Source organism: Parasteatoda tepidariorum, chromosome 7 (genome assembly GCF_043381705.1).
Source record: "Parasteatoda tepidariorum isolate YZ-2023 chromosome 7, CAS_Ptep_4.0, whole genome shotgun sequence".
Classification (NCBI taxonomy): Eukaryota; Metazoa; Arthropoda; class Arachnida; order Araneae; family Theridiidae; genus Parasteatoda; species Parasteatoda tepidariorum.
In genome coordinates this window covers 75049664-75261852 of record NC_092210.1, presented here as the reverse complement: position 1 = coordinate 75261852, position 212189 = coordinate 75049664, and the positions used below count along the sequence as shown (strand labels likewise).

The 212189-nt window shown below is 29.4% G+C and overlaps 5 protein-coding genes across 9 annotated transcripts in view; 2 read left to right on the top strand and 3 right to left on the bottom strand.

Annotated features, from left to right (window-relative positions):
- LOC107452212 (rRNA methyltransferase 1, mitochondrial) overlaps window positions 1-14274 on the bottom strand; it is a 20119-nt gene extending 5845 nt beyond the window's left edge. The window contains exons 1-6 of one of the 2 annotated variants that reach the window (XM_043039340.2): window positions 13785-14274; window positions 9562-9814; window positions 7441-7496; window positions 7290-7344; window positions 3834-3913; window positions 802-895 (exon numbers count right to left, since the gene is read on the bottom strand). In XM_043039340.2, coding sequence (XP_042895274.1) covers window positions 802-895; window positions 3834-3913; window positions 7290-7344; window positions 7441-7496; window positions 9562-9814; window positions 13785-14059 — 813 coding nt within the window. In that variant the 5' untranslated portion in view covers window positions 14060-14274. The remainder of the gene's footprint in view (window positions 1-801; window positions 896-3833; window positions 3914-7289; window positions 7345-7440; window positions 7497-9561; window positions 9815-13784) is intronic. The other variant, XM_043039341.2, reaches the window with a different exon arrangement.
- A 22433-nt stretch (window positions 14275-36707) lies between these two features.
- LOC107452211 (mediator complex subunit skuld) lies at window positions 36708-95290 on the top strand. The gene is made up of 27 exons (XM_043039343.2): window positions 36708-37028; window positions 44654-44918; window positions 62311-62398; window positions 63196-63276; window positions 64201-64346; window positions 64572-64754; window positions 66111-66513; window positions 67416-68046; window positions 69866-70194; window positions 73153-73366; window positions 73442-73702; window positions 74493-74583; window positions 74718-74890; window positions 74975-75201; window positions 76388-77226; window positions 80163-80324; window positions 81432-81529; window positions 82490-82799; window positions 84843-84995; window positions 86437-86681; window positions 87984-88175; window positions 91101-91330; window positions 91935-92355; window positions 93576-93830; window positions 93922-94086; window positions 94216-94334; window positions 95021-95290. Exons 1-27 carry the CDS (start codon window positions 36960-36962, stop codon window positions 95151-95153), a joined length of 6483 nt encoding a protein of 2160 aa, XP_042895277.1. The 5' UTR covers window positions 36708-36959; the 3' UTR covers window positions 95154-95290.
- Window positions 95291-109069: 13779 nt separating this feature from the next.
- On the bottom strand, window positions 109070-118412 carry LOC107452218 (sesquipedalian-2). 2 transcript variants are annotated; one of them, XM_016068558.2, is made up of 2 exons: window positions 118284-118412; window positions 109070-110156 (listed from the first exon to the last, which is right to left on the bottom strand). In XM_016068558.2, exon 2 carries the CDS (start codon window positions 110131-110133, stop codon window positions 109360-109362), a length of 774 nt encoding a protein of 257 aa, XP_015924044.1. In that variant the 5' UTR covers window positions 110134-110156; window positions 118284-118412; the 3' UTR covers window positions 109070-109359. The 2 variants fall into 2 exon arrangements, with proteins under 2 accessions (XP_015924044.1, XP_015924043.1); XM_016068557.3 differs by having other exon boundaries at window positions 118239-118371.
- A 6-nt stretch (window positions 118413-118418) lies between these two features.
- On the top strand, window positions 118419-155374 carry LOC107452217 (putative phospholipase B-like 2). 2 transcript variants are annotated; one of them, XM_043039344.2, is made up of 12 exons: window positions 118419-118592; window positions 122601-122786; window positions 130538-130784; window positions 133193-133287; window positions 136900-137114; window positions 138832-138926; window positions 143824-143981; window positions 148748-148840; window positions 150155-150226; window positions 152259-152411; window positions 153977-154136; window positions 155137-155374. In XM_043039344.2, exons 2-12 carry the CDS (start codon window positions 122611-122613, stop codon window positions 155305-155307), a joined length of 1635 nt encoding a protein of 544 aa, XP_042895278.1. In that variant the 5' UTR covers window positions 118419-118592; window positions 122601-122610; the 3' UTR covers window positions 155308-155374. The 2 variants fall into 2 exon arrangements, with proteins under 2 accessions (XP_042895278.1, XP_042895279.1); XM_043039345.2 differs by lacking the exon at window positions 118419-118592 and adding an exon at window positions 122481-122526.
- Window positions 155375-160170: 4796 nt separating this feature from the next.
- LOC107453119 (tyrosine-protein kinase transmembrane receptor Ror) overlaps window positions 160171-212189 on the bottom strand; it is an 89932-nt gene continuing 37913 nt past the window's right edge. For both annotated transcript variants that reach the window (XM_043039347.2, XM_071183647.1), the window contains exons 2-9: window positions 197703-197840; window positions 190113-190222; window positions 182807-183044; window positions 179690-179839; window positions 178979-179091; window positions 174708-174881; window positions 167253-167411; window positions 160171-160443 (exon numbers count right to left, since the gene is read on the bottom strand). In XM_043039347.2, coding sequence (XP_042895281.2) covers window positions 160297-160443; window positions 167253-167411; window positions 174708-174881; window positions 178979-179091; window positions 179690-179839; window positions 182807-183044; window positions 190113-190222; window positions 197703-197840 — 1229 coding nt within the window. In that variant the 3' untranslated portion in view covers window positions 160171-160296. The remainder of the gene's footprint in view (window positions 160444-167252; window positions 167412-174707; window positions 174882-178978; window positions 179092-179689; window positions 179840-182806; window positions 183045-190112; window positions 190223-197702; window positions 197841-212189) is intronic.

The window sequence follows — 212189 nt, the reverse complement described above, 5'->3', positions numbered from 1 at the left end:
AATTTTTTAGCTTGCAATTTATTTAGAAAAAGTAGTGTCCGGTTTGTAGAGATAAAAAACAACGTTTCAGGACCAAAATGACTGTCCGCGTCCGGTTACGGGAGTGTCCGCTTTGCGGAGAATGTACGTAATGGTTTATTCATAGAAGATTCCCGGGGAATTAAAAATATGTCCGTATTGAGAGGCGTCCGTTTTGCAGGAGTGTCCATAACAGGAGGTTTCACTGTATATAGTTTCTTCAGATTCAAGTTACTTTGAAAATCGACTGTATTAAGTTTGTTGCAAAAAAAAATTAAAAAAAGAAAGAAAACTTGTTCATCTATGAACTATCAAAAGGATATGTTTTTACCAAAAGAGTTATTTTTTAATAATTAATTGTTTTCAAAAAATAAAGTATTTTAAAAATTGATGTTTTAACTTCTTTTCACACAAATTAAAACTATAATTCATAGGAAATTACAGATATTTTTTTAGTTGAAAATTTTGATACTTAAAAATAAGTTTTGGTGGAAATGAAATTGCAAACAAATTTCATACATGCCTTTTATTATTATTATTTTTTTTTAATTCAACCATTTAATACTAGACACACAGTGAAAAACACTAGAACCAAAACATTAACAATTGCAATTTTCAATTAGTCTCCTAACTTAGACTTTCACAGTTTATCAGAATATCAATACATTCAAAAATATCTCTGTGATATCTAAATCTAAGTTTAAAATATATATCTGAGTCTGTGTTTTAGTCTTATTACTAAAACAATAAAAAACACTAAAAAGCAAGAATACTTTAAATTACCTTGATAAAATATTCAAGATTTTCAATTTGATAAATATCCATAATTTCCAAAGCTCCAGAGCTAGCTTTACTGACTGTTGGAGACATTTTGCAACTGCCAAAAAATAGTTATTATTAATAAATTATGATCTTAGTTAAGAAAATAATTTAGTTTTTAATATATTTAAAGTTGTGAAGCATAACGAAGAAGAACTTCAAACATTGAAAATCCTACCCCCCTAGAATTATATTTCATTAATATTATCATTAAAAAAATAAGACTACTCAGTTTCAAACCTTTTCCAACTTACACTTAAAAGAAAATTTGCAATATTTTTCAACTGTAATATTTTTTTTGTCAATGGCTTTTCTCTTATTACCAAACTTTAACATTGCACTTTTATTAAATACTTCAATGTTTTCTCTTATTATTAAACTTTAAAACAATATATTGAAGGAAAAAAAAGCAAAAAAATAATTCATGAATTAAAAGAGCCATCTTAATTGTTAATTCAAAACGAAATAAAAAAAAAAGATGCAAATACCACACGCTTTAATTTGAATATAAATGGCCAAAGAGAATTAACATTACCTAAAATGAGATCATGGAAAATTACAACCAGTTAGTTGTATCATTAAAAAAAATATTTACAAGTAGAATAAAATCAAAAGTAGTTTAAATTGGAATGAATATCAAATGAAATGAGCTGATTTGTGTATGATTCTGTAGAAATTCTTGTTCTATTATTAATAACGTAAAATTAATATTTTTTCATCCCTACCACCAAACATCGGGCTAAGATCTAATGTATCTGAAAAGAGAAGCACGTCTTTGACTGTATTCACTTCTTTTTCTAATCACTTCTTAGCTGAGTGGTTAACTTCAAGAAGCTGAGCTGGCTTAGACTGGAATCAGGAGAAAAAGCATCATGCATGTAAAAATTAATCCTAAGCTCAATAATGAGGTAAGCTACATTCAGGGTGGTCACTAAAGTTTACGATTCTCTCGACAAAATATATCGAGAGAACATTTAAGTATTATTTTTAAGGGGCCCCTTAGAAAATGAATCTTTAATGATCTCTTTAGATTTATATTTAAACTTCATCCTTAAAAACTATCAACTTAAAATAAATTTTCTGTCAGTGGAAAAAAGGAGATCAATGTCTTCACAAGACAATGGTGCCCACATATTCACATAGATTGTTCCACATATATTTCAAATTACAGCATCAATCTATATTAGAAGTTTATGACCTATACAAGATGATGTCATTTATGGTACTTTTAATATGAGCATCAATATTCTAGGCACTAAATAATTTCACAGTCAACTTAGAACTGCAGTGACTCAGATACAGTGCTCGACTCCCAATGAGGTGACCCAGACGCAGCGATTCCCAGTCAACATTAATTGTGCTCCTGGCTTGCATCGACTACAGTGCTGATGTAAAATATCCTGAGTGGTAGAAGGAATCATGGGTAAGAATTCCCTTGCCGTCAGGTTGAAAATATTTTTTTTGTGTTTTCCATGTAACACAAATGAAGGCTAGTTCTTCCATTCCACTGATTAGACTCCAGTGGAATCTAATCAGTCCATTCCACGAATTGATCCAAGTGTTTCCTTCTTTTCTGGATAAGGTTCAAAATTTTGAAGACTACTGAGTTAAATATTGATAATCTTGAACCCAAGTCCCCCATTTAACGCCAATTATAATAAATAACTAAATCAGTCAAATTAGAATTACAGTAGAGCCCCGGTTTTACTTTTTCTGTCGGAATAGCATTAGAAAAAAGCACGAAGCAGGATAATGTAGAAATGAGGTAAAAAAATATAAGATTATTTTTCAAAAATTAACATTTACGAGATGAACTACTAGAAAAAATGTGTCATCTTTAAATATTTTTTGTTTTTAGATACAATCATAAAAATATCTTTCTCAATGCTTACTATTGTTTGTAAATTTGCTTTATGGTTTACAACTGCATATGTTTCAAAGTTTACATGTTTTCAAATTCTCGATCAGTTGTCTGATATTTTTTGCACCTATTTATCGTTTTTAACCCCATCATCAGGAATGCATTAAATTAGATAAAGAAAGAAAAAGTAATGGGATGTGGTTAGCATCATTGACTTCAGACATAGACTTCAAAAATAGCCTTCTTATTTAAAAACAGATTTTTTGGAGAGAAAAAATTAAAACATAGAGGAAAAAGAGTAATATTTTTATCATATAAGTATAGACATAATATAAAAATTTTTATTTTAAAATAAATTATAACATACAGTAAAAAAAACCTTAATGTACATAGAAGTTAAAAACCACTTAAATATTGTATTTAATAACATAAATGCAGATTAAATACTTCCTTCAATTAAGGAAAATTTATAGGGTTTAAAATGAGTTAAATGAAGACAAATATATAATAGTTCAAAATAAGGTACAACATTTAATTAACAATATTTGGTATGGTTGTTAACATAGTACTAGAGCTACACTAATGATCTACTAAAAAGGATTTTGGATTCATCCTCAATGATGATCTGAAAACTAATGAAAAATATACAATCTGCTTTAGGATAATTATATTTAGTAAATTATATTTAGGATAATTATATTTTAAGAATACTGAATATTAGACAGATTAAGAATAAAGCACTCTTTATACTACAAAAACTGTGAACAAAATGACAAACAGACAAAACCTAAAAATTTGTGTTTTCACCTTTTCTTCAATTTAACGTGTCATACATAATTCCATTTTCTTTTTTAAAAAAAAATAAGAATTTTAAAAATCATGTGGGAATCCATAGAAATAATTGGCAAAAAAGTGACTGATAGAACAACATGGATTTATGAAGAAACTGTGAGAATGAAACAGATCAAAAAGTGGAAATCAGTGTTACTCATAGTGGAAATGAAAGTTAATAAAAAATATCAGAATTTTAGAGACCTGCAGAAATTCAAAGTAATGTCTACTGAAAAAACATAGTTGTTGCTCTTTCATAAGCTTCACAAAAAGAATAATGCTTAATAAAATAATTTAAACATACCTATTTCCTCTGACAGTAAAAATATTTTTTACACCAAAGTAATATGCAGATCTGATAATAGCACCTACATTCATTGGATCCTAGAAAAAGTAAAACACTTAATAAAGATGCATAGTAGCTCTAGTACGCCTGCCCAATGCTCGGATGCCATTTACCCATTTGCCATCAGTGCATTTCCTCGACAACAGATTGACAAATACATTTGATCAAAACAACCAATACTTTATTAAAAATACTAATATTATGATAAATACAAATACTGTAGTGAATATAAATTAAGTAATAAATTTAAACAATATAATAAACATAAATAAATCTTATAAAAAAATGTAAACAATATTATATAAATGACAACGTCAAAAAATAAGAAGGAGAAACTAGTATGATGATCGATCAAAATATATTTATGAAAATAAGTCTCCCCAAAGTTACTACTAATAATAACCTTTTACTTTTGCATCAAAGAGTAGATGTATAAAGATGTAAATACCATCCTTCACAACTGATTTTTCTTACACAAATGAATTTTTAGAGCAAATGAGTTGTATAGAAAACAGAGTCTGGCAAACGATCAGTTTATATAGTTTAACAAACTATAAGATTTACAATAATTTCAATACAAACACATTTAGCTACCTTACATTCAAATGTCCTTTGTTTTCTTCTAGGTTTCATTTGAAGAATTCCATAAAAGAAAAAAAATCCTCAAAGAGTTGCCAAAGTGATATGCTCATTGTTCAATGTTCACAGATAAAGTTTCTTTAATTAAAAAAAAATCAGTTAATCTTTTAAAATAAATAATTTACCCATAACTGCAAAAATTAAGGAAAATACTGATTTTTATTTACACCATTAGCTTCAATTTTATTTTTAATAACAAGATAAAACAAACATTTAGACAATAGATGTTAAAAAAAAAATCACATATTTGCAATATTTATTTTCATGCGGAGACAAGAACAAAGGCCCAGTTTGCCAAGTGCATTGGAAAGTAAGCCTGTAAAATGTCTTTGTATGAGTATAAGTAATAGAAAATGTGTCACAAATTGTGCCTTTTTGCTGCTTTCAGGTTCTATATTCCTTTTTCCAGAACCAATATCCCACTGTTTTCAAATTCTTTTTTTTTTTAAATTTAAATTTTCTTTACTCTTTCACAGAAATTTTTTTCAAGAATAATATTTTTTATTTCTTGTATAAGTAAGTCCTTAGGGCACTCTCATATTGCGCTTTGGTTTAAATTCGCGCATTTAAACTCAGCAGTACCAAATCACCTGACAATGCAAAATATTGACAGGTTCAGTTAAAAATGGCCTCACTTTGCTGTACTTAGATTTTACTAATTATATATTTCAGGCATATGTTAAATAAACTAGATACATTTGATATTTCTTCCAATACTGGCCAGGTTTCTGCTAAATGCATCAGCATGCAAAAGAAATTAAGATTGGCACTTATTTAGTCAGCATATAGGAGGAATCATATAGTCTCCTATTTTTGATGGCTTAAAGATTGATTCTTCCAAGTTACAAGCATAATTGAATCTTTCATAAACAATTCATGATAGTTTTGATCATGTTGATCAAAGTTGAAAGCATATGAATTAAAGTCAGTGAATAAAGTTAGAAAGTGCCAAACTGTTATACATGATTGAATTTTGTATTTTTGATCAACAGATACAGCAACTACTAATTGGTATAATCAATTCACAACAACAGTTTACAAAACTGTGAGACTTTACCAACTTAGTCACTCTCCTCAACAGAACTTGGTGGATAATTTGAAATTCTGCCATAAATGCCCCTCGTAATGACCTGCAATTACTTTGATCTCTTATAAAATACAAGTTTGTCCATCCTGTCATATCCGAGTGTAGAATTAGTGTTTTTGCAAAATCCCTAAGGGAATCTATCTTCGGCTGGATCTTTGGACTAACAAAGTTCCACTAGAGAATGAGTCGCCAAACTTCTTTGATCATAGACCCCTATATAATTTTTAGAAATCTCCATCGACCCCCATAAAAGTAATTCTCTGTTAATTAAAATAAAACTCTATTAGATACTGTGTTTGTAATTTTTTTTATGATTTTAAACATTTATTAAAGTAATAGTACATTGTGTAACAATAGTTTCATGAAAAATATATTAATGTTGAAATTTAATTACTTTAATATTTATTAAATAATAAGAAATTATAAATAAGTATAAATAATAAGTAAAGTAACTACGGATTTATTGCTTCTTACTCAATGAGATGGGTGTGCCTGGTGTTTTATTTTCAAGGTTTGCTATATTGGGTTCAAAATTGGCCAATTTTAATCTTAAATCCCCCCGAAATTCCACATTTAATTTATTTCTGACTTAGTTAAGATTGAATTTACTTGACTGAAACCGGCTTCAACCATATAGGAACTTGGAAATGGTATCATAAATGGCTGAGCTATTTCGTAAAGTTTTACAAATAGACCACTTTGGCGACCTCTGCACTAGAGGAATGGAAAGCTTTAAAAACCAGTTTAACAGACGCTTTATTTAAATTATAAAGTAGAAATGTAATGCTTTTTAATAAACTCAAATTTAAAAATAAAAAAAATCTCACTGCTGATACACTTATTACTTATCTATCTAGAGCAGATTCTTAGTTTTTATTTTCTATACTAGAACTTGATTCAACATTTTTACCAGAAGAGGTTTCAGAATAAACGGATTACGCATCTTATACCATATTTATTATAAAGTTGCAGGCATTAAATGTCAATAACTATGCAAAATAAGGAATTAAACTGCATAGACAAAATGCAAAAAACAGAGAAATCAGCAAAAACCATCAAAATTTATTTAAACTTAAATAGAGTGCAATTGTATAAATTAAATTGAAAATGAAGATTAAAGACTCTGTATTCATTTAAAATATCATACAAAATTTTAATATTAATATTTAATCAGAAAATATATTATTTTAATTTTACTCATTACAAGTTTTTTTTTTTTTTTTTTACAGAATTCCTATTTTTATAATATATTTGTTCAACTGGTGGACAACCTAAATGTCATTTAAATTGCATTAAATTTTGTTTATAATACTTTTTTTTAGCATTTTGGCCAAAAATAACATAGGGGTAAGTAACTTTTGCGGAATTTTAAAAAACACAGGGCGTTTCAGTGTACCCTAATATATACACATACACAAACAAGTGCTTTAAAAAATGCAAAATTTTTAAGAATCTGAACCTATATTTTAAGAGTCATTCATCATAAAATAGGAATGAAAAGTAGCAACTGCTTTTTGCTCTTTTGTAAAATTTCATAATCTAATTAAATGCCAACAAGAATTATTTAGACCTATCATAAACTTAAGCTTTTGACAAAAATCTATAAATTTCCCTCAAGGCATCTTTTTTGCTAAAAACTTCTATCCTAAGATTTGTATGAGATAGGGTAAGCAAAAAAATTTACTAACCAAAATGTCCTCTAAAACAAGCCACACAGGAAATTCACTAGGTGCTACTTCAGATCTATAAGGAAAAAAATAAATTTCAGTATTAAGAAAATTTCACATATACTTAAATTTTAAACTAAGCTTTATGTAAATCATTCATAGGTAAACTTACTCAGTTTCTTTCCACTCGAGCAATTGTATATGTTCAGCATCAAGACAGACACCCAACATAAAAAGAAAAATTCTATTATAAAAATACAATTAAAATTTGTATTCACCATTATATGGATCCTAAATAATTCCCCCAAAAATATTTTATGCAAAATAATGAGAAAAAAAAATACAACAAAAGGAAAAATGAAAAAATACATGCATCTTCCATTCAAGAAAAGTTACACTCAAACACTGAGTTTGCTAGAACTTTATTTTCATAGTTTTGTTTTCCCTATTCTCTTTTTGCCCAGTTTCCATCGGTTATCTGATTTTATTTAGAGAATTGGAAATGTACTGCAAAAGTATAATCAAAGAGAATGTCTCAATAATTTTACCAGTAAAGACTTGAAAATTGACGTTATTGAAAAAGGAACTACAATTCACTCACTGTATGTATACCTCTTATGACAGTTTTGCAAAGAGGACATTTTTGATTTGCCTGTACACCGCTTGGGCACTGTATTTTCTTACTCCAATCTACTAATTTTCCTGCATTTTTCAAATGTTTACTTTGAAAAAGTAGAGCAAAAGCAGTTTATATTTATATATATATATAGCTATTAGTCCTTTTTATAGCTATTAGTATATTTAAATATTTCAAATGGATAACTATTATATTTTTTCCCTTTACCTCATACCAATAATGTAGGTGAGTTCAATAATGACTAAACTTATTTATGTATAAAAAGTAATATTTATTTATGATTTTGTAAACAAATGTTGTTATTCGGCTGATTTTTTTGGCCAAGTATTCGGTACTTGGCCAAATCACTACGCGTTACATCAATAGTTCTGAATTCTGGTATAGAAAATCATTTCTAGATCTCAAAAGAGTAATTATATTGGTATCAACATGTCAGCATTGTACAAGATATAGTGTTTATTATAATGTTAACACAAAAAGAAATACCTTTTCCTTTTAGAAATTTATGATTAAAAATTATACAATACAGAAAGAAATTTATCAATCATCAAGCCATCAAGTGTTTCGACTCAAGGCTTGCTTTAGTTCTGTAGGTGAAATAGGAGAGAGCTGTGTTCACTAAATTAATTCTACATTCACTAGTCCTTCTTATTCAGAGCTACCATATAAAATTGAAGACTATTCCACTCAATAGTTTTTTCAATGTACTGACACAAATGTCATTGAATTAACTTCCTACACTAAGTCTTGGTTATCTCTTATATTTAGAGAACAAAATGAAGAGGAAATTTTTTTTTTCTTGATTGTAGTTAAATTGGCACTTGTTAGAAGATTTTAATTTTTTATTAGTCCACAAAAGAAAAATATGTTTAGTAAAAACATTTGTCTAATGTGGATAGAATAATAGACATGATGTCCCAAATACAAGGTGGAGCCTATAGTTTTAACGGCAATGGGCAAATCAAAACATCTTTACTGAATTTTCAAATTTTTGCCACAAAATCCACTGCAATTTTGACGCAAAAAGTCATAAAAGTATTAATGTAAATTATTACAAACTAAAAAATAGATAACATGAAAAAACTATTATGGTCAAAAATCATTAAAATAAATTATTATAACCATACCTTAATAACTCTTTTAAATCATAACAACTACAATTGTAAAGATATAAAAAAAATTAAATAACGTAAAATATCACAAACAGTTCTAATTTTAAAATTTCATCAACTTGAATGAACTCATAATAAAAGAAAGAGAGTTTTGGGATCTGTAGGTGATCAGCCATTTGGCCACCCGCTAGACACAGCCCTAATGGCAAATTAGTTAGATTGATTGAATTTTAAATTGGAAGAATTTGTAACCTTTTATATTTGAAAATTCCTATATATTGCAGTAAAATTTTCACATTCTCATAGTTTTAACTAATTTTTAGTATTATTATCTTTGTTTTCTTCTTTTTTCATATATATCTGTGACATTTATATCTGTACCATTTTCTCTCTGCAGAATATTTCACAGCAAGAAATAGGAAAATAAAATTATTTTGCTTCATTCAAACAGGAAAACATAGGCATAGATCTAGATAAAATTAGTAGAGGCAAAATGCAATGGAATCATGCAAATCAAAATACATAATCAACAGTAGAAGCTTACTTGGTGAACAGCACCTGGTACTAGATATCTTAAATCTTTAGAAATAACATTTTTTATATCTATTTTAAGAGATCTTGCCATCTTTATTATCTCTGTTCTATGTGAAACACATTCACTGTTGTTTTCTTCAATTTTATTGTCTGTTACAAATAACTGATTGAACTTTCTTTTATTTTTCAGTAGGGCTAAATATACTGGATGTACACCAAAGAGTAATTCTCCTCTATATTCTAAAGATGTGCTTTTTCGTAACCTAAAGAACAGAATTTTTTTTAAATAAATAGTTTAAAAAAGCCTAAAAACTAAAAATACAATAAAAATTGAAGAAAAAAAAATAAATACATAATTGATGAAAATTTCAAAAAGCATACACAAAAAATAGAAAGAAAAAATTGTTTCGGTAAGTCCATTTTTCCTTCATTGTATTCCTGCTGACCATTTTCTATCAATTAATTTTTAGCTCTCTAGAAAGAAGAGGCTAATTCTTCCCAAAATATGTAACTTTTTTATGTTTTAATGAATAGTGTTTTAATAAATATTCACAATGAAAAATAGAATTTTGAGTGCATTGAAAATAAATTGAGGATTTAAGTTAAACAATATCTTATCTTTATTGATAAATCATAAATTTAATATCTAGAGCGTAATTAAAAACATTCTATTTGGGGCAAAAGCAACCATTAATGGCATTAACAGACCAAAACGAAATCTAAATGTTAATCAAGCAGCAACAATGTCACTCCCAGACAGTAGCATATCTAGCTTCTCAGAGGCTTCAGGTTAAGCACACATGTGGGGTCCCCTCAATACCTGAAAATCTGATACTTTTATTAGGGAAGTAATGTATATTCAGCCCTTTAACCGAATATTTGAAATATTATTTAGAAATTTTTTTTTTCTAATTTTGTTTGGGAGAAATTTAATAAAGAATAAAACAAATTTTTTACCACATGTTATTAGAAATAGTTTTTGCACATATTTGTTAAGTTCTAAACGTTGTTAATTTATGTTTCGAAAAACGCATGGAAAAGCGAAATTTGAAGAATTGAAACTGGAATACTTTATTCTGAACCATGAGTTTCTTACTGCTGATTTTTTTCATGTTTTAATTATATTCAGGCACGTCCATTTCATCCTTTTTTCTTAAGACTTCATATTTTAAAAATTGAGAACTTTTTGTTTTGTTTCACGTTTGTTTGTTTTTCTGTTTTAACTAATGTGTCGAATGTTAATGAAGCATTTCTAAGACTTTATTCTTTAAATGTCACTTTTTTCTTGTATAATAAAACAGATAAATAGTAACATAGAATACTATGATTCTCAATGTTAAAGCTACAATTCTGAACTAAGAACAATTTCTTTTCTGTTTCTCTTTTGATTTTTTTATTGACTTTTATTTTTATCATCGTTTTTATTATGATAGCACTTTTTAAAGAGCTTTTCTAGTGAACATCATTCTTTTATGGTCACTTTTTTCATTGTGAAAAAGTCAAATTAAAATTTTTAGAGTTGAATCTATCATTTCAAAATTAAGAACGAATTTTGTTTCGGTTTCTATCTAGCTTTTTCTTTTTCAAAAAACTTATGTTTTTCTAACAATGCAGCCAACCAGGTGGTGAGCGTGCCTGACTGCGGAGCCAACGGTTGCGGGTTCGAATCCCGCTCAGGGTATGGATGTTTCTCTCTCTGTTCTATGTCCTTTCTTCTGTGTGAATGTGACCCATGAACGGGTCTGTGGTTGTGTGACGTGAGCGACGCTGCTCCACTGCTTTGGATTGGCCATAGGTGCTCACTGGGTAACAAGAAGAAAGTAGCAGTTCTGGCATTTCTGAGGCCAATGGGAAATAGACCTAAGTGCCCGTTGTTAACAAAAAGAAAAAAATAATGATACAACAATTAAGAGCACGCTATACAACAGGAGAAACTTTTTGACACTAATTAAATTTCACCTTATGACATTAATTATATTTCCTTACTAATTTTAATTTTTTTTTTAAAAAAAAGAAAGAAAAAGTGAGTTTAGGAAAATCTAGATTAAGCCATTAAGTTTCTGTTGCATACATGCTTTTTTTTTTTTCAAAATATCAAAATGCAAACTAACTATTGGAAGAGAACTTCTAAATTGCATAATCCTAATTTATTGTATCATAATTTATTTTCATTTTGATATTTTAAAAATTTCTTCCAAGTATTTAAAATTTCATGGCTTACTCAAGGTTTAATGGAACTTATTTTTTCTATACTTTCAATTTTAAATTAGTTATGGAGGTGAAAAAGAATTTACAATGAAAAGTTTTCCTGATGGTATAGCGTCCTCTTAAGAGGGTCTCTATTATACTTCAATCTTCACTTTTTTCCTAAAAATACTGTGTTTGAAAAAGTGAAGCATTTTTCTATAACAAATCTGCTTAAATAAGTCACTGCGCTTGAATATGAATTTGAGAAGAAACAAAAAGTATTGTTATTGGCGGAATAAATGTTTCGTTAAACAAGATTTTGCCTAGGTACTGAAAATTAAATTTTAGATTAGCGAAACTCCAAGAAAATGTTATTGCAATATAATTATTGATTCGTGGAAGTCCGCGAATCAATAGTCCTCAGATTTGCAGAAGAATCATTGCAATAATACTTATTTTAGAGGGACCATGGTAATTCCTGATCAAAAAAAGCAAGTATTTGATAAAAAACTACTCAAGGCAGAAATTTAACTTTTGGCAAAAGTTAAACGACTTATGAGAAGAGTGATGTGTGACCCTTTTTTTTTCCTGAAATTATAACTGTATTTTAAATTTTGAGTGATCGAGGTAATTGTTCCGGTTCATTTCTGGTGTAATTACTGATCATCTTGTTCCTTTAAGCTTTTTTAAAATGACTTCATACAACATTAATTCACAAATCAAACATTAGATCGAATAGAAAAATTCAGAAAATACAATAAAGCTGCAGGTAAGATGGTTTTGGGTTTCTTTCCTTTGATTCTTTATGAGTTAAAGGAAATTACTATCTTTTCATATTCCTTAGGCAGATAATACACTCTCATATTCCGCAAGGATATAAGAAACAGTTTCCACAAGTCAGTTAATGAATTTTTAAACTTTATTAATGGAGAGTGTGTAAAGGGCATTTCAAAAGCCATAACACAGGCACCTGGACAAAATTTACTGCAAATTCTTAAAAAACAAAACATATATTTTTTCATTTTTTGTAGAAATTTTGAAGACACATCTTCAAAATTGTAGTTTTTATATAAATCTAAAAGCATTTTATAACCAATTTTCTTTTAAGAAATTGATTTTAAAAAATGACATTTTTGTGTCATTTTATGATTTTTGTGGGATTTTAGACCAGGCCCCGAGATAATTGTCCTTGTCTTCATCTCCCTTTTGAATATGGCCTTGTCTAGTAGCAATAGCTCCAACACTTGAATTTTCAGTTCCTTGAAATAACTTCAATAAGTTTTGATTTTAGATTATCTTTTTTACCATATATTACCTTTTTCAAATTAAAAATTTTTTCCTATATACTTCAGTTATCTGATAAGCTTGGAAATTATAATTTAAAAAATCAGCAAATATCAAATCAAAATGCATGCAAAGTCAGCTAATATAGAAATGATACCTTCAGAACTTTGTTTGTCTATAGTTGGAGAAACAAAACAAAATTACAAAAAATAAATTTTACGGTGATTACAGTATATAAATAGGAACTATATCTAAAAACAATTTAAATTTTATGTTTATTATTTATTTTTGATTGTCCTTATAATTAGAAATGACTATGATCAAAAATCACCCAGCTTATAGGGGAAGATATGCTACAGTGCAACTAATTTTAATGTTTACAAAAGCTGTGAAACAATTAATCAAATGGTTACACTGTATTTTGATAATATACAAAGAAAGTAATATAAAATATCTATTAAAATAAGGAGGAGGAACTATGTAAAATGAGCATTTTAAGGAACCCATATTTGAAATTACAAGCACAATAAACAGTTTCAAACAAAAATGTTTTATTTTATAAACTAATCAGCAAAATACGATAGAGTAAATGTAACTTGCACTTCAGTAATATGTTTTAGGATATCTGCCAAGATTTTAAGTTTTATTAAAATTTCAATTATGGAATAAAATCCTATTATTTGTAGCAGCCTCTTTTACAGTTCATAGTTACTTTTATTATGAAATAAAAATTTTAAAATTTGAAAATTTAAGAACTGTAACCTATTTGAGTCAACTCTATTATTTTCACAGTGATCTTCTAAAACTTTATTCTTATTCTTCTTTCTTTTCTGTCCTAAAACAACGTCAGACGAAATTATTCTATTAGAAGAATCTTCATTTACATTTTCAAAAGCTTTTTTAAAATTATTTCTGTATGCAAATTCATTTTTGAACTTTGAAGGCTTTCGGTGAACTCTTCGAGAGAAAACAATTCTCCAAAAAGGTTTAAAAGGAAACTGACACAGCCTAAAATTCCAATAAGTAACCAAAGACATTATTCTGCAGGAATAAGAAGAAAATTTTAATCTTTAACTTCTTATTAATATTCAGAAAACTATCTTTAATGATCACCACTTGCAGAACTCTAAGAAATATATTTTAACAATAAATTTGAAAAGTAATTATTGGTGAAAATACTTGTATTTTCTGAATAATTGGTGTAATGATAAAAAGGAAGATTGAAATGTTCATAAACAAAGACATGCTTCTTTGTTTATTAGAGCACATGGAGCTATTATTTCTGTATCATAAAAGATTTTTTAATTATCGTCTGCATTGGCCGAGAGATAAAAATTTGCCCGGAGATTCAGATAAAGGCGTATTCTTACTGTATTAGTATTACAAGTTTTATCAGTGCATGCGATTAGGTTGCACCAATCAAAATTTCGATTGATATATGAGATCGTTCCCACTGTAAGCACTTCCGAACGTCACAGGGAGAAAGGAGGGACTCGATTAGTGAATTTTTCACTGGAGAATATATTCTACCAATCAGATTCTAATTTTACCTCAACAGTGTGACAGTGTTCTGTCGCAAGGGAATCACATGTTGTGAGAATGGCCCCAATTTCTTGGACTGGTAAAAGATTCGCGATCGCAACACTCGAATACGCCATATCTGGGAGAGTTGTTGTAGTTCATTTACGTCGCACTAGAGCTGCACAATGGGCAACTGGAAACGGTCTGGGAAACATCCCTGATGATGATCCGAAGACATGCCATCACAATTTTGATCCTCTGCAGAGGGGATGACACCCCCGCTTCGGTAGCCCAACGACCTGCACGCGAAGTCAAGCACTTTACGGTAGAACAGTTTAACGATGACCAATGCCGTTCACACTCGTTCCCTACGCAGGCTAATCCAAGTTGTCAGCTATCTCTCTTTTCTCTCCTTCTCGGCATAAATGTATGGGAATGTATCACGATGTTTACTCCTCTTATCATATTTTTCGCTCTAAGATTGACAAAAATACATTTTGAAATTTCTATGCTGACTAGTTTAAGCACTATGTTAGAGGCAGTTTTGAGTTCCATATAGCTTCAAGTTTTAAAAATTTTATCGGTTTGAAAATCGAGAGATAAAGTATCGTGCCTCCTCCTATGACTATCCACTCGCTAATGAAAGCATGCCTAGTGGTGTCACACACAGGTAAAGAGTTCTTCTATGTGCCACCTCTATCCTATTCGATCTCAAATAAGGGTAATTTATGGCAATGTATTTAAAATGAAAAAACACTAAACGAATACTTCCCACTCAGGAAGCTTACAAAATAATTAAATCGATAAGTCCAAAATCCAGTCCTCTCCTCTTTTTTAAAAAAAAATTGCAATTCTTGCGGTAAAAGAATTGCGGGAAAAATAAAAGAATTGCGAAAAATTGAGATTAGATTTAGTTTACATAGTTAGGGTTAGGAAATAAAATAATTCATGTCCTCCTACTTAGTACATTATATTTTGCGCAGTGAAATCTCCATTTAGTTCGAAAACATGTCTTTTCCTGGACATGATCTGTTCTCGGAATAAACTTGGGAATATATCCCCAGCCAGATTACTGCCATTGTCACTTATGAAATAGTTCGCTGAAGCTAACAATTAGATGTTTAATTTAAGTTTGTTTTTTGCTGATGCTTTTTATCCCACAGAGGGTAGTTCTTTAGATAATTCTTCAGAAGGTACTTCGGTTCGTTAGATGATTTATGCAAATATGTAAAGAGGGATAAAAGTAATTATGAACTTTAATCATAAGGGAAGTGGCTGCAAATAATATGATGCTTGTTTTCAAAAGCTGATGACTTAGGCATTTTAAGAAAAATATGTTATCAAAATGCTCCTACGGAAAAGCAAGAAAGGAGAAACAACATTTTCAGGTGTCACATTATAGTAATTTTGTTTATGAAAACATTACACCCGGTGAAGTTGAAATGCTTCCTTTCAGTTGTGGTTTTATTTTATTTTATAACCGTCATTCAACAGCCGACCCAATTATTGGGTTTACGACTTCTAATGTTCAACTGCGTAGCCTTGTAATTTTGAACTCAATCCAGAAGACAAGGGAACTCTTATATCAAGTATTGGGTGAAATTTTGTCTTCGCGGAGGACTATTTAATGGAACTAACCTGCATTTGCGTTGCATGGAGAGGAAGACCACGAGAACCACCCACGGTTAGCCTGATGGCAAGGGGACTTCTAACCCATAATCCGTCTACCACTGAGGATATTTCACGTCAGCACTGTGGTCGGTGCAAGCCGGATGCGGAATTCGTATCGACTGGGATTCGAATCCGGTTCACTTCATTGGAAGGCGAACGCTCTATCCCCTGAGCCATCGCTGCTCTCAGTTATGGTTTATGTAAATTAATATTCACTTTATACAAAAAAAGTACCCACAGAGTAACAACATATCCAGTTAAGGAAGCATGTTTTGGAAAAGTGCCATAAAATGACACGAAAATTGCAGGCATCAAAAACTTTTTGCTATGTAACCCATATGAGTTTTAGTCTATGTATGAAGAAATTTGTAAAAGGCCAGCACAGATACCTGTAGTTATAATCAAAAAGTTTTCTGAATCTACACAAATATCTATAAATATGTTTTCTAAGAGTTGAATGAAGTCTTTATCAGTGCCATTCCTGGCGGGTATGCAGCGAATGCCCCGCACGCAAGCGCCCAATTTAAAAGGCGCCAAATTCAACTATTCGAAGTATAAGTATAGTATATAGGGGCGCACAAAATTATTCTTGCACGCAGGCGTTCGCCACCCCAGGAACGGTACTGGTCTTTATTTCAATTCTAAATGGCAAATTATCAATATTTTCGTTTGTTAAAAAGAATGTAAAGAATTCGTTTTAAGTTTTGTCTGAATAATGGCCATCTCCAAGTTCCAATTAATTTTTAAATTAAAAAAAGTGATGCTATGGAACAATTGCAATAGAATATTTGGTAACCAGACATACTTTAATATCAAAAAATAAGAAAGACTCTATATAACAAGCTGATACTTAACTATTCAGATTTTTGTCTCTTCTGCAAAATTAGTTTTGTTGGAGATGACTGAATTTCGAATTCATAGATTCAATTAATATTTCATTAATTTTAGAAAACCAAGTGAACGTTGCAAACTTCTATCAAAATCTTTACTCAAACCTTTATTCATTAAAAAAAAAAACTTTATCTGTATATATTAAAGGCAAAACTTTAATTAAAGCTTGATTTAGTTTTTTAAAGTTCGAAAAATTAAAATGTTTCATTTCAGTTTTTTAAAAGACGTAATTAGGAGTAATTAGCCGAATACTGAAAGTAATGCTAAATAACACGTTTTTAATAAAATAGAAGTCTCAAATTTGGACGGCAAGGACATTCTAATCAATGCTCCGTCTACCTCTGTGGATATTTTGCACCAACATTGCTGTCGGTGCGAGCTGCGAGTTGAATTTGAATAGCTGGGATTCAAACCTGGGTCACCTCTCGAAACAGAATTTATTGTCATATTATCGCCAAATATAAATTGTCATCAGTAAAAATGCATTTTTTTTTTACATTTTATAACCGTCGCTGAACAGTCGACCCAATTTTTTGGGTTTACGACTATGTTTAACTCCGTAGCCTTGTAATTTTGAACCGAATCCAGAAGACAAGAGAACTCCTGGCTCAAGTATCAGAAGAAATTTGCCTCCGAGGAGAGCTTTTTGATTGAACTAAAGTGCATTTAAGTTACTTTGAGAGGAAGACCGCCTGAACCTCCCACGGTTACCCTGGCAGCAAAAGCACTCTAACCCATGATACGTCTATCACAGAGGATATTTCACATCAGTACTGTGGTCGGTGCAATCAGGATGCGGATTCATTTCGACCAGCCATCGCTTTGGATTCGAACCCGGTTCACCTCATTGGAAGGCGAACGCTCTATCCCCTGATCCATCGCAGCTCTGTTGAAGAAATGTCTGATGAAATGAAATACACCCCACCCGGTTTTTTCACTCTTTTCAGTTCGCTTCTCTCGCTCATTTTATTTTATTTTATATACCGCCGTTGAACAGCCGACCCGATTTCGGGTTTACGACTAGTAATGTTCAACTCCGTAAGCTTGTAATTTTGAACCAATCCAGAAGACAAGGAAACTCCTGGATCAGTATTCCCAGAGGTATTGATTTGTTACGGGAACATGGAGGACTTTGGGACTCGACAGATTTAACGTGCATCAGTCACCATTTACTACACGGGTCTCTCGCTCATCTTTCGCTCATTTCACCTAATCGACCCTCAATGAACGAATAACCGATTAAGTAATAGAAAAATTAAGATACTGGAATGGATTGATATTCGTTCCTTACGCACTAATTTAAAACTTGTAAATTGGAGAACCTTAAAAATTCAGCTATCCAATACTCCCTATGATAATCCATTTTTTTACTTTCTAAATGAATTTAACTGCTCATTACCTCATTCATGTTTCATTAACTGATTGGACTTCAAAAGAGAAAAAGTTATTTTTGAGATTATTGAAATGAACTTCTTTGGAGAAAGCTTAAAAAAGCTTTAAATTAAATAATTTTGAAACTAATTCGAATTTTTAAGAAAAATATCAATTTTGTTTTTATTTTTGTTATTTGACATAAAAGTATATAGCTGCTAAAATTTTTTAATGCAGTTAGTACTTCGTTTACAATAAAGAAATAAATTAAAAAAAAAAAAAAAAAAACTATTTCAATACTTCAAAAATTTATTTGAAATTTAAAGAAAAGGAGATGTAATTCTTATCTTGGGAAAATAAGAATATGTGGCTGCAATAATTCATAATTTCTGTTGTTGTTGTTGTCGTATTCCATTAAGGCAAAAGTGTTGAGTTTCTTCTTGTTTTCCAGTGGCGCCATCTATGGTATGTAGTTTGATTTTTGACACGCGCATACGTTACAGACCGTTTATAGTGCGGATTCATTCAACATCTATTCATTCATCCACAGATCGTAATTTTGGCCTGAATCAAAGAACGATCAATCTCCAATTCAATACCTCAAAAGGAATAGTTTGTTGCGGGAACATGGAGGACTTTGTGGCCTGATAGATTTAACTCGCACCAGTCACCATTTACTACACAGGGAGTTTTCGGCCGGCGGGGATTGCACTCACGACCTTTTGGACATGGGCCCAACACCCTACCAACCAGGTTATAAGTTGTGGAATCAGACATGTAAACGTACTTTGTCTGAATAACTTTTTTACAGCGGATTTAGATTCTTGACCCTAAAATTATCGGGATCCGTAATTTTTAAAATAAGGTCCCAATAGTTAAACCAGGAGAGCGGCAAAATTTTGGACCCCTTAATCTCAATTTCATTTTTTCTTTATTTCAGGCTCTCTGCAAATACTTGATCGGATCAAAAAAGTTTTTCTTTTAATCATAAAACTCTTTTATCCCCAGATGATTTAATCTAAAAACTAAATTTTTAAGATTATTATTATTATTTAATTTAATAATGATCATAAAAATTTAAATGACGAAATACAATATATAAATAAAATGGAACGAATAGTTTCTGATTAATGAATTTTGAAACGAAGTCTTATTTTTAAATTTTATATCTCTTATTCCATTAGAATTTTATATTTGTCATTTAAAATTGCATAGATAAATATAATTGCACAGATTTTGAAAAAATAATGTTTTTCTTTCTCACTTAGAAACTAATTTTTAACTTCACACTGCCAAAAATTTTTAATATTTAATGTCCATTTACCATATAATTTTACGGATAGCATCCGCTTTTCACACTAAACGGTAAAGTATCGCAAATTTAAGTTACTGTAGATTACAAGAGTGTTTTTATGGTCAGAGTCCGTTTATACACAGAAGAGCCATTACATTATGACCACCCTCCATCTATAACAATGGGCTCGTCCAGGTTTTCAAGGTTTCTCGCCCAGTAACAACGTTTTCATGGGGCACATTAGAACCCATAATCCTCATAGAGCAATCCCTGACGTCTGTAAGCTACTTGAGCATAGTTGCAGACCAGGTTCGCCCATTCATAGCAACAGTTTTTCCTGCGTGGGATGGTGTTTACCAAAAGGATAATGCACCATGCCATAAGTGTCGAATCGTCGAGGAACATTATAGTGACTTTCATGTCATGTCTTGGCCCCCAAATTCACCTGATCTTAATCCAATAGAGCATTTATGGTCCTACTTGAAAAACCAAATTCGTGCTGCCACGCTACCCCCTCGCAATGTGAGGGAATTTCAGGACCAGTTGGTAAGTGCTTGGTAAGTGCTTGCTTGGTACCAGATACCTCAGACTACCTATCAGCACCTTGTGGAATCAATGCCACGGCGGATGCTAGCAGTTTTGAGGGCTAAAGGTGGTCTTACATGTTATTAGCAGGGTGGTCATGATGTAATGGCTCTTCGGTGTATATGCATGATGTTTAAATCTACAACAAAGTCATTTAATCACTGTCGATTTCCTTCAAATAAAATCTTGATTTTTCTAAGTTATAATAATGATTACTATAGCTACCTGCTTTCTGCCCACCACATAAAAATTGCTACGCGATATTATATGATTTGATTTGTGAACCAATCTCACTTCGCTCATGTGACTTAATATTAAATCTTAATTAGTAAGGTAATCAATAAAAATATCAATGTGTGTGTGTGTGTGTTTTCTTTCTATTAAGTACTGAATTGAGTACAACCAATGGAAGGAAATGAAAATAATTTTCACAAATTCACATTGATCACACGCTACAGAAATTAACTTAAAAAAGGCAGACATTTAGCAAAAGAAATTATTGAAAAGACTTCAGTACAACAGAAATATTTGCATATGTGACGCTGAAATTAGAAAAAGTTGTTAAACAAAAGCTCTTATTAAACATTCAAATTACTTTTTGAAAACTCAGTAATAGATACTGGGATTCGGAGCTGTCACAGTAAGGCTGTCAAATGACTTGACACTTGAGCTTTACCGTCTTTCATATTTGTTACATCAGGGCATTTTTTTACTATAAGTAAATAGCACTACTAATTATTTTTAAATTTAAGCATTATAATAATAATATAAGCTAATAATTATTAAATTTAAGCATTATTTGTAATTGAACATTAATTTTGAGGGTTTTTTTAATATTTATTTTTTTCCAATGGCAGGCACTGAACTTCATTCGTTTCGCCTTAGGAGATGCCAGAGTTATTACTCATTTCGCGTTACCCAGTGGGCACCTGTGAACCAAAGTCACGGAGGCGAGTAACATTGCCCACGACACACTACCACAAACCCGTTTATAGGGTGGGCCACATTCATACATCACACACAACAGAGGACAACACAAGAGAGAGAAACANGGAATATTTTTCTAGCCAAATTTATTTCATCATCAATTTTTTCCACCCCAGTTTGTTCAATCTTTTAATCAAAATTTATATAATAACCTGTAGATTGATTGAACTAAAAATATGATTTTTTTTTTTTCATTTGGAATATTTTTCTAGCCAAATTTATTTCATCATCAATTTTTTCCACCCCAGTTTGCTCAATCTTTAATTCAAAATTTATATAATAACCAGTAGATTGATTGAACTAAAAAGATGAATTTTTTTTTTTTTTTGGTTTTTTTTTTGGAGGAAGCGGGTATTTTTTAAAAGCATTTTCGATGGGGTTATTGTTTTAATCATGCATATAACATCTTTATTATATATTTTTAAAAAATGTAGTTTTCAAAGAAATGTAACTTTCTACGCAACAAATCCTTATTTCTCCGGAATGCAGTTTTACAGAGCCTCCTTTTAAAGAAGGCGAAATTGATAAATTTTTCATACAATCCGGGTTAAACAGTTCAATTATGGTAGAAGAATTAAATTCCTTAGTACCAGTTTGCAAAGAATTGGAAAGTAACGACAACATTGATGACGTTGGAAGAAAAAGTTTTGTTCTGAATACAATGAAGAGGGAGAGTTCGAAGCAAAATAGAGAAAACTGTGGATCTTGAAAAGTTTTATTATAACCACTTCATTTAATAAACCAATTATCTTGCTTTTCCATTTCTTTTATTATTATTATTTTTTTTATTTTTATTTTGTCAACTGCTAGCAACATTGAATATGACAAACTAATCAGCGGAAAGGACACCATATGAGGTTAAACTTATAAAACAGTTTCCGTCATGCTTTAGAATTAGTTTCCTCAGAGATAAACGGAAAAAAAGCACTGCCTAAGATTGCCCTATAAAGAAAAATAAAGGATCAGAAAAAACAATAACAAAAATCGCGCTGCCAAAACTGAGCCTGAATTAATTAAATATTATTTTGATTAATTAAATCTTGATGAATTCAAAAAATATTATTTTAAAATAAATTAATATACAAATATTAGCTTGAAGTTAGTGGGACAGAATTTTTCGCATTTATGCTTTTTAATACTTTTACTTCATATTCTTTTGTAAGATTTGAACATTTTCTAATGCCAATAATTACACAGATGGAATTTTGATATTATCGCATGAAAGAAATTCTCCTTAAAGTGATATTAAAAAAAAAAAAAATAAAAAATCTACATATTTTAATGAAATATTTCATCATTTTTGTAAACATTTTCATCTTATCACACGAATTAAACCTGGAGAGAGTACTGTTATTTCATACGTAATATAGGATAATATAATATCAAATGGAGATATATATTTTTAAAAAAAATATATAAAACTTTAAGAATTCTCTTCCGCACACTTCAAGTTAATACTTGTACATAAATTATCGTTTGAAAAATACCTAGTTACATTTGAGTAATTGTTTAATTACATTAAATTATGGCCTAAAGTCCTCAATCGAATTGATTGCTGAAAGGCTCAGTTTTGCATGGCAATCTTAAAGGAATTCTTTTTTTTTTCTTCCTGTGATTCTTTTTTACAATGTTAATTTTGTGTTCTAAAAATAATGTCTTATAAAACATTTCCAGTCCTGACTAGAGACGTTTTCACGCCCCGGGCGATACTGAAAACTGCATCCTTAATTCCATTTTGGAATAGGGGAATCTGAATTAAAAAAATTAAAAAATAATAACTTATTTTTTCCCCTTGAATTGTCTCGGTGTTGTAGTCATAACGCTACATAAAATTACCTTTTATATTTTAAATTAGAATATTTCTACCAAAAATTATGCGATCTTTATCAACCCTAAATAAATGGTTTAAGAAACATATGAAGAAAATACGTAACAATTAACGATTTCTAGGTTAAAACAGAAAGTCGTTAGTTTAATTAAAGAGAATATCGCCTTAAGTATTCTCAAGTAAATATCTATCATAATGAAATAATTCCAAGAAACTGAAGTGGCCAAATTAAAAACTTCATTCGCTTTAAAAATATATTAATAGCAAATAACAATCGACTTATTTCAGGCACCCATTTCCAAGACTTGCCAGGTGTGAAAGAGAATAAACAAAAGTGATTTGAAATAAAATACGTAAAGTTGCCAAGGAACAATGGAAAAAAAGAAGGTTAGAAACGAAACTTGAAAATCAAGAACGAAAAAAGATGAAAAACAGAACAAGAAAAACCACAGTGACCGAGAGGGGCAAATCATGGTAAAATTCGACTCAGGTAAAGTCGACTTATTTCAAGCGCTTTAAAAATTGGAGCCCATTTCCAAGACTTACTAGGTGTGAAAGAGAATAAACAAAATTGATTTGAAATAAAATACGTAAAGTTGCCAACGAACAATGGAAAAATAAAGGTTAGAAGCAAAACTTGAAAAACCACGATAGACGAGAAAGAAAAAAGATGAAAAACAGAGCAATAAAAACCACAGTGGTCGAGAGGGGCGAATCAGGGTAAAATGCATTTCCACGAGCTATGAATAGTTTGTGAGGAACTAATATCGTTAACAAGGAATTATTTCCACCCCAATCACAAAAGCTCATCTTGATGCCCTGGAATCTTGTTGTATTCATATGAATGCTAGTTCCCTTGTTAACCACATGAATTCGCGTGGAAATGCATTTTACCCTGATTTGCCCCTCTCGGCCACTGTGGTTTTTATTGCTCTGTTTTTCATCTTTTTCTCTCGCGGCTACTGTGATGGTTTTTCTAGTTTTGTTTCTAATCTTTACTTTTTCCATTTTTTGTAGGCAATTTTACGTTTTTTTACATCATAATACTTAATTTCCTTCTCATTCACGTATGCTAAGGCAAGTCTTGATAGTTGGGCTCCTACTTGCTCTAGAACCATGTCGACTGTCATTTGCCATTCATATATTTCTGAAGCGAATGAAGTTTTTAATTAGGTGAAATGCATTATAGTTACTTTTAATGGGCATAACCTTTTGTGATGTACAAATATATAAGAGCAAACATTAAAAATTATTTTTTTTTAAACAGTTTTTTAGACTTTTCAAAACCGTTTGCCACTGCAGTTTCATTTTAGATAGAAATTATTGCCAAAGTATTTAGTTTCTCTTGTATCATTGTAGACCCTTAATAGGTCTTTATAGCTTTTAACCCCTTCTTTCTCGCTCACGTGAAAATGACGGGGTGAATTTTCGCCCTCTATTTCTTGCTCCCGTGATATTGACGGGCTGGAGTGATCAGTAGTAACGCGCCAATAAGAATAAAACTAATTCATTTCTTTTGCCCGGAAAACATTTTATTTCTCATTTTACACACCAGATGACAGTACCAGGATATTTGTAAGGCAATTGCAGATAGTTAGTTTATTTTAAACTAGATGTCAGCAATTATCAAATACGTAATACAAATACAAAAGCGAAAAGAAAATAGGCGCTTTTATGACCGTTTTCTTGAAAATTAACCGATCGTTAAGGGGTTAATTTGCTAAAAGAACGTTTACCAATCGCGACAGATAGTGAGATTGATAACAAAATTCTTAAACTTATCCACGAACTTGAAAATGTATCTCATAAGTTGTTTTTATGAATAAACATTATGAGACCAATTTTAGATATATTATCTTCCTATTTATTTCCTATAATAGTGCATGCTTCAATAATATTTTAAATGTATTCTTTTTTCAATATATATGCTATTTTGTTTTTTTAAAAAATGTGTTATTAAATTAAAAAATTGTTGTCGTTGACTGCCGTAATACAATTCATATGTTAATAAACATTTTTATTCATTTAAAGCAGTGTTTCTTAACCTTTTTGATATAATGGACCCCTTTTAAAATTTTTTAAGAAGTCACGGACCACCCCCCTGGGAAAAAATAATTGTAAAAAACATCAATTATTAGATAACATTTAATTTTATTATTTTAATAGTATACAAAATTTTTAAAATTAAAAATTTTTAATGTGAAGATTGCTGCTGCTNTTTCCGGTTTTCTGATTTCCGGATAACGGGTTCTGTACTGTATTTCTGAAGCGAATGAAGTTTTCAATTAGGTGAAATCCATTATAGTTACTTTTAAGGAGCATAACCTTTTGTGATGTACAAATATATAAGCGCAAACATTAAAAAAAAAATTTTTTTTCAAACAGTTTTTTAGACTTTTCAAAACCATTTGCCACTGCAGTTTCATTTTAGATAGAAATTATTGCCAAAATATTTAGTTTTTCTTGTATCATTGTAGACCCTTAATAGGTCTTTATAGCTTTTAACCCCTTCCTTCTCGCTCACGTGAATAAGACGGGGTGAATTTTCGCCCTCTATTTCTCGCTCCCGTGATATTGACGGGCTGGAGTGATCAGTAGTAACACGCCAATAAGAATAAAACTAATTCTTTCTTTTGCCCGGAAAACATTTCATTTCTCATTTTACACACCAGATGGCAGTACCAGGATATTTGTAAAACAATTGCAGATAGTTAGTTTATTTTAAACTAGATGTCAGCAATAATCAAATACGTAATAACAAATAAAAAAGCGAAAAAAAATAGCCGCTTTTATGACCGTTTTCTTGAAAATTAACCGGTTAATTTGGTAAAAGAACGTTTACCAATCGCGACAGATAGTGAGATTGATAACAAAATTCTTAAACTTATCCACGAATTTGAAAATGTATCTCGTAAGTTGTTTTTATGAATAAACATTATGAGACCAATTTTAGATGTATTATCTTCCTATTTATTTCTTATAATAGTGCATGCTTCAATAATATTTTCAATGTATTCTTTTTTCAATATATGCTATTTTGTTTTTTTAAAAAATGTGTTTTTAATTTAAAAAATTGTTGTCGTTGACTGCCGTAATACAATTCATATGTTAATAAGCATTTTTATACATTTAAAGCATTATGCTGGAATCTCGACCATTTACTAAAATGCCTAGCCAATAAAAACTCACCAATAAGCTACACACCAAATTGCTAATACAACTTTCACTAATCCACCTGTAATAAAATGTTTTATGAAATGCATACTATCTTTAAAATAACCATTTTAAATGAACTTAAAATGGTCTCGTAAAAAATACATTTAAGAAAAAAAATTGACTGTCGTTGTTGTAATAGGAAAATATCGCTATCAAGTAATTTTTGGAAAAGATAAGGTATCCTCTACAAAGACTAACATAAGTTCACAAAACTATATATAAAACTAAATAAATAAATAAACTACAAATTACGACAGTAATAATAGTTTAGATAAATCAGATGAATTACGAAGTTATCGATCCTGCTGTTATCAAATATTCGACGAAACAGAGTCACGGCAGTGGTCTGTACGTAAAAACATAGTTCCCAGTAGAACACAGTCAAACATCACTGGCTGTTGTCAGTGAGCGGGTAGGTGACCACTTTGATCAGCCTGCCTAGGGACTGAGATTTCGCAGTATTGGTCCTCGTTAACTTATTCTACAGTGAAAAACGGGACTTCGTACGCAAGTTGTAGGGTTACCAAAGCAGGGAAGCCATCACCTCTGCAGAGAATCAAATTTGTGATGGCACATGTCTTCGAATTTCCCTGTTCGTCGCCAATAGCCCATTGTGCAGCTCTAGTGTGATTTCATAAAGTACTACTACTTGTTGAGAAAAAGAAATTCGACTTAAGTTTTCCAGAAAATCTTTCAATGTATATCGAAGGACCAAAATCTGTAAAATATTTTGAGAATGATGCGATTTTTCTCGTCGTTAAGATAGAATTCACCAAGATAATTGTAATTATCTAATCTTTACTAATTATCTTGAAAATTAACCTTTCCATCTTGTTTCTAAATAACCCCCTCTAAAAAAATCCGTTGAAATTTGGATGCAAACTTAAATTAAAATTGCATTTTGAGACGAAATAGGAGTATTTTCGGGATAAAATATTAAAGTTTATATCAATTCTCATTATATTAAGAGAGCACACATTCATGTATGTACAGTGCATTAAAAAATTAAATAAATAAATAAGTTAATTAATTAAGAATTAAAAAAAAACAACTTTGAATAACTTTTGATTTAATGATCGGATTTCAACGTACTAGGACTCTTAATGGTACGAAGGGGTGATCTTAAATATGCTAAATAGTTAGTGTGCAGATGATATTTTAGGTTACGAAATCAGACACATAGGCACAGACTATTACATGGAGCACTTTTAACCATAAAGTAAGTTAATCTAAGAATCTATGATTAAAAATAAAAAAAAACTATCAATATACTTTTCATACAAACACTCTTAATAAAAAAGGAGGAATTGCAATTTCGTGAACATTAAATCTACGTCTTGTTCGGCGCTCCCATAACCTCACATTCCGGGCGATTGTATTTTCCATGTGAAAATATGAATAAAAGCCAGAATCAGAGATTATTGGCTAAGTCCGTAAAAAAATATTTAAGGCTTAAATTACGAATCCCCCGTAATTTTACATGGCTGCAAATATTGGATTGGACTGTAAAGTAAACAGCATTGCTCATTACCACACACCATATTACCATAACCGTGCCGTTGGTCTCGAAGCTTTGGCGAATCGATGTCGAATTTAATTTTATAGGCGGTGTTCATTCTTTTACTAGAAATCTTTAACGTAGCAATTGTCAATGAACAATGCTGCTTATTTTACCGGCTAATCCTATTTTTGCAACAATTTAAAAATGCGGGTGGTTCGTAACTTAAGGTTCAAATATTTTAGCCAGGAAGATTTAAAGCCCGGAATCTCTGTTGCCGGCCTTAATCCGTATTTTGACTTGGAATGTTTTTACAGTGCAAACTAAAGCGTGACTGCGTGAAAATTTTTTGACAGTGCAAATTATATAGTTTTTAGTCTGGACTTCTTGTGGGAATTTGGAATTAACAGGGGCACTCAACATCCCCTCATGGTTACATCACCCCTCAAATTTCAAAATTTCACCCTCCATTTCAGCAAATAACAAAAATACATAAAAAATTTCATTTAAAAAACCATCAATTTTTTAAACTATATCTGTTCTATCTCAATGAGATTCACCGTAGCGATGTTTTGTAAAGCATAGATTTCAGAACACAATATTAACACTTTAAGAACGAATCATGGGATTTAAAAAATAAAAGAGTTTCTTTAAGATCGCAATGCAAAACCGAGCCAATTCAACAACGAATTCGATTCAGGCGTTGAGCCATAAATTAAGGTTAAAACATTTATTCAAATGAAACTAGGCATTTTTAAAAGGTTAATTTTTGTACAAGTATTAATTTGAAGAGTAAAAAAGGAATTCTTAAAATTTGTGTGATAAGTTAAATTTTTTTACAAAAATGATAAAACATTTCAATGGGATATGCTGTTTTTTAAAAAACAAAATATCACTTGCTTAAAAAAAATTATTTTTATATGATAATATCAAAATGCGTGTAATTATTGGAAATAGAAATTTTTTTAAGCTGATAAAAGGATATGAAGTATAAGTTTCGAAAAATATTAAATGTGAAAAAGTATGTTCCACTAACTTCAAACTAATATTTGTATACTGATTGATTTTAGAATAATATTTATTTAATTCAACAAGATTTAATTAATCATAATAATATTTAATTAATCCAGGCTCAGTTTTTACGGCGCGATTTCTTTCTTGTGGTTTTTTCCGATGCTTTAATTTCCTTTGTTATTTGTAGGGCAATTCTTCCAGGGCTTTTTTTCGTTTATCTTTGAGAAAACTTATTCTAAAGCATGACGGGAACTATTTCGTTAGTTTAACTTCGAATAGTGTCCTTTCCGCTGATTAATTTGTAACAGTTAATGTTGCTAGCAATTGAAAAAATCAAATAAATAAATAAATAAACAAATACATAAATCGAAAAACAAGAGAATTGGTTTATTAAGTGATGTGGTTATATAAAACTTTGGAGAATCCACAGGTTTCTCCCTCTTCATTGTATTCGGAACAAACTTTTTCTTCCTTCCTTTTAAGATCTTTTACGTCATCAATATTGGCGTTACTTTCCAATTCTTTGCAAACTGGTACTAAGGAATTTAAATATTCTACCATAATTGAATTGTTTAGCCAAAATTTATCACCTTCTTTGAAAGGACTGCAGTCCGGAGAAATAAAGATTTGCTGCGTAAAAACAATTACTCCCACTGTCCAAAACAAATTCGTGTTTTTAGTTCAACCAATCCACTCATTATAAAAATTTGCTTTTCTTATTATGTAAATTTTAAGTAAAATATATAAACAACCTGGGTGGAAAAAATTTATGATAAAATAAATTTGCCTGGAAAAATATCCCCCCTTCCCTCCAAATATTGAAAAAAACCTTAAATAATTAAAATTTCCTTGATTCTAATTAATCGTTTCAATTAATACAAAATTGTATAAAATGTTTGAAAAAAAAAAGTCCCCACTCACATATATTAAAAAATGACCCCTTCCTTATACAATGAAAAATTGTCCTGAAATCTAATTTACAGCTTTTAAACTACAAAATAGTATAAAATATTTGGAAAAAAAACTCTAAAATTTATATTTTTAAAACGAATTTTTTAAACAAATGTTTAAGAAGCATTTTGATATGATTGATTTTGATATAATTGATTATTTTAAATTAAGGCTTAATATTCTTTTAACATCGTAATTCAGTAAAGCGGAAATTATTAGCAACAGGTAAAAGATATCTTGCAATCGTGAAAGCTTTCATGGATGAAGATGCGCAACACGTTTAATTAATTTTAAATTTTGAATAAGTTTAAATAGTTTTTTCCGTTTTCTGTTTTTTCAGTTTTTTTTTATGTAAGGTAAACATTAATCGTAGTAAAATTACGTTTTATTGCAGTCACTTTCTCTTTTATTTGAAGATAAAAAGAGAAAAATCCTGGCCATTTTTTTTAAATGTTGAATTAGTTTTGGAAGTATTATCTTACAAAGTTTGTTTTACCTGTCTTTTTGATGAAATCCATTTATATAATTCCAAAAGCTTAGCAAAAAAAAAAAAAAAAAACATAAANAAAAAAAAAAAAAAAAAAAAAAAAAAAAAAAAAAACTATTTTTTTTTTTTTAAATTTGGTTCTGTTCCGTAGTTCATTTACATCGCACTAGAGTTGCACAATGGACTATTGGCGACGATCTGGGAAGCATCCCTGAGGAAGATCCGAAGACATGCCATCACAATTTTGATCCCCTACAGCGGGGATGGCACCCCCGCTTTGGTAGCCCGACGACCTGCACGCGAAGTCGAGCACACGGTGGAACAGTTTAATGAGGACCCATACCGCACACCCTCGGTCCCTACGCAGACTGATCCAAGCGGTCACCCACCCGCACACTGACCGCAGCCAGTGATGCTTGACTTCGGTGATCTGCTGGGAACCGTGGCTTAAAGATCAGCCCACAGCGGGACTTGTCCAATTTATAAGATAACATGGCGATATCAATAAAACAAGGAAACAAATTTTAATCAGTGGACTTGTTAATATTTATGTAAATAAATAAAGATTTTTAAATTTTTTCTCTTGATTGTTCTGTAGATGTGTTTTTAATGTGATCTTCTGCGTGCTAACAAAATGCTTATTATTTCACTAGAGAGTAAAAGCGAAATCTCGCGGTTTAAAGCACGGCGTGAAATTTCTGTTCTAAAGCTACTAGCCATAGAAAAATTTCGCTCGCCTCTGTTATCACGAATAATTGAACAATTTACGAATATTTGAACGAATATTTGAACAATATATGAACAATTTTTAAAATGTTAACAGATATAGACTAATGATAGTTTTGGGGAACAGAACCATAAAAGAATGCAAAAACTGAAAAGTTGAATCATACTTTATGCAAAATAAAAAAAAAATAATAATATTAACTCTATTATATCCATACATAGAGATTCTAAAATGTCACAGTCTTCAAAGAGTGTCTGTATACTATCTTTAGTCTACTGTGACGTCCTGGCTTAGTTATGGTAGTTTGTTTCAAAATATAACATTTAACTAGACAGAATTTATTCGCCAATCCTTAATATTCGATCACCAATTTCGTGCTAGAGAAAGGAAATTTCACGTCCTGGCTTAAAGTATAAAATTCAATCACATAAGCAATATTAGTAGCTAAACTTTTAAGGAAATTTACTAGTTTTAAATTCAGAGCTGCGGTGGCTCTGAGGATAGTGCGTTCTCCTCCCAATAAGGTAACCCAGGTTCGAATCCCAGGGGTGGATGATTGATATTAATTCTACTCCTGGCCCGCACCAACCACAATGCTGACGTAAAATATCTTTAGTGGTAGATGGATCATGGGTCAGAATCTTCTTGCCGTCGTACTAACCATGGGAGGTTTTCGTTGTTTTCCTCTCCATGTAATGGATACAGGTTAGTTCAATAAAAAAGCACTCCACGAAGGCTAGTTTATTCAATGCTTGATCCAGGAGTTTCGTTTTTGTGTGGGTTGGGTTCAAAATTACACGGCTACGGAGTTGAATATTGATAGTCGTAAACTCGGAATTGGCACGGCTATTCAATGCCGGTTATGAAATAAAAGTTGAAGACACAAATGAAAGGAACCAATATCAATTCACACCAATATCTTTTTTTTTTTTTTTGCCGCTTTATTGGAAATTCATTCCACTATGGGTCGTGCAGGGGAAGTGAGCCAACGAAGTGATCTGAAAAAGACTGCACAAACAATACTTGAGGTTGGTTTGCGAAAGCAAGCAGGGCTGTGTGCAAAGTTTTTGCTAATTTAAAATTATTAATATCTGTACATTTTTGTATTAATTTAAAATTTAAAGCAAAAAAATACAGACTCTAAAAACACCAAAATGGTACTTTCTCTGCAGTAAAAGTAGAAATAAAAATATATTTATTTTAAATGTTTCGGATGTTTTAAAAACTTTTTGAGCATTTCTTTTTCTTACACTCCCTCAATTCCGCTGCTAACTCTGTTCACATAATCAACCAATTCTAGTATTTTCTGAATTTGACACACACCGTTCCCTACTTCAACGACGCCCATGTAAGGTAAGGGGTAGGAGTACGGATATAGGAGTCCAAATTTAAAATTTAAGTACGCCATGGGTAAGTACAATTCCAAAATATACGAATGCCGCATTTGCAGATTTAAAAAAATGTAACTCTGAAAAAAATTGCAGCAGTTCTAATACTTTTTGTGAAAATAAGCCTTGGTGTCGTTGACGCTTATTCCAATTTTAACAGCGTTTAAAATTATAATTGAATTTAATTAAAAACCAGTTTTCACGAATTTAATATCCGTAGCAACCAGATATTAATGTAATTTTTTTTTAAAGAATTAAAGTTACTAAACTTTTGGAGATTAAATGACACCGTGAATAATTGGAATAGACAAAAATAATTGGAATAGATCAATTTCTTTTTTCCTTAACTGAGTTATGTGCTTTTGAAAATATGACATTCCCAAGTTGTGGAATTGGCTGTAACTTTGTCTGAATCTTTACAGTAGCTTAAAAATTGCAATTGGATACTTGCAAGTGACTTACTTCATCGGGAGTAAATTGCAACATTTGTCGATTCAGAATCCAATCAGGTTCGACATACGCGCATGACGTCGCTTACAGGTATCAGGTATCCAATTAAATCTGATTTAAAACACATGGATGGGTCTAATCAAGTATTCTTCTTTTCAAGTTGCAAGTACCCAATTGAAATAAAATAAAAATAAAAAATGTAAATTGAGTACTTTTTTCGTTTTAGGTCAGCTTCTTTCTATACGCATAATTTTAAAAACATTTCCAAATAATTTGTAGGGTCTTAGACAATAAAATTTAAAAAAAAAAAAAAAAATTCTATTAAATTCTTTCAATTGCAGTTTGCCAGTCAATAGAAACAGGGAATGTGCTTTGCGATTTGTCTCAATAGTTATTGCCAACTTAAATAAATCGTGGTTTTGATGCCATGTAACATGTGCGTAGATTATTTTGAATTAAATATTGGCAATCGAAATGGGCTGCAGGTGGCGTAGAGCAGAACTCTTTTCCTATGGCAACACTTCACATGCTTTCCCCATTAGCGTGTGGAAAGTCATAGAGGAAGGAAGTACGTTAGTTTCTCTCTTGATTTTCATATAGATTAAAATCTTTTAACTTGAAAAACTACATGGAACTGAAAACTACATTAAACATAGTTCTAAAGAAAAGTATCATGGAAATTTTAAAAAATATTTTTATTAAATAAAAAGGAAAAATATTAAGAAAGGGGAAAATATCGTAGTACATTCCTATATAACTGAAAAGAGGAGGATAGGGAAGGGAGAAGGGCTAAAGGCATGAAACCGGTCTCTCCCCAGATGGCGTATTCGAGTGTTGCGATCGCGAATATGCGTATAGAGGTATCTAAGCTGACGTCACTTCACTTATCTGCCCACTGGAAATCCATCAATGATGAATCAGTAACTGATACAACCAATAGGGATACGCTTCTACTAGGATCGGAATACGAATCGCCCAATAGGAACAGTGCAAACGGAAATGGATTGAAGGATAGAGGAACATTGATCTAGTTCAACCTCTGGATTGGACATCTTCATATTATTCAAAATTCAATATAAAGGTTGATTATATAAAATTAAATATATATACATAGATTATTTAAAACTAAATAAATATACAAATAGATTATTTAAAATTATTCGTTTTGATTTTCAAGTTTGACCCAAACGTACGTAATGCTCTAGAGTTTCAAGAAAAAAAGCCTCTAGCTTGTTTTATAACTTAATAGTTAATTTACTAACTTTGAACAACAACTTTAGTAAATACGATTGCAAGAATTTTCTTCCGACATTTTAAAATCTTTAAGCGAGGAAGACACAAAAATGCTATCAAAATCAGTATGGAATCTGAATCTCTAGCGTTGAATAAGGATTGAAAAACATCATAACTGCTTTGATTGCCTGATGAAAATTAGAAGCAGTTCAAGTCCCCTTTCACTGTCTCCCTCGTCTATCTTACAGGTTCGATGTTTTCAGTCCCGCCTTACGCAGTAGTAATTCATCGTATTTCCTTTTAATACTTATTTAAATATTAATTTTCGACCCTTATTCTTTGTACTTTTTCGGCTTCATATTTAACAATGATACATTAAGGATGATGATTTATTGAAGAAAATCCTCATTCTTTCTAAATTTAGTCAATTCATTTTTTTATATTCTTGTCTACAACACAGTGGCAAATCCAGCGGCCCCCCCCTCCGAAAAAAAAAATTTTTTTTTAATGGTTTACAGAAGAAATAAAATATTTTAGAAATTATTTAAGGGGGCATATGCCAAAGTTTCTAAAAAACGCATTACATTCATTATTTAAAAATTTTGAATACTTGAATTATTTTTCTATTGTTCATTATCAAAAAAATAAATGAGAAGGCTAGCATTAGAAACCCCAGTTTTTTATTTTTTTTAATTAAAAAGTTTTTTTTTTGTAAAAAAATTAATTGTAGGGGGGATCTGTGTCTATGACTCCCCCAAGAAAAATTTCTGGATCCGCCCCTGCTACAGTATTATCTTGAGGAACTTTGAATAAATTTTTCTTAAATAAAAAAAAATAAAAAAAACTTTTTCAAATTATGTCTATAATTTACATTTTGTTATCAAGCAATGTCCATAGTTTATCAACATTTGCCAAATTGACCAATCCTCCTTTGCATCCAGAATCTTTCATTTTAAACCAACATGCCCAGATTAAAATATGTTGACTATATTAACGCAGAATACGAAGCGCGATAAAGTGAACAGATGGAACATTTTGGCTAGGAAGAGAACAGAAGGATAAAATATACTAAAGAAGATCTTGGCTCACAAAGGGCTGTCGAGGCGGTAAAAAAGAAGAAGAAGAAGTTTAATAAAATCTAGGGAAGTGATGAACTTTTTGTTTATCGAAACCTTTTCTTGAACGCATTTAAAGCGTCTGCTATAATTGTGACTTCAAACCAAATAACAAGTAGAAATATTTCATTTAAATTTCAATTTTGTCTTCCTTGGCTAAAGTTTAAGAAAAGAGGATAAAAGATATAGTTTTCTTTTTTGTTTGCATCAAGTTATTGAATTGGGAAAAATAACAAAAAAAAAAAAAAAAAAATTAACTAAGCTATTGTGTCATTTATGGCGATTAAGAAAACTATTTTATTTATGCATTAAAAAGGGGGTGAGGGTGAGATAGTTCATTTAATATGAAGTGGAAAAACATGAATATACGTACACTATTTTTTCCTTTTGCTCTTCACTAAAATAGTTACTTAACAAACCAGAATCACTAACTTTTCGAGTTTGGTGCAATTATTTAATCACCTCGAATTATTATATTAAAACGCTATCGGAATCATTTTATTAAATCACTTCGTTAAATTTTATTTATCCATAAAAATGGAAAATTGGATAATGTTTTACGGTACCCTTATAAGACTTATAGTGAAGTTAGGTTCCTCTTCGTAAAATACCTATAAAAAAATAAATACGACAAAATAAATTAATAAACTTGAATGCCACTAAGTTTTAGTAGTTAAATGGATGTTTATCAACAAAAAAATAAATAATACAAAAAAAAGAAAAGAAAAGAAAAAAGAACAATATTCAAAATAGAAATTGAAATCTAAATTCAAGACAATTGAAATGTCAATGATTGTCGTCCGTTTATTTATTTATTTATTTTTGCCTCATTTTGCTATATTTGATGCGCTTGCTCTTGTCGCAATAATGATATTTTTTTGTTGTTATTTTAATGTTCAAAATTAACAATTATTGTGTTTTTAAATATCTTGCTATGCATTTTATTTAATTATTTTAATAAATAACTTTAATGAATATACAGAACAAAAAAGTTTAAAAAAAATAAAGAAAGAACTGAAATAAAATCGTTTTTTTTGTAATTTTTTAAAAGATTACTTGAACCGACTGTAATTTTTTTCAGCGGTAACGGAAAAAAAAAAAAAATCATTGATCAAGTTTGATATTAATTTATGTATAAATGATTTATTTTAATTTATGAAACTAATATTTAATTAATTTCTCGAAATTTTTAACGTCATTAAAAAACTTAAGACATTAAGAAAAAAAAATATTTAATCAACATAGAAATAAAAGAAGTTTTTGTTAAAATAAGTTCCGTTTATGTAAAATAATTCTCTTTAAATAAATTCTAACGAGTAACAAATGTGCTCTGATTCATTTCATTCAAAAATTTGAAAAAGAAATATAATTCATTTTAAAATTGCATCACCTATCTAGTGAAAGGGGTGTCCCTGGGATAATACACTACTTATTCAGTGTCATCAATGTATATAATCTGCTTGGATTATCATGATTTACCAAAAATTTGAGAACAGACATAAAACGTAGTGACCTTCGACACGTGATATCTGTTATCCAATCACAATCGCTGTCACTTAGCGCCTTGTTGTTTCCACTCCGCCATAGTAGAGACTGCCATCTTCCAAGTATTTTTCTTACCTAGACCAAGTTTTGTGGACTGATGGCGGTAGAAATTACTTAATAAAGTTCGATTTTAGTCCATAGGACTTAAATGATCATGGAGACACCATGACGCACCCTAATTTTGTAACAAATGGCGCCAGCCTTGAAGACTGCCATACTAATTTCTTCGCATTGGTAAGTACACTATATACTGTCGTAGTCATAGCTTAATGAATAAGAGAGGGCGAAAGACCTTTACAGCCGTAGGCATTTTAAACGCCGAACCATAGTAGTATATACAGCTGCCGCTTTTAACGGTGCTAATATTTTAGTATAAAAATTATAACAACATTTAAACAACTGCAGGGTCTTAAAAATAACTGATATGTAATAAATCATCTATCTTCCTTCTAAGTCATTAACGATGTAAATATTAGTTATAAACACACTATCAACATTTAAATGCTTGTTTGTTTGTTTTCATTCCATGCTATTCTTAAGAAATGACAACTATTTAACTGACATTCAAATATGTTAGAAACATTTTACGAAAATTTCAATGTTTATATTTTTTATACACCTTTAGACAATTTTGTTACAGATGACCTGTTTTGCTGATATTATTACTCAACGTAAGAAGAGTAGTTGAATCTCTTTTTAGGGCATTGCCACTCATTGGTTGACGTTTTAATAACTTTATTTCATTTAAAAATTCTATTTGATTTATTTACTTAATTTAAAATAAGCAAACAGATCTTCACTTTTTATGCCGATCTTGTTTATGTTCAACCAATACATGTGATTTTCACTTTCTATTTAATTTTTATTTGACAGGTCGCTTCAAACATTACTGATCGCTAAAAATGATATATTTTTTAAAAATTCGAAATTGAAATATGTTTTTGAAAGTTGTTTTGCACCCTTGTCTGCCATTCAATTTTTTGTTTTTCTCCATTAATTAAAATAATTATCCATTAGACAAGCACCGAATTAAGTGAAGATATCCTTTGTTAGGTAATGTTTACGTTATGACCTTTTAATTTACGATTTTAAGTTTAAATTGCAATTTGGCATGATGCCCAGGTTGATAATAGATAAACATGTTTGTTCAATTATTATTGTAAGATTACAAAAAGCATGCTCTGACAATGTGTTTGATAATAAATAAAAACAATATTTTGATACATTATATTTTTTAAATTTCATGTTAATTAAATGGATATGTTATAAAACATTAAAATTTTCATGTGATTCAATTATGTAGCTATTACACATTAACTAAATTATTCTCGATAATTCCTTTAAAGTTTTGAGACACTGAGGATGTTCAGTTAATTTAAAATTCTCCAAACATATCTTTTGTTATTTATTTTTAATCATTCTTTTCAGTTATAAAATTATGTCTATAACTTCAATTTATAAGAGTCAATTTATTTAGATGTATCTAATCTTCTCTAGAATTTTTACTTCACATTTTGGAACAAAATATTAAAATTTTTTGTTTTTAAGTATTGAAATTTGTATAAAAACATGTTTTAAATTATCTACTGACATTTTTTTTGAAAAGTCACTCAATTTATAATGCTTATCCAATATAAGTAATAATTGTTTGAATTGTGTCAAAACAATATATTATATAAATTACTATAGAAATTTCTAGAAAGTGACATAAATTCAAAATGTTTGTTTTTATAAATTATGTATTAATAAACTTTCAATTGTATTTATATGTAGAAAAAATATTTTATAAATTACTACAGAAATTTCTGGAATGTGACACATTCAAAAATGCTTTTTTTTATAAATTATAAAAATAAGCATTTTGAATTTTTAGTTATTTTATAAAAATAACATAGTATATAAATTAAAATTATAGTATGTATGGTACCTATTAATTTAAAAGATTTAATATCTAATTGTCAGACTTCTTTCTAATTGACAATATCTAATTGTCAGACATCTTTCAATGTTGAAATAAGTGACAAAGCTTTTTTATGTTAATGTTCCCATTTCGATTATATTGGTTCTATAAAATTTTACTCTTTTTGAGTTGTTTTTTTCCTAAAGAGAGTAGAATGTTAGTAAAATCATATATATATATATGAAGGTATTGATTATAGTTTGAGGGTATTGATTATATTTTTTTTTTGACGTTAAGCATGTCTAGTTCTGGCCACAAAGTACATGCTTCGAGTATGCTCCCTTCTATGACTTTGATTTTCTTGTACGACTATCAGACTGTCATTAAGTCTTTGTTACTTTATTTAGCTCAGATTCTGATCTTTGAAATCTTTTCCTTTTGTTTGACACATACTAAATGTCATATTAAGCCACATCATACTTAATGTTTTATCTAACTTGTCTTTTAAAAGTTAGATTGTCTTTTTGTCTAATTTTTTTTTTATATCTCACTTATCATTGAAATTTGAAGGCACAAAACAAAGAAATTTTTTTTTAATTTGAAGTAAAATAAAATTGTGATATTTTGCCTTCTCTTATTCATTACCATGATGTTTTTAGAATGTAACAATTAGAAAATGGCTCATAAAAATATAAAGAAACCCATATACAGTTGAAGATCTGTACAATGTAATTCTATAAACTGCAATTCACCATAAACATTAACTTTTATGGGTGTAAATAATGAAAATCGCAGCTAAACATTTTTGTATCTAAGCAAGAAGAATGAACTTTTTATATTTGTTTAATTATTTAGGAAAGCTGGTCCTTAAAGATATTTTGGGAAATGTATTCTTCTAAATATATAAATTATATAAGAGAGTACAATTTCAAAAGCTAAGCAAACCAAAATTGATAAATTTGTTAAATTAGTTCTAATGCTCTGAAAAACTAATTTTTTTTGTTGTTGTAAATAATTATTACTTTACTCCATGTTTTTAGTGTTTGTATCAAAAAATTATTTAAAGCATTTTATGATCTGTTCCAGATTAATATTGTTGCCACATGTAGTTTGTAAGTTTAAAGATGTGTGATATGATATTTATATAACATTAAATTCTAAACAATGCAAAACCTCACGCTTCAAGGTTTGCATTATAAAGATATACTATTGCACTACATTTTGTAATCTTGTGTAGCATTAAAAAATAGTTATTTTATATATATACCAGGCAGATTTATTATCTAACTGGAAGTAGTTGAATTTTTTAAAACTAGATGTCAGCACATGTCATGTAGTTTTCTTTATTTGAAAGGTAGTTGCCTTCTCTTATGACAATTATCTTGAAATTCATGCAATAGTTAATTTATTTAATATTGATTTTTTTCAAATTTTGTTATAAACAATATTTAAGCATTAACTTTAAGCAAGGATGTATTTGTTATGTTATTAATTATTTTAAAATAATTCAATTTGACATTTCGGTTGACTTTTACAATTTAGTCCTTATGCTATTACCAAAAAGTTTTAGTGCAACTAAATGTTTCTTAATTAGGAGTATAAATGTATATTTTCTTTCATTACTCAAACATTCAATAAATAAACTATTTAATTTAAATAATTTCTTAAATAAATATACGAGTATATATTTTATCTACTTGTGATGATATTTCGCTGAATCAAATGCATTTATCAACCCATTTGTGTCAAGACCTTTAAAAAGACAGTTACTTTTTTTAAAAAAGGAAAAGCTTTAGCTCAAAGGGCTTATTCAGATTAATTTTGCTGAAACAAGGTAGCTTTGCATAGCAATTAAATAGTATAAAAGTTTATAACTGGATTTAAATGTGATAAATTTATTTTTCAAAGTGGTTGGTATGGTAACAGCAAAAAAAATTCACTTGGTCTAAACAAATATGTACTACCACTTTTTTAAGATTGTAGTTTCTCATATTTAGACCACTTTTTGCAAAATGCATAAATTTATGAATGACAAAGAGTGTACCCCCAATGTCAACACTGCAGGTATGCGTTCTTGCTGTGAGAGACCAAGATAAAAAAAAATGCCATTGAGAGCATGGTTGTAACTGGTTTACTATTGAGATATATATTAAGTGCAGGGTTGATAAAAGTCAGATTTTTTTCAATTCATTTTTTTGAAAAGTTAAATCTAATATTTTGAAAAAAAAAATTATTTTATTAAAAATTATTAATAAATATTTTCAATTTTAAATACAATTAATGAAAAATTTAAGTAATTGACCAATATCATTATTAACTACCACGAAGGTAACTAAAATAAACAAATGTAAAATTTAATTATTTATTTTATTTTCACTTTTAGTATTACCATATAAATTGTTATAAATAAGCATGTGAACCTTGCACTAATATTTATATTTAATTAACGATAGCTTAACATGGACTATAAGAAAAGGCACTTCAAGTTTATCGATATACAGTTTTATTTATTTTTTTAAAAAGTAAATAAATAGGAGATACTTTGTGCTACATATTAATTAAACTAATCAACATGAATAAAGCACAAATAATGGTATGAAAATGGACATATTATAACTATAGTTTTGGTTTCATAAACATGGAGGAAGATTTTGTTATTAGAACCAAAGTTTTGCTAGTATGTCCAATTTTGTGCTGTTATTTGCGCTTTACTCATGGCTGTTTTTGCAGTGCCATAAGAATATTATTATTATTCTTTTTTTAAGATTGAGAAATATAGAAATTCTATCAGCATTAAAATGTTTTAAAAATTTTGTTTACAATCTAAGAATTGTTAGGATTTTCATTGCTATCATATTTTTTAAGAAACCCATATTGAAAAGCTGCTTTTTACAGATGTAAACTTATAAACTAAATTGCACTAAACTTTCACTAATTGCAAAAAACTTAAAATTGAAAGAATTTTAAGTTTTTTTAATGTCATTTCCAAAGTACTGGAGTTCACTAGACTCCAAGTAGAAATGTAATTTTGCTAAAAGATACTTTTAAAATTCCAACAGTATATTTAAAAATTTTTTTTTGAAACAATGATAATAAAATGATTAAATAATAAATTTCATTTTAAAATGTTACATAAATTTTTAATTTTTTTTCTTAATTGCTTCAAATCAATTTTTGTTGTTAAAATCAGCTGATTTAAACTAATGAAGGTGACCAAAAGTTTAAACATTTGTAGTACATAGAAGTTTGGTAAATTAATATCTTTTCATCTCCTTTTTTCCCATAAATTAATATCTTTCCATCTCCTTTTTTCCCATAAATTTATATCTTTCCGTCTCCTTTCCTAGTTTCTGGAGCAATTGTTTGCTCTGAATTAAATGACGCAAAACTATTTATCCTATCTACTTGAATTATATATCATTCAATTCAGTATAAAAAATTAAAAAATACTAATTCGTGTCAAAAATACTTTATATCTGAAAACACAACATTTGAATTATTTGTTTCGTTGACTCATGTACATGTATATTCTCACTTCTTTAAATAGCAATATCAGATTCATAAATTGGTATAAGTACAAATTTGTACATAAAATCTTTGTCTTCTATACTAATTGTATTAGCTCAATCATCTCTGGATTGGTCGCATTCAATTCTGCTTGAAAAAATACATCGGAAACAATGCCTGAACTGTCTGTTGAGAAAAAATTATATTTTCTCGCCAAGTTACCAGCATTTCTTAAAAAAAGGGGGGAAAGTGTATAAATTAGCATGTGTTGGCAAAATTTTATTAAAGACCTGAAAATAATTGTAAATTGAGTAAGTTTAAAAATTAGATTTTTTTTAAATTCTCTTTTCAGTAATGATTTAGGCTTATTTTCTTAATACATTTTAAAATGCTTGTGATAATGTTTTTTACTAATCAGCTAATGTTAATCCGAGATGAAAATAATCTGCAAATGATAAACTGCAAGGCCCAGTGTTACGCTGGAGGAATTCTACTGCTGAGCTGGCAATTCGATAAAATCAAGGAAATGTTATTTATTTTATTACTATTTTTTATTACTATTTTTTTTTAATATTTATGGCTACTCTGAATGATGACCAATAGAAAACAAATCTGCATGGTTTTTCGGTCCCCCCCCCCCAAATTTGAACACTTTTACTTTTAATAACTTTCACGGATGCTGTCTATCTGGTACTAATGAATGTTTACAATGATCCAGAAATCTGTTAGTTTATAGATCCATGGCAGAGGTATGTCTAAGGTTTTAGTAACTCTGGTGACAAGCAAAAGTTATTAGTTGCATTTTCAAATTTTTTGTGATAGTAAACATAACATGATACATACAACATAAAGTCTAATTACTACTCTCCTCTAAACATAAAATTTTCAATGCTAAGGAAGCGAGGCTAATTACAAATACATATGTACAGTATAATGTTCTTTTAAATATATTTTTCTTAAATTGTAAAAGTTAAAATAATATTTATTACAAATTATTATACTTTATTAAAAAGTGAATTGAATTGAATGAACTTATTGTTTGAACGAATATTTGACGGATTAGATGATCGCTCAGTTTGTTATCTAGCACAGCCATATAATATTAAAAATAAGTCGAAAATGTTATATAACCAGGTTTGGCAGAATAATAAATAAAAATATGGATTTATTTGATTTAAATCAGATTTTTAAATTTTTTTTTTTGCAATTACCAAAGCCTTTGTTAATATGTAGTATTAATTATATTATTTAAAAATGTTCTCGCTAAAACAGTTAATATTTCTTTATATTGTTAAAATTATTTAATTCTTTTAAACTAATCAGTTAATAATCAAAATCATAGTTGTTTTTTTCAATATTCTGATATTTTAAAGACTAGATGGAAATTCATCAATTAAATATCCTATGCAGAGCAAATTAGTTTAAATCCATAAGCGTTACTAAAAAGTATTTTAAGTTACTCTGGATGAAACTAGTCCTTTATTATTATTACTTATACTAATTACATGTTAAATAAGTTTTAAAGGTGCATCTATTTTTAATAAACTTAAAACTAAATGGATATAAATTATTTTACTTACAGCTAATGTAAAATTTTAATTTGAAAGTTTCATGCCACTATTGTCCACTTTTAGCTTTTCTTTTTTTTTTATTTTTCATTTTTAGAGTATTTTAAAATATAATTTATGTACATTCTCTTTTCACTATTTCTCTGTATAAAATCTTCTTTAAAAAATCACTCCTAAAAGAATGCATTTATATTTCTAAGAATTATTTTAGACTTAATTTAATTATTTAAAAAAAAAATATTTGGTTTAAATTAGTTATTTTTGTAAAAATAATCTGTTGATTCAAGTTAATGATTTTTTTTTTAAATTGAGTCATTTGAATTGTGATTTTAATCATAATTTTAATAATGTAAAGCCTGGAAATAATGCATGTTGGTAGTTCTTGGTTAGAAATTTCTTTAAACGGATTAAGCCATTTTTTTCTTCTAAAAGCTATGCATTATACCTAACTAGGGCATAGTAATTAACTGTTAATTTTTAAAAGTCGTGTTCATTGAGACCTTCTTTATCCAAGTTTTAGAGAAAAATTGAATGTTGGTTAATATCACTGATCAATTGTTGGTTAATATCACTGATCAATTGTTGATTAAGATCACTGATCAATTGTTGGTTAATATCACTGATCAACTGTTGATTAAGATCACTGATCAACAGTTTTTTAATATCATTGATCAACTGGTGGTTTGTTTCATTCACTTAAGTTTTGAGTGAGATAAAAATATTACTAATTACTGCTGGTTAATATTTAAATTGTAAATTATATTTTAAGCAGAACAATTCAACAAAATGAATGAAATAATTAATTAAAAAAATTTGTAATTTTAATGTTTAGTTTGATTGCTGCCTATTGTTATTATTTTTTAAAGAGAGTTTTTTTCTTCTAGGCTGACCTTTGTGGAATAAAATGGCGACGTTATTATGCTGAAAGTGCATTATGTTACGAGCCTTTAGATGACCCAGTGCTATCTTGTTTTAGCAAGTGTTTAGCTGCTGACATTCTTTGTGTTTGGAGGAGAGTAGCATCACAAGGTCAAGAACAACATCGCCACAATCAAGATGCTAACCAACTTAACTATAAAAAGGAACTGTGGGTGTTTTGGTATGGTGAAGAACCAGATCTTACTGGGATGGTCACCACAGAACTTACTGGTCAGTAACTTTTGCTCACAAATTGGGAAAAGTAGGGTAAAACCGGGTAGCTAAGATTCGGAGGCCTGTTGAAGCTAATTCGACCTTTGCGAACTGTCAGATTTAATCAAAATATTCATTTTTTAGTTTATACAATGTATCATTCATGAAAAGTCATAAATGTACAACTTTTTTTTTATAAATGATTGTAACAATATTACCATACTAGTGGGTTATAAACCAAGTATGCTTATTAACTCTATGGGAAATTTAGAAATACTAAAATTTCACTGAAAAAGTAGCAGGCATTTTTATTTTATATGACAATTCAAGAAAATTATGTATGTAATTTATATGTGATGTTGTTGAGGCTGTACTCAAGGAGGGGGTGCAGTTGTCCCAGGAGTGCTGTATACAGGACCAACATTTCTTGCAAAAAATTTAGTGTTTATTAATAAGTTTTTTTTTAAAGAAAAAGTGGATAGAATTTCTTTATATAAAAGTTATGATTTTGAATGAAGGGTCTTCAAAAGTTCTGCAAAATATGAAAATGAGGTTTTTTGTGCTTTGAGGCCGATAAATTCCAGGGGCCCATAAAAACCTTGTTTCGGCTTTGTGTATAGTTATCTTCTGCTGCTGCACTGCACTTTTGTGGGCCCAGCATAGTCTCACATCAAGGAGAGGTACTTGGTCTTACACCAAGAGCAAAGATTATTGAAACTTAACATAAGAGTGTTATTGTTTGACTAAATATTTATTGCTTGTAAATGTATAAATCTTTAGTTAACTTATATTAAGCTAGACTAAAATAATTTTTGTAACTGTAATGACCAATAATGACTAGTTTAAAAACAAAAAAAAAAGCATTAAGAGAGCTGACATAGTAAAGACAGAGGCCTAAACAGATGCTGTGAATTAATCAACATAAACATGCCAATATGATAGGTCTTTCTTCTTAACTAGTAAAGTGTAACTCAGTTTGTTTGCTAAAATACAGAGCTAATTTCATCAACAGACATAATCAAGGCACACAAGTCTTACCCCACCTTATCCTACTCTCTTCTAGATATTAAAAAAAATTTTTTTCTTCTTAAAATTTTAAATTTTACTTACACCAATAATTTTTTAAGCACCCCCTAAAAGTCTGCAACAACGCTAATGTTGATCTAACATGGAATGGAGATATGTATTGCCCCTTCAAGTCGTTAGCTTTTCAAGTATTGCCATAGAAAAAATCGTATGGCATCAGTCAGATCTGCTGTATAAAGTCTTCAGTCTTAGCCACTTAATGTATATATTTTATTTTCAAGGATATGGTTGTTCAAACCTTGACTTATGGATGAATAGTATAAAGTTAGAGTTATATGCAGTCTTTTTTATCACCAAATAGGCTAGCTCTGTTTGTTGACATGCTTATGTAACAAACAGAGCTAGCTTGTATGCATTATGTAATGAGATTTTCAATTATTCTTAAATTGTGTAATTCAAAAAAAGGAAGAAAAAACGTTCATGCGAACCATCAGTCTTTTGATGGAGATTGATGTCCCAGGCCACAATCGATCACCCTTTTTTCAACAATAGCACAAGTCGTTTGGTGCATGCTACTCATGTAACTAGCTTTACATACAAATTTTTTAAAATAAAATATTTTCTAGTTTTATAAGAGTTTGTTTTTTCAAAATTAAATTTAAATACATTAAAATTTATTCAGTTAAATCTTATTTCTTGGAAATGCACATTCACTGGATAGCATGTAACTACAAACCTTCATTTTGAAATGCATTTCTATGTTAATATGCCTTTATATTAATAATTTAAAATATAAATTATTTATTATATTGAATTTTTTTAAGGTGGTTCTAAAATTAAGATATTTTAATTAATGCTTACTTTATTTAAAAAGAATTCTATATTTACCCTTAAAATGACCAAGCTTACTGACTACTCAGTTTGTTATTATATTTCATAAAAAAATAATTTTTTAAAGACTTATTTAGTGCCAAAAAATTTATCCAGTAAATTTGTTCATTAGTGCAATAATGTTTAAAATTATTTTTAAATTAGTGTACTTGTAATTGATCATTTATTGTTTTTAGAAGTGTAGTCTACCCTGCCTTTTGCAGAGATAATGCACAGTCCTTGCTTTTTTCGTAAAAATGTTGCCCACTCCCTCATTTTTTTAAAAAATAAATAAATAAAATATACCCTTAGTTATTTTAACAATTTTTTTCCTATAGCAGAAACCAGAAGCTTCAAATTATGATATTTACTGCAAATCATTTATACTGTTAGACCTAATAATCGTTCAAGTAATTTTGTTTAAATAGTTTTTATAAGATTTAACAGCTAAATCATTTTTCTTCTCAACTGAAGTTGCCGTTATTTTAAACATAAACACCCTGCTCTTTTTATCTCTAGATATCTTATACGCGACTTTTAAGTAAAGTTATATTTCACATTTATTTCTAGTTTTTTTATTTTTGTAATATTGATTAGCATTAAAACGGTTTGCATTTTAGTGTTTGTGTATTTCTAACATTATTACGTTAGTTATTTACGTTAAAAAGTGAAACTTCAAATCGTAATATAGCCACTGAGCACACAGTATATTTTTACTGGAAGTAAAAAAGCGTATTTTTCATGAAACGGCATTTCCTCTCTAGTTATGCCATGCACTCATATCCCCTTCACCTTTCACCTCTTCCGGAATAGAAGTTCGGGGGCCCTGCACCTCCTTTTCTACTTTTTCTCTCATACCTGCTTTCCCGCGGATGACGGACCTTGTAGAATGTGAAGGACAAGAAATCCTCTACTCACCTGTGCGCGCATTATAGCCCAAAATTCTCTTCCACTGTCTATTTTATTTTGTTGTTGTTAATTTGATTCGCTTATGCAGAAAAGGGTAGTAGACTCTCATGTTTGTGTACTGGCCTCACTCGGAAGGTTTTTTATTTTATTTGTTGATGAAAGCTTTATCTTAGTTTTTGTTTCCTTTCACTTTCTTCCCATGTATTGTTTTCTGTTCTTGGATTTTTAATTTTCATTATAATATTGGATAGGCTTTTATTTGCAGTTGAAATTTCAAGCTAATGAAGTGCCTTTTTAATGAAAGTGACTTCTTATTTCTGTCATTTCTATTTTGCGTAAAAAAATTAAAAAACACTCCTTTATTTTACATTTTTTTTAAAGATTAGAAATTAGCTGCAGATTGATGAACAAATAAATGTTATTGAAAAAATTGCTTTTGGAATTTAAGAAATTTCTGAAAAACATAATCGTTTGTTTTTGGAATTTTATCTTTTTCATGAAAATGGTTTTTTGCTGTTTCAAAATTCTTTATGTTAAAGAATTTTTTTTTTGTGGAAACGCTATTGTTTTCAGATGTTTATATGCTACAAATATTTATGAAATGTACCTAGACGAATGTTTAAGGGAGAAAAACAAAACATTTTGAATTTAGGACTTTTGAAAAATTAGTTGACTTTTTCCGGAATTATTATTTTTAGTAAATGAACAAAAAAAAAACGCCCGTAATATTTGTAGACACTTATAAATTTTTAGGCATTGAACAAACAAATTTATATGATAAAAAATTTCAATAAAATTTTTGTTTTCAGAATTTTATTTTTATAAGGAATTATTTTATTCTTTTTAACGAATTATTCCATTTTTTAATTATTTATTTAGAATTATTTTTATATGGAATTATTTTATTCTTTTTAACGAATTATTCCATTTTTGAATTATTTATTTAGAATTATTTTATTTTTATAAGGAATTATTTTATTGTTTTTAACGAATTATTCCATTCTTGATGTATCAAAATTAAATATTTTCAGTCGCAGTTATATCATGGGTGCAAGTCTTCCGTCCCCAGGACGGATTTCCGTCTTTCGAAAATGTCCGTGGATGGAAGTAAGACGGAAACAAGACTGACTCGAAGACGGAAATCGGATTTTTTTTTCTTCTGTCCTTAAAAATATTTGTTAGGTCTACGTTATTGGTCTACTTTCTTATCTCCTGTTGTTATTTTATCAAAAGACAGATGAATAAATATTTTTTGTACAGTATTTAAACTTGATGTATTATGGTAAAGCTTTCTTAGATAGCTTGCATATGTCGAGGGGGTATTGCGTATGTTAGGTATTTCAGTCAAAAAAAATTTTCAGTCTTTGCCTTTTTTCCAACTTGCACCCATGAGTTATATTTTCTTCTTAATTAGAATGTTACTTAATAACAACTAATACTCCATGTAAAGACAGTTTCTATTATAAATCATTTTTAAAAGTAACGCACTCATTGTTTCCCTAATATTGTGAAACAGAAGTTGTATCGTTCCTTCAACAATTGCCTGGTTTCCACAGAACCGAGTGATAGCCGAAATAAATCACTGTAAAAAATCAGGTTCCAATCCCTCCTCTCCTTTCTTTCCTCCTGCCTTTTTTAATACTGTCCCCGCCCCTCCCGACGATGCGCCCGGGGCCGTTGAACCGATTCGCATGGTTTCCTCCCTTGCCTTTTGCTAAACAGAAGATACAATCGCTTTTCTCCTAAAGTTATGCTGTACAGTGAGCGGCCACAACAATTTAGGGGGTGATGGGCTGTTTCGGACCCTTTGGACTGTATTTGGACAGGTTATCTGCCTCCTTGAGCGTTATCAGCCAGAGACTTGCTACTCGAATTATTGGATTTTCTTAGAGCCCTTTGAGGTTTTAGTTGAAGTATTTTTTTTGGCATTTTTCGTTTTTGAATTTCGCATAATTTCACTGTCTTAAGCCTTGCCGTTCGAAATGAATTTCATGAAGCAATAAGTTAATTTTTGATTTATGTTGAATACTTTCTTTACTCTTCGAAAGAGTCGGGCTTATATGAGAATTTATGATTATTTACAAAAAGCTTTTGGATTTTTAGTATCAATTTGCTTTATTTAAAACAGTTTTTAGATACCGAATCTAATATAAATATAATTTAATGTAGAGGTATACAGAGTATTGGTATATAAAAATAAAGTCAAAGTGGTGAGGGGGTTTCTTCTAGTTGGGCCACTCTAGGCGTGAAGGCCATTCCTCTGTACCCAATTGAAACTAAGTGAAATTGGAACGAAGTTCGTCTTCTATCGCACGGTACGGTGCTCAGCTTCACTTGTGCGAACAGAAGCAGTAAAATCTTTTTTACATGAAGTATACGGACTCAATGGAGTTGACTGGACCTGTAGAACTATAAGATGAATAGCAACATAAAAATAACATTGATTATTTCAATAACGACATGATTTAACTCGTTTTAAAAACTATCAGAATATGGAATTCTATCTAATTTTGAGCATTTTTGCGAGACCTCATGATTTCATCTTAAATTTGCTTGCATTAATTTATTTTACATAGGTATTTTTGTGGAAACTCGAATTCTACGTAAATATTTAAAAATTGCAGATTTATGATTTGCAATCAAACTCACAATTGTAAAAAATGTGAGAAAGCATATATTGTTTTTCAATTTGGTGATATTAAAAAAAAATTACATAATTAAGAACTTATTTATTAAAATATTATTTTTTAAAAAAGGAGCAGGCTTAGATTTTATTTAAAGAAAAAATATAATTTTGTTATAACCGTGGTTTGAACCATCCAACCCTGTAAGAAACCAATGTATACATATAATAGAAAAGTAAGGGTACCGTTTAATCAAATATTTTCGTTAGCGAAATCTAATAAAATGCCATAGAATTTGGATGATCGAGTCTTAATATATTTTTTATTAAATTATAAAATTTTAAATGTTTATTTTTTTACACACAAAAATGCCCCCTTCTGACTTTCTAGATATACAGCTAAGTTCCGTCTTTCTAATGTTAAGTATATATTTAATAGTTAAATGTTAAGTATATATTTAATAGTTAAATGTTAAATATATATTGAATAGTTTTTGTAAGTACTTGTATTTAAACAAATATAAAATTAAATAAGTATAATTAATGTATTTATTGATTGTAAAAAAGCAAATCATTTTATATGCAACTAATGCATATTTGAAATTCATACGCATTTATTTCCTTTTTCTAACCTCTCTTTAATGTCTGAATGAAACTTCCATTTTCAATAAAATTAGACTTAAAAATAATATTACTATTTTAAGAATATACATATGTAAATTTAATACTAGATAATATATTTTCAACTTAAATTAGGATTTTTTTTAATCAAATGATTGAAATTCTAGCCAATCCTAGTAAAAACTTAAAAAGGCGATACCAGTTAAAACCCTGTTTCAGCGATATAAGTAGTTACACTATTGTTTCAAAAGTAAGAGTGCGCTATGTTTGGTGTACCAAACCAGGTTATATACACTGAATCAAAGGTGCGCATTTAAACTTGATATATATTTATTTTAAAAATAAAATAAAAATTAAAATTTGTGTTTTTTTTTTTTAATTTTATGAACTATATTTTTACTAATCATAATTCGATATACTTCAATGATATTTAATGTTTTAAAATAAAAATGTGCTGTAATTTATTTTCTAGTTTTGCATTACTTAGAGATAATTTAGTATAAATTAATATGTACCCTACTTTTATTTAAAATCTTTAAACATATTGTTGTAAAGCATTTTCAGCATATTTAAAACATATATTCGAAAAAATTAAGAGTTATCTTAAATGAGTTACAAAAACAGGTGGTTTATAAAATTTTTCACAAAAATAGTCATCATAATTGAAATTTTGAATTGGCCTTTGGCTAAATTTTCAATTAAATAAATTATTTTTTTTATTAAGTCCACACTTACTTAATAGCCCTGTTATTATTTGGCAGCGCAAAAATTTTTTTTTTATTGAATTTTACGTGTAAACTTTTTCTTTTTTAATTTGTGGAATGAACTCATTATTGGGTCTGAAATTGCTTGATATTGTCCGCTAATTGGTTTTGGAAAAATATAGATGCTGCTGAAATACAAGAATTCTAAATGCTATCTTGACTGTTATCACATTGCGAGAGCGAAAGAGGTAAAGGGGAAAAGAAGTTGCGTAATCTTCAGAGCGTGTAAAATGGTGTTGTAGTCTACATGAAAAGAAAAAGTAAAAATTATTCGGAGCGCCTGTTGACGTTGTAGCTCCACTTCTTTGTCTCAAATTTTCCCCCTTTTTGGAGTTTAAAAATAATCAAGAGGAGGCGCGCTTGCTTCGCTTCGCTTTCTCTGCAGTGCTTCGCTTCCTCTCTCTAGCGTATTGATTGAGTCCTCTGACTTTTCCGCCTTCTCTTTTTCGGCCCTCTTCTCTCTCTCTCTCAACACACTGGAACGAGGTTGGAAAAGACTGCAGGATTAGCCATTTGGGTAGGGTGACCGCAGTTTCTCCTCCCTACCTACACCTTTATATCACCTCTCTCTCTCTCTCTCACTGCCACTTGCTGCTACTATTATATAGAAACGAATTCTAGTATTGTTTAGTCGATCGTGTCACTGTTATTCCCCTTATGATTCCTTTAATGGGACTTTAATATTTATAGTCACCCTATTTTTTTCATTTTCGAAATGAAAGCTTCAGAAAAAGGGATCCAGAGGCACTAACTATTGCTCTAAAGATACTGAATGAAACTGACGGAAATTGTTGAGGATTTTAGTTTAGATGCCACTTCACAGTTGGGAGTTATATGAATACCGAATCCCCATTTATTAAATCACTTTTTAATAGTTTGGAATATTTTTAGTTTCGTTTTATTTATTAGAATGGTTTTTATGAAACTTTGCCAAATGGCTTTATTTATTTATTTATTTTTAATTCGAAATTATAATTGTATTGTTTAGTCGATCGTGTCACTGTTATTCCCCATATGATTCCTTTAATGGGACTTTAATATTTATAGTCACCCTATTTTTTTCATTTTCGAAATGAAAGCTTCAGAAAAAGCGATCCAGAGGCATTAACTATTGCTCTAAAGATATTGAATGAAACTGACGGAAATTGTTGAGGATTTTAGGTTAGATGCCACTTCACAGTTGGGAGTTATATGAATACCGAATCCCCATTTATTAAGTCGCTTTTTAATAGTTTGGAATATTTTTAGTTTCGTTTTATTTATTAGAATGGATTTTATGAAACTTTGCCAAATGGCTTTTAAGCTTTATCTTTTTTTAAATTCGAAACTATAATAGTATTGTTTGTTTGGTAAAGTTTAAGGTTTGAAAAATACTCAATAACCTTAAAAACTGAAATTTGTAATTGTCGTAAAATAAATTTAAATTAATAAATAAAACCAAATGTACCAAAATATCAATTGACTTAATGGAATAGAAAATTGATATCTGTATTTAGAATAGGGTAGCTTCATAACTTAACATGGGAGACGGGGAAGTTGAGGATAAGCCGTTGGTGGAACCCTTCACATGGGAGACGGGGGAAGTTGAGGAACCCTTCCACCAAGTTCTCTCACGGCCACATCGGTAATTCAAAATTTGAATGATAGGGAAAAAATGAGCATAGATGAGCCAAGAATAAACTATGAACTTTCAAATGCGGGGAACCAAATTCCCCTCCCCCCCTACCGAAAAAAAATCACATATTTTTTTTTTCTGCAGACGACCTATTAGTTGTTTGAAAATGTATGTTACATAAACATCAGGTCTTAGGTCACTTGTCTGTTTTGGTGCTGTTCACGATGAATTGCGCAATTCATTCCGGTAATTTAGGTTCTTAAAAAAAAAAATGAGTGTAACTTCCCCTTGTATTAAATATAAACACGGTTTTTGAAATTGAATCGCGATATGATTGAGATAACTTAAAAATCATGTGGTTTAGTAAACAAAATAAAAATCGATTTGGAATTATGAGCCATTGTGTAATTAATTCTTTAATTAAGGCATGTTCATTTTATTCGCAATCTGGGATATAATTTTTTTTTCTGGAACTACTTCAATTCCAAATCGATTTCAGCTATTTGAAATGAATTTTTGTCATAAAAATAAAAATTTCGTAAGTATTTTTATATAGCCAAAAAAGGTTTGTCGTAACTGATGTAACTCTAGTCCGTCTAGTTTATATAATAATAAATATTCTACTTTAAAAAAAAAAAAAACTAAATTATTTATTAAAAATTAAATTTGAGCTTGAACTTTCAAACAATGTCGCTTCGTGAATATTGTTTATTAGAGGTTTAATGCACATTTTCCTTCTTTATTTTGCAACTCCTCTTTTTTTTCTTTTTTGCGCTATTTCTCATATTCTACAGACATTAGTTGCCAACTTTTTGCATTTTCCACCAGACTACTGGATTTTGCCACTTTCTTCTGGTTTAATGAAGCATTTATCTAGTTATTGTATGTTTGGAAAAATTACTATCGAAATCATTTTTTCGCGGTTAATTCCTAGCTTCAGTATTTAAAAATGAACTACTGCTAAATATTGCAGTGAACATCAGTGTAGTAATCTAATTGAAGTCTTTTATTAAAAAACTTAAATTTTTCATTCAGAACATCCTACTTTTAAATTGATTATAACTATTTCAAATGGATCCAATATTTATTACTATTTAATTACGGGTGAACTTTATATTATCGAATTTTATATTATTAAAAATCTATTGGATTTTTACTTTACCACGTTGAAAGTTATGCACGTATATTGAGCTATTAAATATTGGAAAAAAATTCTGAAACAAAGTTAATGAAATTGATTTTACCAATAAACCGAAATGAAGCGTGAAAAAGATAACGTGTTGTATACGTGTATTGTATGTATATCAGATCAGATATTTTGTAAGCGTGTATGTATATCATTTACGATAACCATTCGAATGAAAATTTTCCTTCAAATATTCAAAATTTGATGTAAGGCGCGAATCTAATGAGCAGATAAATAAACTTACAGTTTATTGAGTAGCATCGGGAATCTCGTGCTCTCTAATAGTATTTCAGTACTTAAAAATCTTTTCGATATAAATTCTATTCTTTCATTTATTTTTTAAACGCCCCAAAAAGCTGAAAAATATTAGTTTGATATAGTTTGACATAATTATTCATTTTTGCCAAAGTACTTTCCTTGAAACTTGGATTTTAAAATCTAAGCACAATGTTACCTTCTTCAAATATGCCATTAAAAAAATGATTTACTTTCTCTTTTTTTAAGGACAGAAAATTATTAAAATTGTTTCACTATATGCCCTTCAAATGAAAACCTACCTTACAAAATTCGTTTTGTCTCTCGAGAAAAGTTTTTAATTGTGTGTGTATATATAAGCGGTTTTTTAAAATATAAAACTGCGTGAAAAAAATTCTTTCACGTAATGCGCCATGTTATAGTTTCGCTACAACAACATAACTTTAAGATCATTGAAAACAAATAGTTTTTTTTCGCACATGCTTTGGAGTTGAAAAGCGCGAAAGAGAAGTTGAAGAATTTGAATGGGATAAATAAAAAGAAGTAGGCAAACAATAAATGTTTGGGGGGATGGCTATTTAATCTAGCACACGTGAGAGTTGTCTAACTACCTGAACCTGAACGAGTTCCGGTGTGTATTGCGATTTTCTGGCAACCCTTGAGTTCTTCTACTTGGCAGCAGCGAGTGCCGTGGTTAGACCATTCTAAAACGGGGCGGGAAGGTGCTTTTTTCAGATGACATACATTTATTCCATGTCTAGGTTACTTTCTTTTAAAAAAAATAAACCTCTCCCTCTGAGTGAGAACTTACTGTAAAAGTTGTTTATTGTATCTAAATCTGAGCAATATCCCGATTTTTATTTGATGGTAGAAAAGATTCATTTTCAATTTAAGGAAATCGTTTGACGGAGTTTTAAGTGGTTGCCACAGTAACAAATAAGAACTTTAAAGAATGATTTAATAATTGTTTTAACTGAAAGGTTCTACAAGAATTGTTTCCCTTTTGATTGATTGTTAAAAAATTTGTCAAAATAATTTTTTTATCTTTCATATACGAAACTTCATGCAGTTTAAATTAACTTGAATATTTTTGCATAACTTTCAGGTATTTTTTTTTTTTTTTTCGTTTTTAGTTACAGAATTTTTTGAGTTATATGGAAACAAATTGAATGTAAATTCTAAACGCTTATTACTTAATTTAAAAGTGTAAAAAATGGAACAGTTTTTCATTGTGCATAGTTTGCCTTCGTGATTATGTTAAGGATATCCTTTGCAATGGAACATTTCTTTCAATTTTAGTTCAATTTAGTTTCAAATTCAGTACAAATTCAAATTAGTTTAAGTTCTGTATTATTACTTCCTATTATTGTTTATATATATATATATATATATATATATATATAATAAGATTGCAGTATACTTTTTTGGCCGAAATTTATTTTATAAATAATTTTATCTGAAAATGTAATTTATATATGTATAAATAACTTCTTATTTAATATATTTAGCTTCCTATTTAATATAATTAGCTTTTTATTTAATATATGTATAAAAATAACCAAAAATTATTTAAAGAATTTTGAGAGGCATATTTGTGTTAGCCATCAATTGTTACCAAAACTAAATCAAGTCCATGACACCAGCAACTCTGAGCATATCAATCACGTATAGCGGTTGCCACAAGGAAATATGCTCTAGATTCTAGAAGATCAAGGCATATGGTCTGGATATATCATAACATACCATAACATGAGCCTGCTTGTAGCCTAACAAGCAGGCTCATAATGGTATATTTGTACTTATTTTAACTGATTCTCTTTAAAGATTGTTTTTAATTATTCTCCTTTAAATAATTATTAATGAATACTTTAGTAATTTAAATAAAGATATTTCGAATATTTATTCAATATTGTTTTTGTTTGAAATTTTCTTAAGCTTAACATCGAGATATAATGTCAGACTGGGAAATATTTTCTTCTATTTTTTTTCTCGATAATATATCCCGTGTTAAGTTATTATGAATCAAAAATGGTCTTAAATTGTCTACGTGTTTTGATTAGTAACTTTCGCTGCAATGGCTAGTTCTTCATAGTTTCCCTCTTAAAAAGGTGATCTTCTAATTACTGTCGTGTAATCAATATATTTCTAAATTGTAAAACAAATCGAAGCTCTTAATTGTGAAGCCTTCCTGCCTTTCAGTCAAGGTCTACTTGAAGGCTTAGTTCACAAGATGGCCTTGACCAGTGAGCGGGGTATAAGGTTATCTGAACCTCCGTTTTGGGTTGAAATAGATCGAGAATGTTATCATAATTTACTAGCAGCTGAGTTACAAAATTTATTTCGTCAATAAAATTTTTTGAAAAATTCGTAAAAATGCACATTTTTTTTCCTAATTTTTTTTGGAAAAAAAGGGAAAAAATATTTTTAATCCGAACTTAAGTTTTTAAATTTTTTTTTCTCAGTAAGATAATTTATTTTAATGATATATAAACTTTTATTATTAATGTGGTCCTTCATAAGTAATGTGCAGTCTGAATCTGAAGTTATAATTAGCTGGAAGTTCTTATGGCGTCTGTTTTGCCACACTCTGTCGTCACTATAACAGCCAATCATAGTTAATTATTATTTAACAATTCATAATTTGCATTTCTCCATGTTCCTAGGATTAAAAAAAAAAAGGCAGGGTGCTTCCTCACAGAAAAGGACACTTGAGTTTTGAAAGGGCACGCACTTACCACTGCTAAAATTTATCAATGTATAATATTATGTAATAACTGTATTTGATCCTCAAGTTTTAAATTACCCAATTATACTATTTTATGTGTATATTTCATAAAATAATTCTCACCCATTATCAAACTAAGAGAAAAATTTTGAGAAATAGTTTAAGGCAAACTAAAAGACAATCTCTGTGTATAAATTTTCTTAAAAAAAAGTTAAATAAGAAAAAAAAGGATCAATTAAAAATTTTAAAACGTTTTTTTAAACTTAAAATTATGAGAAAATAACCGATTAAATGTGCAATTAAAAAAAAAAGATATTGATGTAAAAAAAATAATGTTAAGATTTAAAATGAAGCAATGAAATTAAAGTTAAATAAATTGCAATAATTAAATAAATCAGAAGTGGACTTAAAACAGGTGGTTAACAAAACTTTTTCCTGAAAAAATGAAATAAAAAAGCGATGTTTATAAGGAATGGCGGCTCTTCGAAAAACGTTTGGGGAGAAGTCTGGCATTATTTATATTGTAGTTCATATTTTTAATTATTTACAAAAAGTAAAAATTATTTAAAGTTTTTTTTCTTCTTTCAATTTAATGCTTTCAAACGGGGCATTTTGATAAAAGTAAGCTTCATTTTCGGTTAAAAAAAATATTGCAACTAACGCATGTAGACATTTGAAATGATTATTCAAAATAATTAGGAGTTATTGCTATTCTAACAAACGAATTATCAATTAAATTACGCGAGCAACGTTTTGCAGCTACTCATATTGAACAAAAAACTTCGATTACTTGCACAGTTGGAGTATAATTTTGAGTAAGCAATTCTTTTGTTTGTTAAAAAATATAATTAAAATTCATCTAAGTTAATTTTATCTTATAAAAAACAGTTTCTCATTTTTTCCCCCTCGTCAATAATTTTTTCTAATGTGTTACCATATGCATGGACGACAAGTTTTAAATATTGTTTGGAAAGTTGCGCTTATTATTTTTTTATTCTGCGATCAAATTCTAATAAGTTATTTTTTTTTATTAATTCGAATAAAAAAAAAACTTATTCGAAGAGCTTTTAATTCAACGCGGTCATAAATATCCGATGAATTTCTGTAAGCATACTTAAATGAAAATCTCAATTGTATTTTAAACGTTTTCCCCTTTCCCGTCTGTAGGACTATTAGCTCCTTTTGTCCTATCGAACCATATGCTTAAGCGCAATGTGCGTGGAGTTTCACTACTTTACGATACGTGTAGCGCTGAGTGTCAATCTCTTGCCAAGCCTCTTTCCTATTGATCGGATGCTTGGCCTTGCTTTCGTTATCTATCGCAATACTCTACCCCCTTCTCCCCGTGTCTCTCTCCGTGGTACTATTTTCATTTTGTGGAGTCGCGGAACTTCTGTTGAGCTCTATTAAGAAAACCCAGTTTATACAAGGTTCATTGTAACTAATGGTAGTGTTCTTTCTTTAGATCCCATGTTGGTCATCTTTCCATCCTATAAAAAATCGATAATGTGGTTATATTCACAGCTTTTCCTTCCGCTTTAAAATCATTTTTTTCTTCTTTTTGACCTAATCGTTTGCACATAGCGATTAGAAATTGGAAAGATACCTTTTAATTTACCATTTAACGGGTATAATCGAGTAAATAAAATATCGATCACAGCTTCAGTAAATAAATATTAAATCATTTTTTTCTTCTTTTTTACCCAATCGTTTGCACATAGCAATTGGAAATTGCAAAGATACCTTTTAATTGGGTATAATATTAAAAAAAACACAACTACTTCCACTTAGTAGGAATAACATTTACCATGACGCAATGCTAAATTCTATGCCACTATCCACATAAATGCCACTATCCACATAAATCAATTATTAATCAAAAATCGAATATCAATTACTTTTCTTTATAATGCAATAAAATCTGGCGAGCAGCTATTTAAACGATCAAACACTTCGTTTGTTTATTTGTGGCTTGAAGTTAGGCTCGCAGAAAATGTCGTTCATGGGTTAAATTTAGTAGGAATAACGCAACCTGTGACGTAGGCTATAGTATACCCAATTAACTCTTTAACGGATATAATAGAGTAAATAAAATATCGATCATAGCTTCAGTAAACAAATATTAAAATTAAATATGAAGGTTTTATTAGAATGGCGGTCCAACTGTGCTATTGATCATTTTTAGATTCAGGGTCTTAAAGTTTAATAAGTGTATTGTTTTCCGATTTTTTTTTCCTTCTGATTTTTAACTTGTTCTTGCATGAACATAACAGTAAGGTTAACTTTTTTTTTTTAAAGAGTTTGGTTACACTATTATTTAAGTAAGGCCTTCATATATTCTTAGGTTTTCAGACCTGTATTTTAATAATATTCTATCGAAGCTTATCCAGTTACAGAAATAAACAAATTTGTTGAAAGAGTAAAATCTAATGCGGATAAATTAGATTATTTGTGAAAGAAGGAAACGCGCTTAAATTATATTAACTGCACTCAGTAAATTCTCATTTTACTCACAAGACAACAAATTAAAAAAGGTGCTTATTTTTTATCTTTCATTTTTTTTTATGTCAAAGAAATCAGTGTAGCTTAAATTCCTTTTTATGAAAATGTCAAATCATCTGGACTTATGAAAACTGACTAAAGTCTGTTATAACGAATGTTTAGTTGATCTAGGAAATTTACCCTTAAATCTAAGGGTGATCCGACGATGAACTAATTAAAATAGACTCACTAGCAATTCATAAGAGGCAACTAAATTTTGTATTAAAGCTTTTAAAGTGAGCCATTGTTTTTCTATTCATCACAGACATGGTAAAATTTGCAATGAGGTGGCGTTTCAAAACCCGTTTTTGCTTTGACTATTTTCACGGGTTCGCTTTCCAACTTTGATACCACCTGTTACAGGGGATAGACATTTGCAGCTGCATTCATCCTCCCGCCCTGCACGCATTTCCTCACTATTATCGACTATTAAAATGTTGACTTTATTTAAGAGATGTAAAACGATACTTATGCAATCCGAAGCTAGGAGTCTCGTTTACAATTGCGAAAAATTTGTTTCAATAGATTTATGCAGCGTAATATCGGATTTATGTTCTTTTAACTTTCTCCTCTTTTTTTTCGTTCAAAAATTCTATACGTCTATCCAAATAATTCCAGATTTTATTAATAATTATTTTCAGTATACGCAGCAGATAAAGTTTTTAACACACCACTAATTCAGATTTTAGATTTTAAATTCAGCACTGACTTGTTCTGCAGTATCTTATCATTTTTTGTTCAACATTTTATAAGAAATTGTTTAGATTGGGTTCGCGTGGAGGATGACATACTACTTTCATTTTTTTCCTTAGTTAAATATCATTGACAAATAATTACCTAAATTTTCCGAAATTTTTGCGCCCAGATGTTTTTTTAAATGACACTTAACATTTATAAAATTGTTTTGTATTTTTCTTACTTATATAGCTTTAAAAATATTTAATAAAATTAAAAAAATTTTTTAGAGCTATTTAAAATAATTTAAAATTTTTTTTCTTAAAAATTTGAAAAACATTTGTTGAAAACTTAACAATATATAAGTAATTATAGTTCTATACTGCACACGTGTGAAAAAAAATCTGATTTGAATGTCTTAAAAAATTAAAAAAATTAAAGTAATTTCGTAAGTAGTTTTTGTGCCATTTTTTGAAGGAAAAAAAAACCCAATGATGAGAGGTTTTCTACAATTATTTTGTATCATGAGACAAAATTAAATAACAAATAATCTTCTTCTTGGGCACTACAGCCTATGACAGGCCAAGCCCGTCCCAATAAGTTTTTGCCATCTTTATCTATTATGTGCCATGGCCTTCCAGTTAGTTATTCCTATTATCTTTAGGTCCCTCTCAACTGCGTCCAGCCACTGAGGATGACCCCTTTTTCTTGTACCTTCTGGTTTAAAAAAAGTTACCTTTTTTGAAGGGTTTTGGTCTTCAGATCTATAAAGCTGTCCCAGCTATCGAATGCGATTAGCCTTAATAACATGAACCATGTCTGGTTGTTTATATTTTTATATAACTCAAGGGTATGCCATTTGTTCATATATTGCACCAAAAATTCTTCTAAGTATCCCTCTCAGATATCGGCAATTTGTTTTCCTCTTTTTTTATTAAGAGTCCAGTTATATTTTAACAGATAATCCACTCCTAAATAAATGGAGGCTCCACTGTATAACAATTTTTGATAAAATGAAGCTCGATAAAAATGTGGAACTCTGCATTACGAATTCGTCGAAACCTTAATTAAAGTGTTGAAAAGTAATTGATTTTTTTAAAAATGGAGATAAATCATATGTTTATACATCAGCCGACATTATAAACAAACAGGTGGATTGCTTTCCCACATTAAAATTTAAAGATATAGCCACGAGTATAATTTTGTTTTGTTATGAACTTAATCAACCTTTGTCATGAACTAACCCTCACATGGAACCTTTAATCAAAAGCTGTTAATAGTCAAAAATTGTTAAACGTTATTAACATACCTTATCCGTGGATTGGGTTGGTTCCACAGATGTTGTTGGTTATAATAATTGGAGTATTAATAGTTTAAAATTTGTAGCTTTTAATTTAATGTATGTTCTTGTTCTTTAATTCTTTTTCCATCTAGATGATAATTTAATATTTTAAGGAAGTTTAATTTGTTTAAAATGAAAGTTTTACAATTTTTAAATAAAAAGTGAAGTGTTAGCATTTTTTGTTGTTGTATATAAACCAATTCTTAATGTGTTATACTACTTTTTTGTTGTTATTCATGTTGAACCTATGTTTTTTAGCGGATCCTGAGCAAGGATCGTGGGAAAGTGGATTGTCCTATGAATGCAGAACTCTCCTCTTCAAATCATTGCACAACTTAATTGAGAGGTAAATAGTTTTGAAATCTTAAATAATTGCTTTAAATTAGTAAACTTGATTAAGGGAGCTCTTGAAAGCTCTTATTCCAAGTAAAATAAGAAAGTCACAGTTTGAGTACTTTAAACAAAGCTTTAATTTTAAACTGTGTGTACTATTTCCTATAAAGTATCGTCTTCACTTTAAAGTGGACAAAATAGCTTAAATATTTAAAAAATATCATTAGACTATATTTTTTAATTGCACTTTTGCAAAATTCTTCTAAGAGGAAAATCATTAAAATTATTGAATAATAGTTAATTTTTACTTTTTTATGAACACAAGTTTCAATTGCTTATCAGTTGTCAACCTCTATTATTCAAGAAAATTATGAACATATTCAAGACATTAATTTAATTAATTTCATAATCACTTATTAAGAATTAAGATTTTAATGTCAATTTTAAACTGAAAATATTTGAGCCAATTTAAATTTGTATTTAGTTATTAGTGTCATGTGAATTTTGTTCATTCTATTTTATAAAATTAACTGAATTTTTTTTATTTCTTGCATGTTTACCTTTCCTCCTTTTGTTTTATTCCTCATTTTTCTTCACCATTTTATTTTGAATCTTAAGATCTTTAAAAAAAGAAAAAAAGAGAAAAGGTTGATTTGGTTATATTATCTAGACCGTTGCACTTGTCATAAAAACTAAAAAAATCATTAATGCATAAATCTTGTATTAGTTTAGGTTTATGATTGGTGAGAGAAGTTTTTCTCCAAACTTTTACTGGTTTGAGATTTTAAATAATTTTTTTTTTGTTTATAGGAGTTTACTATCTAGAGGTTTCGCTAGAGTTGGAAGATGGTTTATTCAGCCTCATGATGGAATTGACAAGAATACAAGAAGGTAGTATTACACTTAGCTCATTTTTGCTCATTTGTCATTGATTATAGTTACTATTTGCTTCACTGTTACATAAAGAAAAATTAAATGATTGTTAAAAATTATCTAATTTTTTTCACTGTTTTTAATGTTTTTAAATCCAGTGAAATCTGTTCATCGATAGGTGAGTTCTTTAGAACTAATCTTGGAGTTTCCTTGTCTTCTGGATTGGTTCAAAATTGCAAGGCTACGGTGTTGAACATTGGTAGTCGTAAACCCAAAATTGGGTCAGCTGTTCAACGCCGGTTATAAAATAAAATTAAAATAAATGGATTGATTACTTCTTCAAACGTAAACTCTGTTGACAAAATTGTAGTGATATTTCCTTGCTATTAATTCCATTGAATAACATGGGGTGAACTGATTTCTTTATTACTTGAAATTTGCCAGTTTTAAGTTTAGAAAAAGAAAAAAAAATTACTGTTGACCACTAAGAAGATAAAAAATTAAGAATTAGCTTTTATTTTGAATCTAAGTGATATATTTCTGAATTCTTTCTAAAACCTTGTCTTTTAAATATCATAGAAGTTTTAGGACTAAAATAATAAACAGTTTCAGTTAAGAAAATTAGCTATTTTAATTGCAATTTTCTTTCTTTATTTAGATATGAATTAAAATAAATAAATTCCAATGTAAACTTTAAAATAGCCAATTAAAACTGTTAGTATAATCATCAATTTGCAAAACTTTTCAAATTTCACTCTGGAAATCTCAGAAAATTTAGTTTTGTGTGAAGAGTGGCGTCTACTCCTTATTTAATATTAAGTGAGATCTTCATCTTGATTTAAAACCAATGTGTTTTAATCAAATTTAGATTGTATCAAGAATAGTTAATTTTTCTATATTGTTGAGATTTTGTTAATCTAATTTCTATTTTTGATGTTTCAGCCCACAACTTTCTTTTGCATTCAATTTTTTTATACATGGAGAGAGTACTGTTTGCGCTAGTGTAGACGTCAGACAACGAATAACTGTTTGTGAACTAACACGTCAGCATTTATCTTTAGCACAAGGAAATTCTAATGGTCTTAAAGGTAACACTTTTGCACATTTCAAGCAATATAAAAACTATGTTAATCTACTAGTTCATTTTACATATTGTTCATTTTTTAATGTTTCAATTCTATAAAATAATTTAGATCAGCTCATTCGAATATGATTAATTTCTTAAAACTTTTTATATTTATGTTAACTAAATAATTATGTGAGTTTTTAAATAAATTCGCTTTGTGAATTTTGGTTCTTTTCTTCTCTTCTAGTCATACTATGTCCTTACGGGATATCAGGCACACTGACTGGACAAACCTATAAAGATTCCGATTTAAGTACACAAAGGATATTAAGTGAATGGCACCATTTTTACCCTGTACGTTCCAGAAATACAAAAGATTTGTTAGCTGATGATGATCACCATATCATGTCTGTTGTAGAAGTTTTAGTTTGTAAGTCTTAAATTTCATTTTCTTTTACAAATTTTCTTTGTGTCTGCTTTGCAAATTGATTTTTAGTTGAACATTTTATTTAGTAGAAATATTTACCCCTTACTACAGTCTATTCTACTTTATTTAGAGCATCTCCCATTATATACATTAGGTCTAATTAGCTATTAAATAGATGAAATATTTAACATCTATCAGAACTTCTAAACTTACTGTTAATTTCAATAATATGTCCAAAATTAACTTAACGATCAATCTTTCTTGATTTTTATTTAACCTAAAGGGCAAATAAATATCTTTTTTAGTTAAAATGTTTTTCTTTTTCATCTTTATTCTAACTTAGTACTAGTTCAAACACTGCAGCAGTTTACAGAACTGATTATCAAAAAGAGAAGTTAACAAGTTGAAAAGTCTAAACAAAAATTAAATGCATGTTAACCTATTTGCAGTTATATTTAATGTGCATTTTCAATTATATTTTAATGAAATAAAGCTGCAAAATATGTAGTTTTTTCCTTTATTTTCATAATTAAAATATTTAAATTTTTTTTTTTTTACAGAAAGCAATTTTGTCAATGTTTTAATGTATTTCTTATTATGAAATTTATATTTGTATTGTTTATGTATAGGTACTTTTAGTATAGGAATCTTGTAACTCGTTTGTTTTCTTATAGACTATAGGGGACCTTGTTTCAGTCATTTCAGGTGAATATGGGGAAATTGGCTTTTTTCGCAATCATAAGTCTTTTAATATCTTTTGTAATTATAGTATTGTTAAATATTTTGGATTGGGGACCATCCATAATTTTTCCAATAAAGATAGAAATTTTATTGAGTTCGTTAAATTATCCTTCTACTGGATGAATTAATTATTGTAATTATTTATACTGCCTAATTTATAGTTCCAAAGTCTTCACGAATTTTTGAATACTTTTATAAAAAAACTTTCTTATTGTGAACTGAAATCGTTTACGATAAAAATTAGTTTGTTCAAAAAATGTGTCCTGATAATCATTGTATACATTATTCAAAACGATTTTAATCCAACTAACATTTAAGTAATTAAATTTTTAAAATGGTGAACTTAATGTTGGTTGAATGGTTTTTCTGTAAAGTTTATGAGAAATGATTCCAAATGAAAGTTGAATAAGTAATGGCATTTTAAAACACCTAACAGATAAGTGAAATTATTAAATAATTTGATAAAAATATCTTATTTTATGTTTAATTTGCAATTTTGAAAAGATATTTCTGAAGGTTTTCCTTTTATTGCTGCACAAAGTTAAACTTTTTTTAAAATTGGAATTGCTGTGGCATGTTGTATGTTATGAGTAATAATTTTCTAATATTTTTTTCCAGGTGGTACTAAAATGCGCTACCCATCAAGTTACATAGTTGTTTCTGAAATGGATGAAAATGTTGCCATTAGCCAGAACTCTAATTTTTCTTCTTATAACAGCAACACATCTTCCACCTTTTGTGCTTCCCAACAAAAGGCTTCCTTATTCACAGGTGTACTTACACCCCCTACATCTCCTTGTGATCCTTCCCTCTCGGTTAACTCTCATTACAGAATAGGCTCCAATAGTGATATAATCAGTGAGCATGGGTCCTCCTACACTAGCATATGGAAAATTAAAGAAGCAACGTGGCAGGACAGCACTCTGCAAGGAAGAAGGCAGCAAACTGCTGAAAGTGGCGATCAAGCTGGTGCATGGGACTTCAGTGATCCCTCATCTTTAGTCAAGTGTAATTGCTCAAGGTATTCTGCTATGTTAAACTGTATTTCTTTTAATGAAATCGCTCCGTCTTTGCTGTTCTTATTTTCACTCACATTCGGATTAAAAGTCAGAATTTGAACATGGGTATCAATCTTAATATTTTTTAAAGATGAAATGAAATGCTTGATTGTTTTAGTTATTACTTTCTTTATTTTTTGAATTCTGTCTATGCATGTAATGAAATAATTATTAACATTTAAAACAATATTGTTCAATTTTTCTTATTTACTATTTGATTTTTAATCTGTATTGGATTTTTCTTGACACTATTAATTGTTGCTTTTTTTTTCTTCTCTTTTTTTAATAATTAATGAAAAGTAAGTTATTTAGAAATAAAAATATTTCAAAGAAAATTGGGTATTAAAAGTAAGTTAATAAATAAAATAAAAAAGATTAAACAACATTGAACATTTTGTTTCATGAACTTTACTCTGTAAAACTCTCCTATTGTGTTTTTGTATGAAACATTTCTCATGTTTTATCATTAAATTAGTTTATGTTGCACGGAAGCAAGTAATGTAATTCAGTAATATTTAAAGGTTTCAGGATTTATTTAAATTATAAATGTTTTAAAGTGCCATCTTGACTTGTTGATAAGACATGGTCACTTCTGATTATAATTATTATATTATTGTTAATCTGCTGTCTAAATTGCAGCATTTTAAAATTTTTTTAAGTACACACATTTTAAATGCCGTAACTTGAAAAATGTTTTAAAACTGTAACAACCAGTTCTTCAAATTAGATAAACCTTTTTTGAAAATATAATATAATTATTTTCCCCTTGAATTAATTAAAATTCTATTGTGTACCTGGAGATAGTCTAAATTAATTGCTCTTATATTGGTATTTTCTTAAATTTTTATTTCATTCTTATTACTAGGTGTAAAACTACAGTGAAGCAAGAAAACACGAACAGTATAAAAGTACCTACAAGTACAAGTTCTTCAAGTACAACTGTGACCGCAAATCCTGTTGTATCTGTCGATAGTCCAAATAGTGCTTCGAACACTAATAGTTCTGCTAATACTACTCGTAAAGTGGATAAAACAGAAAAACTTAAAGCACAGACACGATTTAGGACTTCAATACCTTTCCATAAACGTAGTGCTTATTCAGACTCTTCATCAGAAGTTGATAGTTACTCTTCATCTTCTGCGTATGTCCTGCCTCCTGGGACAGGAACTTCACTGCCAGCTACTGGCTGTACAAACTTTCAGTTTAAAGGACTTAACCAGTCCTTACGCTCCTCCACTCCAAGCGGCCTTCCTCAATTGCACACTTCAGTTGTTCAGCCTTCATTATTGGGATCTCCGCACCCTGGTACTCCTCTGACAGACAGTACGAACTCTCAATCAACTGAACCTGCAATGCCGACGTTGTCTCCGCATCCTCCTTCCATAAAGGAAGAGGAGACAGCTCCTCATGAATCTCAGGACCAAACATTAGTTACTCAAAGTCCATCAACCATACCTGAACCTAACACCAACAAAGAGAAAACTTCAACAGATTTGGTAAATCCCTTTCTTTTTTCACAATTTGATTCTCATTTTGTATTAATACAACTTTCTATATGAATCACATATTTTTGATAGAAGTGGCCAGTGTTCAAGGCTATTTTTTAAGTGCATTACTACAGTGCAATAATGAAATCAATGTCACAAAAAATTCAAAGTTGAGAATTCGATACATTTGGCATCTGTCAATTATTATGTCTACATATTACAAATTTTTTTTCATTAGCTGTCTAAAATTCTATTTTAGCATTGATAGTATTAGCAAGAAAAAAGAGCCAACTTTTTTTAAAAAATTATTGAGAAGCACTTATGTTTTTTTCAATTGCATTACAGATAAGACCATATTCGACTATATGTCTATTAAATTAAAAGCTATTTAAAAGTATGTTTGAATGATAAACTGTTATTAGTCAATATTGGGGAACATTATTTTCAAGTGTTTGTGAAAGTAAGTTTTACTGTATATTAATTTGAATGTATGTAATGAAGACTTGCCAACTTCCGAGGATGAATATTCCAAGTGGTAGTGAAAAGAAAATTCAAATATATTTAAAGATAAAAATTTCATTGATTTGCTATGGCTCAAATATATTTAGCTTAAACAACAATAATAATATATATAATAGTGTCTATAAAAAATAATATATAAAAATAAGTAAGTATAGTTATATATATATCTGTGTGTGATTTATTTATTTATGTGTAGTGCATACCTATATAATATCTGCGAACGCCGTTCGTTGAAAAGTTGTCCCCATCATGGAAATTTTTTTAATGCTACTAAGGATGAAGAAAAAAATTCACCTCTTCAAGGAAAGTTTGTGTCTTACAAATTCCCAAGAAAAAAAAAGATTAATTTTTTCTCTTTTTTCCTACCAATACAAACGTAATTTGAAATTACATTAATATGATTTCAAATTACACACCTGGATACCTATTTACACAATTTAAGATGGTGCATTGTGTTTCATTATAAATATCACTTTTTGTATTCATGCGATTTTAAAATAAAACATCAAGATTCATATTCACCTGATTTTTGAAATCAAACATGGATAATAGTATCCACGCGATTTTAAAATCAAACATTCACGTGATTTAAAATTCACTCATTGAGATTCGTATTCGCACAATTTAAATAAATGAATGAGATTGATATTTTTATTAAAATGTTGATAACATTCTGTGGATAAGTGCTTCTTACATCACTTTTTTCTTACTCGAATTTCAGGTATTTTTTCAATTATTTAAAAAGCGTTTTTGCAAATAAAATTTTAGAATTTCTATTTTCTGGTTTTCTACTAAATTCATCCCTGTGGTATGAATCAATATAGAGTTCTATAAAAATTAAGGATTTTTTAAAAAATCTAATTTTTTAACAAATTTTACCAAAATGTGATGACAAAGAAATAATTTAAATTAGTTAGTTACGAGAGTTAATCAATGCTTGCAGAAAGTTTTTTTTAATTGAGGTTTTGTTTTCACAGAAAGTTTTTCATTTTATCTAAGTCTGGTGTAGTGGTGATCAAAATCGTTTGAAATAAATATAAAAATTCCATAATTAAAATAAATTTATAAATTTTATTAGCTATCTCTATTTTTAAGCAAACACAAAGTTGAAATCATACCAACTATTTTTTCTCCTTGTGTTGTTTCTGTAAGGTTCCATTGAATATTAAGTTCATACCACAATATTGTAAACTGAGGAAAGACACATATTGCAGCCATGTCTTATTACAACTAGTTAAAGGTTTACTCAAGGTCACGATTTGTGTAACACTGCTAGTTCTTAGAACTAATTTTCTTTTATTTTTAGGTATCTTCTCCTTTTCAAACTATTCCTGTTGAAAATATTAAAACTGAAGTGGAATCTCCTAACCCTCAAACAAACTGTAGCAATACTGCTAATAATACTTCTAGCAATAATTTTGTTGCCACTTCAAATGAAGAGGCAAAACCACCAGTTTCTATCACCACCGCCAGTACCTCTGTTCCACCGACTGCTGCCTCTGCAACACAATCATCTCTTCCTATGCAAGGGTTAAAAAGACCTGCCTTGGTGATGTGTAGCCGGGACGATCCTCGGGATGAACTAGTAATGGATGGTCTACTCTATGACTATTCATTCTTAAACAGTTCTGTTTGGTAAATGCAATTTACTATTCGAAATTCAATTATAATGATTCCTACTAATATTTGTTTTAAAAATCTGAATTTTAGCATTTTACCATTGATTACAACTTCTTGTGTGTTTTTTATGTGAAGTAGGTTAAATTAATCCTAAACAATGTTATAGCTTTTTCTTAATTTTCCTTTCTTAGTGTTTTGTGTTGTATAGCTTCTTATACGAGAATTGTAAAAAATATCTCATATATAACCATCAAAAGAACCTGCCCTTAGGACTTCAAATTTTTAGTCACTAAAATAGCAAAATATTAAAAGTATGAGCCCAATTTCAAAAGTCTTAACCAAAGGGAAATTTTGAAATTTTTCATGATTAATTTTTTTCCATAAAGAACTTAAACCAAAAAAATATGGATACTTGAAGTTTAAACTATTTTATAAAATGCAAACATATTTTGCAAAAATTGATAAGCCATATGCAGATTTGAAATTTGCAGGTCGTAATAGTATATTTAAAATATCGGCTCTTCAAAAATGATGTGAAAATGGAGAACAAAATGATTAATAACTTTAAAAAAAAAAAAAAGGCAAATGACCTGAAATTAAGACGGAATAATCACCGCTTCAGGAAGTAATCATTTAAATTCAGAATTCTGGATATTGTACTAAATATATTGCATTTTAAAAAAATCATGTGGAAATCGCTGAAAAATTGATAAATATTTAGTATTTTCCGAAAATCGATCAGAAAATCACTTGAATTTACAAGACTCTTTTTGTCAGAAAGTGATAACTCATACTGGAATTCAAGTGTCATAACAACATCATATTAAAATTATCAAACTTTCAGAAACCATGTAAAAATGCCCACAAACGTGCTAACGAACTGATCGGTTGGCTTATTAAAATGTGTTAAAACTGTTCCTTTGCTGCATAATTCTTACAAAACATCTGTATTTTTTCAGTTTCTAAGTCATATTGCATTAATTAATTTTTTAGATGAGTGGGAAAAAGTAAAAGCTCTAAAACTCAAAATTCACACTCACACAGCTTGAAAGGGCATTAGTCAACCTTTTTTTAGCTACACAAGTTATGTAACACCAGGAGTGTAGGTAAAGTGTAGTGAGCAAAAGCCGAGAAACATTGCTGTGTGCTTGAAGCAAAATTAAGTGTTAAAAAAATCATGTGGAAATCACTGAAAAATTGATAAATATTTAGTATTTTTCGAAAATTGATCAGAAAATCATGAGGCACAGAAGCAAAAATAAGATTGCATGACGTAAAATATTGGGATACAAAATCTAGTGTTATTTGACTTTAGCACTATATATGGCGGCAAAGTGCTCCAAGTGAAATCACCGCTCTTAGACTGGCAAGCGTTCATGGGCGCCGACCGGAAGCAGAAATACAATTATATTACGCCTTTGAATCGGGAAAGGAGGAAAATAGCTATCAGGGTTATTTTGCATGTAAAATTAATGTATTTGAGAATTGTCTGGAGTACATAGGAATTTTTGGAAATTCCGTGGTAGTAATCGGCTATGAAATCGTTTTCCTATAATTTCTCCAAACCACAATTTGCTTGGCTGAATTTATGATTTTATTACATTTGGTGAGATGGTGAATAGTTAGCCCGAGCCCTGATTATAAAAATTAAGTATGATTTAAAAAAAGAAGAATCTTAAGTGGAGTGCTAACATTTTCTTATCATTATGTTACACATAGCAAATATGTTGAAATTTTATCGTTTACAATAAAGGAACTGTTATAGGTTAAGGGTGATTATAGCTAAAAGTTACAATTCCTAAAGGCTTTTTTTTTTTTTTTTTTTTTTTTTTTTTTTTTTTTTTTTNTTTTGAAGCAACAAAAAAAAAACCCCTACTTCTGAGTGACCTAATATTCCATCTAAGTGATCATGAAATAGTGAGAATTTTTTTTGCTAATTGTTGTGAGTCATTGCTTAAATTATTACGATTGTCTTTTTGAAACAAATTAAAAGTAAACATTACAATAATGAGCATTTAATGAAAAGTTTTATTTTTTGTTAATTTTTTGCTTTTGGAAGAATTTACGTTTAATATCTTTTGACTTGAGCTTACTTATATTAAGAAAACATAGTAATTATTAATTGTAATGTATTATGAATAATGTCAATATTAAAAGTAACTCATGAAAAGTAAATAATGATAAATTTATTTTCTTTTTTTTCTGGGGAGTGCACTTCCTGATGCCTGTGTCATAGTTTCTAATTATAGTTGTCAATGCCATTTTTATTTCTCTACCGAATCACTTAACAGACCCCAAATGTGGATTCTATTGTGTGATTTGATTCTATTTCTAATGAAGCAATTTTCTCTTAAACATTTTTAATGGTCATCACAACACCCAAGAAAAGTTGTATTTTGTTAATAAATGTGTTAATAAATTTAAAAAAATAGAATAACATTACATTGACTTAAGTTTTAAATTGTAGTTAAACTTGTACTGCTGTTAAGAACATGGTGGTGATCTGCACATGTTTGTATGTTACATCGTCTGTGTTGAGTCATTCAATAAAGAAACATTTTTCACTGAAGTATAAAGAAAGTAAAAATATTGTTAAAGAATAATACATGAAGAGGGCTAATCTTAAAGGGCATTGACATATTAGCTATTATGTTTGTTGGATATTTAAAAATCTTATAAAATTGCTAAGTGTAAGCTAAGTAAGAATTTAAATTTAATTTATTTTAATGAGATTTTAGGATGTAAAAAAGGAAGGAGAACACTAAAAAAAGAGACTAACAACCATTAAATTATAAGTTTTTAGTAATAACTAGTAAGAATTAACTTTTAAGTTGTAATAATTAAAGTACAATTTTAATTTTTTTTGGAGGGGGGGGGGAAATATCTTTATTTTAAGGAATTTTCTACAATTATGGTATTTCTTTTATTTAGTTATAAATTTTTAATGACATATGATTGTTTGTAATTTTTTAGGGAAAACATGGGTGGCAAGCGACGGAAATATCCTCTACACATAACAGACTTGATGGATATTACTGAAACTATTAATTCTTTTTCAAATACTAGAGATGGAATAAGTCCAATGCAAATCGATGAAAATTTATTAATGAAGCAAAAAGATCCATATGAATTTAATGACGAATTTGATGAAGATAGCCCGTCATCTAATTTTCGTTTGAAGATGGAAGTAAGGAATTGCTTCTTCATTTATATCAAATATTGAGATTTAGACAGAAAAAATTAAAACAATGTTTATTTTTAGGAGGATGAATTAAAGAAAGAACCTGGTTTGCCGATGACTCCTGAATCTCAAGCTTTTACCCCAGTTCAGAGCATATCTGCTCCCTTGACTCCTATCCAAGATATTAAACCACCTTCAAACAGAGAACAGCCTGTACCTTCACCACAGACTCCTCGCAATCAAGGTTCCAATTTCATTAATGAAAAAGACTTGCAGGTTTCTGAAAAAGATCTGGACAATATATTTGAAACCACTTCTTCAATCGACAGTGTTGATGACTTGGTAATTACATGTCCCATCAATAATTCTTAGTAGTTATGGGGGTAACATTAGAAATATTTTAAAAGGAACTTATTTTATAATAATGTTAACTTTGCAATGACTTAGAAAAAAAGTCATCAGAATTTAGTCTTGAATTCACTATAACAAAGCAACTTGTAAAAAAAAAATGTTTTTTTCATATGCTGCAAAAGAATGTCGATTTTTTTTTGGGAATTTTTAAGTAGCTCGTGAAAGTTACTAGTCTTTATTTTTGATAATTTTTAGCAAGATACTTAAAATATAACTTTCAAGATATTTAAAATTGTCAAGGTTTACAGTGAAATTTCTCATTCTTCCTCCAGCAATTTTTTTTAATTTTATTCTTTTTTGTCTTATACATTTTTCCTTTTTTTTTCCTTCCTGTTTAAAACAAATTTTTTGCTGTTCTTATTTATGAATGAAGATGTTTATTTAAGCAAGTTATAATTAAATAATTACATATAAATGAAATTTTTTTGCTGAAATGATAAAAATCATGATTATTTAAACTATTAATACCTTTACTCCATTATGTGTTATATCTATTAAATTTGATTTGTTTCATTAGTTCAATTTTTCTTATGCATAAGCATGTAATTTACATTTACTAAACTTTTTTTTAAGTAGCTATGGATCATCTGCAGTTGAATCTGAATGTTAATGTTTCTAATAAGTTTAAATAAGTGTTTTTCATTAAACTCGTTAAATAATTATGTATCATTTAATGATTATTTTTGCTGCATGAATTGATATTTGCATTAATAATATTTAGGCTCCGTCAACCCCAACATCCTGTAAATTAGCCGGAACACCTGAAGATCCATATTCTGGAAAGTGCAAAAATTCTGGCATTGGAATTTTAGGTATGATGAAATTTCCTAATTTCTTTTTTGGTGTTTTTTTTTCTTCTTGTTTTGGGAAATTTTAAAATAGTTCTTAATCAAATTTTGAATGCTGTTTTATTAATAAGGATCGCGTTTTTAAAACTTATCAATAGGTGTGAATGAACTTGCCCGCATGTTTCCTACTCCACCATCTAACACTGCTCCATCACCATCTGGTGTGCAATGTGGAACCGACCTTTCAACACTAGACAGTACTGATTGTTACCGTGATCGTACTGAGAATTATTTGGAGGGCGGATGCAGTCCATATTATGAACCTGTCAAAGTAGGTTTTGTTTATTGTTTCCCTTATTCGAATTTAGCACCTCTCTTAACATTTGAACTAAAATTGTTTGAATTGTGTGCCTAGGATTGGTCTTTTGTTTACAAGCTACCTGTACAGTACAAGTTTATTGGTTCTAAAAGATATGCTTCCTTAACTACCTTGCCAAGCCAGTTGCAACCACTTACCTTAACATCAGATCACATTTACAAACCTTCTTGGACGCACACTGTGTCATCTGCTCCTCTTCCTGCCAACACAACTTTGTCTAATTCACAAGTTAGTCATCCTGATCGACTTGCGACGAATTCCAAGTTAGTATATTTATGCTTCTCTTTGCATTTATTTATTTTGCTCATTCTAATCGTATTTGTTAGGAGGACACAACATTTTTCAGAAAAGGTCCGTAGGGGGGAGGGGGAATTTGTTTTGAGAGGCAGCAATAGATTAATGTTAGTGTCTAATTTAATTATTCCTTGATGCAATTTTTCATAATACTTGAAAGCATTTGAAGTCTTATTTATTTTAGCTTCTTTAATTAAATTATAGCTGGCTCTCAACTTTTTATCTGGAGAAAAAAATTTTTTTTGAACTTAATATAAATAATTAATATCTTTCATTTTTATAAAATTTCTTAATTATTTAATTGAAATTTTTTTTTTTTAAACAGTTTGGTTGCTGTTTATTTCTGAAAGATTTGGATCTGTTTTCACTTAGAGTGTGTCTATATTTTGAAATTTTCAATTTAAGTTTGTTTTTAAGTAGATAAAAGTAAGTTTGTGAAACAAAAAATTTTCTTTTGCCTACGTTGTAGTTTTTTTAGCTTAAGGGCCTGAAATGACCATTCAAAGGCTGCAATTAGTGCTGTTGCAGGCTGTGTACTTCCAATATTAGTACGCATATAATATTTTATTATAAAAAGGTTACTAGTATTATACACGCTAATTTTTGCTATAGTAACCACTAAATATTCTTTTTTTATTTTTTGTTTTGTCTGCAAAACAACTAGTACATGAATTAATAGTTTTATTATAGTAATTTTATAATAGTTTTACTATATAGTCTATGAATTATTGTTAATCATTTCACTTTTTTTTATATATATATTTATATTTATTGTTCTTATACTGTTTGTTTCTGCTTATTATTTAGAACTGTATAAAAGTATTTAAATAGAAAAATAAGTTAAAAATATTATAAATAGTGATATAACTGATTTATGGATTCATGATTTTTTCCCCTCATTTTTATATAATTGACCAAAAAAAAAAAATATCTGATTATAAGTTTGAACAATTTTTATGGATTAAAGTAATTTTTAGTAGGTTTTATTACTTGAAATTGAGGGTTTATTATTTNATAAATATATATACCTTTTGCTCTTGAACCTTTATAACACCTAAGTTTTTTTGTATCTCTTTAAACTTTTGATATGCCTATGAATTATTGTATGCTGTTAAATTTTATTATGTGTTAATTCTTTTTTCTTCTCCAATTTAGTTCTCAATATCCTATGATCCCAGGAAGTGATGGTGAAAGACTTGTGCCGCCCATGTTTGCCGTGGAATCTTCTTTAGATCAACGAACTTTACAAACAATGAATTATGAACTGCAAAGCCCAGCATCCAGTGCCTCATCTTACATGAACAAACACTTAAATTCTGTGGACAGCAGTGGCACAGCTTCCTCCATTCCAGAGGCGCACAGTCTGTTAGTGAACCTTGTTTTAGCAGATTCAATGCTCAATCTCTTTAAAGATCACAATTTTGCTAGCTGTACATTATGTGTGTGCAACATGAACACTAAAGGTGCTGACGCTGGCATCAATCTGCCAAGTAGTCTAATACCATCTGGAACTGATGAACCACAGTATAAGTGCACATGTGGTTTCAGTGCAGTTATCAACAGACACCAAAGTCATCGCTCGGGTATTTTCTACGAGGATGAACTCGATATTACGGGTCACCGGTATGACACATTTATGTGCCGGAAAAGTCTCTCTCTAGTAGAAAGCTCAACGCCTAAAAAACCAGAGTTGGGCCAGACTTTAGAAGATGAAACAAGCGCTCAAGTGGACCATGTTCCGCACACAGTTGTGGATCTCATAAAAGTGCAGTGCTCACATATATACTCAACATTTTCATTATTTCATAAAGCCGAACAATATCGCAATATTGATTGGTTTAGTACTCATTACAACGCTCTCGAAATATCAGATGGCTGTGAAGTATGCTTTTTTGCATTAGACACAGGCCGGCAAGCTGTAGACAATATGAATAACAACAAAATGGATGAAAACTTGAAGTCTTCCTGCCTTCATAAGTGGCCTTATTTTGCTGGTAAGTTTGGGGATTTTACTCTTGTATAATATTTACTCTTGAAATTTTTGTGTTTCCCTGAAAGGATGTTAAACTATTTCAGGCATGAAATTCGTTCTCAGTGCTAAACATTTCTACTTTTTTTTCTTTTCTTATTTTGTTACAACAGGATTATGACAAATGAATTACCAGATTTTAAATATTTATATTTTCTATTTTGTATTATTCATGTGCCCCAGCCATTGAAGATAAAAAGAAAAGTATAATTTTTTGTATAAGAGCCCTATAATCTTATTTCAATCAAATTTGTTATTAACATTTCTTTATATAAATATAATTGAGCATTTTTCGAATATTTTATTTCTCACCTGTTCATCTATTTGTTAAATGATACATATGTTATCTGTTAATCATAAAAATCCTGCTGTAATTTATTATATAGCATTAAATGTGATACTTTTCCTCCTCCATGAAACCACAGCATTAAAATAAAAATATTTTTAGTTAATGAATTTGCTATACAGAAAATACTATTATTAAGTAATTGTGTTTCAAACACGTTCTTTTAATTTTTATATTTTACAAGTTTTTCCTCTTTTTTTTTTACAATCAAATTTTTTTTTTTTTAACTTGAACATGATTATTATATGTTGTAGTTTATATATATAGCAAAAAAAATAAATAAATAAAAACTCAAAAGTATTCATTATTTTGTAGATTATAAATATTATATTGCTCTTGTAGCAGGCATGTGATTCTTCCTCTAATTTGCAGATTTCTACGAATATCAAGACCGTTCCCAGACTCCCGCTAATCAGTTATTTATATTCGGACAAAAATTTCTCGGGTTTCATCTAATCAAAAATGGAAATTTCGTTATGTTTGTAAAATCTCGCTTACGAGATAGTAACTTTGAGAAGCAGGGACTGAAAAAAAAATCAATAAGAACTTCAGCTAAAATATTGAGGCTNAAACACGTTCTTTTAATTTTTATATTTTACAAGTTTTTCCTCTTTTTTTTTTACAATCACATTATTTTTTTTTTAACTTGAACATGATTATTATGTGTTGTAGTTATATATATAGCAAAAAAAAAAAAATTTAAAAAACTCAAAAGTATTAATTATTTTGTAGATTATAAATACAGTGAATTCGCGATAACTCGAATCTGATAGGACTGACGAAAAACTTCGACATATCGGAAGTTCGACTTACCGTTAGTTTCGATTACAAATCTTCTAAATGCTTACAATATTTAAGATCATTTTTCTGATAAGCCATTTACGATAAGACTGTTCGAAGCACTTTATGATACCCTGGTCCATCGGCTGCAACTTTGCTGTTGTGTCTGGTGAGAGAAACTGCAAGTTTACTGCTTTCAAATTAGGTAGATCAATATGCGTTGTGCATTTATCCATAAAGAGTATCACTTTTCTTTTTTTAGCGAAGAATTTCCGATCCAATTTTCTTACATAGTCTTCAAATAAAACTGATGTCATCCAAAACTTTTTGTTAGACTTGTAATCCAAAGGATACGTTTTTACATTCTTGAAGCATCGGGGATTTCGGTATTTTCCGATAACAGCTAAGGGCAATTTCTCAGTCCCAAGCGCATTTCTTCCAACTAGGACAGTCAAATTGAAGATAAAAGGGTCGGGACCTCATAAAAATATCGAGTTATAGTAATATTCGAGTTATCGTACTTCGAGTTATAGCGAATTGACTGTATTATATTGCTCTTGTAGCAGGCATGTGATTCTTCCTCTAATTTGCAGATTTCTATGAATATCAAGACCGTTCCCAGACTCCCGCTAATCAGTTATTTATATTCGGACAAAAATTTCTCGGGTTTCATCTAATCAAAAATGGAAATTTCGTTATGTTTGTAAAATCTCGCTTACGAGATAGTAACTTTGAGAAGCAGGGACTGAAAAAAAAATCAATAAGAACTTCAGCTAAAATATTGAGGCTGACAGCAAAGTATAAAATGGATAATCTGAAAAGTAATTCCGAAACGGGAAACATTAAAAAGATTGTTCGCTAGAAAAAAATAAAGTTTTTTTTTCCTTTTTATTTCTTTAAAAGTTTTAATGAGTAGCAATTTTGTTGCTAAATTCAATTTGTAAACAAAGAATTATTTAATCGATGTAATATATTTTCCCCCTTTTTTATTTGGCTACAATTAGTACATGGTTTATATTATAACATGGAAATTTCAAATCACACATTTCAGTAATTACTTTTTAACACGCTCTATACCACTGTAAATCCTTGTTTTTTTATTGTTTCGTTTTGTTTTTTCAGTTAATGCAATTAATTTTCTCACAGTTTTTAAAATTCCAATATTATTATGGCATGCTAAAGTTAAATCGCACATATTGAGCTATTACTTTTGACATGCTCGATTTGGACTTAATCCGTTCAAAGTTTCAATCCCTTTTTTCTAGCCCATCTAGTTCATTATTACATGAAAAATTTGAGACTCTTATTTTGAAGTGACAAAAATTTTGTGTTGTGCTTAAGTAGGAGGTATTTTTGTCAAAATAGCGCATAAACGAGTAAAAGTTATAAATTTTTTTCTACATCCCCTGTCAGGTCTGCGGGAATAGCTCTCTCATAAGGGTGAAACTCGCATTAAAGGGAGCGGGTATAAATGAGAGATCACTGCAAATGAATTTTATCACACCTAATAAAAATACATTGCTGATATTTAAAAGGTTATCTATTTTTGAATAAAGTGTATCTATTTTATGGTTATGTATGTACAAATGGTTGTTATACAACATATGATTTCCCAGTCCTACATATTGGTTATATTTTCACAAAACTCATGTAACTTTTAACTCGAGGGGTTAAAATTTATTACATCCAGCTTTGCCAAAGTCTAGACAAGCTGAAATCAAATAATTATTGTTCAAAAATTTTAGGCGATTAAAAATATTTGTATCATATTTTAGCTAAAGTGCCAGTCAGCAATTTGGACGTTGTCCATTTATTACGATCTCTGCAACCTGTTCTCCAAGATGCAGTGCAACAAAAACGTCAGAGAATGTGGGAAGTCACATATCCAGTTCTAGGGCCATTGACGTGGAGGCAGTTCCACAGACTAGCCGGCAGAGGTAGATTTTGTTCTGTTAATTGGTTTTCTTCGTTACTAAGCATGCTAATATGTCACATCAGAAACTATATTTTTCACAAAAAATAACTAATATTTCAAAAGCAAATTACATTAGTTTCTTCCATCCCAATTGAAGAAAGTCTTTTTAAAAAAGGGAAATATAAAATATTAAAACAATTATTTTAAACAGTTTATAATTATAATCTAGTTTAATTAATAGTTTTCACTTCCAAGCTATTTGATTCATTATGCTATATTTCTTTCATTATTCCAGGTATTAAGACAAAATTTATACCTAAAATCACTAAGATGTGAAAAGTTTAACCAGTTCAGAGAAATATTAAGAGTTTTATGATGTTTCTAATAGTAATTAATTAAACACAAATTGTAATTCTTTCTGTACAAAATCATAACCCTGTATGAAGTTGTTTTAAAAAGTAAAGTGTGCAGTAAACTAAAACTTATGTAAGCACAATAATTTATCTAGAAAAAGTTGGCTGATTTTATTTTGGAATAAAAGTATAACATAAAACCCATTTAAAAATAAATAAATCCACCTGTTATGTAGATTTTAAGATTCTGCATAAAACTAAAATAAAAGAATCGAAAAACAGTTATTATTTTTTTTAAAAAAAAAATATATTTGAAAAAGTCAACTTTTCTGTGCTACATTAAATTTAGTTTCTTCCATTTCTTCTGAATCAAGACAAATTACATTCTAATAAATTAATTTTAAAACAATTTATGTATTTGATGAATAAAGGAATTATTAATTAAAGTATTGAAAACTCAAATAAAAGGATTAAATCTGATGAACTGTAGTTTAAAAGGAGGGAGAATAACAATTGAACAGTTTGTTAGTTGTTCCACATTTTTATGTTTAGTAGTAGTTGTATCACGAGAATCAAAATGTAAGTTCTTCGATAAAAATTTATTGATGATGATTTCCTTTTAAATATTTCCTTTACAAAACGCTCAACTATTTACTATTTTTGTAAAGTTTATTTTCAAATAATATAATTGCTTTTAAAAGCAAGAAAGAGACTGATATGTCGTTTAATCTCCATTTAGAATTTTTATCCATGCTAAATTTTTTTCTTTTAACTAGGTACTGAAGATCAATGTGAACCTCAACCAATTCCTTCATTACTTGTAGGATATGACAAAGATTGGTTAGCTCTATCACCTTTTGCCTTACGATATTGGGTAATAATTTTAAGTATTGTTTTATTTAATTAAAATTAATGTGTTATTTAGTTGCTATCTATTTTCACTTTTTTTATGTAAAATTTACTATCTAATATTCCAGCGTTACGTATTGTATATTTTCATTTTATAGCATAGGTAAAATCATTCTGTATAAATGTGTTAAAGCAGGGGTCTGTCTAGGTTTTTCTAAAAGGTACCTATTTTGTGAAAATTTAGACATAAATTGTGAAAAATTAAAAATTATATTGAAAAAATCAACACAAAAACATGGTAAAAATATAGATTTATTGTTTCTTAAGGGATACAAAAATAAAATTTTAAGAAAAAGTATTTTGTGAAACTACCGTTTTTCTTAAAGTTGAATTTGTGAAACTACCGTTTTTCTTAAAATTAAATTTATGAATGTACCGCTAAAGGGTAGTAAATTCGGCCTGGACAGACCCCTGGTTAAAGGAATATTAAATTGACTAAATTTTAATGCTTATAATTATTTAAAAGAAAAAAAAAATTGCAGGAAAATAATTGCATTTAGCTAAAACAAGTAAACATGTTAGTTTAGTAAAGTTTCCATGATAACATAATAAATTTCCATGGTTATTTTCTCAGTAGCTATTATGAAAATATTCAAATTAGCTTATTAGCAAAATATGTGTTAAATAACATAAAATTAATCTTTCTCTTTCGTAACTGCTTTATGCATGTTAATAATGCATGCAAATAGCATTTTGTGTCAAAATTATTTTGTAAAATGTATCAGATGTATGTTTAGTGCTGTTTAGAAACAAATACGTTAAATAATTTGTAATATTTTGAACTTAAGAATATAAAAATTAGATCATATAACTAGTGAAAGAAAGAATTAATTCTACTTAATTTTTTCTTTTTTAAAGTAAAGGTATATAAAACTACATTATTTTAGATACTATGCTTTTACTGACATTTAGTAATCTATTTTAGGACAAGCTGCTTTTAGAACCATATACTAATAGTCGAGATATTGCATATGTTGTTGTTGCTCCAGATAATGACTGTGTTCTAACACCTATTAAAAAGTACTTCAAAGAACTTAGTACTGTATATGAACTCTGTCGATTAGGAAGACACTGTCCTATTACAAAAGTATTGCGAGATGGTATTATGCGTGTTGGTAAAAGTACTGCTAAAAAGCTAGCTGAAGAACCCATCGATGATTGGTTTAATCTTATTGGAGATGGACCAATCGCTAGTAGATTGAAGCTATATGCCCAAGCTTGCCGATATCATTTAGGTGTGTATAAGTATAAATTATAAAATTTTACATCAATATTTTTTCTTCTTGAAATAGAAACTGAAAAGGAATAATAATTATATTGCCTTATTCTATACTTACTCATAACCTTTTTGACTACTTGGCAATTATTTTTTCTTTGCTTTACAAACAAGATTTAAAACCACCCTGATAATTACTATGCAATTGCTGTATTATTTTCCCCTAGATTTATAAATTAAACTCAATATGGTCTATGATAATGCATTGGGTGATTATACATTCCTTTTCCTAAATTTCTATATCTCTATTTGTTAATTTTATGAAATCTTGTCTCCAAATTGTGTTTGTTTAACGGTACTTTATTATTTACTCCTATTAATTACAATTAGATTTTAATTAATAGCACTATGAGCTGATAATAAATCTTGTAATGTGATGTTGCATAAATAAGAAACTTTTGATGAAATATAAAGCAGGTGCAACTGAATAATATACTTGAACCTCAATCAATTGTTCCTGCGTCTTTCGTTTTCCTGTGTGTATCGTCTTGTTCTGGCGGTACCGTCACAAATGCTATTATTACAATGGTAATAATGCCAGTTTAGATAGTTTTTGAAACTAACGAATTCTTGCATCTATCATTCAGAAATTTTACTACTGATATTTAACAAAAATGTTGAAGTTAGTTCGCTTTAAAAAGAGAAACAGTAACTCTTGATGCTAAATATGAAGCAGAAAAGAAAAAAAAGAAGAAATGATTTGTTGCAGTTTGTGTAAAATGCCTCAGACAGCACATTTGATGTTTATGCATCAGTTAGTGAAAATGTGTGTTGTTGTTGGTTCAAGAAACAATTGCAAAAACTGGAGAAGAGCAAAGTGACACTGAATGCGTCTTAAAAAAATGAGCCACATTCTGTATTCGTGCAAGCGTGCAGAAAATGAACAATAATCTGTTACAAATGTCTAAAATTTGTTTTTGCTCTGAGAAGAAAAAAGCATTTTCTAAAAATTATAAGAATAGTAAGTATTTTGCAGTAAGTAAGTATTTTACTTAAAGGTGTTTTTTTGTTTGCAGAATAAGTATTTTTGCATTACATTCATAATTTTTTCAATTAAAATTTTTTTGTATTTTACTAAGCTTGTAAAGATTTAAGCTTGGTAAGATTTTTAAGACTATTTATTACCTGTTTCTTACTTTTCATATTACACTTAATATCTTACGTTGATCTGCATTAATTATTTTCTTATATGAATCGTTCGCAATGAACGGTCTCATGAGAAACAATTGATCGAGGTCCTACTGTGATAAAATGTACTTTTATTATAGAGTATTAACCTGTGCTTAATTCTCCATTAAAGAACCATGCTTGACAAAGCCTAACTTGTTTCATTTTATAAGATGTTTGAAATTCCTTATAGTGTGCTTTAATCGCTATTAGTTTGAATAAAAATTATGTAAATGTATAAATTAAAAACAAAATGTACAGTAAGAAATTAAAAGTCTTATAAAAAATGAATTTGAATTCAATTAGTTTCTTGATACTTCTTAAATAATGCTAACTCAAAACACATTGCAAAAAGTGTTACAATTTTTCACTTTATTAACTTAAGTATACTTTCGCTATCTCAAACTTTTATATCATATCTTTAAAGCCTTGTTATATCAAAAAAATATTTTTGCCCTTGGCATTACATATCTACCTAATATTAATTTGAATTCTTATGTCAAAGATTTTTTTCTCAAAACCTTGCTGTGTCAAACATTTTTCTAAATAAAAAAGAATTTTTTTCAGAAAAATCACAATGTAAGTTTATTGTTTATCAATTCTTTTCTATTTATTGCATAATCATTTTTGTCTTACTTTTAAAAATTAAATTATCATTGCTGTATTTAGACTTTTTTTCTGGGTGTTTGTGGCTGTCTAGAATTTGTCAAATATTTGAGCTTAGCATATTAACCATTTAGGTACTTAACATTGAAATAAAATTGTTTCTAAGAATATCTGTAATGAGTGTTCCTTAATTTGAATTATTTAATAATGTTTTAATAATTTTTTTTAGCCCCCCATTTATCTCAGCAACCACTTGATAGCAGTTTGCTGGATAGCCCACCTATTTTAAAACCTCCTGAAAAACCTTTATCAGTTTCTTCCCCAAGAGCACCAGGAAATGAAAATCCAGACAAGGATCAAGCATTGAGGCCACCTGAAGCTGGTATTTATTTTTTCAACCTTTGTTCTGCACTAAAGAAACTTTTTTTTTTTTTTTAAAGAAACATAAAAGGTTTTTTTAAATTTTTTTTTAATTTTTTATTGAAGAGCAAAAATAGAAAGAAAAACTTTCATTATTTTCTCAAATTTTTAAATTACATATTTAATTTTTTAAATAAAAATTATACTTTGTCCATGTTTTTTAGAATAATCCACCATTGTTGTGACTTTGGTGATAATGAAAAAAGTGTATGTTTTTATTCCATAAATGAATTGCTGTTTATTTTTATGTCCATTAGAATGTTGTAAATTGGTTCTTTCTAGAATCCAAATTTCTTTTTTTTTTCTTCCTTTTTTTTATTTTTAATATTTTAGAATTTTTTATTTATAAAAAAGTTTCAGAAACATACATTAAACGTTTTCCTTTGAAATATTCCTATTTAGCTGTAAGGCTTAAGGAAAAGATGACATCTAACTTAGTGTGATAAAACAAAATAGGTTATTTAAAAAAACCCACATAATTTGTTAAAAATTTTTAAAAAAAAAATAACATTGTATTTCTATATTATCATTCAACAATTCTTCGTTTAATAGTGTATTTTTTAAAGCATAAATTCTTATATACATAACTAACATAATTACTTTTTATAATATAATTGTAATTTGTAGCACCTGCCAAAATAAAGTTGTACTAATAAAGCACCTGCCAAAATAAAGTTCTATATTATCATTCAACAATTCTTTGTTCAATTATGTAATTTTTAAAGCATAAATTCTTATATACATAACTAACAAAATTACTTTTTATAATATAATTGTAATTTGTAGCACCTGCCAAAATAAAGTTGTACATGCCAACAATAAAAATTGCCTCAGATAAGGAAATAAACTATCAAAGATTCTAGTTAAAGTTCTGAACTATAAAATAAAATTAAACATAATAAAAAATACTTGCAAAGGTTCTTACATAAAGAGATGAGGTTTAATACAATGCAGATCTGCATCACTATACATTTATGGGCTCAGACAATTTGAAAATTGGTAAAGGTGAATGTGACAAAATTTTTAATGCTAAAAGATTGAATACTAATGAATAAAATGTGATGCAGGCATGCTTAAGAAAGATACTGTATCATTGCTAGAAATAAAAACAACTCTTGTGAAATAAATCTTAATTTATATTAAATATTTAAATATTTCATTGCATTGATCAGCTTAAAAGAGATACTGCATCATCACTAGAAATAAAAATGTCTCTTTTGTATTAAATCAAAGTGATATTCTCAACAGTAAAAGTTATATATTTATTTGTTGCCCTAGCAAGAAAATTTTGCCTAAGAATTCTTGAAAATATTTTTATTTTTAATTTAACATTATTTTTTCTAACTTTTTTTCTCTTTATATTTTTATAAATGCTAATAAAAAATGTATATTTATTGTACTAGATTCAAAAGTAGATGCTAATGCTGCCACTGAACAACCTTCTGTTCCTTCTACTCCTGTTACTGAATCAGCAGATACTGAAGATAGTCAGCAGACACCAACTGTAGTTATATATCTTGTTGATCCTTTCACTCATGGTTCAGCAGATGCCGACGTTTATCGTCTAGCTAGTCTTGGACTTCTCAGGTCTTATACTCACATGTTGCAGTTTCTGCCTGAACCTATGAAAAATAATGTTCACTTACAGGTATGACTCTTTTTTATTAAAATTTATATATTTATATATAATATGCATGCCAAAGATCTTGCCTCCTGAGCAGCCTTAATTATTAATAATTGTAATAAAATTGTACACAAAAATCTTGAAGAAAAAGTTGCTCTGCTAGGAAGTTATTGACTTTAAAAACTTAACTTTTTTACTAATCACTCTTCTTTTATTTACTTATGACAAACCTAAACTTGATTGTAAACATTTTGTTTTACAAGTTTTGCTTTTGGCCGGAGCTCAGTGTCTGCAGTTAAAAGTAATTTTTCAAGAGTTAATACACATGAAATTGGTGAGGGAAAAAAAAATTGGAAGCTAAAGAATTGTGTTTTCCAAAACTAATTATACTTACATTTTATTAATCTGATTTTGTATTAGTATCGTTTGCACCGAAATTTGCTTTCTGATTAATAGCAAAATATAATTTTTGAGGTAAAAGAAAATTTTTATTTTTCTGTTCTTTCTCTTTTAGAAAAAGAAAAAAAAAGCAATTATAAACATATTGCCTTTTATTTAGAATTGTTCAAATTTAGTTATAAATGTTCAACTTTAGTTACACTTCACACCTTTATTTATTTACTTTATCTGCATTTAGTAAAAAATTAGTTATGCGTGTGTGAGATATTAATGTAATTATTAAACACGGAAGCAGGATATCTAATGTTCTAAAACTAGACTGTAATTATAAACAATCTGCAGGGATTTTCAAGAATAAACAACACCCCAAAAGTCAAATTATTACTGTTTTTTTTAATGATTTATTTTATTTTGCAGAAGGAAAGGAACCTTAATTAAATATTGAATTGTCTATAAATGCTTCCATTATGTAACATTAACTTATTGCAGGGACAAAAACATAAATAATTTTGCTACAAAAATAAGTTTTTCTGTGGAGACTACCATGGTTTGAGACATACACTTTTTAGCACTTTGTTTTTACTAAATATGATCTAAATTCATTATATTTTACAATTGCAACTTTATGTTATTTATATTAATTGCTGTTGTATTTTCTAATTTTTGTGGCATGTTGTTCAAAAAATGTTGTGAATCACTATTTCTATTTTTTTTATTTCTATTATTTATCCATTTAATTAGAAAATTCTTTTATGCAACAGAGATGCAATTTCGTTCTTGAAAGTTAAAATGTAATTATAAACATCAGGGAAATTTATGTAAACCTTACAATAGAAATTCGTTCCAGTTTGTATTCAGTTAAAAATCCTGAAGTTTACTGTTTTTCTTTTGATTTTAATGTGACAATAATTTGAAATTACTTTCCAGGTTATAACTTTGGATTCAATACTTAGTCTTGGTCACATGGAGAGTAATGAACGTCGCAAAGATCAACTAAAAGCTCTAGCCTTTTCTGTATTTTCTCAATGCCATCAGATGTTTATGCATCAAACTATTGCAAAATCCCTCACAGGATTTGGTCCAGCTGCAGCTCAAGACATGTTTATGAAAAGCAGAGACGTTAGTCAATTCAACTATTTTTTAATATAATTGAACAGTATTTTTGTACTATTTGTTATCAATCTGTTATCATAAGTGTTTTTTTAAAAAAATTTATATTATCTCCAGGGCTCGAAAAAACTCAGAAATTTTACCCTTCCCCGAGGACGGCTTGTCCAACAACCAACGTTGAAACTAACCCGTAGCTTCTAAATAAATAAAAATATAATTTTCTCTTATTTACTAATAGTAATCTAGTATTTCTTTCATGAAATAATTTAATGACAAAGGTCAAGTTATCTGGAATGTCAATTTATCCAAGGGTACAGCGTTTTTTAAAATAATCAAATATGATGTTTGCCAGTTCCACAATCAAGCCAATGATTTTTAGAGGTTTCTGCACAGAAATCTGAAGGGGGTTTTCCATTTAGGTGTTCATAATTGCTTCTAAGGCTTCTTGTGTAAGAACAGTACGTAATGTGTTTTTTTTTAAGTTCATTGCTGAAAAGCCTATTTTAACCGCTGCAGTACTCCCAGACAGAAAAAACATCAATTCCACCATGCGCTGTATGTTGCTGTATTGTGGGTCATTTTGCTGCATTAGGTCTTTATAAATAGCTTGGGCTAGGATGGCTAAAGTTTTCTGGTGTTTAACGATGTTATGTATCTTAAATGTTAATGACACCCATTAAAATTTAAGATATATTTCAACAAAAATTGAAAATGTATCACGAACATTAACGGGAAAAGGGCCGCCTGAACGGACGTCGGATTCGAGAAATTCGTTGTCCGCGGGGAATTTTTGACCGCCGAGGACGGGTGGTTTTTCGAGCCCTGATTATCTCTCTTGTTCTATAGAACGATTAAATAAAACAGCTCATTTCTTTATCAAAAGGCCAGTTTCAGAAGTATGTTTATTGGCCAAGCTTTATTTGCTAACCCAAACCCTTTCTCATTTAAAACAATTCAAAATTGATAGACTTTTTATACATGTTTTTATTTTCCTATTATATTACAAGATTGGCTAAATTAAACACTTCAGCTTTTGTTTCTGTATCAAAAGACTTGTTGCAGAACTCTGTTAATGTCTTCAGCTCTCGTAGTTTACCCTCATTTATTTATTTTAACTATCATGACATGTTTGTGCAAGAAGATTGACTTTAATTTATTATCTTGTTTAAGACATCAGATTTAGTCATCTTGGTTTTTGTTTTCAATAGCAAAAGACCAGTTGCCGAAGTAAATTTATTGATCCTTCTTTGTTTACTAATCTTTTCACATTTAAAACAGCATAAAATTGATGGATACTTTGTATTTTGACTAACATGGCATTTATTTTAAAAATGTATTTAACTATTATGCAACAGGGATGTTATATATCTTGATTAACAGATTGGCTAAATTATGTGTCTTTGTTTTTTGCGTCAAAAACCAGTTACAAAAGTACATTTATAGGTCCAGCCTTATTTGCTAATTTTTTTTCACAATTTAACTATCACATTGTTTTAAAATATTTTTTCATAATTTTTTTTTCACTATTGTTTAACACAGTGGTTGAATAGAACATATTGGCTTTGATCCATTATTGATAGAGAAAGATCAGTTGAAAAATTATGTTTCTTAGCTTAATTTAATTTAATAATCCTTTCACGATTAATGTTATGCTTTTAAGCAAATTCCTTTCTTTCTTTTTTTTTACAGCAATGTTAATTACAACTGTTATTGTGTTTTTTTTCTTCTTTGTTGCTCATATTCCTAAAAGAATAATTTTAGAAACTGTCGGAGGTTAGAGCTGTCAGGTATGAGAATCCCCCACTTTTCACCAGACTTCCGATTTTTGTTTTATTTTTTATCTGATTCCTGCTATAATATGATGAAAAAAAATTATGTTGCAGAACTATGTTTATCTTCAGCTCTCTTAGCTTACTATTTCCTCATTTATTAATGCAACTAGCATGACATGATTTTATTTAACTGTTGTTCAAGAAGATTAACTTATATATTTTATCTTGCTTAAAAGATTGGCTGAATAATCTTTGTTTTTGTTTTCAATATGAAAAAACCAGTTGCGGAAGTAAATTTATTGATCCTACTTTGTTTACTAATCTTTTCACATTTCAAACAGCATAAAATTATGGAAGTTACTGATTTCAACCAACATTGCATTTTTTTATTGATTTAACTATTATGTGACAAAATTGTTATACATCTTGTTTAACTTATCGGTTAAATTAAATGTCTTAGCTTGTGGTTTTTTGGTCAAAAAATCATTTACAAACTTATGTTTACAATGTAAAAAAACGTGCAAGTCCATTTTAGTTACTACCGATAAAAATGGTAGACAAAACCACATAGATTTACTGTTAAAAAGTCACTGATCGAGTTGGGTCGAGAAATGATTACTCAATTAAATGCGTTCTGAATTTGTGGTACGTCATAATGGAGTTTTAAAAACCATGTGGAGATCTAACAATAGCTGTGGAAATATCGATTGCCAATCCTTGTGGATTTGTGGTGTAATCTTTTGCTGGATGATTAGGTCAAAATAAAATGTGATTGTTACTCAATATGTCATTTGAAATTTGCCGAACCCTCTAAAGTCTTGTTTAATCATTGAGATTTTAAAAACCATGTGGAAATATGTAGCAATGGTTGCCAAGAAATGCTATTGTCATAAAGAAAAAGAAAATGTATAAATGTAAATTAGAAAAATAATGAAAATTGGCATTATTCATTTTTATGTATTATGTGCATTGCATTAAACAAAATTTCTCTAAGTAAATTTTTTTTGGCTTTTTTTTTGTTAATTGTTTATTCTTATGCCTATGATCTATGCAAAACTTTTTTTATTTGCATATTTTAAAAACTTGGAGTAGAATATTTAGCTGTTTGAAACATGTTTGGCTGGTTATTAAACTGAGTGAAATTGTTTGTATTTTCTTATAGGCCAGGAACTCCATCTTCTCCCCACCCTCTAGTAAGGCATTTACTTTGGCTCCTCAGAAAGACAAGCAAACTGAATTGGGTGAAATGTTTGGTGATAGAAGAGAAAAATCCAGTATTTTATATTGTACATATTGTTTGACGGAAGACCAAAAATGGTTGGTTGCTAGCTGTACTGATGATAAGGGTGATGTCTTGGAGACATGTTGCATCAACATTGAAGTTCCCAATAGGTGCTTTATTATTATTATTTTTTTTTCAATTATTGTTTTTTTTTAAAGACTGCTGAGTGCATTTCTTTTTATAATTAGTATTCAAAACTATACAGAAAATTAAAATAGTAGTAGGGAACCGATTATCCGGAACGATCGGGACCATCCCAATTCCGGATAACTGATTTTTCCAGTTTTTTAAATCGCTACAAAAAGCAGTTTTTTTTTTTGTTAAACCCAACTAAAAAAATATTATTTGGAAATAATCTTAAAAAGAAGAAAAAACGATGAAGTAATAAACTAATAATTATTTCCAAAATGATGGTAAGCAAAACAAACAAATGATGGTAAACAAAAAGGAAGGAAAAATCCTAAAATCTTATGAGGGAAAAAAATTTATCGAATTTCGTTCTGGTTTTCTGATTTCCGGATAACGGGTTCTGTACTGTATTTGAAAAATTTTTTTAGTATCTCATGATTATTTTTTAGGCTTAGGAGATTTATATATAACATCTAAAAACATAAGAATAATGTGTGACACATGAGAATGTCACAAAGATTGACAATTAACAGTAACAGCCTAAAGTAATGATTGATTTTACTCACACTGGAATATTTCTTTCAGGACTCGACGGAAAAAAGTGTCTGTGAGGAAACTGGCACTCCACAAACTTCTCGATTTTATTGTCCAGGTGCTCTCTAAATGTTATCATGCTTGGAGACTTGTTGTTAGTAGACTGGGTCGTCTAGGTCACGGAGAACTTCGAGATTGGGCAACGCTGCTTAGTCGCAAGTCACTACTCCGTTACAGTCGGCAGCTTCGGGACCTTTGCCACCAGTGTGGAGTTTTGGGGCCCTCAGACATGCCTGCAATTCTCTCTGCATGCCTGGTGTCTTTAGAACCTGATTCTGCTCTTAGAGTAATGGCTGACCAATTCACTCCTGATGATCGTTTTAGTAGTAGTTGTAACTCATGTGTTCTCAGTACTCCTGAAGATGCTTCCTGTACACATATCCTAGTCTTCCCTACATCTGCCACTACTCAGGTATGTTGCACTGCGTTTTTAAAACACAAGTTGTTTTTTTTATTTATTTAAATACTTGCATTCTATACTTAATTTTAGTAAATGCTTACTTATATATTCCTCTTTTTTTCATATCCTACAAAATTTAAAATCTTCTGTTTAGCAATGCTACATACAGAAGGAAAAAATATTTATTTTTGAAATATTAATGTTTGTAACTGTTTAAGACATTTCTAGTGTAAATATTTCTTTGGACTTTAATTTTAAAAATGCATTTAAAATTAAAATACAGATAAATAATGGATGGGAGTTGTATATAAATTATAATTCAATATTCAGAATAGACTATAATGTTAACTAAATGTGGATAAAAGGGGTGTGGTATTTTTAAATTATAATTTTCTGTATGTTAAATAATTTACTCCTAATTAAACATATTTGATTTTACCCATTTATTTTTTGTTTATTTAACTAAATTATTAATAGTTATTTATTATTAACTAAAAGTACTTTATAATTAATGAATAAGAGCTGGTTCTGTGGAGATTAATTAAAAATTTTTTTTTAGTGTTTCCTCATCTACTCTTCATTGGATATTTGAAAAATTGCTCTCTCTTTATAAATTTCGTCTGTTTGTTGAGCTTGAATAAAAAGAACTGTATTTATTTAGTAATTAGTTAAAGTATTTTTTTAAAATTATAAATATGAATGACATCCGTTTGAGCTATAATGTTGATTTTAGAATAATATTAAGTACTATTTATACATTTTATGTGAGTTTTGATTGGCAAATGTGAGGAAAAAAAAGTAATTTTAGTTTCAAAATAATCCAAAAAAAAAAAAAAAAAATCAAATTAATCCAACTTGAAATAAATAGATTTTTTGTAAAAATTTTTTAATTGAAACAAAAAGGAGCTGACAAATAAAATAAAAAAAAAAACCATTTAACATAGGAGCTTTAATTTTCTCTCTCTCTTCCTTATAGCTAAATTTGACGTTTCGTAGAACTTCAATGAAAAAACAGATTAATGATTAAAAGCAATACAATAGGTTAAAGAAGTTGGTAATTTTAATCTAACTTCTGGTATTTCATTGTGCAATTTAAATAAAAAAAGTTTTGCTTTAAGTCAAAAATTGAGTTATCAGCCCTTATCAATCTTTTGCCCATTATTTTTCAATATTAAAAGTTGACTTAATAAATCAGCAACTGTATTTACATTTGTGCTAAAATTATTCCCTAGTCATCACAAGCAACATTCCAGCAAGAGCACATAGATCCATTATCCACAACATTAGCTGATGATGATATCTTCCAAGCACTCAATGATGATGACATTGCCGTTGGTTCAGATATAAATGATATCTTTCGATGGACTGAGAGCCCACCACAAAGTCCTGGTGGTTCTCCTCGTAGGGATTCCATATCACAGCCTGGTAGTCCCAGTTGTGGTTTGGGTGGACGTCATTCGCCATTTCATCATGGGGGACCAAATAGGGTGAGTATAAAAACATGTATAATGATTCCAACTTAATATAAAAGTAAATATAAAATTGTTCTGATTTTTTATTTTATCCTTGCTTTTTTAGGGCTCTGGAAATTTGCCCATAGACACTATAGAAGAACCTTTGCAACTTCTCCAACAACCTCTTGCTTTAGGCTATTATGTGTCTACTGCTAAAACTGGTCCTTTGCCCAAATGGTTTTGGTCTAGCTGTCCGCAGTTACAGAATGTGTGTCCAGTTTTCCTTAAGGTAAGAGTAGTGTCAAAATTGAACTTGTTACTGATTGTTGCAATTGATAAAAATTATTAATGAAACAGCATTTTTTTAATTATTTTAAAAACCTTTGAATTCATGTATGATTTCTTTTTTTATTTTTAGTCTGCTTTGTTAATCCATTCACCTTCTGTGCAACAGAGCTCAGATGATTTGCTACATGCTAATCCTCACACAAGAAATTATCATCCTCTTGATTCAAATCTAACAACTGATGTGCTCAGGTATATTGCTAACTGAGTTTAATCTAAAATCTCTAAATGATAGTGATATATATTATTTTCTAAAATTGACCCAAAAGTATGTTAATCATTGTTTAATGAAGCATTAAAATAGTAAAAAATTCATTAGCTTGGAATAAGTAAGTCATTTAAAAACTTGTGCTAGCAAAAGCTGTGCAAAATTACTACTCTAAATAGAAAAAAAAAATCAAAATTGTAGGAAATAGCAGCAATAAGGAAAGATAATTACTACACCCCTGTTTTTTCTTTCTCTCTTTTTAGTTCAGCCTATTGATGCTGACTTAGACATATATAATAACATTTTTAATCACCTATTCTATTCTAATAATTCTTTATTTTAATAATTTTATTTTAAATCGTGCCAATTTTGAATTATTTCATAAAAATTATGAAAGTTAGTGTATTCTTATTTTTTAACAATAGAGAAAAACGGCCTTAAGAAAAAAAATCTGTTTTAATTAGAGAAAAAGTTTTGGAAAAGTGAAAAATCCTATTTTTCAGTTTTACTTATTGATTTTGCCTTTTTTTATTTTACATATATATATATATATATATATATATATTAATTGCAAATGCTGATATTTGTTCATATTCTTTAATCTTTGAAATTTGAAGCCTTTATTAAATTAGAAAAAGTTGAAATTTGTCTGACATGAAACTTGTTACAGGTATGTTCTTGAAGGCTACAACACTTTATCCTGGTTAGCACTAGACCCAGCAACATGTGATCGTCGGTCATGCTTACCAGTGCACATCCAGGTTTTGATGCAACTTTATCAAGCTGTTGAAGCTCTCATATAAACTATGCAGCTAAAGAAAACTTTTGGAAACAGGGAACAAATATTCATGTTTATAGGCAGTTACAGTCATTTTAATTATTTAAAATAATGTGATGTCTTCAGAGTGCAGCACATGCTACATATCAGAGCTCCTTCGTACCCAGAACCATGTATCATAAATATATATAGAGAGGTTGTAAAGTTCCAACTTTTGAGAGAAGTCCCCCCTTCTGGTATGAAAATGTTCTGCAATGTATAAAATGCACATATTATATAAAAATGGACTACCTTTTTGTGGTAGCGTATTATACATAAATATATATATATACATAAAAAACTTGAGTGGAACTATGGTTTGAGAATGTGTTATGAGAGAACCTTTTGTTAATGGTTAGTGACGAATGAAAAGTATAATTACTATTTATTTTGTATATATAATAAATAAAATAAATATAAATAAATATATATATATATATAGGGCGTCTGGTCACATGCAGAAGGATTGGCGCCCTCCCACGCCAAAATTAGATATAATGCTACTTATTAGATAACCGTAGTTTAATACCACGGAACTCTGAACAATCGTATCTCGATCGTTGATTTTGTATAAAGCAATGTACAGTTACCATAAGTATACAAATCTTTTTACAAATCATGTATTAAACTCTTGTAAATGTCCTTCTGTGTTGTTGAAAGCTGTAGGAGCCCAAAACTAAAATAAATGATAGGAGATTGTATGGTACTGCCATCTTAGCAAAGGTATGCTGGAGTCTTGATTTTTACTACTTTTCATTAGTTTCCCACTGCCAGCAAATCGAAAGAGATCTTTAAAAAGTAAAAAAGACTATGCATAAATCTGTGCATAAAAAAATCATTTAACATCTTTATTTATCACTCATACCTATTTTTACATATGTTTTTAAAGTAGCATTGTGGGGAATAAGATAGTTTTGGATTGGCTGAGCAATAAGTCTGGCAAAAGGAATTTTAAATTATGCACTCGTGTTATGCGAACAAAACATGTATAGTGAACATTCATGTCTTAGAAAAATTTAAATGTAAAAAAACAAAATATGCATGTGTTGTAGTTTTCTGACGATTTTAACAAAGTGTGTTGGTTCTAAAGTGTCCTTTTAAAAATCTATGCAAATAAATTTTAGAATGTACAGTTAAAAAATTAAATGAATTCACCTCGAAAAATAATCTATTTAAAATCAAAACCAATTTTTGTAGGAGACTTATGCAATTTACTTTTACCTTAAATATTTATTACATTGCAATTTTTTAATCATGCTGAACTGTATTATGTGGATATTTAAAATAATCTATGCAATTTTATTGGCTTATTTGTATAACAAATTGAATATTTTAAAAGGTTAATTCAAATAGTTTAAGCAGTTTTGTTGACTTATGATTGTGCAACATTTTAAAATGTCTTATCGAGGTATCAAGCAGCAGAAGGAATTAAATACTATTTTTTTTATAAATCAAACTTAAAGCAACGAAGATATAATAAATAGCTGTTGTATAATTAATACTGTAAAAAATATTTGTTTCTTGGGTGAAAGATTTTTGTTTATTTGATATTTTTAACCTAATTATTATGAAATTATCATTGTAAGGAAAGTAAGGCCTCTAATTGTGAAAAATTTCTGAATTCGCACTTGAGAATGGTTTGTAATAGACTATATCTACAAAGATCTATGCAATTTTAATGACTTATTTTTATGAGAATTTGTGTATTATTACAATAATAATTAAAATTATCTGTGCAGTTAAAAGTCAAATTTTTAAATTAAAAACTAAAGTTATTAGGAATAACTAAGACATTCAAGCTGTTTAAAAATTTACCTTAAGGAGTTGAATAACTATTTTTTTTAAATCAAACTTCATGCAACAAATGCATGATAAGTAATTAATACTTTAAAACTAGAGATATTTAAAAGGATCCATGCAAATTTATCAATTTATTGTGTGATAATTTGACTGTTATACAAGAATATTGAAAATGGTCTATTCAGTTTCATTGACTAATAATTGTATAACATTTTAAAATGAGTCAAATTAATTTAAGGTGTCATAAAATTGGTCTTAAATTTTAGAATTATTTCCATATTTACTTATCAATATATATATATATATATAATTATCATAATATATATAGAATTATTTCCATATTTACTTATCAATATATATTAGGAAATAAAAATTTCCTAAATCAAAAACTATAGTTTGTTTTCAGAATATCTTTTTGTAGTATTGATCAGGGATATTATTTTTTAAAATTAAACTTAAGTGTGTAAACTAACAAGTGCATAATAAAAAGGTTTTAAGTAATAAACACCGTAAAAACAGAATATGTTTAAAAAAAAAAAAATCTATGCAATTTTATAGATTTTTTTTGTATGATAATTTTTGTATCATAGCAATTGAAGTTTGCAGTTTTATTGACTTACGATTGCATTTTAAAATATAATTCAAATATTTGAATTGAAGTTATTCAAAATAACTAAGGGCATTCAAGGTGTTCAAAATTGTTCTTAATTTTAATTGTTTTCCTAATGCCTTATCAATGTATTTTATTTAAGGAATTTAAAAATTTCTAAAATAAAAATAACTTGTTTCCAGAATGTCTTGTTGAGGTATTAGACAGTTAAAAGAATTAAATACTATTTTTTTTAATCAAACTTAAAACGACTAATGCTATTAAGTAATTAAAATAGCTATTAAATAATTAATACTGTATAAATTTACAATATTTTAAATAATCAAAACCAATTTTTGACAAAGACTTAATGCAATTTGCTTCTACCTTAAATATTTATTATATTTCAATTTTTTAATGATAATGAACTGTGTTATATGGATATTCTAAGTGATTTATGCAATTTTATTGATTTACTTGTATGACAATTGGAATATTATACAACGATAATTAAAATGATCTATGCAGTTTCATTGCCTTATGATTGTATAACATGTCGAATTTTTGAATTAAAAATAAGTTATTTAAAATAACTATTGGCAAGGTGTTAAAAGTGAATAACTTAAGTATTTAAATATTTGCTTTTAATAAAACTCAAAGCAACTATTGAATAATAAATAGCTAATAAGTAATTAGTACTCTAAAAATTGACCAAAAAAACAACAGAAATATTTTTAAATGATCGAAGCCAATTTTTAATGAAAACTTAATCCAATTGCTTTTACCTTAAATATTTATTACATTGCAATTTTTAATAATGCTGAATTGTGTTTTATGAATGTTTAAAATGAACTATGCAATTTTACTTGTATGACAATTTAAGTGTTATACAATGATAATTAAAATGATCTATGCAGTTCTATTGCCTTATGATTGTATAACATTATTATCAAATTTTTGAATTAAAAATAAGTTATTTAAAATAACTAGGGCATTCTAGGTGTTAAAAGTAAGTACCTTAAGTATTTAAATATTATTTGTTTAATAAAATTTAAAGTGACTAATGCATAATAAAGAGCTATTATGTAATTGATAATCTAGAAATTGACAGGAAAAAATTTTTTCATCTGAAAACCAATTTTTGATGAACACTAAATGCAATTTGTTCTTACCTTAGATGTTTATTACATTGCAATTTTTTAATCATGCTGAATTATATTTTATGAATATTCAAAATAATCTATGCAATTTTATTGAATTATGTGTAGGAGTATTGGGGTATTGTTCAAGGATAATTAAATTGATCTATGCAGTTTTATTGCCTTGTGACTATATAACATAATGCCAAATTTTTAAGTTAAAAATAAAAAATATTTAAAATGACTAAGGCAAGATGTTAAAAAGTAAGTACTTTAAGCATTTAAATACTGTTTTTTTTTTAATTAAACTTAAAGTGATTAATGCATAATAAATAGCTATTAAATAATTAATACTCTAAAAATTTGAAGGAAAAAAAATTTAAATTATCAAAACCAATTTTTGTCAAAAACTTAATACAATTTCATCTTACCTTTATTCAGTACATTGCAATTTATTAATTATACTGAATAGTATTTTATGAATAATTAAAATGATTTATGCAATTATATTGCTTTACTTGTATAACAATTTGGTTATTATACAAGGATAGTTAAAATGATCTATGCAGTTCTATTGCCTTATGCTTGTATAACGTATCAAATTTTTAAATTTAAAATAAGATATTTAAACTAACTGAAAGTATTCAGTATGTTAAAAGTTAGTACCTTATGCATTTAAATACTATTTTTTTAATTAAACTTAAAGCGACTGATGCATAATAATTAGCTATTAAATAATTAAATGTCTTAAAATTGAAAGAAATACATAATAAATAAAAATTTAAGTGTTCAAAACCAATTTTTGATGAAGACTTAATGAAATTTGCAATTACCTTAAATATTTATTGCTTTGCAATTTTTTAATTATGCTGAATTGTATTATCTGAACATTTAAAATGATTTACGCAATTTTATTAATTTACTTGTACGACAATTTGGGTATTATGCAAGGATAACTGAAATGATCTTTGCAGTACTATTGCCATGTGATTGTGTAAACATTTTATTAAATTTTTTGATTAAAAATAAGTTATTTAATATAACTAAGGGCATTCAAGGTGTTAAAATACTATATTTTTAATCAAACTTAACGCAAAATAGGCCTGATAATTGCCGTATATCCCAGTATAGAAGTTAACCACACACACACACAAAAAAAAAAAGTTTGAACAATTTTAAAATTGAACGTGAGAAAATTAAGTATACTTAATTTCTTAAGTCAAAAATATTGAAATATTTTTGAATAAATAGTCTCAACTTTTTTTATTCTTTTTTTTTTTCCAAACATAATTGAAAGTTTTTTTTTTTTTTTTTAAAAAGAACCTTGATATATAAAGAAAATAGAGAAAATGCAAAGTTAATTGTATATAGCATTTTTAAAATAGTTTATGAAAGGGCTAAATTGATACAGAGTTATTTTTATCTGTCTCATTGTTTATTATGCATCGATAGTTCACGATCATCGAATGTCTGACTTTAATATCGGTGTATAAGTCAACCCCCTCATTTTCATAAAATTTTGAAATGTTGACTTGTACACCAGGATATACGGTAACTATTAAGTTGATACTGCAAAATATATGCACTTTTCTTCAGGCAAATTTTTTTTTATTATTTAAATTTATTACATTTAACATAATTACTGATATTATTAAAAGAAAAAAAAAATCTTTATTTGTGTAAACTTAAATAAGAAATTTGTTTGAGTCTGAAAAGATTTGTAACTTATCACTTCCAGTATCTGTATGAAGAATAATGTTGTGCTTTGTTAAACAACAATTAAGATATCTCGTAAGTGCAGTTTACTTAAGTTTTAAAGGAATGCTCAATTTCACTTCTACAATATGCAGAGATTAGTTGAAATTTACTTGCAGATTTGGGCAAAACATTTTCCCCTTATACACAGAATGAGTTTATAATTTTTTTAAAATTAATGTTACAATGTATACTAGTCTTCATTAATAACTAAAAAAATTTTTTTAATTTCAAAGCTTTAATATACAATTGTTTAAATGGGTCACAGTGCCTAAAAATGGATAAATGTTTAAATTTTTTATTGCTTATTTTAAAAACTTTGAACACAAGAAAAATTTCATCACTTTATTTCCTTTATTTAGCAAGTTATAAGCAATATTAGGTAGAAAGTTATCTGTGAGGTAAAATCGAATTCAAAAGTGCTTTTTCTCATTGATGTAAATATTATTTTAATCCCCAATGGGTTTTTTTTCCCCATTGTAGATTTTTTTTTTTTACAATTAGCTTGTTACGCCCAATAAAAGTGTACTGTACATTGAATAAGCATGTTAATAATTATTAAAATTTTTACAGAATGTTAAACCTGGATGACCAATACTTTTCACGTTTTTTCTTCATTTTTTCTATGTAAATTATTGTAAAAAATTTAACTATTTGAGTGCACATATTTGTAGTGCAGTTTATTGTTATTATTAAGTAAAGAAATTTTTTTGGAAAAACAAATTATCAATTCTTAGTATAGTTGGCATGTAAAGCGCCCAAACATTATTTCTTTTATTTAAAAAACATAAACCATAGGGTACTATCAAGAAATTCTGTTTTAATTAATGTTTACACAAGATTATTTCACGGTTATAGTTATTTGGGTATTTTATTTTTTTTTAAATTTACAATACACTTTAGATATTAATTCCCTTTTAAGGAAAATTAGGCAGTTGTTTCTGCATAATCACATAGCTTATATTTTTTTACTGTGATTGTTTTTATGAATTACAGAACTTATTATGTAATGTTTTATTTAAATTTACTTTATACAATACTTATTGTAACCATATGAAGGTGTAAATTCTAATGTGAAATAGTGGTAAAAATGTATCAATTTATTGTACTTGCTTTCATGTGATATTTTTTTTTTTTTTTAACGAAAAAGGTATTTGTATGCACAAAAATCTCAAGTGAAAATCAATAATTCACTAATAAAGCAATAATAGAATAAAAGTTGCAGAAAATACTTATGTAAAATGGGAAGAATTAATTTATGAATATACTTATCTGATAGTGTCTACTAAATGCTGTCGAAATTCATTATATTAGCACACAATCCTGATATTTTCAGAATTATTTTTGAGAATTAACACTAATATGTTTGAAATATCTTTCTTTTGTTCTTTGATACTTATTTTTGTGATTTTAAATTTCATGTTTCTTTCTGAGCAGCATGAAGCAATACAAAAAAGAAAAAAAACTTTTAAAATAATGTTAATCTCCAGTTTGCTTTTTAAGTCAGTAATTTTTATTTCCTTTATTTATAATTTTCAAAGACTTAATTTAACTTTAATTTGCTTTTTAAAAAACAGAACTACAATTAATTAAAAAAAAATGTGTGTATCTTATTGCAATATATTTTGTGAAACACAGTGCTTCAGTACTTAAATAATTACATTTTATAAAGCTTTAATACAGACACTTTTGATTTTTTTAAAAAAAATATAAAATCCAAATTTCTTTAGTAAAGTGTGTCTGAAATGAATATATTTATATTTGCTTTTAATTGTGATATTAATTTATTTTTGGTTTAATTTATTCTATATAATATATATATATATATCTTAAATATTTGATTTCAATGTTTTATGAATGAAGTCGTTTTAAGAAGTGAGTTAAAGGGATTCCAGTGGAAGTTATTATTTTTGAAATTGCTCACAATACAATTATTAAAATTAGGCATATGGAAGAGCTTAATTCGTGTGCTTATAGCTGATTTGTGGCAGCAATAATTTAAACTAAGAACATAAACATGCAAAAAAAAAAAAAAAAACGAAACCGATTTACTGCTCAGCCTAAAATGGAGGAATCATGTGTCATAGGTGCTTCCGAATGATTTTGTACATAGTTATTTTTCTTTCATTCATCTTGCACTGTGGCACATTCAACTTAGAAAGGACCGCGAAGAACATATAATGTTAATTCTTTGTTCAAAATAACATTTTATTTTCATTTATTTTTTCTTTTTAAATTTTGTTATGATCTCATCAATAAAACTGAATATTTTTTTAATATTTTACTACTAGATTTTTCTGGATTTTATTTATTTCTAATTTCTGATGGTCTATACATAAATCATATATTTTTCTCTGTAGTGATTTGTAAGAGAACCCTTTTAGAAAATAATGCTACAAAATCTACATAAAAAAGGAAATTTAAATCATAATCATCTGTTTAATAAGAAATGATTTTAATCCGGTGCAGTGTTTATTTATGTCCCAAGATTTTAATTCTTTTGTATAAATGAGCTTTCTTATTCTTTGCTTTTATTTATTTTTTAAAATACTTTTTTTTATGTTTTGTGATCGATGAGATTTTTATTGCACACGTGTAAGCTAAGAATTTATTTTAAATACTTTTCCTCAAAAGTACTCTAATGTACAGTTTCTTTATTGCTTGTAAAGTTTTTATTTATGATGCATTTATATATATATGAATTCATACCTTTCATTGATATCATTTTTAACTTCCGCCATCCTTTTCTGTACAGTTGATTAGAAAAATAAAATAATAAAAAAAAAAGTAAAAACTGATGACATAAAGATATATCATTTTGTTTGATAAATGCTGCAAATGTACAAATCAGTTTTTCTTTGTTCATAATAAATCTATTTAACTGGTTTATGTTTATTTTTACTATTCACACTGTTGCATGACATTTTAACACTTATGTTATTTTGTACTTATGAACCCTACTTACAAGAAGAGCTCATGACTTGGGATAGACCTGAAAATTTAAATTTTCAGTTGGTAGCCACTTTTTCCTCAAACCTAATGAGTCTATAACCGATATCTATAGGTCCTTTTCATTTCAATTTAATTTCATAATAATTAACGCACCTTTACAGAAAATTTTATTCAAAAATTCATATTAGAAATAATCTATGGTTATAAAAATTTATTTCAACAATAAAAATATTATAAATGTGTGACAATTTAATTAAATATGTGAATTGTCGAAGAACTCTCCTTCCGCCGCATGAATCTTGCATCACTTATTGATAGATTCTAAAGCAGGGCTGTCCAACTGGCATGCGGCACGCCAACTTCTTATTCAGGCTGGCCGACCTCTGTTTTCCCATTAAAATGTAAGCAAATTGTTTTATAATCCTTCTGTTCCATTGTTTTATAATTAATAATTCAACTATTAATTGTTATTGTACAAGAGGTTATTGTTCAACTTTTTCAAACTGCGGCCCGCCAGGTGATCAGTGCCCGGAATTCTGGCCCGTGGGCTCTTTGCAGTTGGACAGCCCTGTTCTAAAGGATCAAAATTTTGAATGGAGACATAAGACATTTTAATGAAAATTCTATTTTCGAGAGTCTTTTTGCATTGATATACTACTTTTAGCATTAAAGGATTTTTTTTTTTAAAAAAAAAGATGGAAAAAACTACCAATTGAGCGAGTAGTTATTTCCAGATAATTAGGGTTGAATCTTAGTGTGGCAGTAGAATACCTTTTGTGGTTTTTGACTCTTATTATAATAAAGAGTTAGCCAATGAATTATGAGAAAGCACCATTTAAAAACTCAGGTTGAGTTTATATACTAATTAAATCTCTATGGCCAGCGTAGGCAATAAACAGGGCTAGGATGTTGATGTTCTAAAAAATTTAAAAATATAAATTCTAAAAATCATTAAAAATTCCATTAAAATTAAAAATAATGCCTTTAAATTTTCGAGAGTGCTTTTTTTATGTATATATACATAAAGTAATAATTAAAATAAATCTGAAATTCATGTATAAAATTATATCCAAATAAATACCTAATAATTTAAAATATCGATAAATAAAAGTTAATCAATCTCTACTATCTTAAAGAACAACAGAATTTCATTGAATTAACAAATGTTTTTGATATTCTTAAAATCGCAATTTGATTAGAATGTTTTCCAATAATTTTGTTACATAATGCTATTTAATGGTTTTTAATTTGGAGTTCTCAAAAGGAAATTAAATGCAATTTTTCATTTACTGCAATTAATAGAGAAAAATTCTGAGCAAAATACTCTTAAAATGGAAAATATACAAAATTCATGTTACGACTAACAAAACAAAAGTTTGAAGAAATGACCTAAAAATTATGAATAAAGAAAAGAAATACAGTAAAACTTGTGTAAGTTGACCACTTGTGATGCATTGTTTTAGTGGTCAACTTATAGATGGGTTGTGTCATTGTTTACTTTTTCGTCTTCTATATCATGTTGCTATATATTTAAAAAAAATTTTCATCACTTCATTTAAAAATTTTATTTAGCAAGTAGCCAAATGAATATCTTAAGAAATGTGTTTAAACCTGAATGAACTTCAATTTGTAACATATAATTCTAATATTTAACTAATTTTCTTAAAAAAATTATTTCGTTAGTTATGCATGTGAAGTGTTTAATAAAAATAATTTCTTAAAATGTCAGAACACGAAAACATGTAATTTGAAAACTTTAACAAAACAAAATTATTTGAAATTTTTTCTGTTATTACTACACTTACAAAGCTATTTGTTATAAAAATATTCCCTCATTGTTGTTTGGCGCTGTTGTTTAGACTTTACATCAGTCCAATGTTTTGAATGAAAGAAATGGTCAAAACCTGACCCCCTACAGTTTCCCCAGATAGTCAACTCACAAAAGGGTTTAGATTAGCTTTTTACACTATTTCGCCAAACAAGTGAAATTTTAACATACATTGCAAAATGACAGAAAATTTTCTGAATTTTTTTTTTCTGGTCAACTTATGAGGGTTTTAGAATAGAATTTCATAATACTCCTAGACAAAATTGACTTATTTCAGTGGTCAACATACAAGATAGACAGGTGGTCAAGTTACAAAGGTTTTGCTTCTTTATATTATACAGGAAAAATTCCGTTCTTGATAATTGAGGTCAACTTATGCAGGTGTCCAACTTACAAGGGTGGTCAACTTGGCAGGTTTCACTGTACCAAGAAAGCATTTCGTATCATCTTGGTAATATACTTTTCGCCGGGAAGCTTTGAGTTCGATTGTCGCTGACGTTTATTTTTCTGTTGTGTACTTTTAGTAAATGTAATAACGTCGTACTATTTTTTGAAAAAAATTATTAAATATTGCACTATTCAAGTAATAACTCAATCTTTTAATCAATATGTTAATAAAAATTATAACTTTTGTCTTTAACAAAGTTAATTAAAAGTTTTAAATTGTTCCTATCTTGCATTCTATTCAGAATATTCTATTTCATTTTAATCTATCAGTATATATATACATTGCTGTACACATTATGTTACATTTTAAAGATTAAACTATTACAGTTATTAAAATAACAAATAAATAAAATTATTTATGTTTAAATTAATAATGTTCGTAAGCAACAATGTTTTGCCAAGATTAATATCGTGAGTAGGTAACCGAAAATTGCCCCCGAAATTCTGGATAGAACTCTAGGTCAGCCACTGCTGTTGGTCTAATAGTGAGACTTATCTATGTTGTTGTTCATTTACGTCGCACTAGAGCTGCACAATGGGCTATTGGCGACGGTCTGGGAAACATCCCTGAGGATGATCCAAAGACATGCCATCACAATTTTGATCCTCTGCATAGGGGATGGCACCCCAGCTTCGGTAGCCCGACGACCTGCACGCGAAGTCGAGCACTTTACGGTAGAACAGTTTAACGAGGACCAATGCCGCGCACCCTCGGTCCCTACGCAGACTGATCCAAGTGGTCACCCACCTGCACACTGACAGCAACCAGTGATGCTTGACTTCGGTGATCTGCTGAGACTTATCTATAATATAAACGTTGTGCTTAAGTTTTTAAAGGCAATTTTTTTCTGAGTTGGGTGGCATGGTGCGTCTTATACGAAAGTAGGAAGCTGACAATAGTGTGAGTAATCTTTTTAAAGTGAAAACCATACTATCTTTTTTTTTTTTTTTTAAAGAGACTTTCAGCGTCGCTATTGCAATTTGAATTCAATAACGATTATGCTATATATAATTATGAATTTTTATTATTTAAGTCATACAGGTTTTTATATTAATATTAAAATACAAAAGATTAATTATTAATTTAACCTTTGGGGTAGTAGGTCTATTCATAGCCAGCATAGTTAAGAACCATACTGATCCCTCAATCAGAGGCACCGGGATGGGAGGTCGCTACTATTCGGCACATTTTGCTTGGACATTCTGCATGCTTACGCAAATTCATTTCCTCTTATATTAATTAGAAAACATAAAGGAAATTATTAACACGTTTTACTTTGTTTAAATTTCTAATTTATTTGAAGTAAAAATTTTTTTTTAAAATCCTAGGACTGAGGAGCAATAAATTATGTATAAAACCGAAAATATTAAGCATAAAGTCACGTTTACTATATTCGTATCTACTACATTATTGCTAACTTTTAAAATTCAACAAATAAAGATATTTTAAATAAGTTAAGTAAACTTTTTATTTACAATTAATTTTTGTTTTATTTTAAATTTTTAACTACTCAAATTATGTTTTAATTTTAAAACACAATTCTCAGAATATATGTTTAATTTCTATCCGGTTTTCGACGAGATTTGCCGATTACTAAATTGTTATTCGATTCATGAGAGAGTGAAAAATTGTCTTTATCTTAGCTGCGAATTAATTTTTCTTCTTTTTTCAAATGGTTCATTATACATTTTATTTATTGACTAGAACCAGGGTTGGCAGGTTTTTGACATGTGACAGTTTTTGACAGTTTAAACCATGGTTTAAACCGTCACGTCAAAAACCTCACTGTCAAAAATGTCGAAAATGTCAAAAACCTATATTCATATGTGAAATTTAATTAATACATAAAATTTATATATTTTTTAAAGGATAGTGTTTCTAAATATGTTCTAGAAAAAATAAATTTAAAATTTTGAAGAAACACTTATATTTTGAATAGTAACCAAAATCTTGTACTTTTGAAAGCTCACATCTTTTGTAATATTATGTATTCATTTTCATGTGTTATTGAAAATCTGCAGTGATATTATTAAGAAATTTATTTATAACCAAATTTAGTGTATAGTATAGATTATACTAAAAATTAGACATTTTTAAAGATAAACATTAGCAGTTTTGTACATTAGACATCTTTTAAAGAAAAATCTTTTTAATATTCTTTTAAATCTTCTTAATAATCTTTTTAACATAAGACAATACAAATTTAAGTGCTTTCTGTTAAATACACAGAGTAGTTAGTGTCGATTTACAGTATATTCAGCCTATTCATTTACTATGCTGAAAATTTAGTTTATCCAAATACTTGTGAATTTCATTTTGCTGAATACTATATAGTTTTGTTGAATATCTAAATATTCAGCTGTTGAATAATTACTTCTTGCTTTCAAGATATGCATTATTTGTATTCTTAATACAAGTGGAGAAAAAAAAATTAAGAGATAAAAATTGTTTTAAAATGATAAGTGTAATAATTATAAATAAATATAATAAACAATATGAATTATATTTATCATTATTCACAAATATAACTACTTTTAAATTCAAATTAACATACTGGATAATAAAGATATTCGGTTTAACATTAAAATTTTTTTTCATACACTTGTATCAAGTTTGTATTTATACAACATAACTTGTAAGTTCCTTATAAATATTAGTTATACGTTCCTTATATCTCAGAAATGCATAGTAATAAACTTTTAATTTTCTTAAGTATCAAAAATAATTTTTTTTTTCTTCAAAATATAAACATTTAAAAAAATTTTATGCAAAATTTTTCTGCACATGCATTTGAATATAAATTTCTGAGATTTTAAATCTGTTATTTTACCTTAATTTTAATTAAAAAATATTTTAAAACCTGCTGATTACCTATAGTATAATTAAATTTCAATATAATGCATGGCAACTGTTGGTAGTTTTGAAGTTTATATATTTTCTTGGCAAACTTCAGTTTTTGACATTTTTGACGGGTTTTTGACGGTTTAAACCAGTATTATACCCTTGTCATGTCAAAAACCACTTTTTGACGTCAAAAACCCAACCCTGACTAGAACAAAATAACAGTAGTATCGCAACAGTCCTTGGTGTGCCAGTTTTTTCACAAAGGTTAGGATTCCACAATTGCTGATTGTGGCGATAAGGCAGCCTTTACTTTTCAAATGAACTGGTATCCATTGATCTGAAGCATCTATCGATCTGATTGGGATGCATGCCGCCGTTGGATATCGAACCCCATTTCTATTATTTACGCAAAGATGTGGGGGTGGGACAAGCTTTTCACTACACTTATCAGAAACAAATAGTGTGTAAAGTGTAAATGCATGTATGAATGCATTGTTGAATTGCGAAACAACTGTTTGGCAACTCAACAAAACAAGAATTCAACAAATTATTTGGCAAGGTTAAATTTATTTTGTTTCGTCTACCATATAAATAATGAAAATGTTTTAAAAATCTCAATGATAACATGTCAATATTAAATGTAACAACAATGCAAATATTTGTATGAGTTAATTTAGAAATCCATCGCTATTTATTTACATGAAATAAAATGAAATATTTATAAATAGATCATGCTTTCTAACACAATAAGTAAAATTTATAACAAAATTGTAAGATTGTAAAAGTCCATCACAACAATTAAATAAACTTTTTAAAGCCCTTATAAGTAAATTGTTATCAAGCAAACGATATTAAATCTTGATCAGGTTTGGAAGCTGGAGCAGAGCTTTTCTTCTTTTGCTCTTCGAACAACCTACGAAAAATTTGGCCATAATACTCATGTAGCTCAATGAAAAGGTATCGTTGCCTCGACCTAAGACGAGAGCCTGCACCATGATGAAGAAGATCATCTTCTGATGAAGCAGTAGCCATGGCAGAAGAACCATCGACAGGAGCTTCAAGCTCGCCATTTGCCTTCCATTTATCAAAAGGGTTGAATCTAGGAGCACGACCACCAGCTGCAGCGTGCCCAAAAAGACAACCATCAGATCTGTTAGAAGGAAGCTTGCCACCTTTCATCTGATTTGGCACTGTTAAGGAAGCTTGTTTTTCCATCTCTGTTGCTTCATCTAGCTGGCGCTGTAATTCACCAACCATCAATTTGACATAATCATAGCTAGCAGACGCGAGAGCTTTCATCCATTGTTCCATGTTCTCTTGGCTGCTGGCACAAAGAATATAAGTCCTATTACCAGCACCGTGGAACACAAGCTTAAAGGCATAAGTTTCCTCATTTTCAGCGAGTTCCACGGTGCATCCCTCAAGAATGACTAGACCAGCTGGCTCTTTGTCATCTCTTTTTTCGAAATAGAACAGAAGATTTCCTTTTAAGACACACCATCTTTTTTGGAAGCTTTTGTTGACCTCGCCTCGTTTGCCAAGCCAACCTTCTCTATCGATGCAACTTTTTGAGACAGCGAAACTTACCAAATTTTTTTCATTTATCTTCATCTTCCCATTCAAACATAAAAGAACTAGAAGAAATAAAACTCAAATTAAACACCTGTTATACATTTTTTTTTTTACAAACTTCAAATAGTGTATAAATAGCAGGCCATAGAATGTGGAAACTGTGGAAAAACAGTTCCTGTCCGTGTGTTAATTCATTTTTTCTCATAACCAGCTTTAATTGACATAAACCATTTATTCCCCCTTTATCTTTTTTTTCCATCTTACCACAAGTATAACAGTTAATAATTCTCTAATTAATAATCAAATCGTATTTTTTTTTTTAGATTTATTACTCTATCGAACTTCTTGTACATTTTTCGACATATCTTTGTAAATTCAAGTTTCTTGTAGATTTCGAGCAGCAAAAGAAAAATGTAACGTAAAACAAGTTTAATCCAGATATGTTTCGCAAAAATGCACTAAAAATTACAATAATTTTCGAGCAAATTATTGGAATTTTGAAGAAAAAAAATACTTTACGTTAAGTTTATAAACAAATATGGCCCTTACGCCAAATTTTAATTCCACAATCGCATTCTTGTGAACTGTAGAGCCAGTATGGTATTTTTTCCAACAAGTTTAACAGTTGTTCAAAAGTTAAATTTTTTTTTTGTTCCATCTTAATTCTTGTGCACTTTTTTTATACACTTTAGTAATTTCAAGATTATAAGTCTTAGTTTTTGAGCTAAAATAACAGGTAAAAGGTGAACATCCAAAATTTAAGGTGAACAAATTTTAATATAGACTTAATATAGAGACTTAAATTTTATTAACTTATAATTCTAATAGAAAGTTCTCAATTAAATTAACAAGTAAATTAAATTAACAAGTAAAAAAATTATTTATAACATTTAGTGTGCACCATAGTCCCGGAAATGTAAGATCCTTAAGCCCGAGTCTCTCAGGTATGACTCAACACTGCATTCATTTATTTTTAAAATTATTTTAAAAAGTAATTTTATTACTTAAGATTATTTATACTCATTTGTGTATTTTAACATTCGAAGTTTTCATAATTTTGAAGTAGCAGCGATTCGGACCCTTAGAAATTTCGTAACTAAAATTTGTAGCAAAATTTTTGTTAATTTAAATAAAAATGAGTGTCATTTAAAATGTTAATAATAATAATTTATAATAATCTTTATTGGACTGGACAAGTTTTACACTTACATAATTATGGCAGTCGTAATGAATTAGTTGTTTAAATTATTTAGCAATGCTGCAATATTAATTAAAATAATTTATGAAAGTCTCATAAAAAAAAGCTGCATATATCAATTAAAAAAATTGTTTTTTAACAATTCAGTTAAACATCAATGGTAAAACCTTAAAATAATTAGCAAAATGCGTAAATAGTGTACAAATGTGTAGTTCAATTATACTTTGTCAAAAAATTGAAAACCCTGATGTGGTTTGGACAAAATAATAGAAACACTTCTAAACTAACGCATTTTTTTTACCTCTCTCAAAAAATACTTAAAGAATCATTTTATAAATTAATAAGTGCTTAGGTTTTGCGATTTCTCATAGTTATTAATGAAGATTAAAATATTTAGGGGTTTGAGGGATTGACTATAAACTACGAAAGGAAAATAGTGTTCTTGAACACTCTATGCCAAAAAATTTAGCAATAAATTTTTAACTTGTAACAATTATTTTGGTTATTATGTGCGATAATTGCACAAAATTTCGTAAACCTAGCTTAAATATATAAAAAGATAGGGACATTTTTATAAAAAATTATTATTATTATTTTTTTTTTTTGCCTTACGTTTTTTTTTTTTTTTTTTTTTTTTTTTTTTTTTTTTTNTTTTTTTTTTTTTTTTTGCAAAAACTTTAAAAATATTCAATAAAATTTTTGGAGCAATTTAAAATTAAATTCAGAATTATTGCTTTAAAATTTGTTTAAAATTGAGCAAGATATGAGTAATTAAAGCAGTTTTTTTTTAATTCGGCGCATGCGCGGGAAAAATTTTAATTTGTTTCATCTTAATTTTGTAGTGAATCGTATTTGGCAATTAATAAAAAAAGTTCAATTTGAAAATTTTAAAAGTTTCAAAGAATCTTCAAAATAATTTTCATACGTTTTAAAAGAAAGCACAAAATGTTAAAGAGTTTTCCACAAACTTTATTTCGTACTGTTAAAACAAGATTTATTAAAAATGACACAGGCATTGTTGAGAATCATCCAATCATTTCAATATCATTCAGAATCATTTCAGTGTATAAACGCTTATTGCAAAGTATCACCTGTTATTTAATTTTGTCTCCTGTTGCAGAAAACCCATTATCATTATAGTTTCTTAAGAGAAGAAAAAAAAAAACTAAACTAAGAAAATTGCTGAAATTTTTAAGGTATTCAAATCGGACTTTTTTCCTTAATTGCCAATTCACTACAAAATTAAGTTTTTTTTTTTTTTTTTTTAATTTTTCATGCGACCACTTTCAAAAAACCACTTTAATTACTTATATATTGCACAGTTTTCAACGAATTTTGTTTAAATTTTAAAACAAAAATTTTGTAATTAATTTTAAATTGCTCTAAAAAATTTTTTAAAATTTTATTGAATATTTTAAAAGCTATAGCAAAAAAACGTAAGAAAAAAAGTTTTTTTTTTTTTTTTTTTTTTTTTTTTTTTTTTTTTTTNTTAGTGTGTACCACGGCCCCGGAAATGTAAGACCCTTCAGCCCGAGTCTCTCAGGTCTCATAAACCTAACACTGCATTCATTTATTTCTTTAATTTAATTAAAAAATAATTTTATACTTAAAGTTAAGATTATTTATTCTCATTTGTGTATTTTAACATTCGAAGTTTTCATAATTTTGAAGTAGCAGCGATTCGGACCCTTAGAGATTTCGTAACTAAAATTAGTAGCAAAATTGTTGTTAGTTTAAATAAAAATGAGCGTCATTTAAAACGTTAATAATAATAATTTATAATAATTTTTATTGGACTGGACAAGTTTTACACTTACATAATTATGGCAGTCGTAATGAATTAGTTGTTTAAATTATTTAGCAATGCTGTAATATTAATTAAAATAATTTATGAAAGTCTCATAAAAAAAGCTGCATATATCAATAAAAAAAATTTTTTTTTTAACAATTCAGTTAAGAATCACTGGTTAAACCTTAAATAATTAGCAAAATGCGTAAATAGTGTACAAATGTCTTTCTTGTCAAAAAATTGAAAACCCTGATATGGTTTGGACAAAATAATAGAAACACTTCTAAACTAACGCATTTTTTTACCTCTCTCAAAAAATAATTAAAGAATCATTTTATAAATTAATAAGTGCTTCGGTTTAGCGATTTCTCTGAGTTATCAATGAAGTTTAAAATATTTAGGGGTTTTGAGGGATTTGACAACAAATTACGAAAGGAAAATAGTGTTCTTGAACGCCCTACTACGCCAAAAAATTTAGCAATAAATGCTTAACGTGTAACCATTATTTTGTTTATTATGTGCGATAACTGCACAAAATTTCGTAAACCTAGCTTAAATATATAAAAAGATACGGGGCATTTTTATAAAAAATTATTATTATTTTTATTTTTTTTGTCTTACGTTTTTTTTCTTTTGCGAAAACTTTAAAAATATTCAATAAAATTAAACAAAATTTTTGGAACGATTTAAAAATAAATTCAGAATTATTGCTTTAAAATTTGTGAAAAATTTATTTAAAATTGCGTAAAGATATGAATAATTAAATTAGCTTTTTTTTTTATCCGGCGGATGTGCGGGAAAAATTCAAATTTTTTTTTATCTTAATTTTGTAGTGAATCGTATTTGGCAATTAATAAAAAAAGTTCAATTTGAATATTTTGAAAATTTTAAAAGTTTCAAAGAATCTTCAAAGTAATTTTCGTACGTTTTAAAAGAAAGCACAAAATGTTTTCCACAAATTTTATTTCGTACTATTTAACAAGATATATTAAAAATGACACAGGCATTGTCAGGAATCATCCTCTATTAAGTTTTTTTTTTTCTTGGATGTTTTCTTTCCTTACACAATCATTTTTCGGTGTATGAACGTTCATTGAAAGGTATCACCTGTTATTTAATTTTGTCTCCTGTCCTAGAAAACTCATTATCATTTTTACTTCCTTAAAAAAAAAAAAAAAAAAAAAAAAAAAAAAAAAAAAAAATTAAACTAAGAAAATTGCTGAAATTTTTAGGATATTCAAATCGGACTTTTTTTTCCTTAGTTGCCAATTCACTACAAAATTAAGAAAATTTTTATTTTTTTTTAAAAATGTTTCATGCACATTCACAGTATAAAAATAAAAAAAAACACTTTAATTACTTATATATTGCACAACTTTCAACGAATTTTGTTTAAATTAAAAAAAAAAATTTTTTTTTAATTAATTTTAAATTGCTCTAAAATTTTTTTTTTAATTGTATTGAATATTTTTAAGGCTGTAGCAAAAAAAACGTAAGAAATTTTTTTAAAATTTTTATAAAAATGCCCAGATGTTCAGAAATATTTGAGCTAGGTTTACCAAATTTTCTGCAATTATTGCATATAACAACCAAAATAATTGTTACAAGTAACAACTTGTTCACCACATTTTTTTTTTTTTTTGGCACAGGATGTTCAAAAACACTATTTTCCGTTTGAAATTTATTGTCGATCCCTTAAACCTCTAAAAGCCTTAAACTTCATTGATAAGTATGAGAAATCGCATGATGTAAGCATTTCTGAAGGTACAAAATGATTCTTTAAGTATTTCTTGAGAAATATGAAAAATGTAGTAGTATAGAAGTGTTTCCATAGCTGCCAACACAGATAGAAAGAAATCCAGTAGATTTTACGAAATAATATAAATTTCATGATAATTGTTGCAAAATATACTAAATATTTTACACATAGGGATTTTTACAGTCATCAAAATAAAAAAACTGCCAATATTTTCCAGCTATGATTTCACATTAAATGATATTGAAATATTATGCATTATGTTTATTCATAACTTTGAATAGTAAAAGGAATTTAATTCAAAGACAGTTAACTGACTTTTGTAAATAAGGTTCACTTTATTATGTATTAGTGACATTTATTTAAATATTCAAGCAAGCAATAATCTCAAAAGGGATTTTTTTAAAGGAAACTTACTCAATGTTAGGTAATTTCCTGAAATGTACAAAAACCAAGAGAATTTTTATAAAACCAGTAGACCAGGAGAAACTGGCAAAATCCAGTAGAGTTGGCAGCTATTTTGTCCATCCCATTGTAACTAACAATCCTATATTAGTGTTGATACATAAGCTAACAGGACATACAATTGGCCATCCCTTAGGAAATAATGAAAAGTGTAACTTAATACTGTGCAACTCAGCCGCTCAACTTGATAATTGCCTAGGTCAGGTCAGGAATGTGAGTCTACAATGTTTCGCATACATGTTGCAACCGTTAACTGGAATTTTGATTCCACAATTCTACCAAATTTCTAAAAGGTCAACTGCCCACTATTCCACCACACATTTTCTATGAGATACAAGATAAGTGATTTTACGGGGGAATCGAGATGCAATAAGGCATTTGAGTCTTCATAAAACCAATCTCAATCTCTCATCCCAATAAACTTTTTTGTGTCATCTTGAAGAATAAGGTTAGCAATAGCATACTCATCATGAAGATGTTGAGTGAAAAGCAGCACTAGATCATACAGAATGCTAAAATAAATATGTTTTGAGTAAGAAGTCAACTGCGTAAGCATGCCCTAACCGTAAGAAGAAAAACACATTCACAAATGAGTTTTGTGATTTGAGTTTAAACAAGTTTTTTAATTTCTTTGAAAATTCTAAAGAAGAACAAAAAGGAAAATATTCAAATTTTTGAGAGAAAAATAACTGACGGAAGTTTAGCTCACTCCAAGTTATGAAACTTAACATTGTTATAAAAAGTAAAGTATTTCTGCAACAGCCTCAATTATGGGACAGCGGTCCATGGAGTTTAAGGAAAACCGTCTCTCTCCTTAAAATTTTCCTTAATTAAAACATTAATAACCCATAAGCATTTTATTATAAAACACTAGTTTCGAAGCCCTCTGTACTCCAAGTTTCAAATGAATAAACCCGAAATTCAAAAATATTCTTTCAATTGATGCTGTAATTGATACTAAAATGTAGACAAACCAAAACATAATATTTTTTCATAATAATTATTTTTTTTTACTATTTTTATAGATGATAAATAATATAAATTATAATTGTAGCAATTATAATGCAAGTATTGTGCAAGAATTAACTTCTAAGAAAATGTTCCTAATGAAAATAAAGAAACTTGCCCCAAGTTTTTGTCATATTTCGACAGCATTTGACAACTTTATAAGCATTTTTTTAATATTTTTATGGATGATAAATAATATAAATTATAATTGTAGTAATTATAATGCAAGTATTGTGCAAGATTTAACTTCTAAGAAAATGTCCCTAATGAGAATAAAGAAAGTTTCCCAAAGTTTTTGTCATATTTCGACAGCATTTAAAGCTTTTTGACATGTCATATCAAAAATCAGTTTTCCGCATCAAAAACCTAATCCTACTTAGCAGACTGATATTAGAAAAGAGAGGCGACTTTAATTTAAAGTTAGGCAGAACAAAAGTTTTTTAACAGATAAAAATATTTTGCTTAATATGCTTGAACTTCTTGAGTAATATATTAATCTTTTATCTATTATAAACTCTTTTAGACTTTAAAAACTCTTATTTCAAATAATGTAAATAATATTTCCAATAATTATTGTTTTAAGTATTGTAATTGTGCATTTGTAATGAATAAGAGATATTTTTACTGTCAGATAGAAATAATTAATGAAAAGATGTGATAATTAAACCAATGACACATAAATCAACAGATTTTAAAAAGTATCTTCATAACCTATTATTAATCATTGAAAATAATGTATGGTTTTTCTTTGGAAATCATACAGAGCTTGAAAACTGTTATAATCATTTGAGGAGGTGTTTCTTTCTTTAAACAGAAGCTTAACTTTTAATAAAAATATTAAAATTAAGCTACTGTAATAAAATATTATTTTGTTTCTTTCATACACTTCCAGAAGTTTTACATTATCTCTAACTAAGAATTCACATCTTTATATTTATATAAATTAGCTATTAAATAATGAAACTTTAAATGCTTACAAAAACAACAAGTAAATAACGAGAAGAACTTTATAACAAAAGTAAATAATGAGAAGAATTTTATAACAAAAGTAAATAATAAGAAGAATTTTATAAATATTTAAACATATTTCTAATATTTGTGCTTACTCAGAGTTTCCCAAATTGTTTCGGGTAAAAAATTAAATATTGTATAATGTTCATATTTTATGAAGTTTAAAAAGTCATACTAAGCTTAACTGTAGACAATTTGTGAAAAATATTGCAAAAGTCTACTCAAAAAACAGCATTATTTACTTCCTACCTATTCATATAAAGAGTCATACTGCCTAAATTTTATACATAAATTGAATAATATATTTATTATAGATTTCACAATAAACAATCTAAATAACATCTTAATAATCTAGTTATTTATAATGCGCAAGAGATGGTGATGGTTTCAAGGACCTAATCTCAATTGTGGAATATAAGAATATGCTGAGATTTGAAAATTTCATATCTGCTTCTTTAAGAATGCACATTATTTAAAAATTATAATATAAAAATTAGCAGTATTTATTTTCACCAATTAGTATTCCATAATACACTGTTACTAAGTGTCAATTTAAGTAACTATTTTTAAATTCCATTTGTAGGCTCTGTTGAACTGTAAAATATATATATTTTCTTATGTATAAGAAATGATACATCCTACATCTATAAACATTTAATAAGCATTAATTTGTACTTCCTTTGTTAGAGATTAGTTAATAATAAACCCGATGATAAACACATAAAGCCACACCCTCTCAATATTAAGTGATTGCAGTAACATTAAACATGATAAATCATTTTTATAATTTTAGTATCATCACAACGACCATGCATGTTATTCAACAAATGCAAAGAGATGTTAAAAAGGAGCCAAGTTTTGAAAAAAATATCTTAATAATTTCATAGAAATAAATAAGAAATAATTCTCCCACTAACTTCATTTTCCAGTAAAAAATAAATTCATATTGCTGCTTCACTCACATTGTTTACTTTGTTTTCTTCAGATTTCACTCCCACTCCCATTAGAATTTATAGCGACAGTACTTTCTTGCAAGGAAAATGCTCGAACGCGCATGCTCGATCACCGGGAAAAGCTGTTTGGCGACTTTCATCATTATCTCTCAAAATCCTGCCAAGAGTTCAGAATCCACTAATTTAACTTCTTTTTTTTTTTAATCTGCTAATCATTTAAATTTCATTTCTTCTTACTGAAAAGCTTGTGAGTATTTAATCAAGAGCTAATTTTGAACAACAGTTGGTATAATCGGGCATCAGCAAACAATATCAAAAGTAAATATAAACTTATTTTATTTTTGTTTCAATCCGTCTTATTCTTAAGTTTCTAATAAGATTTAGAAACTCCTAATTAAAAATTTCTTACGAAACAGTGTTTCTTATGAAATAATTTTGTTAGAAATTTGGATATCCTCAGTTTCTTTTTATACTAGGTTCTTAAATGTGAAATAAATAAATAAAATAAATAAGAAAACAGTAGGGTTTGTATTTACTTATTATAATAATAATAAAAAGTTATTCGAATTTTTTCTGCAGATGGAGGTAAATCGGAACACCCGAAATAATCTTAGTTTCGATTCAAACATTTAAAAAACAGTTAAAAAAAACATTTAAAAACACCCCTCTATGCTCCAAATAAGCTAAAATTTACCTTTATTCAGGACTATTGAAACTTTTTATGAAATTCTACAAGTAAGCTTTTCCAGTTTTCTTTAAGCTTAAGATTTTAATTTTTTTACAAAAATAATTACATAAAAATATGATTCAATGAAAACAGCATGTATGAAATTATCAATGTCATGCAGTAATAAAAACTATTAAACATACACATTTCAAAAATCGAAAGACACAAATTAGAGTTTTCCGTTCTTACTAAATTTGTAAGTTTTTTTAATGACCAAACACCGCCAGAAAATAGTAAGTGTTTTGTAGACAGTTATATAGTGTTTTTGTAACTGAAAATTAGCTAGAAAAACCAAGCGTATCTGGTTTGGAAAAAAAGCAAGATAATAAATTAAATTAGGGCGTTGGATTAAATTAAGGGCTCAGTAAAGTGAGGGCTTGATGGAATTAATATGACCAAATATCATTTTTTTCTATTTAAACTCAAAATATATACTAATACAGTTTTTATGATTCTAAAGAAAGGTTCTAAATCATTACGCTTGAAAATATTGAATAATTTTTTGAAAATTACAAAAATCGATCTTAACTTCTTAAATTTTAGAGGTTTCTTGATCGGCCCAAAAAAATGTAGGCGTAGGGGGCTGCAGCCCCAAAAGCCCCCCTCTTAACTTAATCCGTCTCTGATTGATCCCTCTAATAATAAATAGACGAATAGAATAATAAATAATGTTAATAATAAATAATAGTAATTAATAACCTAATAATAAATAAATAAAAAGATGAAATATTAAGGAAACTTTCTGAGATAAAAAAAACATTGATTTTTTTTAAAATTATTATTTCTGAATTCAATGTTCTTCCGCATTAGTTCTTTATGCGTAGAATGGTACCGGTGCATAGGATGTCCACAAAACAGTTCAGAAAAATACATTATAATATTAGGGTGGATCTGGACATGCCCACTTTAATTCTTTAATTTTTTTTAAGACAGAATTGAAATTCATAAATTTTATATTTTTGAAATAGATTGGAAAACAAACAAACAAAAATAAGTTAGTATAAAAAAATCTTCCCCTCAATATTTTTACTACTTAAATTATCGTTCGTTTTTTCTTACTTTCTTTTCTCTTTTTTCAGCATTTGAAAAAGGTCCTATTATTTTTATGTGTCCTTAAGATAAATAAACGGTCAGGCCCGTAGCCAGAATTTCTATTCAGCCTCCAATCTCTTTTTGCACCCCACTATAAATAAGAGTGAGGCCGTTGTAGACATGTTTAGGCCAGTCAACCCATTTGAGATTGGGTTGGCCCTAACTCTTATTCTAGAGGGCCTGGCGAAGAATATTTTCTGTGTTGGACGTTCTTTGTTTATTCTAAAAACATGACCAGCTTATTTAATTCTTTGGATTTTTATGTATTTGATCGTGTTGGGTTCTTTGAAAGCACGATAAAGTTCTAAATTTGAGCGTCTGTGCCATCAACGTGTACTCCAAAAATAACTCTTAGAATTCGCATTTTCATCTTTATGAGTCATTGTCCAAGTTTCTGATGAGTATGTCATCAGAATTTGAATTGTCATCAGAACCTTATTGGGCATTTATAAATTCAGAGCTTAGTCTTCCTTTTAACTAAGTTTGATTTTAGATACATCTTTACTCCGTTAAATCCTGTTGGCAGCATTGATTCGCCTCTGAATTTCAGACGTGATGTTGTTGTTGTCAATGTTATCGGATCAATGTATCAGAGCTCTCTAGCTATAAATAAAATCTTTTCCCCCTATATCTGCAGTGATAAGAGTTATATTTATTCTTTTTTTGTTGTTGTTTATCTATTTATCATTTTTTTTGCCGTTTAACCCCTTCAAAAAGAAGAGTTCACAGGCATTTAATACAGAACAAAAATAAATATCTATAAAATAATAGTTAGCAAAGTTATATGGTTCTGAAACTTGGTGGCTTAGAAAGTCCAAAAACTTGTGGTTTTTTAAAATTACAGAAAAACCTACCAATTTTTTGGGCCTGTTATATAATAAGAAGTGAATAAATATTGGAAAGAGGAAATCTCACTTTAATAGAAGTTGATTTCAACAAGAGAAAATAAAAATGGACTGGACATGTGCTAAGCATGTCAAGAGAAAAATTAACACGTGTTTCTCTCTTTCGAGCCCCTGATGGCAAGTGAAAAAGGAGAAGATCGAGAATGATTTGGCAGAGACAAATGCACGAGAATTTTAAAAGAGGAAAATTTCAAGGATTTTTATTTTATTTTATAACCATCCCAATTCTGAGTTAACGACCATTAATGCTTACTTCTTTGTCTTGTAATTTTAAAACTAACCCAGAAGACAAGGGAACTCGTAATTTAAGCATTGGGACAAACTAGCCTTCGTGGAGAACTTTTTGATGGAATTAACCAGTATTTACGTTACTTGGTGAGGAAAACTACGAAAACCTCCCACGGTTCGCCCGACGTCAAGGGGATTCTAATTCATGATCCGTCAACTACTGAGGATATTTCACGTTAGCACTGTGATCGATGCGAGTTGTGAGCAGAATTCATATTAACCAGCCACAGCTAGGATTCGAACCTGGGTCACCTCAAAGGAGAAAGCTCTATTTTTTGATTCTCCGCGACTCAAATTTAAAGGATTAGAGAAAGGCAGATCTCAAGTCAAAACACGGGGGGAGAGAGGTGGAGAAGTAAGCTGGATCCTCATGGCCCAAATGGCTTGAAGGTGGGATTTACAAATTACTCTCTATTCATTAACAAACTGATTTGCCAGCCTACTGATTTCTTCCATTTGCTAATTAATAACTCACTTCTTTAATTTGCATTCAATAGTTCGCTTATTCAGTTTTAAACTTATTTACCGATTCACATAATCACTAAATGCTGGTTCATTGATTTGCAGTCTTTCTTCCCTCCCTCTTTTCTTCTTTATTCACCTGCTATATCAATAATCATTTATATTAACGGTTGATATAACGCATGTTTTTATTATAATTAAAATTCCATAACTTTTTCACATGTACTCTAATAACAGCAAAATTGCTGAGGGAAAAATATCTCTGCAGTATCTTTTAGTCTCTTCAAGGTTCTTTAGAATTCATAATTCTGTGGGGAGGATCAGGTTTGGAGATGACTTTATAATTGCTATACCATCTTTTTCCTATAATAATGTTCTAACTCTATGGTACCTCAAGCTCCAAAAAGAGTTCCCATTAACTTTCGAAACATCGAACACATGATATCACAATAAAAGTAAAGAAATTCGATTGAAGAAACTTTAAACAGCAAGCAGAAAATAATTTCCTGAAAATTACAAACATTAAGTCCGTATTAAAAGTAACACTAGGAACTTCAGAGAAAAAAATTTTGAGAATGTTAAAATCGAATATTTTTGTCGCATCAGGGTTTTTTTCAGGTTAAAGATAAACAATAGTGACAAACAACCACATGATATTTAAATTGTTATCTTGCTAACTATCTGAAAAAATAAAATAATCGCGACAAAGTTAGGAATATAAAAGGTAAGTATTTTTGTGTTTTAACAAAATCTTTGATATTGATCATTCCATTTCACAGTAAGTGATTATTATTAGTTTATTTAAATAGTTCGATAAAAGTAAAATGAGTTCATTATTCTTTTACTCCTTAGGTGACAAAGTATGTTACTGCTTCTGTTTCTATTCTCTGTGCTTAATAGCGGTCTAGTACTGAGTTCAAATAGTCAGTATGCATCAGTTACTTATAATGATAGGACAAGAGAATTCACTATTCACGATACCTATGTGCAGAATTCTGTGGCTAATGGCTCATTCAAGGATGAAATTTTTAAGACTGGGTAAGCTCTCTGACGTTTAACATTTAACTTGATTATTTATCTCACAATTTTTACATGCACTGCACAGTGGGACAGCATCCAAGGTTTCGTGGCCAAAATTAGTATTTCGATAAAATTTGCTTCAAAATTTGGGGTTTTTTATGTGCAGGTAAATTGAATTCATAAATAAAATTTTGAAATACACTAAAAATACCCCCCAAAAAAAATGGTGGCTGAAATATGGAGAGCAAAAATAAAAAAAATATAGTGCGTTTAAATAATTAAATATAGCAATGAAAATATAATACTTTTCGTAATTTTATATTAAAAATGAAAAGCAAATTATATTTCCGAAGTAATATTACAAAATAACGCGAATTAATTACAAAATTACGTGAAAACATGAAGAAAAAAACATAATTTTTGTTTTTCGGTATATTTTGTCCACCTTTGCAATACGGGCAAAACGGGGTAAGGTTTTTCGAAAGAAGAAACATCAAAGAAGACAACAACAAAAATTTTAGCTAATTACATCGTGGAGCTTTTTTGAATTAAGTTTCGAAAGTCATTCAAACATTGTAAAATGTGAAATGATAAGATATAAACTATAAGTTTATCAAGAGTAATAACTAATCCAACAAATTGAAAAATTGTATGATAATTTCAGATTAATTACTCTGATAAAAATGTAAGTGAAAGTAAGGTGAAATTCCTATATATATTTCTGAAATAAAAATTTAAAAGTTAGATTTAAAAAAAAAATTTTTAAACATATTTTTCATTACATTGTACTCTCGTCGGTCCAAAAAGTAAATTATAATGTTTGGAATGATCATGAATACTTAATTTGGGCTATATTAAAACTGCCTACACATATTTTAGTTGAAAATTTAGTTTTTGACTTTTGACCAAAGATCATGGTCTTCTGGCCCACAGTGCACTGTCGAGCATGTTAGTTAAAAAAAATTGCGAATCCGAATGAAATGTTTACATGCCAGAACAACTTTTTTAATTGCATATTTATAAAATGAAACGAATGTATTATTTAATTTGACAAAATTCAATTTCATGAAAGGAATGACATTAAAAACACATCTACGTCAATAGTTTCATTTTAAGTTTAAATCGCAAGTATTAAGCATTATTATTAAAGAAGCATTATTCATTATTAACAAGGTAGTAGGAATCACTACAAAGCATTGATGGAGTAAATGTAGAGCTTTATTGTCGTCAAAAAAGTAATAATAACAAACTTATTAAGCATTATAGGCAAATACTTGGTTTTTTTATCGTATTACTTCAAAACGCTGTTTAAAACGTGTTACTTTTTACATTATTCTAAACGATGTCTTTATTTATTTTATAAATCGTGATAAGAGATAAAAATATTTATGTTGCGTTTATCACTTTATTCTGTTTACTTTTTATCACAGATATTTGTGGAAGTATTAGAAATAAATTTTTTATAATTTCCTTCTTAACAGTCAAATATGTGGTCATGTAACTGCAAATGAAAGAATAAAACAGATCAGTCAAGGAAATCATAATTACATAGCATATCTATGTCGTTACTAAATAAATACTTTCCAAAGATAATGATAGTTAATAAAATTAATAATGAGTGTTAAAGAATATATCTTACTAAAAGAACGAAGGCATTCTCCTTAATAAGAATCTTACCAATCTTTCAATTATTTGTGATCAGTTTTGCATAATTTGTTCTTAGTGTGTCACTTTTTAAAATAAATTATTTTATGTTTAAATTCCTCCCCCCCCCCAACTAAATATCATTAAACAAATAATAAAAATAAGAATTTGCTAGTACTTACTTTTTAATATGTAACCGAAGTTGATATATTAAATTATGTTTATAGTATTTATACATTAATACATCCTCAAAGCACATCAAGCTACAAATATTTGCAAATAAATACTTTTTGTGCAATTTCATATAATTCAAAACTAAACTTGAGCATGCTCGTGACTTTTATTACTAAGTTTTAAACTAAATAATTTTTTTAAATGATTAACTTAAATATCTATTATTATTATTTTCTAGATTTCAATATTTTCGAGTAGAACAGAGTGAAAATTATACGAATGAAACACACGATAATCATACGCCAGTTTCTCAAGCAGATTTCTTTTTTTTTTTTAATTATTAATTTGCGATCCCTAATTATCCCTTATGCTGCACCATGTAAAAGTCAATCATTTAATTAATTATCAAACATTTAATTAATTATCAAGCTTTTACCAGAGGTCTTCAGACCTTCTTCGATACTTGCCAATAATCAGGAATCGCTGCCTTTTAAGAGCTCCGACCTTCTATAACGAATGCCTAATAAACAGAATCTTTGCTGTTAAACACACACGCTTGCATTCCACATACCGGCCTGCTCACTTGCCAAGTCCAACTTTCTAACCTTTTCCATCAATTAGTTATCTAGGTTTACAGAAACAATTTATGAAAACGTATACAATTTGAACCAAGAATAATTCCTTCAACTATTAGTGTAAAATTCTATTTAACAATAAAAAGAAATTTAACATTAATCACATTTTCTAATTAGTGATAAAGAAATTTGCAGGTTAACAAAACCTTTAATTAATGTCGTGCTGTTTACTACCAAAGGAATGTGAATCTTCTGAAAACTATACTGTACCATGTGATTTATCTACCCACTGAGAATGCACAGACCAATAACTATTTCCTTTTTTCTTTTTTTTTTCTTCTTTTAATCTAATTATTAGGTATATAGGTGATTCAAACTTTTCCTCCTAGCTTTTTATGTGTTTAGGAAGAAAATGAATTTTGTTGGATTTTAACACATGAAATAAATAATATTTAAAAGTTCCGTTATTCTTGCTCATATTTTATCGAAGCAGTAAATTAAAGTCCCCCCTTTTTGTTGTGTATTTACGAGTAAAATATCAAAGCTAGAAAGTAAAAATAAGTAAGAAGTTAAATATCGTATAAAATGTTGTAAAGGTAGTTGTTTAATATAGTAATGCATAATGTAATCACGGTATGTAGCACATTAAAATAAATTCAAAATAGATTATAATTAAAATTTCCACTATTAGAATAGAATATTTAAAAATGAACAAGGAGGTGAATCAGCTTAAGTTAGAAATTTTTAATTATTTAAAAGACAATCTTACTAATTTTTCAATTATTTGTACTTAGTTTTGTATAATTTGCACTTTGTGTCACTTTTTAAAAGGATTCTTCTTTTTAACATTAACACAACGTGTTCCACCTTTAACCATAATCATTTTGCTTATGATTAATATTATATTTACAATACATTAGACGATCCATTCTGATGTCCTCACGATGCTTTTCGTTTAAGTTTCTTCGGGCCATACGGTCATAATAAATTAATGAATAATGTGATTTATTGTTGAATTTTTATCCTTCATTTCTATAAAAAATTTTAAACTTAGATTGGATTACGTGGACTCATGTCATTGTTCTGAATTTTTTTCACATTGTGCATTAATGTGGAAACTTAAAAAAAAATTCTAATAAGTTTCAAATCTTTTACTTGAGATTTTAGTTCTATTATGCATAAAAACTGTTTCCTTCCTATTTTTATTTACTCCTGTCTATTTCTATTCTGTCATACATTAAATTCTGCTTTAAATAGAGGAAAAAAATCTACGTTAATAACGCTGTTCCATACTTATTCTTCCATTACTTTAAAAGGATCAATGGTCATCATGTCATCCATGTTAATATTTGTTAAATTCAACATTGAAATGAATAAAAGAGCAAGAAAAATGATGAGGAATAAAAAATTTTTGTAATTTACTTTACAAAATGTACTTTTGTTTTCAAAAAAACACGACACCCTGAAAGAATTAAGATCTAAGCATTTCATAGAACTGAAATAAAATAAATATCCTAACAAATACAAATAACTTCATAAATTTAATTATAAATAATAATAACAAAAATGATAAACTTATCTTTCTGCCAATTAGTCAAGCTTTTTACTGTAGTATGGTGCTAAAAAAGTAACAACTAGAATGTTAGCATTTTGGTGCACTTTTTTTAAGTATAACTACTGCATAATATTAATAAAAGATAAAAAATAGGATAGCAAATACTTCTTTGAAGATAATGGAGAGTAATTTGCTATCATATAGATTTTATTTTACAGGACCAAAGTTGCCGACAATGTTAAATTGATTTAAAAAAATTTCTTTTTAGATCCATAAAAATAATTAAAGATTAAATAAACGATATGCTATTCCAGTGATTCCAGTTATTCTTGTTAAATAAACGATCTGTTATTCCATAAATGGCACGCGTTTACTTCTTGTTAACACCACTAGATGGCTGTGCCAGTTGCTATTGTCAACAGTCCCGGTAAATTTTTACAGTCTTTGCAATCGAAGATATCGATCAATTATACTTACAATAAAATTTTCTTTTTTACTCTCTCCCCCAATAAAAAAAGATGTAAAAACTATTTTAATGACGCGTGAGTCGCAGAAAAAGTAAATTATACATATTTTATTCTTGTAAAGAGTAGTGAAAAAATCTCTTGTTAAAAAAGAACTCTAGTGAAAAAGTTTTTGTTACTGTCACTAGATGGTAGCATCGGTATGAAGAAGCTGGCTCGTTTTAAATTTTATAAAAGTTTTCTAATGCGGAGTTGTGCCTTTTTTCCTCCTCTCTTTGAAACGTGATTATAATTAAAATAATGGACATTTGTTGACGCATGTTCTCTCATACAATATAGTAATATTTTTGCAACGTTAGATATATTTTTAGTCATTTATTTGCCACTCATTATACTCAGGGCCTAAGCACTAAAAAGATTTTGATGCTCCTTAAATGTAATTAGGAATATCAAAACAACAAAAAAATATGTATATTTTTCAAGTAAGTATGTTTCCAAGTAAATATGTATATTTTACAAAATTTATAAACTGCCAAATTAAACGCTTTTTGAAAAGGGTCTATAGTGGGAATCAAAATTTTTCAAATAACTCTTAGAAGAGTTTGCAATGCTATTCACATATTCTGTGATCTCAGAGCCTAAACTAAACTAATCGTGACAATTCTGGTGTTTTTATTTTTTTTTAAAAAAAATATCGAACCTTCAAGTTAATTTTTTTAAATGTAATTCCATGAAATATAACATAATTTTTTATGAAGATTTTCCGGTTGTTTCGTAATGTTTTCCAACATAATTTTTAAATTTTTACTAAAAATTAAGTGAAAAAATATTTTTACTGTGGGTCTCATGTTAATATTCATGTAAAAAAAATATCGCATTTTAAAGAATTTTTATAGAGAATGCAAAAACATAAAAAAGCTAATGGAGTATAGAAACTGTAATAATTATCAATAGAAATAACAAACAACTCTTTTCTTTTTATCTCTGAGATTGTTAGGATACCTGTGACAATCTCCGCGAATTTATAAAAGTTTTCTTATTATCTACAGCATTTATTACTAATAACTAGAGCCCGGATTTTGATGACCTAAAAAATCCCCATTAATGCCCTTAAAAAGTGCAAAAAATGCCCTTAAAAAAGGCAAAAAATGCTTTTAAAAATCCAAAAATTGCGCAAAAATGCCTTAAATAAAGTAAAAATATTGAATTAAAAAATTTTTTTGCTCTTTAAAAATATTATGAGTCATTTAAAAAACATAAAGCAATGCAATACTTGTTCTACGTTCATTAAAGTTTGAAAAATTTGTTTTATATCCTAAAATAACAAAAAAAGGAAAATATATTGACACCAAAATATTTTTATTTTGTATAGAAACTTTAATGGATATAACAACTTCCATCTCATAATATTACTAAATATCAGAATTACATTGGATTATNTGTTTCGTAATGTTTTCCAACATAATTTTTAAATTTTTACTAAAAATTAAGTGAAAAAATATTTTTACTGTGGGTCTCATGTTAATATTCATGTAAAAAAAATATCGCATTTTAAAGAATTTTTATAGAAAAAGCAAAAACATAAAAAAGCTAATGGAGTATAGAAACTGTAATAATATTATCAATAGAAATAACAAACAACTCATTTATTTTTATCTCCGAAAAGTAGCAAAACCTGTGACAATCTCCATGAATTTATAAAAGTTTTTTTATTATCTACAGCATTTATTACTAATAACTGAATCAACTTGCTTTGATGTTTGTAATAAAGGTAACTTGCTATTGAAATTTCTACTACTTTCCGACTTGCTAGAATGCTCTTATTTCCACTGGAGCTCCGTGCTTATTGAAAATACAAGTAGTTTCCCGACCACAGTTGAGTTTATTACTATTTTATCGGCAAATGGGACATATCACCAATAGATATTTGGATCACTTTCTAAGTAGAGGAAGTGCTCCAAATTCAACCATTTTTCTATTGCCAATATAAGCTACAATTGCTCTTATTTTGTGCACAGTATGTCAAATTTGGAAATTTTAACATGATCTGGAGTAGAACACCCGACTCCTCTTGAAAAAAAGTTATTCATTTCGTCTAAAGTGAAATTAAATTCCATATTACATTATAAAATATGTCGACCTTATCCACATGGGGGATGAAACTAATGTTAGATGTTTTGTTGATAACCATTTTCAACATTTATTTTCGCCGATTTTGCGTTTTTATTGCAACGAAAGCCATATTTCAGCTCAATCATTTTCAGTTCATGCATGCACTGAAATTAAATTACGAACTAAACTAGATGCCGATCTGGACCTGTAGATTCAACAATTTGACATAAAACCCAATTTGAAGGCTAGTACTGATAGAACGATACGATGAAAACAGTTCATATTTCATACATTCATTAAATATTTTCAAAATAATTAATAGTCGATCTTTGATTAATATATTTACAATTGCTAATGAAATTTATTCAATAAGTCTCAGGGTTCCACCAAAAGAAGGTCGATCATTTAGGGTTCCATAGCCGAAAAACATTGGCAAACTGCTGGTTTAGAGTGTTACGGCGAACAGCTTCAAAATTTTCTGATGGAGAAAGATATCGGAATCGGTTACTAAATTTGCCAAAATTTTTCTCAAGTTTCGCTTTTGTGCTCAACGTCAACATCATGTTAATAGTATCAAGCTATAGATTTTGCAACTTAATTATTTTCAAAAATTCATGGTTATTTACCATTATTTTTGCGTATACCAGATAATTTGATTAGGGCAGTGTCGGGTACCCCCGCCCACTGTCAATTTCATATGTATAGAATATTTTTTCAAGTCAATGGGCCATCGGACATTAATTGTCTTATTAAAAAAAGATTATTTTCAAAGTTTCAAGTATTTGTAAGTAAGCAGCTGGTAACATGGTAAACAGTAGTTTTGAAAATATGTTGAATACAGTAGTGAAATAGCTTATTATTTTAATTTTTTAAGTTAAACTATTCTTTTTTTTTCGGTTTATTCTTTTTGCATTATTTAATTAGATGATAAAACGATCGAAACATACAAAAATATTGATTATTACTTAATATTATACAGAAATATAAGTAATACTCCTTAGTTGGGCGGGGCTACCCGACTCTCCCCTAACTTTCAAAGTAAGAAAGAAAAAAACATAATTCTAAGTCCTATAAAATTACCTTGTCCATAACTTATTTTGAGGATTTTGTTTTCTAGTTCCTTTCGTTTTGATAAATTTCGGCTCTCACTCAAAAAAATTTATTACAATTCTTTTGTAATAATTTTTAATAAAATTTCTTTAACTGTACACAATTTTCCAATTACTCTCTTCTTTTTTTTTGCAGATGGTCTTATTTAGAAGTGAATACTGATGTAAATTATCCCGATCCAGTACAAGCATATGCTGCTGGTGTTGTCGAAGGTTACTTGACGGCCCCCGTTTTAAAAAATCATTGGACCAATATGGCGGCCGATTATTGCAATGGGGAAGAAGCTTATTGTGATAGACTGAAATCTTTCCTCGAAGATAACTTAGCCTTCATAAATATAAATGTCGAAACTAAGAGATTTCGTAATGAATATTGGCATCAGGTATTCTACATCTATATATCTCTTATTTTAAAAATTTCAATAAATTAATTTTAAATGAATAACCGGAAATGGTCAGGAAAAATTTTTCTTACTCCTAGAAAAGTTAGGGGAATTTTCAGATTTCGGAGAAATCTGGAAAAAATCAAGTGATTTCTAATTTCTGAAAGAAAATCGGAGAAATTTTTTTTAATTTCTTAGTCAAATTTTTTCACAATGCAATTTTAGGTCTTTAAATTTTTTGATGCATGAATAAAATGAATTTTACTCCTTTTGTACAATTGTATTTGTTCCCATAACTTGTGCATATTTAGTAAAAAATTACATTTTGTATAATATGTTATTAAATGTACATGATTAAAGTAAAAAATGAATAGCTAAACATTAGTTAAATATATGTAAAAATAAAATCGAAGTCTGGTATGTAGTTTTTAGTATGTAGTTTTCGAAATACATGTTTATCTTATTAACATTTTTTAAAATGTAATTCCTTTTACTTATGTTTTGAATTTTTTTTTTTAATGAAAGATATATAAAAATGTTTAATGTTATTTAAGCATGTGCTCTTAAAGTTAAGTTTAAACGTGTGTGATTAGTTTTAGATTGATTAATATTTTAATAACTAGTAACTTTAAGAAAATATAGTGAAAAAAAATGGTTCGGGAAATTTTAGTTTGAAATTTTGGTAAGCAAAGGAAATTTTATTCGGAACTTTTTAAGATATCCTGAACTTAAAAATAAATGAATTTTTACTACGAAGGTCATTTAATACTGAAATAATAAATTTTTTCAATCATATATTTAAAATTCGAATAAAAGACAAATATTTAAAATTCCATTTCTCATGAACTATTTTAATTTTGTATTTTGCCATATGAAATTACATACTTTAAAATTAGGTAAAAATTTGCATAACCTGCAAATACAAAATATTTTTTTCATTATTATTAAAAAAAGTAATAACAAATAATAAATTACCATTGAAAATAATTTTTTTTCTTTGGAAACGAATTTTTTAATTGTTTGCAAATTTTTTTTAAATTCGATTAAAAAGGTCCCGAGTTATGGCGAAATACGTACAAATTAAAATTAACATCAAGGGATCCCAACTTTTGATCGTTTTTTTGATCAAATTGCAGCTACCTCATTTGTTTTAGGGGGAAGAAAATCATAATTTGTCAGGATGAAGATATGTTTATTCAGAGAAAGTACGTTTTTGTGTCTGATTTCGTAACTTATAATATCACCTGAACAAACTAATAAGCATATTTGAAGTCACCTGTGGAACCATTAAAATTTAATCATAGCATGTGAAAATCCGATTATTAGATCAAAAATTATTCAAAGTGTTGGGATTTTTTTCCTTTTCTTTTTGGGCATTGGACATAGTATTATTTTGCGTTACTAATTTTATTTAAAAAAACACTTTTTCAGAGTGGGCATTCATTGCTTTTTAATTTCCTTTAAACTGGTTAATTTTTTCTTTTGGATTGCGTTTGCATACGTTACTGCTACGGTTCGAATTAAATTGATAAATATTTATTTTAATTTTCAATACTTTTTTCTCGTTTTTAAATTGTTTTCTTGTATTTAACGGACATGGTTAAAAATCAAATTATTTGACTCGGTTAGACGTGGTTAGAGAATCGTTCGTCAAAAAAATCTCATCACAGATTAAGATTTGTGGATTAAGAAAATCATTTATGATTAAAGCTGGGAAAAAGAATAAATTTTTTCAAAAACGTATTAAGTTTAGTCGAATAAAATTTTTATTTTGCATCTTACAACTGGTTTCAAAAGTAATGTTTAAAATAGACCTTTATTCATTTTTCATTGGATATAAATTTGAAAACTTATAAAATTTTAAAAGTAATTTTACCTCTTTTTCTAATAAAAAATGATTATCTAAACGCCCGTATCATTATACAAATTAATTTTTATTAGAGAAAAATGCCATTAATATCAATTAAGAGTGGTCGATAGGGCCGGGACAGCCTAATATGTAGGGCATTGGGCCCATGTCCAAGAGTTCGTTCCTCTCTTTCCGAAGACTCCCCCTGTAGTAAATGGTGACAGGTGCACGTTAAGTCTGTCGGGTCACAAAGTCTTCCATATTCCCATAACAAATCAATGCCTCTGTGGGTACTGAATTTAATTTTTATTTTTTATTTTATAGCCGTCGTTGAATAGCCGTCCCAATTTTAGGTTTACGACTACTTATGTTCTGACTCCGTAGCCTTATAATTTTGAACCAATCCAGAAGACAAGGAAACTCTTGGATCAGTACCCTCAGAGGTATGATTTGTTTCGGGAAAAGGAGGACTTTGAGACTCGACAGATTTAACGTGAATCAATCACCATTTACTATTCGACACTGTTTCATCTGTAACTAAAAGAAAACTTTATTTTAGGTGGCTCTAATTTTAGAACAATTGCATGGAATCGAAGATGGCTTTAGAAATATAACCAGTAACCCTTCAACCTCGGTAGATGTTATGGGTTTGTAGTACGTTTCTTTTTCTTTTTTCTTTAAATTTTTTCTTTAAAGTCTATAAAAAAGTGATAAAAAAGGCTTAATAAAAATAATATAAGTAAAATAATAGCGAATGATGTAGCAAAAATATCTCCTTTTTAAATATGGTTTAGATTTTATTTTAATTATCCTGTTGTATTATCCATTTTAAAAATAAAGAGGGAAAAAAAAGAGTAAATGCTCTCGCTTCTGAAAAATAGACATATCATCTTTTTTTAAAAAAAAAAATTTTTTTTTTTGAATTTTTCAAACACTTTATGTTTTATTCTGTTCCAAATCTGTTAAGATTTCTTTCATTTGACTATGAAATTGAAACTATAAATGAAGTTATGAACTATGCATGCAGTGATGAATTATAGATGAAGTTATGAACTATAAATAAAGTGACACACAATCCACGAGTATTTAAAATTTTCTTTTGTGAAATAATTGTTTGTTACTGCTTATCTTCATCAAATGGAATGATCGATATTCATTGGTAATTTTCGAACATTTAATCCCAATTAAAAATTGCTATGAAGCAAAAATATTTTTAATAATGCATTAAGAGGTTAGAAAAATTTCAAATTTATTACAATAGGATTACAAAAAGTTTGAATTAATATTTTAATTTTTATTAAAATTATGAAAGAAATAACAACGAACCAAAACAATTCGCATGCACAAAGTTTAATTATCTATTATATCATGCATAGTTCTTTTTATCGACAAAGCAGTCGTTAGAGAGCAGATTATCAGTTCAGTCGTAATCAGAATATGTAATTTTTAACATTTTCTCTTTGTCAGTTTATCATCGGTTATAAAGGAGTTCCATTTCAAAATATTGTTTATTTTTTTTCAATTTCTGATTATTTACTATTACCTCAACTTCATTTTCTATTTTAAAATCAATTTACTTTTTTTGCTGAATGATTTCATTGTTTTCTGTTTTCAACTGTTTAAAAGTGCTCACTAAAAATTTTCGAGAAATAAAATGAAATAAATGATTATTTTTTAATTCTTTTTTTCTGTTATTTTATTCGAGATGAGACAAATATATTTGCCAATAGAAGACAATTTTGCCGTCCTAAGACAGACGACAATATACTGTCTTTTCTTCTCAAAAGCAAGAATTATTTATTTATTTTATTTTTATGCCAAATGTACCTTGATTCACGGTACTTTTCCTTTGCTTTATACTTTAAAGTTAGGTTTAAGGATGATTTTTCATATTTGAGGCATTTTTCATACAGAAATCGTTTTAAAAATGAAATTAAAATTGATTATCGTTTGCGATTAACACTGATTCTTTTATAAGTATTACGCATGTTTTAATTGTCAGAATTGAAGATGGAATGAAAGTTTAGACCTTTGGAGATCTTATAATGTAAGTCATCATTAAACTAAAAAATATATTTACGGGTTACAGACCAGACAATTTTACATAATTGAATTGTTTTCATTATCACTGGTAATCTATTTAAGTTTTAAGATATCATGAACTCAAATAAGGCACATGGACATGTTTTGCATATGAGAAACAATTAATAAATCTTCCTTAATTAACTTTAATAAGTTGGTAACAGACTGAAAACATTAAAAAATATTTGCCTTTCATTGAAGCCTTTGAAAACCCGAAAGCCTTCAAAAGTAATCTTTCATTGACAGATTGTATATTGAAATGATTATTTTCTCATTCTGAATAGCGAAAGCAATATTAAAAAGTAGTATGGAGTAGTGAATAATTTTAAAAATAATTATATTTGGTAACAGATCTGACAGTAACACTTCTCCCGGATAACGTAAAACAATTAATGCAATAGAAACTTTGAAAAATGTAAAGACTAATGTAAATGTAATGATATATTGGAAAATCAATTTTTTAAAAAAATACGTAAGTTTTTGAAGTTATTTTACGTATGGGAAATTGGCAAAATATAAAAAAGAAATTTGACTTCGCAGTTTCGGACAGCCTATTTTCTAGGATTTCTTCTTGTTAAAAATTTGTAGAAAATAAAACATATGACAAATTTTTATAATATTATACATAATAACTCTTAATCTTAGGTATTTTTTTAAATTACAAGCATCTTATCCAACAGATTATTAAATAAAAAATATTTTGTTTTGGACGGACAAAAGAACTGCCTCAAATTGGAAACTTAAGTGAACTAGAGCAAATGTAAAATATGTGACCCACTAGTTATGGGTGATATGGCTCAAATAAAATACGTATTTTTGTCTCAGAGGACCCAAATATTTATTTTGACTACATATAATATTTAAACGACAGTATGCTGACGTAAAAGATAGTTGGCAAGAAACAGAATGGCTGGTATTCGTGGTTTTCTTTTCAAAGTAACGGGATAGAGGATACGAATCACTTAAATAGGATCCTATACTACGGACAGTTGCCACTTGACTATTGGTCCCAACGTCCTACAAAAAATAAAGAATGGTGTTTAATTTATATTAAGTGATAGTGAAGCCTAATTATAATTAAATATTTATGTTTTAACCTAAGACACTTAAAAGTTATGGTAGTTTGAAAACTCACTGTATATATCGTTAATTATTAACATGACCTGATAGCCAGATTCCAACATATTGTTATATTCAAGTGAGTTCTTCACATTTTAATCAGTAAACACAATCCACTAGACTCAAATAATAATGCTACAAAACTGTCTACAAGGTGATTTGAATTGAATTTCTTACCTTTCTTATTCTTCAGTATAATTAAAAACTTAGAAATAAATTCAATTATATTTTTAAATAGGCTATCTCTATACCTAAAGGCATGAAATCAGAAAAAAAATCTTAAAAAGCTATTTTTCAAGTGATAAAATTCATCAATCAGTTGTATCAATTGTTGTCGAGTATATTGGATGATTGATCTTGACAGGATATACAATATGCTGCCAAAATACAATGTAATTGCATGGAACAATATATTGTTCCTTGCACTAACTAGAGAATAAAAATAATATCATAATTCTTTCGTCATTTTTTATTATTTTACTAGAGCTCTGCAAGTCGTTGCTACTTAAATCAGTAACGTATTTCTTTTCTTGGTAAGTTATTATTAGGTGATAAAATAAAATGGCGTAGACAAATGTTTACTAATTGTAGTTTTTTAAATTAAAGAAACTATTTATTAATCATTTTCAAGATTTAATTAGCATTATTTTTTAAAATTTTATTTCGCTTCGAAGAATAGTTTCGCTAGTTCAAAGAAGTTCAGTCAATTTTGCAAACATATCAAGATTTGCACTCTGTTCTGATATGTATTTGGAATTTTGATTTTTTTTCAACATTATCGTGAGCTTTATTATTTTTTTTCGATTTTTTTATTCAATTGTATTGTTTACGCTAAAAACATATAATTTGGATGAATGAATGAATATGATACAAAACAATTATTTTACTATCATTACATTATTTTACTATCATTAAATAGTAAAGTAAAATAATTATTTTACAATTATTTTACTTTACTATTTTACTCAAAAGGGTACTTTGCCTTAAAAAAGAGCTGTTTATAAAATTAACATTACAATTTATTATGTTGTAAAAAATTACATTTCTCACTTTTCACATTTTCAGCTTTTTGAATTTGGTGGGAGACCTTATAGGTTTGGAAGAAAAACTTCAGAAGAAAGAGATTAAGAGGCCTTTTGGTTCAGGTTCTTGCTCAGCTTTAATAAAAATTCTTCCTAAAAAAGACATCTTTTTTTCGCACGTTACCTGGACAAACTATAACTCCATGCTAAGAATTCTGAAAAAATACAGTTTTCAGTATCATTCTGCATTGTTTGAAGGTATATAACAGTTTCTTATCTTTAACATTATTAACTGACATCTGCACATGGCGTTGCTCACAATGTTTTTTTAAATAAATGAAAACATGAATCAAAGAACTTCATCATCATAATTGGCCAGACAGCCCAATGTGAGCCAATGCCTTCTTCTAAAGATTTCTCCATGACGACTTCCGATTTATCTTTGATCTCCAATTCTTTTCATTAATTGCGAGAAAATCAGACTCCACTGAGTCAGCCCATCTTAACCGCGGCCTTCCCCGCTTTCCTTTCCCAGTGGGTCTAAAAAGCAGTTTCTTTTTTATCGTGTTGTCGTCACTCATTCGAATCACGTGGGAGATCCAATTCATTCTATTTATTTTCATGTATTTAATAATGTCAGGTTGATTATAAATCTTGTACAGTTCAAAGTTAAATCTCCTTCTCCAAAATAATCGGGGGGAAATTTGGTCTCTATAATTAGCTTAATAGTTAGCATGTAGTAAATGGGGAATGGTGCACGTTAAATCTGTCGGGTCACAAAGTCCTTCATATTCCTATAACAAATCATACCTTAGGGGTACTGAATTTCATCTTGATCGCTCTCTGGCTCAGGTCAAAATTACAACCTGTGCATGAATGAATGGATGTTTGAATGGGTCTGCCCTATAAACGGACTGTGACGTGTATGTGACTGAAATCGTATTCTTGGCTATAGATGGCGCCACAGAAAAGACAAGAAACGCACCCTCTGCCTTAAAATTCGCTTGGTTTCACCAAGCAGGCTTGCTGGTATTGGAAAGTAGCATTAGAGACAACATAAAGTGAATGAGCATAACCTATGAGTGGGACACTAAAATAAGACTGGCGGGCTATGCGCTTTGCAAACGCTTTTATCTTACTAACATTAGACTCTATGATGATTATTTAATGCTACTGAATAATTAAAATAAAATGTGAAATGTATGATCATTCTATAGTTCCCTTCAATTTACGGCCTCTCACATTCTCATTTCTCATTACAAAATAGATGAACCCAGACGTAAAAATTATTGGGAACTGCATTAACAATTTCAGTGACATTGGAAATTATGTATAGATACATTGGTATTTTTGTGCATTGGTATTATTTGCTTGTTATTATCATTTCTGCTTGCCATTATAATGGAAAATTAATAAACTTAATTTATAAATTATGTTCAATTATTTTTGATTGACTGAGTAGTTCAAGAACTTTTCAAAGAATAAGTATTTTCGAATCTTTAGTCTTAACTTTTTAGGCTTATCTTTACCTTTGTTTTGCTGTGAGTACAATACTTGCTAAGAAAGTGTTTGCATGCATGGTTTGAGCACACATTATTTCAAGAGTACTACAGGCGTGAATAAGAGTTTATTTCAAGAGTACTACAGGCGTGAATAAGAGTACTGAGAGGGGGTGAGATAAATTTAACTGCGCCTAATTTTGTCTTTTTTATCTCATTTTTTTCTCTTTCATGTGCAAGACATTTTCTCATCCTTATAATCAACTCAAGAAAAGCCTTGTTCATTGTTGACAAAATGGAAATATCTTACTAAATAAGAATCCAGGATCACGATTAAAAATAAATCCGTTTTAGGTTTCTTTTTTTCAATTGCGTTAAGGTAACATTTAATCAGTGATGAACTTTGCTGTCATGCAATATTTAGTTTTTAGATTGTTCGTAAGAGAAATTAAGGCGGCTATTATTTATTTTTTTAGGAGCTCCACTTATACCCGGGCACACCTATTCCTTTTCCTCATATCCTGGATTGGTGTTTTCTCTAGATGATTTCTATTTAATATCATCTGGTTTGGTAAGTATCTCCGAAATGTTCCATGGCTATTTTTTTACAAATGCCCACCTAGATATTGACTTTCGTCCTTCGGATACCGGAAGGGCAGATTTGTTGACCCCTTTCTCAGGGGCACCATATTAGGTGATCCAGCATTGCTTCCACAGTAAGAAGGACATATAGTACAGAGAAGAAAAGAAAAAAACATTCTTCCTCACCCGGTGTTCGAACCCGGGACCTTTCTGACTTGAGGTCAGCTCCCTGACCGCTATACAGCCCGGTCGGTTCTGTAGCTTAACATTATGGAATTTATCCGTAAAGATTTAAATAATGCTATTCCTCCGGTAGGAGATATCAGTTTTTTATGCGGTTTATGTCATGTTTTTGACTTATAATAATAGATTCCGTTGTATTTGTAATTATCCGTTGCATTTTTGACATTTGTAAAAAGGCGAACAACTGCAAAAATGTACGATTTCAAAATTGCTGTAAAATTTTAACTATTATTATTTCTATTTCAACTATTATTATAAATTAAATCTAATTTTTTTTAATATTTACACTATATATTCTCATAAAACAGTTAGAAAAGTTTAAGGAGTAGGTTTGAGCATTAACGAAACACCTTATTTTCCGTTAAAAAAAATAATAAAAATTTCAGCAGAATTTCTATTACTGCATTTTCATGTTAACTTATTTTTATTAATTTAAATATTATTTTTTTATGCGGTGTTTCATGTCTTTTGAAACCAATCCCTCTCTTTGATGAAGTAAAATGAAAAAAAAAAGTTGCAATTTTATTTCGTGTACTAAACTTTTTTTACCGTTCATGTTTGTTTTTTTTTATGAACAGAATTCAAAATCAAATATTTTTACTGTATCTAATCGTAAACTCATGTTATGCTTTATGGAACTAAAGACGGACCATTCAACAGAATTCTGAAAGAGCTAAAGGCATTCAGGAACATTTCAAGATAGATTTTTCCGACTTTATTATAATCCTGGAATTATTCACCTGACTTAAGTCCTATGGAATTTTTCGTTTGGTCCATCTTTTATGCTAGAGCTTGTTCCAAACTTTATAAGACCTTGATATCGTTACAAAAAGTCCTAGTTCCGAGAAAAGAGATAAAATATGATTAGAGGTGAGTTACCGCCTGTAGTAAAAGTGCATTAAGTCTAAAAGCGATCATTTTGAAAATGTATAGGGGAGAGTCGGGTACCCCCGTCCACTGTCAATTTCATATGTATAGAATATTTTTTCAAGTCAATGGGCCATCGGACATTAATTGTCTTATTAAAAAAATATTATTTTCAAAGTTTCAAGTATTTATGCAGCTGTTAACATGGTAAACAATAGTTTTGAAAATATGTTGAATACAGTAGTCATGAAATTAAGAAAAATTGGTTGAATATTTCGATTAAACTTCATTTTAATACTAAAAAAATAATTTTTTCTATACATACAGCATTAAAGTATGTAGTCTTAAGTTTAATTTGCACAAAGAAAGAAGTTTATATGTGAAAAATTGTTCGAGTAATTACAAATTTACAAAAAAATTGGATTTCGGGTAGCCCCGCTCACATGAATGTCGGGTATCCCCGCCCAATTTTATTTCGTCGATAAATGTACNGGCCATCGGACATTAATTGTTATATTAAAAAAAGATTATTTTCAAAGTTTCAAGTATTTATGATAAAATATTTGTGATATACTCAAGTATTTGATATACTCAAGTAATACTCAAGTATTTGTGATAAAAATGATAAATGAGGTTTATCTATTGTCAATACATTGGTCATTTTCATTTACACCTGAAGAAACAGTCAAAAAACATAATTTTTGTAACTGGGCACCCGACACATTTTGAAAATAGCTGAAAAACATGTTTTTTTTTAAATTTCTATTTTTTTAAGTTAAACTATTCTTTTTTTGGTTTATTCTTTTTGCATTATTTAATTAGATGATAAAACAATAGAAACATACAAGAATATTGATTATTACTCAATATTATACAGAAATATAAGCAATATTCCTTAAGTGGGCGGGACTACCCGACTCTCCCCTAACTATGTTATAAGGCGACAATATTTTCATGTTTATTTGAAAGTTTATTTGTTATATTTTACTAAGCATTAATTTTTTTTAATTATATTTGTCTAAGTTATTTTGTAAACTAAACAATTACGTGTATTATTTTGCAAAGTATTTATAATAAAATTTTTATATAATTATTTTACTTGTTCTTAAGCGACGTCTAAATTTTTCGAGGTCTTCCGAAAATTAAATGTTATGTACCGCACCTTAAAACTTAGCAATTAAATAATTCATCATCATTTAACTCAATATCGATTAAAATGGTCTTTTCAATCATTAACTGTTGTTACTTTAGAGTTAACCGGCAAAGTTGCGAAGTAGTTAAATTGAATAATAGCTGCCAGCGATAACGTCATTTATAGCGTATTTTTTCAATGTGGGTGCTATCCCCCTCTCCCTCTGTATATAAGCAGACTTTTAGGGGGCTTTTCTTATAAGACCTTTAACCCCTTAACAATCGGTTAATTTTCAAGAAAACATTCATAAAAGTGCCTATTTTTTTCTGACATCCAAGCATCTTGTGCTGACATCTAGTTTAAAATAAACTAACTATTTACAATTACCTTAAAAATATCCTGGTACAGCCATCTGCTGTGTAAAATGAGAAATAAAATGATTTCCGGGCAAAAGAAATTATTTAGTTTCATTCTTATTGGCGCGTTATTACTGAACACTCCAGCACGGAAATATGACGGGTGCGAGAAATAGAGGGCGAAACCTCATCCCGTCATTTTCACGGGAGCGAGATTGTGGGGCTGAAAGTATGAGTATTGTTAGAGATTCATAAAAAGCTACAGATAAAATTAGTATTGAGTATGAATTAATAACCTTTTTGTTTGGTAAAGAAAAATAATTTATGTTTCTATTTCAACATAGATTATGTTTTTATGACAATAGTTACGCTATTAAAAGGTTAAAAAACTTTCTAACGATTTGCTATAGCCGAAAATTGTTACTCATTTAGCACCTCGCAATGATATTTTAATTGAGTGACAACGATATGTCTGAAATATCAAAAAGTAAATCTAGAGAAGTCATACAGAAATACTCGTAATTGAATAGCTGTAGATCACGAAAAGAAGCAAATTTTAGACTACAGACTGGCCATGATTGCTTGGCAGAACCTTTGTTCAAAAATAGAAGTAGTCTCTGCCAACGTTTGCTCAATTTGCCCAGCAGATGCACATGAATTCTAGAAAGTCACCTAGTTCTTGATGTGTCAAGAACTGGAAGAACTGTACTAGAAGCACAAGCACGTGAAAATTCTGTTCATCATGAGTTGGCCTAGAGCAATAATATCATGGCAAATGATAATTAATACATTTAATCTTTATTTTGATGAGTCAAATTACTAAAAACTTGTTTTGCTTAATTTAATAACATAAAGCCACTGGGAAGAGCAAAAATATTAATAATTTAGTTTTAAAAAAAATCGAATTCTCATAGTTTTATTGATTGTGTTAGTATATGTTTTTCAGTTAAGTGCATGACTTCGTAGTGCTGCTCAGTAATGGTTTATTGATTAATTGCTTCTTTTTTTCCAACCCGTAGGGGTATTGAGCTATTTTACAATAGGTGTGTTAGGAAACTTAAAATCATACGTAATTTTATTAATTATTTATAATTGTTTATTTCAATATGTTTTCGTTCAGAATTTTTGGAATTGCAAATTGGGCTGTGATCCAAAAAAGGTTGGAAGCCTATTATTTAAAGTATTTCGTTAAAATTAATATTTTTGCTGTCTTTATTTTCTCAAACTAGTAATGAACAAGCTGTAAGAAAACACATTTTTTGATGAATTATGTACGCAGCTATTAAGCATACTCTTCTAGTATACAGGGTGTTTCATAACGACCCCTCTTAACAAGCATATTTGAATCTCGTCTGACACGTATGGATGGTGTTTTCAGTAGAAATGTAAACAATAACAATCTGTATGCCTGCCTTAGTTCCGGTTAGAAAGTTTACAGCTGCTTACTACATGTTATTCTGCGAGGCGATATTTTCAAACGGATAATTTAGTTTTCAATAGAAGAAATAAATTGGATAATTTCTGAGCTCAAATCTGCCGTATTTCATAAGATATTAATGTTATTTTGTAATTCTGGTGAGTTTGAAGTGAAAATTTGTCTTAGTTATTTAGAGATATATTGTTGAAAAAGGTGACATGGTTGCTAAATTTAGAATAACTAGCTTTTTTGGCAGTCTTGATTTGGCCCCTTTCCATTTGTTTATTACTGTTTGCTCTTGTTGCAAGCTGTGTACCATCTTAGGTTAGTGTTAGCATATTGTTCGAAGAGCACGATTAAGTTTAGTAATAAGTATTCAAACACCACGTTTGCAAGAATCTTAACACAATGATCACGTTGTTTGTCAAAATGGCTTTAAAATACACAGTACCCGGAAGTATAAGTGGCATACAGCTTGCAGCGCTCCCTAGTGTCGAAAACACCATCCATATATATTAGGAGTGGCAAAGTAAGATAAAAACTAAAAATCATTACTATCGAAATTTAACGAATCATTATAGGGGAAGGACTGATACAATAAAAACCTCGCTCATTTTCGGAGGAAAAAGAAAATAATTGCAATCCTGATTGTAAGAAACACTTCTAAAGTTATCAAAGAACCAAAATTGGTTTTGATGTTTTCTCCTCGTCATCCTCGGAAGTAATTCGACAGATTTCAATTACTTTTTGGTTCGTGATGTGAGATGTTGCTTTCCATTCTTTCCTTTGCCTCATTTTTGATAGGATTCTAAATCTTAATTTTAAGGGCAGTAATTAGGAAACACTCTGTACCGATGATTATATGTTTCAGGCAGTAATGGAGACATCACTTGAGAATACGAATACAACCTTATGGCAATATATAAGACCTAGTACAATATTAGAATTCCAACGCACTATTATTGCTAACAGACTAGCAAAGAATGGACAGCAGTGGACCGATATTTTCAGTATCATGAATAGTGGGACGTAAGTATATCTTATTCTTATAATGTATTTTCAAAAGTTATTGCTCTGCTTGAAATGTTTACTTATAAGATTCGACTTTAGAGAAATCAATGTTGGACCAATGAAACCATGTTTCGACAAACATGATGTTGCTTGACAATAAAACTTTCGTAAAGTATGATTTAAATCTTTTTTCCCCCATTTAACTAATTGATTGTAAGCTGTTCGAGTTTAATTTTTCATTAAAATGTGCTGAAATCTCGAAACTTTGATTAAAAAAATATTCTAATGTACGTTTTGCTTGAATTTTCTGTGAACTTTATCAAATTAAATTATTTTTTTATTTTTGAAATGAAAATTTTAGAAGTGACGGAACAGAAAAATGCAGTGAGTGCCAAAATTAGGTATGCATGCACTAAGTGTCCGCACGACCACTCCCTCGATATCTCGTTTGACCACGCTGTACTTTGATACAGCTCTACGAGATGTTGAGCTCTACGAGATGTTGATAGGTCGTTTGTGGCACCTTCATAGCACTTTCAACAGTGTAAGACTGAATGATTGTGGATCTAAGTGACAGATTGCTGTTTCAACTTCATCTCATAAATGCTCAAAGAAATTGAAGTCTGGAGATTGTGGAGAGCAACACAACAAAGTGAAATCTTAATTAAGTTATACTTAAACCAATCCTTCATAATACCAGCTTTATGGTAGAACGGATTATTCTGTTGAGAATTATCCATGCCAAGGGAAAAATCATTAGCATTTCTGAATGTACTGAATGTCATCAACGAGTTTCAGGTGTGATGGCATATCCAAAGCCAAATGCTCATGAAATAAATATCTTAAAGCAACATAGTATTACACTAGCCCCCTAGCGGCAATACTGTGACGCACTAAACCATTTTTTTAAAATACTGTCAATCAGTCATGATATGAAGGTCGCTCAGTGTACATTTTTACATCATTCACTTTTGGCTTGAGGTGATCAGAGTTCGAATCCCAGGGATGGCTGGTCGATACGAATTGCGCATCCGGCTTGCACCGACCGCAGTGCTGACGTAAAATATCCGGATCATGGGTTAGAGTCCCCTTGCTGTCAGGGTAACCAGGGGAGGCTTTCGTGGTTTTCCTCTACATGTAAAGCAAATGCGGGTTAGTTCCATCAAAAAGTTCACCACGAAGGTAAATTTCTCCCACTACCTGACATAGGAATTCCCTTGTCTTCTAGATTGGGTTCAAAATTACTAGACTACGGAGTTGAACATTAGCAGTCTTAAACCCAAAGAATTGGGTCGGCTGTTCAACGACGTTTACAAAATCTTTTATAGCATAAAAAGTAATAAAATCGATACTTCTGAAAGAAGTAGATAAAAACATTCAAATCTATGCATAAATATTTATCTCAATTTTTATATGTATATATATCTGTAACAGACTACGAAGTTTATGGGAAGCATTTTAAGTATTTGATGGCTGGTTAAAGTATTAAAGATTTAAATCTGTCTCAGAAAATATATCTAAAGAATTAAAAAATGTTAGAAATTGAGGAAATATAATTAACTAGGAAATTATGAAAGTTTTTAGAAGAAATTAATCAAGCATACGCATATCGAAAAAAAAAATTTCCATGCATTTTTAAAAACATTAAGCAGTATTCATTCTTTGCACACCTCGTATAAAATAGTCTTTACATTTTCTTAAATAATATTTACATTTTAATTAAGCAAACACGGCAAGAATTTTAAAAAGTCAAGTTTGTATCACACGCTACGCTTACGAACTCGAGTGCAAATATTGCACTTAATACAGACATTGCAGATTGATTTTTATTTTTTAAAGTAAACGCAGTACAAAAAAGGATTTTTTTTACTTCCTTTGTTGTTTTAACTAATTTTCTAAACTTATTTAGGACAGTTTTTTGCTTAAATATGTAATTAATCACAATATCTTAATATACAAAAAATTATAGGACTTTCTGACAATTATTTCTATATAAATTCAGTTATAAAAATGTTAAAAATTTAAAGTTTCCAACAATTTTTGATAGAATTTTGGTAGGAATATATATGTATCACTAGACTAAGGATCAATTTTTAAGTTTCGAAAATTTTTTCGAAATTTGTAGCGAAAAATCATGAATTAGCACGAAAACAAGTAACTAAAAATAAAGGAGTTACAGATTAAAATAATAAAAACCTTTCCCCCCCGTTTTTATTAGTCTATCGTCTATTTCAAAAAAGTTTTTACTATTGCAAACGATTATTTAGTGCAAAGCTCAATAATATGTAACACAGTTCATTTAATGTCATTGTTTTAAAAAATTATGAATGTTTATAATCTTTAGTTAATTATTTAGTATAAATATGCACATCACATATGCATAAATATTAGGGTATATAATAAAAAAAATTTTTTTTTTTCGAAATTCAAAATTTCAAGTCGTTAAAATTTTGTTACGAAAGTTACATAGTTATTAAAATCATTTTAAGTTCCTTTTTTAATGTTCTTTTATGTTTTTCATGTTTTCTTATGCTTTTATTTTTTATGTTCTGAACTCGGTATCAATTTTAATTTCTTTGGGAACAAAAACATAAATTTTATAATTAAGCCTAAATATAAACAAGATATAAGTTTTCAAGTTCAGAAACGTTGAAGCAACAGTAAAAGGAATTATAATAAAATGTAAGCTTTAGGTCTGTCTAAATCGACAGAAAAATATTGATTTTCATTAATAAAAACGTATATTTTGAACCCATTTTTTTGTTTGTTTTGGTTATGTTTGCACTGAGTTACACACTATTTAAGTAAAAGTGTCTAATACCTGATAATTAGAAAACTGCTGAACCAAACTACCATAGATACCCAATTTAACGTAGATACTATTTAGACTATAAGAATTTAATTTTTGTTAGAAAAAACAGTTCAGTTTTTCACTGCAAGGGATTAAAATCGCGCTTTATGGCTATTTTTGCTTAAAGTAGACATTATCTGCATCACTAATTACTTGCACTAAATTTAATTGCTTACAAGAGAATAGCATACAAGCACTTAATTTATGTTAAACAAACTATAAATAATCTAATTTAAAACTCTGCATACAATACGCTTCTGAAGTGTTTTATAAAAAGTAAGCGTAAAATGCTATTGCGAATGTTAATACAATGTCAATATTAAAATGCATATAAATAGAAAATTTTCCGCAATAAAATGTTAATATTTGCTATGTCCATTTTACCCCTAAAGTACTCTTAAAGAGTCACCTAAACTCCTAATGGCGAGAATTCGAATTATTTTTTTTTCCTTCAAAAATTACATTTTATTGTCGAAATAGAACTTATCTACTTTTAATTTGACGGAATTTGGTTCAGCAGTTCTCCTGTTATCGGGATTTAAGCACAGTTACTTTAATTATGGCTATTCTATATATTCTTAGTAAACTTATGGTTTTCACTTAAAAGTTCAAAAGAACTTAAGGTTACAATTTATTAAAGTTACAATTCGAAGGTTACGTCCATACTTTATTCATTGCTCATTTAACTTAAAAATCTAAAATTCGCTCATGTTTGTGCTTTAGAAAAGTTACAATGCATGTTTTTGTTAAATAAATAAATAAAATAAAGTAAAAAATTGAATCTGATTCCGGAAAATTTAAATATTTTTTCAATTTGACTATAGAAATTTTTGGTGAAATATATGACCATAGTCGACTTAAAATTTTAAATTTCGAAAAGGAGTTTTTTTTATAATATAAGGCCGTTTAAATATTCATTAAGCACCTATCAGAGGCAGGGGATTTGCTTATTTTTGCTAACAAGGGAGGGAAGAGGAGTATTAGCATTCCCTATGTAAAACAACAGAATCCCCTTTGTTAAAGAAAATCACCTTTACAAAAAGTTATGAAAAATTCCTCAAAGTTACGAAATATTCTTAAAATGAAAAAAAAAATGCAGCAAAAAATTAGACGAGGAAAATTTTTAATTTGGAATTTTAATGAGAGAAATAGTTTGAATTTTTTTTTCGAAGTTTCAGGAGTCAAGAAGTTTGACCACTAAAGGAAAACACGAAATATTCATAAAGAATATTCTAGTGAATATTTTATAAAATGAATTAAAACGTGAATTTGTTTTATGCAAAGTTTCAACCTTTGAAATTTTTTTTTGAAGTTTCAGGAGTCAAGAGGTTTGACCACTAAAGGAAAACACAAAATATTCATAAAGAATATTGTAGTGAATATTTCATAAAATGAATTAAAACGTAAATTTGTTTTATGCAAAGTTTCAAAATGAGTCAAGAAGTTTGGCCCCTAAAGGAAAACACAAAATATTCCTAAGGAATATTCTAGTGAATAATTTATAACATGAATTAAAACGTGAATTTGTTTTATGCAAAGTTTCAATCTTTGAAATTTTTTCTGAAGTTTCAGGAGTCAAGAAGTGTGACCACTAAAGGAAAACACGAAATATTCAAAAACAATATTCTAGTGAATATTTCATAAAACGAATTGAAACGTAAATTTGTTTTATGCAAACTTCCACTTTTTATTTGAAAAATTTCATCCTGAAATTAGATTACAATAGTAAAAATTCAAAGTATAAAACGTGGGGGAGGATGTTGTGATTTTCTTACGAAAGGTCGAGAAGGTTTTTGTGATTTTCTTATTTTTGTTGACAAAGGGGGAAGGGGTAGACAGATACTTCAAACGTGCTTACGTAATATTTGATCAGCCCCAAACACATATGCACATTTTATTTCATGCTAAACTGTGATATGTTCTTTTTATCTAGGTACAATAATCAGTGGATGGTCCTAAACTATAATAAATTTCAGCCAAATCAACCTCTGCAAGATGGATTGCTCTATGTGTTGGAACAACTACCGTAAGAATAGTTCAACCTACTATGTTCGAAATAAATTCTCTTTCTTCTAAGAATTATAAGTTTTCTCGATACATCATCTATTTCATATGGCATTTTTTCCCTCTGTGATCTAAGAAACTCTTAGCTAAATGATGAATTGATTCATGTCAGCTGAAATCGTGGTAAGACTTTCTTTATTAGCTTTGATGACTAAGGCGAGTGCTTCTTGGTAAGCTGGAAGAAGTTTTTTAAAATGTAATCTTTTTTTTTGTTGAAACATCTACTAGTAAATTAATCCGTTTTAACTCGTATTTAACGAAGTACATTAGTTTTAAATGGTTACATAGGTATTGAATCCATTTTTAAAAATAATTTTTATCTTTACCAGTTAATGTTTGTCCAAAGTTTTAAAGGTGTCTTTTGAAACTCTTCCGCCCTCAGAATAATTTAAGAAAAAGAAAAGGTGCAGTTTAAGTGTTTTAAGTCGAGGTCAAGCTTTTATTTCAAACTATATGCTCTTGCTGAAATTAATTGTGTGGGTTTGAATATTTCACTGATTTGGCAAGATTTTTCCACTTTAATGAGATGAATGATAATTCTTATTTTTTTGTACAGTTTCCGGATTCTCAATAATGAAGCGTTGAAGTAATTGTTCAAATATTAAAAATTAGATCGAAAATGCTTTATTTTCTTAAAAGTTACTTTCCTTCACATCGACATTTTGCTTGATTTTATTAATTATCATATAAGGTTCCAGCTAAAGATGGCCAAAACTGGACATAAAAAAAGAATAGAGAGATTTTTCAAATTTTCTATTCATTTATTTTTTTGGTAGACAAAAAGATTTCTCAAAGACTAATGCAACGGGAAAATGTTTTGACCGAAGTTCTTCTAGATAAAAAATTCCAGAAGAAGTGTTTCAGTCTTCTAGAGTTTTTTTTCTAACGCTGATGACCACCAGACCCAAGCCCAGCCACCACTGAAAATGAGATAAAATCCTAAAATGTAATGAAATTCCAAAAAAACTGAAAATTATTCACCATATTGACGAGCATAAATTTTTTAAAAAGACATTTTTGCATGAAGAAAATTCTAAACTTCGGTAACATTATATTCATGATAAATAAATTTAAAAAAAACCAGAATTTCGGAATAATGCGTTAAAATTTCAATGAACCAGAATACGCTGAAGTTTCAAAAGTAAACAAAAATATTCTTCTGTGAATGCTTCCTTTTCATCTTAATTGCTCTTAGATTATTGATTTAATCATGTAAGAAACATGTTTTTAAATTAGTGTAGCTGTTTCAACACTATTGAATATTTCTTTGTTTCAGAAACTATATTCACAGTGAAGAAAAAACAGATGTTCTGAGGAAGCAGGGTTTCTGGTCATCTTATAATGTGGCGTAAGTAGACAGTTATCTATTTGGGTTATTATGTCGGCTGGAGTGGTCAGGGAATTGACCTCACTGGGTTTGAATCCCGGACAAGGCATGGATGTTCTTTCATTTTCTGTCCTTACTGTGGGAGCAGCGTTGGCCCACATAACATGGTGCCCCTGAGAGAATGGCCAACAAATATGCTCTATTGATACCTGAATGACTAGTGTAAATCGGGTGGGCATTGGGAAAAAAAGTATTTAAACTCTACGTTTTATCAACTTAGTCTTTTAGTATAAGTATTTAAACTCTACGTATCGCCAACTTAAACTCTACGTAGTATCAACTTAGTCTTTTAGTATAAGTATTTAAACTCTACGTATCACCGACTTAAACTCTACGTAGTATCAACTTAGTCTTTTAGTATAAGTATTTAAACTCTACGTATCACCTACTGAAACTCTACGTAGTATCAACTTAGTCTTTTAGTATAAGTATTTAAGCTCTGCGTATCACCAACTTAAACTCTACGTAGTATCAACTTAGTCTTTTAGTATAAGTATTTAAACTCTACGTATCACCAACTTAAACTCTACGTAGTATCAACTTAGTCTTTTAGTATAAATATTTAAACTCTACGTATCACCAACTTGAAATCTACGTAGTATCAACTTAGTCTTTTAGTATAAGTATTTAAACTCTACGTATCACCAACTTAAACTCTACGTAGTATCAACTTAGTCTTTTAGTATAAGTATTTAAACTCTACGTATCATCAACTTAAACTCTAAGCAGTTTCAACTTAGTATCTAAACTCTTCTTTCTCAGTAACTTTAAACTCTACAGAAAAAAATCTAAATGTTAACTTGTTTCGATTGTGCAAACATGAGGTAGACATGTCTTTCTCGACTGAGGCGTTTTTCCCATCTCATTATTAATTACTATTTGCTGGAAACACTGCTCTTGTTTCTATTATCTATTTTGCCACTTTTGATCGATGTCACGCTTCGTTCTGATGAGAATCGTGTTGCTTCGACCGATTCTTATTGTAGGCTTGAATTTTATGTTAGAAAATATATCTTGCTGTAGTTTTTAGAAAGTGCTTTTTTCGTAATTGTATTAGCTACTTGAAAAAAATATCACGTTCTAGTCTTTTACTACTATTTTTCTAAAAAAATTTTTTTAACAAAACAAAATTGCTTTAAAATGTATGGCTTTTAAGCGCACACGTAGATTGATCTAGAAACTTCAAGAATAACTAATTTCTTCTGGGAAGCAAAATTAGGTTTGGCATTTAATTTAGCCTCTCTCTCAATAAGAAGGGTTTTGTTTTATGGCTTCCGAGGCCGGTACCCCCTGAAGACGTCAGCTTCGGTGGTCATATTTTTATTTTTATTTCCTTCGTTTTCTTTATTGCTATATTTATTCTTTCTTCTGAAAATTCTGCTGCTTTTAAGCGCGTTTCTTTCAAAAATAGTTTTGTCAATTTAGAATTAAATATTTTGTATTCTTTTACTATCAGGTTTAAGACTAAGTACTGTGAAATGTATATAATCTTAAAAGTTAAATATTAAAACAATCTGGATCCCCATGAAAATTGTAACATTTAACTAGAGGACAAATTAGAGGAACTTTAAATTTTCAAGTAATAATCAAATTTTTATGTTTCAAGTTGTCATTTTTTTGAACATATTTTTATCTCTTTTAAAGATGGCAATTTTTTTCACATTCTAAGCATACTATTCATGCAAATTTAGAAATTTTTTGATTTAATTTAAACGTATTGTAGTAAAAGAAATTTTAAAAATTAATTATAAGCATGGTTATAAATTTGATCATAAAAATCTAAATTATTAATCTAATTCAGGAAAATTTTAATTTTATTTAAAAGTATTGTAGTATAAGTAATTTTAAAAGCTAATTATAAATTTGATTATGAAATTCGGAATTATTGGTTTAATTCAGAATCAGTAAAACTGTAATTTCCTTTAAAAGTAAACATTACAGTCTAAGTAATTTTATAAATCAATAATACGTTTTTCATCAAATAATTTTACAGATATTATGAAGATATATTCAATATGAGCGGAGCTCCAGAAAATGTTAAAAAATATGGAGATTTTTTCACTCACGACAAATCACCTCGAGCTTTGATATTTAAAAGAGATCAAAGCAATGTGACAGACATTGACAGCATGATGAAATTAATGAGGTAAGATAACATTTTTTTTATCATCGGCTATATTTCCTTCCTAAATTTGTTAAGACATTTTCGTTCTTTCAAGTTTATCAGATTTTAATTATGTTATGGAACTTAAATCGTTAATTTTGTTTTCAAGAAAAGCACTACAAAAAGACTTTCCTGCAAATTTAGTTCTTTATCTACAATTACTATTCATAAAGTTTCCAGAAAATGATCTGCAAATGTTTATTAAAGTTTCAGATGATTGTATTTGGTAAACATCTTTCAAAACGTTTATAAAAATTTATTAATGTATGCGTATAAAAAATTTGAGAAATATTATTATTTTCTAATGTCTTCAAATAGCAGATTAAGTTCAAAAATTCAAGTTTTTTCCTTTAGTTTTTTCATTGGAAGGTTTGCATATAGCTGTGGTTTTTTGCATGAGAGAATCGCAGCTCATCGCAACTGTGAAATGGTGAGAAGAGATCTATATTTGGCAATAAAACTATATAAAAAACTGGAAAGAGAAAAATTAATTTATCTATAAGAATGGATAAATTGCCAATATTTAAAGCTAAAAAAATTAAATAAATAAAATAAAGATAAAAAAATGGGAAAAAAAATTCACTAGAAATTAAAAAATTACAATAACTTACGAACAAATTGATGGAATTTCAAAAAACCTCGTGCTAAGTTCCAAAATATAAATGGCTTTTTCTGCATGTCAAATTTCAATTTCGTAGTTATATTTCTGTGAACAGTAGATCGGTTGAGATGGTATTTTTTACAAAAAAGTTTAAGAGTTTATAATTCTCTAACTAATTATCGTACGGTAAATTTTTTTTTATTCCGTTATACTTCCTGCATATTTTTATACATTCCATCGTAATTTCAAGTTTTTAAGTCTTAAGTTTCTAAGTTTTTCAGGTCTTATAGTTTTTGCACAACAAAACAAAATGAAACGCAAATTAAAAGTAACAAAAAATTCGAAAAAGAAAGCATTTAAAATTGCAATAACTTTTAAACAAGTTATAATTTTTTAAAAAAATATCAGAAACACATATTGCCTTTTAATCGCGCCAAATTTCAACACTTTAGTTGCACTTCTGCTGTTTATGGAACGATTCGCAATGTATTTTTTTCAACAAGTTTAACAGTTTATAAATCTCGAACTAATTATCAAATATTAATATTTTTAAATTCTATCTTAGTGCCTTTTCTTTTTTTCGTAACACTTTCATAATTCCAAGTTTGTAAGTCTAATAGTTTTTGAACAGCAAAACGAAGCCGGGGGTAAAGTTGAATATCCAAAACCTCGCTTACGAATTCTTAACCAGAAAGAAAATTTAGCTAAATAATAGAGCTATATCTAAGTTGCTATCTGGTAACTAACGTTACATTATTAAGTTTCCGTTTCGGCAATCGCATTAGATTGATTTTCTTTTGGGCAGAAACATAAAATCCGTTTACGCTACTTACTTTAGCTTAAAAATAATTGATTCTATGCGTAACTGAGTTATTAACTTTCACTGATTGCATTCTTATTTTACAGTAATACAGCCAATTAATTTTTTTTTATTTGTTTCTGCAAGGTATAATGATTATACCAATGATCCTCACTCAAGATGTGATTGTAATCCTCCGTATAGTGCAGACTGTGCCATATCTGCACGCAATGATCTTAATCCAGCTAATGGAACTTACCCCTTCGAAAGCTTAGGCCATAGTCAGGAAGGGGGTACCGATATGAAGGTAAGGAGACATTTATTTGATATAATATCCTAAGAGTTTATGTTGCTAACACGAAAATGGAGCAAATTTTCTTTCTTATTTGACTGTTATGATTTATAATACAGGGTTATTCATAATTCCCTCCGCCTGTAAACGACATTTTTCTTTACTATAACTGTCTTCAGTGGTACATGCTACTGCCATCTACCGGCAACTGCTTAAATTAAAACTTGAATACTTTCGATATAATTTCATATGTTCTTTATTGCCATATTTGTCTTTGTTTTTTTACTATAACGCTTCGAAACCCCAGAGGGAATTATGAATAACCCTGTATATTTTTTTATTTGAAGAAAAAAAAGTTTACTTTCGTTTGCCACCACTANATCATTTTTCAAAAAATAATAATAATAATAAATTCGTAGCACGTTTATCATTTTCACATATTCCCAAAATATCACATATTCCGGATTTCACATATTCCATTTCACATATTCCGGATTGTATTTATTTTTTATTTATTTATTTTTGCAGCCACATATTCTTACGTCCGAAAACATGTAAGACCTTTAAAAAAAGTATTGGAATTATTAATTATTTTTGCAATTATAAAATTTTCAGTTGGATTTTTTTTATGTTTTTCTGATTTTTTTTATGTTTAGGAAAAACTGATTTCAGTAGACTTATTTTTTCTCCTTTTTTTGTGCAGTAACGTATTTTAATTTCAAGATTTAAAGACCCTGCACCCCCTTTTCTTTTTTTTTAAAAAAAAGGGGAAATTCTATTAATTTTAAAGCTTTTCTCTCTGAAGCCTAATAAAGAATTGTATTTTTTGGGAAAATAATATAGCCTTATATTTTGTTTTCATTCTTTTTTTTTATTCTCTGCATTAGAGGGCTGGATAAAATATTTATGTAAAACTAATGTAGAGTTATTATCACACAATTTTCATCAATTCTTTATTCCTAATCAGTTGTCATTTCATTGATTACGATGTTGCTTAATTTCTTTCTTTATTTAGCTTACGACATATCAGCTGTTTCAGAAGTTGCAGTTTGTAGCCATTGGAGGACCAACTTATGATCCCCTACCTCCCTTCCAATGGAGTAAAAGTGATTTCAGAAAAACCGTCAAACATGAGGGGCATCCTGATTTATGGAAGTTTAAACCCATCATACATAAATGGACATGATTTATTTCTTGTTCCAATCAGTTTTTTTATGTTTATGATAATAATAATAAAAAAAGGAGTTTTTGCGTCTGTTTGTCTTTTTTATAACTCCTGAACCGTTTGTGCCATGATTCTGAAGCTTAGACTTTGGGTGAAAGGGACAGTTTTAACACTTATCCTATAAAAATAAAATTGTTGTTGTTGTCAATCTCGGAATCGTCTGGCAGCGCTGGATGACTTCTATGAATCCGAACACCTCCAAAAAGTCCATAAAAAGACTGGAGTCTCGCAGGACCTCATCTTTACCGAACCCCAAACAAGTCAGAATATGCGCAGGGGAGTCCATGCCTGTCGAGCACCAATGACATTCAGGATAAGTTTTTTGGCCCCGGTTGAAAGTAAGGGATCTAGTGTGGCCACTCAAGAAGCGTGAAAAGGCAGTTTGATGGGCTCTCGGTCTAAGATAGAAAGATTCTCCCGGTTTTTTTGCAAAATACCAAGAGTGGTTGAGAGGAATTCTTATGGTCTTGTTTAATTTCATTTTTGCCAGGGAAGAAATTTCACTAAAGGTAAGCTTCCCACAATGATCAGTATCTTCTTCGCCAGTGGATTTGGCCAGGAAGTCAGCCCTCTCATTCCCATAAACTCCAACGTGTGAGGGAATCCACTGAAAGTATATAGAATGGTTGGATAAAAGCTTGTCAATTAAAATAATAATAATAATAAAATAATAAGAATAATTTTCTTCATCTGTTGGAGCACAGCAGGGAAAACTAATTTTTCGCACCGATTAGCATCAAGCATTGTTTCAATTTATAAGCAGCAGGGGCTTTTTTTCCCTTAATATTTTAAAAGATAACAGTAATGATGCTTGCTAGCTTACAGCTCTGTTTGATCAAAAACAATGTTTATTGAACGTTCTTTAATAGTTTTTTTTATCTTCGGTACGCATAAGTATAGTAATTATTCTTGTTTTTAGTCTGTTTAATAAGCTGAACTTCTTGAAACATGTTTTTTTTCTCTTCAATCTAATAAAGTAAAGTTGTTTGACAGGGTAACAAATAATAAAAAAAAATTTGGAATTGTGCTTTTACATACTTTTTAGTTTGTGCCCAATTGGGTATAATATAGCCTACGTCACAGGTTGTGTTGTTCCTACTAAATTTAACCCATGAACGGCATTTNGTTGTCCGCGGGGAATTTTTGACCGCCGCGGACGGGTGGTTTTTCGAGCCCTGGGTACAGTAATTATTCTTATTTTTAGTCTGTTTAATAAGCTAAACTTCTTGAAACATGTTTTTTTTCTCTTCAATCTAATAAAGTAAAGTTGTTTGACAGGATAGCAAATATTAAAAACAAATTTTGGAATTGTGTTTTTATATACTTTTTAGTTTGTGCACAATTGCGCAGAATTAATAGCGATTCAAGGATTTTTGTCATTTTTTTTACCACGCATGGTATTCTGCTAGTTAGGTAATAAATGGAATGTTATATATTCACTGAGTGTTATGAGAATCTTTTTAAAAAGTTTTATAATTTAGTAAAAGTAACGTACTTAAAGAAATATGTTTAAAAAGACAAAGTTTTGCCTAACACTTCTTATAAAACAAAAATTGGGAAAATACTGTACTCACATTTTATCCAAGAGATTCAATGTATTGAATTAGTTTCATGAATTAGTAGTACTGATCAATACTTAATTACAAAGATCAGTGAACTGATGAAAATGTAACTGATCTTTCTAGTACCCGAACATATCTAATTTCCTTTTCTCTAAATTATATAACATAAAATTATTAGGTTAAAAGGTTATGTAAGATTTCTCCCTCGCAGCTAGGTTGCTCTCAATATTGAAGCGAAAAACTAATGTTCTTAGCTAATCTTTTCTAAATAATTGTATCGTTAAGCATGGCGTTTTCTTCTACATATTACGTATAGCAAATAGCTTCTTTTTTCTTGTTCATTCTGAAATATTTGCATTTTATATGCATTAGTATTTCTAAAATTAGTTTCTCATTCTTTCAGAGCGTAATGTTTTGTAAATAGTATTATTCTGAAATGCTTTTCTTTTTAATTTTAGTTAAAATGAAAGAAAAAATTAGCTGTTGTTTAAAAAAATTACTCAAATACAAGATTAAATGAGGTTTCTGATTTAGGAGTTGACGCAAAACTGTGACTCAATTTGGATATTATAAGAGGTAGTAAGGACACCGTCTCTCTGTTCTTAAAATCTACCTTATTAGATGCTTATACATTCAAGAATCTTCCAAAAAGGTGCCATTCATTTAGGATTTGAGCTATAACTGTGATTGAATACTACAGTTGAAAATTTAATGTTTTAAATACTCACTTTTGACGCTAAAAAGATTCTCTAAGAAATTTATTCAAACTTTTGTATTTTTTTTATATTTTATAACAGTCGTTGAACAGCCGACCCAATTTTATGGGTTTACGACTACTAATGTTCAACTCCGTAGTCTTGTCATTTTGAACCCAATTCAGAAGACATTCGTATCCTGGATCGAGTATTGGGAGTTACATGGATAGGAAGACCACGAGAACCTCCCACTGTTAGCCTGACTGCAAGGAGACTCTAACCCATGATCCGTCTACCACTGAGGATATTTCACGTCAGCACTGTGGTCGGTGTAAGCCGGATGCGGAACTCGCATCGACTGGGATTCGAACCCGTTTGCCTCATTGGAAGGCGAACGCTCTATCCCCTGAGTCATCGCGACTCAAACTTTTGTACAGCAAAACCTACGTATCCCTATGAGACATTAGCATTTTCTAGAAGAATCATACCTTAAAAAAAAGTGCCATTGATTTTACAGTTCCGCTGCAACTTTGTCTGAAAATGGTAGCCAAAATACCAAGTTATGAGTTAAAATTTCGATTTAATGACGTCACAAGGGATATTTTGTACGTAAAAATTACAAATTTGCATTGCGAAACTTAAATTCCTTATTAAGAAACAATTTCGAAAAAAAAAAAGAAAATTTATTTCAGACTACTATATCTGAAAAATTGCAGTACAAGAAAGAGGACGTAATAAACAACGGGACTAGTTTGATTGCGGGAAGAAACAGAGCGGGGCAGATAATTAGAAATACCTCATAATTTCAGCCTCTCATTAACCTGTTTTGATGCATTGATTTTCCTTTACTGTTAATTTGTCAGATTTTGAGATGTTTTCCTTTTCTCGCATTAATAATAATTTGTGATCCCTCGTGTTTATTCTTTTTTGCTTTAATTTTTTTCAAATGATTCTTAAAGAAAAAAAAAAAAAAAAAAAAAATTAAAAAAAAAAAAAAAAAAAAAAAAAAACTTCAATCGCTTGCGATATGTTGCGAAAAGTTTAAAACTCGAACAATATGTTTCTCACCGTTTTTGGGAAAAAAGATTTGTAGAAAATATTCACATTCGAAAAATATTGGTTTCTAGGTGCAATTTTATGAAATAACTCTTAAAAGTGTATCTTATGATTTTAAATGTCAAAACAAAATTCTATAAAAAAAAATCTTTATTATGGTCAGTCATTTTTCTTTGAGCAAGTTTCAAATCAATTACAAAATGCGTACACACGTAGAAACTATTTGCGTTTTTTAAATATAGGTTTCTCTCGGTTTCCATTTCAAACATCTAATATTTAAAAAATATTTAAAAAGAAGAAAATCGTGTCAAATATTTGCACCCTAAAAATTTTAAGAATTTTAAAGTGCAAACTTGTGAATTTTTTAACTTGCTGTGGCCTATATAACGTTAAATTTAAAAGGTTCAATATTTAATAGCAATTTTAAATACTCTATATTTGAAAAAAAAAATAACTGAAATAAAATAAAAATAGATGCCAATGAACAATATTTCATTCACTTGAGATTTTCTTCCCCTCCTTCAGAATTTTTCTTAGTTTTTTAACCACTGAAACTCGAAAAAAANGCTTTTTTCATATTATACCCAATTAAAAATTTTGGTTCATAGTTGTCACCATTTTTCGAGTTCAGGTAAACTAAAATTATTTACAGTGCATGAAGTCCCATTTTTTTTTTCACTAATATAGTTTTATTCATTTATTCATTTTTTATTTACTTCTTTACTCGCAACACATATTTTTATGAGCATTAGAATCAGTTTATGCAAAGCAATTCGAATAAATTGCAAAAACAAGTCAATCTATAGTCAGATATTCGCACTGATTCTTTCAAACAATTGTTATTTCGCCAATTTATAATTGTTTGCACGGTAACTACAGTTCTGTACTTAAAAATATATTTAGTTTACTTCAGCACCAAAAATGGTGGCGACTATACGCCAAATATTTTTACACTGTACCTATTTTAAAATATGTTTAAAAATTAAATTTTGTGCTATGATTCATTTACATATATTGGAATCTCTCCGTTCATCAACAGCGTTTACTGTTAAAAGTTGATAATTCTTTTTATGTAAGCTAAAAGCTAACTTTCGTTTTCTGTTAAAACTGCCGAGTGAAGGAGCTTCAAACAATCTTCCGTTGTTTTTGAATTTTCTCCATTGTATTATTGAAAATACTTCATATGCAAGTTCAGATTACTTCTTAAAATCACGTCCTCAGGTCACCAAAATGTTACGAGACTCTAGCAGGAAGTAAAATATCCTGTCGTTCTCTACTTCTAATCTAAATAATAAATCTGACTAAATAATAAAACTTCTAGTAAAAAAAGAACAACCTTTTATTTACATAATAATTTTCAGACGATTATTTCTTGTTCTACGAAAAGACTAATAAAAACGTTGCCATGACAACTCGGCAGTTATAACAGAAAACGAAAGTTAGCTTTTAACTTACATAAAAAGAATTATCAGCTTTTAACATTTACCAAGAACAATACTTTCTCAATTCTAAAATGAAAATGAAATCTTTATTCTGACGTTGTCAATGAAATAATGTGAAGAAATAGAAATCTCAAAGTAACCAACGAGAATAATAAAAAAAATATTAAGAATGAAATAAAATAGAGAAGGGTGACGTCATTCAGAGAGCATATCCAGAATTTGTGGGAATATGAGACGATCCCGTGGATCAGTTTTCCAGCATCCGGCCATTACCCGGCACACAGATGGAGGACAGTTTTCGGGAGGAGACAGTAGTATTCCTTGCAAGATCAACTTCACTACCTGAAATAGAGCAGCATAATGGGTATGGTAAAAGTACATTAGAAAAGTTTCTACAGAACTAACTGCTAGAAGTAGTGATTAACGCCGAAGCAAATAGAAATGACCCCTTTTTAGGGATGGTTCTAAAAATCAGATCATTTGGTGTCTGTGATAGAAATGTTCGACTGATAGTTCAACTTATACTTAATTAAAATTTTCACCGAAATCATCGAAAAGTGTTTAGACTAAGAAAATATTAGTGTCACTTTATACTTGTTATTTTTTTTAAAATTTGATATTACTTTTCTTATTATAATGCAACAATTCGTCGCTTTGAAACTAAACCGTAGTAACTCAAAAAAAATCGAAAAATGAGATATTTGGGTCATTTTGTGTAAAAAAAAAAAAATAGTGCGTGGAGGTTCTCCGCGCGGAAGAAGTTAAACTTCGCAACCTGCGACGTTAATTGTAGAAGAATCAGAATTTTGTAAACGATTTTAAACTAACTTCCCGACTAGCTACAGACTTCAAATTTGGCACATAGTTCAGAATTGGATGACAATGCATGAAAATAAAGAGAAAAAAGACATACAAAGTAAATTTAAATTAAAGAAAAATTAATATTTTCGCGATTGTTTTTTGTTGTCGATTCGATTATTTCAAATTAGTGTCACATGTTAGTAGAAAAGTTCTGTATACAGTGAGTGAAAAAAATTGAGATTTTGGAAGTGAGTACAAAAAAAAAATCAAAATAAAAATAATATTTTTAAAAACCACGTTTTTGTAGTGGAAAATAATAATTAAAAAACAAAAATTTGAAAAACGACCATATAATATTATTACATANGATTTCCCGGCCAATAAAAATGTAGCGTTAAACGTTTAACGCAACCTTGTTGGAAGTCGCATAAGAAGTATAACTTCGAAAATCACCCTTTTAGAGAAACAGCGTGTTATCTTCATAGTTCCATAAAATTAATTTAGAGAGCAGATAAATCGTTATCGCATTGGCGCGATTCGCCATCTTAGTTTTAGGGAATAGTGTAGCAGTGTGCCAGTTGCAACAAAACCTTGGAGGAGGTAAGTCAAAATTTGAAATGAAATATGTAATATTCGGGAGGATATTTTGAAGAACATCGTTGTATTTTGAAATGCAACAGTTTACTTTAAAACAAGCATAGTTTTATTTCGAGTTGAAGCAGTTTTCCTTAAAAACACAGATGATCGTAAATTTACCTATATTCTTAATTCTTTGTCATTTCTTTAGAATATAACGATGTATTTGGAAGTAACTATCCACTTTTAATAAAAGTTTTAGAGAAAAGTGTTGCAACTCAAAGTACCTTAACTTATTTCGAAATTACCACAAAATTGGAAATGCTACAAGAATCGGGCCTGGTTCATTGAAAAATGTAAAGAAACAGGGATTTTTCCTAATGTAAACTATTTTGCAATAGTCGCCATAGCTTCGAGTCAAGCTGCGGTGGAAATTCCTGAAAAGTTAGAAATCGCTTTTCTGAAAAACTTGCTTTTTTGAGTTACCACGGTTTAGTTTCAAAGCGACGAGTTGAAGAAATAAACTATACAAAATAAGTTTGTACAAAATATTGAAATTGTATAAAACCATTATAAGAAAAAATATGAATATCTCACATGCACTCTCGCATATATGATTACAAAAATATTTCTCTGGGAATATTCTGAAACTAGGAAATTATTACAAGTGAAGCATGGAATTTATTTACGTATCTTTTTAATTAATTTTTCAAATGCACTAAACAAATCGAGTTCTTGGAATTTATGTACTTTTTCAACAATTCAATCAAATATAAGCTCATAAATGTTCATATATGATAAAGTTTTTTGTAAGCTACAATTTAAATAATGATCAATTTTTTTTAAACGTAATATTTGCCTAAATAGATTTTATAAGTTCAAAAACTTAGTTTCTTTTTTAACTTATGAGATCTAACTTTCAACCAACCGCAGTCGAGTTCAACTCCAACTTCTGCACGAGATTCTTCGATTCTGAACTTGGACACCACAGGTCTGATAAAAATGCACCACAAGTTCACAAGAATTATTTTTTTTAGCATAAATGGCTTTTTAAGTACATTAATTTTTGAAAATATTATTTATGAATATTCTGGAACTTAGGTGTTATTAACAATCACTATTTTATTAATGGTGTTCTGTGAATTAAGATTTTTTTTAAAATTTAATTTAAAGCTCCTTCAAAATTAATTTTTTTTCATATCTCAGTTGAAAAGTATTAGCTGATTGTTCATTAATGAATTTACTTGCATTCAGCAAATGCTTTAGAAACTGTTGGAAGTTTTCTTTCATGAAATTTTGCAGAATTGGATGTTTTTATCTTTTCATTTATTCTACTTTTTCCTTTTTTAAAAAAATACGTTTTAGATTGCGTTTTTAAGTTTTTTTGGTATTTTTTTTACTTAAAATAAAATAAAACGTATTCAAGTGGAATTCCATTTAGTGATTTACTACTGTATTCATCATATAACATTTTTTGTTTCAAAATAATATGCATTAAGTACAATATTCAAGCAAAAAAAAAATTTTTTTTTTATATCTTTTGAATTATTAACGAGAAAAAATGAATTTAGAATATTCAACAACCAAATGAAATTTTAGAATGTTTCTGATAATAACATTTCATTTCATGGTCAAGCAAGTATGATTTGTCGGTTTTAATCGCACCTTTTTAAATAGTGGATACGTCAGATCTTAATGTCATTTTTTGTTTTGCTCCTCCTAAATATTTTTATTTTGAACAACCGTTGAACATCTGACCCAATTTATGGTTTACTAATACCAATGTTCAACGCCATAGCCTTGAAATTTCCAACTCAATCTGGAAGACAAGGGAACTCCTGGATCAACTACTGGGAGAAATTTGCCTTCGTGGAGGACTTTTTTGATGAAACTAACCCTCATTTGCGTTAGATGGAGAAGGAAACCACGAAAACCTCCCACTTTTAGCCTGACGGCAAGGGGGCGTCTACCACTGAGGATATTTTTACGTCACACTGTAGTTGATGAGAGCCGGCTGAAGAATTCGTGTCAACCAGCTTTCGCTGGATTTGAGCCCGGGTCATCTCATTGGGAGATGAGCGTTGTATCCCCTGAACCACCACGACTCCTTCCTAAATATTAATATATGACCTCTAATATGCATACAGTTTTGATTTCATTTGTTCTATAAATACATTAATGGACAAAAAAATTAGCGCACCAAGAAATAATTGCGCCCACCCATCGACGCCTCCGTTTGGAGTTTTACCGCGCACGAGGAAACTGAACTGCAGTGGAATGGAATTAGATCGTCTTTAGCGACGAATCCAGATTCAATCGTAGCAGTGATGACAATCGTGCTCCTGTGTGGAGACGCCGTGGTGAACGCCTCAATCCTGCCTTTGCTATACAGCGACACACCGCTCCCACAGCTGGTGTGATGGCATGGGGTGCCATTGCATACACGGTCACCTATAGTATTGTTCCGTGGCACCATGACAGCGCAGCGGTATGTCCATGAAATCCTGCAACCACATGTGTTGCCACTCATGCAACGGCTTCCAGGAGCCATTTTTCAACAAGACAATGCTCGGTCTCATACGGCAAGGATGTCAAAGACTGTCTCCGTACTATTACTACCCTTCCTTGGCCTGCCCGATCCCCAGATTTGTCTCCAATCGAGCATATCTGGGATCATTTATGACGGCGAGTTAGGCATCTCACGAGTTTGAACGAACGAGAGGGAAGGTTACAGCAAATATGGAACGAAATGTCTCAAGACATCATGCAGAACTTGTATGCCTCAATGCCCGATCGTATCGCATCGTGCATTCGAGCTAGAGGGGTTCCAACGGGGTATTAACTCCTCCGTTCCTTTACCTTTTTCTCTGAAATAAATTATGCTTTTTCTTAGATTTTCTAATCATTTACTCATATCAAAGTAGTCATTACGTATGTAAAATTTCGTTTCATTTTGACGACTCCTTCGTGGTGAGCTAATTTTTTTTTTGTCCATGAGTGTATATTTTAGAGATCTCCTTCTTCGCCATCTTGGATTTCAGGTTCAATTTTTAATTTCTTATTTCTTGATGTTTTACAAATTTTTAATGATAAAATATATCACTCGACGCAATACCTTTCAAAAAAGGTGGAAAATAAAAACGTTGCTTTATTAAATTGGTAGAAATAGCGCTTAGATAATAATTTTCGAAATGTTTTTAAGTTTTTCCCAAAAACGTATTGTCCCGTAGTGGTCTGATCGGTAAGACACGGTTCCCAGCAGATCACCGAAGTCAAGCATCACTGGCTGCGGTCAGTGTGCGGGTGGGTGACCACTTGGATCAGTCTGCGTAGGGACCGAGGGTGTGCGATATTGGTCCTCGTTAAACTGTGCTACCGTAAAGTGCTCGACTTAGCGCGCAGGTCGTCGGGCTACCGAAGTGGGGTTGCCATCCCCTCCGCAGAGGATCAAAATTGTGATGGCATGTCTTCGGATCATCCTCCGGGGTATTTCCCAGACCGTCGCCAATAGCCCATTGTGCAGCTCTAGTGCGACATAAATTAACAACAACAGCAACAACCAAAAACGTATTGCAATTAAATTATGCGATTAACAATTTGCCTAGATCATTTAATACAGTACAATTGCTTGTTTTCATAGCTCTAAAAAATTGATTGGTTATTATTTTAAACTAGAGACAAATGATTAAGCTGAAAAAAATTCTTTGAACGTAAATTACTTATAAATGAACATATTTTTCAAATATCTAAGCGCATAAGAATTTAAAATTTTACTCCTTTCGAAATGAATTCGATTTCACTCCTTTCGAAAAATGCTGATTGCATAATTTTATTCATATAGCTTTTACCAAAGAAAAAGAAAGTCAATTACAGTATGGTACTTTTAACTCGTGAAGTGATTATGCCTAACCATGTGATTTAAATCAGATTTAGATAACTGCAAGCGACGTCATGCATGTGTATCGAACCTGATTGGCTTCTGAATCGACAAATGCCGTGATTTACTTACGATGACGTCACTTGCGGGTATCTAATTTAAAAATTAAAAAAAACGCCAGCTATAATTTTCCTATTTTAAATGGGGGAGGGTCTTTTATTTTACATGTTTGGAAAGCTACTGCTGATTAGAGTAAATGCCCAGCAGCTTATTTCTAAAAATTAAATATGTTTCAAAGCACTGTATGTTGACAATCACACCTTTCCTCTCGTTCCCTTTTTTATTATTCGTATAATTTATATTTGTTTTAGCACTTTTACTTTCATTTTTACCTCATTTTTATTCGAACCTTTAAATTAGTTTCCTTGTCCCTTCATGCAAGCTATAAGCTGAAAATCTGATTTTGAAATCTTTCTATGGTATGCTCTAGGACTTTCCAGAACTTTCTATGCGTTAGAAGAAGAGGGAAATGAGATAACGATGTTTTTGAAGAATTAATGGGTCATGCGAAGATTAAGTTATGTGACTTATAATGTGATATTGATTTTATAAATTGGATTTGATTTGAAAATTTTATGTGAATTTTTGTTACTGCAATCAGACCCGAGTCTGATGACAGTAAGGAATCTTCGTATGACCCACGCATGACTTCGTATGACCCACAGAAAGGAATCTTCGTATGATCAGAGTTTCTTACTGTCATATACACGGACGTGCGATCGTCGTTTGCTGAAAATTTGTCACCATCACGGAAAGTTTTTAACTATTAATAAAAAAAGAAAAAGATAACCCACCTCTTCGAAGAAAGTTAGTCCTTTTCGAATTCCCTAAGAAAAAAAATCATTTTTACGCTTTTTTCAACCTATGAAAACTCGATTTAAAATCACACATCACGATTCCTATTTACGTGATTTAATCTCGTGTTTCGTATTCACGTGATTTAAAAGTCCATATCACGATTCGTGTTCAAGTGACTTAAAAATTATGCATCGGAATTTGTATTCAATCGATTTTAAAATAAAATGTCGGGATTCGTATTCACGCGATGTTATCTCAAACATCGAGATTCGTATTAATGCGATTTTAAAATTATATTTGTATTTACGCCCTTTTAAAATTAAATGTTGAGATTTGTATTCGCGTGATTTGAAAATCATACATTTAGATTCCCACAATTTAAATAAATAAAATCTCGCATCGATATTTTTATTAAAACGTAGATAAATATGTCGACAAAATATCAATTATCAAAACGTTCTGTTTATAAATGTTCCCTACATACACTTTTTTTTTTGCTTAAATTTCAGGTATTTTTTTCAATTATTTTAAAAGTGTTTTTTGCACATAATATTTTTGGATTTCTATTTTCAGCTTTTTTTGGTTTCTCACCAAACTTATCCCGGGGTTTGAATCAACATAGAGTTCTATAAAAATGAAAAATTAAAAAAAAAAAATTCACGGTTTTCGAACAAATTTTGCCAAAATGAGGTGGCAACGAAAGGATTGAAACTAGTTACAAGAGTTGATCAATGCGTGTGCATTTTAATTGCGAGTTCGTGTTCAAAAGTTTTTTAAATTTATCTAACTCATTTACTTATGTGTCTGCTCTTTTTTTTTTCTTTGAGAAAATTAAAAAATGCAACAATGAAATGTCCATGAATACTATAACTGATCATCAATTTCAACATTTTATGTTTCTTAAATGTGAGACGAAAGGAATACATCAAGTACTTTTAGATTTTTCTCTCTGTATATCATCTCTTTGAACGTTGTAGTCTCTTGGAGGTGATAACAGAACTCAATCAGAAGCATGAGAAGAAAATAAAATAGTAATTACCTCGTCATTTGAGTGCCCATAGTAGGGTTGTTTGGCATAAGTGAAGATTTCCCAAAGAACGACACCGAAAGACCAGACATCTGATTGGAGAGAGAATTTTCCATACGTAATACTTTCCGGAGACATCCACCTCACTGGCAACATTCTAGAACCTCCTACCTGAAATATATTTGTTGGGTATTCATATTACTATACATTTTATTTTCATTATAAAGGACTGGGGTTCGATCCCATTGGATACCAGATTGTCTGGGAAATAATAGCTGTGTACATGGGCACAATCATGTAGTTGGTTTTGGGAATGCTTTATTTTGCCTATATTTGATGGAGTGTTAAAAAATGCTGCTTTTGTTCAAAGAATCATTTGTTTGTTGTAGATAGTTTATACGCATCCGAATATGGTTTTCAGAGCAATAAAGAATATAGCAAGCATTTTTTAGGTTTGATGTCATGGTCGATACTTGAATTAATATTTAACTAAACGGCTTTTTTAACTAAACGGCATCAAAAGATTGCAAATTAAAAAAAAAATTTTTACTCAAAAAGTAAAATTAACATTATGGGGTCCAAACTTGGAACGCTATCCTGACCAAATTATTGGGACCATTTTTCCTAGATTGAGGCTATTGAAGGTCAGAAATCCAAATCCATCGGGAGAAAAAGGCAAGTTTATACAAATAAGGTACGCTTTTATGTCTGATTTCGTAAATTAAAAAATCGCCTACATTAATAAATTAATAAATTTGAGGTCACCCCTTCGAGCCATTAAGATTGAGTTCCAGAACGTGAAAATCCGATTATTAGATCAAAAGTTATTCAGGGAAGTCGGGTCTTCTTTCTGCGCACTGTACATTTCAAGCTGCACACATTTGCAATTAATATAAATACATAATTTTAATTTGAAAATTTTAGAATGTTTTCCCTTTTAAACATTAAGGTTTAAAAGATTTTATTTTATTAATTTGTTTCCAAGTGAATAAAAAATATCCTGGATAGAGGAATTCAGTAAAATATAAAGTTTAAATAACTTTTTTCGTTTGCGAAATTAATTAATAAAAATACTATTCTTGGAGGCATCATCTTTATTTTTTTCACAACAATATATTTTTCATGTACAGTGCACCAAAAAAAAATAATAATGAACGGATCACTTAAATAACTTTTGATCTAATGATCAGATATAGATATCAGATCAAAGATAGAGTCAATGCAAATCACTTCACTTTAGCCAAGCAGGCGATTTTTACAATTCTGTTGCTTTTCCTGATTAAAATTTAGGGTTAAAAAATATTTGTGGCCCGTAAATGGTTTTAAAGATGTACAGTGCGCGAAATAAAAAAAGGATCACCCTGAATAACTTTTGATCTAATGATCAGATCTTCCCCTTCAAGGACTCATTCTTAATGGTTTGAGGACGTGTATTCAAATGAGCTAATTAATTATTGCAGACGATATTTTAAGTAGCGAAATCAGACACAAAGGCGCATTCTCTGAATAAACATACTTTCTTTCTTCATTAGATTCAGATTTCTGACTCCTAAGATATAAAGGGTAGCCGCAATCTGGAAAATATGGTCCCCATAATTTGAACCGGAGAGCGATCCAAAGTTTGGACCCCTTAATGTCAATTTCACTTTTTGTGTATTTCGCCATATCTCGTGAACTTTTAAGCGAATTGAAATTTTTTTTGCATACAATTATGAAATTCCTTTCTACAAAGGAAATTGCATTTAAAAATAATTTTTTGCAAATATTTATTATCTCTTATTATTTTATTAATCATCATTGTGGGCCAGACAGCCCAATGTGAGCCAATGCCTTCCTCTGAAGATTTCTCCATGACGACTTCCGATTTATTAAATAACAATCTGAAAAATTTTGAATTGTATGATACACAATTTTTACGTCATTTTAAAGTATGCAATTTTACATGGCAAAATAGGTTGAATACTTTCTGAGAAATCGAATTTTAAAAATACGATTTCTTTAATTCTCTGAGAAATCATATTTTAAATGTACCACTGCACTATTTAATTAGCATATTTGTGGCCACTTCCTTGAACCATTAAATTTGAGTCCTAAAGCGTGAAGATTTGATCATTAGATCAAAAGTTATTCAGAGTAGTCCGTTTTTTTTGTGTGTGTTTTATCGCACTGTGTGTTATCGATTCTTATGAATGAAACAAGAAAAATTATTTAGTTATTTAAAAACCAATAATTTATAAATTATCTAGCCATATTTGTGTTTTAATTTTTTTTTCAAGCTTGCTTTTGTCTTGTATGAAATGTATCTTTGCATTTGAAATATACATAATTACAGAAACTACAATAAAATATAAAGTAATATCGAGAAGAAAAAAAAAAGACATTTTACTTTTTCACAAAAGTTAGCATCACAAAAACTGCATATTTTCATCATAAAAAAACCTGTATACTCTCTTTATTCTTCTTTTTTTTTTGTTTTTTTTTTGAGAAATTTTAATTATTAATAGTTTTTGATAAAATATTTTAACTACTAAGAGTGACTGAGGTTTTTTTTCTGAGATAGGCTTTTCACTAACTTTTTCAACCAGTTAACAATTTTCGCAATAAATTTTCAAAACACAATGAAATCGACATTAGGCGTAATATAACTTGATGAAAAGTACACCTGCTGTTGTCTAATTCCGTCAGTTGTAAATTGCGAATCAATAGTTGGCATCAGCTTGGTATAATTAGTAATCGGGTAGTTGCTATTCGAGAAGAAGAATACGAGATCAGATCTAACCCATAGCATTTAAATCACATGGTTGGGTAACGTACTAGTTGTGTTTGGTAAGTTAACGTTACAGTATTTAGGCTTGTTTAGTTATCATACTAAATCAATTTTCGGATCAAATGTAATTGGATACTTGAAAGTGACGTCACTCGTGTTTTGCAAACCTGATTGGTTTCTGATTTGAAGCATAAATTATGAATGCCACAATTCACCTTCGATGACGTAGCTTGCAGGTCTCCAATTGAAATTAACTTTCGTGATATAAAATCCAGTTTTTTTTTTTTTAAATAAGCAAATAGGAATACGTATTTTGTTTCATTTGGAAGAACCATAAACCACAACCACTATTTTTGGTAATATATATATATACAGTCGAACTTCAACTTAACGAACTTCCATTTAGCGAATTTCTCTATTTTGCGATTTTTTTTTTTCGAGGAACCAAGAACTTTTTGGAAATTTCTTCGTAATATAACTTCCAAATAGCAAAGTGAATTTTGTATTTAACGAACTTTTCTTTGAGATCCACTTATTTCCCAAAATATTTCAGAGCATTTCAAACTTGTTAACGCATTTTATTGGGGAAATGACCTCCAACTAAGTTTCAAAAGCCACTTAACTTTTAGAGAAAGCAGTAAAATCCCTTTCCGTTTTTGTTTGCATATCAAACTAAAAACTCAGACAAAATTAACGGTTTTTATCAGTCGCAATTAAACTTATGAACGCATGTGGTTATGAATGTTTAAAATTACTTTTATAATAAATACAGCTATAATTTTACACTTAAATTCAGCTTTCTTTTAGTTGAAAATGTATGTAGCGTGATAGTGTAACACTGAATGTTTTGCTTTATTCTTACTTTCCACGCATTATTCTTTTATGGTTTAAATTTATGAAATAAATGGTAAATACTAGTTTACAAGATAAAAGTGTATCTGCTATTTTAATTAAGTCTAGGGTTTATGAATTTAAAATCTGTTTAGTGCTTCATTATTTCAAAAGTGGAATTTCTATGCAGCGAATTTTCCAATATAACGAACTTATAATCGGGATTTAGCGTCTTCGTTAAATAGGGGTCCGACTGTATATCAGTGAACCTAAATAATTTCGCTTGTAGATCATTTTTTTTAAATAACGTTTACAGTTAAAGGTAGATTGTTACAGCGAATTTGGTGAATTCACAACCATAATCTAAAGATTTCGCTTACCCAACAGGCTGATATATTGAATACCATTTGAGCATGCATCACATTGTGCAGGAAGCTGATCGTTTAGTTCTACATCATTTTACAAATCTCTCTTACTGTAATTTATAATAGCATATTAACCTTTTGCATTCTGATGTCCTTTCTGAGTAAAATCCTTCTCTTAAACTCAACTTTTTTATACCTTAGTAATGGGTGACCAAATTTTTTTTATGAATTTCAGAAAATATCTAAAATTATTAAAACAGCTAATTAAAGTGCAGAAGGTTAATGCAATTTTTACAAAAATAAATAATTATGAAACGGTTAATAAGCTTAGACATCCATCCAAATAATTTTATCCTAAAATGTAGCGTAATAAGGTATGAAATCATTGATTCATATTATGGGANTTATCTAATTTTATTATACCCTACTTTAAGCTTTATATTCATTTCTGCGCCATTATTCTTTTACCATCGTTTTATAAAATAATGTACATCATATTCAAATTTCATGTCAATCGGATGATTTCTTGTAGAGTTATGACAAAAAACGCACTTGTTGCTTAAGTTTTGCACACCAGTATAGTTTGTTTGCAAATGAATAAGAAATATCCTGGATTGAAAAATTCAGTAAAATATAAAGTTTGAATAACTTTTTTCGTTTGCGAAATTAATAAATAAAAATACTGTTCTTGAACTCATCATCTTTATTTTTTTCAAAACAACATATTTTTCATGTACAGTGCACCAAAAAATAATAATAATAATAATGAACGGATCACCTTAAATAACTTTTGATCCAATGATTAGATATAGATATCAGATCAAAGATAGAGTCAATGCAAATCACTTCACTTTAGCCAAGCAGGTGATTTTTACAATTCTATTGCTTTTCCTGATTAAAATTTAGGGTTAAAAAATATTTGTGGCCCGTAAATGGTCTTAAAGATGTACAGTGCGCGAAATAAAAAAAGGATCACCCTGAATAACTTCTGATCTAATGATCAGATCTTCCCGTTCAAGGACTCATTCTTAATGGTTCGAGGGGGTGACATCAAATGAGCTAATTAAACATTGCAGACGATATTTTAAGCTGCGAAATCAGATACAAAAGCGCATTCTCTGAATATGCATACTTTTTTTCATTAGATTTAGATTTCTGACCCCTAGGATATAAAGGGTAACCTTAATCTGAAAAATATGGTCCCCATAGTTTAAACATGAGAGCGATACAAAATTTGGACCCTTTAATGTCAATTTCACTTTTTGCGTATTTCGCCATATCTCGCAAACTTTTTCGCCAATTGAAAATTTTTTTCCACACAATTATGAAATTCGTTTCTACAAAGGAAATTCCAAGTAAAAAATACTTTTTATGTAAATATTAATTATTTTTCATTATTTTATTAAATAACAGTCTAAAAAATTTTGAATTGTAAGATACACAATCTTTTACGTCATTTTGAAGTATATAATTTTACATGGCAAAATACAAAATTTGTGCGAAATAGGTTGAATAGTTTCGGAGAAATTGTATTTTAAAAATACGATTTCTTTAATTCTCTGAGAAATCGAATTTTAAATATAGATCAGCACTAATTAATTGGCATATTTGAGGCCACTTCCTCGAACCATTAAGATTGAGTCCTAAAACGTGAAGATCCGATCATTAGATCAAAAGTTATTCAGGGTAGTCCGTTTTTTTGCACACTGTTTTATTGATTATTATGAATGAAACAGGAAAAAATATTTAGTTATTTAAAAATCTATAATTTATTAATTATCTAGTCATATTTTTGTTTTAATTTGATTTTTTTTTTCAAGCTTGCTTTAGTCAAATTTAGTGTATCTTTGCATTTGAAATATAAATAATTACTGAAACTGCAATAAAATAGAAAATTATATCGAGGAAAAAAAAGAAATTTTACTTTTTCTCAAAAGTTTGCATCTCAAAAACTGCGCATTTTCATCGTAAAAAAACTGTATACTCTCTTTCTTCTTTTTTTTTTTTTGAAAAATTTTAATTATTAATAGTTTTTAATAAAATATTCTAACTACTAAGAGTGACTTTTTTTCTGAGATCGGCTTTTTACTAACATTTTCAATCAGTTAACAATTTTCGCAATAAATTTTCAAAACACAATGAAATCAACATTAGGCGTAACATAACTTGATGAAAAGTACACCTGCTGTTGCCTGATTCCGTCAGTTGTAAATTGCGAATCAATAGTTGGCATCGGCTTAATATAATTAGTAATTGGGTAGTTGCTACTCGAGAAGAAGAATATGAGATCAGATCTAACCCATAGTATTTAAATCACATGATTGGGTCTGATCGCACAGTTGTGTTTGGTGAGTTAAGAGTTACAGCATTTAGGCTTAGTTCATTATCATACTGAATCAATTCTCGGATCAAATTTAATTGGACACTTGAAAGTGACGTCACGCATGCTTTGCAAGCCTGATTGGTTTCTGATTTGTAGCATAAGTGAATGCCACAATTCATCTTAGATGACGTAGCTTGCAGATGCAGGTCTCCAATTGAAATTAGCTTTAGTGATTCAAAATCCAATTTTTTTTTAACATAAACAAATCGGAATAAGAATTTTGTTTCCTTTGGAGGAGCCATAAACCACTATTTTTGGCAATATATATATATATATATATATATATAATCTTATAAATATTTAATTAGTAGATGTTCTGTGCATGATATTTTAAATGAATTGATATTTATGGCCAAGTCAAGGTTTTTGACGAGAAATTAAATTTACGAGCTTTGCAAAAAAACATGTTAAGATGAATTTTAAAAATATTCAATATTTCAGATTTTAGAATATAATATGGTTTTCTGTTAAAAAAAATAGTTCCATTGTTTCAGCTAAGCTACTTAAATTATGATCTTCCACTAATCTCTACAATCATATAATTCTTGCATTTCACCTATTCATCATTTTTGAATCAGCCATTTGGTCACAATGACGGAGTTTTAACTTTAATTTTAGTTGCGTGAAAAACAATAAGCAGGATTATGAAGATCATTTTGCAAAATCAGCTCCTCAAATTCAAAACTTACTTGTNTACATGTTTTGCACGAGTTTATATCAAATATATATATATATATATATATATATTTGTCTTAAATTTTTCTTAGTCTTTAAAATTAGGTACATAAAAATTGTTTTCATAACGCAAAATCTGGACTGAATGACTATGTTAATTTAATGTTACCGTAATTTAAAAGCTTCAAATAGATAAAGAATTATTCCTCACTTCTTTATTTTAATAAAGATATTATTGCGATTTTATTCACTAACGAAAGCTTCACCTAAGATATGTTATGGATTTCTCAAATGCGATAATATCTCAAACGTGTCAATTACTTCAAACTACAGAATGTTCGCCATTAGGATGAATGCTTCTCAAAAGAAAATTTAAGTGTTGCCACAACGAAGACTATAAGATAGAGCTAGTACCACAAAAGAAAAACTTAGAAAAATATTCTTACCCTGTAGTAGTCTGATGTGTAAATATCCCGGGAGAGGCCGAAATCAGATATTTTGACTATCAGCTGATCTCCAACAAGACAATTTCGTGTCGCCAAGTCTCTGTGTATGAAGTGTTGGGAGGACAAGTAGCACATACCGCTCGCTATCTGCTCAGACAGAGACATGAGATCCACCTATTGGGAGACATTCATCAATTATCTTGACTTCTATTCATTTAGAGTTGTTCGCCTTTTTCAGCTTATTAATCCATTTTTGTTGTTGTTGTCGTTAATTTACGTGGCACTAGAGCAACCCCTCCTAGAAGTAGGAAGGGCTCAGCACGGATCAATTTAGTAGTCCGATGTGACGAAGTTAACTGCGCAGTAGATGAAAAATAAGAAAGATGTCATTACGTTCGGGGTACTAAGCTGCGCAGTGGTTGAAAATACGAAATATGTCATTACGTTTGGACTACTAAAGGATATTTATGGCAACCCGTGCTGAGGCCTGCTCTTTTCTAGGAGGTGTTGACTAGAGCTGCACAATGGGCTATAGGCGACGGTCTGGGAAACATCCCTGAGGATGATCCGAAGACAAGCCATCACAATTTTGATCCTCTGCAGGGGGGTTGGCATCCCCGCTTCGGTAGCCCAACGACCTGCACGCAAAGTCGAGCACTTTACGGTAGAACAGTTTAACCAGGACCAATACCGCACACTTTCGGTCCCTACTCAGACTGATCCAAGTGGTCTCCCACCCGCACACTGTCCGCAGCCAGTGATGCTTGACTTCGGTGATCTTCTGGGAACCGTGTCTTAACGATCAGTCCACTGCGGGACAATCAATTTTTTCAAAAGGAGGCTAATATTTGGACATAATGTTGTTGTTGTGTTGTTGACGTATGCCTGTTTAGGCAGGGGGGGGGGGTGCGATTGTTTTTGTTTTTCAGTGGCGCCATCTATGGTCAAGAGTTCGACTTCTGCCACACTTTACGTCACACCCGTTTATAGGGCGGACCCATTCATACATCCATTCATTCATCCACAGATCGTAATTTTGACCTGAATCAGAGAACGATTGATCTCCAATCCAGTACCCAGATTTGTTATGGGAACATGGAGGACTTTTGCGACTCGACAGATTTAACATGCATCAGTCACTTTACTACACGGGGAGTCTTCGGCCGGCTGGGTTCGAATCCACGAACTCTCGGACATGGGTCCAGCGCCCTACCGACCAGGCTATCAGGCCTTAAACATGATGTAAAACACTTAAATGGTTCCTTCAACTTTGTAGGGGATCAATACAGTAGAATTTTCAAAAAATGAAGGAAAAAAACTATTGAATTTTTTCGATAGTTAATATTATTACCTTTTAATATTATTATACCAAAATATTGAATTGAGTTTCGTAAAAATAAAAAAATTACAACATTATAGGTCGAGAGCTGTGATATGTTTGAATGAATGCGACTGAGTGAATGTGTGCGCTCAGTTGATTAATAGATTTGTTCAGCCGAACAGGTGGTCGAGTGGTTAGCGTGTCTGACTGTGGAGCCATTGCCCGCGGGTTCGAATCCTGCTCAGGGCATGGATGCTTCTTTCTCTCTCTGTGTTCTACGTCCTTTCTCCTTCGTGTGATCCGCCCTATAAACGGGTTTGTGGTTGTGCGACGTGAGCGACACTGCTCCACCGCCATGGACTCGCAACAGGTGCCCATTGGGTAATGAGAAGAGAGTAGCAGTTCTGGCATTTCTGTGGCCAATGGGACAATCCCCAAATGCCCGCCATTAAAAAAGAAAAAAAAGATTTGTTCACTCCTATCAAAACATTTAAGTAAAATACTGTCGTTTTATCTATTTTATTGAATAAAAACTTGTTTAAAAATTTGTAGAAGAAAAGAATTAACGGTACTTTCACTATAAATAGTTAAAGTTGCAACTTATCTAGCTTTGTAATGTAGGTTACAAAAGTTTATTTGGAATGGTTAGAAATAAATGTAGGCCCAGAAGCCAAAGGACATGCTCAAAATGAAGATGACGGCAGAATTTCGGATCCTACTCTAAGAACACATGAGGTGTCACATGAGGATAGATCGACTAGAAAAAGGGCCTGACTTGCACTTGAGACTGCTGAAATTGCTGGAGAAGAAGGAAGCATCTTATGAATCTAGTACAGATGCATTATAGATAGTTGCAAAATTTTATATATTTATATGGATTATTGATCACAAAGCTTAAAAATTTTATTTACACGAAACGATGTTACTTCAAATTTCGACACAATAGTACATAATAAATACAGTTTTCGTTGTGCGTCAATCGATTGAGTTGTACGTTTTCGATTGGGTTGACTGATTATGAGCAATCCACAAAAAAAATTTAACATATTTTATGCCATTTTTTCAAAACACTACCATTTTGTGAGAAGGAAATGATTGTTTAAAACACCTACGTCCAATGAAAAATACATTCACGTAGTTAAAAAATAAATTAGAGTGGATGATTTGGATGATTCTTTTTCAAATTTCGAATACTGCAAGCTATGGATAATTTAAAAAATAAGTTATCAACATTGTATTATTAAAGCGCTAAATTTAAAAAATTTTTTGTAATTGTAACATGATAAAAATGAAGATTAAAATATACATATAAATTTTTTTAAATCACAATCGTTGGAAACTTCATTAAAAAGTCTTCTTTTTTACAGGCATCTACAGTGTTGCTTAGCCTTAAGTGATTCCACCAAATCTAGCCCACATTACAAATTAATCACAGCTGTAATTACACTGAACCATTGACATACGCTGGATTTGTTTGAAATAAAAAAGATTCAACACTTTCAATCGGCATCCCGTTTTGCGCAAACATCAGAGAACTAAGATTGTTCAGTAATAACTGCGCTGTGCAGGACACACTTACGCGAACGTGCCGGAGGCTACCGGAAAATGCTATATTTCCATGCCAGTACAAGACCCTTAACCAACTATTCCATATAAAAACATTATTTTATCTGTTGTTTCCTAATAATAAAAAACAGAGAGAGAACATAAAGCTTTACACCCTTTACGCTACTTATATATTTCATAGAAGAATACGATTTCAGCCACACACACGCTACGGACTGTTTTACAGGGAGGACCCAAAATAATAAAAAATATAAGTGTTTATAAAGTGAAAAAACCTTATTTAATCTCCTATTTGAATTATTTTTTAAGCAGCAGTAAATTTTAGTAAATTTTTCTTCTTTTATTTTAATGAGATTAAAAAGAGAAACATTGCAGAGCAATGTTATTTTTGTAACATTGCGCTCTGAAGTAATAAAAAAACTCATTTTTTTGTTATTACTTACGCCATTTGCCAATGCTTGCAAGCCTGCTTGAAATCAAGCGAATTTTTAAGGCAGAGTGTGCGTTTCTTATTTTTTTCCGTGGCGCCATTTATGGCCAAAAGTGCGACTTCAGTCACACACACGTCACAACTCGTTTTAAAAGGCGGACCCATTCATACATCCACAGAACTTAATTTTGATCTGAACCAGAGAACGATCAATTTCTAATTCAGTACCCCCAGAGGTATTGATTTGTTATGGGAACTTAGAGAACTTTTTGACCTGGCAGAATTAACGTACCCCAGTCACAATCTACTACACGGAAATTCTTCGGCCGGAGGGGATCGAACTCACGACTTCTTGGACACGGGCCCAACGTCCTTCCAACCAGGCTATCCTGGCTCCCAAAGAATTAACACAAGAATTACTCTGGTGATGTTAATGAATTACTCGTATATAATCGTAATTCTGTAAATTTGTAAATAATAAATCCAAATATAAAAAATCACTTATTATTCCGTATTAAATATACGTCAAGCCATATTTCATACTTCACGACTTACTTAAGAAAACATAAATAAAAAATGAATAAATTCGACTAGTTTAAGAAATAAATTCTCTTGCTTCTATTGTCTTATTCATATCCTCTCGTTTTCTTCACATGCATTCGTATTTTAAAGTCCTGATACTATTAAAATGTTATGATTTTTTATTTCGATAATATAATTTTTATTATAACAGAAAGTTGCATCAAATTCTATTTTTAGAGACTTCGCATAACTCTTTTTCTTTCTGAATTAGTAAATATTCTTAAATAAATTCAGAATAAAACATATTTAGTTTTATTGCAAAACTTTTTATATTATGTCAATAATTTTGTTGTTCGAATTCATTTTAAAGCAATAAATAGCAAAAAGATACAGACTTACATAAATAAATTAAATCACACTAGAATAGAATACCTGATTTAATTCGATCGCTGGTTGAGGATTTGTTCTACAGCTGCTTCGTAAAAGTTGTGCCAAATCACCGTATTGCATAAATTCAAATACCATCCATGGTGATGTGTAACTCTCTAAAATACGAATTTTCATTAAAAACTGAATGGTGAAAGATAAATCTCTTTTACAAGTACAATGAAATAAATACTGTATTGTATTCCAAGTAAGAACCTAGAGTTATTAAAAATTCATCTTATGAATTGAACTTTCTTCCTAATTTAAAAAAAAAAATCCTATTTAATATTTTATTCTACTTATTTAACCCCTAAACGATCGGTTAATTTTCAAGAAAACTGTCATAAAAGTGCCAATTTTTTTTATCCCTGAAAATTGATTAGTGCTGACATCTAGTTCAAAATAAACTAACTATCTATAAGTACCTTAAAAATATCCTGATACTGCCATCTGGTGTGTAAAAATAGAAATAAAATGTTTTCCGGGCAAGAAATGATTTAGTTTTATTCTTATTGGAGCTTAACTACTGAACACTCCAGCCAGGAAATATCACGGGAGCGAGAAATAGCGGGCGAAACATCACCCCGCCATTTTCACGGGAGCGAGAAGGAAGAAAAAAAAAACTTCTCTATTTGAAATATCGTTTGTGTACGCCACTGATTCTAAAAATATTAAAAGAAAAAAAATCTTGAGGAATTAAAATTAATGAGAACTCACCTTTGATGACGACTCCCATCAACTGTAGGATGTTCTGGTGGTTGAATGTTGACATGATGCTCACTTCTTGGTCGAAATCTGCTTCGTGACCCTCTTTCAGCGTTTTCACCGCAACCGCCACAGTTTCTCCAGATCCTGTGTTATAGAGACCTGCAACAGGAGATTTAAATAATATATCTGTCTCTTCAATTTGTAACGGTTAGCTAAATCACCAAATTTAAGATGATAATCATCAAATTTTTTAGTGATGCATGATTCATCGCGGCAAATAGACACTATTGCTATTGTGATTAAGGATGCAATGGATAGTGATTTTTCGAATATACCGGTTGAATATTTAGCCAAATACCAAATATTCGGCAACCAAAAAAAAATAAAAATAATAATAATAGGCCGAAAAGTAATAAATATTAATAAATAAAAAAAGTAATAAATATTAATAAATTAAAAAAGTAATAAACATTGATAAATATTTTTTATATATGAATAAGTTCAGTCATTATTGAAAAATAATCAAAACTTAGCTTTATTAGTGGTAGGGGTAAGGAGAGAGAAAAAATTTATTACAGAAATATTTCAGGTAATAAAAATAATTAAGATAAATAAAACACTGACGAAAAGATAATGAAAAAAATTGTTAAGTTGAAAAAAAGAATAGAGGAATATAAAAAAAATATATATATATCCTCTTCAAATAAAACATCAAAGGTAAAAATTTTATTTTCCGGGAAAATGCATCTATAAAACCCTTACAGAGATTTAGTCCATCAGAAACAGCTTTAAAAATGCCGCGAGCTATCATAAAAACTTCTACAAAAAAAGGATTTTGTACAGAAGCGAAACAGAAGAAAATAAAAAGCGATATTCATTTTTGAAAGAAAAGTTTAAAGCTAAACATCTCGCTTTTCCAATTTTTTTGTACTTTCAAAAAAAAAAAAAAAAAAAAAAAAAAAAAAAAAAAAAAAAAAAAANAAAAAAAAAAAAAAAAAAAGAATTAGAGTGTTATAAAAACCATTTTAATTTCCACGTCGTAATAAAAAACCTCTGTAAAAACAAAAGATATTTAAAAAGAAGAAGTAAAAGTTACTTAGAAACTAAAACAAAAATCATTCTTAATTTTAAAACAAACTATTTAACTTAAAATAACTCAGTGTTTTTTAACATTAAAATCAGAACGGTTTTACAGCGTAGATTTTACTTTGCAATTGTGTAAAAGAACATTTTTAGTGTAGTGAAACACTCAGATCCAAAAGTTAAAGCGTTTATTTTAATTTAAATAATACAATTTTATTAGAGTTTTGATACTGAATCAACCTGAAGTTGCTGTCTTAATTCTTTTTCAACTTGATCGTGAGATCCGAGCTTGCTTTTCACTTTTATTCTTCAGGTTATGTATCTTATTTAAAATATAACCCTCCCTATTGCTCTACAATACATTAATTTAATAGCAATTACTGATTTAAATTTATTGGGTACTTCAAGTAAGCTTTACTTACTTTCTTATTGAAAAATCAATGATCAATTTAGAGTACAAAAACCTTTATGTTTACTGCAAATATAAAACTTAACTTACATCGAAGAGCCATTACATTATGACCACCCTGATAACATGTAGGACCACCTTTAGCCCTCAAGACTGCTAGCACCCGCCGTGGCATTGATTCCACAAGGTGCTGATAGGTAGTCTGAGGTATCTGGTACCAAGCGCTCACCAACTGGTCCTGCAATTCCTTCACATTGTGAGAGGGTAGCGTGGCAGCGCGAATTTGGTTTTCCAAGTAGGACCACGAATGCTCTATTGGATTAAGGTCAGGTGAATTTGGGGGCCAAGACATGATTTGAAAGTCACTGGAATGTTACTCGACGATTCGACCCTTATGGCATGGTGCTTTATCCTGTTGGTAAGCACCATCCCCAGCAGGAAAAACTTTTCCCATGAATGGGTGAACCTGGTCTGTAACTATGATCAAGTAGCTTACAGACGTCGAGGATTGTTTTATGAGGATTATGGGTCCTAATGTGCCCCATGAAAACATTGTTCCTCGAGAAACCATGAAAACCTGGGCGAGCCCATTGTTATAGATGGAAGGTGGTCATATTGTAATGGCTCTTTGTATATTTTAAAGCAGTATGAACTCTTAGTTTCATTTATATTGTGATTAAGAACAATTAGAATTTAATTTGTATTCAGAAATTCAGGTCCATATCAAATGTCTAAGTAAGTCTTTACCTCAGAAGGAATTAAACAAACTTTTTCACAGGGAAACATTTTTATGCTAAGCCTATAAAAATGCGCATTTATTTTCAAGAGAATTTGGTGGCAAACGGTCAACGGCAATCTTAGAAAACCTGTCTTTAGGCAGAATATTAAAGGCTAATAACCCAAACAGTACAAATAAGTATGGGGAATGAAGCATAGATTTCGTTAATAGAAAACCAGGAGAATAAAATTAAAGCATAATCTCTTTTTTTTTCTCTCAACAGACAGTGAGCAACGTTTAAAATTCAAAGCTTATTTACTTAAATTCGCTAAAATGTCACTTACATACATGCGCTCATCGCTTCAACTCAAACACGAACATATTTTTTGAAAGAATACATTAATGCACAAACACTTATGATGAAAATTAACCCTAGTGAACTTTGAACCGAGGTGGTATTTTCCCAATCACTCGAGGCAAGTGCAGCTCAAGCCAAGTCTTTTATATTTTAAATATGTAAAACGATGTATATAATATTGTAAGGAATCAACTAATACACTTTATAAATCAGACAAAAATCTGAATATTTAAATTTCACTTTTTAGCTTTCACCTAGAAGAAGCGTTTTTGAATGACACTGTATAATTTGCATAGAAGCGGCATTAAAAGTTGAGATTTTTTGTTTTATTAAATATTCGCAAGCCGCAATGCAGAAAAGGGTCATATCAAAGCAATAATTTTTTTTGTTAAATTTTAAATACAGCTGTTTGGTAACGTGAGAATTTCCTATAATAGTGGAGAAAAAAACCGTCTGCCAGGTGATTTCAGAATATAACTGATAACTTGGTGAACAGATCGAATGGTGGACAGACAAATTTTACCAATGGAATTGAGTTGTAGAGAAAGAGTTGAATACCTTTGTATACTTTGCTGAAAAATCCCTCGCCGATTTCTTCTACAAGTGTTACGTTCTCTGGTGATATCTCAATGTTTTTAATGCACGTGGAATAGTAATTAGGATTGGTGATGTATTGTTGCATAGATTTTCTTAAAGAATTCCTTCTTCGTCTCCGCCTTCTCCACAAGAAAATCCCCGCTCCAATGAGAAGGGAAAAGACCACGAAAGAGGAGGCCAGCACAAGTCTCAACCACAACTGAAATACAAACAAAAGTGTTTATGCCTATCTAATTTCACCGATTATTGATATTTTTAATCTGAACCAACGACGAGAAAAAAAAATTTAAAAAAAAATTCTGAAACTCGTAAATAAATTTTAGTACTGTGCCAGTGCTGAGAGTAGAGCATTAACGTTTCTTCCTCATTCTGACCGGCGCATGCGCCGTCTTAGTGGCGCATGCGCTAAAAAGTGGCGTATTATTCAAATATGTAACTTAATTTTTTCTTAGTTCAATTACTGATGACTTAACGCAATCCAGCCGGCCGAGGACTCTCCGTGTAGGAAATGCTGACTGGTGCACGTTAAATCTGTCGGGTCACAAAGTCCTCCATGCTCCCATAACAAATTATACCTCTGGAGGTACTGAATTGGAGACGTTAGGATGTGCAAGAAGCCGAAATCTTGGCTACCGATGGTGCTACTGGAAGACAATAACAATCGCACCCCATGCCTTAATGGCCAACGGCAGCAACAAAATCACTTTACGTGATTAAGATTTATAGAAACGCGTTTCAAAGGCGTAACTATAAGAGAGGAGGTTTTAGTTTTAGATAACTTTCGAAATAGTAAGTCGCCGCCTCTGCATTCCATTCATTCTCATCTTTTTCACACCTATGTGACAAAAAAAATGATCTACGGTACATAATTAATAAACAATATGCAATAAACTCCCAGTTGAAAATCATTTCGTACTAAAGAGAGCTGTAAGCTAGCATTGATGTTCTCTTTAAAATAATTGAAAAGAAAACGCGTCTGAACTTTAAATTGCAACAAAGGGTAATGATAACATTAAAAGAAAAATTTGTTTTGAGCACATTCCATCCGATTGGAATTTTTTTACTATGTTTAGAATTGAGGGTTAAAATTGCTCCTTGAGCTCACAGCTCGAATTTTTGAATTTTAACACAAACCGTTACGGAGTTATAAGCGTCACAAAGAAAAACAGAAAGAATATTTTTAGAATTGAGGGTTAAAATTGCTCCTTGAGCTCACAGTTCGAATTTCAGAATTTTAACACAAACCGTTACGGAGTTATAAGCGTCACAAAGAAAAACAGAAAGAGTACTTTTTGAATTGTGGGTTAAAATTGCTCCTTGAGTTGTTTTATTTTTTGGCTCCTTTTGTTGGTATCTATCGATTACCAGTTACAATTTGTTTTTGGCAAATAAAGATAGTAAATTGCTAATATGATTAATTTATATACATTATTTATCATATTTATCAAAATAAATGATTTTTAATAATGATCATCGTTTGCTATTCATAACACAAGTAAGTTTTTCTTTTATTTATTTTTCTGCTACTGAGATTTTTTAATAGATCTTAGATACTCTCGTATCACTGTAATACGATTTTTTAAAAAAACCTGTAGCCTTAAGAGCAAAACTAATTTGAAATCCCTAGAGAGTCTAGGCTCTCTAGAAATCCCCACACGCTATCTTAAGATCAAGTATTTGTATAAATACAACACAAATTTGCTCCCTAGTGTAATAACCTGATTTATTTCTTTATTCGTAACTGTATTTCCCTTCCTTTGTGCTTGAATCGCACAGTGTTTCAGCAGGCAACAACTATTATTTTAATCAATTCACGAAACCTTTATTTCGTTTTTAAGAGCATCTGTAGCCATGGAAATTAAGCTTTCGTGTATAGTTTCAAGGTAGCGTTTGAAAATCACGACGCGTTTTAAATGTATTTTGGAATATTGAATAAAATGACTTCATTGGGAATGATCTCTAAATATTCATTCTCCAGTTTTGGCTAATAAAAGCAAGCATCAGCTTAATTATTTGACTTTGTTATTCTAAACTTGACGATAAATGAATACATTTAGGGACATTTAAATAACTAATAATTACCATGTTCTAAGCTGCTGTACTAGTAAAATATTGATTCATTCTATTAAATAAATAGAAGTCAGTGGAAAAGAGATGCTCTATAAACAATCTCCTTATGTTTGTATACATTTTAAAACTGATTTTTCTCAAGTTCACCAAAATGCAATCCAACACGTGTTCTTGCAAATTATTCATTTATAGAATATTTCTAGGTAATGTGACTATTGGTATTTTGAGACATTGTGAAATAATACATTATAATGTTGTTGCTATCAGGGAAAAAATATACTAGTGTATCATGTGATCCCGTTAGGGGAATTCTTTTACAAATTTACAGAATATAGTAACTGCCACTAATAAAATTACTGGATTATAAAATTAACCATTTTTTTAAAATCAAGTCTGTACGAACAGAATAGTTGCAACATCAAAACATACCGTACTTTAATAAAATAGTTACCATCGTTTTATAAAGTCAAAATCAAAATGAGAAAAAAGTTTCAAATGATGTTTTAAAATGAGAAAAAAAAAATCTTTTTTTTTTCTCCTAAAATTTTGAATTTTCTTTCTTCCCAAGTTCTGAAAGAAATGTAACATATAGATAATAAACTCCAGTTTGCCATTCATGAATAGAAGAAGCAAAGTTATAAGCATAAATTATTTTTTGGGGTGAAATTGCAGTGTTAGAGCTGAAAAGGAAACAACGAGGAAAATTGTAAAAGAATTCAAAAGAAAACTGCTAATCAAGTAAGAAAAGTTATTGAATGCTTCATCGTCATTCAATGTCAATGATCATTACTTATTCATTAACCCACGGAGTTGAAAAAAATAAAGTAACTACTGAAGAATTGAAAAAGAATTCAAAAGTAAATTAACGAATGAAAGCCTCAATGAGATAAAAACCATTTCAGGAAAAAAAAAACTATCTATTCAGTTAATTATTTCATTAAAAATAGAAAAGTTGAGCCAGCATATCAATAAATTAGTTTCTGTTTACGATTCTTTATTTTGAATTAGTTTCTTTTCATGCTCTAGTACGATGTTAGTATGATCTAGTAGTTGAGGGTACGGTTTAATTTTAATTTGGGAGTGACTGCATGCTTGAACGGAAAGATTTGAATATCGATGATTAATTCGAAATGTATTCGAACTTATCTTTGACATTCCATGCAATACTGCAAGTTATAAAAACTTTTATAAACTTTCGAACCATGCTTAATTTGAAATTTAAGTTTCTGCTAATCGAACAATCTATCGAAATTCTTCTAATCGAATGCTGCTAATCGAAATACGCTAATATTTTGAAATCCTACTGTGAATGTTTAAAAAAAATGTCAAGTGTAAATAATAAAAGTTAAAATGAGGTGTGTGTATTTATAAAATTCAATTTTTTAGTATCTGTAAGTATCTCTTAGTGTATTTGAAAAATTTAACTTTGAAACTACCTTTTATCTGATTATTGATATGTCGGTTAGTAAAATCAGCCGCTTTGAAAAATCTAATTGAAACGAACGTCACTGATAAATAACATGTAAGCTTAATAGTGAAATATTCGGGGGAAATACATTCGAAATGCTTGATTCTCTCCTTTGTAATGTTCTTTTGTAATGTACTTTTATTTGTCAAATTTCATAATAACTCATTTCCATAAACTAGTTAAAAGACAGAAAGTCCAAATCTTAAAACTTGAGATTTAACTACTTTCAAATGTTATGAAAGTAAACATGAAGGCGTGGGATATGTGCAACGCTTATGCAAGAACCAAAAAAAAAACTCCTTTTATTCGATCTTTCTGAATTGCAAAAAAGAAAAAAGAAAATTATTCAAAAATAACTCTTGAAAAATGTCAAGTTAGTAATACGAGATAAATTTCGGATAAAATTACTTCAAGTAGTTACAAAATCGTATAAAATAAATTCAAGCGTAAATTTTGTTGCATGTGTAGTATAGTCAAAGTAAGCGCAAAATTTACCAAACGTATGCATTCCAGGGCTCGAAAAACCGCCCGTCCTCGGCGGTCAAAAATTCCCTGCGGACAACGAATTTCTCGAATCCGACGTCCGCGCGGACGGCCATTTTCCNATACACTAATGATTATTTCCAAAATGATGGTAAGGTAAACATCTTTCAAAAAAGAAGGAAAAATCGTAAAATCTTATGAGGAAAAAAAATTTTTTTTTTTTAAAAATGGCGGGAAAATTTATCGAATTTCGTTCCGGTTTTTTGGTTTTCCGGTTTTCTGATTTCCAGATAACGGGTTCTGTACTGTAGTATAGTTCTGTTACAAATGTGTATAAAATAATGACTTTTAAGTAAATAATAAAAAGTTTGGGTTTACAAATTTAAGGAGAAATATTCAGAAGAAAAATTTTAATTCTTTTTTTCCAAATTATTATCTTTCTTTTTTGGAAAAAGCTATTCGTTTGGAAATAAAACTTATTATTAGCAAGCCATTACACATTGGGACTTGTTTACAAGGATGCCAGTTAGTATCATATAAAAATCCTGCGAAATTTTGTTGACAATTTCCCGCCATTTTGAAAAAGCATCCAGCCATATTGCATTTTCTTACAATCAACAAAACACTCAAGCTATGGGAGTCTCTCATTTTGTGTCTCATTTGAATGAGATAGATCCTAAATCGGCTGGACAAATACTATAAAAAAATGCTGGTTTCATTCATGCAAAGTTTATTTCAAAATAGTGTTCTTTAAACAAAGAATAAAAAATAACAGTATTAAAGTTTTGATTAAAATGTGTAAAAAACAATTTTTTTTTTAAAGTAAATGGTAAAAAGTAATAATTTTTAACTTCTAAGGGAAATATCTTGAAGAAAAACTAATTTTTCCTTACTTTATTTAATTATTTCTTTTTCATTTTCCATTCTTTTTTAAATTAAAGCTGTTTGTTTTGGGATAAAATTTATTATAACAAGTTAATTAGTGCACATTGGGATTTGTTTATGGGAATCCCAAATAATCCTACATCAAAAAAAGAAAAAAATAATCTTTTCTCTCATTTTGTGTCTCATTTGAATGAGATAAACCCTAAATCGGCTGGACAAATACTATAAAAAAATGCTGGTTTTATTCATGCAAAGTTTATTTCAAAATAGTGTTCTTTAAGCAAAGAATAAAAAATAAAATAAAACTTAAAACTAAACTATCTGTTCTACTGACTCGTACTTAGTTTCATTCGACATAGCGTTAGAATATTCAGCGCAAAAAATACATTATTAACATTTTTTTCCTTGTCTAGATAGCAATGTCAGATGCGTAACAGGTTAAAGTACATTTTGTACATGAAAACCTTATTAACTTTCCCCATTGCCTGGAGTTGGGTTTTATTTTATTCAGCGTAAAAAAATACCTCATTTGTCTTATCATTAGTATTTAAGTATCTCCCCCTTTTTAACTCCTCTCACCAAATTCCGTTACGGAATTTTGTGGAATTTGTATGTACGGCATCAAGAGACATAAACAAATTCTAATAAATCAATAGGAATGCCATAAAAAAATTCCAATTGATTGCGATTATTTTGAATGTCTTCCATAAACTCTAATTTGACTGTACTAGTAAGCACAAACCCTTATTCGATTTTTGCTTGAATTTAATCCCAATAATTAATTTGTAAATACTTTACCAATTGTATTTTTTATTTTATTTTACAACCGTCGTTGAAGAGCAGATCTAATTTTTGGGTTTATGACTACTAATGTTCAACTCCGAAGAATTCTTGGATCAAGTATTGAGAGAAATTTGCCTTCAAGGAAGACTTTTTTGATGGAACTAACCCGCATTTGTATTACATAGAAAGGAAAACCTCGAAAACCTCCCACGGCTAGCTTGATGACAAGGGGTGTCTAACCCAAAAAACTTGTGAAACTAATATCCTTTACATTAAATGGCACCAAATTGAGAATCAAAATACAGGGAAATTTATCTGAACCTGTTGAAATAAAAAATGGCATAAGACAGGGCGACGCATTAGCATGACTTCTTTTTAATCTTGCTCTTGAGAAAGTAGTAAGAGATTCAGGAATTAACACTACAGGAGCTATTTTCTCAAAATCTGTTCAAATTATGGCCTGTGCTGATGATATTGATATCATAGCGAGAGCCCCTAAAGACCTAAAGCAGGCATTCCTAGACCTGGAAAGAGAGGCCAAAAAATGCACCTCTCAATTAATCAGAGTAAGACAAAGTATATGCAATGTATCAACTGTACCGATACCTCCACGCACATCGAGATTGGAGAGTATAAATTTGAAAAGGTGAACTCTTTGCTCTGAAATCAACTCCGACAACTCTATTTCCACAGAAGTAAGGAAGAGAGTAACTGCAGCCAACAAGTGCTTTTATGGCATAAGAAAATTCCTTAAATCTGACAACATTAAAAGAGACACCAAGTTGCTAATATATAAAAGCCTAATAAGATCAGTTCTCACTTACGGATCTGAAACCTGGACCTTGTCCTAGGCTGATGAGAGGACCATCGCTGCTTTCGAGAGGAAGATACTCCGATCCATTTGTGGTGGTGTGTGTGACAAGGGAGTGTGGAGAAGGAGAACTAACTCTGAACTCTACAGGATATTCAGAGAACCGGAAATTCTGAAGTACCATAAGATCCAGTGCATGAAATGGGCCGGACACATTATAAGAATGAACGATGACAGAACAACTAGAAGAATCTTTTTGGCAAGGCCAACTGGAGTTAGAAAGAGAGGCAGACCCCGACTGAGAGGGACGGATTGCCTCCAAAGGGACTTTACCACAAACAAGGTCAGAGACTGGAAAGCCGTGGCACGCAGAAGAAAGGACTGGTGCAGTCTTCTTGAGTAAGCCAGGGTCCACCCAGGACTGTCAAGCTACTGATGATGGTGTCTAACCCAGCATTTTCCGTGTGCGAGCCGGATGAGGAATTTGTATCGACCAGCCATCCCTGGGATTCGAACCAGGTTCACCTCATTGGAAGGCGAGTGCTCTATCCCCTGAGCTATCACGACTCCAATTGTAATTGTATTATCTAATGTTGGGTTTCCGCCGAAAGAAGATTAATCTTTTAAGTTTCCATTGGCGAAAAGGAAAATCCCGCTGAATTAAATAACTATGCTGATTTAAATCGCCTGCCCAGTAAGCATTTCAAATTACTTAGCTGTATGAGTAAGTTAAATAAAATGTACTAAATATATGGAAGTTAGCAAACCTCATTGCCTCCTTGTGGCTTCAGCATATCTTTCAATTGATGAGAACCGAAGGAACCCTCACTTAGCAAATCAGTAGTTGAGTAACTCGCAGAACTCACAGGAGTAGAATCTGAAGAAAGAAGGAACTCAATAAGTAAACCGTCGTTAGCTAATCAGACTAAAAGCAAAACGATGACGGGAAAATTAGACATATTCATATTTAAATAAAAAAGGCCACTTCACGAAAATGGTGTATACATGATGTCTGTATTTCACACTCTTCTCAGACTGCTCGCTAGCACAAGTACATAAGGTGAACTTAAATTAAATATCATTAATTAAATATTTATTACTTGAAGTGTTTTATAATGTGTACACAAAGTCTCGTTACAATTTTAGGGCTTCATATAAAACAAATGAGATGACATTTATTATGCAAATTCATAAAAACCTTAGAAGCATATTTTGCGAATTTTTTTTCACCAACTAAAAACATCATTAATTAAAAACATCCCCTAACTACCAGAACCTCATAAAAGCGAAAATCCGTTCCTCTCCATCAGTTTACGAGAAAAAAAAATTTTGTGTCTTTTAAATAAATTTCTACTTTTAACTAACCGAATTTTGAAACTCTCAAATTAAGTTAGATATAGGATTGCTAACGCTACCTAAAATTTAGTAAGAGTAACCCCACACTTCTCTGTTACCGCTAAAGCTCGAAACTCGTTAATATGCACATAACCGAATTAATCTGCAGATTAATCCTTTCCTTTTCGCTCCCGTGAAAATGACGGGGCGAGGCTTCGCCCTCTATTTCTCGCTCCCGTGATATTGACGGGCTGGAGTGCTCAGTAGTAACCCGCCAATAAGAATAAAACTAATTCATTTCTTTTGCTTAGAACACATTTTATTTCGCATTTTACACACCAGATGGCAGTACCAGGATATTTTTAAAGTAATTGTAGATAGTTAGTTTATTTTAAACTAGTAGCAGCACTCAAAAGCTAAAAAAATAAGGCACTTTTATGACCGTTTTCTTTAAAATTAACAGATCGTTAAGGGGTTAATTGGGGTAATCTTGATAGGCCGGAATCAAGAGTTTTCCGCAATCAGTCATATACTTCGCTTAGCGAAAAGATAGAGTGGATGTAAATAAAAAATGTACGTGAATCACTTGTTTAGCGTGGAGCTAAACAGACGGCGAATGTTTGTTATATTGCTTGGTGTTGAAAAGCCGACTCAATTCTGCAGTTGCGACTATCAATATTTAACTCCGTAGTTCTGTAACTTTGAACCTAATCCAGAAAACAAGAGAAATCCTGGATCGAGCATTGGAACAAACTAGCCTTTGTGGAGGACTTGTTGATGAAACTATGCATTTGCGTTACATGAAAAGGGAAACAATAAAAATATTCCACGATTAGTCTGACGGTAAGGTTATTTTAACCCATGATCCGTAAACGACTGAGGACATTTTACGTCAGCGCTGAGGCAAGTGCGAGCCGGGAGCGAAATTCATACCAACCTGCCATGGCTGGGATACGAACCTCATTGTGAGGCGAACGCTCTAGTACAACGAGGAAGATCGAAAGTGGTTCAATGTTTATACTTTGTGAAAAAAAACTTCAGAAAGATCACGTTTTAAAAAAAAGCTGAGAAAGAAATGATATTAAACAGTTATAAAATTTAAATTGGTATCAAATCTTCATGTCGCAATAAGGGATGCAGCCTGGGCTACAAGTTTCTGCTTTTAACTTCATCCGTGGATATAAAAAATAAAGAAGCAATGCATTCACCAAAGAAGAAAAAAAAACAAGACGACGTGCCTTTGTAAAGATTGACGATTTTGACAGATATGCTTTTTGAAGAAATGTACCCGCTTTCTTTTTTCAAAACGAAATTTCGACAATAAATATTTTTTTCATTTATTTATTTTATATAAATCAGAGGAATTCTATTACCAAGCAAAATACTATCAAGTTAATCGATTGAAAATTAAGTGGTTTACAACCTATTCATCTAAAATTAATCTTTAATGTTGCATAAATTCAAAATTTAATCGTAATTCATTTATTAAGAAATGTATTTCTTTGGTATTCTGAATCAAACAGGTATTTGCAAAACACAGAATAACTCTTTCTTGCTCTATATTTTTTAATCAAAATTCTTCAAAAATAAAAATAAAAAATGCCGAAAAATCTCTAAAAGTGGCAAAATTGAACAGCATTCTGGCAAACTTATTGTTTATTTCGGTCTATTTTTTCCGTGAGCCGACATTAACGTTACTTAATAACGGGTTCCGTATCATTAAAGTTCAAAAGTCAGTTTCTCTCATTTTATCAACTAATTTGCTGATTGCTTGATAGTATTTATTGACTCGATTCTCTCAGGTAAAAAGAGAAATAAATAAAGAACATCGTGTTAATTTCCTTAGTCGTAATCATCTTTGTATCGCATTTTTAAACTGATCAGTGAGTTCATCAACTAATGTGTTGATTATATTTCATTGTAATAATTTGATTTTTTAGATAGTGAAAATACAAATGGTTATTTAAGAGAACAGAAACGTTGCTGTTGTTGCTTAGTAGTTAAGGCGTAGATGATCTAGGTTAGCGGTTCCCAAATTGTGTTCCGCGGGATCCTAGGGTTCCGTGGAAGAGTTAAAATGGTTCCGCTATTTAGCACTATTAGTGATGAGATTTGAAACTTCCGATTATATTTAGATGCAGCCTTCTTCTTCTCATTGGCACGACAGCCTTGCCTTCTCAACAAGTCTGTACCAAGACATTCTTCCCTTAGCCAAGGTTCTCCAGTTTATTATCCTTAAAACTTGTAGGTCCTTTTCAAGGCAGTCTAAAAATCTTAGGTTTGGCCGTCCTCTTTTTCTTGTACCTGTTGGCCTGGCACTGAAAACTTTTTTGGTTATCCTGCTATCCCCCATTCTTATAATGTGGCCTGCCCATTTAATCCTTTGAATTGTAATAAATTTAATGACATCAGGTTCTTTATATGCTTTGTAAAGTTCCGTGTTTGATCTTCTAAACCAGGTACCGCTTTTACTTATTCCACCAAAAATGCTTCGCAGTATTTTTCTCTCAAATCTAGCTATCATATTCTCATCTCCACGGGTCATTGTCCAGGTCTCACATGCGTATCTAAGCACTGATCGTATAAGACATTTATAGAGTAACACTTTTGTTTTTCTTTTGATTAGACTTGACTTAAGATATTTTCTTAGACCATAAAAGCACTTATTGGCCATCGTGATTCTCGTGTGTATTTTTTGTATAGTGTCGTTTTTGTTGTTATATTTAGATCCAGCCTATTATTCATAATTTATTTAATCTTTCTATTGCCATTATGAAATCATTTCTAGTAAAATGTGCCAACGAAACAGAAATGGCATTTTTTTTAAAGAAAAGTATTATAACACTATATTGAATAAATTATGAAAAAACAAGCATTCATAAAATATTCCATTATTATTTCCTATCACCCTTTTCAAATCAAAATAACTAAATTCTTTAATAAAGAAATATGTATGTTTCCATAATAATCATTTTCAACGTTTACAGCAATACTTTTAGGTTTTCATTTCGAAGCAAACCATAATCCAGCTTATTTTAATCATTTTTAGCTTAAACAGAACCAAATTCCTAACTAGACTAGATAGCTCAAGGACTGCAAATTTAGCTGTCGGACACAAAAACCAAATTCAAGATTATTAATGATAAAACGATGGAAAATCTTCATTTCTCTAATTAAATAATATAACCTATAAAAATAGTCTTTTATAGGTTATAACGTTCACAATTACCTTGAACTTTATTTGTAGGATTTCGACGAAAGAAGGTTGATTTTTAGGGTTCCGTAGCCGAAGGAAATCTGACTAAGATTAATCTGTAGAATAAACTCATTTCTACAATTTAGCGGTAACAAGTACACTATGAATAGAGAAATGAGCTTCTTAAAATATAGATCTCGATCTGAAATGATGTAGTTTAGTTAAATTTTATGTTAAAGAGCTAATCTATATTCCTCATTGTGAAAATAACTAACTAAATAAATAAATTTATGTAGCGAGAAAATAGTTATTTCAGTTTCTTCCATTCCTCCATTAAATAATTTCAGTTTTCAACGGTGTATTTAACTTCATAATTTCTGAGTTATTATTAATGTTTAGTATATAAACTCAATATAAATTTTTAACATATTTTACATTTGGAACAATATACAAATAATATGCATGCAATCGTGCAAAAAATTTCAGTTAAGAAAAGTTCCGCTTTGAAACATTTAAGAGGCTCTAGTGCAAAATACCAATAATATAAACGCCAAAAATAAGACTTAATATCTAAAGGTTTCCTTTTGAAATAATTGATTTTATCGAAACTCTTAAGTAAACACTCTGCGAGAGGGTAACAACACCCGTTTGGAAAAACAGCTGAAACTCGTATTACCAAGGAAAACAGCTGCGTTCTGTAAGAACACTGAAAAGCCTGCGGACAGAAAAAATAAACTTGCCTTTTCTCAAAGATTGTTCACTTTTATTGAGTTGTAAGAAAGTTCAAGCAATTATAGATGATTAAACAAAAATTGGAGGTTCTAATGAGAGCTAAGTACCTAGTAAACTTAGAAACAACACAAAATGTTGAGCTTAAGCCGATCACTGTTATGGTCATCGTGCTTCTTTTCTATTACTAAGCATGTTATTGTTATGACCAGCTGTATGTACAGAAAATATTAGGAAAAAAAATACTCTGAATAATTTTTGATCTATTGATCAGATTTTCACGTACTTGGATTCAAACTTAATGATTCATAGGGGTGATCTAAAATATGCTGATTAATTAGCGTAGACGAAATTTTAATTTACAAAATCATACACAAAAACGTACTTTTTCATCATTAACATACCTTTTTTTTTCAACAGATTTGAATTTCTTACCCTCAAAATATGGGCTGTAGCCGCAATCTGAGGAATTAAGTCCCAATAGTTTGTTCTGGATAGCGGTCCAAATTTTGAACCTTTAATTTGATGTTAATTTCCCTTCTTGCGTATTTCAAGAACTTTTTAAGCTATTTGGAAAATTTTTGCAACCAATTATAAAACTCGCTAATCTAAAGATAATTCTATTCAAAAATTATATGTAAAAATTACTTTTTTTAAAAAAATCTGAATTGTACGGTATACAAACTTTTACATAATTTTAAAGAATACAATTTTAAATGGCAAAATAGAAAATTTGAGTGAAATCAGTCAAATAGTTTTTAATGAATCGAATTTTAAAAATGCCGTATTTAATTTTTCTGAAACAATTCGATCGATTTCGCTCAAATTTTGTATAATTGCCATTTCAAATTACATTCTTTAAAATGATGTGAAATATATATACTATAAAACAAAAAAATGTACGGCTATTATTATATAAAATAATAAAAAATAATTAAGAATTATTTTCCGTATGGAATTATCTTTGAATAAACGAATTTTATAATTGTGTGCAAAAATTTTTCAATTTCAATTCACTTAACAAGTTCTAGAGATAAGACGAAATACGAAAAAGTAAAATTAACATTAGGGGGCTTATGTTAATTTTACTCCTTACCCAACTGTTGGAACCATATGTTTCCCAAATTGTGTCTCCGCCTATCTTTTGAACGTCAGAAATTATAATCCGTCAGAAAAAGGTATGTTTTCCAGGAAAATAGGTTTTTATGCCCTGATTTTTAACTTAAAAATATCGTTTGCAGTAATTAATTAGCATATTTGAGATCAACGTTGCGAACTAATAATATTATGTCCTAATATGTAAAAATCCGATCTTTAAATCAAAAGTTATTCACTTATGTTCTATCTAAAAGTTATGTATTATAAATATGACAATTTATAATAATATATATGTTCCGCAACTAGCCAACTGTTTTCACGTATTTTAAGGCTGATGTTTCTAGATTTAATGAAATGTCATAGTGAAGAATCTTCTTGTTAACTTTTCGAATGCATTCTAATTAAACACAGATTTTTATTGCACTGCGTTTACCTTTACGTTTTAATTCATCTTTAATAGAAGGCGTTTTTACTTCGCAATATTATTTTTCAAATTTAATTAAGTAGCATTTATATGATTTAAATTAATTTGGCTCATAGCAGAGACCATATTAATTCAAACTTTAAATATAAAATATATATATNCTAAATTTAATAAAATGTCCGCGTTAAGAATTTTCTTCTGAACTTTTAGAATGCATTCTAATTGTTCTAATCATTTACTTACATCAAAGTAGTCATTACGTATGTAAAATTTCGTTTCATTTTGACGACTCTTTCTTGGTACGCTAATTTTTCTGTCCATGAGTTTACGTTATTGTGCCTTGATTTTTAAATTTAAAATATCGTCTGCACTAATTAATTAGCAGATTTGAGATCACCGCTTCGAACTAATAAGATTAAGTCCTAGTACGTAAATATTCGATCTTTAAATCAAAAATTATTCATTTATGTCCTATGTAAAAGTTACGTACTATAAATAAGACAATTTATAATAATATATGTGTTCCGTAACTAGCCTACTGTTTTCACGTTTTCTAAAGCTGATATTCCTAAATTTAATAAAATGTCCGCGTTAAGAATTTTCTTCTGAACTTTTAGAATGCATTCTAATTGTTCTAATCATTTACTTACATCAAAGTAGTCATTACGTATGTAAAATTTCGTTTCATTTTGACGACTCTTTCTTGGTACGCTAATTTTTCTGTCCATGAGTTTACGTTATTGTGCCTTGATTTTTAAATTTAAAATATCGTCTGCACTAATTAATTAGCAGATTTGAGATCACCGCTTCGAACTAATAAGATTAAGTCCTAGTACGTAAATATTCGATCTTTAAATCAAAAATTATTCATTTATGTCCTATGTAAAAGTTACGTACTATAAATAAGACAATTTATAATAATATATGTGTTCCGTAACTAGCCTACTGTTTTCACGTTTTCTAAAGCTGATATTCCTAAATTTAATAAAATGTCCGCGTTAAGAATTTTCTTCTGAACTTTTAGAATGCATTCTAATTGTTCTAATCATTTACTTACATCAAAGTAGTCATTACGTATGTAAAATTTCGTTTCATTTTGATGACTCTTTTTTGGTACACTAATTTTTTTGACCATGAGAGTACGTTTTTGTGCCTTGATTTTTAAATTTAAAATATCGTCTGCACTAATTAATTAGTAAATTTGAGATCACCGCTTCGAGTAAGAAATAAGTCCTAGTACGTGAAGCCTACTGTGTAGCCTAGTACGTGTAGCCTAATGTTTTCACGTTTTCTAAAGCTGATGTTCCTTAATTTAATAAAATGTCATCGTAAAGAATCTTCCTCTGAACTTTTAGAATGATTTCTAATTGATCACAGATTTTTATTGCACTGCGTTTACCTTTACGTTCTAATTTGTCATTAGAAGGTGTTCTAACTTCGTAATATTATTTTTTGAATTTAATAACGTAACATTTATACGATTTAAATTAATTTGGCTCATAGCAGAGACCATATTAATTCGGACTTTAAAAAAAAAATTAAAATCTACAATATTAATGCACAAAACTAACTGACCTTTGCTCCTGTCGCAACTGTTGTTCACACCAGCTGGTAAAGTGTCGTAGCAGAGACACACATAACCATCGTCTCCCACTGGTTGACATCCTGCTTCTAGTCCGCAAATATTCGGATTCTGAATGCAAAATTGATTTTCTACAAAGGGAAAGAAAATACCATGTATTCCCGCAAGAACACATACATTATAATTTCATCATACTAAGGGTCTTCACTCATCCCCGAAACCACTTTCGCCCTTTCTTTTCGGATCACTTTATTCCCTCATTGAATACAAATGAATTTTAATATAGCTTTGTTCAATGTTTGGTAATATTTTTAAAATAAAGCTCGAAAAATGTGTTGTAGTTGTAGTCGTAGTTCATTTACGTCGCACGAGAGCTGCGCAATGGACTATTGGCGACGGTCTGAGAAACATCCCTGAGGGTGATCCGAAGACATGCCATCACAATTTTGATCCTCTGCAGAGGGGATGGCACCACCGCTTCGGTAGCCCGACGACCTGCACGCGAAGTCGAGAACTTTACGGTAGAACAGTTTAACACTAGAAAGACGGAAAATTAGTATATACCTATATTGCCGAAAAGCAGACAAAATGACTAGATTGTGAATGCGTCAATAAATTTGTTTAAACTTAATTTTTAAGATTTTTTATATTATTTACAGTTGTTGTTGTTAATTTGCGTCGCACTAGAGCTGCACAATGGGCTATTGGCGACGGTCTGGGAAACATCCCGGAGGATGATCCGAAGACATGCCATCACAATTTTGATCCTCTGCGGAGGGAATGGCACCCCCGCTTCGGTAGCCCGACGACCTGCGCGCGAAGTCGAGCACTTTACGGTAGCACAGTTTAACGAGGACCAATACCGCACACCCTCGGTCCCTACGCAGACTGATCCAAGTGGTCACCCACCCGCACACTGACCGCAGCCAGTGATGCTTGACTTCGGTGATCTGCTGGGAACCGTGTCTTAACGATCAGTCCACTGCGGGACTATTTACAGTTGTGTAACAAGTTATTAGTAAATATTAACAATGAAAATTTTTTTATTTTGTTCAAAAAGTCACAAAATTCTAAGAAATTGTGTCATGGTATACATCATTGTTTTTCTAATTGAAATTAAAAGCAGTCAAAATGACTTCCTTAGGCAATCTAGTGTTAACGAGGACCAATACCGCACACCCTCGGTCCCTACGCAGACCGATCCAAGTGGTCACCCACCCGCGCACTGACCGCAGCCATTGACGCTTGACTTCGGTAATCTGCTGGGAACCGTGTCTTAACGATCAGTCCACTGCAGGACCGAAAAATATGCAATATACACATCCTGTAATGTTAATTTACATGCATTTTGATTTCTTTTCCGTTTTGGGAGGTCGTAAAAGGCTAATTACCTTTATACTTACTGTTATATTAGTAAAAATTAGTCAGTATTACCTATAGTACCTATTACCGCAATCAATTTAACATTACTGGCACCAAATTAGTTTGGTGATTATGACCTCCCCCCCCCTCTCACGAAACTGGTTAGTACCATTCACAATTCGAAATTAAAGGTTGAAAGTTTAAATTAAATAATGAATTAAAGGTTCCCACATAAAACGTATGCTACTGGAAACTGGTTAATCCAACAAAATTTTTCTCTGTGCTTCATTACAATGATCGTTGAAAAATTATCTCCAATTCAAAATAGTAAGCATTTGAATTTGAAGGCCATATTAGATGAATTATCTAATAATTGGATTTTTATACTATGATGAAACTCAAATATGCTAATTACTTTGTGATGCGCAATAAAGGAGATACTAAATCGGGTATAAAAACGTACCTTCTGTGAATAAACGCGCATTATTTTACATCCTCAAAATATTAAAGGGCATAATTTAAAAAAATAAGTGATGAAGAGGTTAAAAATCTTTTTTTTCATGGCGGGCACATGGGGGTTGTCCCATTGTCCACTTGAATGCCAGAACTGCGTACTCTCTTCTCGTTACCCAGTGGACACCTGTGGCGAAGCCACGACGGTGGAGCAGCGTCGACCACGTCACACAACCACAAACCCGTTCATAGGGCAGGTCACATTCACACAATCACACACAGAGGAGAAGGGACATAGAACACAGAGAGAGAGAAAGAAACATTCATGCCCTGAGCAGGATTCGAACCCGCGACCAGCGGCTCCGCAGGGTTAAAAATCTAGTCGTTTAAAATTTTTAAAGAGCTTTCATACGAATCAAGAAGTTCGTGATTTATATAAAAGTTTCAAAGGAAAAATAGCCCAAAGGTCTATACGAAAAACAGCCTAAAAAGTCCAAGTTGATGATTATTTAAAAATTAGAAGCAGATTCAATAACTCCTACGGGCAGCGAAAAGCCAATTAATAATATTAATGCTGTTAGATTTTCAGATACATCAGTTTAAAAACAGAGTTTCAATTAATGTGACTCATAAAATTAATCTAAGAAAATTTGCTGTTCAAAGTCTGTAAAAGTTTATTTAAACTAATCGCACAGCAGCTCAAAAAGCACCGCATTTATGTAATGTTTTCATTTTTATTTATAAAGGCGTTAAGTTTTACTTTAGGATAAATCCTATCCTCAAATGTGCACATTTGAGGATAGGATTACACAAATTACGTTATTACACAAATGTCTCACCAAAGAATATATAAGTTATATATTCTTTGGTCTCATTATATGGTCACATTATATATTCTTTGGTCTCACGTCTCGTTTTATTCAATTCAGCGTATAAAAACGCATTAGAAACAATGCCTCACTTGCCTGTCTGGTTGAAATTCAATTTTCTTCCTCATATCACCCCCATTTCCCTTTAAAAAAAGGGGGGGAAGCGTGCGGAGAAGAGTAAGGGAGCTTTTAGTTATCCTTTATAATAACATAGCAAAAGTAAGAAAAAATTTCGGATATTATTTTTTCCGAAGAAAAAGCTTAATTTTACCTCACTACTAACATTATGTCGTGAATTTTATTATTTTTAATTTTGAACAATATATTCTAATAATATTTATCTTCACTTATTTTAGAAATAAATTGTCCAAACTTTATTCGCTGTCCTTAAAGTCCAATATTTTATTGATCGAGCTCAGTTATTTTGTCAGAAGGGTTGACATAAAATCTATGCAGCAAGCTTTTTGTTATTAACCAGTCTTATTCTCTAATTGACAACTATTTCATAACATCTAGATTAAAGTCTAGTTTATGATAGGTAAACTGTGATAAAAAGAAAATCAAAAGTTTTTTTTTTCTATCCTATTTTTTTAAAGTTTGATTGTCTAATTTCGTGACGGATCAAACTCTTTAAAAGCGGCACAAAAAATTTAAAAAATAAAAGATTTAACAGGGCCAAATACATGTAATTTAAAACTTTAAATAAAAAGAGTATCTACAATTCGTCAAATACTATTGTATTTCTTAGTATATACTATTGTTATATACTAAGAAATACTGTTACAAGTCTAACGAAATTTCTTTTCTCGTGTTGGCAACGAAAATCTGAAACAAATTGAGCTATAAGCTGAACAGAAATGAAAGGTAAGCGATTAACAAACCGTTGAATAGTTTTATTATAATAATGCTAGTTAAATTACACAGATAACATAATAATATGAAACTACATTTTAATTTTAATAATACGTAGTTTTTACAATTTTTCATCATTTATTTTTTACCTTCTTTACTGTAATGCTTTTCCACTTTCTTCCTTGTTTTTTTAATACATTTTGCAAGTTTATGTTAGAAGAAAAAACTTAAAACTATTGCGTCTTCAATCACAGAAATTTTTTATTGCGTAAATAGATAAATGCAAAAAATTATTTGATCCAAATTCAATTTCCAAATGGCAACGAAATGTAAAAAAATTGCATAAAATGTTTAGAAATCTAAGGTTCCACAGGATGTTGCAAAATATTAAGAATTTCGTTTTAAAAAAAATATCTCCCTAAAATACACAAATATCCAATTGGCGAGCAAAGTAAGCTTTAATTAAGAAGCAACAAGAAGGGAACTGCAAATGCAGTTTCAGTGTTTATTTGCGAAGCGAGCAGTGGGTGGGGTGCTCCACCAATAATGTTAAAACACGACTATCTATAAAGTACTAATTATTTTTAGGTCAGTCAAACTATTAATGTTTTAATGTTGAGAAGTATTTCTAAATGATCATCTCCTCTGCCAGCTTATGACTTTCAAAATTCTTCCTGAGACATGAGGATTGGAAACGCTTGTTTAGATTCAGGGTGTTCAGTAAAGTTCCCCCTTAATACATATTTTTAGAATCCTTGTCAAAAATGAAAACAACTAAGTATACGCATTGGGTGTTGTAAACAAATATTTCAGTAATGAAAAAAACAGAAATCTATAGATCTGAGACAAATTATAATTGAGGAAAGCCCATATACGGAACAACAAATGATTGCAAGAGGTAAAAGAGAGGAGTTCGAAATTGATTATTAGAAACATCTCTAAGTTTAAGTCAGCAAACAGACAGCTTTTTTATACACCTGCTTTCATTAATTGCGATTTGACTTTTGATAGTGCTTTTGTTCCTTCCTCGCTTAAATATTAATGTGCAATTCTCGAAGTCATTACTACTTTTTCTTCATTTTGGACGATGAGTCTAAAGATGCATATCAAAGGCGATATCTAATTATACAAAACATCTTGTACATGTTAGTATGAGGTAAGCATGGAAGTTAAACCTATGTGTGACAGGGATTACTGAAATTTAACAGCTAAACCTCGCGTGGGTTTTAACACTTTTATTTAGGAAGAAATATGACATCGTTAATAATAGAATGGAACTGAAGGTAAAATATGCGAAACTAGCTTAAAAAATGAAATCTTCGTCTGATATTGAGAATGCACCGTTCTATTCTGATGATAAAAAAATCCTGATGTAATAGTCCTTCTATCCGACGATTTTTTAGTATAGAGTCTATACTAAAAAAATCGTAACGCTGCAGTTTTATGTGTCCAACATTAATATGAATTCGAACTAGGCTTAAGAAACCCGAAGTGAATAGGAGTTAAATATTATAAAACTGTTTAATTCAATTGACAAATTTAAAAATGATATCGGGTGTTATTTTTATTGCAGAATGTCAAAACGACTAGTGGCATACTGACTCAAGAAGCAAGGAGGATGCGGATATTTTTCCGCATGATTCAAGCACTCTCTCACTTTTTTTCATTATTTTAGGCTCTCTCCGCCTTTGTCACGAAGAGTCGTACTTCGCCATACCATTTACCCCTATGTCACGTATCGCGCAACATTGAATAAGCAAAACAGCAATATTCTATTCATTTTGTTTAGAATAAGGTTTTGAAAGTTTACAACAAAAACATAACTATTACAGAATAGTAATAAAATATTAATATAAAAGATAAATTGAAAATAGAAGAATTTCGTAAAAATGTCCTACCAACGTTAGGATGTTGATTGAATAAAATGTCCAACCAATGTTTTCCTAAAAGAAGAAGATTTCTTTTTAGATTCAAACTTTTATCTAGGATATAATTTAAACCTTAAACTGCATCAATGCATTTCGGTGCTAAAATAAAATCATCGAGAAAACAAAACAAACCCATCAAAAGAAAACAGCATTTTTACTTTTAAAAAAATAAACGTACGATGCAAAAATATTAAAATAATTCCTATAAAAATATTTAATATGCTAATTTTAAATGTTTCGTAAAATCATTTTCGGAAGACTAACTACAAAAGCACCCCTGGAATTGAAAGCAGGAGACTTAGTGACTGTGAAATTTCTTGGAGAAAAATTTTTGAAGCATTTCCTGGCAATAAATTTAAACATTTGTGGCGTTGGTGACTTGGAAGTTTCCTCTCAACGAATACAAGACAAAGGGAAGTCGTTTCTGAAAAAGTGACTGAATTCAGCATTTTTCTGACTGACATTATTTTCATTAACTCTAACGAAATAAAGAGACAAATTCTTTTATGGAGATTCTTCCTACACTGAGTTTCAACAACTTCCTTTTTTCCTAATTATTTCCGCTAATAATTATCTAATAGTTTAACGAGTGCCAAGTAAAAATAAAATTTATGAAAATAAAAAAGTTAGATTATTCTCCAATTGTTATCAAGTTTCTTTTTACACATTTTATCCCCCAGCAATACCTCAGAAGAGACATTAGAAGTAGTTTTGAATCGAAAACATCTGATGAACAGAATGACCCTTATTATTACTTTACTCACCAGGTCTTTGAAGTTATACGAAAAGTGAGATAAATAAAAAATGCCTTTATGCATCACAAATTAATTATATAAGCTCGTTTTTACGAACAAAATATTGAAAACTAAGTATCAATCTTAAAAATTCCAATAGAGCTCTTTAAATATACTAATTAATTAGTGCAGATTATATTTTAAAGACCTGGCTTTAGAGGCTAGCTGGAAAAGTGCTTCCAATAGTTTAGTCTGGAATGCTGTCGGTTCTTAATGTTAATTTCAACTTTTGTGTGCTTTGCTATATCTCGTAAAATTCTTAAACAAATCAAAAATGTCTACAACACTTTTTTTAGCTCAAGCTGGTAATCAAGCCTTGTAATTATTATGGAAAAGTTTAGTTGAAAAGTAAAGCATTTAATTGGTCTAAAACTTAAAACTGCGTTTGTATTGGAAATAAAAAAAATTGGCTTAGATATCTCACCACCTTCNGATTTCCTAGAAATGTACTTTTAAATCGCTACTTTTTTTGTTTAGAACTTGTACTTTTACTTGTACTTTTTACTCGTTACTTTTTAAAATAAGAACTTCTTACTTTTTACTCGTTACATTTTTTAAAAATACTTGTACTTTTATTCGTTACTTTTTGAAAGTAACGTTGCCATATATGGTGCCAAGTATAAATAAAATTTACGAAAATAAAAAAATAAATTATTCTCCAATTGTTATCAAGTTTCTTTTTGCTCATTTTATCCCCCAGTGATACAGCAGAAGTGACATTAGAGGTAGTTTTGAATCGAAAACATCTGATGCAGAATGACCCTTATTATTACTTTACTCACCAGGTCGTTGAAGTTATACTAAAAGTGAGATAAATAAAAATACTTTTATGCATCGCAAATTAATTCTATAAGCTCGTTTTTACTAAAAAAATATTGAAAACTAAGTACCAATCTTAAAAATTCCAATCGAGCTCTTTAAATATATTAAATAATTTGTGCAGATTATATTTAAAAGACCTGGATTTAGAGGAATCTAGCTGGAAAAGTGTTTCCAATAGTTAAGTCAGGAATGCTGTCGGTTCTTATAAGATTAATTTCAACTTTCGTGTACTTTGCTGTATCTCGTGAAATTCTTAAACAAATCAAAAATGTCTACAACACTTTTTTTAGCGCGAGCTGGTAATCAAGCCTTGTAATTATTATGGAAAAGGTTAGTTGAAAAGTAAAGCATTTAATTGTTCTAATCGTTAAAACCGCGTTTGTATTGCAAATTTAAAAAATTTGGCTTAGATATCTTACCACCTTCGACACAAAATTTTTTTATCTGATATGATAGCTCTAAAAATCTTAAATAAACTTTCAAAAATTATTATTCTAATGAAATTGGTGAATACTGAATTGGTAAATACTAAAAATAGTGGCAACATTGGATGTACGTAGTAAAAAGTAAATTAATTTTTTTAAATTCAATAAACGAATAAAGATTTAGAAATTCCATGTATAAGTCTATAGATCAATATTCTTAAAAAAATGACAACAAATTTAATAAAGTATCTTGTAAAAACAATTTAAATCGAAGCATTTTTTTTTACCGTGGATGAAGATATTAATCAACTATCTAAGGTAAGGTTCATTTACTGAAATCATTCAACTTGAGAGCAGTTAATGTTTCTTTTTTCAATAGAGTTGAGTGAGAAGTTTTTGAGATGTTGCGATATACCACAGATATAAAATCAGAAAAAAATTCATTTTTCTAAAAATAAACTTTAAGTCAAATATTTCCTAGCTGATGCCTAATATTTAATATCCGACTGTTGTTATAGGCATATTTGCAAATAAGATTAGTTTATATGGTTTAAAATCAATTATGCTTATTTATTATGATTTATTTGCTAGATCCATTCTTTGCACGGGGTGAAATAAGAAGTAAATATTCTATTAATCGGTATTAATCAACACTACGAAGTCACGCACAAAACTGAAAGACATATACCGATACAATTAATTTAGCTAAAACAATTCAATTTTTTTTATTATTTGTTGCACTCTTCGGTGGATTTATATTATCAGATTAACCAAAGCATATTTCTAGAAGTTCATCACATCGAAATAAATAATAACTCCATTCAATATCATTTAGAATAATGCTGTTGCTCGAGGTCAACTCCTGATAATCAAAAATTGCCACAATCAACAATCTTCCACCAATGTTCCACCTTTGACATAAGAACCTATTTCGACAGAACATATAGCTTGCAGTTTGTTACCAATATTAGTATATTTAGTATTTATTAAAAACCACCAATTAACATAACAACAGCAGTACTTATTACTGAAATTAATTAAGTATCATTATCTTTGATAATATAGATTGTTACACATATATGGGCAGATCTCTAAAACCTTTAACTTTCGATAATAAAAAAAATAATTAAAAATATTAGGCACACTATTTTTACGTCTCCAGAATTGTTTGAAAATGTATAAAATATCAGAAAATAATCGTGAACGAATCGAAAATTTTGATGAACTTATAAGTATAAACAAAAAATTAAAATTTTTTTAACTAATTTTTCTAGGTTTATAATCACAAACTGTCATTCCGTGAGGTTACAGTTACGATGTCAAGACCGCAATCAGACGCAGATTTAAAAAGTAAATGTTAAAATCAATCAAAATTCTGATCACACGTTTGTCATTGCCTAATTTATTTTCTGTGTTGTGTGCATCGCATTTCTTTGCATCTGAGTAAAGCTTTCGATCCATTCTCTAGGTTGTCCAGACCGTAACCCTGTCAATCCGTAACCTCAGGATTAATTAATTGAATTTAACGTTTCAGAACTTAGTTTTTTCCCTATGTCTTACTAATTGAAGATATTTTTTGACTGAAAATAATTAAAGTAAGCCTTTTTATACATTTTATAACAATTTAACTTAATATTTAAATTTTTCAATTCATTTATGATACTAATAATTTTTATTGAAAAATAAAGGGTAAATATGGATGAAATTATTAAAAAGAAAAAATTGCTCAATAAAAGAAAAATAGGTTCAATAAGTTTATATGTTTAATAAATAAATGATACTTTTGTCGTTTTTATGATTTTTAATGTAATGTATATAAACCTAGAAAAATTAGTTCAAAAATTTAAATTTTTTTTTTTCATACTTATAAGAGCATCAAAATTTTCGATGTTCACGATTATTTTCTGATATTTTATGCATTTTCAAACAATTCTGGAGGTGTAAAAATAGTGAGCCTATTATTTTTTCTTCTTTTGAAAAAATAATAGTGAGCCTATTATTTTTTCTTCTTTTTCTAAAGGTTTTAGAGATCTGCCCATATATGCAGACTTGTGTTTTCATTACAAAGTCGGCTATCAGTTATGTTAAAAAAGAAAACTAATAAAAATACAGAAGACTTAAGTGTTGCCAACTTGCATAGAGAAAAACCTGGGATTTGGGTGCCACGTAAGACAAATATATGTATATGAATAGAATATCGAAAGTGCAAGTTTAAAAAGAACTGAATTTGTAAGTTAGGTGATTAATTTCGAAAAAATGCAAACTTTTCTTCGTTTCTTTGCAAGTGCTCCCTTCATAAATATTAGTTTTTTTTCACAGTGTTTAATTAATGTAAAAGAATTATTATATTTACTTATCAGTTACATTTAGTAAGGGGTCACAAAATCAAGGGGAAAAAAATCAAGAAGTCATTAGAAAGATTAAGGAAACAATGACATTATCTATTCTCATTTTAAATGACAGTTTTTCTTTCCGAAAAAAGACATAGAAAAGGATTTGTTATCTTACTACTACTCTATAATTAATTTGAAATGGAGATTTGAAGGTTTTAATGAGATTTTTTGGTGTTATAATTGGAATTACAAATAGGTAATTCCAAACGTCAAAATAAGAAAAAAAACTTTTAAAAACCGCTAATTGATGCATTGTATTAGTTGATGAATATTCATTAATTAATCACTTTGAATTAATCTGAAAACCAATTATTTTCTTATTAAAGCGTAATACATGCGATAAAAATTAAAATGCTTAAAATTTTTATGCTAAATCAAAATGAAATTCAGTATTACTATAATGTATTATGTTTGAAATCAATGATGGCAAGTTTCCTCTACAATAAATGAAAAAATGGAGAGAAAAAAAATATGTCTCTGTAGAAATAGGATTCTTTCCAACAAAGGGAATAATGGAAGAGATTATTTTTCAAAAATAAATATCGGATATTATAGTAATTTTAAACAGTTTATAATTTTAATATAGTTTTAAAAATGTTTAGTTCTTGGCAATCTAGTTCTTAGTTGCAAAACTATGCATTTTTAATTAGCTATTTACATTTTTAAATAAGTTAAAATTAAAATTGAAAAAGTTAATAAATTTCTAAAGAATAATTAAGAATAATTAAATTTCTTAAGAATAATTAAATTTCTTAAGAATAATTAATACATTTCTTTAGAAAAACTTCAGTCCTTTGATATTTTACGTTGCATTTTCTATAATATATAATGCATAGTGAAACCGAGTTTTGTATAATTATATTAAGAACTATTAAATATAAATCCAGTAATATTAATGTTGCTGAATTAAGAAATTTTTGCTAAATTATATAAACAATTTAATTAATCATGTCTGAATAACGATTAAATTAGATTAATAAACATTTGCACTACTATAAAAAAATGTTATTGCGAATTCACATAATGAAGTACAATTGCAAATGGTTTATTAATTTCTATAATTAAATGCTGTTAAGTTTGAATACCCAAAGCAAATATTAAATGATATGACATGTATTTTTTGAAATTCTGTGCTAAGCTCAAGCAAATTAAATGGAAATATTTATTTTTTTTAAAGTAAACGCGAAAAAGTTTTAACTTTCTTTTACTTTGATTAAATTTAATTTGTTCAAATGAAGTTATTCTTATATTATTCTTGTTATTTCAAGACAATTGTATTGATCGTTTTTAGTTACTTTCCTTTTGTCCAGTTTCTTTCGATTTTTCCTGTTTCTCCCAGAGTACTGAAAGAAATTGGTTTCTTCCAGACATAATGTTAACCCTGTTTTAAATTTTTAAAGCATCTTACCTCTTTACCGGAATTTTTTGACTAGTAATTAGTAATTAGAGTATTTAGTAATTACTACCTTAATATATAGATTTGGAATCCTAATCAAAAAAGAAGATTTAAAAATATACAAAACGAAAATTAAAACTAAAACGTTATCGTAATGTTTCTAATCATTTTTGAAAAAGGTTAGATGAAAAACATTAAAACGAATATGATTAACTAATGTAACTTGAAAGTGTTAAATGTTTCTAGCAATTGCCTTTCAACTTCTATCCTGTTTCCACAGACAATCAAACAGGTTTTGATATTTTCAGCGCCGTCTTTTCTCAGTCGTAATTAATGAAATTTGGATTGCGTTTTTTGGTTTCTTTTCGCTATAATATAATTTCGCAATAATGCATTTTCTTTCTTTTTTTAAATATATATGAAGGGTGATCCTTACGCAACATCTGGGACACGTAATTGGCTATCCTGGACGTAATTGTTATTGGATAAGCAAATCACACATTGAACAAAAAGATACAAATGTCTTTAACTGTCAACCGTACTAAATTAACAATAGTAAGTTTTATTTATGAGTGGAGATTGAAATATCAACGTAGAAAGAAATAATTTATCCTTTTTAAACCCCTTTGCCTTCATTCTATTAGAAAATCCTCTTAAGATTAACCCTCTACTGTCGTATTAAGTTTATACATGGTTGTCATATTGTTTGGATTTCATTTAACGAACATTATATGCAGGTTAACCAAGAAAAAAATAATTCTTTCATAAAGAGAATTATTATTACACTCAAACACAGTTTGTAAAATAGTATATTTTAAATTTTATATGTCTTCAAAGCCTATTGACTAAAGTGACCACTGAACAGTGTTGTTCAATAAGATTAGCATGTTTTTTACTGTGATGCCTGATGATCAGACATACGACTGGAACTATAAAATAGGCTTAAGTGGCTCAGAGTAGACATATACCCGGACTTGGTTAATTTCCGCTTTCCAATTCATATACTTTTTTAATGTATTTTTGACAAGTATTATAAAAAAAATACATACTTATGGTTTGCAATAAGGAGCACCTTTTGGAAAGAAATTATCCAAGGTTTAATTTACTTATTAATTTCAATGTTTCAATATTTATTTTAGAGATTGATTTATAATTAATAATTTAGTAATTTAAAAATTGCTTTTGATCTTTAAAACCCAATTTTTTTTCAATTCAACAAAATACATTCTTACATTTCTCTTTGTTGTCGTATTTAAGAAACACTAATAAATAAATTTTATTAATTTGTAAAAAAAATAAAGTTATATAGATACAGCTGGACATTGCACTTTTTAAAACACAAAAGTTTCAAATTGTCACGCCACGAAACCCTTCAATTGCAAAGTTGACATCTGAATTCTCTGGGTAAAATAAAGATAGGTAATGCAGGTTTATTAAAAAAATGCAAGTTAACACGTTGCCGCAAATAACGAGTATAGTCGGCTGCGACCGATTTTTGGCGATGAATAGGCAAATAACGATTAAAGCCGTCCTGCACATTTTAATAATAAGAAAATGAACATCATTGAAGTGTACAAATGCATTTAGTTGTTAATTATTCATACACGAAAAGAATTGTAACATTCCAGACAACATATGGAGGAAGAATAAAAATGTCGGGATGAGCAAATGGCGGTCACTGCAGTCAACAATTTTCGTTAGAAAAACTGTGGTAAAATGTGATAATTTTCACTTCCAAGAATATCACTAATGCTCCATTTCATATTGCAGTCATAAACAATTGAAGAAAAAAGCAATGTTTTTGAGCTCGATCGTCAAATTAAAAGTACGGCAGCTTATCAAACATTAACGCATCCAGAAAGCATAACATAAATGTGAAAAAAGACATAACAAAGCTCATCATGCTTTGAAAAAGAAATAATTTTATTCACTTTAAAATTATAATTAAAAACGTAAATCAAATGCAGTGCAAATAACTAAAGGATTTAAAGAACTCAAATTTCAAAGAATTATGTATCAAACTCAGAATTTGGATATTAAGCTTTAAGAGAACATAATAGAAAATGAAATGTATTTAATTAAGATATAAGATTTTTGATCTCACATTCGATTCATGGTGAAGATTTTTGACACACATCGATGCTATCTTTCAATGGGAATTTACTTAATCACATTAATAGTTACTTTATTTTTAGTTTTAGTTTATTCAAATAACTATCAGAATCCTAAGAGCAAATATTCGCAATCATTGAAAGGAATTACAGCAGAATGCATTTTCAATAAGTAATATTTAATTTTACCTAATTTAATTAATTTATTTCTCTGTGATGAATTTTATAGTTACTCCTCCATAGTTACTTATACTAAATAACGTGTCAACTTTCAAACTTTGAAGTACTTCAAAGCAATTATTTAAGTTTCGAATTATCACCGTAAAATGAAATTTATAATAAACTTCTAAATGAAAAATGAAAACGTATTACTCTCGATAATTCATATTTTACGAAATATTTATTGTAAGTAAGTAAGTATTTTAATAGAAATTTCATAGTAATCAACACGGATAAAATTTCTGCATAGCGTTAAATCTTAAAATAGGTTTTAAAAAAAAGTCTCTAAATTAACACAAGTCAAACTTGACTTGTGTTAATGACAAGCAAAACTTGAAAAAGCAAAGAATTAAAGCAAATAAAATAAAATCGCTTATGAATCTTGTTTTATGTTATATGTGGCACTACATCAATTCACTGGTATATAAGACAAGCTAGCTTGATTTAGTCACGAGGTACCTTTTGATAGATGAAGGTTGGCATAGTCGATATTTACTCCCTCCACATTGGTGACCCGGGCGTGATACGAACACGCGCCTAACTTGACTGTAACGCCCACTTCGATCTGGTAACACCTACTTCGATAGATGGTCCACATTGAACAGTTGACTTGCCACTTGTGACTGCGACATTATCCACCTCCTCATGCTGTTGCTACTCAGTCTCGTCTCGATCACACACAGCGTATACACTCGACTGCTAAAGGCAACACAGGAACGACTACGACCGTGAAGTTAATGCACCTCTCACATTCAGCACTCAAAAAATCCGGTGACCTTAATCCAGCTCTCCCGGTCTTTCACAAGTACAGCAACTAGTGGTATTAGTTCATTGAATTGTATCTCCGATAAAATTA

Excerpts from the sequence above, each read along its gene's own strand:
- LOC107452211 (XM_043039343.2), top strand. The coding sequence starts at position 36,960 with ATGACGCACCCTAATTTTGTAACAAATGGCGCCAGCCTTGAAGACTGC. Across the intron at positions 62,399-63,195 it reads TTGCACAACTTAATTGAGAG|GAGTTTACTATCTAGAGGTT; the intron begins GTAAATAGTTTT and ends TTTTGTTTATAG. Across the intron at positions 73,703-74,492 it reads TCGACAGTGTTGATGACTTG|GCTCCGTCAACCCCAACATC; the intron begins GTAATTACATGT and ends AATAATATTTAG.
- LOC107452218 (XM_016068558.2), bottom strand. The coding sequence starts at position 110,133 with ATGAAGATAAATGAAAAAAATTTGGTAAGTTTCGCTGTCTCAAAAAGT.
- LOC107452217 (XM_043039344.2), top strand. The coding sequence starts at position 122,611 with ATGTTACTGCTTCTGTTTCTATTCTCTGTGCTTAATAGCGGTCTAGTA. Across the intron at positions 122,787-130,537 it reads GATGAAATTTTTAAGACTGG|ATGGTCTTATTTAGAAGTGA; the intron begins GTAAGCTCTCTG and ends TTTTTTTTGCAG. Across the intron at positions 148,841-150,154 it reads TATGTGTTGGAACAACTACC|AAACTATATTCACAGTGAAG; the intron begins GTAAGAATAGTT and ends TCTTTGTTTCAG.